Source organism: Emys orbicularis, chromosome 1, assembly GCF_028017835.1.
Source record: "Emys orbicularis isolate rEmyOrb1 chromosome 1, rEmyOrb1.hap1, whole genome shotgun sequence".
Taxonomy (NCBI): Eukaryota; Metazoa; Chordata; order Testudines; family Emydidae; genus Emys; species Emys orbicularis.
Genome location: NC_088683.1, coordinates 341,674,358 through 341,939,321, shown reverse-complemented (window position 1 = coordinate 341,939,321; position 264,964 = coordinate 341,674,358). Strand labels below are relative to the sequence as shown.

The 264,964-nt window shown below is 44.0% G+C and overlaps 2 protein-coding genes across 3 annotated transcripts; both read left to right on the top strand.

Moving 5' to 3' along the window:
• The first annotated feature begins 26,302 nt into the window (after positions 1–26,302).
• Positions 26,303–83,064, top strand: PIWIL4 (piwi like RNA-mediated gene silencing 4). Its single transcript, XM_065415879.1, has 20 exons — positions 26,303–26,392; positions 27,686–27,791; positions 28,421–28,546; positions 29,595–29,809; positions 31,103–31,224; positions 33,205–33,285; positions 33,742–33,939; positions 35,378–35,489; positions 37,704–37,827; positions 55,339–55,456; positions 58,207–58,318; positions 59,367–59,551; positions 62,733–62,805; positions 63,833–64,033; positions 67,389–67,492; positions 70,262–70,332; positions 74,631–74,784; positions 75,159–75,284; positions 81,749–81,896; positions 82,948–83,064. The coding sequence occupies exons 1-20, from the start codon at positions 26,303–26,305 to the stop codon at positions 83,062–83,064; spliced, it is 2,583 nt and encodes an 860-aa protein (XP_065271951.1).
• A 45,333-nt stretch (positions 83,065–128,397) lies between these two features.
• AMOTL1 (angiomotin like 1) lies at positions 128,398–247,159 on the top strand. Of its 2 annotated transcripts, XM_065417455.1 has the most exons (13): positions 128,398–128,491; positions 132,915–132,965; positions 177,140–178,046; positions 192,611–192,899; positions 201,951–202,095; positions 205,540–205,629; positions 221,118–221,263; positions 229,394–229,543; positions 237,475–237,665; positions 240,555–240,680; positions 243,301–243,527; positions 245,034–245,306; positions 247,053–247,159. In XM_065417455.1, the coding sequence occupies exons 1-13, from the start codon at positions 128,398–128,400 to the stop codon at positions 247,157–247,159; spliced, it is 2,796 nt and encodes a 931-aa protein (XP_065273527.1). The 2 variants fall into 2 exon arrangements, with proteins under 2 accessions (XP_065273527.1, XP_065273528.1); XM_065417456.1 differs by lacking the exons at positions 128,398–128,491; positions 132,915–132,965 and adding an exon at positions 173,480–173,615.
• The last annotated feature ends 17,805 nt before the right edge of the window (positions 247,160–264,964 follow it).

Sequence of the window (264,964 nt, the reverse complement as noted above, 5' to 3'; positions counted from 1 at the left end):
TGAACTTATGCAATTCCATCTTTGGGCTATGACAGACCCAGCACTTTCTCAAGAACTTGATTATCTGGTCATCCAGAGCTGAAACCATAAATGCAGTATAGTGTTAGAATCATAGAATATTAGGGTTGGAAGAGACCTCAGGAAGTCATCTAGTCCAATCCCCTGCTCAAAGCAGGACCAACACCAACTAAATCATCCCAGCCAGGGCTTTGTCAAGCCGAGCCTTAAAAACCTCTAAGGATGGAGATTCCACCATCTCCCTAGGTAACCCATTCCAGTGCTTCACCACCCTCCTAGTGAAATAGTGTTTTCTAATATCCAACCTAGACCTCCGCCACTGCAACTTGAGACCATTACTCCTTGTTCTGTCATCTGCTACCACTGAGAACAGCCTAGATCCATCCTCTTTGGAACCCCGCTTCAGGTAACTGAAGGCTGCTATCAACTCCAATTTCTGTCACTCAGCCAATTTTGTCAGCTGTGACAGTTTCCAGGACTGTGAGACTTCCTCATACAGTTCTGACTGTGTATTTTTATTCCCTTCTGGGAACATATTTCTGCTGCACAAAGGCAAATGTATTAACAGTGATCATTGGGAAGATGAAAACTCCTTTGCATACAAATTCTGAGCCTTGTGCCTTTAATGTAATAGTATAACAACGCACAGGCAGTTTTTGGCAGTGTTTTAAATAGCTATAACGAAAAATAAAAATGGAAAAATCCTTTACTAGGAATCTTAAAAGTCCCAGTGAGGAAGAAGTGTGTGGAAGGATGTCGGTGTGAGTAGACCAATAACCAGCTCTGAAGGGTAGCAAGTATTTCCTCCACTGCCTGGTGGGTAGCCCAATGTGCAGCAAAGCATGGGATGGACTAAGTCTAAGTAAAAACAACAAGGAGTCCGGTAGCACCTTAAAGACTAACATATTTATTTGGGCATAAGCTTTCATGGGTAAAAAACCCACTTCTTCAGATGCATGGAATGAAAATTACAGATACAGGCATAAATATATTGGCACATGAAGAGAAGGGAGTTATCTTACAAGTGGAGAACTAGTGTTGACAAGGCCAATTCAGTCAGGATGGATGTGGTCCACTCCCAATAATTGATGAGGAGGTGTCAATACCAAGAGAGGGAAACTTGCTTGTGTAGTGAGTCAGCCACTCCCAGTCCCTATTCAAGCCCAAATTAATGGTGTTAAGTTTGCAAATGAATTGTTGCTCTGCAATTTCTCTTTGAAGTCTGTTTTTGAAGTTTTTTTGTTGAAGGATGGCTACTTTTAAATCTGTTATTGAATGTCCAGGGAGACTGAAGTGTTCTCCTACTGGCTTGTATGTTACTATTCCTGATGTCTGATTTGTGTCCATTTATTCTTTTACATAGACTGTCCGGTTTGGCCAATGTACATGGCAGAGGGACATTGCTGACACATGATGGCATATATCACATTAGTAGATGTGCAGGTGAATGAGCCCCTGATGATGTGGCTGCTGTGGTTGAGTCCTATGATGGATACAAACTAACATGGCTACCCCTTTGATACTAAGTCTAAGTAAGTCTACTGAAACTAAGTGCATTCCTGCCCTGTATGAAGGTGAAGAAGAGACCTAGGGAAAGGAGAGGAAGAGCTCTTCCATCTTTGCTTTATTCAGGAATCAGAATGTGTTTAAAGGAGTCTGCATGTTTTTCTCCGCAACAGTATTGGTACATAGAAAAGGGCAGGGGAGGGTTCAGAACAATGCAAAATTTGTTACTTCAGCCGAAACATTTATGAAAAGGTTAATTTATTTCTATATTATTAGAAATTCTTATATAATGATTAATCTGGGCTTGCAACATGAATTTTAAATCAGTCTATCAGGTGGTAGAATTCAAAATGCTGTTTTGTGGTACATTGTAAATATAATTCCCTTTCTTATAGAAAAACATTATGGAAAACTAGGTCAAAGCTATATTTTTAAAATGTTTGATACTAAGAAAGAATGCAAATAGAGGAGGACAGAGTTCTATTATTTATTGAGTTTATTTTTCTGATACCTTTATTCCATCTTTTTTTGTTTTGTTTTTATTTGTTTAGATAAAATGAGGTCCCTAGGCTAGAAACTTTCTTAGACAGTTCTTGTTAGTGCAGTGGGTCCCAACCCTTTCATGCAACTGTGCCAGTTTGCCAGACTAAGATTTTGGCATATCAGTCAGTGTTTTCTACCTCTTAGTTATTTGCCACCTCCAGTGTCTGCATGCTTTCTAACCCACAAAGGACGTTGGGCGGCTCCACTCTGGTGTTTCAGGTGTCCAAGCTTTATTGCAGGTTAAAGTGCACACAGTTGAATGGGAAGCAGACAGTTGCTACACACTGGAGTGCAATACAGACAATTATGGGCCTCCTTCTGCAACCCATGGACCTCAGTAGGAGTAGGATTGGGTCAAAAGGAAGGGAGGGGGAGATAAGAGGACCAGTTGGAAAGAATGAGGTACTAGTATAGGTAAGTTTACCAGCATCGGGCACCAGTGTTTAGAAGAGGTTTGGACTTGACTGAACTATTACATGGCCGGTTGCTAGTTTTGAGATTCATTTGCTGTCAGCAGACTATAATATACTTTAAATCAGTGATTTCCCATGGCAAGGTAGTGGTCAAGTGACACTTCTGTACATTATAGAAAAAACTTATAATAATAATAAAACTATGGTGCATGAGCCACTTGCGGGTGGTCAGGTCACACTGCTGGTTCCCATCTGTATTCCCGGTTGCTAAAGTTTCAGTAAAATGCAGCTAAAAGCACTACATATTCTTTTCTGATCTTACTCTTTGATATTGGCAATTGCCATAGTTTCTGCAGTGATATTATATGATTCTGAATGGGAAGGAGGATGGTCTGCACAATTGGGAGTGGGATGGGAGGGTCTGTGAGACTCATTAAAATGTGGTCCACATCATGGAAAAAGTTAGAGAACCACAGTTTAGAGTGATAATCTAAAGTTCTGATTTATCATTTATTGCATAAATCGTAGGGCTGTGGATTAATCACAGTTAACCCATGCGATTAACTCAAAAAATTAATCACAATTAAAAAATTAATCATGATGAATCGCAGTTTTCATTGCATTGTTAAACAATAGAATACCAATTGATATTTATTACATATTTTGGATGCTTTTCTACATTTTCAAATAGTATTCTGTGTTGTAATTGAAATCAAAGTGTGTATATTTTTGATTACAAATATTTGCACTGTAAAAATGATAAAAGAAATAGTATTTTTCAACTCATCTCATACAAGTATTGTAGTGCAATCTCTTTGTTGTGACAGTGCAATTTACAAATGTAGATTTTTTTTTGTTACATAACTGTTTTGTTTTTGAGTGCAATGTAAAACGTCAGCGCCTACAAGTCCACTCAGTCCTACTTCTTGTTCAGCCAATTGCTAAGACAAACAAGTTTGCTTACAATTATGTGAGATAATGCTGCCCTCCTCTTATTTACAATGTCACCAGAAAGTGAGAGCAGGCATTTGCATGGCACTTTTATAGCAGGCATTGCAAAGTATTTATGTGCCGATACACTAAACATTTGTAGGCCCCTTCATGCTTCATCCACCATTCCAGAGGACATGCTTCCATGCTGATGACGCTCATTAAAAAAATGTGTTAATTAAATTTGTGACTGAACTCCTTGAGGGAGAATTGTATGTCCCCTGTTCTGTTTTACCCGCATTCTGCCATATATTTCATGTTATAGCAGTCTCGGGTGATGATTCAGCACATGTTGTTCATTTTAAGAACACTTCCACTGCAGATTTGACAAAGTGCAAAGAAGGTACCAATGTGGGATTTCTAAAGATAGCTACAGCACTCAACCCAAGGTTTAAGAATCTGAAGTGCCTTCCAAAATCTGAGCGGGACATGGTGTGAAGCTTGCTTTCAGAAGTCTTAAAAGAGCAACACTCCGATGCGGAAACTACATAACCAGAATTACCAAAAAAGAAAACCAACCTTCTGCTGGTGGTATCTGACTCAGATAATGAAAATGAATACGCGTTGGTCTGCACTGCTTTGGATTGTTATCGAGTAGAACCCGTCATCAGCATGGATGCATGTCCCCTGGAAGGGTGGTTGAAGTATGAAGGGACTTATGAATTCTCTAGCGCATCTGGCACGTAAATATCTTGCAACACTGGCTACAACAGTGCTATGAGAACACCTATTCTCCCTGTCAAGTGACGTGAACAGGAAGCGGGCAGCATTATCTTCTGCAAATGTAAACAAACTTGTTTGAGTGATTGGCTGAACAAGAAGTAGGACTGAGTGGATTTGCAGGCTCTAATATTTTAGATTGTTTTGTTTTTGAATGCAGTTTTATTGTACATAATTCTACATTTGTAAGTTCAACTTTTATGATAGAAATTGCACTTGCAGGATATGGCTTGATGGGCTTCTTTGAGCATCCAACTACAAACCTGTATGCCCATGACTGAAACGTTCTGTTTTTAATCACAACATGTTGAATTCTATTTATTAAAAAATAAATGTAGATGATCATATTGTGGAAATTATTTTGCAACATTGCCAGCCTTGCCAAGTCTTTTCTAGTGTGAAAGATTAAAATTGTTTGTCGTGAAACAAGCCCAATAGGATCAGCTCAGAAACATTAAAAGTGTTGTTCTAAAAGCAAAATTAAATATTTAAAAGTAGACACACATCGAATTCAGAACAAACTGAAGCAAATGGATTGGAACTGCAGGAGAACAAGAATATGAATCTTACATATTTAAACAACCAGAACTATGTGGGAATTACTGAATCCATATTACTCCTGGGGGAATTCTGCACTACTGTGCGTGCACATAATTTAAAGCACAAAGCACAGCCTGCTTTGGCTCCGGTGTGCGCCGCTGCCACCCCGGAGCCCGAAGCCCTCCTGCACCCCACCCCCCAACTCCCTGCCCTGAGCCCCTTGCCTGCACCTCAACCCCCTGCCCTGAGTCCCCTGCTGCACCCCCACACCCCAACCCCATGCCCTGAGCCCCCTGCTGCATCCCACACCCCTTCTGCACCCCACTCCCCTGCCCTGAGCCCCCTGCTGCACCCGAACTCCCTGCCCTGAGCCCCCTGCCTGAACCCCAACCCTCTGCTGCACCCCAACTCCCTGCCCTGAGCCCCCTGCTGCATCCCACACCCCTTCTGCACCCCAATCCCCTGCCCTGAGCCCCCTGCCTGCACCCCAACCCTCTGCTGCACCCCAACTCCCTGCCCTGAGCCCCCTGCCTGAACCCCACACCCCTCCTGCACCCCAACTCCCTGCCCTGAGCCCCTTGCCTGAACTTCAACCCCCTGCTGCACCCCAACTCCCTGCCCTGAGCCCCCTGCTGCATCCCACACCCCTTCTGCACCCTGAGCCCCCTGCCTGCACCCCAACCCCCTGCTGCACCTCAACTCCCTGCCCTGAGCCCCCGCCACACCCCTCATGCACCCTCTGGGGGCAGGGAGGGGGCGGAGTTGGGTTGGGGACTTCAGGGAAGGGGTTGGAATGGGGGCAGGGAAGGGGTGGGAAGAGGCGGGGCCTCATGGAAGGGGTGGAGTAGGGGCAGGGCCGGGGGCAGCGAGGGGGTGTGTGTCAGTGATGCGGCCCTCGGGCCAATGAACTAGCCTTCATGTGGCCCTCGTGGTCATTTGAGTTTGAGACCCCTGGTCTAAAGCATCTTCAATAGGCATTCCATTGAATACATTTCGAGCTTTACCAGTTAATTTCGCAATCAGGGTAGGAACATTCTTATCATCAGGGATTTCATATATTACACAAAGCCTTTCGAAGGTAGGCAGATATTCAGCAATATCATCATCCTCACTGTAGGCAGGACATAAGTGTTCCCATTTGTGGATTTTTGGAGTGATGGGAATTGCTGGGGTCAGTGGGTTCTGGTTCTGCTTCTCTAACAGATTCAGTTGGTGTTTTCACTCTCTTTCTTTTTCTTCTCTCTCTCTCTCTTTCTTCCATGGCCCTTCTGTGTGCAGCCCCCTCCTGGGCTGCCTCTGCCTCCATAGCCCTTCTGTATGCTGCCTCCCTCTCCGTAGTTTCCCTGTCCGCAGCTGCTTCTTTGAGCCTCATTTCTGCCTGACACATTTGAAACTCGTGGTCCTTTGCCTTCTCTGCCTCTTCCAGTCGGGCCAGCTCTAGTTTTGTAGCTGCCTCACTGGTAGTAATTTTTCTGCTTCTCTGTTCCTACTTCCCTTTCCTGAAATAAGCAAACAGAAAATAACAAAACTGTGACCTCCTCCTGACTGTTCTTAGCCACTGCACTTAAGACTCACTTAAAATCACAAATATCAGTGCTTAAAGTGTGAACTCCAATTGGAGTAACAAGCTGCACATATACACTGCTTGCAGCGCCACTGTGACGTTCCCCTGGTGTTATCTGGACCGATGATCTGCTAGGTCACTCCAATCCTTGACTCTGGGAACCAGCCTTATTCTGTTCTGCTGTGAGAACCCCCACTCCTGGGCTGTTCACGCATTGTCTCTGGCATGTAAGCTGCTTCTTGGACTGTGCAACCGAATGAAACTAGCCAATATCTCCGGTCCCAGACACAACCATTGGAACCTCCGTCTTGCAGTGTCCAGTTATGCCCACTGGACGCTGCAAGCTTCTATGAGTTCATCAATTTAACAAATAAATTGATATGCACCAGGCTTGTTATCCCAAGGGGAGTTTCTGTCACGCTTCGAACCAAACGCACTCTTCAGGTAGAATAAACAAATTTATTAACTGCAAAGATAAATTTTAAGTGATTATAAGTCAAAGCATAACAAGCCAGATTTGGTCAAATGAAATAAAAGCAAAACGCATTCTAAGCTGATCTTAACACTTTCAGTGCCCTTACAAACTTAGATGCTTCTCACCACAGGCTGGCTGGTTGCCCTTCAGTCAGGCTACCCCCTGTGATCAGCGCTTCAGTTGCTTGGTGGTGATGTCTGTAGATGGAGGTGGAAGAGAGAGGAAGAGCATGGCAAACGTCTCTCCCTTTTATCATGTTCTTTCTTGCCTCTTGGCTTTGCCCCCCCTTCCGAGTCAGGTGAGCATTACCTCATCGTAGTCCCAAACTGACCAAAGGAAGGGGGGTGAGTCACTCAAGAGACCAGAAGATCCTTTGTTGCTGCCTAGGCCAGTGTCCTTTGTTCCTGTGAGGCTGGGCTGGGTTTGTCCCATACATGCCCCGATGAGGTGTGAACTGCCCCTCTGCTCCTGGAGAGTTTTTCCTGGGCTTGTTTTAAGCCATGAGGACACATTTTCTTCCTCATAACTGTTACCTAGCAGTTCTGTGTTCTTGGGGAGCCAGGGCGCAGTACCCAGCCTGTCCAAGCCCCACCGCCTAGGGCTGAAGCCTGAGGGCTTCAGCCCTGGGTGGCGGGACTCAGGCTTTGGCTTCAGCCCTGGGCGGTGGAACTCAGGTTACAGCCCCCACCCCACTGCCCTGGTGCTGAAGCCCTCAAGCTTCGACTTTGGCCCACCTGCCTGGCGTGGCGAGGCTCAGGCTTCAGTCCCCCTTCCTGGGGGCGTGTAGTAATTTTGGTTGTGAGAAGGGGGTCACAGTGCAATGAATTTTGAGAAACTCTGTTGTAGTTTAAATGAATTATTATTCAGAGTTCTGTATTAATATGCCTAGTAAGGAATCTATTTCTCAAAAAACATTTCCTGAATCCTTTTTGTTGTATATATTGTTACAGACAGACTTGCTAACAGGTATTTTGAAATAAATGACCAAAAAATAATTGAAACTGGTGTGATTATATTGTGTTATTTTGACAAATAAAATATGCAGATTTTTGCAGAATTTTAAAATATTGTGAACAGAATTTTTATTTTTTTGTTGCAGAATTCCCCCAGGAGTACCATATGCTGTACTTGATTAAGGCCTGATTCAGGAAAGCATTTAAGCATGTACCTAAAGTTATGCATGTGCTCAAGTGCTTTCCTGAATAGGGATGCTCTCCTGAATTGGGACCACAACTCTGAAACTCTTTTTTATCTTCCATATAATCTCTTGACCCTCCTGACTTTCTTGCACTATTATCTACCACTGTCATACATTAAAAGTGTACCATTTTACTACCCCTTACATAATGTTACTGGTGATATAATCTTATAGGTGTGTATAGTGCTTTACAGACAAAAAACACAATTTTCAAACTTGTCTGCCTAAGGGTGCTGAGCAGAACTGGTGCTCAGCACCTTTGAAAATCATGTCAGTCCTCTAAGGTATCTAAATATGGATCTAGGGGCCAAATTCTCAATTAATGGAGTTATATCAGCAGATCATCTTTCTGTAGGAACCTACATTTAGGCCATATTAGACCTCATGCCATTACAGTCTCTGTCCTCCATGTAGCCCTTGTACTGGTGCATGTGTCAGACCTCTATTTTCAGCTACAGCACCTGTCATTTTCAATGGGTGTCAGGCTACCCTAATCTGTGGAAGTTCACGACAGAAGTTTGGCATTTATACACCTTGGGGCTGATTCTTCTGTCACATGGGTATACATTAGGGGTAACTCCACCTACCGCAATGGAGTTACCGCAGGATCAGTGGACTTGGCAGAATTAAATTTTTTTTTTTATAATTTTGACAGATATCAATGTCTATATTAAGATATTTTTAGATTTTTATCTATTTAACTTTTCACAGTTGCATGAAATTATGGGGTTTAAGCATTTTTTTTTATTTATAAATTTTCAGTTGTGGGAAATTGGGGGGTCAGACAATTTTATGACAGTAGATGCTGAGATTCAAAAAGTTAACACAAATTATCAACATCCAGGGCCGGCTCCAGGCACCAGGCACCCAAGCTGGTGCTTGGGGCGGCACCTGGAGGGGGGCGGCGCGGCGCTCGGGCCGCCGGGGAGAGCGGGGCCACAGCCGGGCTCGCCGCCCTCCCCCCGGCGCTCTGGCCGCCCTCCCCCCCGCGCCCTCCCCCGGCTGCCAGGGGGAGAGCGGCGAGCCCCTGCCGGGGCTCGCCGCCCTGCGCTCTGGCCGCCGGGGGGGAGGGGGGGGGAAGAGCTGAGCCCCAGCCGGGGCTCGCCGCCCTGCCCCCGGCGCTCTGGCCGCGGGGGGGGGGAGAGCCGAGCCCCCGCCGGGGCTCGCCGCCCTCCTCCCAGGGCTCCGGCCGCCCTCCCCTCGGCCGCCGAGCCCCCGCCGGGGCTCGCCGCCCTGCCCCCGGCGCTCTGGCCGCCGGGGGGGAGGGGGGGGGGGAAGAGCTGAGCCCCAGCCGGGGCTCGCCGCCCTGCCCCCGGCGCTCTGGCCGCGGGGGGGGGAGAGCCGAGCCCCCGCCGGGGCTCGCCGCCCTCCTCCCAGGGCTCCGGCCGCCCTCCCCTCCGGCGCCCTCCCCCCGGCCGCCGAGCCCCCGCCGGGGCTCGCCGCCCTGCCCCCGGCGCTCTGGCCGCGGGGGGGGGGGGGGAGCCGAGCCCCCGCCGGGGCTCGCTGCCCTCCTCCCAGGGCTCCGGCCGCCCTCCCCTCCACCGGGGGGAGAGCGGAGCCCCCGCTGGGGCTCGCCGCCCTGCCCCCGCCGGGGCTCGCCGCCCTCCCCCCCGCGCCCTGCCCCCGGCCGCCGGGGGGAGAGCGGAGCCCCCGCCGGGGCTCGCCGCCCTCCTCCCAGGGCTCCGGCCGTCCTCCCCTCCGGCGCCCTCTCCCCGGCCGCCGGGGGGAGAGCCGAGCCCCCGCCGGGGCTCGCCGCCCTCCGCCCGCGCCCTGCCCCCGGCCGCCGGGGGGAGAGCGGAGCCCCCGCCGGGGCTCGCTGCCCTCCTCCCAAGGCTCCGGCCGCCCTCCCCTCCGGCGCCCTCCCCCCGGCCGCCGGGGGGAGAGCGGAGCCCCCGCCGGGGCTCGCCGCCCCCCCCCCCGCGGGGGGGGGGGCGGCCGGAGGCTTTTTTGCTAAGATGAAGTTCTGGCAAGTTGCCAGCAAGTGCGTTAACGGAATAACAGAAGTTCTTTCCCTATTACCATTAGATACGTCTTTTGACACAGAATCATGTGCAGGAAACTGAAACCTGGTTAATGCATAGAAACCACTTCCTTGATTTGCAATCCAGAAGTGTTTTATTTTTCAAATGTAAAAATTACTGCCATTATAACAAATCAAGATATATCTATAATTAAGTATAGATACCTATAACATTGATATATTCACTGTATAGTGTTTGAATACTTTAATATATAAATATATATAATATATGTCTCATCTGACAAATTACTTAAAAACAAATAATAAGCACAGTACTTTTACTTAATGTAACTGAGGGATGAAAGATGGTCTTTAATTTTAAGTACATGGCCAGGAGATCTGAGTTCAATTCCTGGTTTTGCTACAGAGGTCCTGTGTGATTGTGGGGGTGTTACTTAAGTTCTCTGAGTCTGATTTTAACTGAAGTCAGTAGAGGTGCGACTACACAGCAATTAAACACCTGTGGCTGGCCTGGGTCAGCTGACTGGGGCTTGGGTTGCAGTCTATAAAATTGCTGTGTAGACGTTCCGGCTCGGGCCCGGTCTCTGGAGTCCCACAAGGGGGTAGGCAGTGGCGCTGGAACAATTTACAGTGGGGGTGCTGAAAGCCAGTGGTTCCCACCCCAAACTTTTTACCTCACCCCCTTTACCCTTGTCCATGCCTTCCCCCCCCCCCAGAGTTGGGGCCAGGAGCGGGACTGGGGCTCGGGGGGGCACATGGATGGGGTAAGGGGGCCAAGGCTGGGATCCCGCATGCAGGGCCGGGAACAGAGCCCCAGGTGTAGGTCCTGCAGCTGGGAGTCGGGACCCCGGTGCAAGGCCAGGAGTAGAGCCCCAGGCATCGGGACGGCAGCACTGGGACCCTGGGCGCAGGGCAGGACCCTGCACAAAAACTGGGAGTGCTGCAACACCCCCTGCACCTCTAGTTCCTGTGCCTATGTGGGTAGGGTCCCAGAGCCTGGGCTCTAGCCCAAGCTCAAATGTCTACACTGAAATTTTTAGTCCTGCTGCACAAGCACTGTGAGCCCAAGTCAGCTGACCTGGGCCAGCTGCAGCTCTTTTAATCCAGTGTAGATGTACCCTGGGAATTTTGATTTCATTAGACTTTGGATTAGGCTCTGTGTACCTAAATTTTCTGCATTTGTAAAGTGGGGTTAATAATACTTACCTCACAAGTGTAGTATGAGACTTAATTAATATTTGCAACATGCTTAGTGATCACTGAACAGAAAGTGCTATAGAAAAGCAAAAAAAAAAAAAAAAAAAAAAAATTACTTTACAAGAAGTGTCTATCTCATTCCCTAGGTGCATGTACGGAATTACTAAAACCACTTTTTGGATTTTCATGCTAAGATAAACACACGGCCTATTACCATAGGTTATATTTCCCCTTTTGTTTTGAAGAAGTTGAGGCCATCAATCCTCTTTTTTGATCCATTTGAGTGTTGCCAGCATACCTGGTACATAGGGCAAAACACGTCTCTAATGCTGCACTCCAATGTCTCTGGTTTATCCCAACTGAAATACTATTACGCCCGTGGAATGTAAGTCCTTCAAAGAACGTTGCAGAACACTACAACCCATCCTGAAACAGGCTGCTTGCTTTAGGGAGTGGAAGGAAAGAGGCTTTTCCAAGATGGGTAAAATCATGGCCCTATAAGTCAATGGGAGTTTTGCAATTGACTTCAATGGGGCCAGGATTTCACCCAATATATTTATTTCTGCCCTCATCAGTTTAACTCCCACTGAAACATGTGGAAAGTGCCATGCTCGGGAGCTAGTTTTAACAGACCATGCAAGAATGAGAAAGCCCTTTGCCCTTGTAAAGTTCTTGAGATGACATCATACCTAATGTTCTGTTCATTAGAAACTCTTCTCCTTTCTGGGCCCAAGTGTGAAATATTTTGCTTTCAGTCTCTTGTAAAGTTCTGCAATAAGGCAGACAGAGAATAAGAAAAAAATATATGAATGTGTTGGGTAGCAGGTTTGGGTATGGGCTTTGGGCAAAATCTGCATGCCCATGAAAGGGCAAAAACTGCAAGACTTAAGACAGAAAGGAAAGAATTCACATTGACAAAATCAGTAGAGTGAGCTTTGGCCAATGCAGAGACAGTAACAAAAAGATTCACTCATGGCACTTTAATGTGAAAAAGCAGAGTGGTAGAATTGTCTGTTTTCTTATCTCCTTTTCCAAATGAGGCTTATTTACACCACCTAGTTCAGGTTATTGAAAGCACTATTGGCCAAGAGATAGAAATGTATTAGACCAAGATAGAAAAAGCTTGCAAATTCAGGCATCTGGTCAGGACCAGCTCCAGGGTTTTTGCCGCCCCAAGCAGCGGGAAAAAAAAAAAAAAAAAAAAGCCGTGATCGCAATTGCGATTGGCGGCACTCCGGCGGCAGCTCCACCGCGCCGCTTTCTTCTTTGGCAGTAATTCGGTGGCAGGTGCTTCCCTCCGAGAGGGACCCACCTCCGAATTGTCGCCGAACAGCCCGACGTGCCGCCCCTTCCCCTTGCCCGCCCCAAGCACCTGCTTACTGGGCTGGTGCCTGGAGCCAGCCATGCAGCTGGTTCTTTTTTTTTTAAGCCTGATTTTCAAAGATGCTGAGAGTCTGCAGCTCCCATTGACTTGAATGGGACCTGGGGTTGCTGTTCACCTCTAAAAATCAGGCCCTTAATATACTCATCTTACTCCATTTTAGAATGTGGACAGCTAGAAATTAGTCTAAAGTTCTTATTGAACTTTATCATGGAGCCACAGGCAATTGTCTGCAAATCAATCAAATTCTGCCATCAGTCTGTGGAGAGGTTAGGAATAGAATTTCCTAAAATGTTTGACATTTTCCTTAGTTCTAGGAGTAGCTTTAAGGATCTCATAGAGCAACCCCTCCTTTGAGAGGTCACTTTCCACCTCAGCCTCCAAAATTACCTGAAATACAGATACAGCTCCTCAGCTGGTGTAAATCAATATAACTGACTTCAACAACTGAGAATTTGGCTCCTCCTTTCTTTCTTGGAATATGTGACAAGATGGTTGATATAGTATGGTGGGTCCTGCACTTTTCTTGGTGGGGGGGCTAAAATACCACCCCTTACCCCTGCTCTTGGGGCACCAAGGGCCCCACTAATGGCCCAGGAAGGTGGTAAAGGAGGGAAGGGGTCTGGGTTTGCTTCTCACTCTGAGTCCCAGCCCCTCTCAACCCCTGCAGGTTCTTACCCTCTTCCCCCTTGGGTGGGGTACCTTCAGTCCTTAAACACTGGGGGAGGGAATGTCCCTCCCCTGCTGGGGCAGGGTCTCCCTTACTCCAGTTTTCTGTTCCTCCAAGTCTCACAGCACATCTCCAAACTCCAGTCCTCTCTCTTTCCCCCTGATTGCCTGAAGCAGGGGGTTTTATTAGGTTTCTAACAGGGCCTTAATTGATTATAATTGTAATTACAGGTGCTCCAATTAACCTGTAGCAACCCTCCCTAGTCTACAGGGAACCACGCCTTAATTAACCTAGGGTTTATATACTTCCCTTCTACCACTTCCCACTGCTCCCTGGCTCCCCTGTATCACAAATATTATACACCAAGCTATTTCTTCCTCCAGAATATTCAGGATGCTGGCAAAAATTAGATTTTCTTTAGAGCTAACACACCATTTCTTAGATTCTGACATATTTTTCCCAAAGATTCCTTGATTGCAGTTGTTATAATTTGTTGTGATACTTTAATTACCTCTGCAGCAGTTTATTAGAATGATATTTAAATTAAAGATTATGATGTGATGTGAGGAATAAGCAGCAGGCACTGATGAATTCTTAAATAAATATCTTAGTTTTATGCACATGTCTTTAGAAGAGGAAGCATAGTCTCCTGATTAAAGCACATAGCGGGGAGGGTAATGAAATGTATTTATCCCACAGCAGTATTGTGATGAGAGGTTTAATTCATTCATGATTGTAAAGTGTATGTTGAGACCCTTGCATAGAAAAAACTACAGGAGTGCAAAGGATAAGACCCATTCTTAGATTTTCAGCTTTTTCTGTCAAGGCTCGTGTTTATCTGTGTGTTTAGACAGTGCCTAGCACAGTGGGGGTGCTACCAGAATATGAATAAATAATAACTAATAGTGAAATTATTATAATACAGAAAGTATATGCTATATCAACATAATGATTTCTTGAAATAATGATTATCAAAGATATGCCTGAGGTTGTAACTACCTCTGAAGGCAGCATCAGATTGTACCATTGTATGACTGTAGACCATGTTCTGTTTGCCTTACTCATGGAGTAATCTTTCACTTCACTGGGACTACTTGTGTAAACTGGGCAAGATTTGGCATAGTGTCATTTTAGTGTAGTTGTCATCTTGCAACATATCCTAGAGTAGCTCTGTTATGTTCTGAATTAATCATGCTGCCCATGACACAAGATGGAGCATCTCACAAGGAGCAAGGGAGAATCCATCAGGGAAGGTGACCCAATGCACTATTTGTAAAGCTACTTTTTGGATTCTCTGTAGAACTTTTTAAAATTAATACTGAATGGCATTTATAGGAGGTGTATCTTCTGTAGTCATTATATATTTTCCCCTGTCCTCTGATACTGAAAATCCTACATACCGTAGTCCCTTCCTGTATCTTAATCCCTTCCTGGGCAACCAGATTCCACACTGCTCTCTAATGCTATCTGTGCTGAGGAAGGAAGGAAGGCAGGCAGAGAGTGTTATCCCACCCAGGAGAAAGTGGGTTACTCACATCAAGGATTCCTTGTTTGCTTTTACTCCAATGCGTAACTCCCAAAGCAGTTATAGGCTGCCAAGGTTATATCTGGGCCCTCAGGCTATTTGTAAGCCATGTGCTACTTAAACCTCAGTCAACATAGACACATACACGCCTCTATGAATAGGTTGCCATACTGAATATAGTCAGACTCCTATCTTAGGCATTTTTGAATATCCCACCCAAAGTGATTTAAGAGCACACTGAAAGTCAACAGGATTTGTGCTCCTAGGTCACTTAGGCATTTTGGAAAATGTCACGTCTATGTATATAATCCATACAAAAATATCTGTCCGACAGCTAGAAAATACAAGCAAGACATTTTAAAGTATGTAAGTTTCTGTGGCCTAATGCCCACTTACATCAAGGCTAAATTTGGCTCAATGTTTTAGGGTGTGCTGAGAGAATCTTTACTGGTGACAGTCACATACTTCATTACTGCATTGGTGTGTGGTTCTGGAGGAAAATGCACTTTCTTTGCTATTGCATATTCTGTTCTAACAGATGTAAGGCTGCCACAAAAAAACAAATAAAATAAACAACAAAGAAACAAGGGAAAAGAACAGATTTCATATATTCTAATGAAGCAGTTCTTGAGTAACTTCACAATGCCACCTACTAAAGGTGAAGGGGATAAGTTTAAACTGCTTATTAAAGGTATTATTAAGATGGGAGGTACTGGGAGTTTCCTATATTATATTCAAGTGCACCTGCCAACAAACTATAGCTGTGCAGCACATAAGCAGATGCAAATATATTCACAAGTTATGTGTCCATGACTATTGTATTCAGCCCAAGGTGCATTTGCAAATACATTTAAGTATAATTTCAGTATCTCCAGAGAAGCTTAAGAAGTTGAACATATGTAGCAGACTAAATCCTTTAACAAAGATCTGTATAAGAAGCAAGAGAAGTAAGCTTTGCAGAATGTATAAAAATTGATTGGGGGATCTTTTAAAAACAATTGTAGTGATTCAGTGGCTGCACTGAACTTCAGATTCATCATCTGTAGTACAGATGACGGTGTGGCCTGTGATATACAGGAGGTCAGACTAACATAAGAATGGCCATACTGGGTCAGACCAATGGTCCATCTAGCCCGGTATCCTGTCTTCTAATAGTGGCCAATGCCAGGTGCTTCAGAGGGAATGAACAGAACAGGCAATCATTGAGCCATCCATCCTGTTGTCCCCTCTCAGCTTCTAGCAAACTGAGGCTAGGGACACTCAGAGCTAAATAACCTGGTGGTCCCTTCTGACCTTAAATGCTATGAATCTATGACTGTGGCCACATGGTTATATGTGGAGTTAAAACTCAGGACTGTGTTCGCCTAAAGCACCAGTTTTCACCTCTTGAGCTAAAGGAATATCTTGCATGGTTCCAGTGTTTTAGCAGTAAAATACATCTGTACAGTACACTATCCATAACATAATTTTTATGATTGAACCCCTCCACATGTTTAGTTTTCTACACATACCTAGCTGTATACAAATAACAAAATAATTCTGCAAATCATGGACTGGATGACTCAAGGATTAGTAATGGGGTGTAGAGCATTTGATTGCTAATCATGAATTTGAATCTTGCATGAGGTGGTAATGCCTTAAAGTCATTAGCATAAAAATGGTGCTGATGGATGTTATCACTAGTGGATCTGATCTGCCTTGTCCTTCCAGGATCCATCCTATTTTTCATGTTGTTCAAAATATAGCTAAGGCTTGGCGTGTTCATTATAAAACACAGTGTATAAAGCTAAAGTCCCTTGAAATACAGAAAGCCTTCGTTCTGCAGTTAAAGAACAGGTTTCACGAACTTGCAGACCTGGATGAAGAGATGGGGAATGCAGATGAGGAGATGAGAAATGGGACAAAGTAACAGCAATTTATAAACAGAGCAGTGAAGCCTGTCTAGGCTACAGGCAGAAGAGAAGGAAGGAGTGAATTACACCCTGCACTTGGAACGCCATAGAAACCAGATGAGCCCTGAAGAAAAAGGTTTTAGACACAATCCCAGAAGCTAAAGGACAAATACCACGAGCAGTATAGCAAGGCACACCGGGAGGTCAAACGCCTTGTGAGAGCAGACAAACGGCATTATATTGATAATCTGGCAACACAAGCAGAGGATGCAGCTGCTCGTGGTGAACAAGGAACCATCAACAAAATGATGCAGCTTATCAGTGGTAACCAGCAGACACCAACAAACACTCTCACCAGAAACAAAAAAGGACATCTGCTAACAACCGAAAAAGAACAAGAAATGCGCTGGACAGAGCATTTCAAAGAATTGCTGATCAGGGAGCCACCTAAAGAGGAAGCAAACATCCAGTAGGCAGAAGAACACCTTGATACCAACACCCCCACCCCAACTAAGGAAAAGATCATTCAAGCCATCAAATCCTTAAAAAATGGGAAAGCTCCTAGCAAGGATAACTTGAATGTAGAATTGCTCAAGGTAAATCCTAAATTAGCAGCATCTATCCTGGCCCCTCTATTTACATCAGTCTGGGAAAGGGAAAAAGTGCCAGATGAGTGGACCAATGGGGTTATAGAGAAGATACCAAAGAAAGAAACTCTCAGTGATTGTAATAACTGGCATGGTATCACACTTTTGTCTGTGCCAAGCAAAGTACTGTGTCAGATCATAGTCCAGTGTATATCAGAGGCAGTTCAGAAAAGAGCAAGCTGGTTTTCGGAAAGGGCGTGGATGCACCAGATCTTCACTCTACGAAACATAATAGAACAGTATTTAGAATGGCAACGGCAACTCTACATAAATTTCATAGATTTTGAGAAGGCTTTTGATAGCATTCACAGGACCAGCCTATGGCGCATTCTGCAGACATATGGAATTCCTTTCCATATAATCAATGTCATCAAAAGCTTCTATTTCAACTTTACATGCAGTGTTGATCACAATGGACACCTGAAGGCAAATGAAAATGAGGCCGCCTGAAAACAACATAGTGATTTTGAAAGACTTGCCAGAAACAGACAGGAGTGGAGGAGCTTCATTGCTGCCCTAAACGTGAGAGGCGTAATAGGAACATGATGATGATGATGATGTGTTGTCATCTGTCCCAGCCCTCCCACCCTGGTGTTACCCGATGGGTGAAACAGTTTGGTGAAACTTGCAGCCTGTGCTATATCTGTTCTGTGGGGATACAGAGAACTTTAGTTTCCAAGGCTGTCAATTTGTCCAGCTTCACAAATAGTAATCCACTCTGAAAAAAGAAAACAAATCCAGATATGTCCTATTTGGAGCATTTAACAGAGACTCAGAATGAAGGGAAAGATCTAATGGATTTAATGAATGTACCCAGCTTTGGGATAGCTTTTTTTAAATTAACTTTATTGCAACAGTCACCCAGGGAAGGGTCATTTTGTAAACTTTTCCTGCACATTTCACGTGGTGTAAATAAACATGCATTTAATCAGACCTTGTCCTTCAGTGCAGCAGAGGATGGAGTTTTGTTCACTTTCAACTCATTATCAAAATAGCCCCTGATATGGATGCTGCCAGTGACTTCGTTGATTTGAATAGGTGGTGGTGGTTTCCTAGCAAGCTGAGTGAAGAACTTCCTCCTCCAGGGCCCAGATATCGCCTTAATTTTTTAATCACGATTGTTTTGAGTTAATCGTGTAAATTAACTGCGATTAATTGACAACCCTAGTTTAATGTCCAAAAAGTATTCTGAGAACTGTAGATAAACTCTACAGAAGCATTGAGAAGGGACCACAGTAGTACATACAAATAAAAGAAGAGGAAAGGAGTGCTCCTTTAAAACTGTCTGACTCTTGTGACTTATGCCTGGATAAACTGTGTGACAACTCTATTAATCTGAAGTACTTGCTGGAGCTCTCACTTATCCTTCAGATAAGCATGTGACAGTACAGCTTTTGTGTTTATAATCCCCTGGATTTTGTCTCCGAGAGAATTCTCTGTGCTGTGATGCTTTAACTAAGCCTCTTTGCTGGGGTCAGGAGCTTTTTCCTTGCTGCCAACATTCTAGAATTAAGCTTGATTTGGTGGAGTTAAAAGTATCTATTCATTTCTGACTCCCCAAAAAACATGGGGAAAATTCCCAGCCAATTTCTCCATATCATAATCATAGATAGTACTGTATTTGTCTAATCCAGCCACAGTACAGTCGTGATCACGAATGATCCAGTTCATTCAGATTTTTTTAAAGAACTGGTACAGTACTAAGTACAGTGAACCAGCTGACGTGTTTGGTTTGAAAGGGAACATTGAAATAAGGTCATACTGTTCTTTTTCACATATAGCCTTTGCGTAGGAGATATTTACACTCAGATTTATGTACTTTACACTGTGATAAAGTACAATGTAATTGCTTTGATCTTTGCAGACATGGAGATTACAGAATATACAGTGCAGGAAACTGCAAGCAATAATATTATGGCTCCATATGTATTCCTTTGTGTGCTTCATGCAGAACCTCACAAAATCTTCTCTGTGTAGATTTCACTTTGCAGTGGTCCCTACCATAGGTGTTGACTCCATGGGTGCTCTTGGGCTGGAGCATCCATGGGGAAAAAATGGTGGGTGCTGAGCATCCACCGGCAGCCCCCCTATCATCTTCACCCCTCCCCCTCAGTGCCTCCTGCCCGCCGGTGGGCCCTGCCGATCAGCACCTCCTCCTCCCTCCCTGCGCCTCCCACCAGTCATGGTCAGCTGTTTCGCGGCATGCAGGAGGCGCTGGGGAGGAGCGAGGGCGTGACGCTCGAGGGAGGGGATGGAACGGGGTGGGAAGAGGTGGGAGCGGGGGTGGGAAGAGGTGGTGTGGGGGCAGGAAGAGGCAGGGCAGGGATGGGGCTTTGGAGGAAGGGGTGGAGTGGGGGTGGGGCCCGGGGCAGAGCTGGGGATCGAGCACCCCCATGCACATTGGAAAACGGCGCCTGTGGTCTCTATGACAGCAAACTGTACTGCATCAAGAACCTGGTACTATGGGCAAGAACTAATAAGACCACTTATCCTGTATTTTAAGGGAAATCCCTTATTTTGGGTGCAATGTCTCACAAATCTTATCCAACAAGGACCCTTTAAGAAGGCTTTAATCCTATAAAAATAAGTTTTCGAGCTACAGGTGAACTTCAGTTACGAACACCTCAGGAATGGAGGTTGTTTGTAACTCGGAACAAAACATTATGGTTGTTCTTTTGAAAGTTTACAACTGAACATTGACTTAATACAGCTTTGAAACTTTACTACTGCAGGAAAAAAAACATTATTTTTAACCATCTTAATTTAAATTAAACAAACCTTTTCTTACCTTGTCAAATCTTTTTTTTTTAACTTTCCCTTTGTTTTTAGTAGTGTGTGTTTACCACAGTACTGTATTGTATCTTTGGTCTCTGCTCCTGCCTGATTGCATACTTGCAGTTCCAAATGAGGTGTGCGGTTGACCGGTCAGTTTGTAACACTGGTGCTCATAACTCTGAGGTTCTACTGTATAATCCTTTGAATGTATGGTTTTGTATTATGAAAAAAATATTGTGGGGTTCTAGACCTTAAAAATAAGCTTGAAGTGTAAATGGCCACCCTCACAGGAACTATATGATTCTGTATGAAGTTTTTGCAATGTGTATAGGGACTTTTCCTCCAAACCGTGGAACAAGGAAGTTCAAACTTTGCCTCATTGGCTTTGGCAACTTGAGAGCCCAAGAGTCACATCTAATTTGCTTTGAATAAATCAGACTGCAGTCTCCTGTTTCTTTACTGCATAGGTGTGGCCTGTGTGACAAATATCATCCCATCGTGTGCTATCTTTCTCCCAGTTCACTTGGTATGCATAGTTTTTTTTTTTCCTTTCAGTTGCAAGTACCACAATAAAGACACTGTGAGCTGAATTTGGCCCCATCAGGCTACATTGTGGCGACCCCGAGCTAAAGGAAAACAGTTAGGTGAGGCCAGCGGTGAGGGCTGGCCACCGCTTCCTGCAGCTCCCATTGGCCGGGAACAGCAAACCGTGGCCACTGGGAGCTGCGGGCGGCCGTGCCTGCTAGGGTGACCAGACGTCCCGATTTTATCGGGACTGTCCCGATATTTGCTTGTTTGTCCCGCGTCCCGACCAATGTGCGGTCGGGACACTGGACAAACAAGCAAAGGCTCCAGAGCCCGGAAGGGCTCGCGCCCCGCCCCCCGCCCCGACTCCGCCCCCTTCTTCCCCCATTGGCTCCGTCCCCAAATCCCTGCCTCTTCCCCAAGCACGCCATTCCTCCTCCCTCCACAAGCGCTGGAGGGAGGCCCCGGAGACGCAGGGGGAGCGCGGGGCCGGGGTGAGTGAGAGTCCGGCCTGGCCCCGAGTGCAGGCAGGACTCAGTTGGGCAGTACCTGGAGGGAGAGTAGGGGGGCGGCTCGCGGGGCCAGGCGGCGGCTGTTCTCCCCCCCTGGGCAGCGGGACTCGGGAGCAGCCACTGCTGCAGCTCCTACTGCCGCGGGGGGAGGAAGCGGCCATGGCGCTTGGTGGCTGTGGCTCTGGCGCCCGGGCCCGAACCCCCCGAGCCCGGGCCTGTTGCGGGGACCCAGCAGCGCGCACGCTGCGCCCAGCACCTGGCCAGTCGCGTCTGGGCTGGCTGCCCAGCTGGTGCAATCCCGCGGCGGCCCTGGGGCGGAGGCATCGGCAGCCCAGCCCCGTTCGTTCCCCTGCGGGACCCGAGCGGGACCGGGGGGCTGGGGCCTGCTGCCCCCACTCCGGGGCCACCCGCGGGATTGCACCAGCTGGGCAGCAGCCCAGACGCGACTGGCCAGGGGCTAGGCACGTGCAGCGTGCGCGCTGCTGGGTCCCCGCAACAGGCCCGGGGGGTTCAGGCCCGGGCGCCAGAGCCGCAGCCGCCGAGCGCCACGTGCTTGGCCGCTTCCTCCGGCCGTGGCAGTAGGAGCTGCAGCAGCGGCTGCTCCTGAGTCCCGCTGCCCAGGTGGGGAGAACAGCCACCGCCGCCCCCCCTACTCTCCCTCCAGGTACCGCCCGACTGAGTTCTGCCTGCGCTCGGGGCCAGGCCGGACTCTCACTCACCCCGGCCCCGCGCTCCCCCTGCGTCTCCGGGGCCTCCTCCAGCGCTTGCGGAGGGAGGAGGAAGGGGGGGGGGGTGTTTTTTTTGCTCTGCTGCCGTTTTTTGTTTTTGCTCCGCTCCCCCCCCCCCCCACGTCCCGATATTTGACCTGCGTGATCTGGTCACCCTAGTGCCTGCAGACAGTCAATGTAAACAAACTGTCTAGCGGTCCACCAGCGATTACCCTCACGGTCCACGTGTGGTTGCCCACCACTGCTCTAATTCATATAAACGTAAGTAGGTGCCCATCCCATGTCCTTTGTATCCTAATATAATTTAATTTCACAGTAAAATCTCAAAGCAGTTAATTGCTCTTTCTAACCTAAAATAAATACATGCCAGAAGATAACATGAACTACACATAGGATGACCAGATGTCCCGATTTTATAGGGACAGTCCTGCTTTTTGGGTCTTTTTCTTATATAGGCTCCTATTACCCCCCACCCCCGTCATGATATTTCACATTTGCTGTCTGGTCACCCTAACTACTCAGAAAGCAACAGACCTCTCAAACCCTCAACCCAGCTATCAAATGCCTGAGGAAAAAAATGTCCTGAAGCGTAACACATCTGGCAAATCAAAGAGAATACTTTGCTAGCAATCCCCTCCCTTTTATATTGAGGGGCTCTAGTTCAAGTACTTCCATGGATTGTAACTGGGGCTGTATCACACAAGGAGAGAGGCAGACTCTCAGACTACGTCTGCACTGCAATAAAGCTCCCACAGTGGGCCTGTGTCAGTGACTCAGGCTCGTGGTGCATAGGCTGCGGCACTATAAAATTGCAGTGTAGATGTTAGGGCTTTGGCTGGGACCACTAGAATTGTGGTGTAACACACGCTCAGCCTGAAACTTAGCTTTTTGTGCAGGTCATCACATTCTGCACTAGCTTCAGTTTCTAATCTAAGGTGTCTTTGTGAGTATGTAGAGTGCATTACAGTATTCCAATCTCACTGTGAGAAAGCATAGATAATTGTGGAAAGGTTCATACAGGACAGGAAAGGAAAGGACATCCATTTCCTACTAGACGCAGATGGAAAAAAACACTCTTAGCCACAGCTGCTCCCTGGGCCTCTACAAGCAGCCCCTATGCTATGCACTTTTGTTACAAACAGTAGTTGCCTTCCCTCAGTCAGGTTCAGCGTCACCACCACTTCTGGCTACTTCTCGAAAACCACACATTAAATCTCAGTTTTTTCCACATTCAGTCACAGACAGGTGGCCCTCGTCCAAGTCTCAAGCTCATCTAAACGCGGTTATTTGTTCCAATGCACCACCCAGGTCAGACATGAAGCAAACAAAAAACCCTGTTCACTGACAACCTGTGTTCCTGAAAGTTATTAGAAAATGCTGCTAAACAGTCTGAAATCAAAGATACTGAGTGCTCTGATTTTTAGCCAAATCTCAATCCAACCTCCAATATTTTTTGGTGCAATTAAGTAGTTAAGCTTCTAAATCGAGGCAACTGGAGGTGCAATTCATTGCATAAATTATAATGTAATTTAGGTACATGAATACACATAAATATTAACTTCCTCTACTTGGAAAACATTTTATTTTGCTTGTACACCAGCAGCAAAATTGGCTGACTTTTTTTTTTTCTCATTGTCCCATTAGTGTGGACCTTTGGTCTGACCCAGTATGGCCGTTCTTATGTTCTGATGCTGGAAACTAGGAAGAAAAGAAAAACATCATACCAGTTGCTTACACCCAGTGCACCTGTCCCAGATCTCAGCTCACCCCTCGCTCCCAAAAAGGCTAGGAAAAAGAGATGAGCCTTGAATGTCAACAGATTTGGGCTATTTTGGATGGAGATGGAGAAAAATGAATTTAAAAGCCTAGAGCCCTTCACAAAAAATACTCTGCAAATTAAGGGGGCTCCAGTTTAGGTATCTCCTCTGACTAGTTGTGGCAGGATGGAACAGGAAGAAAGGTGATCTCCCAGAAGGGTAGGTGTAGCCATGATATGCAGGACCGTCCTTAGCCATTTGGGTGCCCTATGCAGCCCCCCCACGGGGTCTGGGAGGCAGGAGCTGTGGGAGGCCACTTTTGGGGGCCTTAGAGGCCCAGAGTGGCCCGGGCGATTAGTGGGGGGCCGGGAGCAGCCTGCTCCGCTTCCCTCACCTCAGCCCCAGACGAGGGATTCCCCCCCACACACACACTCACCGGCAGCGGCGGGAAGTGGAGCACCTGGCCCCAACCCGCTCTACTCCACCAGCTCCCAGCCGTGGCATTCCGCTTCCTGCTGCCGGTGAGAGCTGGGGGCAGTCCTATTCGCCAACCCGAGCGACATGGCTGGGGCCGGAGCAAGGGAAGCGGAGTGGGCTGGGGCCGCGTCTCTCCGCTTCCCGAATCCTGCCGCTGGTGAGTGCGGGGGTCAATCCTTTCCCCACACTCACTGGCGGTGGGAAGTGGAGTGCCGCGGCTGGGAGTTGGCAGAGTAGAGCGGGCTGGGGCTGGGTTGCTCCGCTTCCCGCCACTGCTGGTGAGTACGGGGTCACTGGGGGAAGAAGTGAAATGGAGGCGGAGGTGGGGGGAAGGGTAAGAGGCCGGGCGGAGGGAGTTGTCCAGCCCCCCCCCCCCCCCCCCCCAGGGACGGCCCTGCCCCTTGCTGGGGGGGCTAGCTGAGGGATAGGGCTGGTCGCCGGGCCTGGTGCTGCTGCGTATGCAGCACGCAGCTGCCAAGGGCACCATGAAATTTAGGGCAATTTGGTGCCCCAAATTTCATGGTGCCTTACGCAGCTGCGTATGCTGTGTATGCCTAAGGACGGCCCTGATGATATGACTACAAGACAACACCTTAAACGCAATCCAGTAACCAGCAGGCAGACAGTGTAAAGCCAGGAGCACTGGTGTCTTGTGCTCATGGTGAGAAACGCAGCTTAACAAAAAGAACAGGAGTACTTGTGGCACCTTAGAGACTAACAAATTTATTTGAGCATAAGCTTTCGTGGACTACAGCCCACTTCATCGGATGCACCTCTGCACTAATACAATCTCCACGCTGATTTAAGGTGCAGTCCCGTGCCAAGATTGAATCAGATTAGAGTTAGAAAATGCAGCCAAGGAAGAAGTGAGGTTTTTTACCCACGAAAGCTTATGCCCAAATAAATCTGTTAGTCTTTAAGGTGCCACCAGACTCCTTGTTGTTTTCAAGAAAATCCTGACAGTTGACAGCAGTATATTAGGCTACCTTGGGGAGATTTCTGTGTAGGATTCAACTTGCAACTTAATTTGGTAGATCTATTCTATATTCAGAGCCCACAAAAGCCATCTCCGTATTGGTTGATGAAAAGATCTGAGCAAAAATGTCCAGAGGAAGCACATGCCCCCTTCTCACTGTAACTGGGTGAACACCAAGAGGATACATGTATATGTGCATGTGTATGTATATGCCTTATAAGTTAAACTGACAAGAACCTGGAAAAATATGCTGCATTACCTAGCATATTAAATGTTTATGAAAATACATCATAGGTATTGGGATCTATTTGCTTCTTTTTTTCTGACAGCATGAATTGTTCGTGTCTGGGTGCCATGGTATTGCACTGCAGCGCAAGGCGACTGTTGTGACAGGAATGTGAGGTGGCTTTGTCCCAATGTAACATCTCAGTCAGGAAGCAACTTTGTCATGACATGACATGTCAGTTGCAAGGTGATTTTGTGGTGACCATGACACTGCACCCTGGGGCGGGGCTGTGATGTCATGATGTGCCCTGGTATTGCCACCCCATGTCCTAAACGTGCCTGCAGTATAGTTTCCCCCATCTCCCTCTGTCTTTCCTGGGCTGTGGCTCTGTATGGCTGCCACCTGCCCAGGGCTCTCCCCATTCCCAACCTAGGGCCGGAGAAGACCCCACTGCCCTGCCCTAGGGGGCTGCTCAACCCTAGGACCAGCCTGCCCCTGGAGGTGTCACGTGGCTGCAGCACTCCCCGGCCCGTACGCTGCCGTATCACTGAGGGGGAGCAAGGGGTGGGGAGGGGCGTGGCTTGCAGGGGGTCGCGCGCCTAGTCTAGAGCGGGCGTGGTATTGCCGCTGGAGGGGCGTGGCTTTCTGCAGTGTCACGTGTGTGCGGAGGAGCGCGGGAAGCGCGTGGGCAGCTGCGGGTGGGGTTGGTGAGCGCGCGTGGAGCGGAGTCTCCGTTCTCTACCCGCGCCTAGGGCGAGGCCCCGAGGCGCCTCCGGACACCCAGGCAGGCGGACCCGGTGTCTCCCCGTCTGTCGCAGCCCCTGCGGCTCGCCATGGGCCCTCCAGCCCGCACTAGAACCCATCCGGCACCCCGGAGCCGGTTCCGGCCCCGCCCCGCGTGGGCGTCGCCCGGTGATGGCCCAGCCCAGCCTGGCGGTGACCCGGCCGCTGGCAGCGGGCTGGGTAACGCGCGGTTGTAACGGCCCCGCCCCAGGCAGCGTGTTTCACACCCTCGTGTCTGTGTGTTTCCTGCTCACAGGGCGGCGGCGGTGCCTCTGCGAGGGAAATGACCGGGCGTGCGCGGGTCCGAGCGCGGGGACAAGCCCTCTCGGGCGCCGCCGGCAGCGCGGGGCAGCCTGGCTCCCCACGGCGGCCGGTGCGTACTTCGTATCCGTGACGTGCTCCGTGTCCTCTGCCCTGGCCAGCTGTGAGGTCTCCAGCGTGTCCTTCGCCTGTGTTCTCCTCGTGGGGCCCGGGGCCGGGACAGATCCCGCACTTCCTGTTCTGTGCTGTCTGGTCAGGTTCATTCCTGTCCCTGACCACCAGGGTGGTATCTGAACCCTGCCTTGCTCATCAGTGACAGCGGTCATCCCCTTTCTCCCCCCATTGGGGGGTAAAATGTGTCATTCCCCAGTGACCCCCAATCACCCTTGTGTGGGGTATAAGTATCTGAGCCAGAGAGTGGAAACTGGTTCTTGTAGCTGTTGACAGTGAGTGTGAATTGAGGGCCAGCACCATTTCATTCCTTCATATGACTTAATTTATCTTTGTGGATCAATCACTGAAATAAAAAATAAAAAAGTCTAATATCACTTCCTCTAATGGCAAGAAATACAAAAATATTCACACTTTTGTGCAGCTTATCTGCTTTCCTTTGTAAACCTTGAAAGACACAAACTACAAAATTGTACCATGAATACTGCCTGGTTTTAACCGACATTGCAAAACAGTGGCCTGCATTTAAGGTGGAATTAATAGTCCTCCCAGGACAATTTGTCCATGTGCCCCTTCTGTCCTGCCACTCTGCGTTTAGTTTTTATAATAGAGAATGGGTGAAAAAGGCCTGCCTTATCAAGAAGGGGTGACCTCTACCATTCAAAACTAAGCACCAAAATTGTTTTCTTTTGACTCAGTGTTTTTGTGACTACATGGATAAAATACTAAAGAAGAAGAACTCTTACTATTAACGTCCCTTGAAAAACCTGAAGAATGCTGTTTTGTAGAATGAATTCTCTTAGTGTTCGTGAATTGAAGATTTTAAAGTAGTAGACAGGTTGTATTTGTTTCTAGTGTTTGGTACCTCTCTGTTGCTTCTGTTTGGGTAGGTCTCTGAATGAAATGATCTCAGTTCACTAAGGCTGTGATTCAGCAATCTATCTTAATCAGGAGAGTGTTTAAGGATGGGGGACTTCTGCACAGGCTTAAAGTTAAATATGTGCTGGGGATAATGTTATTTCTATTCTGTAATAGCTGCCTCTGTCTGTTCTATGCAGTATTGAAATTTCTTTACAGTATCACCTGTGCTGTACGTGGTGACTTTCAGCAGTGAAATTTCATCTCTTCCATGATAACGTATCCTATTATTAGGACAACGGGCTATTACAGAGTAACTATTTTGGTAACTAAGCCATTTTCCATCTTACGGACATCCCTTATCCATATCTCATAGGATTGTTCTAGTGGTGACGAGCCCATGGCTGTTAGGACTCCGCAATCTGAGAAAGAAGCCTCAACTTCCTGTGGCCACAGGGAAATAACAAAACTTACACAGCGATGTAAGAGGGCAACTGCATTATTTACTTTACTTTGAAAACTCTTGAAGGCAGGGACTATCTATTTGTTCTCTGTTTGTACAGGGCATAGCACAATAGTCTTGGTCCATGACTGAGGCTCCTGGTGCTAGTAGAATACACATTAATAATAGGTAATGTATTTTATTATTATTAACCACTGTAGTTTGTTTTCTAAGTGAATCTATTAACATGTATTGGGAAATTATAAACAGGATGAAGTATAAAGACATAAATGAGTTGCAAGTCTTGTATAAAAATATGAAAACATCTTGACATTGTCTTTAAAAAGGAATTTATTTTTTAAACCACTTTAAGAATAAGGTGCTGTAAATACTGCTGTGACAAACATGTGGTAGCTCAGGCTCTGGTTATTAAAACGTGATTTTGCATCTCATTATTACATATTTTATGTGCTGCTGTCCAAATAAAATCCAGTTAAACCTATTCCAATTACATAGCCTAATTCTTGCTATTAGGCTGACAAAAATTGAAGGCTAGTAGACTGAAGGCTATAAAACTACCTGTATCCAAATTTATGAATTCTTAGGTTATTTTGCTGGATTTACAGGGAATGAATACATTTTACAGTTCTTTCCACATTTCTGTTCAAGATGGCCTTTCTGCTGGGGTTTTTGGATGCACACTGCTGGAGAGAGGGGGAAAGACCCGATGTAACTTTCAAGATTTGGGAGTAAATACTAGAGAGACTATGGCACATGTGAAAGACTGTAAAACAGGTAGAGTAACTCCATTTCCTTCAGGTTAGCCTTGTCTTCTAAGGGTCTGATTTGGGGAGGTGCTGAGTACAGTAGTCTGTTGATTTCAGTGAGTTGCAAGAGCTCCATATCTTTCAGCAGCAAGCCCACAGTATTTGGTTAGTACATGAGAACATGAAAGTATGCTTGTACAAAGTGCTGAGAGCCCTTAACTTGGAGCTGAGGTGCTCCTTACCTCAGACAATAGCATGCATTTCAAAGGGGCAAGTATAACTGGGATGAGTGAACATTTTAGAAAAAATCAGCTACATCATGGTGGTGTACTGTTTTATTATACTGCAAAGCAGTTTGGGTTTACAGTTAAAAGCAAACTTGCTCTGCTTAAGTACAGTGACCCCATTTATGTGTGTCATGCTTTGTCTGGAATATAAAATATGGTAGTAATAAGTATTTTATGAAACTGCTTTTTTGAGAGAGAGAGAGTGAGAGATCGATTGATTGATCTGACCTAACCCTTACAAGCTGACATCAGCAGGGTTCCTTAGTTATGTCTCCAGAACAGTACACATTAGGGCATCTCTCTGTGTGTAACCTGGTGATTGGTCATAAGTCTGGTCTTCATGATCCTTCAGAATAAGAAATCAAAAGCTGTTTACCCACCCACCCCATATTACCATATTTATTTGGAGCTTTATTATTATTTATTTTGACAGGTCCGGTACGTTTGCCAGTCACCATCAAATAGTTCATTGGGAGAAATAAACTAATCTTTAGTGTATTTTTGTAAAATAACATATGTTGGCAGTGGGAAATTACTTTTTCCAGCCCATTTGTATCATCTTATGTTTCATTAGACATTGTGTTCCATCTACTTGTATTGATGTTGGTAAGGCATTCATTTTGATTGACTTGCATTTGTATTTTGATGACTTTCTTGTCAAAAAGATCTTAGTGTTGTTTCTTAAGGTTACTGGGCAATAAAGTATTGCCTGTAATTATGTAATATGATTTAAATATTTTTGGTAGTAATATTTGTCTTAAAAGAAATAAACTTACTTATCTGTTTCAGGCTTCAGTGGAATTCCAGTGAAAGTGGTCACAAACCTATATAGCTTAGGCTTGCCCAGGGAATGGCAGCTTTACCAATACCATGTAACATTTAATCCAGAGTTGGAATCAAGGCGCTTGCGCCTTGCTTTGCTTTACAGCCATTCCGAACTTCTTGGAAAAGCCAAAGCATTTGATGGAGCTATCCTTTTTCTTTCTCAAAAGCTGGAAAATCAGGTGAAGATAAGCCTCTTGTGCACTGTTGCATTACCACAAAGCCGCAGTCATTTTAATTATGACCTTTGTGTTGGCGGGCTGAAACTATCCCCTCCCCAAAACCTTTTGTTTTATTTGTTTAAAAGAGTTCAAATAATTTTGTGACCAAGCCATCTCCTCTTATCTGAAGTTTGTTTGGTATTGGCAACATCTACTGCTGGAGGGGATGGTTTAGTGAGCTAAACACTAAAATTGAAATAACAGGATCAATTCAGTTAATCATCTTCCAAGGTAGATGTATTGAATTCCATGCATTTTATTGTATGTGGAGCTTTAAAAATTGAGGCTTGTCCGCTTTGTGAGGACACTAAAGATGGCACTGTAATGATGTCCTTGGCCAAAATTCCCCTGGCCACCATCTTCTGATGTGTAGAGTTTTACATGCTGGTTGTCTTGTCTGACTTCTGTCCTTCTACCCAGAGGTGCCTGCATTTCATTAGTGCTGCATGTATGCATACATGCTGGCAATCTTTAATTGAGCATAGCTCCCATTTCAACTGTTTGTTATGTCTGTTAAGCTAATAGAGGGTTTCAGTTTCCAGGTCTGTCAATCTAACACTTTTCAAAGCTTGAAAATACAATATGTTTTTTAAAAAGTAGAAAAAGACAGAACTATGGTGTACAGTTCTTTATTTTCTGGGGCTTCACATAGCACACTGAAGTGGCTTCACTTTGCCATATTAAAATTGCTATTGCACTTTAGTTGTATTTCCCAGTGTTTGGTGGCCTTACAAGCACTGCTCAGTCTTAAGTTTTTTAGTAATATTGCTAGTGTTCCAATAGTCTGCAGTTTGAAACATATTACTGGAACAAAAGGTGAGTAAGTGGGAGAAAAAGACTTGTAAACCAAGGAGCTGTTTAAATGGGTTTATGGAAGAAAATGCCACAACCCTTTAGCTTCTTCTGGGTTATGCTGTAGCAGTAGTTTTCTGGCACAGAAATAAATTTTAAATTATCAGTGACCTTTGCATTGTAGGAAAGCTCTGTCTTTGGGAGAGTAAAGATTGTGCCAGTAAACACAGTGCTCTGGATATGTTGGTCAAAGGCCTGCCTGCCCAGTTAATTTTTGCATTAGTTATAGTCCTTGTTGTGAAGATTAACTTCCTGATCCCAGAAAATCGATGAAAAGACAAATTATCTGAAAAGTAATATAGGATACATTTTTGGGCAGCTAGACTTTTACAGCTACTATTCTATATTCAAGGAAAGATGTGGATTGGATATTATATGTATGTGTTTTGAATTTTTTCTTAGGTTACAGAATTAGTGAGTGTAACGAAAAGAGGTGAGACTGTAAATATCACCATTACACTAACAAATCAGCTAGCATCAAGTTCCCCTGTGTGCATTCAGTTTTTCAATATCATCTTCAAAAAGTAAGTGGTTTTGAAAGTGTTTGTTTTAGATTAACTATTAAAGATGGAGCATAAAAACATGGCCTTATAAAAAACGGTGTGAAAATTAAACTTCTAAAAAGTTGCATATCTAGCAGCATCTGACTTTTTCAATTGTTCAAGTTGTAAAAATGTGGGTTGAAAATCTCTTGGTGTATTGTACGTAGTAAAAAAAATTGTTATGAAATATTAATTGCCAGAAGTAGTTATAGAAAATATAAGTGCTTCTGCTGAAAGTGTCAACATAAATGTGATACTGTCATTATTTAGTAGTATTACCTATTATTTAAAACTTTATTTATGTCCAGAGTTTTGGGCAGTAGTAGTGATTTCCACTTGAATTTTGAAGATGGTCAAATTTTTAGAGATTCTACACTTCCTTAACACATGAATAGCTCAATATATGGAATTAATGGAATTGTGTGCATTTGTTAAAGGACATGTTTTTTCTTTTATAAGAACCATTGGAATGAATTCATTTCTTGCATTCCATAATGCAGGTATAACTCAACTATGTCTTAATCAAATCTCACAGCTGTGTGGCCTCATTGCCCCCATACCAAGTGTTTGTAAATCGCCACCACACAGACTTTTTGACTTCACTTATCAATTGTGCATTAGACCTTTCAATAGAATGGGGTAGTACTAGCTACTGTTGTCCTGAACTCTTGCAGTATTTCCAATTTGTACTAAGGTATTATAGCTGATATTGGTTTCTGAACTGCCCCTTTTTTTCCTTTTGACTATGTGTCACTGATCTGGATGTGGTCTTTTTCTTTTTAATTTTTTTTCTTGCACAGTAGATTGTGAGATTTACTAGATATAGTTTAATTTTCAGGTCCAGATTGCTGTATTGAAACCTGAGCAGTTTCTAGAAGATAGCTTCGTTTGAAAAATTACTCCTGGGGGAATTCTGCGCCACTGCGCACACAGAATTCATGACCTTCGCAGATTTCTTTGCTTCACTGCAGAAAAGTGACTTCTGATGGGGAAGCAAAGGGAGGCCGCAGGAGTAGTCATGTGCCCTTCCCTGGCAGTGCAGACACGTCGGTTCAGGCGCCCAGAGCAGCCGGTAGAGACGGGGGTGAGGAGGAGGCTGGGCAGTCGTGTGTGTGTGTGTGAGAGAGAGACATTCCGTCCCTCTCGCTTGCTATTGCGGCACGCTCAGCGTGGAGGGGTAGGCATGGAGCAGGCTCTGTCCCCTCAGGCAGAGCAGAATTGTACCCATTGTTCTTAGTGAATTTCCCCCAGGAGTATAAAACAGGTGTAAAAGTTTTAAGGCTCCTTTACGTTGCCAGAGTGGTCTAAAGGAGCCTTATTATAAAGGACAGTGTGGCCTTCTAAAGGCTTATGGTGCTTTAGTGATTAGAACTGTTCTAAATTTTTGGACTGAAAAAATTTCCTATCAAAATGTGCTCCATGAACTGTTTGCTACTGACCTTTCTGGAGATGGTCCATAGCCAATATAAATTGTGAGTTTGATTCCCCAACCCTCACTTGCTCTTCAGTTGCCTATGATGTAACACTGAGCATATGGCTGCATATATTTGTGTTGACTAATAATTCAAAATAAAGGGTCAAACCTAACTACATTACTATTAGACAAAGGGGGCTTGGGGATTTCCTCCCATGCTCCCCACTCCCATTCTCCATCCATTGTATTGTAATTTAAATAAATTACCAAAATAATTGAAACTAGCATGATTATATTGTGTTAGTTTAACAAATGAAATTTGCAGAATTTTGCAGAATTTTAAAATATTGTGAGCAGAATTTTTAATTTTTTTGGTGCAGAATTCCCCTAGGAGTAAAGAATATAGCTAGATTTGAGACTTCTGTTGTGAATTTGGTTAACTTAAAATTTAATGATCTAATAATGAGTTAAAATATCATCTATTTTCAGTGTGTTCTAAGAATTATACTTGTTGTGTGATGTGTTGAAAAATATGCATTAATACATAGGGTTTTGAAAAAGCTGTCCATGTACCAAGTTGGACGGAACTTCTACAGTCCTTCAGACCCAGTGGAAATTCCCCAGCACAAGTAAGGTTTTTGGGTTTTTTCCTCCCTTTAATTCTAGAATTTTCTGATAACAGTTTATGGTAACATGTAAACCCTTTCCAGTACATCGTGCTGGAGAATAGTTTTAATGTCTGAGCCTTGTGTTTGAACAGAATCCCTGCCATCACACAGAGGATTTATTATTTTAATTCTTAGGATGTGCTGAATTATTAATACAAATTGCAGCAGGAACTTGGGTACAGAATCGCTACCATAAGGCAGAGCAGCAGGAGCTAGGGAAACCAGTGATGATACTCTTTGTATTACCAGTGTGAGAAGAGAGAGAGGTTATATGTCTTGCATGTTTGTGTAGCAATAAATATGCAAAACTTAATTTTAAACACATGGTAGCCAAGATGGTGGAAGTGGACCTACATTGTTAAATATGTGTTAATTCAAAAATAGTTATTTTAAATATTTTTCTTTGCATTCCGTAAGACTGACTCTTTGGCCAGGATTTGCTGTTTCCATTACACAGTTTGAGAACAGAGTGATGTTAAGTGCTGACGTGAGCCATAAAGTCCTTCGCAGTGAGACTGTTCTGGAATTCATGACAAGTCTGTATACCAGGATTGACAGCGCGTGCTTCATACAAACATGTGAAAAGGAGCTGGTAGGGCTTATTGTGCTTACGAGGTAAAGACATCACTATTTATTTTGCTGTTCTGTTGACTTAGGTGTCCTGTCAACTAGAACTATTTGTACATAGTGGCTTTTTGCACTTCTTTCTACTTAAAAAGTGGTAGTCTGTGTTAAAAGTTATAGTGATTTCTTATGTCATTCATAAACTAAGTGTTCATGAGGCAGGAGATGGCTGTCTATTAAGGATTATAGGTGTGTTTTGCAGTAGAAAGATCTGCAAAAGCAGGACAGCATGAAAGAAAGCGGAGTGTCCCATGAAGAGGACAAATGTGGAGATGGATAATGTATGTGGGGGAGAGCTGCTAGTTTGTGTGGATATTAGCCTGGTTTGAGAGGATATTGGAGACATGTCCAGGTCCCAAGGATATGTACCTCATGTGGGAGTGCATTGGGTGTCTCCGCCAGAAAAAGAACCTCCTATGGGAAGTGTCTTTAAGAGGGAGCCGCCCTATCACAGTATTGCTGCCCCTTGAAGGGGCAGTGGGCCATCAGTTTTCTCCCCTCACTGTGACCTTACTGTCTCTAGAAGATTGAGCTGGCCATTATTGACCCTTCCCCCTGCATGATCCTCCTGTTCTGTGGGAATTGGAGTGGGAGAAGCCAACCCTCCTCTCCCCCCCCCCCCCAGCAGAACCTGGATTTGTACAGGGTTTTGATTTCTTTTGCCTGCTACATGTACCACAGTGTGACTCTTAGCTTTCTTTTTTTATTCTGATGTTTAAACAGAACCTTCTGGTGTCTAATGTTGGGCCACTGTTCAACCCCTGTTGGGACTAGGTAGCACACCATTTTAGTCTGTTTAGTCTGTCTGTTTGGATTGCTCTTGTGGCACCTCTTCCTTCTGGCCTGGAAGGAGTGATGGATATGTACTCCTTGAATTTGATGACTTCAAAGCTTGCACACTGATCCTGCAAAGACATATGTATGTCATTATTTTTAGGGTGCTGTGAGTAATTCCAGTGGCCTCAATGGGAATACTTGCAGTAGATAAAATTAATGCATGCATATGTCTTTGCTGGTTTGGAGCCTTAGATTTTTTTTAAACATAATTCAGTGTAGTTAAAGTGATCACCAAGTTATTAGAGTAAATATGTATCTACTGGTACATCTATGTTAAAACTGTCTTTTGTAAATTAATCAGTCTGGTTTGCAGTAATATTTGATAAGATTTTTTTTTTAAAGTTTTTATTGTACTACTGAAAATTCATTAAAGGTGCAAGCTTTATCCTTTGAGAAAATATAGAAGACAACATCACATACAACTGTTAGGCGATATACTGATAATATTTGTTGTGTCATTCTAAGCTTCCCCCCCACATATTTCCAAATGGACAAGTCTCTATACTGGAGAAGGCTTATAACTACAGTCATTTATACCACACTTAAACAGGCCAAGCAATTAAATCCCCTCACTTATTCTGCATTTTCACAGATATAATAATAAAACCTACCGTATTGATGATATTGACTGGTGTGTGAAGCCAACTGACACATTTCCAAAACGTGATGGCACTGAAATCTCTTACGTTGATTATTATAAGCAGGTAGGTTAAAAACTAGGAAGCTGTTACAAAATAATATAAATTTTTTTTTTGATTGTTTTGATGCTTCTGAATGTACTGGCGCTGTAATTGTGGCAAGTATGACCAAGGTTTTCTATATTAAACACAAAAAAGGAACCATTTTTAGTAGTATGATGTACATTGGAAATACAGTACTGTTACATTTGGATGTTTAAAATTACTTTTACTAATAGACTCTGGTAACTCTTTGCCAGGCTCTAGGATGAGGAACTGTTTGTACAGTGTTTTGAAGATGAAATAGTTCTTTATAAGTGTGAAATATTATTAACAGCATTCTATATATTAGAGCGTTTGGCTTAACCTCTTATGAAAAGTAACAGAACTTTAACTTGTTCCATTGTCTTAAAGTATGCTCAGGACAGAGTGCTCTTGGCAAGTAAGAGCAAACATCGCTCCATCCATAAACATACATGCATAAAAAATAAGTTACAGTGAAATCCTAAGAATAATGATGTTTCACACTTACATGGTACTTATATATTTAAAGCACTTTATGAACATTAATAAAATCATGAGTACGCTTAGAGTGTGGCAAAAAGCATTTTCACACTCATCGCTACTATATTGCACAGTGTATTAGTAAAAGTAATTTTAAATATCTAAAAATCTATATTACCAATGTACAATAAGACTAGAAATAGTCCCTTTTTGTGTTTTAATATGCTTCAAAGCACTTAAACGTGCTAATATGGAAAAAATCTGCTCATACTCTTAAGATGCTGCGTGTACAATACACAATAAAAGGTGTTACATTTCATTAGTTCCTGTGCTGGAAACACAACTGTACAGTAGTTAGAATGCCATTGTTATCCATCTTTGCCCTTGTTCATATGTTTAAGGGCAGGCTTACGTTTGGTCTTATCGCAGGCATCCTATCCTAATCATATTTTGAGACATTAGATTGAGGTAAAGTATTGCTGCTTTTCATTTAAAGGTTTAATTAGGCCAAAAGATAAAATTGGGACTGTTACACTTGTTGGGTGCATTTGGCCTTGTACCTTCAAATATACTCTTCCTGAATGGTCTTATTGTTAGTGCCAGAGTAACTCCAGTAACTCCACTGATTTCTGTGGAGTTGCTCCTGATTTATACTGGTATAACTGATAACAGAATCTGGCCTTTCATTGTAATTATTGATGCAGATGTATAAAGTAGCTAGCTAGTCAGATACCTCCCTTTATGTCTATAGGTATAAAGTCACTTTATGCATTTTGGTTCCATTTTCTCCTTTGTTAGTGTCTGAGTTGTATTGGAGGTGATGGTGAATTAGAACCTCTGTCTTTATAATATGAACTGGTTCTTTACAAATACAAGAAAATACAGAAAGATAGGGATTGGCATGTTGATATGCAGAGAAGACAATACTTCATTCTTATCCCTTTTGGTTGGTCAGGAATCACTTTCAGTGGAAGCAAAAGATTATTCTAAATACACGTGGAAACCAGAAAAGGAACATAGTAGCTGATGGTGGCAGCAGCATGAGAACAGTAGCAGAAAATGTCATATAAGAAAACTTAAGATTCTGTACTGCCTTGTACCTTGTGTAGGTATTTAGACCTGTGTAAAATATTAGCCATTCCTATTTGGTAGCGATTAACACTCAGTGGAATCAGGCCCAATATCTCTCCAGAGAATAGTTTTGAATGATGTTAGAAGCACAGGATAAAAATGTAGGGCTAGATTCTCAGTGTACTGGACCCCACTCTCTGCCCTTCCCCCTAATCCTGGGGGCTGATAACTGGTGCAATTTAGAACAGTCTCAGGCCTGTTGTGAATTATGTCGAGTTAGCTGTGGTTCCTGAGGATCCATCCCCTGAGCTGGGGATAGCTGAAGCACTGCCTGCTTCGGCTCTTGCACTGTATGCCTTATACATCGGGAGAGTAAGGAATGATTGGTTTAGAAGTATCTATGCCAGTTTTACCACACAGGAATTCCTCTACACAAGAGGAATCCCATGTGGTTGGGAAAGTCTGCTTTCCTTCCCCTTTGTACCTCTGGAGTGGGGGAGTGCATGTATCTCTATATGTGGACAAGATTAATTTGGTCTTTATTGTACAGCCCAGAACACAGCCACTGGAATAGCTTACAGCTTATGAGCAGATTTGACTAATTATCTGGAATGTGGTGCAGTGTCTCCTGATTAACCTTTTCCTCAATAATATTTCACCTTACAGCAGTATGATATAGTCCTGACTGACCTAAATCAGCCTATGCTGGTTAGCCGATTGAAAAGTAAGCAGAATAGCACTGTTGAACCACGTGTTGTCCACCTGATCCCTGAGCTGTGCTATCTAACAGGTAAACCACACTTAACTTATAATTCTTGTCTGATCCAGCAGCCAAGTAATGTAGTCTGACAGCAAAAGAGGACAAGGAGCACTTGGAATGGTATTTACTTAGCAAAATGATAGTATATTAAACTTACTCTGACTCAGTATGATGGGAAAGCATGAGGCAGAACCAGACCTAGCTGCTGAATAGAACAGCTCCTTAGCTTATGTGTCATATGGAAACTGCACTAGGGCCTCTGAGGGTATGTCTACACAGCATTTGGGAGCGAGCCTCCCAGCCCGGTTGATAGACTCAGGCTTGTGGTAGTTCTGTAAAAATGGCTGTTTGAAGTTGCAGCTTGGGCTGGAGCTCTGGTTCTGAAACCTAGAGAGGAGGCATGCTCGGAGACTTGCTGCTGTGGGCTGTGTAGACATACCCTTAGATTCAACTTGGGATGGGGTTGGAGAGAACCAAGCACTCCTAATACCGCAAAGTCCTGGGTTAATTAGGGAGAGGAATATGACAGACACCAGTATCACCCCACTGCCCCCAACATAAGATGTTCTCCTTACGCCATTCAGGGTCCCTATGTTGGGGGGGGGCAGTGAGGACCTAATGAGGTGATAGAGACAAGTAACCCTCACACGATTAAACAATAATAGAATACCATTTATTTAAATATTTTTGGATGTTTTCTACATTTTCAAATATATTGATTTCAATTACAACACAGAATACACAGTGTACAGTGTTCACTTTATATTTAATTTTTATTACAAGTATTTGCACAGTAAAAAAAACAAAATAAATAGTATTTTTCAGTTCACCTAATACAAGGCCCGGCTTGACAAAGCCCTGGCTGGGATGATTTAGTTGGGAATTGGTCCTGCTTTGAGCAGGGGGTTGGACTAGATGACCTCCTGAGGTCCCTTCCAACCCTGATATTCTATGATTCTATGATTCTAAGTACTGTAGTGCAGTCTCTTTATCATGAAAGTTGAACTTACAAATGTAGAATTATGTACAAAAAAACTGCATTCACAAATAAAACAATGTAAAATTGTAGAGCCTGCTAGTCCACTCAGTCCTACTTCTTGTTCAGCCAATCGCTCAAACAAACAAGTTTGTTTACATTTGCGGGAGATAATGCTGCCCACTTCTTGATTACAATGTCACCTGAAAGTGAGAACAGGTGTTCTCTTGGCACTGTAGTAGCCATCGTCACAAGATATTTAGGTGCCAGATGCACTAAAGATTCATATGTCCCTTCATGCTTCAACCACCATTCCAGGGGACATGCATCCATGCTGATGACTGGTTCTGCTTGATAACGATCCAAAGCAGACCGTGTGGACCGACGCATGTTCATTTTCATTATCTGAGTCAGATGCCACCAGCAGAAGGTTGATTTTCTTTTTTGGTGGCTTGGGTTCTGTAGTTTCTGCATCAGAGTGTTGCTCTTTTAAGACTTCTAAAAGCATGCTGCACACCCTGGCCATCTCAGATATTGGAAGGCACTTCCGATTCTTAAATCTTGGGTCGAGTGCTGTAGTTATCTTTAGAAATCTCACATTGGTACCTTCTTTGCGTTTTGTCAGATCTGCTGTGAAAGTGTTCTTAAAATGAACAACATGTGCAGGGTCATCATCCGAGACTGCCATAACGTGAAATATATGGCCGAATGCAGGTAAAACAGAGCAGGGGACATACAGTTCTCCCCCAAGGAGTTCAGTCACAAATTTAATTAATGCATTATTTTTTTAACCAGCATCATCAGCATGGAAGCATGTCCTCTGGAATGATGGCAGAAGAGTGAAGGGGCATACAAATGTTTAGCATATCTGGCACGTAAATACCTTGCAATGCCGGCTACAAAAGTGCCATGCAAATGCCTGGTCTCACTTTCTGGTGACATTGTAAATAAGAAGAGGGCAGCATTATCTCTTGTAAATGTAAACAAACTTGTTTGTCTTAGCGATTGGCTGAACAAGAAGTAGGACTGAGTGGACTTGTAGGCTCTGAAGTTTTACATTGTTTTGGTTTTGAGTGCAGTTACGTAACAAAAAAATTCTACGTTTTAAGTTGCACTTTCATGACAAAGATTGCACTACAGTCAGTACTTGTATGAGGTGAATTGAAAAATACTATTTATTTTGTTTATCATTTTAAGTGCAAATATTTGTAATAAAAATAATATACACTTTGATTTCAAATACAACACAGAATACAATATATATGAAAATGTAGAAAAACATCCAACATATATAATAAATTTCAATTGGTATTCTATTGTTTAGCAATGCGATTAATCACGATTAATTTTTTTGAGTTAATCGCGTGAATTAACTGCGATTAATCGACAGCCCTAAACAGTTATTTAGTTTAAACTAGAAACAGGAGCCTATATGAGATATGTCTAGGTATATGTGTGCTTGGGCAATTCGCTTACCCTCACTGTTTGTTTCCTAATTTGTAAAATAAGGATAAATAATACCTGTCATACAGGTGTGTTGAGAGGCTTAATTGGCTAGATCTTATTTTGATTTAAAACAGTTGTAAATCAGGAGCAACTCAGTTGAAGTTGATAGGTTTACACCAGTGCGAGATCAGAATCAGGACCCTGGTGATCATATAGTGCTTTGAAAATGTAAAATGCTACATACATTCTAATTATTATTTTGTTTACAGGAATTCGCTTTAACCAACAGGTTCAACAGTGATTCGCATGACACAGACTCAGATTCATTTTCTTACATTTCAAGACAGTGATAATCTTTTCAGTACTTTATATGCTATGTGGAGTTACGTTATCTAAGGGAAGAGAAAAATTAGATTGGTATCATGGGTTCTCATATGGGTCACTGTTAGTTTCTTTACAAGAGTTGTGTGTGTTTTTAATTGACCATTTTATTCTGCCAGAATTTAGCAGTTATTTTCCCTGTCACTAAACAGCTTCTTTAAATATTCATGAGTGAAGTGCTGTGTACATGCTGCACTGGTGAGAACTAGGCTCATATTTTAGATATTCAGGAAGTGGGAGAACTTTCACATGTTTGCTTTGCAGAAAATGGAGGAGTTCTTCAAGTGCTTGTTCATGTTGATGCTATGTTAGGTGTGCGTGCCCATGTGGCTGCTGGAGATTTTTGCCTTAGTGGTATCTGTAGGGCTGAGTCTGGTGCCTTCTGGAGCCTTGCGTTCACGCACCGGTATATGAGGTGCTGCCGGCCCTGTGCCCTCTCAGTTCCTTCTTACCGCCTGTGACAGTTGCTGGAACGCCTTTCCTCTTGCGACTGCAAGTGCTTACAGTGGTTCTCTGTCATAATTTCTTGTATATAGTTGTTCAATAGAATTAGTATTTTGTAGTTAGTAAGTTAGAGTTAGTTAATGGTCCCATTAGGGATGTTCCAGTCCCCGGGTTTCAAAGTGTGTTCCGCTTGCCATAAGACTATGCTGGTCAGTGACTCCTATAGAAGCTGTCTGAAGTGTTTGGGGAGACGCACGTTTAAGATAAGGGCAGAATTCGTAAGAACTTTAGACCAAGGACAGAGGTATCTGTTTGAAAGCCCTCCTGATGGAGGCGGCTCTGAGACCGGCTTCAGAATCATCCCATTCTGACTCTGCACCGGGCATGTTCGCATTGGTACGGAATGCTCCACCAGCACTGGGCTCACCCTGGCACCATTCGCCATCGCTGATGCCAAGAAAGAGGTGGAAAAAACAGCGGGGGTGCTCCCCAGCGCTGAGCAAGGACAGGAAAGGGAGGGCAGATAAATGACCTGTGTTGGGCCACCTGCCTTCTGTGGAGTGGCAAGGGGCAGCCTCTTCACCAAGGGCCCCGAGCAGCACCAATCGCCGACTCCTCGAAGGTCCTCGACATGGTCTCCAGCTCGGTGCCACTCTCCACCATCTCGACTCTGGTACCGGCCTACGCGGTACCGTTCTCCGGAACGCTGCCGGTCACCTTCCTCTTAGCACTGCTTTCCGGCCTCTTGTCAGGGCTGACATAGGGAGGCACTGACAGCCCCGCCATGATCCCCGAGGGAGGAGTCCTCCTCGGAGTCGGAGGGGGAGTTCAGTTCGCAGCCTCAGAAGCATTGGTCAGCCTGGGCACTGGACTTTAGAGCTGGACCCGCAGCTCCCCATGATGCCAGACCCGTACTCTCACTGATCATCCGCAGCCACATTCGAGAAGCAGTCCGTGGCACTGCCTGCACTGGTGAAGGAGCCAGACTTGGTCTCTGATGCTGGTACTGAAGGGCAAGTGTCGGTCCAAGGGAGACTTCCCGGTAGAAGGTGCCACAGCCCCTCCCTTGGTATTGTCGTCATCCTTCTCATCCCCGGATGAGGCAGTTGCAGGTTCCTCCCACCCACTCCCACCAGATGACTTTCGGCCCACCAGGAAGAGCTCAGAGCCAACACATAGCCTCTTTGTCATACTGGTGGCTGCAGCACTCTCTAAGGTATGCTGCCAGTGCATGAAGGGGTGCTAAAAGTGGTCAAGGCCCTTTGGCAGACCCCGTCCCCTTTGCCACCAATGTCTAAGAGGGCAGAAAAGAAATTTTATGTGCTTGCCAAACGCTGTGAATATTTATATTCACACCCACCTCCAGCATCTCTGGTAGTGTTTGTTGCAAATGAGCAGGACAGGCAAGCGCCACACCTAAAAACAAGGACGCTAGAAAACTGGACCTCTTTGGGGGGAAAATTTATTTTACTGTCAGTCTCCAACCTAGGATATCTAACCAGCAGCCGTTGTTGGGGAGATATAATTACAATATCTGGGATTCGTTGAGTAAATTTAAGGACTCCCTGCCACAAGAACTTGGACAGGAGTTCGCATCCATCCTGAAGGAGAGTAGAACGGTAGCTAGAGCCTCTCTCCAGATGGCATTGGATGCGGCTGATTTGGCGACCAGGTCAATGACCTCCGCTGTATCCATGAGACGCAACTTAAGGCTGTCCCAAGAAGTGCAGCAGTCCATTCAGAACCTTCCATTTGAGGGCAAAGTTCTGTTTTCAGAGCAAATGGATACCTGGCTGCACGAACTGAAAGATTCCTGTGCCACACTTCGCTCCTTGGGACTGTACATGCCGCAGGCCGACATTTCCGGCTGCCTTCACCGCCTAGATTCTCGGGTCCACCACGGCAGAGCTCCTACAAGAGAAGGGACAGACACAAAGGTTTTAAATGTCGTCATCCCACCCTGTCATCCTCCAGCTGCCCAGTTGGGGCCCGCACGACACCCAGGTGGCCGAGGGCCAGCATTTTGAGGGTGCACTCGAGGACGGTATTTCAGGCTGGCTCCAGGATCCATCCCCCCTTCTGTTTCTGAACTGCTTGTCTCCTTCCCTCACTGCATGGGCTCTGGTTACCTCAGACCGATGGGAGCTCAACACCATTGCAACTGGCTACACCCTGCAGTTTTCCTCCATTCCTCCTTCCCTGTCCCTTTTCAGGGACCCTTCTCACGAGCAACACCTCGTCCAGGAGGTAGAAACTCCTACAGATTGGAGCCATAGAGGAAGTTCCTCAAGATATGAGGGGAAAGGGGTTTTATTCCCAATATTTCCTAATCCCAAAGGCCAAAGCAGGGGTCGGCAACGTTTGGCACGCGGCTCGCCAGGGTAAGCACCCTAGCGGGCCGGGCCAGTTTATTTACCTGCTGACGCGGCAGGTTCGGCCGATCGCGGCCCCCACTGGCCGCGGTTCGCCGTCCCGGGCCAATGAGGGCGGCGGGAAGCGGCGCAGGCGAGGGATGTGCTGGCTGCGGCTTCCCGCCGCCCCCATTGGCCCGGGACGGCGAACCGCGGCCAGTGGGGGCCGCGATCGGCCGAACCTGCCGCGTCAGCAGGTAAATAAACTGGCCCGGCCCGCTAGGGTGCTTACCCTGGTGAGCCGCATGCTAAACGTTGCCGACCCCTGGGCCAAAGGCAGCTTCAGACCCATCCTAGACCTGCATCACCTCAACAAATATCTCAAGAAGTTGAGGTTCCGCATGGTCTCCCTGGCCTCCATCATCCCCTCTCTGGATCCGTTTCCTGTTTCCACATTTCTATTTTCCATGGACACAGGAGATTCCTCCAATTCGTAGTGGGCCAATGCCATTTACAATTTATGGTGCTTCCCTTTGATCTTTCATCTGCTCTGAGGGTCTTCACAAAGTGCATAGCGGTAGTGGCCGCTTACCTGAGACGTCAGGGAGTATAGATCTACACATACTTCAATGACTGACTTGTCAGAGGCAGGTCACAAGCCCAGGTTCTGCACAGCCTCAATCTGGTGTGGGCCACTTGTCAGGATCTGGGCCTGCTTATAAACAAGTGGAAATCAACCCTGACCCCAGTTCAGGAGATAGAGTTTGTAGGGGCACTACTCAATTCTACTCAGGCCAGGGCCTTTCTGCCAGAGTCCCGGTTCTGAGCCATGTCGGACCTCATCACGCACGTAAGAGCCTGACCGCTCGGGTATGCCTCAAGGTGCTGGGCGATATGGCAGCATGTACTTATGTGCTCCGGCATGCGCGTCTATGCCTCTGGACCCTGCAGACGTGGTTGGCGTTGGTTTATGCTCCCGGCAGACATGATTTGGATCTTATAGTCACAGTCCCATCCCACATCCTGTCATCCCTAACCTGTTGGACGGATCCCCGATCGGTGTTGGAAGAAATTCCCTTCATGGCCCAATCTCCATCGATGACATTGGTCTCCGATGCTTCAGATCTGGGGTGGGGATCCCAACTCGATGACCTCAGCACGCAAGGCCTCTGGTCACAGGAGGATCGTGCCCTCCACATAAATGTTAGGGAATTCAGGGCTATATGCTTGGCCTGCCAGGTGTTTCTTCGCTACCTGAGGGGCAGAGTGGTTCAAATCCTGATGGACAGTAGTGCCGTGATGTTCTATATCAACAAGCAAAGTGGAGCTCGCTTGTCAGCCCTATGCCAAGAGGCTCTCCAGTTACGGGATTTCTGTGTACAGCGTGCCATTCATCTTGTGGCGTCACACCTTCTGGGTGCCAGGAATGCGCTGGCAAATCTCCTCAGGAGGTCCTCTCATCTCGCTATGAGTGGTCACTACACCCAGAGGCAGTCAGTGTGATCTTCCAGAGGTGGGGGACTTCCCAGGTGGACCTGTTCGCGTCCAGGAAGAACAGAAAGTGTCACCAGTTCTGCTTGATCTGCCGGCTCAGCAGAGGTACTCTCTTCGATGCCTTCCTACTTCCATGGACGGAGGCACTACTATACACCTTTCCGCTGGTACCTCTGGTTCTTCTTCGAGTGCTTGCTTATGTCTATTCCATTTTAGGTGTACGCACGCCCATGTGAGATTTTTGCCTTAGCGGTGCCTGTAGGGTCGGCTGTGGTGCCCTCTGGAGTGCTATGTTCGTGGCACGGTATATCAGGCGCTGCCGGCCCTATGCCCTCTCAGTTCCTTCCTACCGCCCATGGTGGTCAGTCAGAGCTCCTTCTTTGCTCGTCAAGGACTTGTTACTTCCTTTTGGCTTTGTGTATAGTTATCTTTAGCGTTAAGTACCTATTAATTGTAGTAGTTAGTGTTAGTAGTTAGGTCCCAGCAGGGACTTTGCCTCCTGCGACTCCTGTAACAGGCCACCATGGTGGCTGTCTCAAGTGCCTGGGGGAAGCGCACGTTAAAGAGCAGTGCCACGTTTGTAAGAACTTTAGGCCTCGCATGCAGAAGGAGAGACACATCAGGCTTAGAGCCCTGCTTATGGAGTCCACCCGGCATCCAAGCCATCTCGGTACAAGTCTCCCAGCACCTCAGCATCAGCGCAAAGTGCGCCACTGGGGCCCTTCCAGCACTGCTCCATGTCGCCGGTGCCGAAGAAAAGGGCCAAGAAGCACGGTTCCCCGGCAACGACAAAGAAGGGTCAGTCAGCTGGGAGCAAGGAGCGGGCCCCAAGCCGGCTGCCTACACTGGAGCCTTGTGGTCGGCCCTCTCTGGTCGGGGCTGTCTGCCTGACAAAAGGTCCTCCTTTGACTCCTGTGAACGGGAATGGACCTACTCCCCTGCTGGCACCGATGCCTTCGAAGGCCCAGCCATCGAAGGAGCACAGGCCTCCGCCCGCGCAACCCAGAGCCACCAATACCACAGGCTTTGGCTAAGGCTCCCCAAGAGGGCAAACCAGCTGAAAGGCTCCTCAGGGAGCGGTGAGCGCTGCCAATCCTTTGAGACAATGGCGCGCTCTCCACCTCAGCACTACCAGTCGCCAATGCCTATGTTAAGATTGACGAGGACTTACCCCTGGTCACTGGCTCCGCAATCACAGTCACCGTTGTCTCAACGTGGCTCGCCGGGAGGGAGGTGCCAGTCCCCATATTACTGACACCAGTTACCGTCCCCAAGATCGTCGTCCCGGTGCCATTCCCGATCACAAACACCATGGGAATTATCTCCTTCCTGCCTCCAATCTCCTTGGCATTGCACCCGCTCACCATACCGTCAGCACCAGTCCCCTTGGGCGGGGCACTTATCTCCAGTATCAGTGGTCTCTAGGCAGACCCAGGCCTTGACAGCCCCTCCGTGGTCTCCAGAAGGGGGCTCCTCCGGTATCGAGCGCTGCTTCAGCCCGTCACCCTGGCCTCAGCAGCAGGACTGGGCATCGGAGCCGACAGCGGTGGCAGTTGGACATTGGCAGCCAGGGCAGTGGCCTGCTCAGTGGTAGTGTTGGAATTTCTGGAGGGTTCCAGTCATGGCGATGACCCCCTTGGTCCATTTGTCAGCCACCGCCATGGAACAGCGGCCACTAGCACCAGGCCTGGCACCGGAGGAGCACCCGGTGGCTGACCCTCAAGAGGCTGTGCCTACCCCGAAGCCATCCTCCCCAGCGGAGGAGGAGGAGGAACAGGCCCCCCCTCCACCCATACAGTCCTCCTTGTCCTCCCCCAATGAGGCGGTCGCAGGCCCATCCAGCACCAGCCCACCTGATAACTTTAAGGACCACCAGGCCCTGCTCTGGCGCGTAGCTGACAACCTGGGCTTGGAAGTGGAGGAGATGGCTGAACAGGAGGACACTCTGTTTAAGATCCTGTCAGCCTCAACCCCCGCCCGTATAGTGCTGCCAGTGCATGAAGGGGTCCTCAATATTGCCAAGGCCATTTGGCAGACGCCCTCTTCCATCCCTCCCAACTCAAAATGAACCGAGGAAAAGTACTTTGTTCCTGCCAAAAATTTGAGTATCTTTATACTCTCCCCATGGCTCACTGGTAGTTTCAGCGGCCAATGAAAAGGAGAAGCAGGTGCACTCCAATTCCGCCCAAAAAAACAAGGAGGCCAAGTGGCTGGACTTGTTCGGAAGAAAAATTTATTCAACGGCAAGTCTGTAGTTTTGGATGGCAAATCACCAGGCCCTCCTGGGCCATTGTAACTTAATGGGACACTCTCCTTAAATTTAAAAAGCAACAGAGGGTCCTATGGCACCTTTAAGACTAATAGATGTATTGGAGCATAAGCTTTCGTGGGTGAATGCCCACTTCGTCAGACGCACATCTTCGTCAGACGCATGTGCGTCTGACGAAGTGGGCATTCACCCACGAAAGCTTATGCTCCAATACATCTATTAGTCTTAAAGGTCCCACAGGACCCTCTGTTGCTTTTTACAGATCCAGACTAACACGGCTACCCCTCTGATACTTGACACCATGCAAGGCACTGCATTTAGCCATATGGAATGGAAATCTATCAACCTCATGAAGAAACTTGCACAGATACAGACACATGCATCTGACGAAGTGGGCATTCACCCACGAAAGCTTATGCTCCAATACATCTGTTAGTCTTAAAGGTGCCACAGGACCCTCTGTTGCTTTTTACAGATCCAGACTAACACGGCTACCCCTCTGATACTTAAATTTAAGGAGTCCCTCCTGCAGGAGCAGGCCCAGGAGTTTGGCACTCTTGTGCAGGAGGGCACGTCGGTGGCCTGCTGCGCCCTGCAAATGACGTGAGATGCAGCGGACTCAGTGGCAAGGGTGCTGGTGTCTGGGGTGGTGATGAGGTGCAGCTCCTGGCTTCAAACAGCTGGACTCTCCGAGGAGATGCAGACCTCCATTCAGGACCTTCCCTTTGATGGGAACGGTTTGTTTTCTGACCAAACGGATGCGAGGCTGCATGGAGTGAAGGACACTAAAGCAACCCTTGTTCTCTGAGTATCCACACGCCGCAGTCAGCGCGTAATTCATTCCGGCTGCCCCCGCCGCCAAGGTCATGGCATCTGCGTTCCAGACCTGCCAGGAGAAGGGATAGTGACACTGCCTTTAGTCGTCGCCGCCCTTCTGCCTCCTGCTCACCTGCGCAGTCTAGCCAGGCTAAACTTTCAGCAGGGCAGAAGTGCCTGTTTTGATGGCGCAGTTGAGAGCGACGCCCCAATGGATTCCCCGGATCCACTACCTTGCTTCAGTCGCCTTTTTCCTTACCACTCAGCCTGGTTGAGGATTACGTTGTACTGTTGGGTCCTGGACATAATAGCTTGGGGCTATACCTTGCAAGTTTTGGTCATCTCTCCTTCCCACCCCTCCACTTCCCCGTCCCTCTTCAGGACGAGCAACTCCTCGTTCAGGAGGAGTTGACAACCTTCTGCATCTGGGGGCCGTGGAGGAAGTTCCTCGAGAAATGAAAGGAAAGTGGTTCTACTCCTGGTACTTCCTAATCCCAAAAGCCAAAGGGGGCGCCAGACCCATCCTGGACTTGCGCTGCCTCAACAAGTCCCTCCAGAAATTGAAGTTTCGTATGGTCTCCCTGGCCTCCATCATCCCATCTCTGGATCTGGGAGACTGGTACGCCGCTCTCGACTTAAAGGACGCTTACTTCCATATTTCTATATTCCTGGGGCACAGGCGCTTCCTCCGTTTTGTGGTGGGAACGTGCCATTTCCAGTTCATGGTGCTTCCCTTTGGCCTCTCTTCGGCCACCACGGTGTTCACAAAGTGCATGGCGTTGGTAGCAGCAGCTTACTTCAGGCATCGTGGGGTCCACCTGTTTCCGTACCTCGATGACTGGCTCATCAAGGGCAGGTCTCCAGATCGAGTGTGGAGCAGCCTCGATCTGGTGCGTTCCACCTGCTGCAACCTGGACCTGTTAAAAAACATAGAAAAGTCCACATTAGTGCCAGTCCAGCGCATAGAGTTCATCGGAGCCGTTTTAGACTCCACACCATCCAGGGCCTTCCTACCGGAAGCACACTTTCAGCCACGTCGGACCTGATCTCCCATCTAAAGAACTACCTGCTCTCTACGGTCCACACCTGCCTACAGCTGGTGGGTCATATGGACGCATCTTGGCTCCACCTACGACCCCTACAGATGTGGCTCGCCTTGGTCTAAGTTTCCAACAGACACGCCCTGGACCGGGTAGTCAGGGTACCAGACCGCGTCCTTTCATCCCTGAACTAGTGGCTAGAACCCTGAGCGGTGCTGCAGGGAGTTCCCGTTGCTGACTGTGATATCCGATGCCTCGGCTCTGGGATGCAGAGCCCATCTGGGCGAGCTCAGCACCCAGGGCCGCTGGCTGCGGGACGACCTAACCCCTCCACATCAACGTCAGGGAGCTCAGAGAAGTTCACCTGGCCTGCCAGGCCTTCTTGCCCCACCTAAAAGGCAAGGTAGTGCAGGGCCTGATGGACAATACCGCTGCAATGTATTACATCAACAGGCAGGGCAGGGCCAGGTCTTTGGCCCTTTGTCAGGAGGCCCTCAGCCTTTGGAACTTCTGTGTGCGGCATGATATTCATCTGGTGGCTGCCCACTTGCCTGGTGTCAAGAACATCATGGCAGATCGCCTCAGCAGAGCCTTCTCATCTCGCCAAAAATGGTTGCTCCATTCAGAGGTGGTCAGCCTAATCTTCCGCAGCTCGGGGAGTCCCCAGGTGGACCTGGCAGGTGGGGGAGTCCCCAGGTGGGCCTGCTTCCAGGTGGGCCTTGCTTCCAGGCAGAACAGAAAGTGCAACATGTTCTATTCCCTGCAGGGCAGGGACAAGGGATCCCTGTCAGACGCCTTCTTGCTTCCATGGTCAGGAGTGCTGATATATGCCTTCCCGCCAGTGCCCCTAATTCACAGGGTCCTGATAAAAGTGAAGCAGGACAAGGCGAGCATCATCCTCATAGCCCCGACGTGGCCTTGCGAACACTGGTTCAGCATGTCGCTCAGTCTTTCGACAGCCGCCCCGCTGCAGCTGCCTCTTTGGACGCATCTGTTGGCCCAGAACCACGGCATCCTGCTGCATCTGAACCTGGCAGTGCTGCACCTGATAGCATGGCTACTGCATGGCTGAATTTGGACGAGTGAGCATGCTCTGTTGGTGTCCAACAGGTCTTGTTGGACAGCAGGAAGCTTTCCACCAGGGCGACCTACCTGGCAAAGTGGAAACGGTTCACGTGTTGGGCCTCGGATTGACAACTTTGGTCAGAGGAGGCCCCGCTGCAACACGTCCTGGACTATTTACTGCACCTCAAGACCCAGGACCTGTCACTCTCTTCGGTTAGAATCCACCTGGTAGCCATCTCGGCATTCCATCCTCCGTTTCAAGGTTGGTCGATCTTCGCCCGTCCTATGATGGCACGGTTCTTAAAAGGTCTGGAGCGCCTCTACCTGCATGTCGAGGACCTGGTCCCCCCTTGGGACCTGGATCTTGTGTTGTCAAGGCTCATGGTTCCTCCCTTTGAGTCCCTGGCTTCGTGCGCCCTCCTGCTTCTCTCTTGGTCGCCATAACTTCGGCCTGCAGGATGTCCAAGATCAGGGCGCTCACTTTGGAGCCACCCTATACAGTCTTCTACAAGGTCAAGGTCCAGCTGCATCTGCACCCGGCCTTCCTGCCCAAGGTCGTCTCCCAGTTTCATACAGGTCAGAATGTGTACTTACCGGTCTTCTGTCCAAAGCCTCATGCGTTGGACGAGGAACACAGGCTACACACCCTGGATGTCTGACAGGTGCTGGCCTTCTACATAGATAGGACCAAGCCTTTCTGTAAGTCAACGCAGCTGTTGGTTTCTGTCGCAGACAGGATGAAGGGTTGCCCAGTGTCTACCCAAAGAATTTTGTCTTGGATCACGGCCTGCATCCGTTACTGTTATGAGCTGGCAAAGGTGGCCCCGCTGGCGATCATGACGGCCCACTTGATTAGGGCGCAGGCGGCCTTGGTTGCCTTCTTGGTGCAAGTGCTGATCTAGGAGATCTGTCTGGCTGGGCTTATTCTCACAGAGCCATGGCTGTCTGTTGCACCCAAAGCTAGCATCCCTGCGCCTGACAGCGTGGCTGAATGTGGAGAAACAAGCATGCTCAACGCAAGTTTAGCAAGTTCTGATGGGTAGCACAAAGCCATCCACCAGGGTGACCTACCTAGCCAAATGGAAGTGCTTTACAAAGTGGGCCTCAGACCGGAACCTTTGTCCTTCCTGGGCCTCATTACAATCCATCTTCGACAATCCATCTTGGACTACCTTGGACTAATTAAAGTTCACCTGGCAGCCATCTCAGCCTTCTACCCTCTGTTCCAAGGGAAATCAGTTTTCTGTAATGACACGGTGTGATAAATGAAGTGGGGGGAGAGCTCCCTTTTATGGACACCCACCCAGCCAGTTAGCTATAAAGTCCCTCTTGGTGGCTGCTTGCTTTACCTGTAAAGGCTTAAAAAAGTCCCCGAGGTAAAGAAAAGGGAGTGGGCCCCTGACCGAAAGAGCCAACGGGAAGGCTAAAACTTTTTAAAATAGGGGGAAAAGCTTTCCTTTTGTGTTCTGTGGTTGTTCTCCGGAGAGAGGGGAACAGAGCAAAGTTAGGGCTTATGACTATGCTGTAAAAAGCTTTTTGCCAGGTATGGAAATCATCAGATTATACCTAGAACTACCCAAACATGTAAGTAGATTAGGAAATGTCTAGAAAGACACGATTAGGTTTATTTCTTTTCTGTGCTAACCCCAGATGCTTTTGTTTGTGTGTAACCTTTAAGCTGAACCCCCAAGAAAGCTATTTTGGTTGCTTAATTTTTGGAATTCGCTTTTAAAATCTAGCAAAAGCCTAAGTTCCAGGTGTATTTTCTTTCTTTTTGTTTTTAATAAAATTTACCTTTTTTAAGAACAGGATTGGATTTTGGTGTCCTAAGAGGTTTGTGCATACGTTGTTAAATTAGCTGGTGGCAGCTAATTTCCTTTGTTTTCTTTCTCAGCTCTTCCCTGGAGGGGAGTAGGGTGAAAGGCCTTGAGGGTACCCCACAGGAAGGAATTCCCAAGTGCGCCTTCCTGCAATCCGAAAAAGGGGTTTGCATTTGGGTGGTGGCAGCATTTACCAAGCCAAGGTCAGGGAGAAGCTGTAACCTTGGGAGTTTAATACAAGCCTGGAGTGGCAAGTATTAATTTTTAAAATCCTTGCGGGCCCCCATCTTCTGCACTCGAAGTGCCAGAGTGGGGAACCAGCCTTGATATATAGCAATCAGGTTCCTAAAGGGACTAGAAAGGCTTTACCTTCAAGTTCGTGACCCTATCCTGCCTTGGGGTCTGAATGTGGTGCTGTCAAAGGCCATGGGCCCCCCGTTCGAGCTATTAGCTTCTTCTTCTCTGCTGCTCCTTGTTGTGGAAGGTCTCTTTCCTGGTGGCAATTACTTCAACCCAGAGAGTCTCCGAGATTAGAGCGCTGACATTGGAACCCCCATATACGGTGTTATACAAGGACAAGGTCCAGCTGCTGCTCCACCCAGCCTTTTTAACAAAGGTGGTGTCACAGTTCCACAATAATCAGGACACGTTTCTACTGGTGTTCTTTCCGAAACCTCACAAATCCAGCAAGGAGCGCAGGTTGCATACTCTGGATGTTAGATGGGCCTTGGCCTTCTACATCGAAAGAACTAGACCCTTCTGTAAGTCGACACAGCTCTTTGTCGCAGTGGCAGACAGTCTGAAAGGTCTGCTGGTCTCCTCAGAGAATTTCCTCGTAGATAACCACCTGCATCAAGTTCTGTTATGAACAAGAAAAGATGTCACTACCAGCGATTGTAACCGCTCACTCCACCAAAGTGCAAGCCTCATCATCAGCCTTCCTCACACAGGTGCTGATTCAAGACATCTGGAGAGCCGCTGCTTGGTCTTCAGTCCATGCCTTCGCATCCCATTATGACATCACACAGCAGGCTCGGGACGATGTCAGCTTTGGCAGAGCAGTGTTGCAAACAGCACATCTGTGAACTCAGAGCCCACCTCCAGGGATACTGCTTGTGAGTCACCTAACATGGAATCGACATGAGCAAGCACTCGAAAAAGAAAAGACGGTTACTAACCTTTTGTAAATGTTGTTCTTTGAGATGTGTTGCTCATGTCCATTCCATGACTCGCCCTCCTTCCCTGCTTTCGCAGTTGACAGCAAGCAAGAACTGAGAGGGCACAGGGCAGGCAGCACCTCATATACCAGCGCATGAGCACAGGGCTCCTGGAGGCACCAGAGCTGGCCCTACAGATACCACTAAGGCAAAAATATCCAGCAGCTGTGCACGTCGGTGCGCGAACACCTGGAATGGAATGGACATGAACAACACATCTTGAAGAACAATGGTTATGAAAAGTTAGTAACCATCTTTTACCTGCAGTCTACTTACAAACTATTATACACTTAAAACAAGATATTTGTAAATTGCATCCAGAGCTATGAAGATGGAATAAACAGCATAAGCCTCTTTGCTAAAGAAATTTCTGTTTATGTTGCATATGAGGCAATGATCAGAAATAAGCAACCTCTCACTTCTCAGCTATTTCTTTTAGGAGATGGGCATCTCTCACTGATTTAATCTGGGGTAACTACACTAAATGCATATTGAGCATTGCTCCTTGTCAGTTTCAGACTAGAGAAGAGCATGGGTCTGGCACAATTTAAGGTTCACAAATTGGCAGCAGTATGAAACATAGCAGCAAATTATATGCTTTTTGGATTGATACTCACTTTGAAACCAATCAAAAGCCCTATATACAGCAGGCCAATTTTGCTTTCAGTTACACCACTTTAAATCTGGAGGAACTCCATTGAATGCAATGTGAAATTGACAAGAAGCCATACTAAGACACTGGCCAGGGTTGTGAAGACCAGGAATACTTTTTGAAGAGTGTATATTTGTATAAATTAAGGATGCCTCAAATAGATTACACTGTCTCAGTGATAACTTGTGAAAACACTCAAGGCTGCACAATACATGTACCAAAATGTTGATGTAAATCTAAAAGAAAAACTACAGCAGTGACCTGAGATTTACAGTTTTTGGTGGAAGGGGTTACAGCTATTATCAATTGGACACTTCATCTAGTGCAGGGGTGCCGAAGGCGGCACGCGAGCTGATTTTCAGTGGCACTCACACTGCCCGGGTCCTGGCCACCGGTTCGGGGGCTCTGCATTTTAATTTAATTTTAAATGAAGCTTCTTAAACATTTTAAAAACCTTATTTACTTTACATACAACAATAGTTTAGTTATATATTATAGACTTATAGAAAGAGACCTTCTAAAAACGTTAAAATGTATTACTGTCACGTGAAACCTTAAATTAGAGAGAATAAATGAAAACTCGGCACACCACTTCTGAAAGGTTGCCGACCCCTGATCTAGTGTTTTCCCCTTTATTGGGCAACCACTTTTATGTCATCTTTTTTGGCAATAACTTCAACATCATGCATGCCAAAAGAATAACCTGCATTCTTTCAAGATTGATAGCAGATGTCATCTTTTAACTCATAAGATAAGTTCTCCATAGGTGGCATCTGTCCAACCAGGAATTTGAACCATTTAACTTTGGGCTTGTGTTCACTACCGGGGTAAGTTGACCTAAGTTGCGCTACTCCAGCTACGTGAATAACGTAGCTGGAGTCAACGTAGCTTAGGTCAACTTACTCCAGTGTCTTCGCTGCACTGTGTCGACGGGAGACACTGTCTGGTTGACTTACCTTAATCTTCTCTGGGAGCTGGAGTACCAGAGTTGACTGGAGAGTGCTCTGCCGTCGATTTAGCGGGTCTTCACTATATCCACTAAATGGACCTCTGCTGCATCGATTGCAACAGCTTCAATCTCCCTGTAGTGAAGACCAGTCCTCAGTCTTGCATCCAATTCCCTACTAGTGGGAAGTTTGCACAGTGGCAAAATGGCTGTCTGCTAAACCAAAGGATGCTTTTTTTATGAGGAATTAAATATTAATAGCTAGGGAGGTTAAATGTTAATAGCTAGGGAAGCTCCCAACTAAGAATTGCACACATCCTTCTATTTTTATCTCACCTCCTCTTCCCTTATCCCAACCTTCTTGTTTTAGATCGTAAGTTTTTTGGGGCAGGGATTGTCAATTTTCTGTGTTTATACAGTACCTAGCATAAAGAATCGCAATCAGGTTGAAGCCAGTAGGGGACACCACAATATATCCGTTAAGTAATAATATAGCATCAGATACCATGATGATAGGCCTGGTATGAACACATAAATACTCAAGATCAGTGCTGATGCTATCCTTTTTCTGGATTTTTTTTTTGGGGGGGGGATGCTTTCTGACATATTCATTATCATTATTAGGTTTGACCAGCCGGGCAATTTCTGACTTCCGTCTGATGAAGGATCTGGCTCAAGTAATGCATCTGAATCCTGAGCAAAGACAGCAAAGGCTGTCTCGGCTTGTTGACAACATTCAGAGGTAATTTAATATAACAAAACCCGCCTTTAGGACCAAAATTAGACTTCTGCCTGAGATGTTAAGTGAAATGAGTTGTGTGATCTTTTGACAGTCTGTAGTTACCTGTTCTGCTAAAATGCCATGCCATCTCATTCTATGATTCGTCATCGTAGCACAGATGTAGAAGATGAGGAATGGCTTACCAAAACACTTGCTACTACTACAAAAAAAAGCTGTGTACCTAAAATCATGTGACAGCCTGGTTTCAAGCTTGTAAGGACTGTAGAAAGATTTTGGGACACAGTTAAAATATAATTTGCTGTTCTTTACACTATAATTTGGAGCACATTGCTGTCACCCTCAGCAAGTTTGCAGATGACACTGAACTGGGAGGAGTGGTAGATACGCTGGAGGGTAGGGATAGGATACAGAGGGACCTAGACAAATTAGAGGATTGGGCCAAAAGAAATCTGATGTGATTCAACAAGGACAAGTGCAGAGTCCTGCACTTAGCATGGAAGAATCCCATGCATTGCTACAGACTAGGGACCGAATGGCTAGGCAGCAGTTCTGCAGAAAAGGACCTAGGGTTACAGTGGACAAGAAGCTGGATATGAGTCAACAGTGTGCCCTTGTTTCCAAGAAGGCTAACGGCATTTTGGGCTGTATAAGAAGGGGCATTGCCAGCAGATCGAGGGACGTGATCATTCCCCTCTATTCGACATTGGTGAGGCCTCATCTGGAGTACTGCGTCCAGTTTTGGGTCCCACACTACAAGAAGGATGTGGAAAAATTGGAAAAAGTCCAGCGGAGGGCAACAAAAATGATTAGGGGTCTGGAGCACATGACTTATGAGGAGAGGCTGAGGGAACTGGGATTGTTTAGTCTGCAGAAGAGAAGAATGGGTGATTTGATAGCTGCTTTCAACTACCTGAAAGGGGGTTCCATAGAGGAAGGATCTAGACTGTTCTCAGTGGTACCAGATGACAGAACAAGGAGTAATGGTCTCAACTTGCAGTGGGGGAGGTTTAGGTTGGATATTAGGGAAAACGTTTTCACTAGGAGGGTGGTGAAGCACTGGAATGTGTTACCTAGGGAGGTGGTGGAATTTCCTTCCTTAGAGGTTTTTAAGGTCAGGCTTGACAAAGCCCTGGCTGGGATGATTTAGTTGGGGATTGGTCCTGCTTTGAGCAGGGGGTTGGAGTAGATGACCTCCTGAGGCCCCTTCCAACCCTGATATTCTATGATTCTATGATTTTAACTGTGTCGGGGACAACTATGTTGTAAATGGGCCCCCAGTCTGGTTGATTTTTCTGTAGTATAGATGGGATCAAAAATAAGAGAATGCATCACTAGTTTAGCCTTCTGGGAAAGTAAGGTTACTAGCTGAGTAGCTATAATGACTATTAATTATTTGGAGGATATTAGCTCAGTTTACATTACTGGTAGTTTCTTCATTTAGGGCTCAATCCTGCACCCATGAAAGTCATTGGAAGCGTTGCCATTGACTTCCATCAGTGCAGCACCAGACCTTTAAAATACTCTATGTGCAATCAGATACTTGCATCAGTGCATAGATATGTTGGGGATGTATTCTAAGCACCCATTTAAAAAATGTTTGGCCATTAAATTAAGGTGTAAGTTATACACACACACACCTATAAATATTTTATTCGTAAATAATGGAATAGGATGGAAGAGTGAACATTCTACCTACATCATTGAATACTTTTACTAGGTTTGTACAGTAATCACTGGGGTGGACTGATGCTGGTAGAACAGATGGGCTCTGATACTTAATGCTATAATTATTTCTGTATACCTGACCATATATATAACCGCTCTTATTGTACTAGCACATCTGCTTATTTTACCTTTTTTATGCAGTGGAAATTATTTTAATCAGTTTTATTGCTTTACCAGCTATTTTTTTTAAATAGTGTATTACTTTGTTTTGACTGCCTTTTAGCCAGTCTAATCCTTTAAAAGATATTTGTTTAAATGGGCTCCACTGTATTTATATACTTAAACTGTGTATTATCAATGTAATATATTGACTAGTGTGGACAGTTGGGGGAGATGAAGGTGAGTGGTAGCAAGGCCTAAGTGCTGGAGTGATACATTGAAGAAAAGAGGAGAATGAGAGAGCTGTAATGGGACACAAGAATAGGAGGGCTTGACAGTTGTGAGGGAGAGAGTTAAGGAGAGAAAAGTACAGGTCTTGTACTTGAAATAATGCATTACTTTATTTAAAATGAACAAGCAGCTTTGAATTCAGTATTAGAATTTTAGCAACTACATACACTTACTCTTATGATTTATGATATGAGTAGATCCCCTAGATGGAGTTAAAGTACCATAATTCTTAGTTAGCTGTTGATGGTTTTATATTTACAGTGCACTAGGCTGGATAAAATCTAGACAACTTAGTGTATTCTACATACTTAAACATAATGTAGTACTCAGGCCCACTAGTTTAACTAGCTGACATTGATTACTGGTGGTGTTTAGTTTTTTCCTTTATTCAGAAGTTCTGAAACCTTTAGAAATGATCATGTATAGAGCACCCATATTACATTTATTTTATTCTGATGGAATAGCTGGTATTTTTTCCTGTGTGATAGAAATTAAAATGGAAATAGAAACAGATCCTTTGAAAATTTGTTTGCTACTTTACTGACTGACTCTTCACTGGGATTTTCGGTGCTGGTGGGTTTTTTCTTCCTTTTTTTTTATTCTTGTCCATAAGATCAACAAAAATCTTCTTACAGAATCAAAGAGGCTCGTTTAGAGTTGGAGATGTGGGGGCTGCAGCTTGGGTGCCAAGTTTCCCTGACAGGCCGTGTTGTCCCAACTGAAAAAATCCTAATGCAGGAGCAGACAGTGAGTACAGAAACTTTCACTTTAAATTCCATATGTGAATGTCTCTCTAGGCACTCCCAGTGTGCCCAGTAACTGTTGTTTAAAGGTGCCAATATATCTAAGGCTGGGAAACTTACTGAGGGAAAGCCTGCTATTAGAAAACTCGGTTTCATCATTACCCAATAGTTATGAGAGTCAGGTTGGGGCTGTAATTTAGGTGGCTGTAGACCCTCAGGCCATACTCTATGCACCCCCGCCTTTGGAATACAGAAATTCATCCCAGCAGTCTGGCTTGAGTCTAGGAAATTGGTACTTGCTACTTTACACTTTGTAGCTGAGAATTTACCACAATTCACCCTTGTGTGAATAGTTTCCTTAGCTATAGAAAAAAAATGTCTGCATAGGTCAATTAGCCATCATTGACATGCTCAGCAACCACCAGCACCTTTAATATGAGGGTGCTGAGCCAGATATGGGACATCTGTTTTGTAAGAAATGATTTTAAAAAACAGCTTTGTGGCTTGATCCAGTAGATGCAGAATGCCCTGAACTCCCTCTGAAATCAGTAGGAGTTAAAGATGCTCAGAAGCTTGCATGATCAAGCCCCAAAGCTAGTTGAGACAGGCTGTCAAGTCGACAGCCTCTTGGGACCCCGGATGGTGGTGTTTGTTAACTTAATACCTGCATATGGTACTTTTTGTATCAGCTCACTTGCTTGTAGAACCATCTCACAGCCAGATACTCAAACATATTTGGCAGTTGTTTTTAGGTATGATCAATGGAGTAGGGTGAATGCATACTTCATTTAGTAAGATTTTCCCAGTGCATAGAAATAAGTCCTGACATTTGCTCCAAGTGCCAGATCAGACCCTTAAAATTCTGTTCCCACTGTAAACTACTACAGCCTGTCTTTGAAGAGGGCTACTGAATTACCCCTTGAGCTAGGTATAACAATGTAAGGATGGTCAACAAAAATATTTTCTGCTGAAGACTGTTTGTCTATGAAGAATCGTCTTCTGACATGATACTTTTCTTTAATTGTTAATTTATTGTTTTTTTCCTTTGGCAGTGTCTGCCAATGAGTGCTGGTGACTGGTCAAAGGATATGCGTAATATGAAGATAATTGGAGTGCAGCCTCTGGACAACTGGTTAATGTTGTGCAGTAACAGAAATGGAGAACTAGCTGAGAACCTTTTGAATTGTCTGAAAAGAGTGGGAGGTCCCATGGGATTTCACATTGAATATCCCAGAATGTGAGATTTCTCAGAGGACTAACCTATATTTGCTTTTCTTTCATCCATCAGTCCTATGCATTATTACTACCAATAATAATACACCTCTACCCTGATATAACGCGGTCCTCGGGAGACAAAAAATCTCACTGCGTTATAGGTGAGACCGCGTTATATCGAACTTGCTTTGGCCCCCCCGTTCCTTGTTACCTGACTGCCCCCTCCAGAGACCCCTGTCCCTAATCACCCCCAGGACCCTACCCCCACCCAACCCCCCTGCTCCCTGACTGCTCCGACCCCTATCCACCCCCCAACCACCCGCGCCCTGACAGGCACTCACCGGCAGCGGCGGGAAGCGGAGCGACGTGGCCCCAGCCCGCTCCGCTTTCCTTGCCCCGGCCCCAGCTATGTCACTGTGGGGGGGGGGGCGGCGGGGGGGGTTGGGGAAATGTCCCACACTCACCTGCGGCGGGAAGCAGAGCACCGCAGCTCAGAGCTGGCGGAGTGGAGCAGGCTGGGGCCGGGCTGCTCCGCTTCTGCCACTGCCGGTGAGTGCGGGGGGGATCCCTTCCCCCAAGCCCCCTCCACCGAGCGACATGGCTGGGGCCGGGGTGAGGGAAGCGGAGTGGGCTGCTCCTGGCCCCCCGCTAATCCCCCGGGCCACTCTGGGACTGCAGGGCCCCAAAATTGCCCCCCCCCACAGCTCCTGCCTCCTAGTCCCTGGGGGGGGGGAGCCCCTGACCACCCCCAAGACCCTCGGCCCCTTATCCAACCCCTCGGCCCCAGCCCGGCACCCTTAACACGCTGCTCAGAGCAGCGTGTCAGAGCTTTACCGCGTTGTATGCGAACCCATATTATATCAGGTTGCGTTATATCGGGGTAGAGGTGTAACTTGCATTTATGTAGCTCTTTCAACCGGCAATATTCCAAAGTCCTTCACAAAATTAACAAATGAATTATGGCAGCCTCAATCACCTGCTTACCCACTTCTCTCTCAAGAACCACTGCTCTCTCTTATGCTGTCCCCCATGCACATAAAAGTTCCCAGTCAAAATCTGTAAAGCCACCACCTTGTCCTCCAAATCCTTCTTCAAACTCACTTCTTCCATTATGCGTATACTAAACTGCAACCATATCATGGCTAGGCATATAGTGAGTTGTGGTTGCTGCACCTGATTGGCAAGGATTGAGACACATCCTGTTACATTTGTTGCTCTCTCTTTCCCATCCAAGCTTGCTTGTTTCTCATCTACTTACTGTCTTTTGATTTTTAGCTCTTTGGGGCAGGTATTTTCATTTTCTGTATGTTTGCACACTACCTAGCTCCAATCTGGTCTCTTGGCACTACCACAATATAAATGTTGAATAATAACAATAATAAATAAGTAGTATGTATAAATAATTATGTATGCAAGTAGGCACAATGGAATATAGATTCTAATAGGTGAAATGAAATTTAAAAAAAAAAGAGGGTGGAATATCTCAGCCACTACTAGAAACAGTCACTTCTGGGACATATAGTAGACCAGCTATTTAACAACTTGCAGCAACATTATGTAACGGAGCCTTAGGGTAGAGGAATACCATATATCCATTTGAAACTACACAAGTGATTTAGGAAAGCAGAATATAAGTATTCAAGGACAATAAACTGCAAGACTTGACTTAGGCCAGAGGAGCCTTTCCTACATATTTTAAGGTATCTAATGCAAACTTAGTTTTACAAAAAGTTGCATTTTAATGTAAGCAGCTTTCAACAGACATATCTTACACTATATACCAAATTATTGCTTAATTTACTAAATCTGCATTTTGAAGGAAAGTAACCTTTTCGGATTCTCATTAAACTACCATCCTGATAAATTAAATATTAATACTTTATATTCTGTAGTAACTTTGGGCCAGATTCTCTCCTATGTCTACTTGGCTCGAGAGTATGGGTCTGTTGGAGCCATGTACAGCTCCCTGATCTTCTGCCTTGTGCAGTTGTCACCCACCTTAGGTTAGAGCAGTGTAGGGACTATTTTAACCTAAGCCAGCTGGCAGGAGTCTCCAGGGGATCCTTCAACAGTTGAGAATGGCCTGAGTATACCCATGCTCTGGCCATGCCCCTAAACCTGCCCTCTCCCACTCCTTGGCGTGGCCTCCTAGGCCAGGAAGGTAGCATAAAAGCCAACCATGTCAGTTTGTTTCTAGTTATGAGGTCCATGCCACTAGGAAAATTCTTAGCTGGTGAGCTATGGACAGATTCCAAAGTCTTTCCTGTGGATGGTGATGTGTAATGTGTTCAGATCTGTTTCCTCAATGATTTTATATTCACTTATCTTGTTCTTTTGATATATACATATTTAACTCCTATAGATAGTGGGAGTTACATATGCAAAAACTGAGCATCTCTTGAGAGTGAAACTGAAGGGCGGTTAGACTTCATATGGCATTGTCAGGGTTATTCCTTCAGGAAGCTGATCCTGTGATATGATGAGTGATTCTGTAGGGTAAGTGCACTTCAAGCAGCTGTGAGACCCCCTGTTTTTACAAGGAAATAACTAATTCACATTTTTCCTTCACCTTGACTGCACCATAAACTGCTGTGACCATGCTACTTTCATATGTTCTCAGTGAGCTGACTGTGATCATAGAATCATAGAATATCAGGGTTGGAAAGGACCTCAGGAGGTCATCTAGTCCAACCCCCTGCTCAAAGCAGGACCAATCCCCAGACAGATTTTTACCCCAGTTCCCTAAATGGACCCCTCAAGGATTGAACTCACAACCCTGGGTTTAGCAGGCCAGTGCTCAAACCACTGAGCTATCCCACCCCCTAGTGATGCTAGTCCTAAAACCTGTGTTCTCCTATATCCCACAAATATGCATTGCCTCTCTTTTGACTTTCTTCACCTCCATGTCAGATTCTGTGGAGTAGGATAATGAACCATCAGCAGCCTCTCAAAAAATCAGTGATTTGCCCAACTCTAGTCTCAACACAGATGCGGCCTCTTTCAGGCAATGGATGGAATTTTGAGTATTAGTTTTGGTAGACACATCCTTTGTCACTGGTTACTGATTAATTCCAAACTAGTCAAATATGAATAACCTTTTAGTCTTTGTGGAAAATGTGTTCATAATGCTTCTAAAGATGTGCAGTGAACTGACATTTGCAAAGTTAGTGCATGTTTAAATGTCTTTATATGTTTTTGTTCAGAGTACAAGTACAAGAAAGCCCAATGGCATTCCTGCGAGCAGTGCAACAGCATGTAAATCCTGAAGTACAGCTGGTGTGTACAAGTTTTTGTTCATTACGCGATGCTTTGTGATGCTTTTGATAGGGCTAAGTCCAATCTTCTGATATGCAAGGAAGGTGGGGGGAGAGGAGAGAAAGCATAGAGAGCCTCTTCTCCCTGTGGAATCAGCAGAGCAGAATATCTCTGAGAACACTATCAGCAGCCTGGCTACAGCAGCAGATAATATACCATAACCCCAAAGGTTATGCCTTCCAATTAGGAGGCATGTCTAGCTCAGGACATGCACTGCTTCTTTCCAGAACAGCACTGTCAGAGGATGCTTTTTCAGTTACCAAGTGAGCAGCACTTCTAGCCTGTTTTTGTGGTCTTCCAGTCACAAACACACATGGTTACTTTTTCCACCTCATATACCTTTAATCCTCTGTTTCCTAACAGGGTAGGATGTAGCACAGGTATATAGCCTGGGGAGTCTTCCAAACAGCTTTCTCCTTCACCCAGCTCACCCTCTAAGATTCCCCCCCCCTTCCTGTTCCTCCTGATTATATATCCTCCCATTACTAAGCCAATTACTTTATTAGCCCACCAATTGCCACTCAAGTGTCAGTAATCCCCACCAGTAACAGGTTGATTCCAGTTAAGGCTGCCACTTTCTCTGCGCTGCAGCAACCTTGTGACCAGAATTCTGCAACCAGTACTCCTCTCACAGGCACCCTCCCCCATTTGGCAGAATTCCTAGAGAAGGGAACACATCTGCCAATATCTCTGCTCCCTCAGTTTACACTGGTTGTGGCTGGATTTGGCCTATAGTTAATCAACCAGTAAGTGTAATGTGGTCCATTTAAAAAATGTATACAAGCCTTTATCTGTCAATGTTAGTTTTCCAATCATGAACTCACAAGAGCAAGAGATCTGCAGGAAAAACAAGTTAGTCTGGCTTTATAAATTCTTCAGATTTGTGGGGGAAATTTTATGTCTTTTAAGAGGGTGAAATGTATCAAAGTGTAAGGAGAGATCTGCAGAAGTAGAGCACTGACCACTGTTCTCCCCTTCTTCCACTTAGATAATGTGTGTACTGTCTTCCAATCAGAAGGACTGTTATGATTCGATTAAAAAGTTCCTGAGCCTTGACCGACCTGTCCCAAGCCAATGTGTACTAGCACGCACTCTGAACAAGCAGGGCATGATGATGAGTGTCGCCACGAAAATTGCAATGCAGATTATCTGTAAACTCGGAGGGGAGCTATGGGCAGTAGAGATCCCTGTAAGTAATTTGTTTAAAATGTTTGTTTTTATCACAGCAAAACTTCTTCAACCATTTATGTTAACTAGTCTTTGGTATGTCAAAAATGCTTAGCTCTAGCTGAAATTGATTTAGCATGGTATAAATTGTGCTTTGTTGCCATTTTTCATCTGAGGATCTCAGAATACTTCAGCAACAATAATTCATACGAGAAACCACTCCTCAGCATGAGGAAGGATTGCCCCAGATTGGGCCCTGTGTTAATGATGCAGGATCCTTACTCTTGATCTGATGACTTCACAAAATGTTGGTGTATTTAATCCCATCAAAATCATTTTTACATTAAAGTATGTCTCTGCGCATACTCAAAAATCTGAGCACTTCTTGTTTACAATAAAAATTGTTACAAGGTACAGTATTTGTGAAACATATCCATGTTTTATGAAGGTATACAAACAAATGTCCAACTTTAGCATTTCTTTGATCCACATTTCTGGGCAGGAAATCAAGCATTTGTGACCCTAATGGCCCAACCAATGGGGAAAAAAACCTCTAAAATTCTTTAAATAAGCTTTATTTTCATGTGACCATATCAATAGGCTATTTAGTTTGACAGTATTTTTGCAGTGGTGATGAGATTTAAAAGAATAGAATTTAAAGAAATGTAAAGCTTTCCAACAAAAAAGGACATGTTCTGGGAAGATGTATGGTCTATTGGTTAGAACAGGGGATCATTAGATGTAGCAGTGGTATTACAAATAATACCTGAAGACCCCAAGTAGGATCTGGGTCCCATTGTGCAAGGCACTGTACAAACATAGTAAGACAGCTCTGCCCCCAAACAGTTTTAACTCATATGTCTCATATTAGCCATATTTAACACTGGTATAATAATCTTTATGTATCTCACAGAAGTGCAGTGAGGCTTAATAATATTTTTGACCTCTGTGGATCTACTTGTGTGAGTAATAGCTCCCTGATGTAAGGGCTGTACAATCACTCTTGAGGTCCAAACTTGCTTCCATTGAAATCAGCGGCCAAATTTCCACTGACTGAAAAAAGAACACGATTCGGGCCAAAGTTTATATCAAGCAGGTCCTGTCTGGAAATAACAAATTCTAGTGTTAAAATGCCAGTTATTTGATTGTTACTTATGGTATTTGCATGTCCTTCAACACCTTGTGGCTTCAGATTTAAGGCCAAAAGTGAGATTGAATAGTGATTTCTTAGAAACTTGGTAAAAAGTAAAATAAATTCTCACACTACAGAATAACGTTTTCATTCATCAGTAGGAGATTCAGTAAGCAATTAATTCCATATCAAGTTCTGTCATCTCCTCCTGATTTTTAATTGATCATTTTGGGATGCCTCATGCACATTTTAAAAATACAATGGAACCCCGTTTATCTGATCTAATTGGGACCAGGACCAGATTGGATAATCAAAATTTGGATAATCAGGAGAATGGGCAAAGAGCTTTCTATATGTTATTTTAAGATGCGGAGTTGCTTTAAAACTAGCTGACCACTCCCGGAAAAGCATTAAAACATATCCCCCCCCCTTCTTATCTACTTAACAGAATATACAAACCCCTAGTTCTTGCAAAGAATGTTTTGTTCATTTATTAACATGAAAACCAATGTGAGTTTTTAACAAGTACAGGTATTGATCATTTTTACATTCTTTCCTTTTAACCCTGAACATTATAGGGACTGTCTACAACAGTGTTTCTCAACCTTTTTTTTGCAGTTGCTCAGGGCTCCACACCACATGGAGGTTCAGATAAACAGAGTTCTTCTGTATTTCTTAAAGTATTCAGAACTCTGCTTTATTTCATATATATTTTATCAATCTAATGTTTAATGGGAAACAGGTAATTCTGTTTCATCTTTAATCTTTAGCACTCACTTTAACAAGAAAATTTACTTCATTCATTGATTTTCTTTGTCATTATAAAAACAGCTTGACAGCATGCTGAAATTCAGTTGCCAGAACTAAGTGGAGGAAATGGACTATTTTGTTTTATTTAGTATGATCTTTCATCATGAGACACCTGTGCTCCTTTTGAAATTCTTCCATTTCGTCTGATTTCCCTTCATAAAAGGTGTCAAGATTCCTTACTGAATGAGCAGGGCTTAACTCTATTAGTGCTAGACAATATCCTTATAATGTTCTCTTTTATCTTTTATCATGAACCAGAGAACTCTGCTCATTCTTTATGCCTCTCTGCTATCACTCCACTTCCCTTCTATGGTTTATTTAGTAAGATATAAAAATGTAAACTATGTACCAAATTTTGCCCTGAATTACTCCCCTGCAGTCCATGTCTGTTGTGCTCTATATGTGAATTTCACCCTGTAATCCCTACTTCTTCTTGTGTTGTATGAGTCTGAGTCTCGTAATGAGGTCCTGCTATAATTATAAATAACAGTAAAAATAGGTACACTAACCCAAGTATCTACAGTACTTTTGCAGTCCTTGTATTTGAATCCTCTTGTAATTTAATTAGGTGAGATAGGCATCGGACTACAAACATTTTGTGGGGATGAGGATGGGATTTCCATCCCACTTTAGAATGAAACATTCTTCACTTTCATAGTTTGCATAGGTAGAAAAAAGTTAAGTAACACAATCTTATTTTCATAACACACAGTTAAATTTCACCAGTAGTACTGTATGAACTATTTGCTTCCACCTATTACAGAGAGCCTGAGTCCCATCTACAGATGTCCTAAATAGTGGTTATTTCTGACACTTTAATTTAATTCAAAAGATTTGATTCAGTTATTCCAAGTTGATAGTGTTCCTTCTCAGAATCACCTAAAGTCTTATCACTTTTTCCCCCCAAGTGGAAAGCACACTATGACCTGGCCTTCAATAATAAATACGCATAGCGGCATACATAAAATATTTTTTAATTCTTTAACAGTTTTTCCCCAGTGAGCGAAAGGGAGAAAGAAAGGATCATGTTTTACAGACTCTAGTCATGTTGATGCTCATTGGCATATCATTGCGATGGCATGGTAAAATGATCTATGTAGAATGTGGGTACAAGGTCAGGACCTTACAGAATTAGCAGATCAGGTCTGAAGTGATCCATTAGCATTGGTGTGAATGTGTTTCATCTAAACAGAATTTAAAATGTCTTTATTTAACAAAATTAAACTTGAGGATTTGAGGGTTTTATTGAAAATAGCGTAGTCTCATCTGACAATACTCTAGCTTTGCTCTGTTGTGTGGCTCTATGCCATACGTATTTTAACTGTTTCAAAAAGTGATTTGGTAAAGCTTTGAAAATCAGTATATTTGAAGTACTGTATATAATTGATAATTCATTACATCACCAAATTATTCTCAATTTAAATTTATTTCACAGCTAAAATCACTCATGGTGATAGGTATTGATGTCAATAAAGATGCCCTTAACAAGGGAAGTTCAGTAGTTGGATTTGTGGCTAGCACTAATTCAAAAATTACAAGGTAAGCCTTTTATACTACTACTCCTAAGGGTCCTATAATTATGCCTACCTATCTCTGGGGGCTTACTTTCTGTTTTGAGTTCTTTGGATAGAAGGCACTATCACTGACCTGGAAGAAAACATTAAATTATTATTGATTAAAGTTTTCAGGTGTCAGATAGGAGGAACGGTAAATAATGAGGAAGGCAGGTCTCTGATACATAGCGATCTGGATCACTTGGTAAGCAGGGCACAATCAATGTATGCCTTTTAATACAGTAAGGTCAGTACAGTAAAGCCAAATGTAAGTTCATATATCTAGCAACAAAGAACATAGACCATACTTATAAGATGTGAGATTATATCTTGGGAAGCAGTGACTGAAAAAGATTTGGGGATTATGGTGTATAATCAGCAGAATGGTGTCATTATCATTCATTCACTTCTGTACATATATACATACTTAATATCCGCCTTCATACTGAGTCAGACTTAGTAAATCACCGCAACAATTTCAAGCCAGTATGGTTTAAATATAATTTATTTTAAAAGTCAATAATTTTGTGTTTTTCTTTGCAATCCCTTAAGTACACCAAAGAAAACGAGAGTTTAAAACAAATGTGAAATAACTTCAAATGACTCTTAAATCCATAAAGACTGTAGAAGTCTTAAAAATGGCCATTAAGACACGAGCCTATGCTCATCAGCCATAGATGTTTTACCATCAACTTCAACAGCAGTAAGTTTGTGCCCTTATTCTATCCATCACTCAAACAGTTCCTAAGTATTACAGAATAGATTAGACTCTTTAAGATCATCTGTTATGAGCCATTTGAGGTGTCTTCCATGTTAAAGACAATATCACGCCCTTGGTCACTAGGCATCACTTCCAGTTAATACTGATTGTAGTTGTATATGTGGATCAAGAGTATCATATGGGTCTGGGGGACTCTTGGGTTCTGCTCCCACATTGGATGTGCTCACTGGTGCTGGCTTCCTCCTTTCCCTTGGGGTGCTCAACCCCTGCTCAGCCCCAGGCCCCGCCTCCACTTCACCCCTCCACCCAAGCCTCTGCCCCACCTCTTCCTGCCCCTGCTTTGCCCCAGGTCCGGCCCCCAATCCACCCCTTCCGCAAAGGCCCCACCCCGCCTCTTCCCCCCCAGTTCCACCCCCTGCCCCGAGCGCGTCCCAGCCCCGCTCCTCCCCTTCTCTCCCCCAGCACCTCTTGCACACTGCGGAACAGCTGATCGCTGCAGGCGGGAGGCACTGGGAGGGATGGGGGTGCTGGCTGCCAGTAGGTGCTAAGTACCCACTAATTTTTTTTTCCGTGGGTGCTCTAGGGCTGGAGCACCCACGGAGTCCGTGCCTATCAATGGGCTGTTTTTTGGATAGGATGTAAAATTCAGCTGCATGCATTATTGAAAGGCAAGGGCATTTTTTGCAAGAATATGGGTGTTAACCCTGGTGTCTTTGCTGAATTAGGTAATTACATTCTGCCTACTAAATTGGATATAGTATTCTTTTCACTTTCTGTCTTAGTATTAAACAGCTGCCTTTTTTCGCCCCAAAGATAGATTAAGTGACTCCTGTATATGACTTGAATAGTATTTAATGGAGTGCTTTAGGATAAAAGGTGCTATGTAAATATAAAATAATGTTTATTATTTATGAGTTCAGAACTTTTTGGAGTTTGGACCTGGTATAATGATAGTGAATTCATTGCAAATCCTTAATTCATACAGTGTCAGGGCAAGTGTTTGTTAATACAATATTCGGTCTGTAGACTCTTCAGAAGATAGAATGGTGGCAATTTAATTTCACTGTTGTGATATAGATTCAATGTTAGAAAAAGAAATTTCTTTGCATTCAGAAGTCTGTATAAAGTTAAATATTGTGATGGTTTACGTGTTTGGTATATTCAGCAACCAACACAAACTTAATTTTTTCAAAGTAAAGCTATTTTTTTACAGTAATCCAGTAAGGGTGTATTTTTAAACCATTGAAACCACACAGCATTATTTATGAAGAACTCTAGAATTAAACAAACAATGTAACCAAAGTCAGCTATTTTATTAGTGCATGATAGTGTCTTCACAATCCTGAACCTGGAAAGACTTGTTGGCAGCCCTGATGGGGTTCATTATAAGCTGTCATGATATGGTCAGTCAACTTCTCAGTGCTGAATGGATGTTAATGTTCCCTTCATATATGTTCAGTCCAGTTCTTTGGTGTACCCCCCCTTCTGCATATTATAATAATAATTAGCATTTACATAGAACCTTCCATCTGAGAATCTGAAAGTGCCTCACAAATATAGTCTATTCATCTTACAACACCCCAGTTAGAGATGTAAGCATTTTACAGAGAAGAAAGAAAAACAAGAGGTTGAAGCTCAAGTTTTCAAAAGTGGCCTCTAACTTCAGATTCCTCAGTGTTTTGGGTGGCCAACTTTAGACACCAACTAGCTAATTTTCAGAGCTGTTGAACACTTAATCTACCAATGGAGTCAGTGTGAGCTAACTAGACATCAAGTTTGAAAAATGTAGCTCATAAATCCTGGGGAATAAGGCAGGTCTGACCGGTTCTACTGCATTGCTCAGGATCTAGATTTCATATTCTCCTAAACTATCCCTACTTTAAAGAGTCCTCCCTTTATTGGTAGTTTCAGGTGATGGCTGTATGATTTATGAGAAGCGCAGCCAATAGTAAAGGAAACTTGGTGTTAAAGTAATGCAGAACTCAGAAGAACACAATTGTAGTGGTTGCCTAGTAACTTACTACTTATTTTTAGGTGGTTCTCTCGCTGCATCCTTCGGAATACAGGGACTGATATCGCAGATTGTTTAAAAGTTTGCATGAAAGGTATAATGTCATGTATCTTTTAAAGTTAGAGCAATACAGTTTATAGGTTGATTATTGGCTATTTCTCAATGTATTGTTTGCATTACATTCTAATCTCCTGTGTAAATGAATTTCACAATGCAACAGAACCTGTAGTATTATAGAAACTATTATTATTACAGAAATTGGCTTCCCAGACTAGTTTTAAAACCAGATGCACAACATTATTACACCAATTACTCTGTATTTTGTGAATTCTTATATTCTTTCATTGGTTCTTTTAATAATAAGTTAGGGCTTTAACTTGTAAATCCTTAGTCACAGGAATAGTCCTTATTCACTATACGGAGTACTACTCCCATGTCCTCACTTTGTAAGCTCCTTGGGGCAGGAACGTTGACTTATTATGCATTTGTAAAGAGTAAGGCTCACCAGGTGTGCTATCTAAATATATAATCAAAATTACATGGCAATATATAGTAAGAGACCTTGAAAATGTCACTCATCCAGCGTGATTAGGACTCTCTTCTACTTCTTCAACATCTGTAGAATCTAAACTCTACCAAAAAACAAAACAAAAAAACACCCCAGCCCCTTTTCTAGCTCTTGTGGTTGTGAAGAAAACCTCCCAAGAAGCAAGTGTGCTCTTCCCAAGGCTTACGTCTACACTATGCACCACTTTTGGCAGCATGCAGGGTATGTGTAGCTTCACACTGCAGTATGTGTCAACTCAGTAAAATGCTCTGGCATTGCCAAAAGGCGTCAGTAGCTCCCCCACCAGAGTCTTTTCCTGCAGCAGGGAAAGGCTCAGGCACTGGGTCAGTAGATGGCTAAAAATAGCAGTATAGACAGGGAGGCATGGCTTGGGCGAGCAGAGCCATGTAGGGGTATGTACTTGGTTACATAGCCAACTCCCCCCCCCCCCCCCAGATGTATATTTACTTGCCTAAGCCATGTCTCACCATCAACACTGCTGTTTATATCTGTGCTGGGAGGCTGAGTATGTACGCTACACACTGCCGAAAGAAGCCTGCAGTGTAGATGTAGTATAAGTCTTCAGAGAGATGGTTCCAATGTTGCTGTCACTTTAAGAGGGGCAGATGATGAGTCTGCCTGTCACCAGTGCTAAGGCTGCCAGCGTCCAGCCATCACTCCTAGGAGTGATGGGCCTTGGTGGGGCTTCCACACCACTTCCTATAAAAAGCAGAGGCCCACACGTGCTCAGTGGGAGAATGTCTAGCAGAATCTTTGCTCCTCACGTCCCCCACCCCCTTCCCCCATAGAAGAGCCCTCTGTAGCAGTAACAGGCAAGGAGCCCGCTGCTATTGGTCTTCAGGCTGGCTTGAATCACCCTGCTCCTTGTTCTGATGCTGCTGCTCTATTTTTGGGATGGCTGGGGTCAGGTACAGGAGGAGGGAAATCTCACTCTCTGCCATTCCAGCACAGGACTCTGTTTTATTTTGAGTTAAGGAATTGGTGCCTAGCAGATGCAAAGAAAAAGATCCAAATTCAGATATGTGACTTTTGTCCAACTCTTCATCATGTAAATTACATCAGTTTATTTACAGTATATACACCCATTTCCAGTGTGCAACTTGCATCTTTGATTTTGGCCTCTGGAGACTTATATCCTGATCCAAAGTGCATTAACATCAGTGGGAATGTTTCCATTTACTATGGTAGGCTTTGGCCCATAATTTGCATATTTCAAGTATATTATAAATAGGGCTATCAGGTGATAAAAAAATTAATCTCGATTAATTGCGTTGTTAATAATAATAGAATACCATTTATTTAAATATTTTTGGATGTTTTCTACATTTTCAAATATATTGATTTCAGTTACAACACAGAATACAAATATTTGCACTGCTAAAAACAGTTCTTTTCAATTCACCTAATACAAGTACTGTAATGCAATCTGTTTATCATGAAAGTTGAATTTACAAATGTAGAATTATGTACCAAAAAACTGCATTCAAAAATAAAACTATGTAGAACTTTAGAGCCTACAAGTCCACTCAGTCCTACTTCTTGTTCAACCAACCACTCAGACAAACAAGTTTGTTTACGTTTGCGGGAGATAATGCTGCCTGCTTCTTGTTTTCAGTGTTACCTGAAAGAGAACAGGCATTCGCATTGCACTGTTGTAGCTGGTGTCGCAAGATATTTACGTGCTAGATGCGCTAAAGATTCATATGTCCCTTCATGTTTCAACCACCATTCCAGAGGATATGCATCCATGCTGATGACGGGTTCTGCTTGATAATGATCCAAAGCAGTGCATACCGTTGCATGTTCATTTTCATCATCTGAGTCAGATGCCATCAGCAGAAAGTTGATTTTCTTTTTTGGTGGTTCAGGTTCTATAGTTTCCACATGGGAGTTCGGCTCTTTTAAGACTTCTCAAAGCATGTTCCACATTTCATCCCTCTCAGATTTTGGAAGGCACTTGAGATTCTTAAACCTTGGGTTGAGTGCTGAAGCTATTGTTAGAAATCTCACATTGGTATCTTTGCGTTTTGTCAAAGCAGTGAAAGTGTTCTTAAAATGAACAACATGTGCTGGGTCATCATCCGAGACTGCCATAACATGAACTATATGGCAGAATGTGGGTAAAACCACAGAGCAGGGGACATACAATTCTCACCCAAGGAGTTCAGTCACAAATTTAATTAATGCATTATTTTTCTAACGAACGTCATCAGCATGGAAGCATGTCCTCTGGAACGGTGGTCGAAGCATGAAGGGGCATATGAATATTTAGCATATCTGGCACAAAAACCTTGCAATTCCGGCTACAAAAGTGCCAAGCGAACACCTGTTCTCACTTTCAGGTGACATTGTAAATAAGAAGTGGGCAGCATTATCTCCCGTAAATGTAAACAAACTTGTTTGTCTTAGCGATCAGCTGAATAAGAAGTAGGACTATGTGGACTTGTAGGATCTGAAGTTTTACATTGTTTAGTTTTTGAGTGCAGTTAAATAACAAAAAAAATCTACATTTGTAAGTTGTACTTCCACGATAAAGAGATTGCACTACAGTACTTGTATGAGGTGAATTGAAAAATACTATTTCTTTTGTTCACAGGCATCGACTTTCCAAAGTGCTGGGGGATGCTTGACTCCTGGCTCTGCTCAAGTCCCCGCCCCCACTCCACCTCTTCCCCCAAGGCCCCATCCCTGCCCCACCTCTTCCTGCCCCCGCTCTGCCTCTTCCTTCCCCCGAGCGTGCCATGTCCTTGCTACTCCCTCCTCCCCCCCCCGCACCTCCCTAGCCTCCTGCATGCCACGAAACAGCGGGCAGGAGGCGCGGGGAGGGAGGGGGAGGTGCTGATCCACGGCACCCACCAGCGGGCAGGAGGCACTGGGGGATGGGGAGGAGCTGATAGGGGGACTACCGGTGGGTCCTAAGAACCCACAATATTTTCCCCATGGGTACTCCAGCCCCGGAGCACCCATGGAGTCGGCATCTATGCTTTTGTTTATCTTTTTTACAGTGCAAATGTTTGTAATAAAAAATAATAATATAAAATGAGCACTGCAGACTTTGTAGTCTGTATTGTAATTGAAATCAATATATTTGAAAATGTATAAAACATCCAAAATATTTAATACATTTCAATTGGTATTGTTTAACAGTGCAATTAAAACTGATTAATCATGATTCATTTTTTGCGTTAATCGCGTAGTTAACTGCAATTAATTGACAGCCCTAATTATAAATTGTACCCAGTTTTAAATAGATCTAAGATGGATGTGTGTTTGTAGTATATGTTTATTATATACACAGAAATATATAGTGTTCTGCATTAGGTAGTTTGTATTTACAGAATCTTAAATACAAGCATGTGTAGTTTTCTTTGGTACTTGGAATAGATAAAAACTGTGTTTAGCTTTTGGTAAATCATGAACATTTGATGGAGCCAACTGTATATAAAATACAGGAAATCACAATAAAAAGATATAATCAATTTATTTGAGTCATTAACACCAGGAATGAATTTGTACTATAAGTTTCATAAAATAATATGTTGTATATTAATGCATTAAAAATATTCAAGTGAAAGAAAAATGCATCAGAGAACTTGCTGTTACTATTAATAGCACATACAGTACAGTACACATTTTAGCAGAGAGGAGATTTATTACCTCTAGAGCCAGGGCTAGTACTATTTTTATGACACAATATTCTATGAAAATCAAAACAAAATGATTGCATATTGTTACAAAAGAAAACAAGAATATTAATATTAAATTAGGTTGAAAAGAAATAAACCCTGATCACTCTCTCCTTACTGATGCGGTATGTAATATAGGCGCTATCAGCAAGTGGCACAAGTGTAATTGTGAGTTGCCTGCGCGCATCATAGTATACCGTGATGGTGTTGCAGATGGCCAGTTGAAGATGGTGGTGGATTATGAGGTCCCCCAATTACTTAGTGTCCTCACAGAATTAACTACTAATTACAGGTAACTAGAATTTCTTCTCTCCCCCCCCCCCCTTCCATGTTGGAGAAATCAAAGCAAATTCAATGCACTTGTATCTATTATGTCATTTCCTATAGAATATATCTGAAAACATAAAATTCTGGCTGACATTGCTGATTTCCAAAGAGACTGAGGACTTACAGACACTATCATGTAACTTGATGTGTTCTTTCAGGTCTCAAATATAACCCATTGTTTATATGCTTTATAAAAAGACAAGTAGAACATTCTGAATGAGATATAGCAACATAATTCAAGCCATCTGCCTGTTTCTATTCTTAGTCCTTTTATAACTAGGAAAGAGGTAATATGAAATCATTTATTATAGCTACTTTGTATTTGTTCTTTGTTTCAAGTCCCAAAGTGTCAGTGATTGTGGTCAGGAAGAAATGCATTCCTCGATTCTTCACAGAGGCAAACAGAAGTCTGCAAAACCCACCTGTTGGCACTATTGTTGACACAGAGGCTACTCGTCCTGAATGGCAAGTATACTTGCGTCAAACCGAAAGAACCTGCTGTCTCCTTCATAGAGTACAATTTGAATATCAGATTAAGGGAGTATAATGTTATTAAGCAGGAATCTTCTAAAACTTCAGGTTAGAAAGGCACCCTGAAATTTTTTCAGCTCTCCTAAATCAACAACCATACAGTATAATTTGTTTGAAGGAGCAAATATATCTGTTTTCAGATATGCTTGAAGAATTTCTTCAGCAAACACAATTCATTTTACGTTTAATCCCTGTACAAAAATTCTGATTTTGAAACTTCTATTAAAAGTGAAATATACAGTGTTCTGCACTGAATTACACTAACCAAATTGAAAAAGTACATAAACTGCATTAATTTTTAAAAATGACAGTTATAGTATACAAAATGTACGTATCAATATAATCCATTCATCTTTACATTGTATTTTAAAAGATAAATCCTCAACAACAACAAAACACAGAGAAAATACAACTTTAAGATTCTCATGGGAGTCCGATTTGCCCGTGCATTACTCCAGGTTTATGTTGATGTAATTCCATTGATTTCATTGGCATGAAGCTAGAGTAATGCATGGGCGAATCAGACCCATATGAGAATCCTAAAGTTTATTTTCTCTGTTATGCTGGTTATAGGTATTAATATTAATGTAACTAGCCAAAGATGCTACATTAATAGACATTGATACAGAGATGACAGATTCAGAAACCTAACAAGGAAAAAGGTCTGCATTTTGATGTCCTTTTCAAACCCATTTCAGCCAAGATTTTAAGCTCGGCCTTGTCTACACTACAGAGTTTTGTCGACAAAAGTTATGTCGACACTCAAAAAGCGCGATAATAAAAATCGGTATTGCATGTTCACACTACTCTCCATCTGTCGTCAGGCACTAGCATTGACAGTGTGAGCAGTGCATTGTGGGTATCTATGCCACAGTTCAGCTCGACACCTTCTGCCACTAAGTCTTGTGGGAAGGTGGAGTGGATCGCAGCGCATCTTGGGACTGGGCTCAACATCCCATGATGCATTGTTTTCCATCCCAGCATTCCATGGGCTTCCAGCTTTCTTTCATGGCATTTTTCAACAGCCCTTGTTCGCTGTGCACCCCAGCATCGGTGTGTGAAGGGTTGGATCCCGCACTGCTCTCCTATGCTCTGATAACTGTCATTAAGACATCGCGGATGGCAGTGCAGTTAATCATGAAGTTCCTAATGGAACAGGACTCCCAGTTGCCTCACCTGCTGTGTGATGTGGCTAGGAGCAACTTAGATTTCTGTTGGCATTCATGGAACAGCTGCACATGGAGGACCATCATTTTTGGGCTCGGGAAACAAGCAGGGAGTGGTGGGATCATATTGTCATGCCGGTCTGGGATGATGAACAGTGGCTACAGAACTTTCGGATGCAGAAAGCCACCTTCTTGGAACTGTGTGCGGAGCTCACCCCAGCACAGTGGCACTAGGACATCGGACCCAGATTTGCCCTATTGGTAGAGAAGCATGTGGCGATTGCAGTGTGGAAGCTGGTGACTCCAGACTGCTACCGGTCAGTCGTGAATCAGTTTGGAGTCAGAAAGTCGACCGTTGGGGCTGCGTTAACGCAAGTGTGCAGGGCCATTAATTGCATCCTGCTATGAAGGACCCTGACTCGGGGAAATGTGTGTGAAATAGTGGACAGCTTTGCAGAAATGGATTTCCCTAACTGTGGAGGGGCGATAGATGGCACACGTGCCAATTTTGGCACCAGACCACCTTGCAACAGAGTACATTAATAGGAAGGGGTACTTCTCCATGGTGTTGCAGGCGCTTGTGGATCACTGTGGGTGTTTCACTGACATAAACGCGGAGTGGTCCGGGAAGGTGCATGTCCATTCCAAGACCCACCCGCCTACCCTTCTGTCGGAGCCAGACGGCAAGAAGGAACTGAAGAGGTAGCGGGTCGGCAGGGTCCTATTTGTGGCGCCATGAAGGTGCGATTCCAGGGGGTGCTTGGACCAACCCGACGGGTGCCGCTAGGGGAAAAACCTTCCAGCAGCTGTGTCCGTGGCACGCACACACCTGCTTGGATTGGACATGAGCAACACATCTTGAAGAACAACAGTTACAAAAAGGTAGGTAACTGTTTTTTCTGCCATACTGATTAGCTGCACAGGGAAATGTCGAGCACACAAACACAGCATGCCTTGTACATTTCTGTACCCTGAACCCACTTCATGCATCTTCAGGAACACCAGCCTGTACAGAAAGCTGCAAGTGGGGACTTTCTTTCCGGACCAGAAGATTACAGTGGGGGATGTTAAAATGCTCATAGTGATCCTGGGAGACCCGGCGTACCTCTTACAGCCATGGCTCATGAAACCTTACACAGGAAACCTGGATAGCAGTAAGGAGCAGTTCAACAACAGGCTGAGTAGGTGCCGGATGACCATGGAATGTGCCTTTGGCAGATTAAAGGCGCGCTGGCGATGCCTTTGTGGCAGGTTAGACCTCAATGAGGATAATAATCCCATGGTCACAGCTACGTGTTGTATGTTGTGTAATATTTGGGAAGCTAAGGGTGAAAGGTTTGCTCAGGGGTGGAGTGCTGAGGCAGACTGCCTGGCTGCTGATTTTGAGCAGCCAGATACCAGGGCTATCGGGGGCACGGGGTGGGGGGGGGCAGTTCGAATCAGGGGGGCTTTGAGGCAACACTTTGAAAATTAGAACCAGTAATGTATATCCCTGTGCTCGGTACAGCAGTGTTACATTACATCTAGTTTTCCTAGGAAGCAATTGTGAATTTTGGGGCCTTAAATTCCAGTAAGCAAATGATTAAACTGCCTGTGTATGTCTTGGTAGTGCCTGCTATCTCAATTTGTAGGACACAAAGATTACTTATCGTTCAAAAACTATGCTTTTATTGCACAAAAAACAACACACACACACACTTGGTGGGAAAGAAGGTACCAGGGAAGGGCAGACTTTCAGAGCTGTGCATAGGTCTAGCTATCATTCTGAAAGTTGCCCGAGGGGGTGGAGTGAATGGGAAACAGAGAAGTCTCGGAAAGTGGAAAGGAATGTGAGAGTGGAGTTGGGGGACATGGAAAAGAGTTTTGAATGTGCTGCAGGGGAGGGTGGGCACGCATCTGCTCAGTATGCAGCATTATTAAGGACTTCCGCATCTGCGTTTGCTCCTCCATGACTTTAATCATCTGCACAGTAACGTCCTTAACTAACTTCTGATTTTATTTTCTGTCCTGCCTTTTGGCTTCCCTCCATTCCTGGCATTCCCTTTTCTCTGAATTGCAGTATCTCCCCGAACATGTCGTCTTTGCTCTGTCTTGTGTGCTTTATCATCTGGCCGACATGCTCTGTGAGAGTGTAGAGGGTGCCCCTGAAGCCACATCTGTAGAAGCATAAGAAACAATATACAGAAGTGTGATTGTTAAGTTCACACACAGCATTGAAACATTTCAGTAAAATGCACCTCCGGTAACAACAATCACTTTCTCACTGACCATTGGCAAGCACACGTCTTGGCAAACACCCCAAGCATGGTGAGTGTTGGCTGGGGGATAGGGGTAAGTGTTCTACACAGGAGCACAGCACTGAGGCCAGTACCGAGATCAGGGCTGGTGCCGAGCCTGGCACCAAAACTGAGGAACCAGCACAGGCCGGACCCTGCAAGCTGGAGGGACAGAAGGGCCCTGTACCAGCCCGGGCGTCATCTTCACCCCTGATGAAGTGGTGGCAGGGACATTGGTGACACCAACTCCAGTGGACAGCAGGGCTCACCAGGAGCTGTTGAGGAGAGTGGCCCAGAATCTGGGACTCCAGGTGGAGGAGGTGACTGAGGCAACGAACCCTATGGTGGACATTTTGACACAAGGGCCCTTCGAGGGTGACTTGCTGCTCATAAAGACCGTTCAGACCACTACCATGACATTGTGGCTGACGCCCGCCTCTCTACTTCCCACGACTAAAGGGATAGAGAGAAAATACTTTGTGCCATCAAAGGGGTACAAATACCTCTTTACCCCCACTCAGCCTGGGTCAATGGTGATAGCGGCTGCAAATGAATGGGAGAAGCAGGGGCAGCAAGGTCCAACACCCAAAGGTAAGGGTGTGAAGAAGCTGGACCTCTTCGGTAGAAAGGTTTATTCTACTGGAGGGCTCAGCTTCGCATTGCAAACTAGCAAGTGATCCTTAGTCGCTATAATTTCAACTACACAAAGCACAGCCGCTTAGCAGGCGTGTGCTCTCCTGCTTCTTGCTTGCTGCAGAGCAACTGCTGAGACTGGCTAGACACCTCCAGAGTGGTGAACAGTTCCTGGCTGCCTGCCCCACTGGGCAACCCCACCATGGGCTCCAAATCATAGTCTATCTCCACCTCTTCATCAACGACTTCGTCCTCCAGGTTAAGTCCTTCTGTCAGCTCCAGGCCCACCCAAGTATCCATGGAGCTCTTGGCGGTGGGGTCGCCTCTGAGGATAGTGTTCAGCTCCTTATGGAACCAACAGGTCTTGGGTGCAGCACTAGAGCGACGGTTTGCCTCCCTCACCTTCTGGTTCGCCTGCCTCAGCTCTCTTGTCTTTGCTCTGCACTGCACCATGTCCCGGTCATACCCCTTTTCGTACAAGCCTCAAGAAATCTACCCATAGGTATCGAAATTCCTATGGCTGAAGTGCAGCTGGGACTGTACAGCCTCCTCTCCCCAAATACTGAGCAGATCCAGCAGCTCCTCAGCTAAGTTCCCTCTTAGCTGTGTGGCTGCACAGCTGCCTATTAAGCCCCGCCCAAGGGCTTGGGGCTGCAGCGGGGAGAGATGCTTCTCCCCCAGCGTGGACCTGTGGTGGCAGGGAGAGGCGCCTCTCCCCCCACCGGCCCCAGCGTGGACCTGCAGCAGCAGGGAGAGGAAGGGCACCTCTCCTCCTGAGTCCCAGCACGGACTTGTCACAGCAGGGAGAGGCGCCCCTCCCTGCCGGCCCCAGCATGGACCTGCAGCAGCGGGGAGAGGAGGGGTGCCTCTCCCCCCGGGTCCCAGCACAAGCCTGCTGCGGCGGAGAGAGGCGTCCCTCTCCACTGGCCCCAGCACAGACCTGCTGCGGTGTGGGGAGAGGAGAACCTCCCTTGGCCCAGCCCAGGCCAGTCAGAGTTACGGGGGAGAGGAGCCCCGGGCCAGCCCCACCGGAGCTGCCACGGCTGGCAAGAGGCGCCCCTCCCTTGGTCCCAAGCTGCTGCGGCGAGAGAGGGCTGGGGGGAGCCTGCACCTCAAACCCCTCAGCCCTGGCCCCACCCCAGAGCCCACACTCCAGCCCTCTGTCCCAGCTCTGAGCCCCCTCCCACACTCTGAACCCCTCATCCCCAGAGCCTTCACCCCCTAGCTGTAACCTTCATCCTCCCCGCACCCTAACCCCAGCCCTGAGCCCCCTCCTGCACCCCTCATCCCCAGAGCCTGCACCCTACCCCCAGCCCTGAGCCCTCATGCCCCCACACCCCAACCCTCTGCCCCAGCCCTGAGCCCCCTCCCGTACCCCGAGCCCTCATCCCTGGCCCCACCCTAGAGCCCACGCCCTCACACACCCCCACCCCAACCCTCTGCCCCAGCCCTGAGCCCCCTCTGAACCCCTCGGCCCCACCCCCACCAAATGAATTTTATGTGCACCAATATGAAGGTGATGTGTTATACATGGATGTAAAAAATTATAGGGAACACTGCTCCTTAGTAGTCCAGCAGGAGAGCGTTTGACGCGTGGGGTTGCCATGGTCACCTGGGAAGATGCAATGAGACCTCTCCACATCGAGCAAACAGGAAATGGAATTTCAAAAATGCCCAGGCTTTAAAGGGGAGGGGCGGGGGGTGGTTGTTTACCTGGCTGGAGGGCAGCAGATTTCAAACTGCTGACCAGAGCAGTCAGGATGGACATTGTGGGATACCTCCTGGAGACCAATTAAAGCAATAAAAATCAAATGCGGTGTCTACAGTGGCACTTTGTCAACAAAACTTTTGCGCAAAAAGCCTTGTCTCTCTCATCGGGATGGTTTTATTTTGTCGACAAAACAAGGCATATTTGCCACCAAAAGTCGCATTATAGTGGTTATGCCTCCACTTTTTAGTAGACAAAAGCTGCCTTTTGTCGGTAAAACTCTGTAGTGTAGACAGGGCCCTGGCCTTGTCTAGAATATAAACAGAGGAGGATCAGATTCTCATTTACACTAAGGCCCCTTTACATTGCAAGACTGCTGTAAAGGGGCCTTAGTGGAAATATGAATCTAGCCCAGAGAACCTTAATCTGATTGCAGCATAGTAAATCCACTAACTTCAGTAGAGTTACTCCTGATTTACAGCAGCAAAAGTGAGATCACAGGCCCTTAAATGATAAAGAACCACCTTTTATTTGAACTAATAGGCAATATCAGTGAGGGTAAACTGTCAAGTGCACATAAGCTAATGCTATTTTTCCCCCCCCAAAATTCTTTAGGTATGACTTTTACCTAATCAGCCAACTAGCACGTCAGGGAACTGTCAATCCCACATACTATAATGTTGTGTATGATAACAGTGGATTAAAACCAGATCACATGCAGCGCCTCACGTACAAGATGTGCCACCTGTACTACAACTGTCCAGTGAGTAAATAGTCACATACAATCTTCATTAAAAGTAGTGTAATTTTTCCAGCTGGTTTTAAATCACACATAGTTTCACATTTGATTATTCAATGCAGTTATTACACTACTGGTGTTATAAAAAGGGTAGGACTGCAACTCCCAATCGTAGCCACCCTGCTGCTGTTATGGTGGGAGGCATAGATGACTTGTGCCTCCAGATGCTGGGGTAGGGGGCACAATGTAAAGGGGAAGACATGCGACTGCCCCATATGTCTCTTCTACCCAGCAACCCTTTTGTACTGCGCCCAGCTTGGGGCTGCCGCGCTCTCCCCACCCCACCAGTTACCTGCGGGGAGGGCACTGTCCTTCTCCTGCTGTGTGCCCCCTGTCCCATGTTAGACCGCTCTCACTGACAGCCGGGCCCAGACGGGGAGTGGTATGGAGCCACTTCTCATGCGACTGAAGCTGGCCGCTCTGGGTTACTGATTCTGTGTGGCACGCAGCTGCCTGAGAGAGAGCCTGGCTGGGGCAGCGGCCCGCCCCACCCACTCTGCTCCCTGTCCAGGCCCAGCTGCCAGGGACGGGCTGAACATGCCAGGGGGCAGGTGCAGCAGGAGAAGGACAGAGCCCTTCTTCCTCCTCCTCCCCCTGCCCCCCCCCCCCAAGCAGGCCAAGCAGAAATCTGGGGAGGGTCTGGATGAGGGAGTGGGAAGAGGAGAGCTGAAGGTGTGAATCCTTCCCTTCAGCAGGCATTTGAGAAATCGAATGCAGATGCAGTCTAAAAAAAAAAAAAGGGGGGGGGGGGAAGTGGCCTACCTCTCCAGTAGGTATATCCTTTGAATAAAGGGGATGGTGTTTTCATTGTGCAGGAGTGCCCTCTATCGGCTAAATTTCATCAGTACAAAATTGGGCAATTCTTGCCTACCATTGGCTGGGAAAGGAATTCTGGGATTATATTATGTATGGAAATGGCACTTGGGATCTTAAAAATAGTTTGCTTTTCTCAGCAGAAAGCAGCAATACAGGCTGGGAATGTCAATCTTACTTTCATCTGATGTTTGTTTCATAGGGTCTAATCAGAGTGCCAGCGCCCTGTCAGTATGCCCACAAGCTGACCTTCCTGGTGGGTCAGAGCATTCACAGAGAGCCAAGCCTGGAACTAGCTGACAAGCTTTTCTATTTGTGAGGAGAATAATAATAATAAATCACGAAGACAACTTTAAGAAATACTAACATGGCCAAATCTGGATATGGTCTCATGGCTGCCAGCATAGTGTAGCTCAAACTCAGTCTTGTATTTGAAGGAAAACATCTAGTTTTAGACTTAAAGAGAAATATCTATTCTCTGAATGAAGAGAACAGAGCATCCTGAGCAGTATAAGGGATTAAGGTACTTTACTTCAGTTAGCCCCAATAGGAGACTTGGAGCATACTCCTGAGTAACATTTGAAAATGTAGGGGTATATGATAGAAATGTTGTTGATATAGATACACTGTACAGCTGATTATTCTGTAAGCATATCATTGCCATTTAATTTCCAACTTGTTTTAGAGGGTTACTTTTTCCTTCAAAGACTCTTTTAGAAAACTGTTTGGATAAGGTTGAAATTTTAACAAATAAAGTTTTATTCTGTTTGCATTTTAAGATTTTTGATAATTAGTTAGAATATATACCAAACTTTCTTTTAGGCTCACTCTGCTATTGATAGACAATCCTTTAAAAAAAAAAAAAAAAAAGCCCAGTGTTGCACGGATGTTTTGCAAATTAACACAAATCACAGTAAACAAAATGTAGGAACAGACACCTTGTTATACATACATATTAGCTGGGAGGTATTACTAAATGGTTTAGAATTCAGTTAATTGAAAAAATTGGTTTGGAGGAGTCTCTTTTTTTTAAGTGTTAAATGACATCTATTGTAGTTTGATTTTTAAATAGTGTAGGTGCCTCACTGCACTAGCTAGATAATAGCCCTACTTTGTGAGTTTTTCATTCAAGGATCTGGGTTCAACAGCCAAATTGTGTCTTAGCAACCCTGGATGGTTGGTAAATGTTACCATATATGCTTAATAGATGGATAGACTGAAGTTAAGTGTCTTGGTCATAGCAAAATTTTGAGTGAAGAGCAAGAATACAACCTAGGATCCTTAACTGTCTGATTTTTATGTATTAGTGCCACAGAAATACGTATATTCTATGTTCAGATACTTCACAAACATATGAAAAGTTTCACTTTAAAATAGTTTTAAAAAGGGGGTTTCACACAGAGATACAGTCAAATCTGTAAAATAAATGAGTGGGATTCAAAGAGAAAGAAGTTACCCACAGGCCATGTCTAAGGAAGTAATGAAAGTGGAGTCTACACATTGCTGTGGTGAGCTGTTTCCACTTTGGGCAAAATAGAGTTCAAAGAATCAGGATTGATACTGATAGCAAAGAATAACGGTGGAGAGATTGCTGCCCCAAAATGTCCCAAATTAGATTGCTCCCCAAAGAGTTCTGCATCTTGCACCTTTTTCCACATAGTTCCAGTCAGTGACCTTGTTCTCTGAAACCAGTGGAATCTATTAATAGTTGTATCATTGTTACCGCAGGTCACTTATCAAAATAAGCACTCTTAGCATTACTGAGTCCCTCACGCAGGTAGTTTGCCACTTGGAAGCCGGTGAGTCCCTGGCCAAACTGGTGATATGAAGCATCTTGACGGGTATCTGATGTGACTATCACACTATTCCATATACAGCTACAGAGTAATTCTAATAGACAAGTGCCAGTGTCTGTTAGTACCCTTTGTTTTATCTAGCTGTGCACACGTACACCATACAGTCAGTCCCAAAAGAGCTAATTTCTACAAATAACATCTTGATTCCCTGTATTTAAAAAAAATACAGAACTTTAACTTACCATCCTCTGCGTCTCCCAGTGAGATCTCTTCTCATCTTTGATTATAAGATCATTAGGGCAAGAATCATATCTGAAGTGGTCTTAGATCGTGTATATATTTAATAATACAAAGATACACATTAAAGCATTGCTATGTCTCTTTGGTATAGAAAAATTTATAGAGAGGAGTTGTCTAATTCTCCTCTAACACCAATATAAATCAGGTGCAACTCTTCTGAAGTCATTACGCCAGTATAAGGGAGAGGAGAATCTGGTCTAGTTGCTTTACCTATATTGTAGTGAGAGGAGAATAAGTCTTAATGTGATGATACAAAACTACTCAAGATATTTAAGTCCAAAGCAGACTGCAAAGAGCTACAAAGGGACCTCACAAAACTGGGTGACAGGTCAACAAAATGGCAGACGAAATTCAATGTTGATAAATGCAAAGTAATGCACATTGGAACACATAATCTTGACTATACATATAAAATGATGGGGTCTAAATTAGCTGGTACCACTCAAGAAAGAGATCTTGGAGTCATTGTGAATAGTTTTCTGAAAACATCCACTCAATGTCCAGGGCAGTCAAAAAAGCTAACAATGTTGGGAATCATTAAGAAAGGGATAGATAATAAGACAGAAAATATATTTCCTCTATATAAATCCATGGTACGCCCACATCTTGAATATTGTGTGCAGATGTGGTTGCCCCATCTCAAAAAAGATATATTAAAATTGGATAAGGTTCAGAAATGGGCAACAAAAATGATTAGGGGTATGGAACACCTTCCATATGAGGAGAGATTAAAAAGGTTGGGATGTCTCAGGTTGGAAAAGAGATGACTAAGAGGAGATATGAGAGAGGTCTATAAAATCATGACTGGTGTGGAGAAAGTAAATAAGGAAGTGTTATTTACTCAACACAAGAACTAGGGGTCACCAAATGAAACTAGTAGGCAGCAGGTTTAAAAGCAACAAAAGGAAGTATGTCTTCACACAACACACAGTTAACCTGTGGAACTCTTTGCCAGAGGATATTGTGAAGGCCAAGAATGACTCTTAGCCAGGATGGGCAAGGATGGTATCCCTAGCCTCTGTTTGCCAGAAGCTGGGAATTGGCAATGGGATGGATCACTTGATAATTACCTGTTCCATTCATTCCCTCTGGGACACCTGGCATTGGCCACTGTCAGAAGACAGGATACTGGGCTAGATGGACCTTTGGTCTGACCCAGTATGACCATTATGTTCTTATGACTACTTTCTGCTTAAAGCAAGCACGTGCTTAAGTGCTTTGCTGCGTAGGGATTGCCACAGCTCTGTTCTTCACAGCAGTGCTTCACCATTCAGTAAATCAGGCAATAATAGTAAACGTTCAAAAACAGAACATATTTTAGACAAAGTGAATGTGGGGCAAGGACTGCATCTGAGAATGAGCCTGCTCAGAACAGATTTCAACTCTAAATTTATTCTAGCTAATATTCTTTGAATTATATATATAGTCTTAACAGAAGCTTAGAAACTGTTTCACAAAAGGTCAAGTTTCATTTTCTATTAGAACATGCCATGTTGACTTTCTGTTCATGGTATTTTTGCGTGTATGAGCTGCTTCTGGTAAGAGTTTTTACTTCCAAAAGCAGAGAGTATGCACCTGGTGTTATACAAAAAATTGTGTCTGGCTAACTAACTTTTCTTTCCTCAAAGGAGCAAAGAGACAGGGTAGAAGAATTGAACATCTTCTGGATTTCTGCAAGATGTTATCTCAGGTTCTCCAAAGATGAGCTACTACTAACAAAAAAATTCTGTTTTAAGCATCCCAGTATTACAAAATAATTCGGCTATCCTTAACTCATTGATTCCAACTGCCCAATTTGTTTTTATGAACAAATACTATCTCCGCATCCCTTGTTCCCCATTAACCATTTAACTGATTGAATTTCAGTAGGTTAAACGATTACTTTTTTTACCCGCTATTTACATCCCTAATAGAAAGGGGCATAAACTCTGGAAATGAAGTGTAAAAATATAATTAGGAAGGCCAAAAAAGAATTTGAAGTACAGTTAGCCAAAGACTCAAAAAATAACAAAAAAGTTTAAGTACATCAGGAACGCTGCTAAACAACCAGTGGGGCCTCTGGACGATTGAGATGCAAAAGGAGCATTCAAGGATGATAAGGCCACTGCGGAGAAATGGAATTCTTTGCATCAGATTTCATGGCTGAGGATGTGAGGGAGATTCCCAAACTGAGCCATTCTTTTTAGTGACAAATCTGAGGAAGTGTCCCAGATTAAGGTGTCATTAGAGGAGGTTTTGGAACAAATTGATAAACTAAACAGTAATAAATTACCAGGACCAGAGTTCTGAAGGAACTCGCATGTGAAATTGCAGAACTACTAACTGTGGTATGTAACCTATCATTTAAATCAGCTTTGGTAGCAGATGACTGGAGGATAGTTAATGTGACGCCAGTTTTTAAAAAGGGCTCCAGAGGTGATCCTGGCAATTACAGGCCAGTAAGCCTGACTTCAGTACTGGGCACACTAGTTGAAACTATAATAAAGAACAGAATTGTCAGACACATATATGAACATAATTTATTGGGGGAAGAGTCAACATAATTTTTGTAAAGGGAAATCATGCCTCACCAATCTACTAGAATTCTTTGAGGGGGGTCAACAAGCATGTGGACAAGGGGGATCCAGTGGATATAACGTATTTAGATTTTCAGAAAGCCTTTGACAAGGTCCTTCACCAAAGCCTCTTAAGAAAAGTAAGCAGTCTTGGGATAAGAGGGAAGGTCTTCTCATGGACTGGTAACCGGTTAAAAGATAGGAAACAAAGGGTAGGAATAAATGGACCATTTTCAGAATGGAGAGAGGTAAATAGTGGTGTCCCCCAGAGGTCTGTACTGGGACCAGTCCTATTCAACATATTCATAAATGATTTGGAAAAAGGGGTAAACAGTGAGGTGGCAAAAATTGCAGATGATACAAAACTACTCAAGATAGTTAAGTCCGAAGCAGACTGCAAAGGGATCTCAAAACTGAGGGACTGGGCAACAAAATGGCAGACAAAATTCAACGTAGATAAATGCAAAGTAATGCACATTGGAAAACATAATCCCAACTATACATATAAACTGATGGAGTCTAAATTAGCTGTCACTACTCAAGAAAAAGAGATCTTGGAATCATTGTGGATAGTTCTCTGAAAACATCCACTCAATGTGCAGCGGCAGTCAAAAAGGCTAACAGAATGTTAGGAATCATTAAGAGAGAGAGAGATGTTAAGACAGAAAATATATTGCCTCTATATAAATCCATGGTACGCCCACATCTTAAATACTATTGTGACATTGTGCAGTCTATATGGTTTTATAAAAATATGATAAGTGAATATAATGTAACTGGAATATGCTTCATGCAAAAGGTCTCTTGTAAGGTATCATTACAAAGCTTATAATCTACTGAGTGTGATCATCCTATTTGTATAAATGTACCACTCTTGTATCTGAAACTAGAAATATGAAATATAACTCTGAGGGCTTATTGTAATTATGCAAATTGTGGGCCATTAATGGTGGTTTGAAATCTTGATGACTCCCATTATCTGCAGATGGCTGTGTTTACCTGTGAGTCTTCCTGTATATGTGTTTGCTGGCAAGTGGGTAATGAAGTCTTGCAGTGACATGTGATCATGTCACCTGAACTGGAATCCGTCTTTAACCTGGTGCTTTTCCAGTGAGGGGGGGGTGAAAACCCAGAGGGACAAAGGGTTCCCGCCTTATGCAAAAGATATATAAAGGGGTGGAAGAGAACAGAGGGAGAGAGGAGCCATCATGAAGAATCCCCTAGCTAACACCTAAGCTGGAACAAGAGCTGTACCAGGGGAAAGAATTGTGCACAGGCCTGGAAGGTGTCCAGTCTGAGAAAAATCTTACTGAAGCATCTTTGAGGGTGAGATTATCTGTATTCAGTTTGATTAGGCATAGATTTGTGCATTTTATTTTATTTTGCTTGGTGACTTACTTTGTTCTGTCTGTTACCACTTGGAACCACTTAAATCCTATTTTCTGTATTTAATAAAATCACTTTTTATTTAGTAATTTACTCAGAGTATGTATTAATACCTGGGGGAGCAAACAACTGTGCATATCTCTCTCTCAGTGTTATAGAGGGCGAACAATTTATGAGTTTACTCTGCATAAGCTTTATGCAGGGTAAAACGGATTTATTTGGGTTTAGACCCCATTGGGAGTTGAGCATCTGAGTGCTAAAGACAAGCACACTTCTGTGAGCTGTTTTCAGGTAAACTTGCAGCTTTGGGGCAAGTGATTCAGACCCTGGGTCTGTGTTGGAGCAGGCGGGAGTGTCTGGCTCAGCAAGACAGGGTGCTGGAGTCCTGAGCTGGCAGGGAAAACAGGAACAGGGGTAGTCTTGGTACATTGGGTGGCAGCTCCCAAGGGGGTTTCTGTGATCCAACCCATCATTGCTGGCCAGCGAAAGGTCTCTCATAGCTGGTAGCTATTTGCCTACAGCTGGATCAGGGTCTCTTTCCCTTTTGGGAGACACAAGAGTGTCTGCCCCATAGGGGAGCCCAAAAACGAATTTTAGGTATACTGCCTCCGCCATGGTCAGTGTCCAAGTCTCTGGCAGTAAGTTCAGGAGGAGGGTGTGACGTGCAGTCTATATGGTTTTATAAAACGTCACAACGTCACAACTATGTGCAGATGTGGTCACCCCATCTCAAAAAAGATATATTAGAATTGGAAAAGGTTCAGAAACGGGCAACAAAAATGATTAGGGGTATGGAACAACTTCCGTATGAGGAGAGATTAAAAAGACAGACGTCTCAGCTAGGAAAAGAGATGACTAAGGGGGGATATGATAGAGGTCTATAAAATCATGACTGGTGTGGAGAAAATAAATAAGGAACTGTTACTTACTCCTTCTCATAACACAAGAACCTAGGGGGTTACCAAATGAAACTAATAGGCAGCAGGTTTAAACCCAACAAAAGGAAGTATGTCTTCACACAACTCACAGTTAACCTGTGGAACTCTTTGCCAGAGGATGTTGTGAAGGCCAAGACTATAACAGTTCATAAAAGAACTAGATAAGTTCATGGTGGATGTATACTTAATGCTGTGTGTTGTGTAAGGATGAGTCAATGAATACTTTACATATAAATAACTTCAATAGACTCTCTATTCATAACAAATAGTTGGATCCGCACTAGTCAGTCTTTAGATAATTATTCTCAATTACTTTTGGACACCTTTAACATGAAAGGCATTAGTTAATATCAAATTCTGTTCTGCAAAGATACTGCAACTAATTAGTTTAGTGGACGCAATGGATGAACCTCATAGCATTCAATAGGGTGCATGGCTGCAAAATTTGTCCCTGTGTGGAACACAGGCAAGATCAAAATGTTCAAGTTAATAAAATCCATAAGGAAACAAGATAATAGAATGGCTGATGATCCAAATAACATCACAGTTGGCTCACTGGCTCGAAAGTAGAGTTACGGCAAAAGACCTTTGGTCTTATAGCAGATGGAAAAACTGGAGGAGGGTACATATTGAGAGGCAGCTGTAGAAAAAGTAAATTCAGTCCTGGTTGTATAATTAGTGACATTACAAGTAAATCTAGGGAGATGGAGCCTGATTCTGCCATCAACTAGTTGAAAAATGCAGAATTTTTTCGTGCAAATTTTTACAATAAAATTCTGTCCCTCTTATCATCTGGTTAAAATACAACATGTTCTTCATGGAAAGTTTCCTCCATTCAATTTCCACTGAAGATGCTCAAGTGGCACCCTTCTGCCTGGTGAAGCCAGCAGCAACAAGGGCCAGGTTCAGTATCTAGGGGTTCCTTTTCAACAATACAACACAAAACCGGCTCGAGCCCCAACCCAGTGAGCTGGGACAATTACACACCAACCCCTGGGCGCCTCTAAGAGGCAATACTTCCCCTCTCACAAGCACAGAGTCTGTGTAGCAAAAACTTTTAATCAAAGGAGGGAATTATCTCAGCATTAATTTGGGAAAACACTGCAACTAGGGTTCATAAACACAAACCATGAGCAAAAGCCCCATCCCCAAGTAAGTTGGGCAGTGTCCTTTTCCCCTCAGGATCTTAAGTCCAGCAACCCAAAAGTCCCTTTAATGTGCCCATCCCTTCTCTGCATCCCACTCACAGTTGCTGTTCTTGGCCAGTGCAGCCCCAGAGTTCAGAGGTTCATCCACAGAGTTCACCTCCCACCCTGTGTGGAAGGCAGGTGGGGGGTAAGGAGGCACCTTACACGCTGCACTGCTTAGGCATTCGCTCATCGCCCCAACAGCTGATTGCCACGCCTCTGCAGGGCTCTGCTCTGGCCCTCTTCACCAGCTTCTCTGCTAGCCACTTGCCACACCTCTCCACCAGCCACTCTGGTAGCTGCTTGCCACATCTCTCTACCAGCTTGCCAAGATGTCTTCAGGGCCCCCACGCACTTAACACAGCTCTTAGTGATTTCAGCTGTTAGTGGAAGAGCATCACTGCTGGTGCACACTGGATAATCTCTTGCAATAGAGACAGTGTCTCAAAATAGGTCTAATACTTAGACCTAAGTATTAATGATTTCAGCTCTACAGCATGTAACAAGATTCTCAATCAAGTCTAAATTATCTATTTAAAAATTTTATTAAGATGATGTTTAAAAAAAAGTGAACAGAGTTTGAGCATAGAAGTTTCTGGTTATCAGGGAATAACGTACAGATTATCAAGGATGCAAAGTTTGGTTTAAGATCCGGTGGCATAAGGAATACATAATCTGCAATATCCCTGATTGGGGGTAAAAGGTTGATGGGTCAACGTACAGGCATTGAGATATGAGGGTATGAAGTTCATAGAGTGGCTATATTCAGGTGTGTAGTATAATGAGTGGATATGATGATGAGGATGGATTGACCCTCATTTGGTGAGATTTAATGTTCAGGGAGTTTATGGTTCCAGTTCATCTGATCCAACAGAGAGAAAGGATCAACTCATATCTAAGACCCTTACACAAGCCCAGACACACATATCTATGCTCATCCTCTCTCAAATCATTTGGTTTTGGAACCCACATCACCTGCCTAGCGAGTGCTGTTGAGTTGAGGGCGAGTCCCTCCATTGGGGTATGCCAGGTACAGTTCTGCTGCCCTCAGTTCACACAATAAGGATACAACTCTTTATTACTCCTGCCCCAATAACAAAGAGACTGGGGATCCAACACCAGCCACAAGTGATCATTTGGGCAAGCAATCCCATCATGCTGAGCATCTAGGCAGGGTAGGTGTGTCCATGCAAACGAGATCAGCTTCTGAAGTCTTTTTCCACAGCTCACCACTGGATGTCAGGGGAGAGCTCATTCAGACTGCGTATGCAAGCAAAACACAGTGCCTTCCAGTAAGGGGCTTGTAATTCTTCTCTATTGAGCATTGATGATGTTGCAGTTGGGTTGCTGCACTCAGTTCTGATCAGACAAAGGATTCCACCTACTGATTTCTCTGCAGTGCCCTTTGCTTCCAGGGAAATTTGTAAATCCAGAAGACACAGACTCCTTTCCAGAATGAAACATTCAGATGGCATAATTTGCTCCATATTTGTGAAAATTGCAGATTCCTTCTGCAACCATGTAGGGATTGGACATTAAGAATAGCCATAGTTATCATAATTCATTATAAGAAAAAAATAGGAAGGGATGTTAAATCTCATGCTTCAGGTCTTAAGCAAATCTCTAACTTGTAGACACCAGGATGAGACCTGATGTAGAAGCAGATTATCTCACATTTGCCTACTGCTAGATTCTGACACCTTTCTCTGAAGCAGCTGGTACTGGCCACTGTCAGAGACAGATCCTGGACTAGATGGACCATGGGTCTGATCCAGTACAGCAATTCCTGTGTTTCTATAAGTGTAGGCAACAGAGGAGTGCTGGGAAATACTGTGTGACCTGAGTCAGGGTTCCAAAGATTATTATCCTGGTCACATGATTAGCTCAGTGTCCATGGACTCCAGTGGCTGCTGTTAGATTGCCTATTCTGTGACTGTCATTATTGGAAGAAAGCTTGTGCAAACAGATGAGTCTTACTTTGTGCCCTAAAGGTAGCAAGTCTTGGTCTCCACTGGTTAAGTGACAACCACTTGGAATTAAACAAGATGGTTATTCGTGTAAGGTTATACTAACAAACAGATTTCTGCTTCTATCTCTGGCCATGTGGAAGGCTTGTCTCTCAGGATCTCAATTCAGAAATCTTTCTGAAAATGCAACACAATATTAGCACCTTTATGTTCTTCCACAAAGAGAAAACCTGTACTTTGAAGCTAAAGGACTTTTAAAGGAAACAACAGGGAATGAAGAGAACAAATGTAAAGTCTCCATGAGAGAGCACAGAGTGTGGGGTTTACGCTGGAACAGCCATCAACTTAAATTACCTCACTTGAAAACATCCACCATTACAATCACAGAGCTATGTCTGACACTCCCCTGAAGACTATGCAGAATGGGTTTGAGATGAACTTCCCAGCAATATATCTTATTATTGTAGGCCATATCATCAATATTTAGAAGGTATTTAAACTGCAGACCTTCAATACATTATGAGATTTTTTTTGAAGATGAATGAGACTTTTATGCTGTGCAGGGGGGAAATGTCAGGATTATCATAAAACTGTATAACTTGGTAATGCTGCATGAGAGCAGAGAACAAAATGATCATAACTGTAACGCTTACAGCAGGTGCCATTAAAAACGCCACATTCACCTCCAGACTCCTTTACTCAGGCTAGCGCTATTGGCGGAAAGTTACCACTGTGCAGAAAGGCCAGGCACCCATGTATGTGCCTGGGTCATAAGTGATGAATTAAGCCTTTTGTTGGCCCTCTGCACAGGAGTGACTTCCAGGTGTATTGTATCACTGCCACTGTACCTGTTGGATTCCTAGGGGTACCTGCTGTACTGATATTGGGGGGCAGGCTATGCAAGCTGAGGGAGAGATGTGGACCTGCGGTTGAAAAGGATCCTAAAAGGAGCAGGTAAGAACCCCTTGATCATCCTTCACGTAGGAACGAATGACACGGCTAGGTTCTCGCTAGAGAGAATCAAGGGAGTTTATGCCAGGCTGGGGAAGACGCTTAAGGAAGTCGAGGCTCAGATTATCTTCAGTGGGATTCTGCCTGTTCCTAGAGAAGGACAGCAAAGGGCTGACAGAATTGTGAGGATAAATAGCTGGCTAAGGGAGTGGTGCTATAAAGAGGGCTTTGGGATGTATGGCCACAGGGAGGCTTTCGGGGACAGACAGCTGTTCTCACGGGATGGAATTCACCTGAGTAGGGAAGGAAATAGACTTCTGGGAGGGAGGCTGGCTCATCTCATCAAAAGGGCTTTAAACTAGGAATTTGGGGGAGACGGTTGGGAGATGTCCAGTTAATCTCCACGCCAGATTCCAACACTGAAAAAGAGGGTGAAGAGATAAGCACAGATATAGGTAGGGGTAGGGAATTGGACATAAGAAGGAGGGGGCAGATGGACAGTATGGGGTCCGTACCAAATTGCATAACTAATGGGAGAAAGGATAGACAGCATACAGTAAGATGTTTATACACCAATGCGAGAAGCCTAGGTAACAAAATGGAGGAATTGGAGCTCCTGGTCCAAAAAATGAAACCTGATATCGTAGGAATAACCGAAACGTGGTGGAACGGTAGTCATGACTGGAGTACAGGTATGGAAGGGTATGTGCTCTTTAGGAATGACCAGAAAAAAGGTAAAGGTGGGGGAGTGGCATTGTATGTCAATAATGAGCTAAAATGTAAAGAAATAATAAGTGATGGAATGGATAAGACGGAGTCTGTATGGGCAATAATTACACTGGGTAAAAGAACTACTAAAGCCTCCCCTGAGATAGTGCTTGGGGTGTGCTATAGACCGCCAGGATCTAGGCTGGATGCGGACAGAGAACTATTTAATGTTTTTAGGGAACTAAAAACTAATAAGAACTGTGTAATCATGGGGGACTTTAACTTCCCGGATATAGATTGGGGAACAAATGCTAGTAACAATAATAGGGCTCAGATGTTCCTAGACGTGCTAGCAGATGAATTCCTTCATCAAGTAGTAACTGAACCGACGAGGGGGGATGCAATTTTAGATTTGGTGCTGGTGAGTAGTGAGGACCTCGTTGAGGAAATGGTTGTAGGGGACAACCTTGGCTCGAGTGACCATGAGCTAATTCGGTTTAAACTAAATGGAAGGATTAACAGAAATAAAACTGTGACTAAGGTTTACAATTTCAAAAAGGCCAACTTTAATAAATTAAGGCAACTACTTAGGGAAGTGGATTGGGCTAACATACTTAGGGATCTAAAGGCAGATGACGCCTGGGATTATTTCAAGCTGAAGTTGCACGAGCTGTCCGAGGCCTGTATCCCGAGAAAGGGAAAACGGTTAGTAGGCAGGAGATTTGGACCTAGCTGGATGAGCGGGCGTCTCAAAGGGGCGATTAAGAAAAAACAGAAAGCGTACAAAGAATGGAAGAGGGGAGGGATCAGCAAGGAAACCTACCTTATTGAGGTCAGAGCATGTAGGGATGCAGTGAGAAAGGCCAAAAGCCGTGTAGAGTTGGACCTTGCGAGGGGAATTAAATCCAATAGTAAGAGGTTTTATAGCCATATAAATAGGAAGAAAACAAAGAAAGAGGAAGTGGGAACCCTGGGTCCTGGCTTGGCTCAGACACTCCATCCCTGTGGGGTCCTGGTACCTGGGTTTCAAGCCTTGGGTTAGCGCGACTTGTGTGTAGATGGAAGGGGGGTTAGGCTTGAGCCTGAGTTGCAGTGTAGACATACCTTGAGGGGCTGTGGGTGCTCCACAGCTTGCCCCTGGGCTAGAGAGGAGTGCATTTCACCTTCCCCAGTTTCCATGCAGAGCTCCACATAATCCCAGTTACTTAAGCTATATGAAAGATTCTGTCATTTCACTTTAGGAGCAGATCCTGCCTCGGTAGACTCCCCTCATTGTGGACCCAGTGCAGTTCCACTGCATGGGAGGGTAGGAGTAGCTGGATTTTGAAGTGACCATGCAAGGGGTGCTCCCTTCCTGTGCTGTATGAAGATTTGTGCCTGGGGTTCCCAGCAGGGCAGCATGCAGGGGACAGTTGGAGCACCTGCTGCTATGGTGTATGGATTCTCCCCCGTGTGGGCTAGTGAGTAGAGCCCTGAACTTGGACTTGGGACCCTTGGGCTCTAGTTCCAGCTCTCAGGAGCACCCTCAGAAATTTTTCACATGGAACACACAACTCATCCCTTTGTGTCTGTCCCCCAGGATCCCTGCTGCCCCTTTCCTAGCCAGTTCCCCTGCATGGGCACTCACTGCAGCTCCCTAGATGTGTAACAGCTCTTGAGGCTGTCGCTGAGTGAGTCCTGTGGGCAGAGCAGGGAACACGGGCTGCTGGAAGCAGGGCGAGGCCAGGTTGCAGGAGAGGCCCCACGGCAGCAGTGAGGAGGAGCAATGCTAGCTGCCCCACTGACCACTCAGCGGCTGCGCCAGGGCTTCTCCGAGGGCCTACCTGGCCTTGTTCCACTTCTAGCAACCTCAGCCCTGGGTGCCCTGTCATGGTATGCACTGGGTGTAATGTGTGCATGGCTGCGGGTGCCACTGCCCACTCTGCCACTGGCCTGCAGGGTGACCTTGGTCAAGTCACTTCACCTCTCCGTGCCTCAGTTTCCCTGACAGTAAAATGGGGATAATGATACTACTTTTATAGAGTCTGTTGACATCTACTCATTAGTGCTATATAGGAGCTAGGCATTATTATGGGGGGGCAGTATAAAAGATCACAGGGGCTTCTCTGGGCGATGGCAGCTCCTGGGCAGGAATTTGTGGGGCTGCCCCATGACCTAGGAGGAGAATGCCTCCTCTCTGTCCCTGTACCTGCTGGGCTCACCCATAAATACAGTAATTTAATTAAGAACAAATAAAGGCTGAAGGGCAATCACATGTTCATAAAACAGAATTCTTGGGGGGACGGACAAATTTAACATATTTAACACTTGTGACTCTTTATTCATGAGCAGCAGCAAAACTCACTCTGAGTTCAGGATGAAACCTCCTCTGATTACATAATCCCCCAGACTCAGCTCAGCAGAGACATAGCCCATTAAAATGGAGAGCATGTTAAAAAGCCACAGGAAAGTATTTCACCTTATCAGCAGTTTCTCAAATGGGTCCGTGTTACTTTAGGTGTTTTTTTTTTTTTTAACTATTATGGAATTTAGGTCAGTCGCTATGCATCATATCCAGTAAAAAGATAGATTCTCCCTGCCTCCTTCTGCAACTGGGCGCCTGATCCAAAACGCGTTCCAATCCATAGACAGATGCCCATTGACTTCAGTAGGCTTTGGATCAGGCCAATAATAGGAATCCGATCTTCAGTTTAAAACCTTTCTCTTTGAGAGGCTGTAGAGACTCTGGAGTGTATTTGTTCTGTCTGAATGATGGACTACTGGAGGACTCTTCTGCAGTATATATGCAAAAGTAAAAAGATTTACTGCATGTTACATAATGGAATAATTAAGTCTTCCCGCTTCCTTAGCCCGTAGGCTACCGCTGAACATGTTCTGTTATTAATGGTTCTTGTATAATCGTCCTAGGGTAGACTTTGTTTATGGTCATTCTTTGCTGATCAATCATGCCATTTGCGTGATGTTATCGTGCCTGTTGGAGTCTTGTAAATCGTTAGAGCATTTTGTGGATAATTGTTACTTCAGTTCCCTGAGTGAAAATTTTAAATAACATGCCCCAAGTTGAGAACTGGTATTGCTTCATAATGCCCATTTAGAAAGTAGGCAACCAACAATGGAAAAAGAAAGAATTGGGGCACACCACAATTTAACGGGAACTCGTGTTGCTGCCTCATTAATCTATTCATGGTGGAGACAGCTTTATGTTAAACATGCAAGTTAATTTGATACCTCAGACTCACTGTGGATCAGCACAGAGGGGGACTTGTGACACACTCCTCAGGGGGTTACATAGACACCACCAATCTTGCTACACGCTTTGCACAGCAGAGCCCCTCTGAGGAAGAGTAGAGAGTGTGAGCTGGAAGAAAGCAGGAGGAGGTGTCCCCCTTGCAAAGTAAACGGCCTCAATAAAAGTCTCTGCACACCAGAGCGGTTACGTACACATCTCCAACTGTAGGGCAATCACCACAGCAGGCATAGGAGAAAGCAGTGCTGGGGAGTTGTGCAATGAGCCCTGTGTGTGGACCCAGATGTGTGTGGGCTGCAATGTCGCTTACTGTACTTCTTCGGCTTATGCCAAGTTTTGAAGCTCGTTTTGCATCGCGAGTGACTTTGCCTTTGCTAGGGGAGTGTGTGGTGGTTCTTCGCACTAGCAAGTGGAGTCTTTGCACCAAGCTTCCCCTTCTGTAGATTTTTGAGAAAGGGGAGTGCAGATCCCCATGTATGTAAAACCCACACTGCTATAGAGTCAAGTAAAGCTACCCTTCACTTTCATTAACCTCCCAGTTGACCCTTTCTTTAAAACCACAGATTCCCTTCAAAGCTGGAAAGAAAAGAATGCCAATGTCTTGCTTCTGGAGTAGTGCATTGTAGCCTTTTGCTGTGTCCTCCTTTTTACAGGCAGCTTTACATACTTCCCAATCAAAATGAGTCAGAGGGCAGTCATTTGTGTATCTAGCTGCAACTGACTGGTGGTGCATGCAGTATATTTTACATGCCGTATGTATTCTAGTACCTTAGAATGGCACCGTGTGTGAGGTATCCCAGACGGTAGAAGGTAGTTTGCATTTGATCTGAGCTAATCCCAAGAGCAAAGGAAGGCTGCATAGGACATGTTCCTGCTGACAGAAACAAGATAAGGGTTGGGCTGATGAAAGCGCCCGGAACATCTGTCAGTGAAACAGAAGGAAAGCAGGTTGGGTGGAAGAGGAGTTGTTGGCCTGGCTCAGCACAGCCTTGCACTTGAACTACAGCATACTTCACCAATAGGATGGCTGAGCTGTGCAGGGGTAGGCAAAAGGGGAGTCACAGTCAGTCTGGGGAGTGATGGCATTGTGTAGCTAGCGCCAGCTCTGAGGAAGAGAACTGAGGCAAAGGTGGAGCCATGGTCCCCCCCTCCTTCTGCAGCAGCCAGCTGAGGTGGCCTGGCCTGGAGTGGGGCAGGGCAGAGGAGAGGAGAGTGGTGCTGTGTACTGTTTCCTTTCATAGGACAATGGAGCTCCTCTTCCCATGAGCTTTCCTTTGGGGCTTTCTGCTGTTGCATGACCTGTGACGGGTTGGATCACAGAAACCCCCTTGGGAGCTGCCACCCGATGTGCAAAGACTACCCCTGCTTCTGTTTTCCCTGCCAGCTCAGGACTCCAGCACCCCGTCTCGCTGAGTCAGACACTCCTGTCTGGCTCCAACACAGAACAAGGGTCCGAATCACTAGTCCCAAAGCTGCAAGTTTACCCGAAACCAGCTCATAGGAGTGTGCTTGTCTTTAGCACTCAGATGCCTAACTCCCAATGGGGTCTAAACCCAGATAAATCCGTTTTACCCTGCATAAAGTTTATGCAGGGCAAACTCATAAATTGTTCGCCCTCTATAACACTGATAGAGAGATATGCACAGTTGTTTGCTCCCCCAGGTATTAATACATACTCTGAGTAAATTACTAAATAAAAAGTGATTTTATTAAATACAGACAGTAGGATTTAAGTGGTTCAAAGTAGTAACAGACAGAACAAAGTAAGTCACAAGCAAAATAAAATAAAATGCGCAAATCTATGCCTAATCAAACTAAATACAGATAATCTCACCCTCAGAGATGCTTCAGTAAGTTTTTCTCAGACTGGACACCTTCCAGGCCTGGGCACAATTCTTTCCCCTGGTACAGCTCTTGTTCCAGCTTAGGTGTTATCTAGGGGATTCTCCATGATGGCTCCTCTCTCCCTCTCAGTTCTCTTCCACCCCTTTATATATCTTTTGCATAAGGCGGGAACCCTTTGTCCCTCTGGGTTTCCACCCCCTCCCCTCACTGGAAAAGCACCAGGTTAAAGATGGATTCCAGTTCAGGTGACATGATCACATGTCACTGCAAGACTTCATTACTCACTTGCCAGCACACACATATACAGGGAGACTCACAGGTAAACAGCCATCTGCAGACAATGGGAGTCATCAAGATTCCAAACCATCATTAATGGCCCACACTTTACATAATTACAATAGGCCCTCAGAGTTACATTTTATATTTCTAGTTTTAGATACAAGAGTGGTACATTTATACAAATGGGATGATCACACTCAGTAGATTATAAGCTTTGTAATGATACCTTACAAGAGACCTTTTGCATGAAGCATATCCCAGTTACATTATACTCACTTATATTTTTATAAAACCATATAGACTGCACAACGTCACAGCTGTTGCATGACCCTTCTCACAACTCCTAGTTGCAGCCATTGCCGTACAACCCCAGCCTGACCTTTAGACATTAGTGCACTCTGTCCCTGTGGAGACTACAACCAGGCCCTATTTGGCACTGAAAGTTTCCATTCCTTTTCTCTGTCTGAGGAACGTTGACTGTGTTTCCCAAGGAGCACAAGTGCTCCAACCAATCAGAGTTGCTGCCCAGTCTGATTCCCCCCACTAAATGTTTTCCTTAGAAGTCTGCATCTGTTTTCTTAACAACTCTCTCCTTCGAGAAACGGGCCTGGCCTGGCCTGGGACTTGAGTTTCCCCATTGATTTCCATCTGTTCTACAGGCTCTCTTCTGTCCCTGCTTACGAGCTGGGCAAGTGAGTTTTTTCCTGTAACTTGAGCAAAGGCGCTTCTGTCAAGGCTGTATCCCTACTTTGAACTTTAGGGTACAAATGTAGGGGCCTGCATGAAAACTGCTAAGCTTATCTACCAGCTTAGCTCTGGTCCGCTGCCACCATCTTAAGAATTCCCTCCCTGGGAAGCCTTGAGAAACCTTTCACCAATTCCCTGGTGAATACAGATCCAAACTGCTTGGATCTTAAACAAGGAGAAATTGACCCTTCCCCCCTCCTTCCTTTCACCAACTCCTGGTGAATACAGATCCAAACCCCCTTTGGATCTTAAAACAAGGAGAAATCAATCAGGTTCTTAAAAAGGAGGCTTTTAATTAAAGCAAAAGGTAAAAATCATCTCTGCAAAATTAGTATGGAAAATAACTTTACAGGGTAATCAAACTTAAAGAGCTCAGAGGAATTCCCTCTGTCTTAGGTTCAAAGTGTAGCAAACAAGGAAAGCACTCTAGTAAAAGGTACATTTACAAGCTGAGAAAAACAAAGTAAATCTAAGACGCCTTGCCTGGCTTTTACTTACAATTTTGAAATAAGAGAGACTTGTTTAGAAAGATGGGGAGAACCTGGATTGATGTCTGGTCCCTCTCAGTCCCAAGAGCGAACCACCCCTTAAACAAAGGACACACACAAAAGCCTTCCCCCCCCCAAGATTTGAAAGTATCTTGTCCCCTTATTGGTCCTCTGGGTCACGTGTCAGCCAGGTTACCCGAGCTTCTTAACCCTTTACAGGTAAAAGGATTTTAGAGTTTCTGACCAGGAGGGACTTTAGTACTGTACACAGTATGGCTGTCACCCTTCCCTTTATAGTTATGACACGCCCCCCAAATCACAGATAGTGTTGGACGTTTGGTTCCACACTGGCTGTGATTTCTTCCTGGAGTTCTAGGAGAAAACAGAGTTAACAAGACACATGTACCTTTAGACATACTACTGATTATATAAAAACTAACAATATGTTTCATTACAAGAACAATTGTTAACCAGTTAACTCTGGGAAACTTTCCCGGGAGAGTGCATCAGCCACTTTGTTAGAAGCTCCCGAAATGTGTTGTATTTTAAAATCAAAATCTTGGAGGGCTAAACTCCACCGAAGAAGTTTTTTGTTATTCCCCTTGGCGGTATGAAGCCACTGTAGCGCAGCATGGTCTGTTTGTAGTTGGAAGCGCCGTCCCCAAACATATGGGCGTAGCTTTTCCAGCGCGTACACAATGGCGTAGCATTCCTTTTCGCTGATTGACCAGTGGCTTTCCCTCTCAGACAGTTTCTTGCTGAGAAACACGACAGGATGGAATTCTTGATCTGGTCCTTCCTGCATTAAAACTGCTCCCACGCCTCGCTCGGAAGCATCTGTGGTTACTAGGAACGGTTTGTCAAAGTTTGGGGCCCTTAGTACAGGGTCAGACATGAGTGTTGCCTTAAGCTGGTTAAAGGCCTTTTGACACTTATCAGTCCACTGAACTGCATTTGGCTGTTTTTTTCTGGTTAGGTCTGTCAGCGGGGCGGCGATTTGGCTGTAGTGTGGTACAAACCGCCTATAATATCCGGCCAAGCCTAAGAAGGATTGGACCTGTTTCTTTGACTTTGGAACCGGCCACTTTTGGATAGCATCCACTTTGGCCTGTAGGGGATTTATAGTTCCTTGACCCACCTGGTGCCCCAGGTACGTCACTCTGTTTTGGCCTATTTGACACTTTTTAGCCTTAACAGTTAGTCCTGCCTGCCGGATGCGCTCGAAGACTTTTTTCAGGTGCTCCAGGTGTTCTGTCCATGAATCAGAAAAAATGGCCACATCATCGAGGTAGGCAACTGCAGATTCTCCCAATCCTGCTAGGAGACCATCTACAAGTCTTTGGAAGGTGGCGGGTGCATTTCGCAACCCGAAAGGGAGTACATTGAATTCATACACCCCTGCCTGGGTGACGAAGGCTGACCTTTCCTTAGCGGGTTCATCTAGTGGTACTTGCCAGTACCCTTTGGTTAAGTCTAAAGTAGAGATGAATTGGGCATGTCCCAATTTTTCCAATAGCTCATCTGTGCGTGGCATTGGATAGTTGTCAGGACGAGTTACAGCATTTAGCTTACGGTAGTCCACGCAAAAGCGTATTTCCCCATCTGGTTTGGGAACTAGAACCACTGGAGATGCCCATGCACTGGTAGAGGGGCGGATTATACCCATCTGTAGCATGTCCTGGATCTCCCTTTGTATAGCCGCTTGGGCATGAGGTGACTCCCGGTAGGGTGGGGTTCTAATTGGGTGAGCATTACCTGTGTCAATGGAGTGGTATGCCCGTTCGGTCCGCCCTGGAGTGGCTGAGAAAATCGGTGCAAAGCTTGTGCACAGCTCCTTTATCTGCTGTCGCTGCAGACGTCCCAGGGTCGTGGAGAGGTTTACCTCTTCCACGCCACCATTCCTTTTTCCTTCATAGTAGACACCTGCAGGCCACTCCGCGTCATCAGTTTCCTGGGCTGTAAACTGGCAAACGTTTAATTCTCTAGAATAAAAGGGCTTAAGAGAATTAACATGGTATACCTTAGGCTTTATGTTGGAGGTGGGGGAGGCTATGAGATAGTTAACAGCTCCTAGGCGCTCCTGGACCGTAAATGGTCCTTCCCACGACGCTTCCATTTTATGGGCCTGGAGCGCCTTTAAGACCATGACTTGGTCTCCTACTTTGAAGGACCGTTCTCTGGAATGTTTATCATACCAGGCCTTTTGCTCTTCCTGAGCATCCTTTAGGTTTTCTTTAGCAAGGGCTAAAGAGTGTCGGAGGGTGTTTTGTAGGTTGCTTACAAAGTCTAGAATGTTAGTTCCTGGAGAAGGCGTAAACCCCTCCCATTGCTGCTTCACCAACTGTAATGGCCCCTTAACCTCGCGGCCATACACAAGTTCAAATGGTGAAAACCCTAAACTGGGATGTGGTACAGCCCTGTAGGCAAAAAGCAACTGCTGCAACACTAGGTCCCAATCATTGGAGTGTTCATTTACGAATTTACGTATCATGGCCCCCAAAGTTCCATTAAACCTCTCCACCAGACCATTGGTTTGATGGTGATGAGGGGTGGCAACCAAGTGATTCACCCCATGAGCTTTCCACAGGTTTTTCATGTTCCCTGCCAGGAAATTAGTTCCCAAATCTGTAAGTATGTCGGAGGGCCACCCTACCCTGGCAAAAATGTCTGCTAATGCCTGGCACACACTTTTAGTCTTGGTGTTGCTTAAGGGTACAGCTTCCGGCCATCGGGTAGCAAAATCCATGAAAGTCAGTACGTACTGCTTTCCTCTGGGTGTCTTCTTTGGGAAAGGACCCAGAATATCCACAGCTACTCGCTGAAATGGGACCTCAATTATGGGTAGTGGCTGGAGAGGGGCTTTAACCTGGTCTTGGGGCTTTCCCACTTGTTGGCACACCTCACAAGACCGGACATAATTAGCAACGTCCTTGCCCATTCCCTCCCAGTGGAAGGACTTCCCCAACCGGTCTTTGGTTCTGTTCACCCCAGAATGGCCACTGGGATGATCATGGGCTAAGCTCAAGAGTTTTACCCGGTACTTAGTGGGAACTACCAGCTGTCTTTGAGGATGCCAGTCTTCTTGGTGCCCACCAGAAAGAGTCTCCTTGTATAAAAGTCCTTTTTCTACAACAAACCGGGATCGGTTAGAAGAGCTGAGAGGCGGTGGGGTGCTCCGTGCCGCCGCCCAAGCTTTCTGAAGGCTGTCATCTGCTTCCTGCTCGGCCTGGAACTGTTCCCTTGATGCTGGAGACATCAGTTCCTCCTTGGACTGTGGACTGGGGCTTGGTCCCTCTGGAAGCGATGCAGGTGCTGGGGCTTTTTCCATTGACTGTGAACCGCTGTCCGCTGGTGCACTATGTGGTATTTCAGGCTCTGGCTGAGCCTTTTGGGTAGGGTTATCTGCTGCTTCCGCCAGTTTAGGCTCGCTGGTGTCCTCTGGCATTGGAGTTGTAGACGGGGTTGCAAGCGCTGGACTCAGTGCTGGCAATGGTTCTGGTGCTGGTTGCGTTGCCAGTTCCGGTTCTGGGACTGGCTTTGGCTGGGTCTCTGGGATTGGATCCACTACGGCTGTTGCAGTCGTTGGCAGGGGATCCGGTTCCACCACCTGGTTTTGGGTCTCCGGTAACACAGACGGGGCCCTGGTGAACGGCTCAGGAACAGGGATGGGGGTGAAAGCTTGCTTAGCCTGGCTGCGGGTGACTATTCCCACCCTCTTGGCTAGCTTCACATGGTTGGCCAAGTCTTCCCCCAGCAGCATGGGAATGGGATAATTGTCATAGACTGCAAAAGTCCACATTCCTGACCAGCCCTTGTACTGGACATGCAACTGGGCTGTAGGCAAGGTTACAGACTGTGACACGAAGGGTTGAATTGTCACTGTAGCCTCAGGGTTGATGAGTTTGGGGTCCACTAGGGATTGGTGGATAGTTGACACTTGTGCCCCAGTGTCCCTCCAAGCGATAACCTTCTTTCCGCCCACTCTCAAGGTTTCCCTTCGCTCCGAGGGTATGAGAGAGGCATCTGGGTCTGGGGTTCTTTGGTGATTTTGGGGTGTAATGAACTGTAATCGGTTGGGGTTCTTGGGGCAGTGAGCCTTTATATGCCCCAGTTCATTACATTTAAAACATCGCCCTGCTAAGGTATCACCGGGGCGATGTTGGTTGATGGAGACTGGTGTGGTGGGGTGAGAAGGCGTCTGGGGTTTCCCTTGGGATGTGGGTGGGGCCTTGGGTTGTCCCCGGTGATAAGGTTTTGTTTCGGCTTGCCCCTTCTGATATTCGCTCCAACTGCTACTAGCTTTTTTCTTTTCTGTCACCTCCACCCATTTGGCTCCAATCTCCCCCGCCTCGGTTACAGTTTTGGGCTTCCCATCTAGGATGTACCTTTCTATTTCCTCAGGAACACCCTCTAAAAACTGCTCCATTTGCAATAGGAAGGGCAACTCTTCCGTAGATTTAACATTTGCTCCTGATATCCAGGCATCCCAATTTTTCCCAATGTGGTAGGCATGTCGGGTAAATGACACATCAGGTTTCCACCTTAGGGCTCTGAACCGCCGACGGGCATGCTCAGGTGTTAGCCCCATTCTGATTCTGGCCTTGTTTTTAAAAAGTTCATAACTGTTCATGTGTTCCTTAGGCATTTCAGCCGCCACCTCTGCTAAGGGTCCACTGAGCTGCGGCCTCAGCTCTACCATGTACTGGATTGAAGGGATGTTGTATCCAAGGCAGGCCCTTTCAAAATTTTCTAAGAAGGCCTCAGTATCATCGCCTGCCTTGTAGGTGGGGAATTTCCTGGGATGGGAAGTGGTACCTGGAGAGGAGTTGTTAGGATGGTCTGATGCACCCTGCCTAGTCCTTGCTGCTTCCAGTTCCATCTCTTTTTCTTTCAGCTCCATCTCTCTTTTATGGGCCTCCTGTTTGGCTTTTTCTTCTCTTTCTCTCAGCTCCATCTCTCTTTTATGGGCCTCCTGTTTGGCTTTCTCTTCTCTGTCTCTCAGCTCCATCTCTCTCTTGTGGGCCCCCTCTTTGGCTTTCTCTTCTTTGTCTCTCAGCTCTATCTCCTTTTCTTTCAGCTCCATAGCTCTCTTGTGGGCCTCCTCTTTAGCTTTTTCTTCTTTGGTAGTCATTTTCCTGGTTTTCTTGTGCTGGGTCACACCCCTCTGCAGTTGACTGAAACTGGGATGTACTTAGCTCAGGCTCCTGCTGAGTGCTGCTGAGTTAACAGAGACTTTCTAACAAGCTACTCCCGAGGATGTAAAAAGAAAAAAAACACAATTCAGATTGTAAATTACCTTTACCAGATCAAAGTTTGCTCACTTATTGAACCGTTCTCTTAACAAAGGACCTCGTTAAAAAAACTTAACACCTCTGCCTTCAGGCAAGGAGAGATAAGATATGCATCTACCTTCAGCTCTGCTCTCCAAGCAGCTAGAAGGAAAAAAAAATCTCTTACTGGCTTTTGGGTTTAAAACGATCCCACCGCTGTGCCACCATGTCAAGGCTGTATCCCTACTTTGAACTTTAGGGTACAAATGTAGGGGCCTGCATGAAAACTGCTAAGCTTATCTACCAGCTTAGCTCTGGTCCGCCGCTGCCACCATCTTAAGAATTCCCTCCCTGGGAAGCCTTGAGAAACCTTTCACCAATTCCCTGGTGAATACAGATCCAAACTGCTTGGATCTTAAACAAGGAGAAATTGACCCTTCCCCCCTCCTTCCTTTCACCAACTCCTGGTGAATACAGATCCAAACCCCCTTTGGATCTTAAAAACAAGGAGAAATCAATCAGGTTCTTAAAAAGGAGGCTTTTAATTAAAGCAAAAGGTAAAAATCATCTCTGCAAAATTAGTATGGAAAATAACTTTACAGGGTAATCAAACTTAAAGAGCTCAGAGGAATTCCCTCTGTCTTAGGTTCAAAGTATAGCAAACAAGGAAAGCACTCTAGTAAAAGGTACATTTACAAGCTGAGAAAAACAAAGTAAATCTAAGACGCCTTGCCTGGCTTTTACTTACAATTTTGAAATAAGAGAGACTTGTTTAGAAAGATGGGGAGAACCTGGATTGATGTCTGGTCCCTCTCAGTCCCAAGAGCGAACCACCCCTTAAACAAAGGACACACACAAAAGCCTTTCCCCCCCCAAGATTTGAAAGTATCTTGTCCCCTTATTGGTCCTCTGGGTCAGGTGTCAGCCAGGTTACCCGAGCTTCTTAACCCTTTACAGGTAAAAGGATTTTAGAGTTTCTGACCAGGAGGGACTTTAGTACTGTACACAGTATGGCTGTCACCCTTCCCTTTATAGTTATGACAGCTTCATAAATCTGCTCTGGAGTTGGAGCAGAGTGCAACATCTCTGTGGCTAAATCTTTTAGATACAAAAGTCTTGAAAGTGAGGAATAGGATAGGATAGGATAGAATACACATAAATGCTACCATAGAAGCATACAGGGGACCTGAGCATCTATAACTGTAGACCAAGTTCTCTGAGAGTGAGACCAGCCAGAGAAGCAATGAGATTTATAGCCCAGAACAGAGTTAACCTGTACAAGTTTCTCTAAGGTTTCCCTTGTCTCTCTTCAAAATTCCCATTAGCTGCCTCTGTTTGTCTTCCCTGCTTAGCTCAGCCTCACCACCAGGGAGCAATTAACCACTCAGACTTCAAATAGCTGACAGAAGATCCAAGGGCTAGGGACTCATGGTCTTTAGCAAGGCACTGATCAAAGTGCCAAAGGCTTACTCACGGGTCTGCAGTGCAGCTTTGTAGCCTGAGAACGAACAAACAGCTGGCTCAAATGCACCACTCACCAAGTCCTGTGCTACCTCCAAGCACAGCGTCTGTAGCTGGAACTACTCTCTCCCAAACTCCCGTTAGCTGCTTTTCTTTGTGGCTCTTGATTTTGTCTTGCAAGTGACTTCTTATACCAAGACTTGCCTGCTTAGCTCAGCTAGTAGATGACTTCAAGGAACTTGGGAGTGTGCTGAAGAATGTCCAAGCAATCTTCTCTGAAATCTTTCCCTTCCTATGAGCAAAGGAAGACAAAAGGCAGAAGATTCTGGAAGTGAATAGCTGGCGAGGTAAGTGGTGTAGGGAAGCGAGCTTTGGTTTTGTGGAACATTAGCCCACCTTCTATGGGAAGAGGGAGCTGTATAGTTTGGGTGGCCTCCATCTCAGTAGAAGGGAGACCAGTCTCCTGGGGGACAGGAGGGGCTTAAACTAATGGCAATAGAGGAGAGTAAAAAGAGGGAAGATACACGCACGCAGTGCAAAATCAAGATGTTGAGAACAAAATTAATCAAGAAACGAAAGGACACGAAGAGAAGAGACTCTTGAATTGCCTATACACTAATGCTATGAGTCTGGGGAACAGACAAGAAGAATTCTAATTGCTCATTTATAGGCATAAATTTGATCTAGCTGGTGTTACTGAAAGCTGGTGGGATGATTTGCACCCCTGGGATATTAAAATCCATGGTTATAACCTATTTAGGAAGGATTGAGTGGGCAAAAGAGGAAAGGAAGTGGCACTCTGTCAAAAATGGCATTACCTGTTTGAGTCATTGATAACTCAGAAGAAAATGATCTATGATCCATAAGCGTTTATGTCCCAACAGATAAAGCACAAGATGGGGTATTGGTGTCTGCTGCATGCCTCCAAATCACACCAGGGAACAGGATGATTGCCTCCTTAAGCATCTATCTACAGTGTGTGTGGGGGGGGGGGGGGGAGGACTGTGATCATGGGGAACTTCAATTTGAGTGACATATCCTGGAAGTCTCATCCTGCCCCCCTAAAACATCCTTGGAATTTCTAAATAGTATAGATGACAATTTCCTAATTCAAGAAGTGTTGCAGCCAACATGGGGGGAATTTTATATTAGCCCTTGTCCTAACAGATAAAGAGGAACTGATCACAGAACTAAAAGTTAATGGTAGCTTAGGTACAAGTGATCATGACTTGATCACTTTTCTAATGTGCAAGCAGAATAAAGTCAAGACCAATAATATATATATATATATATACACACACACTTGGTGCTTTAAAAGGGCAAAGTTCATGAAGTTGAAAAAAATTGAGACAAATCATCTGGGAGGAAGAATTTAATCAGAAAAATGTGAATATTAATTGGGAATCATTTAAGAACAGCTTCCTAGATGCCCCAAAAGCCACAATTAAGGGAAAAGGCTGTGATGGTTAAGAAACCAACCTGGTTGAGAGAGGAAGCAAAGGCAGCTATAAAAAATAAATACAACAAATGGAAGAAGTTGATACTAATGAATATAAATACATCAGCAATTGTAGGAAGTTGATAAGGGAGGCCAAGGAACACAAGGAGAAGTCTATGGCCAGCAAAGTTAAGGACAAAAAGGAGGAGTTTTTAAAATATATTAGGAACAAAAAGAATCCTAACATTACTAGATGGAAATGATAGAATTTTCAATAATAATGCAGAAAAGACAGAATTGTTTTGTTCTATATTTGGGGAAAAACAGATGGTATAGTCTCCTCATACGGTCATAACACTCTTTCTATTCCACTGGTATCTGTAGAGGATGTTAAACAGAAGCTACTAATGTTAGACATTTTTAAATTAGTAGGTCTGGATAATTTGCATTCAAGAGTTTTAAAAGAGCTGTCTGAGGAGCTTGCTGGACAGTTAATGCTGATTTACAATAAGTCTTGGAGCACTAGGGAAGTTCTATAAGACTGGAAAAAAGCTAATGTTGTTCCACTTCTTTAAAAAGGTTAAGCCGGATGACCTGGGTACTTATAGGCCTGTCAGCCTGACATTGATTCCGGGCAAGATAATGGAGCGGCTGATACAGGACTTGATTAATAGAGAATTAAAGGATGGTATGTAATTAATGCAAATCAACCTGAGTTTATGGAAAATAGATCCTGTCAAACTAACCCGATACCTTTTTTTGATGAGTTTACAAGTTTGCTTGATCAAAGTAATAGTATTGATTGTAATATATGTAAACTTCTGTAAAGTGTTTGCATGACATTTTGATTAAAAAATCTAGAATGCTATCAAATTAACATGGCACATAGCCAATTTTTAATACATTTTGAGACATATCAATTATTAAATGGAGCTGTAAAAAGGGAATAGTCATCAAATGAGAGTGTTTCCACTGGGGTCCTGCAGGGATTGGTTCTTGGCCCTAGCCTATTTAACATCTTTATCAATGACCTGGAAGAACACACTGATGAAGTTTGCAGAGGACACACAAATTGGGAGAATGGTAAATGATGAAGAAGCCAGGTCACTGATTCAGAACGATCTAAATTGTTTGGTAAACTTGGTGCAAGCAAGCAATGTGTTTTAATATGGATAAATGTGTGTACATTTAGGAACAAGGAATGTAGGCCCTACTTACAGGATAGGGGACTCTGTCCTGGGAAGCAGTGACTCGGTGAAAGATTTGGGGGTTGTAGTGGATAACCGACTGAGTCTGAACTCCCAGGGTGACGCTGTGGCCATAATGCCTAAACAGGAGAATCTCGAGTAGGAGCAGAGAGGTTATTTTACCTCTGTATTTGGCACTGGTGTCCATGCTGATGGAATTCTGTGTCCAATTCTAGTGCCCACAATTCAAGAAGGAGGTTGATAAATTGGACCGGGTTCAGAGAAGAGCCATGAGAATGATTAAAGGATTAGAAAACATACCTTATAGTGTGTGACTGGGCAGAGCGGCCCCACACTGGTACCACAGGGGTTAACTCTTCCTTCCTAGCAGAGGAAGCCACTCCCGGAAGCTCTGCTGGGCATGCTCCAACTGGACGCTCCGGCCGCTAGGCTAGGCTGTACTACCCCGCCTGCAAGGGGGGAATTATATGGGCTCTGGCCATTGGGCCACACTGCCCTGACACTTGGGGCAAGTTACATGGACTCTGGCTGTTAGGGCACACTACCCCGCCCAAGGGGTGATTGCGTGGAGAGAGGCCATTCGGCCGCATCGGGCTGCCCACAGAGAGGCGAGCACGCGAACTCGGGAGTGGTGAGGTTCTGACACCCCATCCCACCCCTGCCACAAAGGGGCAGTGCGGTGTCAGGCTCGCCACATAGTGATAGACTCAAGGAGCTCAATCTATTTAGCTTAGCAAAGAGAAGGTTAAGGGATGACTTGATTACAATCTAGAAGTACCTCCATGCGGAAGTAGATTATGGTTTTGTGGGGCCCTGGGCCAGAGCAAGTGGGGGCCCAACCCTTCCGCCTGCAGTCCTCCCCAACCCCCCTCCCTGGTGCTCCTGCCAGGGAAATGGGGTCGTGACGCAGGGGCTTGCCCCACTACGCCCGCCCGCCCCATTCCCTGGCAGGAGCGCCAGGCGGGTGGAGCGGGACAAGCCACCGCGCCCTGACCCCACTCTGCATCAGGAGCAGCTGGGCCGAATGGGTCGGGACATGGGGGTGCCCATTTTTCTGGAGGCCCTCAATTGACTGGGGCCCCAGGGCATGGGCCCCATTGGCCCAGTGGCTAATCCGCCACTGCCTACATGGGGAACAAATGCTTAATAATGGCCTCTTCAGTCTAGCAGAGAAAGGTAGAACTCGATCCAGTGACTGGAACTTGAAGCTAATCAAATTCAGACTGGAAATAAAGCACATTTTTAACAGTGCAGTGAGAGTAATTAATGTACAAAGGATCATGGTGGATTCTCCATCACTGACAATTTTAAAATCAAGACTGGCTGTTTTTCTAAAAGCTCTGCTCTAGGAATTATTCTGGGGAAGTTCTACGGCGTGTGCTATCCAGGAGGTCAGACTAGATGATCATAATGGTCCTCTCGGTTCTTAGAATCTCTGAATCTCTGAAAGTCCAATGTTTTGTGGCATGGCAGAGCTTGAAACACTTTGGCCGCCCAGTCAGCTATGGGCAGCAGGAACCTTTCACATTGTTTTGGTGTATTTCATACCTATCCTTCCCAGAGTAGAACATACCAATCCAAGGGGCAGAGCAGTGGAGAATAAGTCCCTGATTTGTTAGCTGCTTTACCTTTGGACTAAAGGCTTCTATCCACTCTGAGCTGAGGAGACCTTGTACATGTGGCTCTCACCTATAGGTGCAGAACTGGAGTTTAGGCTCCATAGCCTGCTTCCACCTGACTTTGGAAAAATCCATCCAGTGGGGTATTGCAGAGTCCAGGTATCATGGCTGGGGAAGGAACTTGGGGGTTTGGCCACATTCCATGGGATTCTCCCACCGCGACAAATCTATGGGGTGTATATAAGAGGGAGACATTCCTCTCTACAATAACGCTATTTGCCGTTGTAGTTCTAAACATGCTATGTGCTGCATGGCATTTTGTCAGCACCCTATTCTTTCCAATACTGAAATCCAAAGCAGGAGGGAAAAGATTTGGATTGAATTTTAATCTTTTGCCTCATTCTTCTTAAAGGCAGGTTTACATAGTATGCCATAAATCTGTCATGTAGTTAATGACTCACTACTTGTTTTAAAGCTCACAGGAATTGCACAATATCTGCTGATCACTTTCTAAAAAATGAGTTTGGCTTGCCTGGTTGTTTATGTAGGAGTGAATGTGACTAGACCCTGTGCTGACTGATAGCATCTAAGCACAGACATGTGAACTAAAGAAGAGTTACTGCATGCCCTGTGCCAGTAGGTATTGGACGATTATCAGGATTCTATCGTCTATGTAATTACAGCTGTGGGAGTTTTGCTTATTTTTTTGAAATGAGCCCAAACCAAAACCCCACTAGCAAGCACCCCTGAACTTCAGTGACATTTGGAGTTGAACTCTGATCCAAACACAGTGGCTTGTCCCAATCTCTCCAAATGGCTAAGCCAAAATCCCAGTCTGGAACTTTGCAGGCGGGTCCGATTTGAATCTATATCTGAACCTTCTCTGTCTTAAGTAAGAATTCACTAATGGCATATGTATTTCTTGGAGCTTCTAAGGACTATGATTTGAAACAAGCTACCTACCTGAAAACAGCCTTTGATGGAGACAATGAGAACAGGGCAATCCCACATGGTGACTGATGAAACTCTCATTCTGATCTGGTGGTGCCTGATTCTGACCTGGCATGTACTGATGTAAAGTAGCCTGAAATCAGTGCAGTTACACCAGTGTAGATGTCAGGTAAGTGTGATCAGAACCAGATCCTCTATTTAGAACAAAGCCAAGTCAACTTTTAAGACCATAGTCTATCACCATGAGTACAAAGTACAAATCAGGATGTGGTGGTGGAACAGGCAGTATGAGCCATCATGTGTGTAGGTGCAAATACAGAATGGTTGGCCTCTGGCAGCTGGAGAAGACCTTGGTATCAATCAACAGGGGGCCCTTTTGTCCATTAAATACTGTGGGAGCGATCTCAGTGGGCTCCAAAGGAAGCCATTGGCTTGTGTTTGTTGCAACATTTGGACCAAAGAATATTTTTCCTGAATAAGGGCTTTGGCCCATTCTTATATATATATACATATTCAGTGCACTAAGAATCCAAGCAAATAGCAACCTCTCTCTCCCCAGCTAACTTCACTGTTAACTGCTGCTGCTTGGGACATTAGAATGTTAGATGAAAAATGAAAGGCAAAAAAATTCTTCCCTCCCCTCCCATTTTTTTTTACCAGCTTTGCTGTTAACAGATGTGGCCCAGGGGTTCTAATTATAATGGGGTGTACATTTTGTGCTAAACTTGTCAACTCCTAGCAATATCTGTCAACTTGTCAGCAAGAGCTGGAGATAATGAATTTCTAAAAGAGCTTGCTTCCTTGCAAAATGGATGGCTGCAAACTGGAAAGTCCCATACTCCAAATCAGCTTTCCTGCAAAATGAAAATTCCAAAATTTTGTTTTGGAAAATTGAAATAACATTTTGTTCCAACTTTATCAACTCAACTTCTATTATAAATGATGATATAACAAAATATAAGCTGAAATAATACATTCAAAATACTTTAACCTTGTTGAAGTGAAACATTTTTTTTTGGTCAAAATTTGAGAAAGTTGATAGATTCCAATGGAAAATTTAGATTTTATTGAAGCAGCATTTTCTGATGGAAATCTGTTCCATCCCAAAAAAAATTGACAAGCTCTACTTCTGTCTTCAGCAAAGGTAAACGAAGAGAAGGCATCAAAAAATCTATCCTTGGGAAAACAAATGTTTCTTTGGAAAGCTTTATTCTGCAGGTTATCAAAGAAACTTCATGTAAACTACTGGCCTTCCAAGAACGTTTTTTTCAGTATTTATTTTCAGACAGGCAGATTATCAATACATTCATGGGATATCAGAGTGGAATAAATGCCATATTTTTAACAGTGAAGGTAATTAACCATTGGAACAACCTACCTAGGATTGTGGTAGAGTCTCCACCACTTGCAGTCTTTAAGTCAAGACTGGATGTTTGAGCTATAGTATCTCTGTTAGTAAAACAGAAATTACAGCCTTGCTGCAGAAATTATAGGGTGAGCTTCTCTGGCCAGGTCAGACTAGATCCTTATAATGGTCCCTCCTGGCCTTAAAATCTATGTAACCATTGGATTGATCTTCCTGGAGAATTTCACCCCTAGAGGTGGCCCTGGGGTTGAGCACATTGACAAGTAGGGTGTGGAAGCTTGTGCTATATCTGACCAGGCATATGATCTGTGGAAAAAATATAGGACTTCAGCCTCCAGAGATGTGAATGCAGCCCCTTCCCCAGCATTAAATTAGCTTAATATTATTTTTAAATTATAGGAGTAGGGGGGAAAACAGAGAATTTAAAACCCAGCAGAAAAAACAAAAGCTATGGAGACTTGGAGTGATCATACCTCATTCACGGTGAGGCACGCAATACATCTTTGTTTCACCACATCTTCCCTGTTACCAGATCTTCACTTTATTTTTCTGTGTCCCAATAGGTACGGGACATATAGACCAGGGTCAACTTGGTTTGGTTTATAACAGTTTTCAGCCAGGAACTGCTCTGGAGTATGCTGAGAGATGCCGAGTATAAAATGAAGTCAGCCATCTCCACAGTGCACTGTGCAAGGAAAGGCATGGGAAGAATCATTGCACTTGCAGGACTCCTGTGTGGGGTTTTTGAAGTCTTCTCCTGGACATAGAGGGCACTCGGTATCTGGCAGGAACAGGCTCCGAGTCCACATGAGGATGTGGTAGCACCCAAAATATGCTAGGCACTTCCCAAACACAGAGGAAGACAGTCCCTGCCCTGAAGCAACATACAGTCTAAGGAGACACAGACAGTCAAAGGGTCAGGGAAGGAGATGCAGCATCCAAGAAAATGGATCAAGATGATCACAAACAAGTAGCTTATTAGTCACAAATTTGCTGAATTAATTTTTAGTCATGTCCACACTAAGGCCTCCTGGTCCCTCCACCACTCTGTCCCCTGGCCTTGCCCTCCACAGCAGTCCCAGCTTCAGGTCCATTATCTCTACACCCCTGGCTCCCAGCAGTCAACCCTTCCCCTCCATGTAATTTCATAGACTTCAAAGCCAAATGGGACCATTAGCTCATCCACTCTGACCTGCTGTATAACAAAGGCCATAGATTTTCATCCAGTTACTCCTGTGTCTAATTTCCCCTAGTTTTATTAATAATGAAGACTCTTTGGTGTTGGTGTCTTTTGTCTCTTCTGGCATCTCTCTAATCATTGTGTTCTTATCTAGTCACTGTTTTATTGAGTATTCCCTTGAGCAATAGAGGGCCAGACCCTCAACTGCTGTAAATCAGTGCAGCTCCATCACAGTCAATGCCTATTTATACCAGCTGAGGATCTGACCTATTGTGTTTTAAAAAAAAAAAAAAAAAAAAAAAAGGCATGCAGATGGCAACTTACTGTGGGAGAAGTTTCTGTGGGTCCTCTGTGGGCCTCCTCATGTCTGGGGATAAATGAAGTGTCTTTGGGGTGGAAGGCTGCAAGGTGACATCTTTCTCCAGCCTAGCAATGACATTTATGGGAGGGTCCTTTCATTGCTATTTAGTGTGCTGTCCTCTAATTGCACTTGAACAACCTTGCCTTACATGGCCAGCTACCAAAGTGCTCCTGCAGACATCATAAGCAAGCAAATAGAGGTAAGATCTGGCAGAGATCCACCTTATCACTGTCCATCGTTTGTGTTACCTCCTCAAAAGACTCCATAAAGACCTGGGGAAGGCAGAGAAGACCTTCAGAAATACACGGATGTAGGGAAAATAATCAGTCCTGCTGCCTGCCTGGACCAAGGATCATTCTTCTGGGATCTATCACCAAGAGATCTGTCCAGGCAAGAGGTCATGGCTCCTGCTGAACTATTTCCATTTCAGTTATGAGTTCTGTCACTGCATGTCAGGTAAGTGAGGCTGCTGCAGGGATAGATATTGAACTTGCAGTGCGAGTTAGACAAAGGTGCATTTCTTTACATAATGCTTTCCATTCATGGGTCTCAAAGCACTTTAAAGATGGCAAACAGAGGCAACCCTGAGACTAAAGTCATTGAGGAAGTCCATGCTAGAGCAAGGAGTAGAACCTTGCTCTCATGACACATGGTCCTGGCCATTAACCACAACACCAGCCTGTCCCCTGTAGGGTACTGTGTCCAGTGACCAAATGTGATGGTGGAATCATATCCTACCTGAAGAGGTAGAAGTTGGAGAAAGATGCTGGTTGTGGTGCTGAGCTGCTTGCTGCTCTGCCATATGCTAAATAGTACAAATTGCAAATTATCTGTTTCTGGTTCAAAATATCATATTTTTTTACTACAATATTGTCCTAAAAGTTCACTCTCTCTCCTCCTTTATCTGTCTGTTAGTGTTTGTATTGCGGGAGCATCCCCAGGACTCACGGAGAATCAGGGCCCCATTGTGCGAACACACAAGGAGATGCAGCCCTAGCACTAAGCATTCTCTCTCTCAGGTGCTTGGCTGGCTGGTTCTTGTTCACATATTCAGGGTCTAACTGATCACCATATGTGGAGTTGGGAAGGAATTTCCCCCCAGGTCAGATTGGAAGTGACCTTAGTGGCTTTTAATCTTCCTCTGTAGCATGGGGTGCAGGTCACTCGCCAGGATTAACTGGGTCTATCTCACATACTTGTTTATTTGCCATTGGGAGGGCCTTGAGCACTGGTGCACCTCAATCCCTCCTATTCTCAGCCTGTGGCACATAATAGTCTAGTCTCCTCAGGGCTGTAATACTCTGGTCTAATTTTGGTTGTGGGCTGTTTGTGTTGGTGGACTGTGCTATCCAGGACTGTGGTATCCAGGAGTTGATCTGGTGGTCCCTTCTAGCCTTAAACTCTATGATGCTATTATCTAATTCAGGGGTTCTCAAACTTCATTGCACCGCGACTCCCTTCTGACAACAAAAATTACTACACGACCCCGCAACGGGGGACCAAAGTCTAAGCCTGCCCGAGCCCCTCCGCCCCAGGCGGGGGAGGGGGTATGCAAACCCAAAGTGCTTCAGCCCCAGGTTGGGGGCCTGTAACCTGAGCCCTGCCACCCAAGGCTGTAGCCTTTGGACTTTGGCCCCAGACTGTGGAACTCAGGCTTCAGCCCCGGGTGATGGGGTTCAGACTTCAGCCCTGGGAGGTGGGGCTTAGGCTTCAGCTTCAGCCTCAGGTCCCAGCAAGTCTAACGCCAGCCCTGGTGACCCCATTAAAACGGGGTTCTGACCCACTTTGGGGTCCCGACCCACAGTTTGAGAACCACTAACCTAATTTGATAGAAGGCATGACAAGAGAGGGTCACCGCAGAAGGGAAAGAAGCTGAGGGTAATGATTAAGGTTAAGATTTTTGTCATGGTTATTTTTAGTAAAAGTCACAGACAGGTTGTAGGCAATAAACAAAAATTCATGAAACCCGGTGACCTGTCCATGACTTTTATTAAAAATAACCGGGGGAAAAGGGCTGACTGCTGGGGGCGGGGGCTGAAGTCCGAGCCCGGGGGTGGCAGGGGAGGGACTGAAGCCAAAAAAGTGATGTTGGTTCATTAAAGTCACGGAATCCGTGACCTCTGTGATTAAATCATATCCTAAGTAATGATGATAAGACCATGTGCTCACATAGGTTTAGCTATTGCACAGCTTGATGGATCCAAACTAGTGCAAGTTCTTTCTTTTAATAGATCACTAAAATTGTCTCCCCCTGACTGCTGTACAGCCTGGGTGTCAGGGGTTGTCTGACTTCTTGGGGGCATCGCAGCAGGAGTGAGCCTTAAGCAAGGATTGGAGGGGCCCTGAAAGCGAAGACACGCAGCTTGAATCTCATGTGGTGTGAAATCCAGCAGAGGAACTCGAGGATGAGAGTGACATGGTCAGAGCCATAGGCAAGGAAGAATCACATAGATATGCCCTTCTAGTTTGACATTGAATCATTGATAACAACTGTTTGAATATGATTTTCCAACCATTTGTGCATCCACCTTTATAGTGGGGTTGTCTAGGCTATCGTTTAGATAGGTAGAAGGTAATTTCTTGTTAGAATTTGGTCAGGGCACCAGGGTTAACACCTAAACTCCTACAAAAAGGGATATGTGGCCTTTATAGATATATGAAAATAAGGACTGGACATCTTCTATCTGCCAAAAGAGGCACTTCCAGCTGCACAGTGCCTCATTGCACCGTACAGTAGCACTGATTCTGTACTGATTCAGAGGGTAAAGTACCACCTGATGAATTGTCTCCACCACTTCCTTCAGCACATAGGAAATCACATTCACGACCCAAAACCCAGTCAGGCTCGATCAAACAGGCTGTAATCACAGATATCTTCCCAGTGCTCTGTGACTCAAACCCCCTCCTCTTTATCACAGTAGTGCATCCATCAATTCGTCTCCAGGATCCATCTTCTCCTTTCTTCACCTGTGCTTGGACCAAGGAGATTGTCTGAGAAGGTCACCTGCATGTCATCCATCCTCCGTTCTCTTCCCAGGCTACCTAAAGTGATTTTTGAGTATTGCAAATGTCCCTTCACTGGAGCCATTTGTTCTGAGGTGGTCTGGATTCAATGGAAAATACCCAGAGTTTTTCAAGATATTCATCATCCTTATTAAGATCTGAATAGCCCAGTCACCCTAGATATGGTATAATGTCCTATTTTCTTTATCTGGGCCACAGATGACTCAGCCTAAGTTTTTCACTGCAAAGTCACCAGTCTGGATTACTTGCCTTTACTTTCTTCCCTAGTAAGGATCTAATTCATGGCCCACGGAAGTCAGTGGGCTTTGGATCAGACCCTCTTGTGCTTCAGGTAGGTTTAGAGAATCCTTATCTGCTTTTTCTTTCAAACAGATTACATGCTGGTTAAACCTTTGGAAGATGCAGGAACTAAAGATAAACCAATGGCTCTGTTAGCTTTCAGTACTTGGGAATATTTGAATTAGAAATGCCCCTATGACAATGCAGTCATTTCGCAGCTGCTAAATGAGAACTGCTCACAATAATACTTTCTACCTTCTAGGAATGAAAATAAGTGTTTGCGTATGTTTTTTTCCTGTTGCACTTCCAGTGGCTTAATATCCCAAAGATAATTATATGACTCAAGAAAATGAATGCATACTTTTGATACTCCCAGTACTGGTAATGCTGATAGGTGGTTTAGAGTGTTTTGAAGCTCTTTGAACCCACAAGAACAGTTGAATTCCAGGGCTTTACCTATACAAACCTAAGCAAGCCCAGGCAATGGCTGCATAGTTTTCACAGTGTCATCAGCGGATGAAGTACAAATAGCTCACTGGGAGAACAATCTTTGGTCTTGCAGTATCAGGGTGAAGAGTTTTCGTGCCAGAGGAGTCACACTAGGGACACTTTGTCAGGTAAGATTTTACTGTTTGTAATTCTAGGGTGACCAGATGTCCCAATTTTATAGGGACAGTCCAGATTTTGGGGTCTTTTTCTTATATAGGCTCCTATTACCCCCCAGCCCCTGTCCTGATTTTTCACACTTGCTGTCTGGTCACCCTAAGTAATTCAGACTTTTTGAAAGGCTTTATCCAGATGTAGCTGGAACATTTTCCACTGTGCGTATAGAAAAGAGCCATGTACTTTCTGGGAGATGCCTCTTAGTTCACAGGAAAGCCACAGAGAAGTAATTAACTGTTGACTAGATAAGCAAATACCGTGTGTAAAATGGACTGGCATCTAATCAGTCTATGCATGCCAGTGACTGAATTAGTGATAATGGGCTAAGACTTTTTTTTTTATATGGTGGGTGTTATATGTTTAGTAGAGACAGTATGGTTAGCTCTGTATGAGACACAAAGGAAGACACAGCCCTTGCCCTGAGGATTTTAACATCAGAATAGGTCTCTTACAGTCTAATTTTAAAATATATCACGGCTGATGTTGAAATAAAAGGCAAAAGAAGAAATAAAAACCATCTGTTTAACTATTCCATGCAATTTACTGTGAAAGGATCTTTTGGAGCTTTAAAATAATAATAATAAGGGTCCTACCAGCTCCAGGTGGACATATTGATCTCATAAGACTTTTTACAAGAATAGGAGATTACACCACTTTCCTGGCCAATATTTCCAGGCCCACCAATGTTGTGGCTTCCCTCCACCCCAGAGGTGGCTGCATTTCTGTGGCATTGTACAGCCTTAGTTTGGGAGGTTATCTGGGGTGGTTTGTGAGGGAATTTCCCCCCCCAAGTAATTTGAGGAGAGATTTGGTTGGTGTAATAACTTATAGAGGGCTTTGGTGGAGTTGATTTTTATGAACAGAGGTGGTGGGAAGTCTGAAATGGATTTAAATTATTATTTTTTGCATAAGTTAAGTAATGCATAGGTGCCTAGGACTATAGACAGGTGATTACAAATTCAATCAAAATCAATATTTGATTTTTTTTTTTTTTTTTTTACATTTCTTCCACTGCTGTCTTACAATAGGCCAGATTCTAGCACCCTTAGTAATATAAAAGGTGACTTAATATTTCCTGACTCTGCAAATAATCCTACTGATTTCACATTGGACCAGATTTTTGAAAAGCACTCAGCCGTTCCCATCGTCATAGTTATTTCTAGATTTTCAAACACACTTAGCACCCTTTGGCCACCATGCTCTTTTAGACAATCTGGCCCTAAAATGCTACTCTTTAGCTTAAATAAGGGTGGTAGAACTTATCCGAACCATGTTAATGATCACCATGTGTGCTCAGTAAGGTAGTTTACATTGTAGCTTATATATATCTTTCCCCATCTAAAAATCTTTCAAAAGATTGTTTGGAGACCGCTCTTAAAATAGGGAGTTGGACAATTGTTGCTATTTTAAATAAACAGCTTTTCCTAGGAGATCATTCATTTCATGATTCCCATGTGCCTGCACTGAATGCTTTCTCCATGGGCAGGCGTGGGACGTGGGGGAATGTACATTTCAACACAGAAATCTAAACCCTGTCCCAGCATGCATATACCATGTGTAAACTAGTGCCTTGTCTCAAGTCATAACAGCTTTTTAGAATGCCCAAAACCCCACAGTGCCCTTGGCTTCTCCTTTAGCTATAATAAAGTCAGATTAATAATGTAGTAGTTCAAGATAACTATCATGAGATCATGTAATTAACATTGTGACCATATTCCATGCCAGTTGGCTCAAACTTCACGGTTTAAGAAACTTTAAGAGCAGCTATATGGATTTTTTTGAATGATTGCATTAACGAACAGCTCATTAGCTCTCTGGTTAATTAAAGGAGAATGTTCATGGGGAAGGGATGTGAGGCAATAAAGGGCCTTTGAGGATGATTTCATGAAGAAGCCACGCCGAGGTGTTTGATAACCACAAAGGCAGCTTCCTAGTACATTCCAGCACGATGGACATTATTCCTATTATATGAGTGTGTGCGCGCACATCCACACTGTTTTTCTGGTCTCATGAGGGTCTGAGTGATTCCGTGTCACTGCGTTCTAGGGGCCTGATCCAAATCTCATTGGCTGTGCTGGTGGCTGGAAGAAGTTTTCACTCATGTTGCTCTTGAGAGCCGGTGTGTAACTGTTCAAAGGCAGGTTCAAAATGATGAATCTTTTCCAAGGGCTGAACTATGACTTGAGAGCAGGCTGTGCAGAAGCCGAGTGAGGTGACTGCACTGCTGTGAACATTTCAAATTTGGACATCTAAGGCCTTCTTTACACTTAAAAGTTTTTTTTGCTGCTTTAACTATGCCATAATAGTTAAAGTGGCAACACTCCCACAATTATGTCAGTATAAAAGTGCTTATGCCAGTATAGCTTATTCAGGTTCAGTGAAGTGAAGTAATTTATACCAGTATAAATGCACTTATAATGGTATAACTGCATCTGCAGCAAGGCTTTCACTGGCAGAGTTGTGTCAGCAAAAAGTCACCCACTCCCAACCGATATAGCTATGCTGGTAAAACTTTTATACAATGTAAACCAGGCCAAAGCCAGTTGTACATCTGCACCCTAAATTCAGCACTTATTTAGATGGGTATTTGGGGATCTTCAGTGTCCAAGTGCTGAACTGAGGGAAATGCCATCTAGATCAGTGGTTCTCAAAGCCGGTCCACCCCTTGTTCAGGGAAAGCCCCATGCAGGCCGGGCTGGTTTGTTTACCTGCCCTGTCCGCAGGTTCGGCCGATCGCAGCTCCCACTGGCCAATTCGCCGCTGCAGGCCAATGTGGGCTGCGGGAAGGGCGGCCAGCACATCCCTCGGCCCACCCCGCTTCCCGCAGCTCCCATTGGCCTGGAGCAGCGATCCATGGCCAGTGGGAGCCGCGATCGGCTGAACCTGCGGATGTGGCAGGCAGGGTCGGCTCCAGGCACCAGCGAAGGAAGCAGGTGCTTGGGGCGGCCAATGGAAAGGGGAAGCAAGTCGGCAGTGGGTCCCTCAGTCCCTCTCTTCCTCTTTGAGCTGCCGCTGTAGTGCCGCCGAAGAGGAAGAGAGGGAGCGAAAGACCCGCCACTGAATTGCTGCAGAAGAATGAAGTGGCGTGATTGACCTGCCGCCGAAGTGCCACCGATCGGCTTAATCTTTTTTCTTTTTTTCTTTTTTTTCCCCGCTTGGGGCGGCAAAAAAGCTGGAGCCAGCCCTGGCGGCAGGTAAACAAACTGTCCCGGCCCACCTGGGGCTTTCCCTGAACAAGCGGCGGACCGGCTTTGAGAAACATTGGTCTAGATGAAATTACTATACAATGGGTGCACAACTAGCTGAAAGACCATACTCAAAGAGAAGTTATCAATGGTTCACTGTCAAACTGGGAGGGCATATCTAGTGGGGCCCTGCAGGTATCTGTACTGGGTCTGATGCTAGTCAGTATTTTCATGAATGACTTGGATAATGGAGTGTAGAGTATGCTTCTAAAATTTGCAGGTGACTCCAACTAGGGAGGGTTGCAACTTGCAAGCACTTTGGAGGACAGGATTAGAATTCAAAATGATCATGACAAATTGGAGAATTGCTCTGAAAACATCTTTATTGAAATTCATCTTGCTATATGCAAAGTACTTCACTTAGAAAGAAAAAATCAAATGTACAACTACAAAATGGGGAATAACTGGCTAGGTGATAGTACAGCTGAAAAGGCTCTTGCAGTCACAGGGAATCACAAATTGAATATGAGCCAACAATGTGATGCAGCTGTGAAAAAGGCTGATATTCTGGGGCGTAGTGAAATTTGTAAGACATGGGAGGTAATTGTCTCACTCAACTCGGCACGGGTGAGGCCTCAGCTGGAGTACTGGCTAGTTGTGGGTACCACAGTTTAAGAAATATATGGGCAAACTGGAGACAGTTCAGAGCGGAGAAACAAAAATGATAAAAGATTTAGAAACCTGAACTATGAGGAAAGGTTAAAAAAACTGGGTGTGGTTAGTCTTGAGGAAAATAAGACTGGGGGGGACCTGGTATAAAGAGGATGGTGATGAATTGTTCTCCATGTCCAATAGTACTGGTCCCAGTACAGACCCCTGGGGGACACCATTATTTTCTTCTCTCCATTTTATTCCTACCCTTTGTTTCCTATCTTTTAACCAGTTACCAATCCATGACAGGACCTTCCCTCTTATCCCATGACAGCTTACTTTGCTTAAGAGCCGGTGGTGAGTGACCTTGTCAAAGGCTTTCTGAAAAGCCTTGGAAGAGTTCCACCACATCCTCCAAAATCTGACGGCTGCATGGTGCAGTATTGGGGATTTAATCCCATGAATCATTTGCTTGTGTATATTAATGTCAAGTTGTTACAATTTATTTTCCTGTTGTTCTGGCTAGTTGAATTCTGCACAGTTTAGTCTTAAAAAACTCTAGTGCAGCTGTTACTGTCCAGAGAATACATGCAACAGATTGTTTTAAACTGGAAAAATTCCAAACCAGAAGCTTAACTGACCTTTGTCCTCTGACATCCAGTTCTTACAGATTAGAGGTTGAAAAAATGTTACTGAAATAATAATTCACATATTGCAGTATTTATTCTGTAGTTAGGGAGGACTTTAACGATGAGGACAAAAAGGAAAAAGAATTGGATTTGTGCCCCTTTTTGATGTGTAGTGATGTGAAGAATGGGAGGTGTGTGTTTTCCCCCTCCCCCCCCCCCCGCCTTAGAAATATCAGGAATGTTAAGTCTTGTCCTCCTTGTTTTTGTTAGAGGACTAAGTGGAAGGTCTTGGGTGTATATTGTAATTTCTCAGCCCGAAGTCAAAGGGCTGAGGAAATGCTTATGTAACTCACTGGTGCGTGCGTTACAAGTCCCCCTCTGTGTCAATTCACAGAGGATATGAGTTGTTATGGCCCCCAACTACAGAGCCTTCATTCGTTAGCACAAGATGTAGCACTGCATACTTTACGCTTGGAGGTCCCTGCTTCAACCAATCCCTGGTGTGTTGGTCAAGATGGCAGCCTTCACTTCCTCTTTAACATGTGCTCCTAAATACCTGAGGTGATTTTTGAAAATCTCCCTCAGCTCTGATCTGTTATAACTGCATAAGGCATTTGAGCTAATGGGATGTTCACCACCATGCCACAAATCTCAGAGTTCTAAACAGTCTGTCTGAAAATCACGTCCCATCTCAATCAGTCGGTTTCACTTGCATCATATCTGTGATGCTGTAAACCAGCTACTTCCTATTTACCCACAGAGTCTTCCACGATGTATGGAAGTGCTGGCAGCCTATGTGCAGGGCCATCCTTAGGCATATGCAGCATATGCGGCTGCATAGGGCACCCGAAAATGTGAGGCATCACCGGGACCATAGGCGCCGACTTCTGATCTTGCTGGGGGGTCCTCGACCCCCCCACACCTCCACTCCAGGCCCCGCCCCCACTCCACCCCTTCCCTCAAGCCGCCTTCTCCCCTTCCCTCCTGGAGCTTGAACACCGCGAATCAGCTGTTCGCGGCACTCCGGAAGCACTGGGAGGGAGGGGGAAGATTTGGTAAGCGCGGGGAGAAGGGGGGAGCTTGGCACCGGTGAGTGCTCTGCACCCACTAAATTTTCCCCATGAGTGCTCCAGCCCCAGTGCACTCACCCACAGAGTCCACGCCTATGACCGGAAGAGCAGGTAAGAACAGGTCGGCTCCTGCACACCCAGTGCGCACTGCAGTCTCCTTACTAGGCAGAAGGCAGGGGCCATATTCACACAGCCGAATGCACCGACATAGGGGCACCAGTTTAATAATACTGCGTAGGGCCCCATAAATTCTAAGGATGGCCCTGCCTATGTGTCAGGGGAGAAGGGTTCAGGAGGGGGAACCAGGTCTCCCCTGTTTCTGGGTCATGGAAGTAGTAGCTGCTTGGTGAGGGCTGAGGGAAAGAAGTCTTCCTCTGAGTGGTTGTAGGAGGAAATGGGCCCGCAGGCTTTCTGCCAGTGTTGGCACAACTTGCTCCAGGAAGGCGCTCAGAGAGAGAGAGCGCCAGGCAGCAGGACTCTTAGTGATTCAGTGCAACAGTTTTCAGGCTCCACAGGATGAGGATGCAACTTTCAGCACTGCTATTTAGCAACATTAGACCAGCTGGGCCTGATTCTCCCCTCTCTCTTTTACATTAGGGTAACTCTATTGGCTCTGAATTACCTTCGTGGAAGTGAGGGGAGAATCCGGTCCATCCCATTAGGTTCCTTCTGATCTAGTCTTAGAGGTATGTGCTGGGCTATGCTTTACCATGTAAATACCAAGGACACAGGTTATGCATTCATTTGGAAACTTGAACTATTGGTGTGGGGACGGACACACACACACACACACACACACACACACACACACACACACACACACACACACTTCCAGCTATTGATAGAAGCACATATGGTGCCCACAGCCATAGCATCTACATGTCTAAACTGCATTTGGAAGTAATGGCAAGGTCATACCTATTCAGCACAAACTCTCCATGTGGACACTCTTATTCGGCACTGAGTGCCTTTTTGCAGTTTAGCTTAGTCCACTTTCAAAGTGCAGAATAAAGGTGTCCATATAGAGAGCTATTCAACAATAGCTATTTTGGGCTATTTCTCCATGTAGACAAGCACTGACTTGAGCTTCCACTCAAAAACACACTATGCCCCAGATACCAGGATAAAAGGCCCCTAGTCTATGTGAAAAATATCTAATACCTAGTATCCAGTGGTTTTCCTCCTGAAGTCTGGCTATTGTTCTGCTAAGGTTATGTTAATCGGGTAATAATGGTGGCCCAGAATCTCCCCTGCATTAAGACTGCATGAATGCAAAGCAGGCGCAGCACAGCCAGCCCCAGCCTTAGCACTGAATCCAGTTCAAAACCATTCTCCTTGTCTGGACTTGCCTCAAACAAACTCATGGACGGTCTCCTTCTCCCCTCCCTTCTTCCTCAGCTCATCTAGCAGTGACTTCCTCTTTATCTCTCTGCCCAATCTTGTCAAAACAAGCGTGTCTTCCTCTATGGTTTCTGCTAACTAGAACAGTCATCCGATACCTCTGTCTGCCTCACTGACTCTTCATCTATTTTCAAATCTCATCTGGAATAAAGCTGTGTCATAACCCAACACTGCTAATTACCTGTGGATAGACTGGCAGCTGGCCATACAGGAAGGACTAGGAATGATTCCCATGCTCCTTTCCACATGGACAAGATGGGAGGAAAAAAGTATCTGCCTCCATGTGCTATTAATACCTCACACAATGCAAATCTCCAGGTAATCTGGAAATTGATCATTCAAACTCTAGTGGCCATTAAAATAACAATAATAGTAATATTATATTATTAATTAATACTAGACTAGATAGCAAATCATTAGGGTTCAGCTCTAAACCACACTATAATCCATAGCTAGAGACTGCTGAATAGCATCAGAGAATTTCTAATGTTCAAAGGACATGGTCAGGTGGGTCTACAGGGGCTGAACCCAGGTGCTCTGGATCTAAAAGCAGGAGCTGCTGCCTTGGCTAAAAGACTAGCTTCCGCAGCTTGAAAGCAGTAGCAGACTCAGAAACCTGTTATGTGGCTTAGCCCCTATAGGGGGCAAAGAATCAGACTGTGTTATGCACATGGCAGAACTTAAAGCAAGTAATTGTAAATGTTTTGGTATAATTTGGCTCAATGCTGATAAAGCACTCTCCCTGACATCAGCTCAAAAAGCCTATCTAGCAATCCTGCCAGTAGCTCCCTCTCATTTAAACCAGGGACCACAAGTTGAAGCACCCTGGCTAATTGCTACTGTTATGGCAGTCTCTAAGATACAGTTTATACAGCTACAGAACTGGTTGCCACCTTTTTTTACATTTTTTTTGTCTGAAAAATGCCTATTTGTCAGTACCCAAACTGTTCATGAAACAGCGTCAGGTTCGAGACACCTGACTTAAAAACATTTTGGTTAAAAAAGGTTTCAACTCTGTTGAACCAGGAAGTTTTGGTGTTTCAAGTTGTTCTGAAGTTTTAGTAAATTTACACTAAAAATGTTAAAAAAGGAAAAAAGTTAAAACTGAGACAAAACATTTCAATTGACCTGAACTGATTTTTTTTCTTTCTTTCAGTTAATCACAATTTTTGAGACTTCAACTTCATCCCGATGTGTGAAGGAATGGGAAAAAAATTTTAAATGTCAAAAATTTTCACAGGACAGGAAAACAAATTCCCACTAACCCTAGTTAAACCAACACCTAAATGTAATCTGGAAACTGTACACCTCTTGCACCCCCATGTGTGGTGTGGGCACAATTTGGCCAATAGGGATAGACCTAGAAATACTAGTTTCACTCTGCTTCAGTGGTTAGCTGTTTGCAGATTTTGAAGCCTGGCAATTGCAATAATTCACAATAGGTTTTGGTTATTCCTCAGAAAGAACTCTGGGAGGCGCTACCAGCAACTCTCTGACACTATATGGGAAGCATGGACCTTGGTGACAACTGGAAGCTGGATGAAATCAACTGGCTGGCTCACAGTGGTATTTTTCACTTTGCTAGTGACAGAGGAGGTACGGTAGCTGTGCAGCTTTTAATCCGCCTAACCATTTAGTGTGTGTCTCTCTCTCTGTGCCCCAGACCCAAAAACGTTCCCAACAACAGTTTTGTGGAAACCAAATTGTTTTGCTTCAGCAAAAATGTACCACCTAACTCTATTTATTTCCCATTAGTGCTGGTGATGGCCAATCTTGGCACCTGTTACAGGTGTTGGGAATTGTCCAAGGTATTGCATGGCCTCTATCCCTACAAATGCTTTCAAACTATTGGACCTTGTCCTTTGGCTTAGGCAGCAGGGGCTTATGCCACACAATGCACAGCCAACCTGTGGCACTCATTGCCGGGGAATGTTGTGAAGGTCAAAACTGTAACTGGGTTTAAAAAAGAATTAGATAAGTTCATGGAGGATAGCTCCATCAATGACTATTAACCAAGATGGTCAGGGATGCAACCCCATGCTCTGGATGTCCCTAGCCTCTGATTGCCAGATGCTGGGACTGGACAACAAGGATTGATCACTCGATAATTACCCTGTTCTGTTCATTCGCTTTGAAGCATCTGGCATTAGCCACTATCAGAAGACAGGATACAGGCTAGATGGACCATTGATCTTATCCAGTATGCCCGTTTTAGATCCATAGATCCTTGGTCCAGTCCCTGGAGACAATGACCACAACCACCAGAACATGTCCTGTTAACACTAGAGATTCTCTGATGCTATTCAGCCGTCTCTAGATACGGGGTATAGTGTGTGTTTGTACTGAAGTGAATAAGGCTGTACTAATAATAAGCTGATAAAATTGTCATTTCACTGCTTACCAAACTTGGATAGCACTTCACCTGCAGTGGCGCTAGGGCTTAAATTCAGCAGGAGCCCACTGGAGAAGAGCTTTGGAAAATATTTTCAAACCTGTGGGAGCTCCGCTGGAGGTGCCGGTGCCTCCCAGCCCCCCCCAGCCCCTGGGGGACTTAAGTCTGGAACCCTGAATGGGGGGAGGGGACTCCAGGAAATAATCTTTGAGAATTTAAACCCTGACTGGCGCCATCCGGATTCTGCACTCCACCTTTGATAGACAGCATGTGCTGCATCAGGGGCGGTGTCAGGGAAGATTCTCCTGATCGTGGTCCACCTGAATGCACCAAATTGTGGGTCTAATGTACTTAAATATTTGCCCCAAAAATGTAATTTCTTTTCCTCACAGTCCAATCCGGGAGTTGCAGGGGGAAAGAAGGCTGTTTCACAATAGTCTGTTTGTTTAAAAGGGTGTGAAGTAAGGCTGGATAAGGCAACAGATAATCTAAGGTTCCTGGAGTAATTACTTTGTCCATTTTGAATATCTAGAAGAAAAACATTTTATGTGGTCTTATCTCGATTCCCATTACTATTGATTTGTTGAACACTGTCCATGTGCTCAGGTCTGTGTTATTCTTTCATATTTATATTATTGTAGTTCCCAGAGTCCTGATCCTGTTTGTGCTTGGAGGCTGAACAAATAGTGGTAGACATGGTCACTGCCATCAATAATTTACATTCTAGGAAGACAGGCAAAATATAAGGGTAGAGAAGAAAGAGATGATTAGATACATTTATAAAATTTGCGTATGTGTGTGCGTGCATCTATCAATCTGTATTCCAATCTACTTTATAGTTTTGCAAATCAATATATTAGATCTGATGGGAAAAAATTCTAAACATTTTTCCAAAAAATTATTGCATTTTTGGAATTTTGAAAAACATTGAAATTTTTATGAAAATTTTTGAAAATAAAAAATTTCCCACCTGCTCTGAAACAAGCATTGTCTTAGCAAACCCTCAGACACCTCCTACCGTTGTCCCTCCACCTAACCATTAAATGTTAGCTGATTTCTTATAGGCACCACAGCATAGTCTTGCCTCAGCTAAGGTCAGGAAAGGAAGGATGGGCTTGTGGCTGAGATTGGCCTGGGACTCAGGAGATGTGGATTCATTTCTCAGCTCTGCCATAAACTTCCTGTGTGACTCTGGGCAAGTCACTTTGCTTCTTAGTTCTTCAGTTCCCCATCTGTTAAGTCGGGATGATTCACAGATAATAAGGCCAGAAGGTACCACTGTGATCCTCTGGTCTGACCTCCTGTAAAACACAGGCCATAGGACTTTCCTGTTTGAATTAGAGCAGTGGTCACCGACTGGTCGATTGTGATCAACTGGTTGATCCTAGAGGATCTCCCGGTCGATTGCGATCTCCGGTGGTGCAGCGGGGCTGCCGCTAAGGCAGTCTCCCTGCCTGCCCTGGGCCCACGCCGCTCCCGGAAGTGGCCAGCGCAGCCCCGGAGTCCTGGGGGCAGGGGAGTGGGGAGACAGGGGTCTCCCTCTGCGTGCTGCTCCTGCCTGCAAGCACTGCCCCCGCAGCTCCCATTGGCCAGGAACAGGGAGCTGTGGCCAATTGCAGGGGCAGTACCGGCAGAGAGGGGCAGCACGCAGAGCCACGTGGCCCCTGCCCCCCCAGGAGGCGTGTTGGCCCCTTCTGGGAGTGGCATGGGGCCAGGGCAAGCAGGGAGCCTGCCTTAGTGGCAGCCACGCTGGACTGCCAACCAGGAGCCACCGGAGGTAAGTGCTGCCCAGCGGGAGGCCGCACCCAACCCCCAGTCCTGAGCCCCCTCCCAGAGCCAGCAACCCATACCCCCTCCTGCATGCCAAACCCCCTCCTACACCCCAAGCCCCAGTCCTGAGTCAGCACCCCAAACCCTCTCTGGCACCCCAGCCCTGAGCCCCCTCCTGGAGCCAGCACCGCATACCCCCTCCTGCACCCCAACACTCTGCCCCAGCCCGGAGCGCACTCCTGCTCCAAAACCCCCTCCTGCACCCCTGCCCCAGGCTCAGCCCAGAGCCCCCTCCCACACTGCGAACTCCTCGGCCCCAGCCCAGAGCCCGCACTTCCCCCCCTCCCTCCCGAACCCCTACCCCAGCCCGGTGAAAGTGAGTGAGGGTGGGGGAGAGCAAGCAATGGGGGGAGGGGGTGGAGTGAGCAGAGCGAGGCTTTGGGGAATGGGGGGGGCTCAGGGAAGGGGCAGGGTAGATCCTGGGTTGCCCTTAAATTCAAAAAGTGATCTTGCGTATAAAAAGGTTGGAGACTACTGAATTAGAGCATATCTTTTAGAAAAACATCCAGTAATGATTTTAAAATTGCTAGTGATGGAGTTTCCACCACAACTTTTGTAAGTTGTTCCATTGGTTAATTAACCTCACTACTGTTAAATATTTGCACCTTATTTCCAATCTGAATTTGTCTGGCTTCAGCCTCCAGTCATTGGATCTACTTACAGGTTTGTCTGCTAGCCTGAAGAGCCCATTAACAAAGACAGTATAGTATAATAGTACTTCCTTACCTCACCGGGGTGCTGTGGGGATAAATTCACTGATGTGTGCGAAGTGTCAAGATCCTTTGGTGAGGGTGACTTGCTAGATTTCAAGTGCCCATGTCTTATCCTCAGTGTAGGATAGTCCCTAGTGATTTATTTTCTACTAGTGCCTTGTGAGAGTTTCTCCTGTGAGTGTTACAGGTGAAAATTCACAGAGTTAAAGGGCTCGCTTGGTCTGCTATTCAGGAGGAGGGAGAAAACTGGGCTGTAGCACTTCCCCTCCTCTCCATAGGTTGAAATGTACTCTGGCTACACAACATCCCTGTTTGATAGACAAGAGATTTTGGTATCAGGGAGATCAAATCCAGTGACTGAAGGGGAAAGAGTCTCTTTGGTTTGTTTATTATTTATTTGTCTCTGAGGATCTGGCCTTTTTCAGGGTTTTTTTTTCTTTTTAAATAATTGAAAAACAAACAAAAATCTCATAGAGGGTGGGAGAGTTAATGCCGAATACGTTTGCCTGCTGTGGTTGCCTAGCAACCAGTGGGCAGGCAGGCTGGATGGCAAAGAGGGGCCTGCAGTAGCGAAGGGAGGTGTTTGTGTCCATTCAGGTGGGCACAGGATCGGCGCGCTCACTTCTGGAGCCTCTGCTCTGATTAATGATGCTTCTGGCCAATTTTGGACACTAAAAGGAACAGGAGATGGGAGTGGTGGGGTTTCTGAAAAGTCTGGAGGACACAGCAGAAAATGAGGTTCTTGTTTTGCATGTGCAGCCTGGGTGTCCCACCAAGGATCAGGATGGTGCAGTGCAGCCCCTTAGGACTCTGCCAACGCAAAGTGTATGGGTGCTGGAGGGACGACGAGGTTTCATTTTGCAGCAAGAATATGCTTTGGTTTTGGGGCTGAATTGACCCAAAGTTTCTCTGACAATTGCTAATTTTCAAACAGACATGCTGAGAGAAAGCACCACCTGGCAGAACTAGGGGCAAGCTAAGCAACGGCCTCGCTGCAGTGTTCCTAGAAGCAGTTTTATTTCTCTAACAATATACACCTATGAATCAGGCTGCTCTTTCCAGGCATTTGTTCTTCTTCCTGCAGACAATGAGATTTCCGAAGGCGCACCAGCTCCATTCAGACTGGATCAGTTGGGTAAGTCCCATGCAGAGCATATATTCCTATGTCTTTTTCTCCTTTGCATCCTATACTGTAATTTGGATGAGAAGACTTAGTTAAAAAATAGGGAGGCTGCTGAGTGCAGTCTGCCGCATAAATGCATCCTTACCAGTGGCTCCTTTCTGTGTTGCTTTTGAATGCACAGACCAGAGAGGTGGACACTGCTGGATACTAGAAGATGTATTTAGTACCTTACCCAAGCAAATGTGATTCAGAATTTTATTTTGTGCCAAGAGCTTGCATCTTTCTGTTGCAGAAAGTGTAAATGCTCCAGCTTTTTGGAAGTGCAGTTAAAGTTTAACCCATGCCTGGCACCAGCACTTCTGTGACCCCCTGCTCTGATGGTTAGTGCTATGATGAGCTCCAAAAACTTTGTCCTCCAGCATGCTATGTTCCTAGTGGGTAGAGCAGAGGGCTGGGAATCAGGACTAGAAATGTGTGAAGTCTGAGGAGTGAAGAGTCCAGCTCCCAGACTGAAATCAATAGTTCACTTCATATGGGTTGGTTTTCGACAAACTCAGGGGAACATACAGTCAGCCCCTTGCTTGGGCTCAGTATCCCACCCACTTTACGTTCAAGTGGGGAGCTGGGTGCTGATGGCCTGCTCTATCCCTGTTCAGTCTTATAGCTAGAAGTTTGCGCTGCAGGGGGCACTAGGTAGCTTCTTGGGGGCCACCCAGTGTAGGTGACTGGCTCAAATGGGCATAAAGGCATTTCTGGGGACTGGGTGACTATCTACCCAAATAATGCAACAGGGAGCAGCAAACAGACTGCTGCTGTTGAGTCTACTGAGCTGAGGCTGAAAGACATCCCCTAATTCTTTGCTTGGGGTTCTCCAGCACTTGCTTTCTAGGAGAGATGATCCATAATCTCTAGCAGGTTCATTAGGACAGCCCTAGGCAATAAATATCATGAGTCTTCTCTTAGCACCAGCTCAGCAGGGCCGTGGCAGAAGTAGTCTGTTTCGTAGCCCTAGCTAGAAGTGCTGAATTGAGGCAGGAGAGAGGATGAGATGGACTACATGTTGCTCATCAGAAAATCCTCAACAGGTGGCCCATACTATCAGATATTGAAGCTGAAGATATTGACCACCTGTTCCCCTGAGGAATGGGGAGAGGGCATGGAGCTACAAGAATGTGTGTGTGATCGCACGTGTGTGTAGTGGTGGTGGTGTGTGTCATGCTGTCAAGACCACCTGACAAAATGAAAAATGAGGCAAGAGGTTCGCAGGTAGTTTAGAAGTGGGAAAGGTTGGAGGTGTAATGTGCAGTAAACAAGCAAAGTGCAGTTATTCCGAGAGATCTCTAAACATGTTCTGGTTCTACGGGCCAGTGGCTTCTCAGAAAAGCTGGTGGCGTCACAGCCAGCCTGGAGTTCCCAGCCTGCTCCATTGTCACACTGACAGTCCTGCCTTACTGCCATTGAGCAAGATGGCTGTTCAGCTGCAGGTTGTTAGCATGGGAGAAGCGGAAGCTGAGGCACTCACAGCAAAAGCGGCTTATCCTGAGGAAGAGGTACGCTCTTTCCCCAGATAACCCGTTGGTGCCAGTGGACCTAGAACAATGGCTTTCCCTTTGCACTTATGCTTCCTACCAAAGTCATCCTAAATTAAGGTGGTTTTGGGTACGAGCCTTGTGCTGTTGGTCAGCATTCTACACTGTGAGGGCTCTGGGACCAAGTGACATGATTCACGTTACTAAATAATAGAGAGCAGACCTCTCTAAAACCAAACACTTTAATGATGTTCTCATAGAGGGAGATGGGCAGGATCTAATCTGAGGTGCACTGATATTTCAGGACCACATTTGTTTGGGGTACGTCTTTCAACATTCTGTTTAGCTAGACATGCAGAAAGACTCTTCTCTTGTGGTTCCCCCCAATCTTCCCCACTGCCTCACTGAGAGTCATGCACTTTTAAACTTGACCATTGGAGCAGAGCATCATGTCTCACAGAGGGCAACATCCTGTGTCCATAAGAACGTATGATTTCCCTCATTAAGTTCTGGTATCCCACCTTGAGGAATGGTCATCATATGAATATCGGTGGGAAGTGAATCTTTCTTCCCCACCACTCACAGTGCACCAACTGTTTGTGCAATGTAGTTAGGGGGAAATGTCTTCCCTGACTCCTTCATTGATCATTTTATGCTCTGAAGCCTGAGATTTGAGTATTGCTGCAAACATACACTCCTTTTTCTGAAATACTGGATTTCTGGTACGGAGATTGGATTTTATGGAGATGCAACGTCTTTTGGAGACAACATACAGGAACTGATAGATCACCAGCACCCTAAAGTAAAACACAGGGTTGTCCATTGGTAGAACTAAAATGAAAAACAAGGTGGGTGAGGTAATATCTTTTATTGAACCGATTTCAGGAGACCTGAAGAAGAGCTCTGTATAAGCTCAAAAGCTTGTCTCTCTCACCAACAGAAGTTGGTCCTATAAAAGCTGTTACCGCACCCACCTTTTCTCTTGAATATCCTGGCACCAACACAGCTACAACAACACTGCATAGAAGAAAAATGGTCATTTTATCATGTACACATCTCTACTGTGAACCTCTGGTGCCCAGAGTTTGGACTTCTTCATGCAATGCCTAAATGGAAACTATATTATCATTAGATAGTTCTAAAAAGGGTTGATAAGCTGTAGCAGTTATTCTAATTGATAACAGTAATGTAATTCCTTGGATTATAGGGAAACTCTTGTGAGCTCTGTCTGCTTGGTGTCAGGATTGAGATTATTCAAAAATAATCCATACTAGATGGGTGTCTAGTCTAGTGTTGAATATCTCTAGTGATGCAATATCAACAGCCTTCCTTTGGCTGCTTGTTCCATTGCCTAACTGATCTTATACGTCTAAAATCTGCAAATTACTTAAAACGTACTTGCCCTGCTGCAGATTCCAACTATTCCCTTCTGTGCTTTTCTTATTGATCCCTCACATCTTTACAGTCTCTCTTTACAGATGGGTCCACTCAGCTGAGCATGCCCGTTTCTCGCAACCTTTCCACATAGATCTCACTTTCTAAACCTTTTGTCATTGTTCTTGCCCTTCCCTTGACCACATCCTCACTAGTGATGGCTGAACCTCAAAAGTTCTAAGGTCTGGTTTGATTAAATGAAACCGCAGAGAGTTTGGATGATCAACTAGCAAGATCTTTTGGTTCTGCAAAACTAGGCTAACTGTGTCTTTGCCACAAGCTCTAAGCAAGGGATAGAACATTATTGTGCTGCCCTGGGAATAGACCAGGAACTTTATTGTGACCTAGGACTCTCTGGTTCCATTTCTGCTCCGAGAAGGAAATAATCTGTGCCAGCCCTCTACCCAGTGCAAATCACTTCCCCTGGTGTGCTGGTACAACTGGCAAGTTGAGAGTGCTCCCACCCAGTCCCTGCTTCCCATCTGACCACTTGTGTGGGAAGGAGAGTAGCAGCTGTGTGGGAACATTCAACATACTATAGGCCAGAAATTATTCTTAAACGTAGTTTCGGTTGCACCCTACATTTCCATTGTTCCTTCCAAACCTAGAGTAAGACAAAATCTCACATCTAAATTAGATAAAACCAGAACAGAATATGAGACAACTGTGCAAAAATGGAAGAACAAGGAAAGATTAGAGCTTAGAAGAAGGAAAAGACTTTTTAGCAAGACGTGTGTGAGAGAGAGAGAGAGATCCTCATGGTCAGGTAGTGGGAGACAGTACAGAAGTGCTCCAAGCACTTTCATGAGATTCGTGTCCTTCCTGCTTCCTATATAGCTTGAAATATCATGAGAACAGTCTTTATTATGGTATTTTGGTTCTTTTGGCTTCCAGCATGAAACATAATAGAGGGGGAAGAAAGTTTAACCAATTTTTCCCCCCACACCTCATAAAAGGTTTGGTTTGGATGACCAGTTCGTCATCCCTAGCAGTCATCAATGAGTCTGATTCTGCATGACAAAGGGCATCTCTTGAGACGAGCTTTGCACGTTCAATTTTCACAAGAGCATAGGAACTGAGGGTGATGAGAAGCCTCAGGAAGTGTTCATCATCTGACACAATTGTGCCCTTATGTAGCTACTAGATGAGGTGTCCCGTTCTCATTCCCAAGTTAAAACGATTGTGATAAGCAAGTACTGAAAGCATCATTTTGTCAGGGGTCCATAATGATTAGCCAAAAATGAACTCTTCTCTCTTCTTCTCATTCATTCTGTCTCCTCTCCCAAAATTCAGGATTTCTGCACTTCTGATTTCGCCTGTGACTATTGTGTTCCTTTTGTTCTGTAAATGATGAAAACAGAACATTTCACACTTGCTCTGCAGCCTAGCAGAAGAATGTTGTATTGTCTCCTTGGTGAGCTGTGAGGTGGAATTTTTGGTCTTGGAGAAAGGAAGGGCAAGGGAGAGGTTGTTTCTTAAGCAGGGGCATCAATTGATGCTTCCACAGCCACATCCTGCTTCTGAGTCACACCCAACTGGAAGTGTCACTAGAAATTGGTCTGTTTGCTGCTTTAGGATAAGATAGTTGAATATCAGGGCAAAGAGAGGCCAGATGAGGAAAAATGCGTGGGAAGAAAGAGCTCTCTCCCTACATGAAGGGATCAGAGAAATCTGTGATAGAGTAATGGAAATTTGATGAAAGTGGAAAAATAAAATGGGGGAGGGAGGGGGGTTGAGATGGGAAACCAACTCTCCCTGAATCCAGATCTGAATGCTTTTGTAAAAGACCTAATACATCTGTGGAAATTCTTAGAGGCTGTGCACCAGATTTCCTGATAGCTGAACACATGTGTGATTATCTAACTGTACTAGGGGAGGCATGCTACAACTACTGTGATTGCAGGAAATACAGTTTCTGTGGTACATTGTTCCTGTGCAACCATTACATCTAGGAATCCAATCCCATTTGATTTAAAAAAAAAACAAAAAACCCTAGCCTGTTTGTTCCCATTGCTTAGTAGCCACCAGCTGCTTTTTTTTTCTTGTTGTTTTGACCTCATCTCTGCTGGAATGAATCCAGGAAGCTAGTGCTCCATTTAACGGAGTCCTCTGCCAGAAACGAAACAGGTCAAATTATTAGAGGAAAGAAAAATGAAAGCTCTTTGGCAAAATTGGAAAAACAGATGTGCAGAGATGACTTTGCTCTCTGTAGTTGCAAAGCCGCCTATTAAATGCACAGTGGAGGAGAGCTGATAAATATGTACAGCCGTCACCATAGTGAAAATCTTGCAGTGGCTATTAATTTAGTGCAATAATATATTTCTTTTAATGCTCACCAAGTTTTTGAGTTTACTGGCCATCTGGTAGCTAGATTGTTTAAACACCTTTTGCAGATGCAATTATGGAACTACTGCTTGAAGAGCACAAGTGGATGTGCCTCCGTTCATAATTTAAAACATTCCAGAGAAGCCGATGACTGTTAAAATAATACCTGCTGAAACAAGCCGTGTATCTGGGATAAATGAAGTTAGTGACTAATCAGAACAGATAGCATTCTTTCCATCTGGCGGGGCAGGAGACATGGTAAGGAGGCTTTTTTTTTTAATGGATCTTTGTTACGTACTCTAATGAAACTTCTTCTTTATAGACGGTATTCTAATTCCACGTTTTGGTTCATGCTGTTGTCCAAGCATCTTACCATGACTATTTTGGTTGTTCCTATCTTAGGCTGGCTGTACATACAGTATAGCGGAGGGTAATGCTAGCGGGGCTGTAAGTCGTGGGCTGCCTGGCCTAACATCAGAAGTGGCAGTCACAATCAAGAAATAAAATGGGGGGCAGGCATCTGGGGTTGCCAAAGTGTCAGCTGGAATGGGATAAGTGTTTGTTTGTTTGCATTTGTAGTCGATATGGTTACATACATGGGTGTTTTCAAATTTAACGAGCATCAATACCAGACTGAACTTACTGTTCAGAACGGCGGAGTCCAGGGGAGTTCAGTGATCTTGCCTGCAGCCTGGGTGTAATAAACATCACAGACCTATATAGTAAAAGGGAGTCACTAACAGAGAGCTGACTGGGGACTCCAGATGACCCAGGAGGTTGGTAACGACTCAGTGCAGAAGGGTCACTAGAAATGGGTGGAAAAATCTGTCACGTTTTGGGGAATGTTTGCTCTGCCCCCACCCCCCCAACTGAAGCAGAAATGCGTGGGAAATCTGGGGATGTTTTTTTTTCTCTCTCTCTCTCATAGATTAGAGAGCCTTCCATTTTTAGATTGCTGGTCTTAAATCTGTCCAGGGCCCTTGTTAGCAATAGGTGGCTGGGCATGGGCCTATGGGAAATGAGATGATATCGTCAGTCCAGTTCATAGTGGACTGTTGTCTACATGACCATAATAGGCATCCTCAGCAGAGAGGCCACAGACTGAGTGGGCATGGGAACTGAAATACCCTCTTGCCTCATTAAGGGTTACATTCTAACTCCATTAGACAAGTGGTGTGAGGAAGCTTGAGCTACTGCTGGCCTGTACCAGACCCGTTACCTACTAGAGAACTTCAGTCTCCAATCTTGCACCCTTCACGACCACTAAATTCATTGTGAAGTCAAAACAGAATTGAACAAGAGAAGGACTTTGAAAAGCACTGGCAAATATGTCTCCAAAAATACAGGGTCTGGGGGGAAAAGAGAAACAAAGTTACATAGGCAGAAAAAGAGACCATCATCCCTGGAAATTCAACACAATCCAGATCATGCACTGTGGGTTGAAGGGGCTATAGAAAGATGGATTAGGACTCGGAGATAATCCTCTTTGAAGGCACCTGTAAGGATAGGCTAAAACACCAAACCAAACGAAACCAAACCCTTCTAAACACTGGCTCGGAGGAGTCTCTGGCTAATGTAACCAGACTCAGTTAAATCCCACAAATCTAGTTTTATTCAGCTTGTATAAAATTCAATACAGGATCAAGGTAACTAAAGAAAAATTCATCCTATTTCATCAAACCAAATTAAATGGCAAAGGACAGCACTTATATTATCCTTTTTAAATTGGCTTTGAGAGAGACCCTCCCTTTGACCTACAGAGATTATGAATCGGCACATTACAAGCCAAGGCCAAATTCTGCCCTCATTTACAGGCAAGTAGCTCCACTGATTGCAGTGGGCTCATAGAATTATAAATGAAAGAAGCATCTGCCTCCGTGGGGTGGGTAGTTTATTTCTCCAGAGAGATTCAGTGACTCGCCCAGGATCACACAGGAATTCTGTAGCAGAGCAAGGAATTGAATACTTTCCAAATCCCTGGTTCATGCCTAACCACTGAACCATCATTCCTCTCCTTACAAATGTGTATATGGGACATGATCCATTGCGCCCCACCACTTTGTCTCTTGAGCTCTCATTTACACTGGTGTGTAGCCTGAGCGTAGCTCTTGACTTCAGTGGAATCATTCTGAATGTATGCCACTCTACTATGAGGCTGATCCTGCATCTTTGAGAGTAGTGGGAGCTGCTGTGTGCTCAGCTCTTTTAAAAATCATGCTGCTTACCTAAATGCCTAAATAGGGATATAGGAGGCTAACTTCAGACACTCATTTTTGAAAATCTTGGCCCACATGTATTGAGATAGCACCCGAAGGCCGCAATCCAGATAGCAGCCCTATTCTATTAGGTGCTGTACAAGGAACAGGAAGGATCCCTTCTGCCATGACGCCTACAAGATATGCAAATACAGAGAACAATTCTATACTAAATGGTACCATAGAATATAGGCACAGGCCAGAGCTGAGTAATCCAATGATTTTATTATTGTTGCCTTCTTCCTTCCTCATTGTCCCCGCAAACCCTACTAGTTTGTTACTGTCTTTGTGTCATGACCAAGTTACAGGGCAGGGACTCCAGGACAGATTATGTGATGGGCTCCCCAGTGTCAATTAGAGCAGCACCTAGGACTCCTGTAATTTACAGCAGCCTTACCCAGGCAGCCTACGGAATGCACTACAGCCTAGAGGAGCCCAGAATTCCCATAGTATTTATCACTATAGAGATTCTCCCCTCTCAGCCCCATCCCTAGCACACACCCCATTCTCCTCCAGCCTGTTGCAGTGCCTCTGTGGCCCCTCTACACCATCAGAGTAGCACATTGGAACAAGGGCTGAGCCCAGGATCAGCCCCTTTGTCTTCTATGTGGGTTTGTAAAGCACCTTGCAAATTCTAGCCACTGTAGAAGTAACTACTAGGATAGAGCTAATCCTGCAGTCACTGGAGGGTTTGCTTGAGTAAAGGTAGCCGGAGCAATGAAATAGAGAAATCTAAAGGTATGTCTGCGCTTTGAGCTGGAGGTGTGATTCCCAGCTCGAGGAGACATACTCATGCTAGCTCTGATCAAGCTAGCGTGCTAAATGTACAACGTAGCCATGTGAGTGGTGGGAGGGGCTAGCCACCCCGAGTATGGACCCATGCTGGCATATGGGTACATACTCGGGGTAGCTAGCTCCTCTTGACGTGACAGCTACGCTCTATTTTTAGCAGGCTAGCATGATCAGAGCTAGCCATGGGTATGTCTCCTCAAGCTGGAACTTGCGCCCCCAGCTCAAAGTATAGACATGCCTTAGCATTGTGTTCTCTCCTGATGAGAGAGACAAGAAGGAACTATCCAGTCACCATAGGAAATGTTGGCGCCAGGAAATAAAGCAAAGGCCCGGCACTAAGTACAGGTACATGGCATGAAGGGGGTATGCCTGCCTGACCCCATGTCTCAGAAAGCTGTGTGTGTGCACCCCTTTGTACAGTGCTTAGAGATCCTCTGATGAAAGGCACTAAGCACAAAATAATCTCACACATACTCACATGAGCTACCCACATACCGGTAGTTCTCCCACTTCGCAATCAGACTCCACAGCAGAATGGCTTGCTTAGGTAGGGTTGGTGAGGTTAAATCATGAATAATTCCAGCCATAATGAGAATGCATCCTGTGGAACTGGTGTGCTGAATGGCAAAGAACCACTGTGGGCTGACAAATTTCCTGTTTTCCTGTTTCTACAGTACTGCTGTCCAGCACAGTCAATAAATCCACTGCTTGACATGAAGGAATATGTACAGTAAGCGATTTATGGGAAAACGAGTGGGGAGGCAGCTGTGCAGCAGGGAGAAGGGCCTGGATTTAATAACAGTAATGTTAGTTATACTGCTCCCGCACATCTGCACACTCGGGATGCTGCTCAACAAGACAATGAAAATGCAAATATATTAACAAAATGCAAATCCTTCACTCAAATGCTAACTGGTGTGAGAGGATTTCCTAACAGAGAGCAACAATGGTCTTGCTTAGGGCATGGGACTGGGGCTCTGAAGGTCTGGATTCAATGCCTAACTCTCCCACTGACTGTCTATGTGACCTTGGGCAAGTCACTTAATTTCTTGGTGCCACCGTTCCTTATTTGTAAAGTGGGATGATGATGATGATGATAGAGATACACTTTTTCTCCCACCCTTTGTCTGTCTTAGCTCTTTAGACTGTAAGCTTTTTGGGGCACAGACTGTTATGTTGGCTGGGGCCTCTGGACCCTGCTGAAATACAAATAAACGATAGGAATACTACCAAAGGGGAACACTGAGATGGGGGAAGGAGTGGAAGGTAATAAACATGGCCAGAACTGTATTCATAGTTTCATGGAATTTGAGGCCAGAATGGACCATTAAACCATCTACTCTGAGCGGTAACTTGGGTTAGACTAAAACCTTTTGGTCCTCAGGAGATTAAACGTATGTGCATAGGCAGTGAATGAGTGACTGAGGTACCACCAATGCCTGAGGCCCCGGTTTTCATGCTAAAAACATGTTTTTATCTATCCGTCTTGGGTACTTATATGGCCCTCATTCTATCAGCAGGTGAGCACCTCATAATCTTTAATGTATTTATCCTCATAACAATCCCTGTGAGGTAGGGCAGTGCTATTAGCCCCATTTTATAGATGGGAACCGAAGCACAGAGAGACAAATGTTATGTCTACACTGGCAAAAAAAACTCCTGCAGCAGCAAGTCTCAGAGTCCAGGTCTATAGGCTCGGGCCCAGGGGGCTTGCACTAGGGCACTAAAAATAGCCATGTTCCCACCCCCGTTGCCTGATTTCAGAGCCCAACTCCAGAGCAAGCAGGAATGTCTACACAGCTATTTTTATCACCACAAGCCCAAGTCTGTAAACCCAGGCTCTGAGACTTGCTGCTGCAGGGTTTTGGTTATTTTATTATTTTTTATTTTATTCGATTTTTGCATTGTTGACACACTAAGTGACTTGCCCAAAGTCACACAGGAAGACGGTGCTGGAGCAAGGAATCCCAGGTCTCCCACGTCCCATGTTGGTACCCTAACCACTTAAAACAAAAATCTGAAAGTGATGGTGATTTTGGTTGAAAAAGTGACCACGTAAAAATGGGACATTCTTGCTCAACAGATCTGTTCCCTGTGATCTGTGACTTTGGTGATGAAGCTTTTTCTGCTTTTTACTTCTTTTGGGATGTCAGTCAACACAGCTAAGTGAGAATGAGCACGACTCTGTCTTGACTTATGTATCACCAAGAGAATAGTAGCTTCATGCCATTTGCAGGACTAGATTTTCCCCCCAGTTACACCTGTGCAACCCAGTCGTGTGCCATCACCTGTGCAATCCCACAGTACAACCTCCAGTTACACAGATGTGTGAGCTCTAGTCTCTGCCTCATTCATTTGAAAAGATCATATTAAGTGAGCGAGAGCTCCATAGAATTGGGCCTGCAGAATCTTTATTACTAGTAGCTTGACTTCCAAATCACAGGCTTTCAATTAAACAGGAAGCATTGCACCATATTTACACAATCTTTTGCAGAGTATTACCACACTTTAAGGTGTGAAGAAAAATTAATTAACATGGGTGCCTAGGACAAGTGAGCTCCACACCCTGGCGTCCAACAAAGTAATAAAATCAAGAGAAGAAAGAACCTTATCCCGATGTGAACCACGTTCACTGCTCAAGCGAAAACGCTGAAACACCAATATCTAGAAGTTACTAAGAAGAATAGACCAAAAACAATATGGTAGATTGTAACTGATGCATGTACAGAACTAGTGACTATTTTCTCACAATATAACATGCAAAACTAAGGCAGACTCTCACAGAGTCGGTGGTGACAATAAGGTGGAGGTAATAGAAAATATACACCTGGAGAGGTGCATCTGTTCAAGCAAAGGGTAAAAAGAGGAAAGGAAGGACTGTTTATACTCCACTGTCTAAAAGAGGAAGGAATGCAAGAATGATACCACCTCAAATTATCAAACATGAGAAGACTTTCCATTATGAAAAGCAATGAGGAAAAACTGTGCATAATCCTAGACCGAAGACAAAAAATGGAAGAGACAGGGCCGTGCAACATAGCAGCCTGACACCAATTCAGCTCTGAGCAATGGCAAATGCAGCCAGGTGAAACAACTGTATCCTGGGCCTGATTCTGCTGTCAGTGGTTTATACCCTGTGTCACAATATTGATTTGAATGGAGGTACTCCTAATTCTGGGAGGAGAATCAGGCCCACCATGCCTGCCTTTACCAGAGATTTGGGTGTCCTGTCTTTTTATACTTTGGCAACCATTGTCTAAGTTGTCATGCCAATACAATACTATTGAATTGAAAGACGTGTGGTAACCCTGAGGATGAGGTTCATGAATGGGGGTCTCAAGTAAGGACAGATGACTACTGGAGAAAATTATTACTGAATTATGAATGTATAAAATACTTATATAGATATAATTATTGAATTACTTGCTGATAAAAAAATAATTTGCTGAATATTGCTGGGCCATTTATGCAGCTGGTTGAATAGCGGGAAAATGTATTTGTGAGTCCTTTAGTTCTCATTAAAGTGAATGGGAGCGTTTCCATTGATTTCAACGGACTTTGGATAAGAGCCTTCTTCAGCTCCTGATGAGATTAAAAACTCATTGACGCAAATTATTTGTGATTACTCTATGACCATCTCAAGGCCTGAACATAGCCAGGATGTACACTAATGAGCCCTCATCCTGCAAACACTTATGTAGCAGTTTACCTTTGTTATCCTAAAGTTGCGTAAGTGTTTGCAGGATTGGGGTATTAATAAACCAGCATCACGTTAACAAGCAATATTTTAATTGATTTATGCCATTCCTTGGAATCAGTAGGGAGAGGAAAGCGGGGATCACATGCTGCAGGAATCCTACTCTTTGCCTCCTTCAAAAGGAGATACCCAGTGAAGCAGGCCCTGAAGTTTGCAGAAATCTGATGTCAGGCATATTTTAGTGTAAGGATCTCTGAAGGTTCCTGTTTGGCAAGTGGCTGTTTTGAGAAATGGAACTGCAGAGTGGCTTCCAGAGAAGAGGGGGGCAGGGTTGTGGGAAGGTGAGATTTAAAAATAAACAATCACCAACCCCCCAAATCAACAAAAATTGAATGAAATTTGATTTTATTTATTTTATATTCAAAATGATCTTAAATTACCTGCAGGGATAGCAGGGCCGGTTCCAGGGTTTTGGCCGCCCCAAGCAGCCAAAAAAAAAAAAAAAAAGCCGCGATGGCGATCTGCGGCGGCAATTCGGCGGGAGGTCCTTCGCTCCGAGCAGGAGTGAGGGACCGTCCGCCGAATTGCTGCCGAACAGCTGGACATGCCGCCCCTCTCCGAAGTGGCCGCCCCAAGCACCTGCTTGGTAAGCTGGTGCCTGGAGCCGGCCCTGAGGGATAGATTCAGTTTGATCCATTCCAGTGCAACTGTTGGCAGAAGAAACTTGCACAAGAGGACTTTCTAATTAGAAATTACCAGACCGCCCCCCTGTGTGTTGAGCATGACTCGGCTCCATCTTCACTAGAAGACCACCAAGTATTTTGTCACTCCCTTGAGCAGTTGCTTAAAGCTGTTTCAATGTGTTTTTATGCCCTAGAATAAAATCCTAAAGACCTTTAGATGAAACCGCAGTTAAAAATCTCCAAACTCCTGCTACAGGGGAATATGCTGCTTTTCGACCACCAGCAGGCTCTGCTGTGCCAGCACTGCATTCGCTGCCAGAGACTTCGCTTACTGAATTCGATCTGTCCTGCTTTACTCCGGGTGCACTAGGACCTGGTAGCCCATCGGGTTGTGTGTGCGCGCGCGCGTGTGTGTGTGTTGGAGGACAGTGTAGTGTTACCGTTTCGATGCCAGCCCCCTATCCCGCTCAGCACAGTCTGCTTGGGACTGAACTCTCGCTGAATACATGGTGCCACATTAGGACCCAGCAGAGACTACCATGATTTGGGCAGTAGGTAAAGCTCTGACATTCCTTTCATTCCAGTGTGAATGGGGCTGATTGTTGTGTCCTGGATCTGAGTTTTTCCTCTGCATCTCGATCCGTTTTCTGCACATCATGTCAAGCAGCACGTTTGCACGGTAGCCGCTTTATGCTATTTTTTTTTGGTGGGGACAAAACTAGCCATGGTAGCCTCATGCGGATTGCAAAGTTTCTGCCGGGAACTTCTGAGCAAGCAGTGAAAGGTAATAAACACAGACTTATTTTTGGTGGGGGTGGGGGGAAATTGCAAAAGCCACTTGCTACATGTGATCTCCTTTAACAGAGCATGGGAGACTTTGGGGGGCACCGCGGAAGGGTTGAAGCCTTTGATTGCAGCTTTGGGGCTTTATTTTGGATGTAAACAGCGACTGGGAAGTCAAGTGAGTTCGCTTTTCCCTGAAAGAGGCTGACATATGGTTGCAATGTCTGAGATTCCTTAAGTCAGAGCTGCCTGCCCATGGAAGTGCCTGCTGCCTCGCTCAGTGCTTGATAGTGGAGCAGACTGGGGAAGGGGAAAAAAGGCTGGAAGAGAGAGAGATTGAGAGGGTGCCTTAGTGCAGGGGTTCTCAAACTTCATTGCACCGCGACCCCCTTCTGACAACAAAAATTACTACAGGACCCCAGGAGAGGAGACTGAAGCCTGAGCCCGCCCAAGCCCCGTCACCCCAGGTGGAGGGGGCAAAGCAAAAGCCCCACTGCCCTAGGCTGGGAGGCCAAAGCCCAAGGGCTTCAGCCCCAGGCAGGGGGCCTCTAACCTTAGCCGTGCTGCCCAGGGCTGAAGCCCTTGGACTTGGGCTTGAGGTCTAAGCCAGCCTTGGCGACCCCGCGACCCACTTTGGAGTCCCGTCCCACAGTTTAAGAATCACTGCCTTAGTGGGCTTTCAAACAGAGAAAAGCTTATAAGCCACATGCTTATATGAAAGCTGTGCTGAGTAACCAGAATTGGGGGCATACCGTGCATGTTCTGATACCGGTTCTACAATCAGTCGATACAGATGTACTGTACTTCGGCAGCCTGGTTCAGCAATTCGGTCTTTGTTCCATGGTACAGTCAGAAATAGGGCAGTTAGATAAACCCTCCAGAAAATACTTTTAATGAGTCGGGTGATAATTTGAAAGAGTTGCATTGAAAAAAAGAATCTTTGAAGGTTCTGAGCAAACAACTCTAGAAGTTGGGGCCTGATCCTCAGCTGGCTCAATGCTGGAACTCTGTATGGATAGACACCAACTCAGGATCTGAACCATGAGCTTTCCCTGGAATGTGGCAGTGTAGGGAAAGCGACACGGGTACATTAATTCATAGGGGCTGCTGTCAGGGAGCTGGGAGTCCCACCACATGTGCATGCTGCCTGGGATAGGGGTGGTACTTAACATGAAGAAGCAGCAACACTGTTTATTTTTCAGCTGATTTATATGTTGTCTTCAGGTTTAATGCAGTGTTAGAGCTAGGTAATCCTAAATTCTGCAGAGAGAGACTCCATGTTTATTGAATATCATATTGCCTCTGTATAAATCCATGGTACGCCCACATCTTGAATACTGTGTGCAGATGTGGTCGCTCCATCTCAAAAAAGATATATTGGAATTGGAAAAGGTACAGAAAAGGGAAACAAAAATTATTAGGGGTATGGAGCAGCTTCCATATGAAGAGAGATTAATAAGACTGGGATTTTTCAACTTGGAAAAGAGGCGATTAAGGTAGATGATAGAGGTCTATAAAATCATGACTGGTATGGAGAAAGTGAATAGGGAAGTGTTATTTACTATTCATAACACAAGAACTAGGGCTCACCAAATGAAATTAATAGGCAGCAGGTTTAAAACAAACAAAAGGAAGTATTTCTTTACACAACACACAGTCAACCTGTGGAACTCTTTGCTAGAGGATGTTGTGAAGGCCAAGACTATAGTTCAAAAAAGAACTAGATAAGTTCATGGAGGATAGGTCCATCAATGGCTATTAGTCAGAATGGGCAGGGATGCAAAACCATGCTCTGCAGTGTCCCTAGCCTCTATTTGCCAGAAGCTGGGAATGGGCAACACAGGATGGATCACTTGATGATTACCTGTTGTGTTCATTCCCTCTGGGTCACCTGGCATTGGCCACTGTCGGAAGACAGGATACTGGGCTAGATGGACCATTGGTCTGACACAGTATGGCTGTTCTTATGAAACAATCATTTTTAAAACCTTCCAAAGCAACACAAATGATTTCTGTGCATTTACCGTCTTAAAAATAGTTTAGAGACAGTAAAGAAATGACTGTCTAAGTCATAGAATCATAGAACTGGAAGGGACCTCGAGGGGTCATCTAGTCCAGTCCCCTGCATTCAAGGCAGGACTAAGTATTATCTAGAGTGGATCATCTCTGACAAGTGTTTGTCCAATCTGCTCTTAAAAATCCCCAATGATGGAGATTCCATCAAGTCCTATAATTATGTTTCCAGTTTTCTTTTAAGGTGGAATATGTCAAGCGTTTGATGGGTGTTTTGGTTAAACTTTATTAGCGAACACTGAAACTATTTCCATCTGAACTTTAAGGCTAAGGAATTAAATATTTGTGGGTAGTGATGTGTCCCTTAAAAGTCCCTTATTAAAAAGAACCCTATGCCACTTGTAATACTCTTCTCAATATACATCAGAAATGTGCACTATCCATTGTAGTTTAAAGTGGTTTAGGCCATCAGTGCAAGAAGTGTTAACAGACTCCTTTCTTTGAAACATTTTAATTACTGAGGTGTGATTAAAGTGACATTAATAATTGTTCAATCAAGCATCCTGCACTAGAAGTGAAAATGTGTGTTTGAAAACACTCAGCAATCATTAACCAGTTGGTGAAGCCAAAGAGATAGGAGCCTTTAGAGCACATGTAGATTAGAATTTGTCTTTCTGGATGCTTGTGTTTAGCAATTTTAATGAGAGTTTAAAATACATTGTCAGACAAGGGGAATATGCATGTAAAGGTTTTTGGAAGTCAGAGGAGATACATAAGTAGGATATTTTCTTCTTTTGCAGGCATGCATGGAGGTGGTGGGCTGGGGGAGGAGAAGGAGCTGGTCTAAAGAAGCTTTTGTATTTAGGTTACACTTTTTTAGAGAATGGTGAAACATACTAATGCACCACAGGAAAGAATGAAGATAAAACTGTATATAAAGGATGCATAGATGGGAAACCTAGTCAGTTTAAAGAAGAAAACAATTAAATTGAGGCAGGTTTAGAATCTGAAATTACAAGTCCCGCTGCCAGTTATTGTGGTTTTACATTTTCCTATTTTAAAACATCTTTCCCGTTGCTGTATGAAAGACCCACAAGAACAATAGTGGAAATTGACTTAGTGGCTATACAGTGGAAACAGTGCAAATGATTATTCAGTAGGTGCTGTCAAATGCACAGAGCAAATTCTCAGTTATATCTAATCTGTCTATCAATGCATTTGTAAGGCCCTGATCATGGTAGTATTTATAGTAATACTTTATAGTGTATTTATTATATATAACTATATAATATACTTTATAATAATCTTAGGTGTTTTATAATAGTAGGTAAAAAAACAAGAAGCCTTTCAGAGAGAGAGAGTGATTTTTAAATTGAATGGGGTCCTTTTACATTGTTTGTGTGGAAATTTGAGGGGTTTATTTATGACAGCTATGTTTCAATTAACAAAAAGAGTTAATTATTTGAAAAGTTCTTTATTTTAAAGGTGTCCTGTAAATACTTTATCAAAAAAAGTGATTGTGTGTTGAGTGCTCCAAATAGCAAAGGTAAAGGGGTTTTTCACCCTATAGTTACATTAAAGTCTCCTCTTTTTTTTCCCCCCAGTCGCACTTAAATTGCAGTACCATGCTCCTGCCCATCTGTGATGCTCCAGCATGCACCCTATTGTGATGTCATAGCTAATAATAATTCTACAGCAACTTTAAACCAAAGATCTAAAAGCACTTTACCATCATTAGCAGATTAAGCTTCACAATACCTCTAGGAGGTAACTTTATAGTGATCGCGTCATTAAAAATGCAGATACTTCTGAGGTGGAAAAATAGTAGCTGTATAACAGAGCACAGCAGTCTTGCATAACATTTTAGTACAGGAGGTGAAGTACACTGATCCAGCTGAAAGTGCTGAGGGAATGTAAATAGGCAGAACATAATTGGCCAAGTTCCCAGGGAAACCCACTGTGCATGGAATCAGCCTACAGGGATTGTACAGCACCTGGCACACTGGGGCTCTGATCGTAGTCTGATTTGTATTACAGACACTACTGTAATACAAATAATAAATAGTAGTAGCAGGGTCAGGTCAGTGATGTGTTGGGAGGCAGTGTGGTCCAGTGGATAGGGCACTGGATAGGTGCTCGGGGTTCTATGCCTGGCTGTGCCACTGGCCAGCTAGGCGACGTTGGACAAGTCCAGTCATCTCTGTCTACTTCAGTTTCCCCTTCTGTGAAAGGAGGATAGTGGTACTTATCCCCTTTGTGATCTTCAGATAAAAAACTCTAAACCAGGTACTCTTGCTCTAGTTATAGGCCCAGTTTAGTAATATTTTTTATCTTCTATCCCAAAAGATATTAAATAATGGAAATGCAAAACCCCATTCCAATCCCATGTCACATACTTTTAAAATATGACTTTTCTCATCCTCTGTGAGTCAGTGCCAATACCCACAAGGGGTTGGGAGTATTGGCACTGGATGTGATGTCACAACGTGGTGAATGCTGGAACATTTTCAGCCAAATGGGAGCCAGCCAGCCAAGCTTTGGAGGACCTGGAATGAAATGTTAAAATGAATGGGTCAAATTCTGTGCTGGTGTCATATGGAAGATTTGGCCCAATACGTTGAAGACTCCTGTGAATCTGTGGCATTCAGCACATAGAATACCTATAGCTCATTTTGTGTAGCACACGCTGAAGACCCAAATATGGTGTCAGATATTTTCTCTGGTACATCTATGGATACATTTTGTAATATGTGGTTTAAAAAAAACCTGTAGGGTTTCTTCACCTTCTACGTCAGTTTTATGCTGGTGTAACTTCACTGAAATCAGTGGATCTAGAGCAGCGGTGGCTCCAGGCACCAGCGCTCCAAGCGTGTCCCTGGGGCGGCAAGCCACGGAGGGGCGCCCTGCCGGTTCCTGCGAGGGCGGCAGTCAGGCAGCCTTCGGTGGCTTGCCTGCCAGAGGTCCCCAGTCCCACGGATTCGGAGGTGCTTTGGCGGTAGGTACGCCAAAGCCGCGGGACTGGCGGACCTCCCGCAGGCATGCCGCCGAATCTGCGGGACCGGGGACCTCCCACAGGCACGCCGCCAAAGGCAGCCTGCCTGCCATGCTTGGGGCGGCAAAAACGCTAGAGCCGCCCCTGATCTAGAGATTTGGATTTATGGCTTAACTGGATTGTTTGGGTGGGGTTGGTGAAGATTCTCCAGCACACCACATCTACCAGCTTGGGACTAACTAACTCTCAAAAGGGAATGTGGTTTATCCAAAAAGGATAATCTGTAGCACAATACATGACAAGTCAGATTCTTCCATTCCTGAAATGTGTTTTGATGATGATGGAGATTGGCTTAAATCATAAGTGGCTTATGCATGGGTTTAGACCCCCAGACAAACTTGCCTTCGGGGCTAGAACTGAGCCGGAATAGCCTGTGTATATCCTACTAGTACTTGGCAGCTAGATACCAGCCAGACCTATTCTGAGGACTTCGCTGTAACTGCTTAACAGGAGACGGTTCTCATGGTGTGAAAGCAGGGCCCTGCAGAGGTTGTGATGAGAGGTTCTGTGGAAGAGAGGATATGGGGCGTAAGGGCCAACCACTGAGCAACAAGAGGGAGAGGAGGCAGCTGTTTTGGGCGGGGATCCCATAATGGAGGAACTCATCTTCATGCATGGGCCTGCAAAGAGAGAAGGTGGCCAGTGTGGCTGAATACTGACTTATTGGTATGGGGAGAGAGGGTGGTGTATGGTAGGAAAGTCAGAAGTAGGAGAGTGTGTGTGCGCGTGTGTGTGTATGTGTGCGCGTGAGAGAGGGAGTGGAAGAGAGAGGGTAAGATTGGAGGGAGAATGCTGGCAAGGAGTGTGGAATATATAGGAAGGAGAGAGATGGAGAGGAAAAGAGATGTAGGTTGGAGAAGGGAGAGCAGGAACAAGCGGAGGCCTTTGAGGACAAGGGGGAGAGATGTCAAAAGCATAGAAAATGGAGAACAGAAGTCCCAGAGAGGAGGACAGAGCTCCCACAGAGCAAGCTGGGGAAGAATGAGGAATAAGGTGGGACTCAGGGCAGGGGAGAGCTATTATAGTGTAAGGAGCTGGGACTTCATTATTGGCACAGAAAATACCATGAAAGGGAAGAGGTAGGGAGAAAACAGTAAAGGGGACAGAAGCGTAACTAGAGTGTTCTGCTGCCCGCCCTTTAACAAGGGAGAGCTGGCGGGGAGGGGGGCTTCCCGCTCAGCCTTCTATGTGCAAACGTTATATAATGTAAAAATCAGGGCAATGATTGCTTTAGCAATCAGCCAGATGGCTGAGACTGAAGCTAGGGTTGCTGTGAGGGGAAGATGGGGGAGTTGCATGACAAAGTGAGGAGGGGGAGAATTTTGTTTAACTTAGCAAATGGCCAAACTTGTAAAAAGTAGGCCATGCACCTGCTATTACCCTGATCTTTTAGGGCCACATTCCGCCACCCTCTGCTCACTCTGATTAGTACCTTGTTGTGCATTGATTTCAGTGTATATGCTCACTGCATGAGGTGGAAAAATCAGGCCCCTTGCTTGTGTGTAGCATCACTTTCCACCATCCTTTTCTATCTTTGTCTTTTTTAGACTGTAAGCTCTTTGGAGCAGGGTCTCTGCTTTCTTCTGTTCGCAGAGTGACTAATGCACTATGGGTGTGACCCCAACTAAATAGGTAGCAGAGTTTGGGGCCTTGTAAATCAGTTTCCTGTTGTAGGAGAAATCAGTGACATGGAGTCTGGGTATTTTCTTAGTATAATTTTCTTTAGTTGCTCATATACAGCAAACCTGAAACAGAGGTGGTCAAACAATATGCAGGCAATTGTCTCTTTCAGGAATCAGCCCCACATCAATACCCAGTTCCCAGGAAGCAATTCTGCCTCAAAAACTGACTCTAATTAGAGGGATTAAGGCAGAGAGCAAACTCCCTTGTGGCTTGCACTAGTTCCCCCTGAAAGAAATCTTCATCTCGAAACTAACAGTGTAGCATACTGCACAGAATGTACACTACTAGCACTCAAAGGAAAAAAAACAACAACTTGTAAGACTGTAATAGTGCCAACTGGTAACTTCTGCTATAACAATAGATAGCTAGCATAAAGCCGGAATGTGATCTCTGTACTCCATGCATAATTCCTTTGACTTCAGTTGAACTACAGAGGAGTCAAGTGCTACTCGGCGGAATAAAGTGTCAGAATCTGCCCAATAGTAAACAATAGATGGGGCAGGAAGCAAAAAAATTCTGACATTTCCTGGCTTTTTCATGATCGATTGTTGTGGAGCCTGAGTGACGTATGACTTAAAGTGCAGTTCTGAAAAGTGGGCATAAAAATGGCATCATGGGGTTCTATATTTTGTTATGTTACAATGATTCCTGATAAAATGTGGTCAGTTTATATGTAAAAAGTTATGTTTCCTAGCTGCCACCCTGCCAATCCCAACCAGCTCTCTGAAAGGCTTTGAATCTCATGCCTCATCCATAGCTGCAGGCCCTTATTTAAACCATTTATAATCCCATTGTCTTCAAATGTAGTTGGGGATGTGCGGGTGTGTGTGCTTGAAGGCTAGCGGGATTGAACAGGCAGGCGTAGCTGAAGGCAGAGTGTTTATTAAGTGATGATGTGTAAGACAGAAAGAGCTCCACTGGACTCTCAGAGCACCAGCTGAGTTTGCAGGGCTGGCAGGCAGGGAAGAGTATATATTTTTTATATATGAACTCTGCAGGTTTGATCAGGAATCCATTAAACAAAAGTCTAGTGCCCCACAATGCCATTTCTTATACAGCCACTTTTCAGAGTAGACTTGCACTTTAAAGGCCTGAGCTGGTAAAATGTTACTCCAGCTTTCAAGTGGAAATAGCTTTCACTTTGCAGCATCCTTATAGCTAGAGGAATTAGGGAGATGGCTGGATACATATATGGATATGTCTGCACTGCAAATCCCCCCTTCCCCACCACGCCGTGAGTCTCAGACCCCGTGACTCAGGCTTACGGGATTCATGCTACAGGGCTAAAAATAGCAGTGTAGGTGTTCCCATTCGGGCTGCAGCCTGGTCTCTGAGACCCATTCCTCTTGCTGGGTTTCTAAGCCTGGGCTCAAGTCTGAGAAGGAATGTTTACACTGCTATTTTTTGCCCCGCAGCACATGTCCTGGAAGCCCAAGTCAGTTGACCTGGGCTCTGAGACTCACTGCCATGCGTTTTTTTGTTTTTTGCAGTGTAGCTGTAGCCTATCTGCTAATGTAATAGCCCCAGTGGAAACTTTTGCACTCAGGAATATTTTGTGGATTTGGGAAAATCCCAGGAAGATTTTGTTTTAATAAAACATTTTATTTGGCAGCTTTGGGACAGATATAATCTGGTTTCCATTTGTTTCCTGAATATTAAAGGGGAACAGTCCTCAATCCACTCAGAGCAGCAGAGTTAAATTGAAGGGGAAAAAAATCACCTCTCCCCAAGAATAAATCTACATGTAAATTCATTGGACATCATCTTTGAAATGTCAGAAATGTGCGAGGAGCAAATGAGCACAGTTTCTTTTTAATATTTTTTTTTATAACATCAAATCCTGCTTTTTGTTTCCTAGGCATAAATCTGGAATAAATCCACTTAAGACAGCGGAGTAACGCCAGATTTACACTGATGAGCCGGGAAAAGAATTTTGTACCACATCAGAAAGAATGGGCAATTGCTTTATTCTAAAACAATAGCAGATATTGCTGTATTTATTGGCATGCATATTATGTGTCTTTTCAATTAGGTTGCCTATGTCATGCCATTCCATTCTATAAGTCTATCATCACTGCAATGCAGTTGCCATGCCTTTCCCTGCACAGACATGCATGTCATATTTTGAAATCCCTACCACTTTCTTATTAACCAAGTCTCCTGATGACAGGTAGCATGACTCTGTGCAGTGTCTTTCACAGGAGTTATGTGATCTTTGACATGTGCGGTGGGTATTGCATGCCCCAAACAGTCCTGCATGGCCCCGCCCGCACTCCGCTCCCAGGCTCCCTCCTGGGCTGGCGGAGCTGGGGACCAGTAGCCCGCCTGCCTGGAGCTGGGGGCAGGCAGCCCCCCTGCCCGGCACTCCGGGGCTCGGGGAGCTGGGGGCCACGCCGCCCACTCGGCGCTCTGGCTGGGGGAGCTAGGGGCCACACTGCCCGTCTGACGCTCTGGGGCTGGGGTGCTCGGGAGGCCCGGGGTTGGGGTGGGAGGGCTGGTGGCCATGGGATGGGGGGGCCTTTGGGCTCCGGTGGGGGTGGGGCCTTGGGCAGAAGACGTGGGGCCAGGGGCTAGCCTCCCCGAGCCAGCGGTTCACGGGCTGCCCATGATCTTCGATCTTTTTACAATGCAGCATTTTAGAAATACATTGTTTGGGATAATCTTCCATGGAAAGATCCTTTGGATTATCTGTTGTGACTAGGGATGCCAATTAATCTCAGTTAATTCAAGCGATTAACTCAAAACAAATTAACTCGATTAAAAAAATTAATCGCAATTAATTGCAGTTTTAATTGCACTGTTAAACAATTTAAACCAATTAAAATTTATTATAAATATTTTTGGATATTTTTCTACATTTTGAAACATTGATTTCAATTACAGCACAGAATATAAATTGTACAGTGCTCACTTTATAATATTATTTATCATTACAAATATTTGCACTGTAAATGTCAGGTTGTGTAATATTTGAACTTTTTTTTTAAATTTCTTTTTCCCTTTGGCAACCCCTAAGTGAAATTAATTGTGCTGGGTAATTTCTGACACCTGAAAATATAATAATTTTTGAAGGGACTAACACAGTGAATCATACCTTGGATTGGAATTCTGCAAATATTTGTCCTGTAAATTGAAGCAGTTTGATATATGAATAGTTTCATTTCAATTAAAAATATTTTCCTGCTTGAACACCTTGCATGGCAAGTTTAGCTTGGAGCAAAGTTTTTTATGGCCTGAAGATCAGAATATATAATGTAATGAAAATGCCAATTGCCCCTTAACTGTATTGACAAAACAGGTGCTGCCCATTCCTTGAATTGCAGGCTCTGTCATCCTCTATATTTCAATGTTTCAAGGAGAGTTTCCTGCCTTTCCACTCTCCAGAATGTATAATACTTAATTTTCTATCTCAGAGTAGCAACATTGACATGAGACAGTATGATCATTGGCATTTCATGTTACTGACAAGCAAAGTGGCAACTTAAAATTATTGGTTTTTTTTTTTTTAAATCCTTACTATAAATCCAAGTTGTTGTAGTATCATAGATCCAACTATTCAGGTCTCAAAGGAAGAGAAAAATCAGAGCTAACAATATTTAGAGGCTTCTAAAGTGCATGCAAAGTGTCTTTATTCTATAAATCATAATACAGACGTTTTAAGGTCATTGTCTTCCAGTGCCAGAAGCAATGCTATATCTCCTATTGGAAAGGGTGAATCCCAACACTCCAACCAGATAAAGCACGTGGGCCTGATTCTATGTGGCTGTGCACCTTGTGTAGTTCCTTAAACCTGTGCAGAAGAAATGCAAAGTGAATGTAAAATGTAGCCATTTCGATATGGTAGGATTTTACATCCTCTTTGCCCTCACTGGGCACGTTTGTTAGTGACTAACTCACATGCAAGGCAATGGAGAATCTGGCCTTTTGTTTTTAGTTGGCCCAAGATGTTATACTGTCATCTTGTCACTGATCTAGGTGAAGAACTGATTCTTGCTATCCTCAGAACAGTGTAATTTTTATTTACTTTTGGGAGTGGAGAGGGGATGGGCTGAGAGAAATTTTGGAAGCATTATTTTTAAATAGCAGCTGTTTAAATGCTGCAACCTAGCAGATATGGAGTATTGGGCAGAGTCGAGGTGAGAACAGGAAAAGGTGCAAGATAAAAGCAAATTGGCACATGAATATTACCATCATATAAGTGGTTTAAAATGTATACAAATGCATGGGTGCCTTTTGAAATTAGAGCATGAAAAGATTAGGGATCTATCAGTGGAACTCCCAGTCAGTAGAACCCCCTGTCTTTTCAGTATTCAGATGGTTTTAAGCTAGATTTTTAACCAACTGCATGATGGGATGAAGGTTGGTCTTGTGGTGAAGCCACTATGGGTAGAGCTGTCTTTCAGAGGCACCATGGCCAGAGGTAAAAAAATGGGATTTTTCCTCATTGAAAATTTTGATGAAAACATTTTTTTACCCCATTTTCATCTAAATTTTCCACTGGAAATGTGTATTTGGTGGAAATCTGAATAACAAAAAAAAGTTTGATTTTCATGTGCTGCTACAGTGCCTCATGGGAGTTGTAGTTTAGTTGCCTCAAGCTCCTATTCTCCTGTATATGCTGGGCTCTCTGGTCAGGCTACATCTCCCATAATGCACCACCATCTTCTCTCTTGGAAAGGGAGGTGGTACACTGTAGGAATCCCTAATCATATTATCTTATGAAGGACACTCCTGGAGAATGTGGGCAGTGAACTTAGGTCTCGAGAATCCAGAGTTAGCATCTTCATAACAAGACCACCTTTCCTCCCATGGCGCAGTCAGTTAAATAAGATTGCTTCAGTCAGGTGAACCCTGGCTGGTGAGGAGGGTGTGACTTATATAATGCTTAAAGATTTAGGATGCACAAATAGATCCAGTAGTCTATTTGGATGAATATTGCCTGTGGTTTTCCACATGAATCTCTTGCTTGGTGACTTGACTAGTTTAGTATTCTATGGTGGTGGATTTTTCTATTCTACTTAAAAAAAAAAATTAGCAATGAGAATTCAATTCTCTCCAGTCCTGGCAACGCTGGGGAAGAAAACAATATGTATTTCTTCTGTATTTATAAGAAGCACTTCAGATCATATAACTCACCGATGTGTAAATCAGATGCTCAGGTCTGGTGAGGAGTGTGTTCTTCCTTAATGTCTTTCATTTTCGAGCAAGAATGGGTATGTTAGTTCTTGTTGAACTTAGCTGGTGTGAGGATGAGTGTTATCTAATGATCATGCTAGTATCTTGAAAATGGCACCACCAAGTCTAGGAGTATTCCAGCTTGAAAGGCCTTGGGAAGAAGATAAAACAAGAAGCTAAGGGTTAGATCATTTTAAACGTGTTGCAATACTTGTGCGAATGAACCATCTGTGCCTGGATGCTGTACATTGAGACTCTTTTAGCAGCTTGTCATAATTAGCATTGCAACTTGTCACTTGAAAGGGACACCAACAGCTTAAAAAAACCACTCTGTCCAAAGTTGTTTTACCTACTGTTACAGGTAACGATTGAGATGACTGTAACTGAAAGAGATTAGAGAAGAAAAACAAAATCACCTCCCCTGCTCTGGCCCATATGTACAACTGGAGCTTCAAGGCATCAGGGGAGAGTTCTAGGGAACCTCTGAGAAAATTTTATGCAGTAAGATAGTCTGTGGGGCTGCTCTTACTTAGGGCTTGTCTACACTGGCACTTTACAGCGCTGCAACTTTCTTGGGGTGTGAAAAAACATCCCCCTGAGCGCTGCTAGTGTCAGCGCTGTAACGTGCCAGTACAGACAGTGCACCAGCGCCGGTAGCTACGCCCCTTGTGGAGGTTTTTTTTTTTTTTAGGGCCGCGACTACACAAGCCACATTAAAGCGCTGCCGTGGGCTTGCCTTCTGTGCTGTGCGCAGAACAGAATCTAGCCCTCTGTTTTTCCAGTTTGTTTTGTGCATTTGGCAGCACGTTGGTCATAATCAGTTTACATTGTCTGTTACAAAAAATAATCTCATGGAGCAACAGGGGAGAGAAAAGTACTTTGCAAATAGCATGGTTATAATCCTCCCCAAATTGGCTGTGGGACTGAGGGGCTGGTGTAGAGTCTGAAACTATTTCAAATAATTTACATTCTCTGTATTATTTCTGGAAATGCTTTATAAACCACAGAATCCAGGAAGGTGTAAAATCCACTTATTCCCTTTTCAATTTCAAGTGATTACTTCAAACGTGACTTCAGAGGTCTCGATCTCCTTTAGGATCGTTTGATCCATTTAGAAAAATTTAGAAAATAATTTCTCATAGGAAATATTTCCCTCCATGCTGCACCATGACTTTCTATTGAACATTCTACTCGCGTTCCACAATGATGAATGTCAGAGGAAGTGCCATATGTGCAACTAATGCAGAATATGCCACAGAAATCCAGCTGGCTGAGAAGAGATCAAGGGGAGGTGGTGAGAGATGCAAGATAAATGAATTTATCACATGATTCTGCAATTTATCACTCGATATGTGGCTAAATGGTAGCCACTTGCGGCTGTTTTATATGTATTATCTTTGTAAGACAAGTATTTTCTGTGCCTTGTAGAAGGAGATATATTATTTTCCCACACTTATGTGTGCTCACAATATAAGCACACCCTTTTTTAACTCTCCAAATAAGTCCCCCATTGTTTGGAAATAATCCTGTTTCAGGTCCAGGTATAGAAGAATCTGCTGTTACCCTTCCATTGCTATTCTCTAACACAGCCATAGAGTGCAGCATTAGTGAAATTAGCAACATTCTGTTGGAACTTTTGCAGCTCATTGTTTGTGTATCTGGTGCATGGAGCAGCACTGGAGGAGCATTTTGCTTCATGTCTAGTGTGTTACTCACCACTCAGGGGGTTAATGGTTGGAACTCTACATTTCTGAGCTGGAGCTGCTTGTGCCCTTCGCTTACTTTGAAAGTTTCTGTGTCTCCTACTTCTATATAAGGTTCCACTTTGACTTTTAATAACCCATTTATTCTAATCAGTCAAATGAAGGCCCACTCTACATCTGCTTCGGGGAAGAAGTCTGTTTCCTAGATGTACCATTAGAGTTTCAAGAAATCTGTTTCTCCTTTGTGTTGGTAGGAATGAGCAATACCTGAGATTCTGTATTGGTTCCGTCCGGGATGCCAGACTAAACTCACATCAGACACAGGAAATGTTTGGGTATTGCTCTTCTGCCTCTGGGTTGGCCAATTACTCACCTCCGTTAGTGTTAATACATGAGTCATTAGAATGGTAATGAACCTGTAAAGGAGTTATAAAATGTGGTATAATTACCCTTTGAATACAATATCTCCTTCTATATGATATGAAAAATACCACAATACAAAAATAATACATATAAAATGGGTGCAACTGGCTACTGTTTAGAGAGTAGTGGTGATGCTGAAAATTAGCATAGTGCAAAACATGGGCTCAATCATTCTCGTATTGAATTTAATGAGAGTTGGTCCTCTGGCACAACTTGTGAGCAAAGTCTGTGGACAGGGGAAAGATACATGGGGTTGCGTGCATCCATATCTCTCTCTCCAGCCTGGGGCCAGGGCTCAGGGCTGCAGTAGCATCCATTGCCTGCTACACTTCCCTGATGCCAGAACATTTGCTATCATCCCATCCCCAGATCCATCTTCATCAGGCCGGCCCAGTGTGGAGGTCATGGAGATGTATTCCTTAGTACATGGGAAGGGGAAGAGGTTACGCAACCTCCTTATGTCACCCCTCTTGCTGTAGCAGATTTCTACTGTGTTCAGGGCCGTCTGCAGCACGCGCTTGGACTGCAGGATTTAGCTATTTATTTGTATGGTGGGGAAAAAGTATTCCATTTACCAAGTTTCAGAGTAGCAGCCGTGTTAGTCTGTATCCGCAAAAAGAACAGGAGTACTAAATTTGTTAGTCTCTAAGGTGCCACAAGTACTCCTGTTCCATTTACCAAGGAAATTCTGATGACGAGTCCTTCACAAATGAATAACTAGCCCCTAAATTCATCAAAATCAAAATGAAACAGTGCTCAGCCAAACAAGTACACCCAGAAAACCTGTCCGCAGTCCATGCATGTGATAGACCCAGAGGCAGCTCCAGAGCTGCCAGCTCAATTGCTGGAAGGGGAATCTGCCAGGGAACTAGATGCTGATGTTCCTGGAAAAAAGATCCTCCATCCTGTTGCTTGGCATATGGAGTCCGTGCCTGGCACCCCCAGAAGGAGGATAGACAAGGAGAAGAGGGCAGTGGGGGCAGGTTTCTACCCCAAATGGCCTTGTGAACAGGTTAAAAATCCATAAACCAGTTGCTATAATATACATATTCAGACAAAACAAATTCAGCATGGATTCTGTTGATAGTTTCCCCCCCCCTAATTGCGAGCTCATAGCATATCTTTGCATTATTTGGCAGTTAACAGGAGCAGAGGGTTTATATAACAGTGTAAGCAAATGGGTTTGCACAATAACTTGTTTCACTGACTTGTTTGAAGCACCAGCGTGATTCCCTGCCATTTTAAAAAAATGCAGTGAGATCTTATTTAAGTGAATTTAGTGCCAGTGTAATAAATCAGAGTGAGGGCATTAGAGAGATACTGAAATTATTGTATCAGCAGAACAGTACAGCCACTGCAGTGCGACTTTCCCTACAGATCCTAGCCCTAACCGGAGGGCTCAGGCTAACCTGCACTGTCTCCATAGACTGAGGAGGAACCTGTTGACAGGACAGCGTGGTTAAGCTTGTATTACCAGTGCCATTGCCTGTGCTGTACCTGTTCTGCAGGTAGAGAATGTTAATCTCCCAGGCTGTAAATCCAGCACCTTTCATAAACAATAAACTCCCTAAGCCCCCCATCTCAATCAAATGGCTGACTTTTTTTTTTTTTTTTTTTGAGTGATATTTGTTGGAACAAATCAAAAACCTCCCAGTAAAACGCCTCACCTCGCTGTTCCTTTACAAAGGCACTTCAGGCCGCAGCCTCTGGCAGCTAGAGGGAAACAACTTCGACAGAACCCCAAAGTCTTTTTTAAAATTCTTTATTTGATTTGCTTATGAAAGTTTTGTTGAAATCTGTGCTGGGTGCATTTCTCTGCTGGAAGTTTCATCTCATTAAAAATCCACCCGGCTGTAAGCATCTGGTCAGCATAGTTCTGAGCAATCGATCAATGAGCCGTGCCTTATTACCTCTCATCTATGAGTGGAAATCTAGGCTAACATTTTCGAAAGTGGCTAGTGATTCTGGGTTCCTCCATTTTGTGTGTGTGGTGCAGGGGAGGGAGCGGAGCTGAACAAAATTTTTAAAAGTGCTTAGCTCAGACCAGCTCCCATTTAGGCACCACAGTTAGTAGGTGGATTTTCAAAATGGCTCAGTATCTTCTGTTCTCAGTGGGAGCTGCAGGGTGCTGGGCACTTTGTTTAGGTGCCTATATGAGAGCTTTGCATTTCTGAAAACCTGGCTCCTTGAGCCTGATTTGCAGAGATGCTGAGCATCTGCAGCTGCCATTGATTTCAATAGGTCAATACGTTGGTGCCATGCCCATACCTGTCTCAAGTTAGTAGACCATGCCTGGTATTCATGGGCATGATTACTGCCAAGATAAACTTTTCTGTCCCCAACTGTGGGCCAAGTACATGCCTCTATCCCCCCTTTTTCTGAAGTCATTCCCATAATTATAGTACTCCCTAAGTTCAAGGGTCAAGTGGCTTTTGCCTCCTGAAAAATGTCTGAGGCTTCACCCCTACAGGCCCACCACAGGGCCCTAGCAGGTCAATACACTGAATAGCTGTTTCTTCATCGAAGCAAGGTCTGCAGAACCTTGGCCTGCTTGCAGCTTTTGAGACAGAACATAAAGGCAGAACTATACATCCTGCACTTGCCTGTCATTGAGTGTTTGAATGGGCATCTGTGTCTATTCTGTAACGAGCAATTAGGCCTCTCCAGTGTGGCATCCACCAGGGAGGTATAGCCCAGGCTATTGTGCCATGGCTAGGGATCAGGTGACCCTAGCCCAGGACAAGTAGCTAGTGGAGGATACCCCTTCAGGGATCAGCATCCAAAGGGAAGTCCAGGAAAAGGACCCAAATGCTCTTCCAAGGTTCTTGAGCCCACATCACCACCCACTGGTGACTATAGAGCCACTAGATTGTTGCAGGGACCCTTAGGCCCAGCACCAGTTTTCTAATCATGATTCCTGAACCTGTATCAGGGCTTTCCCATCCAGTCCTATCATTAGATACTCCTGAGCTGCGATTCCTACTGCATCAGCAGGCAAGCGACTTTAACCAAGTTCCCCTAGGATGGAAGCTAGTTTTCTCAGACTTGTATTCCTTCCCCTTGGGGCCTATCTTCCTGGGCCAGGCAATCTTGGGATCAGTTCCCCCTCTCAGCTGCAATCAAAAGGCTTCTCACGGGGGATCAGCAAAAAAAGAGTCCCACATGAAACTAAGGACAAGATCTGTGGCAGAAGGAGTCCTAATGGGTTAAGCGCTAAATCCTCTGGTGAGGCACAGCAAACCTCTCCCTGCCAGAGAGAGTTGTACGCATGAGAGCCAAAGGAAGGGCCTCCCAGGCACAAACTACCTAAGAAATACTCTGCCATCCTCTGACCCTGTGGGAGTAGGGGATTCATGTTCCCTTCCAAAGATCTTGGTCTCAAAGAAAACATCCTCAACAAGGCTAAGATGCCCCATCTCTTCTTGAGACTCCCCTGTGCCCAGGCACTCCAGGCGGAGGGGCTTTCCCTGGAGGAAAGAAACAGAAGGAATCTTTCTCCTCCTCCTCATGGGAACAAGGTCAGCTATCTGAATCTGAGCTCCCCTGGCCTGACCAGATCAGCCATTCTGGACTGTGCAGCCTGCTATACTTCCAGTCCTCAGCCTTGTGGATATGGAGGTGGAGGTGTTTGTCTTAGCTACTCCCTACCAAAGCTCCAAGAAGTTCTGCTTTCAAGACTGATCCTTTTAAAGGGTCTAGGGTGGCGGGAGGAATCTGTCTTCTGGTCTCATTGGCTGTGGGCATCAGCTCCAAACTCTCCTTTCTTGGCCAGTTTACAGTGAAGCAGAGGGGACAGCAGGAACTATATCTGTAATTACCCAGTTAAAGAAATGCTGCTCATGAAGGGTCTCACTGATTCAGCTGCTACGTTTGCTTAGTTACATCCACATGTTGGATAATAGAATTAGAAGAAAACAAAAGTGCTATGAAGAAAGGAAAGGGGTGGGATTAGCCGGCCCATCTGAATCGTGTCTAGAAGGATGTGGCTCACAGGAGCTGACTGAGCTAAGCAATATTTGTTTTTAAAGTGGAATCAGTGCTGGTGAATGTTGGGGATGAATTAGCAGCGGTGGTGGCTGAATTCCCTGTGTCATAGGCACCAACTCCATGGGTACTCCAGCCCTGGAGCACTCACGGAAAAAATTAGTGGGTACTTAGCACTCATCGGCAGCCAGCTCCTCCCTCTCTCCCCCCCCCCAGCACCTCTTGCCCACCAGTAGCCCCGCTGATAACTCCTTCCTCTCCCTCCCAGCGCCTCCCGCCCGCCGCAATCAGCTGTTCCGTGGCATGCAGGAAGTGCTGGGGCGGAGGGGAGGCGTGCTCGGGGGAGGGGGCAGACTGGAAGAGGCGGGAAGAGGCGGGGCAGAGGCAGGGCAAGGGCTTGGGGGAAAGGGGTGGAGTGGGGACCGGGACCTGGGGCAGAGCGGGGGTTGAGCACCCCCGGGGGCAACCTGTGCCCCTTGTTAACCACAGAACAGAAATAGTCAGTAGACCTTAGTTCCTCTGCTGAGATTGCTGGGCTCCCAGTTTTAGGATGGTGTTTTTGATCATGTGGATACATGTCTCTTAGGAAATGGACTGAGATCAGCAACCCATTTCACATAGATCAGTCAACAGCCGTCAGATGGTCACAGATTTGGGTTACTACCACCGGAGGAAGGAATTGAAAGAGCTCAAGATGATGGACTCCATTACCAGTCCCCTGAACTAGAAGCAAATACATGGTTTGCATTTGGGACCACAGGTGGTTGGACTGGCAGCAGTCCTGCACATGCCTGGCTTTAGATACATAGGCCCCAATTCATGGTGCTGTGAAGCTGTCTTTTCTCTATTCCTGCACTGGTGCTGTGGTGAATCAGGACCTCAGACTGTAAACTCTTTGGGGTTGAGAGGGACTCTCTCTTGCCATGTCTGTACAGCATCTAGCACAATGGGGCGTTGATCTGGTTAGAGCCTAAGTGCTACTGTAATATAAATAATAATGGTCTACTAATACTCCCACCTTACTTCTCCTAGTCTGAGTTCTCTTGCATACACCCACACACATCTTTGTCTCCCTCTTGTCTTCCCAGATCCTAACCACTTCCCTTCTCTCCGTAACTCCCAATTTAAAAACAATGTTGTAGTAAAGCAAGCACCTTCCATCCCTTTCTTCAGATGATTAAAGAACAAACAGTTGATTATGTAATTCATGCAAGAATGAAAAGGCCCCTTTCAAGATAGGGTAAAGCAAAAGACCCACTGTGAGCCAAAGAGCTAGAAAATAAATGCCTGCCACATCCGTCCCTCTGGTTTTCCTGTTCTACTTTACTTCCCAGCAGTGCTCCCAAATTCAATTTATATTTCAGCGTGGGAGATAACCTGCTGCTTTAATTTGTTTGAGACACAAATAGTAGCTTTCTAAGGAGCCAACTCCTTGTCTCAGTCTCTCTCAGAATCAGCCTTCATACGGTCATATGTGCTGCCTGCCATTCTCTTGCTGCCAATCCACTTTCTCTTCCTGCCCTCCCATTTGCTGTCAGTGCTGGTTTTCAATACCACTGCTTCTGCATGGTGCACTGGCCCTCTAAATCTCTTCCTGGCAGTTCAGTGTGGCCTGGGCATCGCAGGCTTTCCATAACTGGGCCAGCAGCATGTGTGTTCTGTGAAGGGCTGCCACTTGTCCTGATGTTCCCAGCAGGCCGGCCCAGAGTCCTGCCAGCCTAGCCTGCAGGGCCATGAAAGACTCTCAAAGAGATTCCCTTCATCGCATCGTCATGAGGAGAAGGAAAAGGCGAGAACTTGGGTTTCGTGATACTATTTAGTACTATCAATCAATCAAGTACCAGCCCCGTTGTGCGATATGGACTACGACATCGTACGATATACAAAAATGAAGACATTGCCTGCCCCAAAGCCTTGACTACAACGCCCGGGCGTCAGTGTGAACGAGGTGTTGTGTTACTGCGCTCTGATCGGCCTCCGGAAATGTCCCATAATCCCCTTAAGTCAAGTGGCCACTCTTCTCATTGTTTTGAACTCCTGTAGGAATGCGGAAATGCCCTTTCAAAGCTCCGTTTCTGACAGCCAGCATGCAAGCCGTTACTGTGGAATGCTCTATGTGAGAGAGAGAGAGAGGTGGGGGGGGAGGTCTGCTGCGGTCTGAACTTACAAGACAGCATGCTGACATGCTCTCAGCCCCCCCCAAAACCCACTCTCTCTCCCCCCACATACACACAACACACTCCCTGTCACACTCCACCCCACCCCTCCCATTTTAAAAGCACGTTGCAGCCACTTGCATGCTGGGATAGCTGCCCATAATGCACCATTCCCAATGCCGCTGCAAGTGCTGCAAATGTGGCCACGCCAGTGCGCTTGAAGCTGTCAGTGTGGACAGACTACAGCGCTTTCCCTACTGCGCTCTAGGAAGGCTGGTTTAACTCAAAGCGCTCTACATCTGCAAGTGTAGCCATGCCCTAAGAGTTTGTACATGGGAACAAAGGCTGTGCATGGTGAAGTGACCTTGGGGTGAATTCTGTTAGCCCAGCGCTGAAGATGTTTTGGAACTGTTTTAGGGCCTGTTCCCATTGACATAAATGGAAATTTTGCCATTGTCTTTGTTGGGAGCAGTCCCTTCTCCTCTGGAGAAGAAAACTCAGTTGTTGAAAGTCCTTTAATAGCATCATACATAAAGAGGAAAGAGATCTCTGCCTTGGACTGAAACTGCTTATTAAGCTTAAATACCTTTCAAGTTTTATTTTATTGTCTATGGTCTGTGCTAAGGCCCTCTGCGAAACACAGATCTTTCAGCAACCGTTATCTGTTTTACACGCAAACTGGTGTATGTTTCCTGTGCCAATTAAATCTGACATTTTATTCAAACCTATGGACACTGAACATAAAACACCACTACAGTAACAGAGACAAAGCAGAGAGGGATGATTTCTGCCTGGGCTGGAGTTACTTGGGATTGGGACTGGTGTAACTGAGGTCAGAATCTGGCCCTGCACGTAAACACTTTGGGAGATCATCCTGATTGTCAAACTTTTGTGATTGTTATCACGAGTCTTGTGGTATTGATGCTTCTGGGGACAAGTGATTAGGTGAGAATCTCTGTTTTCATTGAAAAAGGAAGTTGCTAGCCTTCGTGGCTGCAGAGAAAAAGACTCAACAACCAGAAGGCAAGTAAAAAGAACCCCACATTATTTTTATTGTTAAAAAAATCTCATGATTTTAAGACAGTCTCATCATTTTGGAAGCCTGATTCATGATTTTTGAATGTTTGGGGTTGGCAGTACTGGATGGTTTAGTTTGTTTTCCTTGCTTAGATTTTTCTGATGTGCTGCAGTATACAGCTTATAATCATAAAGCAAATCTAGGCTTGTTTTATGCAAAGCTCCCACTGATTAATTCATAGGAAATTTTGTGTGTGTGAGGTAGACAGGGTTAGGCTGCTACCATGTTATTTTGTAGCAGAATGAGATATAATCATGTTAGAAATGAAAATGCTGTTCAATATAGATATATTTGGTCTATATCGGTATCAACACAAATTCCAGAACAATTTACCTTGCTAATCTGACAGTCTTTTTTTGCCTTAAATTCATTCAGTTGAGTAATCTTTCCATGTTGCTCTCTAAATATAGATATTCTGTACAGCAGATCATGCCTACTCTGAGCAATCAGATGGTGAATTCATTAACATTTCATGGAACTCTGCTTTTCTCTCCCCTGGGTACCAAAAAAAAAAAAAAAAAAAAAAGAAGAGTTTGCATATCAATGCCTATGAAGATATTGGGTCAAATTCTGTCCTGAGTTGCACTCATTTAGCCCTACTGAGGGCAGTGGAACTGATTCAGGGAAGAGTCACTAGTAAAACTGAGAGCAGAGTTTGGCTTGTTGAAAGCAAATGTCATTTAAAGTGTGTGGTGTGTGCTATAGAATATTCAGTTATCTTTATCTTACTCTGAGTAATCAGGGTAAATTACTTTGTGTCATCCCTTGGCTGCTTGTCTCTCCTGCAAAGACTCGCCAACATGCTGTACACTGTTGTCATTTATTATTTATTTGATGACAACCATGTGCTACAGACAGATGTGAAGATGAAGGTTCTGATTCTCCACTAGCTTAAACTGGTGTAAGTCAAAAGGACATCCGCTGGTGTCCAGGCTGCATCACTGTGAAACCAGTAGGAGTGGAGAATCAGGTTCGAGATCACTGCTGTAAAGAACTTTTCAGCCTAGAAAGACAATATAGATTGGAAGTATTCAGACACAGGAGGGAGTAATGGAAACTAGATAAGGCAGAGTGAGTGAGGCATGCAGTTTAGCTCATGTTTTAGCAGTTCTCTGACTTTTGGATGGATTTTTTTTTTAAAGTAAAATAAATATTTTTACACATTTAATCAGTAAATGCTCGTCTAGTTGGTAAACACCAGTCTGAGGAGATGACTAATGAGGATAGGCCTCCTTAAAGGAGTGAGTCTTAAGGAGAATGGAGGTATTTTTGGCTGAGGCAAGGAGGGAAGGTTTATTGGGCAGCATGGAAGCATGCTCAGAACTAAGACCAGGAGAAGGACACAAAGGGGAAAGTGAGTCATGCAGTATAAGTAGAGTCTGGGGACAGGAGATGGAGTGGAAAGAGCTAGGAGCAGATGGTAAGCCTAAGCCAGGTTGTGCAGGGCTTAGAAGCAGGAATTTAGTTTGATGCAGATGGTGATGAGAAGCTGGTGGTGATGGAATTTGAACAGAGGCTGGACATGGTCTGAGTAGTGGGCAAAGGGCATGAATTTTGTGGTTGCATTTTGGACTGATTGAAAGGAGGGCTGAGGTGATAATTTAAGAAGCCGGAAAGGAGGAGACTGCAGCAACTGAGGCAAGAGGCAATCAAGGCCTGGACATGGTGGGAGTTGAGAGAAACAGGTGGACTTGGGAGTGGTGATAGAGGAAAAACTGGCAGGATTAATGTCAGTAACAATGTTCATGGTGGAGAAGGAGGAGTCATGGATGTTGCCAAGAATAGCTGGAAGAGACTGGAGCTGACAACAGTAGACTAGTGAAGGGAGTAAAGATGAAGTGAGAAAGAGCTATCAAAAAGGCAGCCAGGGATGCATATTTAGCTGCAGGGGATAATTTAGGTATGGAGAAGTAGATCAGCATGGTGGTGATTTAAGTTGTGTAACTGGATGAGGATTCTCGGGGGAAAGGTGCAGAGGGAGAAAAGGAAAGGCTCATGGACAGATCCCTGAGAGACTCTGACAGAAAGAGTTGGGAACGGGAAGTGGAGCGGCTGAGAGAGACCCTGCAGAATCAAAGATAAGCAGAGAAACAAGAGAAGTCAGGCTCTCTGAATCCTAGAAGGGAGAGAGAGAAAGAGCTTTGAGGAGGATGGGGAAGTGATGGACCATTTCAAAGGCCATAGACCAAGGAGCATCAGGACAGAGAGGAGGCTATGCAATTTGGCCAGGAAGGTTCATTGATGACATTGAAAAGGGCTTTTTCAGTAGAACACAGCAGGCAGATGCTGATTGAACAGGACTGGGGAGGGAGCTAGCGGAGAGGAAGCCTAGGCAGAAGGATTAGACCGTAAATTCAAGGAGTTCAGCAGTGAAGGGAAAGAGGGAGAGGGATAGTTGGATGGAAACTTCTTTGAGACAAGTGTCCACAGTGGTGTGCTTGATGGCAGGGGAAAGGAGTTAGGTGACAGAGAGTGCTTAAGGGTGTGGGAGACGGTGGGAGCAAGGGAACTCATGAATCAGGAGGAATGTAGTCAAGGTAGTAGGTGGAGTAGTGAGCAGAAGAGAGTAGAAGACATGCTTCTAAGTTTTGTTAGCATTATGGCAGCCGTAAGAAATGTAAGCATAGTTATCCTTGATGTGGTTCTGTTCATGCCAGGGTGGATTTGATTTAAATCAAATTGATTAAAATCATGATTTAAATCACTAGTCAGGAAGAATCGATGTAATCATGGTTTTCTACATAGAAGTGCATTCTTGTTGGTTGTTATAACCTTAATACATATTCCTCACAACTCAGAGATAGATGTAGGTTTCATTTTTTAGAAGGTACACACTATACATTTTTAAACAGTGATTTATTTTGAAAACTTTTCAGATTAGTTTTACAGCTATATCAGAAAATGAATGATTGTTTGGTTATTTCATTTACCAAAGGTAATTGAAGCAGATATTTATGAAGTCATTGGGAGTTGAACTATCTCTAATTCAACAGGTTAATCATTAATATTTGGAGGATTTTCTTGCCACGTTGTATTAGGAGGAGAACATCACCAGACAGACATGTAAATTGTTTTATTTAACTAAAACAACGACGTTATGTATTCTGGATTTTTTTCTTCAACAGCAAACATATAATATTTTAACAAAACAAGCACATGTCCCTCACTTCTCACATTTATCTCCAGACTTCTTCTCCTTGTCCAGATCTATTCCGCCCCCAACAATCTTCTATTCATTGAACTTTTTAAAACTTTGCACTTTTAGAGAGAGGTAAAGGATTGACTCTGTGTACACAAATTTGCAGAGGGACAATAGAGTTGAGATCTGTTATTTCTCACCTCTATATATTATTTATTTATTTAAAAACATTTTTGCTGTTAACAAGTATGTTACCTCTGGAGACACAAATCCATAGTTTGAGAACTGCAAAACTAAGCATCTCTGATGGTATCTTCTAGACTGAGCACTGAGTCTCATTGGGTAGATAGAAAGATTAACCTAAATAATCTATACAGAAGCCCCTGGAACCCCATAAGATTGGGTCCCTAATCCATGAACTATTGGAATTCATTTACAAAACTTTTCTTAAACATTACATGAATATTGTCTCATACCATAGAATTAGAATGTATAATCCCTACTCCATGATGAGATATCTTTGAGCTATAATGTATCTTAATTAAAACTATCTTTAGATAGGTTTTTTCCTCAAAAAGCATTTTATCAAAAAAATCCGATTTAAATAAAAAAATATCCGATTTGATTGTTTAAAAAAAATCATTGATTTTTATCCACCTTGGTTCATGCTCTAACTAGATCTTCCTTTTACCATATTAAGAACATCTGTACATATTGAGTCATGTTATCTCTACCTATGTGGTGGTGATGGTACTCTATGAAACAATTATGTTCTGCATTAGATGACTGTTATTCATGGGTTCAGTGAACTTCCATGTAAAAGGCTTCATGGACTTGAGATTGAATTGAATGCTGCCATTCGGATTGTTACAGATATTTGGATTTCTCAACCCTTTCTTTCAATAATACAATCTCCACATTTACTTCCCATTACTATTTTGTGGCTATACCTTGATTTATGCTCTTGCCAAATTTTATAAGCTAAGCAGGGTCAGGCCTGCTCAGTGTTTGGATGGGAGACCTCAAAGGCTAAACTGGTGCAAGAAATGGTATTGATGATTCAGTAGGTGGTACTTGTTCCTCATATCCAATGTACTATCTTGGTGTTGTTGGCCTTGTGCTGTTTGAATGACTGCCTTTCAGATGACATGTAAGACCAAGGTTCAGGCCACTTATGACCATTCAAGATACATATTTCTTAAGAGCCATGGTGTCAGCCTTGGGATTATAGCCAATTTCCAATTTGGGCTCTGTCCAGACTAAGAAAAAAAGTTGCTTTTCTCAATGCCATTAGCTCAATCAGCCTATCTTAACTCAAGGGAGGGATAGCTCAGTGGTTTGAGCATTGGCCTGCTAAACCCAGGGTTGTGAGTTCAGTCCTTGAGGGAGCCACTTGGGGATCTGGGGCAAAATCAGTACTTGGTCCTGCTAGTGAAGGCAGGGGGCTGGACTTGATGACCTTTCAAGGTCCCTTCCAGTTCTAGGAGATGGGATATCTCCATTAATAAAAAAAAGAAAAAAGAAAACTCCATTAAATACCAATATAGACACATTTTAACTGCTTTAGCTTGATTTTAGCAGGTCAAGGTATTGTCTAGGCAAGGCCTTTTAGGAGCTGATACCTCACTCGAGTTGAACATTAATGCTTTATATATCCTGTGAAATCAGAGATTCCCTGGCTGTTTGAGATGACATAAATATTTATTCCTAACTCTAGAGATTAAAATCATGTCAGATTAAAAAGGGGATTGATGCAGTGATGATGGAAATAAATTAGTAATCAAAATAATGTGATCTTATGAGCTTATGTTACATACCCTGTCAGGGCTAGAAATTAATTCTTTATGTCTTTGTGGGCAAGGATTTCCCAGTTTTCCAATGATATAGAGCAATAGTCTAGATTCCTGAGGGTTCACAGCATGGCAGGCCTTCAACAGTCACTGGTCCCTCGGTCTAACAGTGCTTTTGTGGCATTGAACTAGGACTGAATATAGTAAATCCTGAACCTCAGAGCTTTGAAGCTTTCAGTGCTTAGTTTTGAACCTACTGAGCCTCTGACAGCTGGAATTGCCCCCTGTGTTTGGTTCAAAGCACAGCTGTGCTTTCTTTTCATTTATGGTTAGGTTTAAGGCATATTTTTTTCCTGTGGCTTGTATAACTGAGCAGAATAGTTGTGTTTGAAATTATGGTGTAGTATAAACCTTCTTGGTTCGCTAGAAAAAGCAGTGTTGCATTGTATTGAAAATTTGTCCTGTGCAGCCCTTACCTGGGTGACTGACCTTGGATACATTTTCCATAGTAAAGCACCAATCCTACAAGGTGCAGAACACCTCTTGAGAGATTCTGAGTGCCCTCAACTCTCAGTTAAATCAATGGGAGTTGAATATGTTCAGCACCTCACCAGAAAGCACTCAGACCTGGCAGGAATGGGCCCTAAATCTGAAATTATGTGACTAAAAAAAGAGGTATGGATACTCCAGTAGAGCCACTCAGATCATTCAGCAAGATGCAAATCATTATTCCAACATACGGCCAACATGAGTCATGGCAGCAAGACTTTTCACTGACTGGTTTATTGGCATTGACATCCCATTTTTCTTTCTTATAGGCCCCCTATCTGCTTGTTACAACCCCAGTAGCCCTGTCCAGATACTGGAAGACATTGGCTTTCTTTACTAGGACCATCAACTGTTTGCCAGCAGGCTTGATGTTTCCCCGTTAACAGCAGAGACAGTCAGTGGTGCTAAAAATAAAGCTGGTAAGAAAGCAATGACCCTTACACACCTGCCTGTAAAATTAACTCCAGTTCCTTTTTCTGTTATCGACTCCTTGAAGAGAAGTTTAGAGTTTCTTCAGAATGATCTTAAAAACTTAATCATGGGCCAAATCTTGATTCCCATTGAAGTCAAGGGAAATGTTGCCATTTACTTCTGTGGAAGATCTGGTTTTGATCCTGTGTCATTTTTCAACCAGTGCAACATATCATGTTACACTGCAGTACTCAATTGCTCTTCACTGGATAGTTAGACCAAGGTGGATGTCTCCCTGCTTAGGGAATAGGATTGCAAGAATCCTATGAAAAATAAGCACAGATCAGTTCTTTTGGGTCAAGTTTTCAAAAATAGGCAACTACATTTTGTCCCTAAAATATAGAACTTAGGGTGCAAATGGATGACTGGCTAGGCAGGTGCTGTAGAGAGATGGTGTCCCTAGCCTCTATTTGCCAGAAGCTGGGAATGGGTGACAGGGCATGGATCACTTGATGATTACCTGTTCTGTTTATTCCCTCTGGGACACCTGGCATTGGCCACTGTTGGAAGACAGGATACTGGGCTAGATGGACTTTTGGTCTGACTGAATATGGCCGTTCTTATGTTATGTTTTCTGCTTATTTATGATAACTTGCTTTCTTTACTGTGATCTTGTCATTTGCCAGCTCCTATGTGTTTATCTCATCCACATGTTGTGTATTGTCATAACCTAGATTGAGAAATCTTAGGGGAAAGAATATTTTTACAGTGTGTCAGCACGATGGGGCCCTGATCATTGGCAGTGGTTTCTAGATGCTATGGTAATATAAATCAATAGTAATAACAGCTGTAAATGAAAAATAGGCAACTGCAGGTACAGGTTAGGTAAATGCACATGCAGGTATCTAACTGAGCACATAAATGGATGTTTTTGCATCTGCACATTTTGCAGGCTCACCTTACGGGCCTATTTTTTAAAAAATTGGCCCTTCGTTATTTTGCAGATTTAGATGGAATTTATCCCTTTGCAAAGTGTGAAAATGTTTACATTTTAGTGATTTTTTTACATTTGTGTTCTCTGCACTCAAGCCCTGATCCAGCAAAGCACTTAAGCAGGTGTGTAACTTTTAGCAGGTTAAGTAGTCCCATTGTCTTCAACTAAATGGACATCATGTGATCAAAGCACTTCCTGGCAGTGATTAGACCAGTGGTTTCAAACTCAAATGACCACGAGGGCCACATGAGGACTAGTACATTGGCCGAGGGCCGCATTACTGACACCTCCCCCGCCACCCTTGGCCCCGCCCCCACTCCACTCCTTCCATGAGGCCCTGCCTCCATTCCAACCCCTTCCCTGAAATCCGCACCCCAACTCTGCCCCCTTCCTGCCCCCAGGGAGGGCAGCAGGGGTGTGGGGTGTGGGGCTCAGGGCAGGAAGTTGGGGTGTGGAGTGCAGGAGGGGTGTGGGGTACAGCAGGGGGTTGGGCTGCAGGAGGGGCGGGCTCCGGCCCGACATGCACCGGGGGCAGGACAGGCCGCCTGCCTGCCTGTCCCCGCACTGCTCCGGGAAGTGGCCGGAACCTGGGGGAGGAGGGGCACAGGGGTCTGTGTCTTGCTGTTGCTTCAGGCACCACCCCCAGCAGCTCCCATTGGCCGGGAACGGGGAACTGTGGCCAATGGGAGCTGCTGGGGGCACTGCCTGAAGCAAGAGCAACACACAGAGCCCTGTGCCCCCTCTTCCCCACGTTCCGGCCGCTTCCTGGAGCAGCAGGGGGCAGGGCAGGCAGGGAGCCTGCCCTTCCCCCGGTGCGCATGGGGCTGGAGCCGCTCTAGGTAAACGCTGGGGGAGGGCGGGGGGGGCCGCGAGGAGGTCGCGGGTCGCAGAAAACAACCCCGTGGGCCGCATGCGGCCCCCGGTCTGCGTGTTTGAGACCCCTGGATTAGACCCTGCATAGGCAGATAATGTCCTCTGAAGGAACTTTGCAGAGTGTGTGACATGACTGTAGTGCAACCGCATGGTATCCACTCTCCCCTGGAAACCCTACCAATCATCTTTAAGTCTTTGCCACAAAAATGTTAATAGAAGTGACCTATTTTCATAGTGGAGAGCTGAGGGTTTTTCTTTTCTATCTGGCATCCAATTTGTATGTAAGTGATCACACAGTGTGAGCAATAACAGATGAAACCTCAGGGAGGTACCAAACCTCGAGAGAACATTTGTTTTTTAATTACTTTCAAATGAATTTTTTTTAAATACTTCTAAAAAACTGCTATGAGAACTGAGAACAGAAGGCTTCAGAAATAACATTTCCAAGAGTGACCTCAAAAAATGAACAAAGAATGGTGCTTCCTCGTTGCCTAACAATTTGTAATGATTATATCCAATTCCTGAGGACTTGATTCTAATCTCGTTTACACCCGTGTCTCTAAGGAGTAACTTCATTGGTCTCGATAGAGTTACACCCCTGTGGAACTGGTGCATGGTAAGTGAGGGGGAAGCAAGTCCTAGTGAGATTGTGTAGATAGAATTATTGCTTTGTTACAGTCTAGGAAATTCAGGGAAGACCCCAGCTACGTATTTCACTTTTTGCAATTCATTAGCTGCAAATTGTTTCCAGTAGAAAACTAGGTGAGTGGGTTCAAGTGTTGGAAAAGTGGATTGGAATCAATTCAGACAATAGTCAGTATTTTGTAGTTACTCACAATCTGTGCAACCTTATTGAAGTCAATGAGTTTCACAGCATGCAAATTAATGTGGTATTTGGCCCCACTCAATACAGTACTTGGAGATTTGTGACTTTTCCTTAGCTCCTGTCCTCCTGTGACTCAGGATATTGCACTATCCTTTTTATTTTCTGTGTCATTTATGGAATATATTTTATCTAATCGGCCTAGCTGTGATATTTCTAAGGTGCCTGACTCCTGGGAATAGAACAGCCAAGGTACTGTATAAGCAGATCTGATTTACGTAGCAGTCAGGGCTGGCTCCAGGGTTTTGGCCACCCCAAGCAGCCAAAAAAAAAAAAAAAAGCCGCGATCGCGATCTGCGGCGGCAATTCGGCGGAAGGTCCTTAGCTCCGAGCGGGAGTGAGGGACCGTCCGCCGAATTGCCGCCGAATAGCTGGACCTGCCGCCCCTCTCCGGATTGGCTGCCCCAAGCACCTGCTTGCCAAGCTGGTGCCTGGAGCCGGCACTGGTAGCAGTGCATCTGTCACCCTATCATCTTGTTAGAACTGACATGTCAAAATTACTGTTAATCATGTAGAGATAGCATTGTTAGAAATAAATCAAATTACTGGACTAAGATAGTAGATTCATGGCCAGATTCTGCTCTTAATTACTCTTGTACAACCTCATTATTTTTAATAGCATTTCAGAGTTTTCCCAAGGTTATACTGCATTGTTTGGTAAGGAGGAGAGGAAGCAGGGCACTATAGTGTAAAAGGATTAGAGGATTTCTCAGCAGTTGCCAGCCTTAAATAATGGTGTCATCAGAAAACATAATCCTGACTTTCTTCTGTTCTATGTTTAGTTGAGGACCCTCTTTGCAACTTCTACCCTTCAAACTTCCTTGGGATCTCAGAGGTGGAAATGAGAGGTTCAGAGGATGTTGCAGCTGGAACAGTATTACGGCGATTGATCCAGGAGCAGCTGAGGTATGGCAATCCAAATGAGAACATGAATCTGCTGGCAATTCAGCACCAGGCCACAGGGAGCGCAGGACCATCCAACAGCACTACAAGCACACTTTCTTCCACAGAAAACCTCACACAAGAAGACCCACAAATGCTCCAGCAGTCAGCACGCCAGGAACCTCAGGGGCAAGAACATCAGGTGGACAATACTGTGATGGAGAAACAGTCCAGGGCCACACAGCCTCATCAGAACAATGAAGAACTACCAACTTATGAGGAGGCGAAGGCCCAGTCCCAGTTTTTTAGGGGCCAGCAGCCAGGTGCTGTTGGCCCAAGTTTTTACATTGCTGGAGTGTCCAGTCAGAAATCGAGAACGGAAGGGAGACCAACTGTGAATCGGGCCAACAGTGGGCAGGCTCATAAAGATGAAGCACTTAAAGAACTTAAGCAGGGTCATGTCCGATCTCTAAGCGAGAGGATAATGCAGCTGTCCTTGGAGAGAAATGGTGCTAAGCAACACCCTCCTACCTCAGGGAGTAACAAAGGCTTCAAAACTGGAGGACCCCCACCCACTCAGCCTTCTGGCAAAGGAATGGATCCCAGAGGTCCCCCGCCCGAGTACCCCTACAAAGCCAAGCAGGTGGTGTCACCAGTCAGCAAGACTCAGGAACACGGGTTGTTTTATAATGACCAGCACTCGGGGATGATGCAGATTCTCAAACCCTCCTACCCTGCTCCGCTGCCAGCAAGAACGGAAGGAGCAGTTGTCAGATACCAGCCTCCCCCAGAATATGGTGTGACAAGGTAATTCTAGCTCCTGGCCTTTGACGTCCTTGCTTTTGTAAATACTCTTTGGCTTTGAACTTTTTTTAAAATTGACGTTGTTGATGCTTTTAAGCAAACAGGCCTACTCTCTTAACCGGCTTCTTAGCTTTGAGGGTGAACTCCATCGGCTCCATAACGCTAGAAAACTGAGTGGGTTAATCTGTGGGCATTTTTTCCCATTAAACAACTTGAACTAAGGAATCAAATTGCACCAGACTTTCCCACAGACTTAGAAATATGCTGTGTAGGTCATAAATAACTCTCTTCTGAAGGGATAAGTGAAAGTACAGTTGTACAAGCCCTGATCCTGTGCCCATTGACATCAATGGAATAACTCCAGTTGGCTTGTGTAGGTTCTGGTCCTATATAAACAAATATGGGTCTGATTCCCATTACACTAGGGCTATTTTATACCACTAGCAGTGCAAAAGAGCCTTAAAATGGATGTAAATATAATTTACTCCCATTTCAAGGCCCTTTACACTGGAAGAATGGTGTAAAGTGGCCTTAGTGTAAATGGGAATCAGGCCCCATGATTATAACACTGATGATACAGTGGACTATATTCTGCTCTCAGTTACAGCGGCATAAATCTGGATTAACTCCACTGAAGTCAATGGAGTTACTCTGGATTTGCACTGCTGTAACTGAGAGCAGAATTGGGTTCAATATTCTGATCATCTCTGAGCTCTAAAGTTCTTCAAAAACTAATATTGTATTTAGAAGTTCTTCAGTATCTTAATTCCTATTAATTTCACTTTATGCATAAACCTAAAAGTATCTGAATATATTTATACAATTGAATTATAGTAGAAAAAACATCAATTAGGTATGCAATTCTTCATCATTAATCTAATACCAAGCTGTACAGATGTTCCCATTTTAATGTAGGTTATTTGAAGCAACAAAGCTATAGGTCACCACCATAGGTAGTTAGAGGTGCCATAAACTTTCTAACACTTATGGTTCAGCTTCTAAATTAAAGGACACAGTGCTACCTTTGTAAAACCCTATTTGTCAATTGTTTGTAGTTCACAAGTAAGAAAAAAAAATGCTTTGGGCTGAGATTTGGCTTAAAATTTTTTAGTCCAGGAGTATTAAAAAAAAATGAAATAGTGTGTTGGTTCTTTTTAAATGAGAATGTGAACCCCTCCCCAAAAAACATAAAGCCAAACTCTGCGAGGTAATGAGTTACCTGCTTATTTCAGGCTGTCCTCATTGGGTGTGAATTTCACTCAGAGGGTGAAATGCTGTCTTGTGCAAAGGGCCCTGTGTGTCTCTTAAGTTCCACTTAAATCCTCACAAGTGGGCTTATGTGGTGCATAGTCCCTTGTGCTGACCTTCTGCACAGGGGTGAGTTTCCCTCAAAGTGCATAAAAAGTCATCTTAAAATGTTACCTTCTGTGGACTGACTCCTGAGAGTTAGTGGAAACCAGTTAAGCATCACAGCTCCTACTGAATTCTCATGCTCCTGTCTGAAGGTGGAGCTTGGCCTTGAGTATGCCTTAAACAATGAGGCTTCCACCATTCCTTGGGGAATTATCCCATAGCACTTAGGACATTTTTCCTGATATGTATAACCTCTGTTTCACCCCATGATTCTTAGCAATTTCTCCTTGGTCTCCCCAAACAACATCTCTCCATCCTCCTTGGATCTGGAGGACTTTAAAAATCCACATATTTGATGATGTGTTAATATTTTCCATATTAAAAGTGGTCTAATTAGATATTTATTGACCCATAAATCCTTGAAGCTCCTTTGACTTTAACTCCCAATGCAGAGTTCCTCCTCTTTCCTCAGCGTTGGCCCATGGTAAAGCTGGAGTATGGTCTGAATTCCCAGGCCCAGCTCTGCATTTCTGATCATATTTTTTTTTTTGAAAGCATAAATCAGAACATGAAGATTTCATTATTGTGAGTGTCTGAAATACTATAGGTAACTTGTTTGTTTGCAAAATGAGGGCTGGTAAAGATGACGGCTCATTCCAATAGTACAATGGTTGTACAAATTGATTAAATAAAATCTGATCCTGCCAGGTGGGGATGCTCAGGATCAGGACCTTGCCGCTTTATTTGCAAGCACGAGCCTGCACTGGTGGCCTGCCGGTCTTCCCTTACGCATGTTTAGACTTGGGAACTTTATTTGAATTCCACCAGCTAAACATTTGTTTTGAATACCAGCATTAGCTATCCGGAGTTTGTGTAATTTTTCAGCTGAAAATTATGCTTATAAGAGCCAAGTGAAAATCCCTGTTTATGATAAGAAACAGCTATATGAGAATGGGAAATGCAAGATAATGGGGTCACGTTCAGGTTATATTCTCAGGAAGTGTAACAGGATTCCAGCTGTGATTCATTATGTTAACAAACACTGCAGACACCAAATGGATTAATCTCCACATAAAAGGGTGATGGCTTGATTTTTATAGCTCATGAAAAATGCTGATTCAATAACCAAGGAGCTTGTTCTGCTGAGTCTCTTTAAATATTCTTTGGGTAAGGCCCTGTGTACTAAGCAGCAGAGCTTACTCCAGTGTATGTGACAGAGCTTCATTGAGTTCTGTGTCAAAGTGGGAATGATACAGTGTGGTTAATTGATTGTGAAATTGTTTGGGCCCAGTTTGTGAACTCCTTATTGCTTACCGGTGAGCAGGTACTCTTACATGTCGTCCCACTGATTTCAGTGAGACTGCTCATTTAGGTAACATAAGAATCGCCATACTGGGTCAGACCAATGGTCCATCTAGACCAGTCTTCCAACAGTAGCGAATGCCACATACTTCAGAGGGAATGAATAGAACAGGGCAATTATCAATGATCCATCGTCCCCTGTCGTCCAGTCCCAGCATCTGGCAGTCAGAGACTTAGGGACACCTAGAGGCTGGGGTTTTATACCTGACCATCTTGGCTAATAGCTATTCATGGACCTATCCTCATTAACTTATATAATTCTTTTTTGAACCCAGTTATACTTTTGGCCTTCACAACATCCCTTGCTAACAAGTTCCACTGGTTGATGGTGCGTTTTGTGAAGAAATACTTCTTTATGTTTGTTTTAAACCTGCTGTCTATTAATTTCATTGGGTGACCTCTGGTTCTTGTATTATGTGAAGGGGTAAATAAATAACACTTCTCTATTCACTTTCTCCATACGATTCATTTTATAGACCTCTATCATATCACCTCTTAGTCATCTCTTTTCTAAGATGAACAGTCCCAGTCTTTTTAACCTTACCTCATATGAAAGCTGTTCCATACCCCTGATCATTAATTGTAGCCCTTTTTTGTACCTTTTCCAATTCTAATATATTTTTTTTAAGATGGGGAAACCAGAACTACACACAATATTCAAGGGGTGAGCATATCATCGATATATACAGTGGAATTATGATATTTTCTGTCTTATCTGTCCTTTTTCCAATGGTTCCTAACATTCTGTTAGCTTTTTGACTGCCGCTGCACATTGAGCAGATGTTTTCTGGTTCCATCTATATGATATCTGAGCTTTTCTGGGGTTTATTTTCTGTATGTATATTCCTACTGGCAATGTTTAAGCAGTCACCATCTCTGTCACTGGTAGACAATTGCTCAGGAACAGTTTGAACTACTTTATACTTGTATCTGGATTTGTTACAGTTTATTTGCTTTTACACATATGTGTATGTCATTCTTTCTGGTACTTCTGATACAGCTCCTCTTTGAAATGACAATTTATGGTCTGTTTGGCAACAGGAGAAACGTTCAAAATGAGGATTCAGCCTTTGGCTAATGTGGCACTGATTTGGTAAATGTCACTCTGACTTTGGGCCATTTTATCTTCCATGTCTTTTGCTACAGTCTTCACTGACACAGTGATATCCCACAGCTCAGGATTATGTAAGATCAGAGTCTGTCAGAAAATGGCTGGCACGTCTAACCACACACCAAATAGTTCCTCGAACCATCATTCAGATTTGTTCCAAATTGGCCTGGCTTCTTCAGTTGTGCCATATGCACACTTGTGAGCTTGGCAGGCTGCTGATTCCACTTATGAATCTGGAAATGTTCTGCCAGGATAAAAAGTTTCAGTGACAAATGCCTTTGTAAAGTGGCTGCAATCTTTCTATAGCTCATCTCTGTCAGCTTCTCTGTCACTGTGAATGTATGAAATGCTATGTGCATAGGTTTTACTTCCCACAGGTCTCAGAAGGGAATGCTCCGTTTTTGTTATGCTGCACCATAAGCATCAACAAACTGCTGTAGTCTTTCAATGCATGATTATCAGTCCTCACAGGATTCATCATAGGGAATCATATTAGCCCACAATGATCTTGATTAAAATAAAGCATCAGACAATTGCGTCTCACCCCAATTTGTTCATTGTTTAGAGAGTGTTGGTGTAGATTAATTATCTAGACAGCCCATCCATGTCACTAATTTGTGGCATCAGAAGATGCAGTGGAGGACAATCATGAACAAACTAGATTAACAGCTAAAAATAAAAAATACAGAAAAGCATCCTCTAACTTATTACATCTAAACTAGGGCTGTCGATTAATCGCAGTTAACTCACGCGATTAATTCAAAAAAATTAATCACGAATAAAAAATTTAATCACGATTAATCGGAGTTTTAATCGCACAATGTTAAACAATAGAATACCAATTGAAATTTATTAAATATTTCCATGATAAATAGTTTTCACTACAGTACTTGTATGAGGTGAATTGAAAAATACTATTTCTTTTGTTTTCATTTTACAGTGAAAATTTTGTAATAAAAATAATAGTATAACGTGAGCACTGTACACTTCGTATTCTATTGTAATTGAAATCAATGCAACTTACAAATATAGATTTTTTTTTTGTTACATATCTGCACTCAAAACAATGTAAAACTGTAGAGCCTACAATTCACTCAGTCCTACTTCTTGTTCAGCCAATTGCTCAGACAAACAAGTTTGTTTACATTTACGGGAGATAATGCTGCCCACTTCTTATTTACAGTGTCACCTGAAAGTGAGAACAGGCGTTCCCATGGCAGTTTTGTAGCTGGCATTGCAAGGTATTTACGTACCAGATATGCTAAGCATTCGTATGCCCCTTCATGCTTCAGCCACCATTCCAGAGGACATGCTTCCATGCTGATGACGCTTAGAAAAAAAAAAGTGTTAATTAAATGTGTGACTCAACTCTTTGGGGGAGAATTGTGTGTCTCCTGCTCTGTTTTACCTGCATTCTGCCATCTATTTCATGTTATAGCAGTCTCGGATGATGCCCCAACACATGTTGTTCATTTTAAGAACACTTTCACTGCAGATTTGACAAAACACAAAGAAGGTATGAATGTGAGATTTCTAAAGATAGCTACAGCACTCGACCCAAGGTTTAGGAATCTGAAGTGCCTTCCAAAATCTGAGAGGGCCAGGGTGTGCAGCATGCTTTCAGAAGTCTTAAAAGAGCAACACTCCGATGCAGAAACTACAGAACCCGAACCACCACCAAAAAAATAAAATAAATAAAAATAAAAAAAAAATAAACCTTTTGCTGGTTGCATCTGACTCAGATGATGAAAAAAAATGTGTGTCGATCTGCACTGCTTTGGATCGTTATCGAGCAGAACCCATCATCGGCATGGACGCATGTCCCCTGGAATGGTGGTTGAAGCATGAAGGGACATATGAATCTTTAGTGCATCTGGCACGTAAATATCTTGTGACGCCGGCTACAACAGTGCCATCTGAATGCCTGTTACTTTCAGGTGACATTGTAAACAAGAAGCGTGCAGCATTATCCCCTGCAAATGTAAAGAAATTTGTTTCTATGAGAGATTGGACTGAGTGGCCTTGTAGGTTTTACATTGTTTTATTTTTGAATGCAGTTTTTTTTGTACATAATTCTACATTTGTAAGTTCAACTTTCATGCTAAAGAGATTGCTCTACAGTACTTGTATTAGGTGAATTGAAAAATAGTATTTCTTTTGTTTTTCACAGTGCAAATATTTGTAATAAAAATAAATATAAAATGAGCACTGTACACTTTGTATTCTGTGTTGTAATTGAAATCAATATATTTGAAAATGTAGAAAACATCTAAAAATATTTAAATAAATTGTATTCTATTATTGTTTAAGAGCGCGATTAATTTTTTTAATCGCTTGACAGCCCTAGTATTTATTTCATTTAAAATATCCATATCCAGATCAGATCCTGGGGGTCTGTAGCAGATCCCAACCATTATCCAAGTGGAGCCTCTGTAACCTTTCTTCCCCAATTGATTTTGACTCAGATTCCATTTTATCCATTCCATCACTTCCAGTTTCTATACAGTTTATCTCATCATTAATATACAATGCTACTCCACTACCTTTACCTTTATTTCTGTCTTTTCTGAACAGCACATACCCTTCAATACCTGTATTCCAGTCATGAAGGCTATTCCACCATATTTCCATTATCCCTGTAATATCTGGTTTCACTTCCTGCACCAATAGTTCTAGTTCTTCTGTTTTGTTACCCAGGCTCCTTGCATTGGTGTACGGACATCTTAGTTGTTGCTGCTTGGCTTCACTCAGATTTCTCGCCCGATTAGGTACAGTCATTTTACTGCCAGTATCACATACCTGTTATTGTCAGTGGTATTGGCACTATCTTTCCTCTTTTTGTCCATTTTCCTACCCTCTGTTGTTCCTTTCTCCATTGCTGTATCCTCTTTCACGTGATTTTCCTGCTGCTCAAATATTGGAATCAAGCATTGAGATTACATGAGCACCTCCCAACTGTCTCTCCTGAATTCTTAGTTTAAAGCTCTTTTCATCAGTTGTGCCAACCTTCATTCCAGAAGTCTCTTTCCCTCCCTGCTCAGGTTGAGTCCATCCCATGAGAACAGTCCAATGTTGGTGAATGCCTCCTCAAAGCCCTCCTCATAGCACCATTGTGCGAGTCATCCATTGATCATCATAATCTTGTTTTGCCTCTGCTTTCCTCCTCCAGGTATAGGTAGAATCCCACTGAAGATCACGTATCAGAGGGATAGCCGTGTTAGTCAGTATCCACAAAAACAACGAGGAGTCCGGTGGCACCTTAAAGACTAACAGATTTATTTGGGCGAAAGCTTATGCCCAAATAAATCTGTTAATCTTTAAGGTGCCACCGGACTCCTCGTTGTTTTTACTGAAGATCACCTGAGCTTTCATTTCTTTAAGCGTCTTCCTCGGCCTGGTGTAGTCTTCCTTAATGCACCCTAACGAGAATCTAGCAGTATTCTTTGTCCCCATGTGAAGACAATCAGTGGATTCTTGCCTGCTCCCATTAGGATCCTCTTCAGCCTTAGGTCCACATTCCATATATTAGCTCTGGGCAGACAGCACACGCTTGTATTCTCCAGATCAGCTCTGGTGACAGGCCTTTCTGTTCTTCTTAGTAGGAAGTCCCCAGTCACGTAGACCAACTGTAAGAGGCCAATCAGTTGGCATGGCTACTTCTTCCTTTTCATGTTCTCTGTATGTATAAATATCTTCTTTCTGTGTGTTCCATTCTATTCATCCGATGAAGTGGGCTGTAGCCCACGAAAGCTTATGCTCAAATAAATTTGGTAGTCTCTAAGGTGCCACAAGTACTCCTGTTCTTTTTGCGGATACAGACTAACACGGCTGCTACTCTGAATCAAATCCCCTTAGAAACTCAACCATAGTTTCTAGCTGCATCTCCAAACCTCTGGCCTTCTCTTCCTTTAGGTCTCTCAGGCGGCACTTCATACAAATGAAGCACCTTTCAAGTACCCTTTCCAGAAGATTGTACATCCTGCAGCTTCCACATCTAGTTACCTTCATTCCGTGGGTCACTACCACTGCTGCCTCTGTAGCTGCCATAGCCTTCCCTCCTAAATGCCTGTCAAAAAGGAAAAACAAACAAACAATAAAACTATCCTGACAACACTAAAAACGTGCAATCACTAGGAAAAGAATTATAATGGAAAAAAATGAGAGCAAAGCTGGTTGAAAAAGATTTCAAAATTACCAAGTGTTCCAAGTGGACCTATTTTTCATAACGTTTTAAACTGAAAAATTAATCAATTTTTTATCAGAATCATTATTGAAATTTTTCATTCCCCAAAGCAGTGTTTTATTATTTCGTATCAAAAACTTTCATTTACCAAAAAACCTGGTTTTCAGTAAACAAAAAAATGCCACTGAGTTCTAAAACAATTTTGACAAAAGCGTTTACAAAAATTGATAAAAACATGACTGGAAATTTTGCAAAAAGTGGAAAATATCTATAATTTTGATGATTTTTCTTGAAGAGTCGTTTTAAAAAATAGGCAATTTTGTCATGAAAAACCTTTTACACAGGAAATTTCAGCCAGCTCTAATACAGAGTAAAATCACCATCTAAAAAAATAAAGGAAAATCATTGGCATTTGTGTGCCCTATTAGTCCAAGGGAGCTCAACTCTGTTGACTTTCTGGGCACAGGGCAAGCTTGGTTCATTTCTTTATTCATTCAGGCATTAACTAGAAGGGTTGGATATGGACTGTATTTAACCTCATCAGGGAATCTTATTTTTTCTAACTGCCAGTTTGCTTTTTGGATTGTTGTGTTATATGTATTGTACATACACCCAGAAGTTTAACAGTGGGTTCAGTTTTAAAAAACTTCAAAGGAAACCTGGGATAAATGGGACTTGTAAACAGTAAAGAACAAACTATTCATCAGTAATTCATTATATTTACCAGCCACACATCAAAAGAAGCGACATAAATTGTACAAGTTCAAGATGGAAAATACTTATGAGAACATCCAATACACTCTGGCCTGTGCAGAATTTATGGCCTGATTCTGCTCTCACATGGCTGTAAATCAGGAGTAACTTGGGGTGAATAACTTGAAAATCAGGAATGACTGAATTAACTGGGCCTGCTTCTCCCCTCACTTCTCAATGTAAACCTAGACTGGCTGAAGCCAACCGAAAAGTGCAAAACTAATATGAGGTTAGAAATCCCCAAATAGGACAATCAGGGCTTAACCAGTATAGTTAAAGTAGGTACAGCTCACCTAGTTTGGATGCAGGTATATCAATATATAGGTGCTTTATACCAGTGTAGCTATTCCGGTACAGGAAGGGGAATTAACTATACTGGTAGAAGTCTCCTTTATGCTGGTATAACTGTGTCCACACTAAGGCTTTTACCAGGATAACTATTTGGGTAAAATAAACACTAATTGAAATAATTATATTGATAAAACTATTAAGTGTTTGACTAGGCCTCACATAAACTAGTAACGCTCCATTTACTAGGTTGCATTTGGAAATATCTGACATGTTCATAATATTGTATGTGACATTTCATTGCTCAACCGAGTTTATAATACTGGTCATACTATTTTTATATTGTTAATTTTTTGAAATAAAAAGAAATTTCAGTTCCCTGACGAGGACAGGATACTGGCGGTTTCCAGTGAGGTTTTACAAAGCAGAGTGTGATGAAGAAAAGGGCAGTAACAAAATGGCTTCAGCAGGCAATCTTTAGGAAATGTGGTAGTTCTTGTTTGGAGTACAATCTCAGACTTACTTAATGGTGTTAAGGGGAAGCTTTCAGGAAAGGGAAACAGTGTGGATAAAACTAAGGGACAGATTTTCTGCTGGTGTAAAGTGTACACCTGGGAAGAGCTGGACAGTAATTTGGGGCTGTAAATAACACACTAAATGCTTCTGCTGAAGTGATCAGTAGTGAGCTAGCTAACAAGGTTTACATTTACACTGCCACCTTTCCGTGTCACAGTTAATGACCCATTGAGATGAACAAAGCAGCTCAAACCTCTCAGAACGGTTGTTTCAGGCTGTCTGCAGACTCTGGAAGACAATACTGAATCAGTTTAAACTTGGTTCACATTTTCTAGGTTATCTTCACAAAAATAGAGGTCAAATGCTGCAAATGTCATGGTTGTGGAATTGCAGGCTATAGTGAAAATTGTACCCATGTAACTACTTGGGCCCATAGATTATCACTCTAGAGGAGGATTAAATTCTGTTGATGACCTCTAATTCAGTGATATCCCACCTTACTATGTGCTGAGATATTTGAGTTAATAAGGAATTCTCAGGGGTCAAAATAAATCGTTCCCAATCTAGATGTAAACCAGTGAACAATAACTGAGGTCAAAACGTGACCCCTGGTCCCTGTCTCAGGGGCATACAGTCTAACGTCTGAAGGCCACACCGTTCAGTTCACAATAACTGTGTTGACCAGGTATAGGTCCAACCTCAAACACTATTGCAAAGGAATGAAAGGCCTCCCCCACAGCACGTGCACCTGCATGCACAGTCCTTTCCTTTCTCTGATTTTGCTGGTGATAAGGAGACAGATGTGGCAGAGCAACATAACATTCCAAGCAGTATCACCTGTGATCCTGACCCTTCCACATAAGGGAGCACTGCGCACCCTTCAACCCAAGCAGGATACATCATGTTTACTTCCCATTACTGTATAATCAATACTGAGAACAGTGTTGCTATAACTTCCTAGCCCCTATGATATCATCACTGATATAGCAGTGTAGGAGAATTCCCAGTTCCAGACAGTGTTTCATTTAGTTAACAATGGCTTTGCTTGTTGTAGCTTCCCTTATTTCTTTTCCCCTTGATGCTCTGTGACCTCGCTTTAGCATCAAACATTATGTGACATGTGGGATGTGGCATGTAGTGTGAGGAGGCCAGAAGGAGGGGGGTTCTGCTAGCAACACTGAAGCAAAACTATAGTATAACAATGGCAGCAAATCTATTTCCTGATGTATTTGGTGCCTATCAGAATTCTACTTTCCTGGCACTGACCTGCTTTCTTGTGCCAACTTAATCATTAGTGAATTAGCAAATAAGTTTTAAAAAATTCACTAATGCGATGATGTACTCAGCACACAAAGTAGCCTCATGAGTGTTTACTGGTTAAGTCTGCCCTGCCTCCCATTCCCATCCCACTTGTGTACTGACACCTTTGCTGCTTCAGGACATTTCCTATTCAACCAGGTTCTGTCCATCAAGGCATAAGCTAAGATACTTGTGAATTGCCTTGTTATTAGGCTCTGGAGAGCTCTTTACTATTTGGACCTTTGCTTTTAGGTAGGATTTTCAAAAGCATTCAGTGTTGGTCTAACTCTGCACCCATTGAGGTCAATGGTATGTTGATTCCAGTGGGAGCAGAATTAGCCAATGCTAAGTGCTTTTGAGAATCCCATCTTTCCCTCCTTGTGAAGCACCATACACTATGAAAACAACATCGATCACAGGTATTGTGTATTTAGCAAAAAATATGGTGTACACATAATAGTATTAATAGATTTTAAGGCCAAAAGGGATAATTATTACCTCTTGCATAACACAGGATGCAGAAATTCACCCAGTGATTCCTGCATCGACTCCAATAACTTGTAGTTATCAGAGAATTTATCTTTCAGCAAAAGTAGCCTTGATACGGCTGCAGATGATGGAGAATGGGTAATTGGAGAGGAATGATGATCCAGTGGTCAGGATGCTAACCTGGGACTTCGGAAACCCAGGTTTGATTCCCTGTTCCATCACAGACTTCCTGTGTGATACTGGGCAAGTCACTTAGTCTCTCCATGCCTCAGTTTCCTATCTGTAAAATGGGGATAATATATAAGAACATAAGAATGGCCATACTGGGTCAGACCAAAGGTCCATCCAGCCCAGCATCCTGTCTGCCAACAGTGGCCAATGCCAGGTGCCCCAGAGGGAGTGAACCTAACAGGCAATGATCAAGTGATCTCTTTCCTACCATCCATCTCCACCCTCTGACAAACAGAGGCTAGGGACACCATTCCTTACCCATCCTGGCTAATAGCCATTAATGGACTTAACCTCCATGAGTTTATCTAGTTCTCTCTTAAACTCTATTATAGTCCTAGCCTTCACAATCTCCTCAGGCAAGCAGTTCCACAGGTTGACTGTGCGCTGTGTGAAGAAGAACTTCCTTTTATTTGTTTTAAACCTGCTGCCCATTAATTTCATTTGAATTATGAATTAATGGAGATATCCTATCTCCTAGAACTGGAAGGGACCTTGAAAGGTCATCAAGTCCAGCCCCCTGCCTTCACTAGCAGGACCAAGTACTGATTTTGCCCCAGATCCCTAAGTGGCCCCCTCAAGGATTGAACTCACAACCCTGGGTTTAGCAGGCCAATGCTCAAACCACTGAGCTATCCCACCCTCCCATTTTTCATTTGGTGGCCCCTAGTTCTTATATTATGGGAACAAGTAAATAACTTTTCCTTATTCGCTTTCTCCACACCACTCATGATTTTATATACCTCTATCATATCCCCCCTTAGTCTCCTCTTTTCCAAGCTGAAAAGTCCTAGCCTCTTTAATCTCTCCTCATATGGGACCCGTTCCAAACCCCTAATCATTTTAGTAGCCCTTCTCTGAACCTTTTCTAATGCCAGTATATCTTTTTTGAGATGAGGAGACCACATCTGTACGCAGTATTCAAGATGTGGGCGTACCATGGATTTATATAAGGGAATAAAATATTCTCCGTCTTATTCTCTATCCCTTTTTTAATGATTCCTAACATCCTGTTTGCTTTTATGACTGCCGCTGCACACTGCGTGGACGTCTTCAGAGAACTACCCACGATGACTCCAAGATCTCTTTCCTGATTAGTTGTAGCTAAATTAGCCCCCATCATATTGTATGTGTAGTTGGGGTTATTTTTTCCCATGTGCATTACTTTACATTTAGCCACATTAAATTTCATTTGCTATTTTGTTGCCCAGTCACTTAGTTTTGTGAGATTTTTTTGAAGTTCTTCACAGTCTGCTTTGGTCTTAACTATCTTGAGCAGTTTAGTATCATCAGCAAACTTTGCCACCTCACTGTTTACCCCTTTCTCCAGATCATTTATGAATAAGTAGAATAGGATTGGTCCTAGGACTGACCCTTGGGGAACACCACTAGTTACCCCTCTCCATTCTGAAAATTTACCATTTATTCCTACTCTTTGTTCCCTGTCTTTTAACCAGTTCTCAATCCATGAAAGGATCTTCCCTCTTATCCCATGACAACTTAATTTATGTGAGAGCCTTTGGTGAGGGACCTTGTCAAAGGCTTTCTGGAAATCTAAGTACACTATGTCCACTGGATCCCCCCTGTCCACATGTTCGTTGACCCCTTCAAAGAACTCTAATAGATTAGTAAGACATGATTTCTCTTTACAGAAACCACGTTGACTTTTGCCCAACAATTTATGTTCTTCTATGTGTCTGACAATTTTATTCTTTACTATTGTTTCAACTAATTTGCCCGGTACTGACGTTAGACTTACCAGTCTGTAATTGCCGGGATCACCTCTAGAGCCCTTTTAAAATATTGGCATCACATTAGCTATCTTCCAGTCACTGGGTACAGAAGCTGATTTAAAGGACAGGTTACAAATCATAGTTAATAGTTCCGCAATTTCACATTTGAGTTCTTTCAGAACTCTTGGGTGAATGCCATCTGGTCCTGGTTATTTGTTACTGTTAAGTTTATCAATTAATTCCAAAACCTCCTCTAATGACACTTCAATCTGTTACAGTTCCTCAGATTTGTCACCTACAAAGGATGGCTCAGGTTTGGGAATCTCCCTAACATCCTCAGCTGTGAAGACTGAAGCAAAGAATTCATTTAGTTTCTCTGCAATGACTTTATCATCTTTAAGTGCTCCTTTTGTATCTCGATCATCCAGGGGCCCCACTGATTGTTTAGCAGGCTTCCTGCTTCTGTTGTACTTAAAAAACATTTTATTATTACCTTTTGAGTTTTTGGCTCAGGGGTGTGGTGAGGATAAATACATTAAAGATTGTGAGACAGTCAGATACTATGGAGATGGGGACATATAAGTAGCTAAGATAGAATTACCCTCACTGTTAAAGAACTGCACTTTATTTCCAGTCTGAATTTGTCTAGATTCAACTTCCAGCCATTGGCTCTTGTTATACCTTTATCTGCTAAATTAATGAGACCTCTATTGTCAGAAAACATATCCCCATGTAGATACATCTGAATATAACTCGCCTATTCATACAATCATTATGAGGTCTCTCATTGTAAAATGACTTTGATGATTCGAAAGAATTGATCAGGGTGGTCCAGCCAGCCGTTTTGCAGCAGTCTGTCCTTTGCTAGGCTAAAGCTATTCAGGAACATCACATTGCTCACCTCATTTCCTCCCATCTTCTGATTCAGCCTATCAGAATTCTGCTCACCGACTTGCTCCAGGCAGGTGATGGTTGAAGGATGAGGAATATATCGTTTATTTTTAAATTAGCATCCATCAGCCAGTACTCCTGAATTATGTTGGTGTCTGAAGTCTGTGACACTAAGGAGTACAGTTGTGATTTATATTATGGTACTGCTTAGAAATCAGGGTCCCATTGCTAGGTGCTGAACAAACTTGTAGTAAAAAGACATGCCTTATCCCAAAGCCCTTGAAATCTAGATGGCTGGTATATTTTCAGGGCAGTTTTTCTGGGCTGGTATAATTCTTTTCCCGTATTTGCTTTTATTTAGCCGACAATGTCAACCTGCTTTTCCATCGGTGCCGGTACAGCAGCACAGTCCAATGTCCTCCCAGGCCTCCTCCATTACTGGCCCACTGCACTCAGCAACCTTGCCACCGCTCCCATCAGCTGTAACTGCCCAGCCTCCACCTGCGACTCCACCAAGCCAGCAGCTCACGCCTGATGCATATGCCATTGTGGAGCGAGCGCAGCAAATGGTGGAGATGCTGTCGGAGGAGAATCATGTTCTGCGGCAGGAGCTGGAGGGATACTATGAGAAGGCAGACAAACTTCAGAAGGTACGTGGAACGTTCTCACAGGGTATAAAAGATGCAAGCCCCTATTATAGTGTGTCAGAAGTGTGTCTATTACCCTCCTGGGCACAGGCGGTGATCTAAGTAATCCTTCCTAACATGAGGCACTCAGATTGCCTAACACAGCCAGTGGTTCCTATTGTCGCCATGTGGACCCTCTGTAAGTCCTTGCCAGTCATTGGATGGACTGTGATTCCAATACAGTAGGCTATGCAGACTCCTTTGCCATGAAGATGTTACTCAAAAGGCGTACTGTTTTCTTTTCTTGGGAGCATCTACTTCTTCTTCCTTGGGAGGGATAGCTCAGTGGTTTGAGCATTGGCCTGCTAAACCCAGGGCTGTGAGTTCAATCCTTGAGGGGGCCACTTAGGGATCTGGGGCAAAAAATCAGTACTTGGTCCTGCTAGTGAAGGCAGGGGGCTGGACTCAATTACTTTTCAGGGTCCCTTCCAGTTCTATGAGATAGGTATATCTCCATATATTATAATTTCAACTTTTTTATGCCTGCCTTAGGGAAACTTCCTTCGGTAGTTTCCCTTCTGGAATGCAGCGTCTGAATACATGGCATTTTTAATCTAGCACCTTTTTACAGGTGTAGCATAATCAGCAACATTTTGTACATATCTGAAGTGCAAAATACGTTTAGTGATCACAACAAAACCTGTCCTGTGTGGTCTTGTACATTTTAATAGATTTGTAATAGTCCTTCTTTTATCATAAGAAACAAACACACCGGTACTGTGGGTTGACTGATGTTTGGGCGTTTGATAATAAATCTTTTCTGAGGAGTTGTTTTTAAATTAAATAATAATAAAAAAAAAACACAGAGCCCAGTTTTAAAACATGGGCACCTAAAGTTAGGTGCCTAAATCCATTTTTAAGGCCTCTACATAGGTGGCCTGATTTTCAGAGTTGCTTCCTTTGACCTCATTACATACCCAATTTAATGGCACCCAGACTGTGTAAAATAATTATTTAAAGATTTTGTTCATATTTCCGTCACTGTGCCTATTTGTCTAGCTAACTGTCTAAAGCAACAATAGAAGAAAACGGAGAAAAAGAAAATTGAGCAAGAAGATGATACATAAAAAAGAGACCCACTGCCAAAGAGTGGGCACTGGTGTCTGTCTCCTGTCCAGGCTAACAGTGGATTGCTTAACTCAGTGCTAGAATTCTTAAGGTCTGTTTTTAGAAAGTGGAGTCTGTACATATTAGGGCATAAACAATTACGTACCTACCTTGTGTTCAACCCCAGGATCACCTATAGGCTTTAACTCAAGCTGCTAACCCAAATTAAAAGCCACGTTGCCGTGTGTTCACTGCTGTTTTAACCTGAGTTATCTAATGTGGATTAGCAAACCCAAGTTAAGAACACACCTTTTTTTGCAGTATAAACATACTCTAAGTATAGGAAATACTGCAAATATAATAGTAATGTTACCTACGTCCAAAGGAAAATGCTGTGAAGATTTTACACCACTGCACAATCAGCAGGACTTTTGTATATCCACTTTGAATTTCATGGGCCAGATTTTCAGAGAGTTGAGGCCAGAGGTCCAGCCCCATACTGAATTTTGTGTAAAGAGTTGTAAAGATTTTAATGGTGTCCTCTGTATGGCCTTCCTGGACAAAAAATATTCTTTGAATAAGTTGGATTCCAGATGTTGGTTTTACAAAGGCTGCTTTCTTTTATAAAATATATTTGAGTATGATGCACAAAAAATGTATTAATTTAAGAGTCTTACCACTCTACACTGGTTAGTAATTGCATTCTCTTTCTCTTTTTGGTGCTCTGGAAGTTTGTGGCATTAGGCCCTGACACAGGAAAGCACATGCTTAAGTCCCATGGAACTTAATTATGTGCTTAAAGTTAAACACGTGAATAAGTGCTTTCCTGAATAGGGACGCTTCCCTGAATCAAGGCCTTCATTGGTCAGTCATTTAAAAGGGCTCCATTTTCTTACCTGCTTTGATGTGATGGACAGACAAAGAAGAGGCTCCTGAGGTTCCTGTTGGACTTTGTTGGGAATTGTGAGTGTTCAGAACCTCTAAAAATAAAGCCACTCATTTGGGTGCCTAACTTAGGCACCTAAATCTGAAAATTTTTGCTTTAACTTCTATATCTTAGTTTCCTCACCTGTAAAATAATAATAATGTTTACCTGTTTCACCTGAGGGTTGTGATTAGTTAAATAATGCATTTTGGACTTGGAAATTGCTCCATATTATTGAAATAATACTGTATGTAATTTTTTCTAAGCAAAATGTGTCACTGAAAAATAATTAATAATAATTAATAATAACAATATCTAGCTTTTATAATGCTTTTCATCAGTTGATCTCAAAGCTCTTCACAATCCTTAGTGTATTTATTCTCACAAGACCCCGGTGAGGTAGGGAAGTGTAATTATCCCCATTCTACAGATGGGGAACTGAAGCACAGAGAGGCTAAGTGGCTTGCCCAAGGTCACACGGGAAGTCTGTGGTGGAGCAGGGAAAAGATGTTTGCAATATGAGGGACAGTCTTTCCTCCACCGATATTCAGAACAGAACAGAATAAAAATACTGGGGACTGAAAAGCAGACTGTGTTCCTGATGTGTATAGCACAGCTAGTAGTTTGTATGAACAGATTGTCCCTAAGTGCTGTCAAATTCTAGACCATGTTTGAATAGACATTTTGCAGTGAGTTACAAGGTGGTGATTAATTCTGGTGTTGTTTGAAACATTGTCTCATTCTGACATCTAAAAGAGCTGTTATCTTTTTGATATTTCATTTTTAGCTCACTTGTTCGTTGCTTTCATTTTTTTCTTTCTTTCTTTGTTGTTGTTGACGATGACATTACCTCTTTGAAGCTTAATGATCAGGTTGGCATGGTTTCAACCAACGTCTCATCATGTAGGTTGTTAGAGTGGGTTGGTATCAGAAGCCATCTGGGGATAGAAAGGATTGGGGATGGGGTGGGAGTTGAAAAGGAAATTGCAGAGCTGCTGAGAAACATGAGCATGATTTACTGGTGTTCCCCTTGTCCCCCTTTATCACTTTAAACAAAAGCAGCTTTGATGGAAGCTCTCCTTTTATCCTGCAGCAAGCCTGCCTCTGGTCGTAGCTGCTGGACCATGTGGAGGGACTTGCGTGGTGGAGTGTGTTTTGGGGAAAAAAAGATATCGAAAGAGATAAAGGGCACTGAGCAAGGCTTCACTTATATGACGTAACAATATTGATCAGCACTAATAAGCTGTTAAACTACCTGGTTTTGTTAGTAAATTAATTTCATTGCAACAGGAACATGCATCCGAAGAAGTGGGTTGAAGCCCACGAAAGCTTATGCTCTAATAAATTTGTTAGTCTCTAAGGTGCCACAAGTACTCCTGTTATTATGTAGCAGGTGGCCTTTAGGCAGGAAAGACTAACATGGGAGAATAGTTGTGGGGAGAAAGCCTAAGCCCTGGGAATCTGGAGAGGTAGGTTCTCTTTCCACCTCTGCCACAGACTTCCTGTGTAATCGTGGGTAAGTCACTTCATCTCCTGGGGCCTCATCTGGAAAATGGAGATAACCAGGATAACATGAGGTCCCAAGGTCATGAGGTGTCTAAGGGGGAGTGGAGTAATGTGATCCAGGGAAATGTTGAGAAGGAGCATGGAAGTGATATTACCCCTGTATATGGCATTGCTGCGACCACCACTGGAATGCTGTGTCCAGTTCTGGTGTCTGTACTTTAAAAAGGATGTTGAATAATTAGAGAGGGTTCAGAAAATAGACACAGGAATGATTTGAGGTCTGGAAAACCTGCCTTCCTGTGAGAGACTTGGAGAAGCTCAATCTGTTTAGCTTGGTAAATAGAAGGCTAAGAGGTGGCTTCAACATGGTCTATATGTACTTCCCTGGGGAGAAAATTTCTGATAACAGAGGGCTCATTAATCTGGCAACAAAGACATAACAAGCTCCAGTGGCTGGGAGCTGAAGCTAGATAAATTCAAACTAGAAATAAGCACTGATTTTTACACTAATTAATTAATAGTAATTAACCAGGGTGTGCTGGACTCTTCATCACTTGAAGTCTTTACATTAAGACAGGATGTCTGTCTAAAAGATCTGCTCTAGTCCAGCCAGAAGTGATGGGGTGTCTCAGGAGCTGCTGAGTGAAGTTCTATAGCTTGTGTTATGGCAGAGGTCAGGCTGGATGATCATAATGGGTCCTTCTAGCTTTGAAATCTATGCCTACTTTGTAAGGCACTATGATATCTTCAGAGGGAAGGCACTGTTGGGGTGTTATGTATTATTATAGAGTAAAAACCAACTAATTGAAGCATTGGTTTGATTCTGCAAAACTTGCAAGAACAGGCTTTCTCTTGAGATTTCTAGTAATTGTCAGCCCGTCCAAAACAGCCTTTCTTGTTAGATTTTGGTCCAAATTTTGGTTACAGAAGATGGAAAAAAAAGTTGTCCTGACGTTTTTGAACTGCAGTAAAGATTCGGGTTGAATTTTGGACAAAAATTCTCTGGGGTGTCTTATTTTATCCAAGCATGTTTGCCCGTTGCCAGTTGGAAAGTAAACGATTGCTGATACCTCCAATCTTAGTGCAGGAAAGAGTAAAAAATAAACTCTCTTCCTGTACAAGGTGGTTTTCTTACAGCAACAAAGTAATGTGGCAAGGTTTATTCAGAGTTATTTTGAGCTTGCAGTCTCTTGTGCTCGAAATGCTACTGTTATTTTGGTGCGTCTGAGTTGTGCTAAAGAGAAAGGCCACCTTTTAAAGATGATATTAGCTGAAAAATAATGCTGCTTCCTGGAGTTCTTGCTTTTTAAAAACAAAATAAAAAGTCAGGACACTAATCTGTGGTAGCACTAAGACAGTGTTTCAGATCATACCGTGCTGCTCACATTACAACAAGCCCATTGGATTCTCTGTGTTGTGCAGAATTGGGCGTCACTCGGGAAGCAATGGACATTAGGTAGCTTTGTTAATGACCTTTTAAAAATTTTGAGTAGAGATGAGCAGTGCATGGTAATTGTTAAATGACCATGAAAGCTAGATATTTGATGAGTTTGGGGCCTGATCCAAAGCCCTTGAAGACAATAGGAGATTTTCATTAGGCTTTGGATTAGGTCCAGGTTAGTTCCCATTAACATAGATTTATACCCCTGAGTTTTACCTTCACTTTCAGGTCTAAATAAACTGAAATCAAAAGTCAGTCAAAATGGCTGAGTTTCTCCTAGCTCGTTCCACATCCCAACCCTGCAAAGTCACACATCACAGGACTCAGGGGGCTCTAAACAATCGCAGACCTTTTGGGGAATCTGGATGAAAGTTCGAGTTTGTGACAAAATGCGAAGCCTGGCCGGTTTCACTAGTTTCGAGTTCCACTGCAAACATTTTGTACAGCTCCAATACAAACATTACTGTAGCTGGGCCTCGTCTTTGCCATTGCTGCAGCTGGCAGCATCAAGTCCAAGCAGCATCAGAGAGTGCCCTAACTCTAGATCAGTATTTCCCAAACTGGGGTTCACGAAATGTTACAGGGGGTTCTCGGGGGAAAATTCCCTAATGGCAGACAGTGCTATCCCTAGGGATCCCGGGCAGCATGGGACACTGAGGAGACTTAACCTTCAAGACTCCTTATAAGAAATGGAAAGGGAGGTGGATATTTTTTGCTGTTTTTAAAAATAAATAGGCAGCTAGTATTGTTTTTAAAATTATTATGAAGAACAAGTTTAAGCTTTGTTGTAACGTGCGTTGTTTGCCTGGACTGCTCAAGACCTGAATGCTTGTGTAGGAGGAACTCTTTGAGTTGGCTTCTTAAATACCTTCATGCTGTTTCACATCTGATACTCCTTGATGAAACATAGGAGCCTTGTCTTATAACAGGCTTATTCAAAGTGATACAAGCTACAAAAGTGAGATCTTGGAAGAGTGTTGCCATTTTCATAATGCAATAAAAATACTGTAATGATAAATAATAATTAATAATACATAGTGTGTAATAAACATGTCACAAAAACAAATTTTATATTTCCAAGGTCTCTGCTTTTATAATTTATACTCAGGTAAGGAGAAAATCCCTGGAAATATTCATTTTTAAGAGGGGGTTCACGAGACTTGACATTTTAGTGAAAGGGGTTCACAGGTTGTTAAAGTTTGGGAACCACTGCTCTAGAGTTTTCATGCCAGATGGGCTCTATTATAAGGAGAGATGGGCCCAGACCCAAAATTGCCAACCCCAAGTGTCCAAAAATCCTGAGTCAGGCCCTGAATATGTTGAGATTGGCTAAAATCTCATGAGATTGTAACAAATGATGAATTTGGGTTCTTTTAATTTGCCTCCCGATTTTTGAGCCATTAGGGTTCTTGTTTTCCTGCTTTTCTCCACAACCATGAGGTCTATAAATATAGGGCCAGATACTCAGTTGGTGTAAATCAGCATAGCACCATTTACTTCGCTGGAGCTATGACGGTTTGCACCAGCTGAAGATTCGGTCCTTATTTATAATTTTTTTTTTAAATGAAAGCTGAGATTCTGTCATAACCAGCTCCTGGAGTGCTGGGATTATCATGAGATTCAGCGACACTGCAAACCAAACCCTGCTTTTGACTCCCCTCCTAGCACCCTTGGACCAGGTAGGGATCTGAGTACACAGCTTAAGCCTATCTCTGTAATGGCTTGAATACCAAATCTGTCCTGGCCTAAATGCACAAAAGGAATTAAGTACCTAAAATCCTGTTTTAGACCCCTGAGTCCCCCGTTTTGGGGCCACTGCCATGTACTAAACTCCTGCTGAATCCTGTACGCACCTAAACTTGTTCAGCGCCTAAGTTTTGGCAGTAGAAATTGCCAAGGCACCTATGTCTTTGCCTCTGAGCTATTGTATGCTGCCTCCCTCTAGGTGTCTGGGTGCCCTAACCACCAGGGTATAGAGTCATTCTTATGCTTGTGCTCGCTCTCTGGCACAAATAACGAGAGACAGACAGAGACCTGTATCTCAGGGTCCAGTCTCCCTGCTTCAGTGACGCTAATTATTTAGCCACAGTGCAACAGTTTCCACTGGCTGGCTCATTACAGAAGCAGCTTTTCCTCTGCTGGAATTGACAGCTCCTCATCTATTATTGGGAGTGGACTACATCCACCCTGATTGAATTGGCCCTGTCAACACTGGTTCTCCACTTGCGAAGTAACTCCCTGCTCTCCGTGTGTCAGTATATAATGCCTGCATCTGTAACTTTCACTCTATGCATCCGAAGAAGTGAGGTTTTTACCCACGAAAGCTTATGCCCAAATAAATCTGTTAGTCTTTAAGGTGCCACCAGATTCCTTGTTGTTTTTGTAATTTCCACTGGAGAGACTGAGGAAGCCCCACATTCAGAATATCCCATAGCCCAGTGGTTAGAGCACTCACCTAAGAAATGGTAGTTCCTTGTTCAAATCCCCTTTCTCCTTCAGGTGGAGGTGGGCTTTAGCCAGGGGTCTCCCACATCCTAGGTGAGTACCCTAGCCACTCTCCTCCTCCTTACTAACAACATAGGTGCCTACCGCCAAGAGAGGATTTACAGGTAAGAATCCCAAGCAGAGCTAGGTGCCTCCCTACAGCCTGGATTTAGGCACCTACCTCTGAGACTGGGTGGGATTTAGCACACCCCATCTCATTGGCACCTCCCATTGGCTAGCTTAGGCTGCTCCTCACCTAGTGTGCCGGTTTTTGTGAGTTGCAGTCCAAGGTGCCTGTCTCTCCCCATTTATTGTATAGGAGCTTGGATGCCTACCTCAGGATTTGTGAATCTGCTCAGTGTCACCATGCCAAATTCCTTTTGTGCATTCAGGCCTCTGCAATTTGCTTAAGTTTGGATTGGGATCTAGATTTCAACAGTCCAAGTGCAAGAGTGTTCAAATCCTGGCTTTTGCTTCAGTCCGTTAAAGCAGAAGTTCCCAACCTTCTTACTGAGATGACCCACCAACTGCATTTTGTCTTTTTTTGCAACCTATCATTATATATATGCACCCTCTGTCCCAGCACAATAACCCTAATCCTGGCCTGGTGCAGAGGGGAAGCCCTGGGTGCAGGAGGGTCGGGGGTTGGAGCGCGAGCCCAACCCCACTCATCTCGCAGGCGCAGCTCCTGTCCCCTCGGGGCCAAACCTGAGTGTCACTGCGAGCCCATGTCCCATGCTGCAATGCCTGGAACAGGGATCCGGACCCAGCCACGCTGGGCAGGAGCTTATACTGTGGGTTGAGTGTGGGGTGGGCTCGTGCTCACCCCCCGTCTCCTCACCCACCCAGGCCCTCCCCTTGGCACCAGAACAGGAGAAGTATGTTTGCCTAGGCCAGTACCTAGTAATGGATTAATCAGCCCTGGACATGGCAAACCATCTAGGGCTCTCCTGTGACCTACTGGTGTTTGGAAACAGTGTGTTAGAGAGATAAGGGGCCAGATTCTGATCTCACTTACACCGGTATAAATCAGGAATAACTCCACTGAAATCAGTGGACTACAATAACTTAAAACTGATGTGAGATCTGAATGTGGCCCAAGACATTCACATTTGGGATCTGGTGTACAGAGCAAAGTTTTGCATTTGGAATTCATCCCTAGTGGGGAAGTGATAAATCATGCCTCCCAAATCCCGTTTTTAAGAAAAAATTCAGCCCATTCTAATGTGCATATTTCCTCGGCACCCCCTGAGGACAGCTTTCAAGTGGAAGCCTCTGTGGCCGAAGAAAGAAAATCAAACCACTATGTTACATAACCCCACCTCTTGAGTTTGCTTGGAAGCATTTATCTGAGCATTGGCCTGTGCTATTGGAGCAGAATGTTTTTGGGGTGGGTGGGAAGTTGATTGCTCAGTGCAATAGGGATGTTCAAAAAGCACAGAGATCAGCTTTGTCATCTGTCTATAAGAATTCTTATTATAGAATCATGCTTGTGTGAAACTTGGAACGTGCATCACCCCGGCACACAAAACCCCCTGGGAAATGCTCCAAGCGAGTGTCAGAATGACATACATTCCTGCCCTGCTTTAATGGGAGGTCTCTCTCCTTTCAGTTTGAAATAGAAATTCAGAGGATTTCAGAAGCCTATGAGGGCCTGGTCAAGACCACCACTAAGAGAGAGTCTCTGGACAAGGCTATGAGAAACAAGCTTGAAGGAGAAATTAGGAGACTTCACGATTTCAACAGGGATCTCCGTGGTATGTTAAGTTCTTTACACATTTTTTCGCCCTAAGTGACATGCTGTATCATTCCTCAATTGTCAAACTCCTAATCACCAGCCTCAGGCTTTAGACAAACTGATTTTCATGTGTTTTAGATAAACTGCTTTAGAAATCAAGTTCTGTTTGTTGGTAAAGGATAAAAATGCTCTTATTTGCCAAGTTACAAACAAGTCCCCCAGCAAACTACACAAGACAACTTTAAGCATTGAATTGTTGTTCTAATTCTTATAACACCAATTTAACCTGAAGACCAAAATTATAAACTCTGCAGTAAACATCTAAAGGTTATTCTACCCAGTCTACAAATCTAATCTGTCTATAATGAGCTCAACAGCAAGGTATATAATATAATGTAATATATAATATAAAATATAAGTCTCAAATAGGTCTGTCGATTAATTGCAGTTAACTCACATGATTAACTGAAAAAATTAATCACAATTAAAAAAATTAATTGTGATTAATCACAGTTTTAATTGCACTGTTAAACAATAGAATACCAATTGAAATTTATTAAATATTTTTGGATGTTTTTCTACATTTTCAAATGTATTGATTTCAACTACAACACAGAATACAAATACAGTGCTCACTTTATATTATTATTTTTATTACAAATATATTTGCATTGTAAAAATGATAAAAGAAATAGTATTTTTCAATTCACCTCATACAAGTACCATAATGCAATCTCTTTAGCATGAAAGTGCAACTTACAAATGTAGACTTTTTTTTTGTTACATTGTTTTGTTTTTGAGTGGAGTTATGCAAAACTTTAGAGCCTACAAATTCACTCAGTCCTACTTCTTGTTCAATCGCTAAGACAAACAAGTTTGTTTACATTTACGGGAGATAATGCTGCTGGCTTCTTATTTACGTCACCTAAAATTGAGAAGAAGGTGTTCGCATGGCACTTTTGTAGCGGGCATTGCAAGATATTTACATGCCAGATATGCTAAACATTCGTATGCCCCTTCATGCTTTGGCCACCCTTCCTGAAGACATGCTTCCATGCTGATGATGCTTGTTAAAAAAGTAATGCGTTATTAAATTTGTGACTGAACGCGTTGAGGGAGAATAGTATGTCTCCTGCTCTGTTTTACCCGCATTCTGCCATGTATTTCATACAATAGCAGTCTCGGATGATGACCTAGCACATGCTGTTCGTTTTAAGAACACTTTCACTGCAGATTTGACAAAATGCAAAGAAGGTACCAATGTGAGATTTCTAAAGATAGCTACAGCACTGGACCCAAGGTTTAAGAATCTAAAGTGCCTTCCAAAATCTGAGAGGGACGAGGTGTGGAGGAGCATGCTTTCAGAAGTCTTAAAAGAGCAACACTCCGATGCAGAAACTACAGAACCCGAACCACCAAAAAAGAAAATCAACCTTCTGCTGGTGGCATCTGACTCAGATGATGAAAGTAAACATGTGTTGATCCGCTCTGCTTTGGACCGTTATCGAGCAGAACCCTTCATCAGCATGGAGGCATGTCCTCTGGAGTGGTGGTTGAAGCATGAAGGAACATACGAATCTTTAGTGCATCTGGCACGTAAATATCTTGCGATGCCGGCTACAACAGTGCCATGTGAATGCCTGTTCTCACTTTCAGGTGACATTGTAAACAAGAAGTGGGCAGCATTATCTCCTGCAAATGTAAACAAACTTGTTTGTCTGAGTGACTGGCTGAACAAGTAGGACTGAGTGGACTTGTAGGCTCTAAAGTTTTACATTGTTTTATTTTTGAATGCAGGTTTTTTTGTACATAATTCTACATTTGTAAGTTCAACTTTCATGATAAAGAGATTGCATTACAGTACTTGTATGAGGTGAATTGAAAAATACTATTGGTTTTGTTTTTTACAGCACAAATATTTGTAATCAAAAATAAATATAAAGTGAACACTGTACACTTTGTATTCTGTGTTGTCATTGAAATCAGTATATTTGAAGCTGTAGAAAACATCCAAAAATATTTAAATAAATGGTATTTTATTATTGTTCAACAGTGAGATTAATCGCACAATTAATCACGATTAAAAAAATTAATCACTTGACAGCCCTAGTCTCAAATGCATTACAAACATGTAAAAGCCAAATTTTCAAAGAGCTTCCCATTGAATAGGCAACATTTGTAGACACCCTTTTGTGAGTGCAAATGGATGTGAACGTTGTATAATTGTGTGCCTATCCACTGAGTGTGCACAGATTCCACTTTGTGCACTTGTCCAATGGAGGCCCTTTAAAAATGGAGTCATGATTTACTCAGCGCAGCTGGAGGTTGGTAAGTTTGACTGTCACCATTTTACAGATGGAGAAATGGAAGCGAAGAGGCAGTAAGGTTAGAGCCAATGGAGCAGTGGGGTGCAGGGAGGTAGAATGAGTAGTGCCTGAGTGGTGGAGGAGAGTATCACATGTCTCTTTAAGGGGAATCACAGTTCAAAGCAGCACTGTTGCTACTCTGGTACTAGCTGCTGGTCAGGAGTGAGGCTATCCCCTTTGTGGAGTACAACACTACCAGCCACAGCAGGATTGCCCTTGCACTTACAAGGTGAGGTTCACCCTTGTACAGAGGCTGGCACAATGCTTAGGCACCATTTCATTGCCCTGTCGTCCTCCAAATAGTTCTTAATTGGGGCTAAAGTATAGGCCTTGTGCCGGCCCTCAGCCTGGAGCTGAATTTCACCTGGAGACCACAAGCAGCCACATTAGAGTACTTCGTACCATGATCCACAGTGCTGCAGGCATTCAGGTCTCCTATTTCCTGTACTGTTAAGTTCAGCCTTTCATCTCCTGAAGCTCGACAAATTCAAACAGGAAATAAGGGGCACTCTTTAACAGGGAGGTCAATTAACCTTTGGAACACATTACCCAGGGATGTAGTGGATTCTTCTTCACTTGACAGCTTTAAATCAAGTCTTTCTCAAAGAGATGCTCTAGCTCAGTGTTTCTCAACGACTGGTCCGTGGACCAGTGCCAGTCCCTGAGATCTCCCTGACACAGTTTAGGAAGGCAAAAAACTGGTCCCGGGTATCAAAAAGGTTGAGAGACACTGCTCTAGCTCAACCACAAGTCATTGGGCTTGAGACAGGAATCACTGGGTGAAACTCTGTGGCCTGTGTTATGCAGGCAGTCTAACTCAATGATCTAACGTTGCTTCTGGCTTTCAAATCTATGAAGGGCTGAACTCTGCCAACCAATAAACATCTTCTTACCAACCAGAAACTAAAAGATTGCTCTTCTGTAGGAGTCCAGGGCTCATCCCTCACTGTTTGATATATTCCTCAGCCTCTTTCATTTTAGTATCTCCCTTTTGAGCTTCTATTTATACCATGCTGCTGGCATGTATTTTCTTGGTTGTTGGCCTATAATTTTATATACGTATATTTATACTTAAAGTATTTCCTGTTTATGTGCAGACCGACTGGAGACTGCCAATAGGCAGCTAGCCAGCAGAGAATTTGATGGGCATGAAGATAAGGCAACAGAGGGCTTTTATGCCTCTCAGAGTGAGTACTGCATTCATCTCTTCTGAAGATACGGTTTTTAACTGGAGTGGCGGAGGGAGCTTAGTCATCATTTTTGATTGCCTTTGTGGTTAGGTTTTACTTAGCTTATTTGTTGTGTAACCTTATTTCAGCTACCAGACTAGGTTTTGTAGCCTGTTGTTTCTCTGTGCACCAGAGCCATGCAACAGGAGTGAACGGTACACACAAATTAGCTCATTTTGATTAAATATTTACTTTAAAATGTAAAACGTTGCTTGCAGGGATAGTGCCAGAACATACACATCTCAGAGAGGCCAAATTCTTCTCTCAGTTGGGATAGGTTCAGAGTAACCTCCACTGACTTCATTGGAATGACTCAGGATAGATACCAATGTGAATGAGAGCAGAATTTGGTCCCTTCTTTGCAGAAGGGAACTGGAGGGACAGTGGTCGTACAACTTCTTGTGACATCCCAGGCATGCATTTCCCCACCGTTTTAGGTTTCTATATTGGTGGAATGCTCTGCTGTTCTGATACAGAACAAAAACAAATGAGAAATTTTCCACAAAACAAAATTCTGGAAAAAAAATAGTTGTGGGTCAATCAAAAAGTTTTGTTTCAATAAAATCGCAACATTTCATTCTGATTTTGACCTTTTAAATCTTTTTAAAAATTAATCTAAAAACAACTAATTTTGTTTTTTAAAAAAATAGTCATATTGAAATGGAAAATGAAAACATTCCATTCTGAAAATTTTGAAACGGGACGTTTTGATGTTATCAAAATATTTTGTTTCATTTATTTCTGAACAAAATTTTGTCAAAATCAACATGTTTTCTGAAATGTTTCGATTTTCTACAAAACCAGAGTTTTGTGTCAAAACCCCATTTTGATAAAAAATTTCCAACCAGCTGTATCAAAGGAGCTTCAATGGAAACTCAGGGTGTTGAAAACCTCCCTGGTGTTATATAGCACCTTGTCGGATTTGATCCAGTTGAAGCAAATGTCCTGTATGTGACTTAGTCTTCATTTTTGTGTGTGTGTGCTGATGGTTTCCTTGGATGATAGCATGTGACTGTATAGCGTTGACTGCATAATACTATATGCAGGAGGGCAGAGTTCAAGTTGCACAGAAAGCCTTAATTTAGTCAGTGGATGATTCACTTTTGCAACTGTAGTTTTCTTCTAACATTGTTTTTTTTTAAATATGGAATTTCCTACATTTAAAAAAAAAGAGAAATAGGGAAACAAAGAAATTCTACCATGTGCTGCTATTTGCTAGCAACACTAGAATGCTCTGCATTGCACAGTGTGTGCAATCTATAAGGCAGGAACCTCATTCCATGCCCACCTGTCTATAATGTGTTGACTTTTTCTTTCTTGTACAGTGCTTAATAAATACGAAATAGTTCTAGAGGTTTCAGAAGTGTTCTTCTTCAAGTAGATGCAGCCGTGTATTCCACTTACGTGTGTGTGCTCCCAGTGCACCGGAGCCTGAGAATTTTGCCTCATAGTACCCGTAGGAGGGCAGCACTCACGCCTCATGGTTGTAGCCCCTCCCCTGGCTATATGAGGTACAGTTTCCTCTCACTGCCTGTGGCTGGAGTCGGAGCTCTGTGTGGTTTTCAGTGAGTGACGCTGCTCTGTGTTGCAGGACTGGCGTCTCTCTCAAGAGATGAAGAAACCATTCAGCCTCCTGGAGTGTGCTGAGGAAAAGGTCTCGTAAGACCAATTGGGACCGCTCCAGGTCTCGTGGAGACTCTTCTTCTTTGTCTAAGAGGAATATGGACCGGCGCCGTGCTACTGCCAGCACGCGGGATGGAGCAGGCCCTTTAAACTGCTCCCCAGTACCGTGTAGAGGCATGGGGGAGCTCATACTGGTGACTAGGATTGCCAACTTTGGTTGGATGTATTCCTGGAGGTTTCAGCAGATGTCATAATCTTTAATTAAAGATTAATCTTTAATCCCTGGAGGCTCCAGGACAATCCTGGAGGGTTGGCAATCCTACTCATGACTCTAGTTCCAGCTCTGGAGCATCCGTGGAGTCTGGTACCGATGCCAGTGATGCCAGCACCGGGTGTTTACACGCTGACAGTATACCAGGCAGCAGCGATCTACTCTGCCTATCAGTTCTGGGCTTCCCACTCATCCAGGACTTTGCTGGGGTTATGACATCCATGACCTTGTTGGCACCGTCTTGGGGTCCATGGACGACACAGCCTGATTTCCACCTGCCACAGACTGCAGAGTTGAGGCCGGTGCTGGGCCTGGCACTGAGAACCTCCTCTGCACTGGTGCACTCCTTAGCACCGACGTTGTTTTGACAGCAGATCCTGTCTTCCATCTCAGCACCATGTGCTGCATCAGCACCGCTGCTGACGTCAGTACCGGCACCGCTCCCGGCACCGGATATAACTGTGATGTATTTGGTGTTGGCTGTGCCAATTCCATCAGAAGCACTGCTACCTCTTTCCTACTAGGTAGCAGGTGAATCAGACCAGCTCCTTGCACCATCAAGGCTAGCTACATCACTGTCCCCGGAGACTCAGGGCTCCTGAGGATTCAGGTTGGGGTCTTTCTTCTGCTCTCCCTCACCCGACTGATGCCAAGAACAGTTCTCTGAAGAGCACTGGTACAGAGACAGGGGCCCCTTGCCCAGAGTCTCCTGGCCACCAGTGCCCTACCTGTATTCCAGTTACCTCCTTGGAATCTGTGGGATGGTCCTCAATCTCAGAAGTCACATTCCTCACCCTGTTCCAGAGCAATATCATGGGGTACGTCGGTGGTGGTGGTGTTCCACTGCGAGTTCAGACATCGGTTGAGCTTCCCTTCTCAGAGTTGTCCTGTCCAGATCTGACAGTTCAGGGCAGGACCCATCCCTAGTGAAACTGCTGCTTCATCATTATCCCTTGATGATTTGAGGGTACCAGGCTCCTCTTCTCCCTCAGCGCCTGAGGACTTGAAGGCCGACCAGGACCTTCTGCAATGTGTGGCTGCTACCTTGGACATCCAGGCAGCATACCTGCAGGAGAATACTCACAAACTACTGGATATTCTTCAGCCGTCTTCCCTGGGGAGGGTAGCCTTCCCTATTAATGATGAACTCCTGGAGCCTGAAAACATTCTTTGGAGTACTCCAGCTTCAGTGCCACCTGCAGCGAAGCATTCAGCGAAACACTATTTTGTACCTACGCAGGGTTTTGAGGGCTTCTGTTCCCTAATTCCCTGGTTGAGACTGCGGTGAATGATGGTGCCTGGCAGGGCAGGTGTAAGTCTGCGCCCAAGGACAAGGAATCCAAGAGGATTGACTTAATTGGTAAAAAAAAATCTATACCTCCTCTTCCCTGCAAATGTGTGTTGCGAACCAGCAGCCATTGCTATCCAAGTACAATTTTATTAATTGGACAGCTATGTCTAAATTTGTACACCAGTTACCTGAAGCCTCCAGGGAGGAATTTTGAGCGTTGGGAGCTGATTTCTATTTGGTGGCCAAGATCTCCTTGCAGTCAGCTTTGGACATGGCAGGTACATCGGCCAGAGTTATGGCCTCAGTGGTAACGATTGGAAGGTGTCTTGGCTGCAAAATTCAGGCATTGCTTATGATGTGCTGCAGACTATTGAGGACGTGCCTTATAAAAGTTGTGTGCTTTTTCCAGAAAGGACAGCTGAAACCTTGCTCTCATTTAAAGACTCAAGGACCACCCTATGCTCTCTTGGGGTATATACTCAGGCAGCATGGAAACGTCATTTTGACAGTCAGTGGCAACATCAACTGTACCACTTGCAACACTCCTTTGGGCAATCCTTCCTCCCCCAAGGCAACAAGACTACCCCAGAGCGGGTCATAGATCCCAGAGGCAGAGGCCGTCAGGTCCCGGGTTTGGCCAGTTGACATCCTCCCACAGCATCTACCAAACATCTGTTTTGATTTGTGTGTCCAGGGCAGTGATCCAGTCATAAGAACATGAGAACGGCCATACTGGGTCAGACCAAAAGTCCATCAAGCCCAGTATCCTGTCCTCTGACAGTGGCCAATGGCAGGTGCCCCAAAGGGAATGAACAGACAGGTTATCATCAAGTGATCCATGCCCTGTCACCCAATCCCAGCTTCTGGCAAACAGAGGCTAGGGACACCATTCCTGCCCCATCCTGGCTAATAGCCATTGATGGACCTATCTTCCATGAATCTATCTAGCTCCCTTTTGAACCCTATTATAGTATTGGCCTTCACAACACCCTCTGGCAAGGAGTTCCAGAGGTTGACTGCGTTGCGTGAAAAAATACTTTCTTGTGTTTGTTTTAAACCTGCTACCTATTAATTTCATTTGGTGGCTCCTTGTTCTTGTATTATGAGAAGGAGTAAATAACACTTCCTTGTTTACTTTCTCTATACCACTCATGATTTAATAGATCTCTATCATATCCCCCCTTAGTCACCTCTTTTCCAAGCTGAAAAGTCCCAGTCTTATTAATCTCTCTTCATACGGAAGCCGTTCTATACCCCTAATTATTTTTGTTGCCCTTTTCTGAACCTTTTCCAATTCCAATATATTTTTTTGAGATTGAATTCATTGGAGCAAATGCTGATTTACACCATCTGAGGATTTGGCTTGGGATTTCCAACTGCCAGCCATGCCAACTCCACCTGGGATTTGAAAGTCATGCTGTGTTTTTTCTGGCTCATGCAACATCATCAGTAATAAAGATGCTACAGTGGGAATGTAGATGATAATTTTGTTGTAGGTGCGCAAAGCAGAAGGCAATCGAGCCCACTCTTCCATAGCCGTGTTGGCTCTGCAGCATTAACAGATGTCATTAGACCTGTAGATGGTGTTCTGAATACAGAAGCGGGTCTGTTGAATAAGAAGATACCACTTTCACACAGGCCTTGTCTATTCTGGGGACAGTTTCAAGCAAGGATAGATTACACCAATACAATTTTCAGTTTATAATGCCTTTGCCTTTCGATACAAAGGGTCGACACCAGTGCAGCTAAACTGATGGCTGGGCAACTGATGGTTAAAATCTCCAGTGTAGCCAAAGCTGTAGTCACTTTTCTGACTACAACTATGCTTTAAAATATGGTTTTATTGACACATAACCAGAAGTAAGGATGTAACCGCATGCTGTGCTCTCAGTGTATCACTGATAAAAATTCACAGCTTATGAACAAACATTGCTCTTTGAGATCACATCACACAAATTGGTGTGGATGCTTGGAGTGTCTACTAGTCTAGACCAGAGAGCTAAATGTGACATAAAGGTGGATGTAAAGCTTTTCCAATAATAGAAAAAGAGAGGGTACAGAATTTACGAACTGGGCCATCTTTATTTATATTTTGTGGGCAGCTATTGCCTGCAGAATAGATTAGCTTGATATGAGAATATTGGTCGAGTTCTCTGCTATTGAGATCCACAAGGAATTTCCCTTTCTCCATATGTAATGAAAATCCCTTTGCAGTCCAGGTTTAGCAGGGACCATGTGATGGATGTCACTGATATGGTGTCATTTATAAGTCCTTTCTATGGGGCAGAACACAGCTTTGGCTTGCACTCCGTTGCAAGCAAGGTCTGGTGTTTTGTGGGCCCCTTCTGTACATTCTGTTACATCTTTTGGTAGGAGCTGCAGCCAGAAGACTGCAAGCTCTTTGCAAATTGGTGACTAAGTTGCAGCCTGAGTGCACTCAGTATAGCTTCATTCATGTGTGTCTGTATGTATTGAGATCTACATAATTAAAAGAGACAGGTTGTGGTGATTGAGAGGGCAGCCACTGGGGTTGCATAGGCTATCAAGAGCAAAGTTCCTATCATCTATGCCCCTCATTTTGATAACATCTGAGCAGCTCACCATCTTCAATGTGTTTATCTTCATAACACCCCTGGAAGGTGGGGACATTTTGTTATTCCAGTTTTACAGATAGGAAACTGAGGCATAGAGAGACTCAGTGACTTGTCCTACATCACACAGGAAGTCTGTGACAGAGCCAGGAATTGAACCCAGAGTTCCCAAATCCCAGGCAAGTGCCCTTACCACTGGACCATACTTTCTCTTGTTTTTTAAAATCAGATTAAGGGCCAAATTCTGCTCTAGGTCACACTTGCTATCCCACTGAGATCAATGGGGTTGCCCCAGTGTATAACCCAAAACAGAATGTGGCCATAACAACTTTCATTCTGAATCAGAGTCATTTACCTCATGGTGTTTTCGCAATCCTGTCTATTTTTTAGCTAATATGGTATTTAATTCTGGATTATTGCTCTTTATTTATAGCTTTTAATTCCGAAGATGCCGTGCAGAGACCTTGCCTTTCTCAAGTGTGAATTCCTGTAGTCATTTAGTCTTTTATCAGTCTTGCAGCCCCTACCATGGCTAGCTCTCTGATGAGCTTTGTCATGAGCACACCATCTGCAATTGAAATTGCAGAGGGAATTTCGGAGGGTAGATTGTAATTACCGCTATGGAATTTGGCCAGGACACAAGGGTTAAGACTGCTGCTCTTGTGCAATGGTACCTGATTTTCAAAATACCAGAGGTCAGGACTGTGCACATGCAGTTTCACTCCTGTTGTGTGTGTATATAATCACTGTAATTGTGTGTGCAAGTGTGGGAATTTCACTCAGCCCTTCCCAGCTGTGAGGTGAAGGGATGAATGTGGATAGAAGTTGAACCATAGAAACAGGGGTGGATTAACAGAAAATGGGGCCAGACTCACCAAAACTTTGCTGCCCCGCCTCAAAAAATCATCCTTTTGCTGCATAGACTCCTGCTCTTGCTCTGCCCTAGTGGGCTCCCTGATATTACCCTCTCAGCCACCCTAGATAAACTCTTGGTACCCAGTTTGGTCCTCACTTGCCCTCCCATGGGGAGTCACATCTGTGTCAGTGAAGGCAGAAATAAACACTTCGTTCCTCCATGACACTTTGCCACATCAGGCCACTCAGACTACTGGACTTCTGGATCCAGAGACCCTGCTTTAGTCTTATCCTATTGGGATCAGTGGCTACACGTTCAGAGTGAGGCATGCAGTCTGGACAGCGTGGTGAAAGCTTGTCCTACTGCTCTCCATGCTGTATGTCTTTGATGGGTAATCAGGTCTTCAGGCCTGGCAACTTGGCCCCTTTCAGTTAGAAAAAAAATATTTAAAGCCTCATTCTGTGTCTCAGCAGTGCAACCCCCATTGAATTAGCAGGATTTGTGGAGTGCAAGCCCAGCCCAGTACTTTGAGAACTTACAGCCAAAGGTCTTTGCAGCATGTGAAATGATCATGTCTGAATTTCAGTATCTTTCTGGAAGCTTGTGCTCATCAGTTCTGCATCCATCCTGCCACCTTCTGCACCATCTTCAAATACTGGCATTTTTGGTAGGGGCTCAGGATACAAGTGGCCTGTATCCCTTTTCACCCCTGTGTCCCTATGACCCTACCGATTTGTTAAGGTCAGGTTCTGTGAATCAGCCAGATCAAGGCTGGAGCTGAATGAGCAGAAAAGGCATATCTTGTTACCCAGCCTGCATTCTAGTGAATCAGTCACTCCATGATAGGACTTGCGACAACTGCAGCAATGGATTCCTGCGTTTGTAAATGGCGCATGACAAAACTCATCAGAAAGCTTGCCGTGTGAGGGCTGTAAGACTGATGAAAAGCTAAATAACTATTGTAGGTCTCACTCAAGAAAGGCAAGGTCCCTCTGTGGTGTCTTTGGAAATAACAGCTATAAGTAAAGAGCAATAAACCGGAACTAAACACCACATTAGTTAAAAAAAGATAATTGTGAAAACAACATGGAGAAATTCTGATTCAGAATGAGGGAGATTAATATTTTTAGCAAAACTCTTGGAGCCAAATTCTGCCCTCTCTTATACCAGTCAATTTTGATAGTCCCATCGATGATGATAATTCTAGAGGAATCAGAAATATTTGTTTTAAAGGCTTCATTTTGCAAGACTTTAGGTCTGCTTGTTTTGAAGAGAGGACAACAGTTCTGGATGCACTGATGGAATCTCCAGATTATTGGTTTCATTAACATTCAGGTAAACCTAATAAATGATCAGTAGCTCTTACAAGCATATTACAGACATGAGTAGTATATATTAATGGTTATAAGCACATCAATAGGTGTTATAAATAAGCAACCTATTGAACTTTATAACAATTGATTAATCATTTATTAAAACATTGATTAATCATTTAACAACTTTTTATAAATAGAACCTTAATAAAAAGTGTGACCCATTTTTGTTCCCGGTTCGTCCAGATCAGTAACATTTGTTAAATGTGTGATCTGGGTAAAAAGGTGGGGGCAAACTTTCCCGTGATTTATGACCTGGGTGCAAATCAAGGGCAGAGCTTCTCCCTAAGGCCTTAAAAATTAATATTGAAAACAAGTCCACTTTTTTCTTGCCTTTGGGGTTAGGGTGGCACCGAGCAAAGGTTTCTTTCTGTATAATGTTTCTGTTCCAGAGCACAGTCAACAACAGTCTGTTTCTGGTGGAGTTATTTTATTATTTGTATTGTGGCAGCACCTAGCAGTCTCGGTCCTGGACTCCATGATGCCAGGCACTGTACAAACACATAAGAAAAAGATGTATCTGTAACCTGACCTCTCCGAGTAGAGTTATTGTGTTATATTCTGAAATTTATCGAGGGTCACCCTGCCCCAAAACCACTGACCAAGATTTAATAATGGTTTGTCATAGTGGTGGTACAATACTATTTGCACGTGAGAGCTGTGGGGGGAGGGTGTTGCACCGTCATAAAAGATTGTGTAATACTAGACAAGATAATACAACTGGTTGTCAAAATAAAAAAGATAACATAACAGGGATTTTATTTAAACTGGAACAAACTGGATTCCATCTACCTTCAATAACACTAAATATATGAAGAATATATATAATAAAAATAATAATGATTTAGACACATACTATACTTACTATTAAGTGTATTTAGTGACATATAACCCTCTAAATAAAAAAAATATATCTGTGTCTATCTCTGTCTGCACAGGCTGTTAGTTTATAGGTTATTTATTATTAATAATAATTTTATTATATTATTTTTAGTTCAAGGTTCCCCTTTCCCAGGATCTCTCACTGGGTTCTGTTTGACGCCCAAGTCAGTCTTTGAGCTCAAGTCCTCTCAGGATTTCCTGAAGAGCTGGACTTGTCTCCAGTGGTGCTTGCTTGTAGGGGTGCACATTAGATCAGACCCACTGGATTTGAAGGACCTTTGGTTCTCCTGTTCTGGGTCCCTGGGACAGCATGAATCAGACCAGATGACCAAATCTGATGATCAGGAACAGGAACGGATGCTCAGGAACATGCCATTAAACACGGACTGACTTGACCAGCCGTCTTTAACCTGACAGGACCCTCTCCTGCACGTCTGTCTGTCCTGCCCAATCTCAGCCTCTCCACTCGTTCTCAGTTTCTCTCAGTTCCAGTTTCCCGCCATCCATCTGTCTGCCCATTCCCCTTCCCCCTTTCTCTCTGCTTACTCCCAGATGCTCTGTTTCTCCTCTTCTTCACCCACTGTCACTTCCCCTCCCCTGGAGGGGAGGGGCCACCTCCTCCTACTTTCCCAGAGGAGGGGCTACCTCCTTTCCATAGAACAATGACAGTGCATTCACCCTGAATACATCCTAAATCGTATATCCCCACACAGGGCTGAGTCACGTTACCATATTTACAAATATATATAACCCAAGACGTGTTTGGAGAGAACCTTAACCCACCCTCCCCACTATATTCCCCATTTGATCTGTCCAAACACACAGAATAGCTCTATTCATTCTCAGCACGTTGAAGGTTGACTATCACAGGAAGGAGATGGAACTCTATATAATTCCAACTATAACAATAAAAGAGAAGCCATTTGGGAAGCAACCCTTAACAGTCTGAGCATACTGACCAGTTACAACAGGGGTGGGCAAACTATGGCCTGCGAGCCTTATCCGGCCTGCCAGCCATTTTAATCCAGCCCTCAAGCTCTCGCTGGAGAGCGGGGTCTGAGGCTTGCCTCCCCTCCCCTTCCCCCCCACCCCCGGTGCTCCAGCTGGGGAGCAGAGTCGGGGGCTGCTCTGCGTGGCTCCCGGAAGCAGCGGCATGTTCTCTGTCCAGCTCCTACGTGCAGGGGCAGCAGGGGGCTCCGCTCCGCAAGTTGCCCCCTCCCCAAGTGCCACTCCCGCAGCTCCCTTTGGCCAGGAACTGCAGCCAATGGGAGCTGCAGGGGTGGTGCCTGCGGATGGGGCAGGGCGCAGCAGAGCCGCCTGGCCGCGCAGGAGCCGGAGGGGGGACATGCCGCTGCTTCCGGGAACCGCTTGAGGTAAGCCTGCATCCCTGAGCCACCCCCCTGCGCCACCACCCCCTTCCCCCGCACTGATCCCCCTCCCACCCTCCGAACCCCTCGGTCCCAGCCCAGAGCTCCCTTCTGCACCCCAAACCCCTCATCCCCAGCACCACCCCAGAGCCCACACCCCCAGCCATAGCCCTCACACACACACCCCATGTCCCAGCCCTGATCCCCCTCCCGGCCTCCGAACCCCTCGGCCCAGCCTGGAACACCCTCCTGCACCCCAAGCCCCTCATCCCCAGCCCCACCCCAGAGTCTGCACCCCCAGCCGGAGTCTGCACCCTCCTTCCCCCCCTCTCCCCTGTGCCCCACGCCAGAGCCCCCTCCTGCACCCTGAACTCCTAATTTCTGGCCCCATCCCGGAGCCCGCATCCCCAGCCAGAGCCCTCACCCCCTCCCACATCCCAACCCCAATTTCATGAGCATTCATGGCCGTCATACAATTTCCATACCCAGATGTGGCCCTCAGGCCAAAAAGTTTGCCCACCCCTGCATTAGAATAACAGAAATATTCATTAGTTTATTAAGTGCATGGTAAACATGCAGGTGCAGAAGCAATTTCTTTGATGGAAGATACATGTGTTGTAGCTCATTAAAACATAATTTTGATATTTCAGGTGCACTTAACAAGAATTAAAAGTAGTCCTTTTTTACCCAGAACTAACCAAATAAAGAAAGTGCTTATAAATATAGAAGGTGCAGCCACCATTTTTCAAGCAAATGACGGCCTAATCTGCTGTGCAACATCCTTGTGAGCTGTTAAATTACTTGTGCTTTCCAGCCTAGTAATGGATGATCACTCTTGTATATTGCATATCCCTTCCCTGCCTGACAGGGGTGAAGTACGGCTTAATGAATCAATGTGGGTAAAATGTTTTGAGTTCTTCAGGTGCAAGATGGTAGAGTAGGTCCAAGACTTGTTTTTATATGTGTTGCCAATGTACAGTATTGCTTTTAAAGCCAGAGTTGATCCAACTAGCTTCTAGCACATGACAGTTTAATGCCAGGGGGCCTAAATAGCATTCATATTTCGGCTTCACAGAAACTTGGTGGAACAATGATAATCAATGGGAGACAGTAATACCAGGGTACAAAATATATAGGAATGACAGAATAGGTTGCGCTGGTGGGGGAGTGGCACTATCTCTGAAAGAAAGCATAGAATCAAATACAGTAAAAATCTTAAATGAATCAAACTGTATCACAGAATCTCTACAGATAGAAATTCCATGCTTGAACAACAAGAGTGTAGAAGTAGAAATATACTACCGACCACCCGACCTGGATGGGGATTAGGAAATGGTCAGGGAGATTAGAGAGGCTACAAAAACAGAAAACCCAGTAATAATGAGAGATATTTACTCCCCATAGTGACTAGGTACATGTCACCTCAGGATGAGATGCAGAGATAAAATTTCTAGTCACTATTAATGACTACTCCTTGGAGCAGCTAGTCCTAGAACCCACAAGGGGAGAGGCAATTCTTGATTAGGCCTAAGTGGAGCACAGGATCTGGTCTAAGAAGTGAATATAGCTGAATTGCTTTGTAATAGCTACCATAATGTAATTCAATTTATCATCCTTGTAGAGAGGAAAATACCAAAGAAGAACACCCCAGTAGCATTTAACTTCAAAAAGGGAATCTATGCAACAATGAGGAAGCAAGTTAAATGAATATTAGAAGGAACAGTCGCAAGAGTGAAATGCCTCCAAGCTTCATGGAAACTTTTTAAAAACACCATAATAGAGGCTCCAACTATATGTATACCCCTAATAAAAAAACAGTAAGATGACCAAAAAAATGCCACCATGGCTAAATAGCAGAATAAAAGAGGCAGTTAGAGGCAAAAAGGCATCCTTTAAAAATTGGAAGTCAAATCCTAGTGAGGAAAATAGGAAGGAACATAAACATTGGCAAGTCAAGTGTAAAAGTATACTTAGGCAGGCCAGAAAAGAATTTGAAGAGCAGCTAGCAAAAGACATAAAAACTAACATTAGCACTCAAGGAAGACAAGGCAGTTGTGAAGAAGCTAAATGAATTCTTTGCATCGGTGTTTACTGCAGAGGATGTGAGGGAGATTCCCACACTTGAGCCATTCTTTTTAGGTGATAAATATGAGGAATTGTCTCAAATTGAGATGTCGGTAGAGGAGGTTTTGAAACAAATTGATAAATTCAGCAGTAATAAATCACCAGGATTAGATGGTATTCCCCCAAGAGTTCTGAAGAAACTCAGATATGAAACTGCAGAACTATTAATTGGTATGTAACCTATCAGTTTAATCAACCTCTGTACCAGATGACTGGAGGATAGCTAATATAATGCTAATTTTTAAAAGAGCCTCTAGAGGTGATCCTGGCAATTACAGGCCAGTAAGCCAGAAGTTACTACCAGGTAAATTGGTTGAAACTATACTAAAGAACATAATTATCAGATGCATAGGTGAACACAATATATTGGGTCGAGTGCTGTAGCTATTTTTAGAAATCTCACATTGGTACCTTCTTTGCGTTTTGTCAAATCTGCAGTGACAGTGTTCGTAAATCAAACAACATGTGCTGGGTCATCATCTGAGACTGCTATAACATGAAATATATGGCAGAATGTGGGTACAGAGCAGGGGACATACAATTCTCCCCCAAGGAGTTCAGTCACTAATTTAATTAACGCACTATTTTTTTAACAAACGTCATCAGCATGCAAGCATTTCCTCCGGAATGGTGGCTGAAGCATGAGGGGGCATACGAATGTTTAGCATATCTGGCATATAAATACATATAAATACCTTGCAACATCAGCTACAAAAGTTCTATGCGAACAACTGTTCTCACTTTCAGGTGACATTGTAAATAAGAAGCAGGCAGCAGTATCTCTCATAAATGTTAACAAACTTGTATGTTTTAGCGATTGGCTGAACAAGAAGTAGGACTGAGGCTCTGAAGTTTTACATTGTTTTGTTTTTGAGTTCAGTTATGTAACAAAAAAATCTACATTTGTAAGTTGCACTTTCATGATAAAGAGATTGCACTACAGAACTTGTATGGGGTGAACTGAAAAATACTATTTCTTTTGTTTATTATTTTTAAAGTGCAAATATTTGTAATAAAAAACAACATAAAATAAGCACTGTACACTTTGTATTCTGTCTTGTAATAGAAATCAATATATTTGAAAATGTAGAAAAAAATCCAAAAATATTTAATACATTTCAATTGGTATTCCAATTTTTTAACAGTGCGATTAATCACGATTAATTTTTTTAATTGCAGTTAATTTTTTTGAGTTAATCGCATGAGTTAACTGCGATTAATCAACAGCCCTACTATATATTAAAAGGTTTTGGCACTTGAAACCCTAGAGCCCTGTCAAGTGTTGTCTGATAGTCTAATGATTAACTGTAGTTACCAGACTGTTTTGATATTTTCAGAACAAAACATTTTGAATTTTTTTAAACATGCCTGTTTGAGTTTTTTAATTTTGCATTGTGTGATGTCATGTTATAATACAAAAGAAAAAGGGTCAAAATCAAACTGAACAAAATGCTTCAATTGATCTGAAATGAACTTTTTCCATATTTTCCTTGGCAGAGAATTTCAAAATTATTGATTTTCATTCAGATTCAGAATGAAGCCAGATTTTGAAATTCTTTGTGGAACAGAACTTCTGTTTTCCACACAGCTTTAAAAATTAACTGCCCCCCCCTCAGGTAAGAGATGATCCAGCGGCCAACTTTATGCGCGGGTATCTCCACTTACATTCACAGGAAGGGTTTCTTAGGTGAGTCTGGGCTGTAATGAATTGACATTATGCTCTCAATAGGCAGCTAGCCAACAAAGATGCTACTTAGGCCTATGAATTGTTGCTTAGATCTTGTTGCCTTCTTGTTAAAGGAAAGATCGTGAGCACAGCTGGTTGTGAAATTTGATTTTTTTTAACTCATTTTTAATTTTGAAAATTTGAAATTTTGTAAAAAAAAAAAAAAAAGGGAGGATGAAATTTTGGCAGAAAATGTCTCTACTTTTTGGCTGGTTCTAATGGTGAAATTAGATCTGGCAATAGAGAGGGTCACACCCATGCCAGAGGTCTGACACTGCTTTGTTTGCTCTGCCATCGGGGCTGCCTGCATGGGTGGTTTCTGGTACGTTTGTTGTGAAGGAAGGGATCACTCACTCACCTAGTTGGAGAAGAGCCAGTTCACTGGCAGTCACAGCAGGGCTGAAGGGCACATAGGTCATGCTGGACTAGATGATCAACTAGAGCCCAAGTGGGACTAAAGATTAAATTCTCTTTCCTGGAACTGCTTCTACAAATCCCTATTGCGGGTCCTATGGCTATGCAGGGGCTATAGATCAAGAGAATGCCAGTTACTGGAGGTTACCTTCCTTTCCCTTTAAATAATAAAATCACAATTTCAGTAGGGTTCATTAGAAGGTGAGGATTCTGAGCTCAGGTCAGTGAGGCACTTTGATCAGCTCCCCTGTCTGGTTAATGAAACACTGAGATCCTTTCTGCTGGTGCATCCTGACCTCGTGTTTGGGCAGGTTTGGATTATTTACTAGAAAGTAAAAGGTCTTCGCTTATTATCCCTCGGCAGAGGCAGAGAAGCAGCTTTGTGCTGGCAATGTAGTGAGAAGTGATTCTGTTCTTTTGGCTAGTTTTTGAAAAAAGGAAGCCTCGCCCCTGTTTAATTTGGTCACCTTTGCCCTTTCATTTTGTGAAACTGCAGTGGGACACCAATCAAAACAGATACATTTAGGGATTGTCAGGTGCCCTCTCTGGGGCTCTTCATCTGTCCACTCATTTGTTTTGCCATGGATTGAATACAGTATAATTTGCATTTACTATATGACACCTTTGCACTTTCTGTATGTAGCATCTTCCATTCAATGATTTCAAAGGGACCTGATCAGTCATTTACCTCTAACATCAGCAGTAATGTAAAGCCAGGCTGTGAGCTAGTGAGTTCTGGCATATGAGAGACTCTGCCCATCACACCACTGCACAGTTGAATCTCAGGCACTGTTCTGGAGTAGCCCAACCCTCTGTTGCTTTGCATAGTTTTTGTTTTTTTAACATGGTGCCAACTTACCTCTGGCACTGGGCCCAGAGTCTGTGCACTGTTCTGATAGAGCTGCTCTTGTTCTTGTCTCTCTTCCAGACAAAGAGCACTTGAAGGAGAGGGAGAAGCTGGAAATGGAATTGGCAGCCGTGCGCTCTGCCAGTGAGGATCAGCGGAGACACATCGAAATCCTGGACCAGGCACTGAACAATGCTCAAGCCAAGGTCATCAAACTGGAAGAGGAGGTGAGATGAGGGCATCATTCCTCTGCTTTGCTGCAAATGATTGCTTGTATTTAGTATTCATTTTACAGCTGTAATTCAGTCCAGCTCCTTAACCCTTTCCAGCACAAGGGTGGCAGCCCCCCTCTTCCCCAGACCCTTCCAAACAGAAAACAATTATAAAACACTGAGCCAGGCAGTATATGAAAGGAAACCACAATCACAGATGCTTTCTGTATAACCAAAAGCTTGATCGAATTTCACCAGCTGATGGCTAACATAATGTTAGGACATAGGGTATTCTAAAGAGAAAGAAGCCTATCTACTAATTTAGGACTTGTGTAATTCATGAGAAAATATCTTATATGGGTATAGTCCATTTCTTCTCAAAGAATCCCAAAGTGCATACATATAGTGTGTCTGTGTATATAAACACACACACACACACGCGCGCGCGCATGCACACACACACACTGTACCACAGAAATACAGTCATCTCTGGAATGAAAGGTGGCAGTCAGCCAGTTAATCAGTTCCTAGAACTCAGTACAACAGAACCAGATAACTTGCATTCAGGAGTATTAAAAGAAATGGCTGAGACGCTCTGGTATTTAATAAATCTTTGAATACTGGTGAAGTTATACAGGATTAACATTGGTAAGTATAGGCTGATTAGCTTGACATCAGTCATGGGCAAATCTTGGAAAGACTGATTGGGTGCAGTCAGTAAAGAATTAAAGAATGGTTGCATAATTAATGCAAATCAGTATAGTTTTATGGAAAACAGATTGTCAAATAAACATATTATTTGATGAGATTTCGAGATTGGTTGAGTTTAAAATAATATATTCAGACTTGTGTAAGACATTTGACTTAGTATTGCACAACATTCTGATTAAAAAAATTAGCATACAAAATCAATGTAGCCCTTATTAAATGGATTAAAAAGTGGTTAACTGATGGATCACAAAAAATCATTGTACATGGGGATTAGTCATCCAATGAAGATGTTTCTAGTGGATCTGTTCTTGGTCCAGTGCTATTCAATATCTTTGTCAGTGATTTGGATGAGAACATAAAAACATTGCTGATAAAGTTTGCAGGGTTCTGAAAAGAGCTACATGAATGATATGAGGTCTGGAAAACCTGCCTTACAATGAGACCAAAGAAGATCAATCTATTTTGATTACCCAAGCATTGTTTAAGAAGCGATTCGACCACAGTGTCAGAATACTTACATCATAATGTAGATGTATTTACATAGGGAGAACATTTCTGATAACAGAGGACTCTTCAGTCGAGCAGACAGACAAAAGCATAACAGGATCCAGTAGCTGAAGATGAAACTAGACAAAGTTAGACTAGAATTAAGGTGCACATTTTTAACAGCGAAGGTAATTAACCATTGGAGCAATTTACCTACGGGGGTTCTAGCTTCTCCATCATTTGAAGTGTTTAAATCAAGATTGGATGTCTTTCTAAAAGATCTGCTATAGCTCAATCAGAATTTTTGAGCTTGATGCAGGAATCACTTGGTGAAATTTTATGGCCTGTGTTATGCAGGAGATCAGACTAGATTATCATAATTGGCCTTTCTGGTCTTACCTGTGAACAGTGGAAAGAGGGAAATTCTGAATAAGGATAAAAAGACTATGGGATTTTGAATGTCTATACAGAACAGATCAGACCTTGGTGAGAGGAAGGGTTATCCAGTGGTTTGGGCACAAGCTAGGACTTGGGAGATCCAGACACAATTCACTGCTCTGCCACAGAGTTCCTGTGTGACTTTAGGCAAGTCACTTAGGCTGTCTGGCCCATATTTTTAAAGTATCAGAGGGGTAGCCATGTTAGTCTGTATCCACAAAAACAACAAGGAGTCAGGTGGCATCTTAAAGACTAACAGATTTATTGGGCATAAGCTTTTGTGGGTAAAAAACGACTTCTTCAGATGCATAGAGTGAAAATTACAGATACAGGCATAAATATACTGGCACATGAAGAGAAGGGAGTTACCTTACAAGTGGAGAACCAGTGATGACAAGGCCAATTCAATCAGCGTGGATTTGGTCCACTCCCAATAATTGATGAGGAGGTGTCAATACCAAGAGAGGGAAAATTGCTTTTGTAGTGAGCTAGACACTCCCAGTCCCTGTTCAAGCCCAAATTAATGGTATTAAGTTTGCAAATGAATTGTAGCTCTGCAGTTTCTTTTTGAAGTCTGTTTTTGAAGTTTTTTTGTTGAAGGATGGCTACTTTTAAATCTGTCATTGAATGTCCAGGGAAATTGAAGTGTTCTCCTACTGGCTTTTGTATGTTACCATTCCTGATGTCTGATTTGTGTCCATTTATTCTTTTACGTAGGGACTGTCCAGTTTGGCCAATGTACATGGCAGAGGGGCATTGCTGGCACATGATGGCATATATCACATTAGTAGATATGCAGGTGAATGAGCCCCTGATGGTGTGACTGATGTGACTGGGTCCTCTGATGGTGTTGCTAGAGTAGATATGGGGACAGAGAAGGCAACAGGGTTTGTTACAGGGATTGGTTCTTGGGTTAGTGTTTCTGTGGTGTGGTGAGTATTTGCTTCAGGTTGGGGGGCTGTCTGTAAGCGAGGACTGGCCATTCTCCCAAGGTCTGTGAGAGTGAGGGATCATTTTTCAGCATATGTTGTAGATCATTGATGATGTGCTGGAGAGGTTTTAGCTGCGGGCTGTACGTGATGGCCAATGGTGTTCTGTTATTTTCCTTGTTGGGCCTGTCCTGTAGTAGGTGACTTCTGGGTACCCATCTCGCTCTGTCAGTCTGTTTCCTCACTTCCCCAGGTGGGTATTTTAGTTCTAAGAATGCTTGATAAAGATCTTGTAGGTGTGTTGTGAGGGTGAATACACTACAGATTGTGACATGCTCAGATACTGCTGTGATAAGGGCCTTCTAAGTACTCTCTGAGGTCTCATCTGTAAGATTCAGAAGCAGCAAAGTGCATGCAATTCAATTGGAAGCACTGGTGCCAAAGAATCTAGGTATTTCAAACCTAATGATTACATTAATCAGCATTGTACATACTCTTGACGATGTAAAGTGCTATGTGCAACTGCTAAGTATTATTATTACTTTATTTTAGACTACTAAGCCATCTATTTTTGAACTCACAATATTAAAGTAACATGGAATATGTAAATTATATTCTCAGTACTGTTCCCCTTGAAATCAATGGGAGTTTTGCCATTAACGTCTTAGTTACAAAATGAACAAATAAAGGAACAGTCTCGGTAGCAAAACAAATTGAGAAGGGATGGTCATTGAAGGCAGTAGACTCCCTGTGGGCAAATCACTGAGCCTTTCTGTTGGTCCACCACCCATTTGTACGATGAGCTATTAAATACTTCCATTCTCCCACCTTTTGTCTGTTTCTAGTCACAAAATTAAATGACATTTTCAAAAGAGCGCACTGATTTTGTGTCTCACTTTTTGGTTGCCTGACACAAGACATGTTGAGATAACCATTTCTGAAGTTTTGGACCACATTCTTAAACAAGGAGTTTTTAATGTAATTTGGAATATATGGAATGAAAGAAAAAAAAATAGGGAAAATCTATACTTTTATTAGGTTTTACCACCTGCAGATCTTTGTAAATCTCAATGGATTTCTTGTATTGCCAAACCATCATAGTTAAGTTAAAAAGCTTTTTGTAGTAAACCGGGGCAAGCATAACTCAAAACTATTAAGGAAACATTTAAAAAATGTAAAAAACCTACTGTGTAAATCTACATTATATGGAATGCCTGTTAATAGAAAGATTTTATTTTAAAATATGAAGGTAGTATTACCTCTGTATATGGCATTAGTGAGAACATTACTGGAATAGTGTCCAGTCTAGTGTCCGCACTTCACAAAAGATGTTGAAAAATTGGAAGGGGTTCAGAAAAGAGCTACAAAAATTATTTGAGGTCTAGAAAACATACCCTATAGTGAGAGACTAAAGAGCTCAATCTATTTAGTTTATTCAAGAGAATGTTAAGAGGTGACTTGTAGAGCCCTGCAAATGTGCAGATATCTGCTTTGCATCCACAGATATCCACATCTACATGTTTGAGGATCGTGGATTGGATGCGGATACAAATTTTGTATCCACGCGGGGCTTTAGTGACTTGATCCCAGTCTACATCTATGTACATTGGTGGAATGATTTCTGATAGGAAAGGGCTCTTTAATTTAGCAGAAAAAGGCATAATGAGATCCAATCGTTGGAAGCTAAAGCTAGACAAATTCAGTATAGAAATAGATGCAATTTTTTAATCGTGAGAGTAATTAACCATTGGAACAAAGTTCCTAGGGATGTGGTGAATTCTCCATTATTTGCAGTCTTTAAGTCACGACTGGATATCTTTCTAAAAGATATGCTAGAGCTCAGACAGTTAAGGGTTTCATGCAGAAACTCCTGGGTGACACCCTATGGCCTGTGCTATGCAGGAGGTCAGACTAGATGATCATAATGGTCCCTTCTGACCTTAAAATACATCAATCTAAGGCTAGATACTGGTTGAGCCAAGAGAGAAACTTTTTTTCCGATCACTGGGCCAGGACCAGCACCTGGAAAAGTTTACTGATCCTATGAATTTTTCTATTGTTCCATTAAATGTTTCTTCCTCTAATAGGTCATGAGTTATTGGATCATAAAATCATATTATTCTTATTACGCTCTTGCTTCTTCACACACACTTCAGTTCTAAGCTGATTAGCAATTATTTCCCCACCAAATTTCTCCTGTTCTGTTTAGCAAACATTTTTCACTTTAATTTTTAAAGGTATTTGTGTGCATTTGGTGCTTATGAAATTACAGACTGGGTAAGGATGTCAGAATTGCCCAATAATAATAATAATTCATTATTATTTATGGACAAGTGAGCCATATTTTTTGTGTATAATCAACAAAATTGTTAAGTAAGGGCTTGATACTGTGAACACTTAAGTGCATTCCTTTACTGTAGTGAATAAAATTACACGCATGCTTAAGCGTTTGCAGGACTGGCGCCTAAATTCCAATTACAAAGCGAAATTTTGCATTTGGTTAAATCAGTGCACTTCCTTTGCAGACAACAGGGTTTCTCAGTTATGAATGAGAGATAATTTGGCATGGAGTGTCTTTATTGCTACTGATGATGAATGAGGGGAGGGGGAAAGAATCCAACTTGACTCTCTGATCCCAGGCTCAGTTTGCAAGGCTGGCAGTTAGTAAAACCATCTTTTTGCTTGTAAACTGAGCACCTCCGATCAGTAAGCCACTGAGAGATCATGAACATGGAACCCCACAATACCACTCTCACAGAGTCACACACCCCTTGGGAATCTAATCTTCTGCTTGCTTCTGGACATTGGTTCAGATTCTAATCTCGTTCATACCAGTGTAAATCCATTGAAATAACTGCTGTTTACAGCAGTGTAATGGAGATGAGAATCTGGCCCATTGTTACTGGATCTGGAAAGACTGCTTAGAATAAGTTTTGTTTTGCACCTGCATTGTAAAAAAACCTCCATCAATTTCATTCTGATTTTTTACTTGAGTATTTTATGGTCACAGAAGACAATTTTGAGGCATAAGAATCCATTGTCAGTATAATCTGTGGGAAGGCACATAGCTTGATCTAGCATTGTGCTGGAAGAATTCCACCTATTCTGAATGAAACACCTGAGCCCCCACCTTATAATTGCTAAGAGCTTCATGCAAAGGACCACATTCAGGAAAGCATTTGCAATCCATAATAACAACTGTTATTGGTCCTACAAAACTCAGGAAGAAAGCTGCGTATTCTGGAGTGCCATCTATTAGCACATTATCTATTAACTAATTATTGACTAGAGCTGGTCAGAAATTTTCCGGTTAATCTTTTTTTTTTGTTGTCAAAAAATGCCAGTTTATCAAAACCAACACTGTTCACAAACCCGGATCAGGTTCAAGGAATTTCCTGACTCAAAAAACCAAAAAGGTTTTGAATTGTTGAAACATTTCATTTTGACATTTTCAAAATGACTAATTCCGGTTTGAAAGGACTTTTTGCTTTGAAATTTAAGCTCGTAAGACAAAAAAAAAAAAGTTCTGACAAGAAGGTCAAAATCAAAATGAAATATGTTGAAATTATCATACTGAAACAATTCAGTTGACCTGAAATGGAAAACAAATTGGTTTTCCAGTTTGCAAAAGTTTAAGATTTTGACTTTTTGTCCTGACTTGAGAGGGGCAAAAATTTTGAACTCTTGAAAATATTTGTGAAACTGGAAAACTACTGTTTCCTATTTACATGTATACAGACATGTCTCTTTATAGAGCACTCCTCTACCAATAACTGTGTTAAACATTAGTCTTTCAACCTCCTATTTGGACTGTAAACTGTGCAAAGAACCAAAGCCACATGAGCACAAACAAATGAGGAAGAGTGGGAGTGTCTGTGTATCTAGACTAGAAGCCAGGAATCCTGCGTATGCTAGGAATTAGCTGTGACTTTAGATAGTCATATTAACCTCATATTGTCATATTGTAACTAAAGTCATATTAACCTCTCTGCCTCAGTTTCATATCTATCAAGTGGCAATAATCACACTGATCTCTGTAAAGTCTGTATTTAACAAAATGCCGACTATCTGACCCCAACTCCTGGCCCTAGTGAACTTTTCAGTCAGGCTAGGAATGTTTTTAATTGGTTTGGATTTGCAGCCTTGCTTTATGCTAATTGATTTTTTCTGTACAACAAAGCAGGTATGTTTTGAAGGGGATTAAACGTTTATGTTGTTGGGATGGAAGAACAAGAACACGATATCTCACCAGAGAGAGGCATTGCAGCCTGCAGGGTGAAGTCTTGAATCTGTCTGCAGCAGTCAAAGTGATATGCATGCAAGTTTAGGGTTAGCATTCTAGCTCCAGGGGAAAGAGGATTGTATCTTAGTCACTCTTGATAGAAACAATTTGCATTTTGGATTACACTGGGACTGATCCTGAGAGGCGCTGAGCAATTGCAACTCCAATTGACTTCACTACACCTCAGGATCAGGCCCATTTTTTGTCCTAGTTGCTTCCCTAGGATCAGTTTTCACAGAAGGCTTTGATGTCCTTCTCTCTAACATGTGCCGTGGGCTGTCTGTGGCATATCTGAACTCTTCCCCAAAGGTTCTAAGGCATGTTAATCCCTGCCATGGATTAATATCATTTTACCTTGTTGTCCTGCAATGACCACTTCTGTAGCACAGTGGGAGGCAGCAAGAATAATGGCTCAGATAGTGATGCACCTAATGTCTGCATCCACTTGCATGCCTAAAAGGTCACAGAAAAAGTCTGCAGTCCACCCCCACAAACTCCTATTAGGGTATGCTACTGGAGCAAATCAGGATTAATCTCAGGCCATAAAATACCAGGTTGCAGAATCCTCATGTAGCAGTGGGCCTATAAATCACTCAGTGCATGCATTAGGAGTAAGAGTGGCTTTAACTGATACTAACAGTCACCCATATACATCTGTATTACCTAGCCCTTGGTAGACAAGAAAACATCTGGAAACGGTCCAGCAGATGTATACCTTCAGCTAAGAGTCTGCAGATGCCTTTCCCACCATCAGAGACTGGATCATGCAGATATACAGGGTTAAGATTTATTTCTTGAGTCATAGAGTTGAAGGCTAAAAGGGACCATTCGATCATCTAGTCTGAACTCCTGTATTCCACAGGTCAATTAAATTTCACCAAGTTATCCCCTTATTGAGCCTGATAACTTTTGTTTGGCTAAAGCATAGATCTTGTTTTGAAAACATCAATAGATGGAGAATCCGCCGCTTCCCTTGGTACTTCATCCAGGTGATTAATCACCTCACTGCTAAAATGCATGGCTAAATTCTAATTTGCATTTGTCTGGCTTCAGCTTCCAGACACTGGTTCTTGTCATGCCTTTCTCCACTAGATTAAAGAGCCCTTTGGTACCCAGAATTTTCTCCCTGTGAAGTTTTAGCTTCAGTGAAAGCCATGTTTACATGCAACATGCACATGCCAGTGATTTATGAGATCATATCACAACCTGATTCATAGACATAAACATTCATGTCATAATTGTTTGGCTTCTGCTCTTCTGTTAATGACACTGTGCCCTCCGCTTGCGCTCTGCCCCCAGTTGCGTAAGAAGCAGGCCTATGTCGAGAAAGTGGAGAAGCTGCAGCAGGCTCTGACCCAGCTCCAGGCAGCATGTGAGAAACGGGAGCAGATGGAACGGCGATTGCGCACGCGGCTGGAGCGGGAGCTGGATTCGCTGAGGATGCAGCAGGTGAGAGGCTGATAGGTCGTGGGCCACAAGCACATCCATCCCTATGCCTGGGATGCTTCATGCCCTGTGCCCCTGGCATTACCTCCAGGATGTGCCTTGGCAATGAGAATAGGAAGAATGATGCCCTCTCACGCTTCGCCACCATGATGATAATAGAAACAAAAATGGTATTTTATTTGCCCATCCAAAATAATTTCCTTCCCCCCTCTCAGTGAATGGGAGAGTGCAGTTTTGTGAAGCTGAGTTAGGGGGTGCTTCCAAACCCTTGATTGTTTCTGCAGTTCTTCGTTAGCTATAAGTGCCTTTTTCCATCGGTTTGATGCAGTGGTTGCAAGAGTTTTTCTCTGATGTTGGCCACAGTTCGCTAAGCCTTTTTGTGAGCTTCACATTGGATTAACGCTGCGGTGCTCTCTCTATGAGGCTACTCATGAAAGCCATTTGGAAGCTGCAGCTCATTCAGCGTGTAACAGCTAGCTTGCTTAGTAGCGTTAGCCAAAGTGCATGTTACTCCAGTGCTTCAACGGCTGCCCTGCCTCTTTATTTGATTCTAGGCACAATTCATTATGATCCTTAAACCCTGCCTGGCTGAGTCCTAGTTCTAAGAGGGACCACGTCTCTCCCTATGCAGCATTGTGGCAGCTGAGTTCAGCTGACGTGATCTCACTTACAGATCTGAGTATCTGGGGGTAGACTGTTTTCAGAGAGGGTCCCTTTGTTGTGTCCCTATTGACAGGGCCGGCTCTAGGATTTTTGCCGCCCCAAGCTAAAACAATTTTGACTGCCCCCCCCCGTTTTTAAATTACAGCACCCCTGGCCCCGCCTCAACTCCGCCCCTTCCCCAAATCCCCAGCCCTGCCTCCTCCCCCGAGGCTCTCAAGCCTAGGAGGGAGGGAAGGAGGGGGAGAAGCGGCGCGCGCGCCGCAACCGCTCAAGATCTCCCCCTCCCTCCCAGGTTCTCAAGCCTGGGAGGGAGGGGGAGCAGCGGCGCGCGAATCAGCTGTTTCGCGCGCCACGGCCGCTCGGGATCTCCCCCCTCCCTCCCAGGTTTGAGAGCCTGGGAGGGAGGGGGAGATCCCGAGCGGCCGCGGCGGGCGAAACAGCTGATTCGCGCGCCGCTGCTCCCCCTCCCTCCCAGGCTCTCAAACCTGGGAGGGAGGGGGAGATCTCGAGCGGCTGCGGCGCGCGAAACAGCTGATTCGCGCGCCGCTGCTCCCCCTCCCTCCCAGGCTCTCAAACCTGGGAGGGAGGGGGAGATCTCGAGCGGCTGCGGCGCGCGAAACAGCTGATTCGCGCGCCGCTGCTCCCCCTCCCTCCCAGGCTTGAGAGCCTGGGAGGGAGGGCGAGTAGCTGCGCGCGAATCAGCTGTTTCGCGCGCGAGCGGCAGCAGCAGCGGAGGTGAGCTAGGGCGGCCGGGGCACATTTTTAGGGGTGGCAGGGGCGGCATTCTGGCACCGGCCATGCCGCCCCTAAAAATGTGCCGCCCCAAGCACCAGCTTGTTTTGCTGGTGCCTAGAGCCGGCCCTGCCTATTGAGAGTCCTTAAGGCAGGTGCTGAGGTTAGATAGCAAAGTACATGATGACAGACTGCTGATCAGGCCTGCCCTGTGTGACTATTCATATAGCACTCACTAAACTCCTATAGTCCTGACCCTACATGTGCTTGCCTTGGTGTAAAACCTGCAAAGACTCTCCGTTGGTTGCTAAATATACCAAAAAGCAAACCAGCTCAATGACAAGCTAAACAAATACAGGAGCATTTTGGAGAATTGTTATATTCTTAGGATTTTTTTTTTTTTTTTAACCAGTCGCTCTAGGGAGATTCAAGAGTTCCTTGACTCCATGGGGTGTTGTCAGGGCTCCTGCATTAGAGCTGTGTGAGCGCCTGGTTGAATTTTAAAGCTCTGAGTTTTCCATGCAGCACTGAAGCAGAAACCTGGATGCTTAATACTCATTACTGGACACATACCACATACTTTTTTCATTTTTTACTCAGGACAGTCATTTTTAACTATATCAAAAGTCACCCAGGTGGAAATGTCTGGATTTTAGATGAATCCTTCACTTAGAAAAGCCCTTTTCATGCTGATTTTAAATAGAGGATTATTTATTATTTCTCCACCACTTTTGCTTGATGGCGCTTGGCTCTCTCCAGATGCTGGGGAGACACTAGTTACGGCTCCATAGTTAAGGTTGAGTGTAGTTTTGCACTGAAAGTAGGGATTCAACTGCTTTCATCATCTGCTTTCAGAACTACCCTTTGCACCAGATCTGTTCAACGGGGAGGGTAGGTAGGGAAAACTCTGTATGTGTGTACAGGTGAATGCAGAGGAATGTAGGGGTTGAAGGAGTGAGTGGGAAATGGGTGTGTTGCCTGTGTGTGAAGGATAATATGGAGGGAGTGGGGAAGCTGGGGGGAGAGATGCAGGAGAATGTGGGGGACAGGATGTAGGGGAAAGGTGGGGAATATACTCCACTATGTTGCATAGCTGTGGCAGTGCAGAGCAGCGGTAAACCCATCTGTACTGGCTAGTTTGCTCTGGCTGATTTGTGCTGCTCCAGGGAGGTGTAAAGCAGCCAGAGCACACTGGTGAATCTGGCTATAAAAGACTTAAAATTAAATGAATAAATAAATAAATAAATAAGATGTTCTAAGGTTGATATTACACATCTTCATGTCATGAGAAATATCACAAGGCAACATTCTCTTTTGTTTCCTATGTAGGGTTTAATGTATGAAAATTGTAATTAAAAAAAAAAACAAGGAAATTCCTAGACAAAAACAATGTTAAGCTGAAGTTAGGTTTGAGAGTACACATATCAGTCATTTAGGGTAAAACACATTACAGGAATGTTGCAGTTGTCCCCCAAACAAGCATTATAAACCTAGGAAATTCAGATTTCAGGCTAAACTTACCATAATCAAAATATGGTATGGAAATGCAGAACTTGAGTACTCAAACAACCTTGACTCCGCCCTGTGCGGGGTGGGGTGGGGAAGGAAAGCAAAAAAAATCTAATGTGCTTCAAAAATCAGTCTAATTTCGGACTAAGCACTAAAATTCCTTAGCCGTAATCATATGGTTATTGCATGGTGTCACTACAGAGCAGAGTCAAGGTCCTGAACTGGGGCCAATGTAAGTAAGGAATTCATACACTCTCCAGCCTTATCTTTGGCAATTGCAGACTCTTAAACACTTCACAATTCAACCGTATCATTTATAAAGCTTTGGGATTTACACCTGCTGAGGATCTGGCCCATAGTTTTTCTGATGGACTTCTACTGAAAATGCAAGTTACTATCAAATCGGATCCTATAGAACCAAACACTCAAACAGCCTTTAATAGCATTTTCTGGTGTAACATGACGTTGATTTGGTGTATGGAAATACATGCACAAATTCAGAATAATTTACATGATTACAAAGAACCATTTCTTCTGCTATTCCATAAATTATTTATATGTGGGTTAAAAACAAAATTGGATGGATGTGCAGAGACACGGTTCTATGAATGTTCCCCGGGATCTCATGATTCTTTTTGGGAGCTCTGCACCTATGTGTTTGAGCGTGTACTTTTATGCTTAGTTCAACTGTCTGAACACAGTTACTCATCTAGGTAAGTAACTGCGCCTCTCGCCTTCACTTATCACCTCCTTCTCAAAACACATCGTAATGTTATTTTGAGGAGTAGATTAGTTCATGACAAAGAAAAAGCATTGAAGAGATTGCAGAGAGAATTCCCAGCTGGCAGCCAGCACTGAGATCAGAACATGTGACTACTGGCTGCTGAGGGTCAGCGAATGGATATACTAGTGCATTAAGCCACCATTTGAGAAAAACAGCTGAAGGGTGTAAAAGGGAACATAACTGAGGCATGACATGTAGTTTTAACTTAGAAAGTTCACACATTTCCCACTGTCGAGAAACACTGCTGCTGCCAGAACCCTACTGTAATCAGGGCTTGTTATTGCTAAGACTTGTGGCGAATGGACACACTGCTACACGGTGTTGTTGCTTAAAAGCAAAGGATCCGATTCTGCTCTTAGCTACATGGGGGTAAATCAGGAGTAACTCCATTGACTTAAATGGGGTTATAACAGTGTAAACCAGTGTGAGAGGCGGATCACAGCCCCAAAGAGAAGATAGTTGCAGTTAAGTAACATTAAAAAAAAAAAAATCTTGTTTTCAGTGTTTGAATATCAGAGAGCCACATCAGTCTATGGTGCAATCAGAATGGGCTTCTGGATCAGGCACTGGACTTGGGTTCAGGGGATCTAGGGTCAATCTCTGGCTTTGCCACAGACTCTCTGTGTGACCTCACAAGTTGCTCAATCGCTCTGTGCCTCAGTTTTTACCAGGAAGGTGGAAAATCTGCAAATATTTCTCTACTTCACAGGGATGTTGGGGGGATAAATGCATAAATACTGGGCAGACTACTACACTTAGTGGGTTAGAATTGTCATTAGCACCATGTTTAAAGTGTCGTAATTCTGGAACACCTTTTCCCTTCAGATTTTCACTTCAAAAAATTGCCTTGGCCTCCCATCTAACCTGCCAGGTTAGAGGGGAGGCGGGTATGAATGTTTGGTTTATTTTTTAATTTGAGGGAGGGCCAAAACTGGGCTTATGATGAACACCTAGCTCTAATTGTAACTGTGGGGTGAGTCCCATCACTCCATAAAATGACACCTGCTATCCGTGTATCACAGTCATATCTACGGAATATTGAGTCATGCCAAATAAAATAGACTTTACTACTTTTTACCCCAGTGAGCTTTATAGACCCAGTCCACCTAGGAGAGAATGAGCTAGATTCTATTCTGGCTCAGGTATCATCAACAGAATTATTAACTAAGTTCCAAATGGCCAATCATTATTGTTGGTGATGCATGTGCCAGGGAAAAAAGAACCTCTTAACTTTATATTCCAGGTTGAGTTTACAGGGTTGGCATTTATTTTTATCTGAAATTAGTAAGACACTCTATACATGGAGTTTCAGGGTACAATTTGTACAGAGTGGAATTGCTCTGTAAAAATATGATCATACCTTCCAGGACTGACATTATCTGAAGCACAACTGATGTTTTTGCTGGTGAAGCATCACAACAATTGCCCCCAAAGGATTGTTCCATAATGGATTATTCCAGAAAACGTCTTCCAAAAAAGTCAGTATTACCCTAAAGCCAAAGTTCACTTAAGTCTTCTCCTGCATTCCCAAGTCATGTTTTCTGTCATCAGGAGGAAAGGTTCCAAAACGAAGAACTAGAGGCTGTAGTATTTTATGGCACGAATTCCAGAGAATGGAAGTGTAGGTTACACAGTCACCCCTGATTTCATGGTTTTGATATATCACGTAGAGCCTGCCTTGCCCTGGGCAGCTTGTGATGTGGTGCAGTTGACAAACAGGGGTGTGCACAACAGTTTCCTCTTCTCTGACACAATCTTATGCCACTAAATGCAGCAACTCTTATACTTTATAAAACACTTCAATAATGTCTTCTCTCTGAAGGTCTCAGAGAACTTTACAACCCTTAATTCTCTTACCATCCCCTATGGATTAGGTAACTAACGTTATCCCCATTTTAGGTACAAAGAGGTTAAGTAATTTGCCTAAGGTCCTATTTTCACTGTTCCTGTGGGAGCTGAAAACCAGCGTTTCTGCTCAGTTTCAAACCAGGGACTTTTTGCATGCTAGATAAACACACGAACCTCTACACTACAGAAACCATCTCCTAAGATCATGTGGGAGAGCCAGGAATAGAGCCAAGGTCTTTTAACTCCCCAGCCTCTGCATTAGCTTCCCTGCTTTGGATAAACAATTTTCTATTCTATCGGGTTCTTTCATCCACTGTGTCCGTTTTGCTTATCCCATAACTCTGACATTTCAAAAGATGATGCCAAATGAGATAATGTGTAAACAAACATCGGTGTTATCCATTTCATAAAAAAGCTTTATCCACACTCATGGATTGATTTCTTTATCTTATGATGATGATGATGATGATTGAAATGCCATTAATGTGCTAAGTGCAGTAGAGGTACTGTAGCTGGTATTAAGAATGCTATATAAACTCATACGTCTAGGGGAGACGGACATTCTGAAACTGGTGCTTAAGAAGCCATAGTAGATACAAGGGGCCAGATCCTCAACTGCTGTAAATCGGCATAGATCCATGGCCCATAATAGTGGCCAAGTGCCATTTAATTTAGCATGCAATATTGCTTTGCTTCTGGGTTATATTTAACTATTTTCTGATTCCCCATAATACCTACATATATTGGACACTCTCTCCATGCATGAGAGAAGTGTGACAAAGTGTCAGCAAAAGAGGTATTTTAATGCTAGGTTTGGAGTATCCCACGATGCCCTTGCATTCCAGGATGAGCAGCAGGAATCCTAGTTCTGTCAGCCTGGTTCAGCATCCCACAGAATAGATGATGGCCGTAGTGAGCATTTGGAAAGCCAGTCCTGCCAGCACATTTTTCGAATGTAATAACGGAACACAACCTTTGCTTGCATTGCACCTTTCGTACAAACTGCACCCCCAGCTGCTTGGCAGTGCAAGACAGCAGCCATTACAGAGATAAAAGACAAAGGGTGGGACTTTTTAAAGCGCTCCGTGTAGGTGCTGCACTGGTAAAACTCCCATTAACTTCCATGGAAGCAGACTTAGGCCAACACTGAGCTCTTTAGAAAATCCCACCCAACATTTTCAAACTCAGGTTTGAAACTTTAACTAACTAAACTCTAACTTAAGGCCCCAAGGCCCAGATTCTAAAAGGTATTGAAGGACCTAATTCCCATTGAAAGGAATGGGGGTTAGGCGCTTAAGTACCTTTGACGATCTGGACTCAAATCCATATTTAGGTACCTGTTTAAGTGGATGGATTTTCAAGGGTGTTGAGAACTCCCCACTCCCACTGACTTCGTTTGGATTTGCAAGTACTCAGCACCTCTGAAAAGCTGGCTGATGTAGGTGCCCTAACTTGAGGCTGCCAGGTTTGAAAACGCCCGCTTAAAAAACAGAAGGAGGAGAGAAAAATGAAGGAGACTGGACCATGGGGGAAGAGAGATTTGAAAAGAGACAGCAGGCCAATAAGGGAGAGAGACACAGGCAGGCTCTCTCAGACAAAGCTGATGTCTTGCACAGACAGTGGTGAGATTACATGAAGGAACCGAGGAAAGAAGGGAAAGGGGCGGAGAGACAAGAAGTCAGAATCTGTTTCAGCTCCCATGCAGCGGTGTGGGCATGCTGTAATAGGCAGCAGACATGCTGGCTCTGCTAGCCTAGTTCACAATTCCATTTTTCAGCAATCCATCAAGTATGTTATATGGGCAGGTGTGTGCCTGGGATAGCAGCTCATGTCAGCTCTGCCAGCCTGTTTCACCAGCTCATGCAGTATATGCATGTGTGAGGGTGAGCAGCTAGAATGCCAGCTTGATCAACCCATAAGGTATTAACACACCACGGTGGAGAGCTGGACTGCTCCACCCCGTGAGGAGTGTGCCTGCTGTGGTAGGACCACCAGCTCTTCTAGCCTCTTTTAACATCTTTTAGCCCTCAGGTCAGTCACCTTCAGGAACTTGGGGAGGACCCCCCCTTCATCTGGAAGTTTTATACACGCCACCTGTAGCTTGCCTCCTTTGCTAAGCAATAAACCAGCTTTCCTGATGCTGTTGAGTTGCTAGGGACAGTTTCTAGAGCAAACTTGCATCTCACTGGTTCTAGGCAATAACTATTGGGTCACTCTTTGACAAGGAGCTCTATTTAATCTCTGATCGCCAGGTTGGCTACTGATTCAGCAACAGGCCACCCAAAAGGTTGAAAGCCCCTGGGTTTGTTTTGCAGAAGATTTTGTAGACGAGGTGTTTGCAGCTCTCGAGTTGGTGCAGGCTGACTATCTTCCGTTGTTTCTCTCTCCCCAACTCCAGAGACAGGGGAACTACCAGGCCGAAAGCCTGCCAGAACACAATGCCCCAGCACTGATGGAGCTAGTGCGGGAAAAGGAGGAGAGGATTCTGGCTCTTGAAGCTGACATGACCAAGTGGGAGCAGAAGTATCTAGAGGAGAGCACAATCAGGCACTTTGCCATGAATGCAGCAGCCACAGCTGCAACAGAAAGGTAAGATCACGTTGTTCCAGGCAATCATCAATACACTTAATCGAATGAGGCTTGTGTAGTAAAAAGAAGTGTGTTTTCTTAGGGACAAATTTGGCTTGCTTTATCCAGTCATGTAGTCCCATTGAAGTTAATGGGACCATTCACCATAGCAAGGCCATGAGGCCTTACCATTCCGGCTCAGGACCAATGGTTCATCGAGGCCAGTGAACCAGCTTCCAGCAGTGTCCTGTAACTAGGGCCCTGTGTAAATCATGATTTATTTATTTTTAGAAAATTCACGACAGCGTAAATGGCAAACTATTGAATTTCATGGAGTTTGCACAGAATGAAGTTTACAAGTAATGTTCATCAGTTTCATTAATTAATTGACTATTGTTACTTGTAAAATTCATTCAATCCTTGAAACAGACTTTGCTGTAGACTTTAACCTTTTAAAAAAATATTTAAAAATCATGGTTTGGGGGCATTTTCACAACTTCCATGCCCTCCAGGAAATTATGCTTTACATAGGGTCCTACCTATAACTGTTGCATCAAAGGAAGGCAGAAGTTTTCCTTAACAGACCTGGTTGAATGTACTTGACATGTGCGGGGGAGGAGGGCAGATTTCTCTCCATAGTATTAAGGGCTCACAAAGGAATTTCCCTTCATTTACTGCCAGATACTATCAAGTATTTTACATAGACCCAGGCATTTTAATATACCCAGAAAATGAGTGTATTTACTGGGGGCTTGATTCTCATGTATTTACTGAGTGTATTTACTGGGGGCTTGATTTGTATGTCATGGGGCACACCACTCACCGCCTGACTGGTGGTACCTTTTTCTGGTACTCTGGGGATTAGCTTGAGGCCGACAACCCCCCACCTATGGTTTGCATATCGTCACCCTGTCCACCTGGAGCTCCTCTCACAGCATCCTCTTCGTGGCTCGGCCCTGTGACTGTGTCACAGGTTCCCCGCCCCCCAGGGGAGGTTTAGCTCCTCAGTAGTCCTAGGCAGTTCTCTCGCTCGCTGCCTCGGTGCCACTCGCCCAGTGGCTGGTAGGGGAACCCAGGCCCACCCTCTTCTCCAGGTTCCGGCCCAGGGACCCTCAATTTAGCAATCTGGGCCTTCTCTCTCTGGCCTCACTGCTCTATCCCTGAGCTTCTTCCTACTGTTGGTTCCCCTTTTCTTCATAGGCCTACCAGTTCCCCAAAGCCTCCTCCCTCTTCCCAGGTAGTGTCTGCAGTCTTCACTCATTCCTCCTTTTCTCCTGTGGGTGTCAGCCTTTTTCCCAGTACCCCTTTCTGCTTCAGCCAGGGGTGAAAGTAACACAGATGACTTACCAGTACAGGGCCTGGCTCCGGGCCCCCAGAAGGTGCAGGGCCTCAGGCAGAAGGGGTGGGGCTGGGAGTCAGCCTCCCGCAGCCAGCCCATCCGCACTGCCTGGCCCTCACCACCTGGGGCTCCGGCCACTGCTGTAGTAGCCCCGGGCCCTTTTAAATTGCTGGGTCAACTGCCCAACTGAGCTTCCTTAATCAGCTACCTAAGGGGTTAATTGGCCCATCTGGCCTGCATTAAACCCTGCAAGGTGATTGTGGGGTAGTCACGCCATCACAATGCAAAATACCTACAACTGCTGTTGACTTCAGCTAGATTTGTGGGTGCTCAGCACCTTTGCAAATCAGGCCCTTTGTGTCGTCAGAATAGGGTTTTTAATATTTCTGTGTCACAGTTAATACAAGGCATTGTCACTGGTGTGTACTGGCATCTAAAATATCATAATTGAAAGAACCCTATCAAATATTTTTGATCCTAAACGTAGGTATGACTTTATAAAAAAAAGTAAAATAAAAAACAACAACAAAACCAAGGTTTGCAAAATTTCACATAAAATATGTTTTTTAATCAGTTACATATTTTTCTTTACATAAATATTTTCTTGAAAATTTTCCCCTATGGCTTTGGAAACCCAAACACACCAGCTTTGTGTTAGCGTATGAGAACCAGAAAGTAAAACTGAACTTGAAACAGGAAACTAAATTGATCAGTCTCATTTTCTCATCCAGCATTGAAGTGCAGAAGCAAACAGCAAATTAGATTCAATGTTGCTGACTCTTGTGATGTTCTTTCAACCCTCACATTATTTGGTGTTTTTCTTAAAGCCCCAGCACATAGAGCCAAGTGATTACATGAGAATCTCAGCTTTCACTAATTTTTTAAAAAAATTTCTAGCCCTTGTGATTGTACAGAAAAAACATGAAACATGATTCAGGTGTACTTCAAAGGCTCAGAAACCTGAGGGGAGTTAAAAACAATCCACAATTCATTTATTTATTATTTATATCACTAGCTAAGGATGTATTGTTTAATATAGTGGACCAGATCTTCAACTGATGTAAATTAACATAGGTTCATTGAACCTCGGGGAGGGATAGCTCAGTGGTTTGAGCATTGGCCTGCTAAACCCAGGGTTGTGAGTTCAATCCTTGAGGGGGCCACTTAGGGATCTGGGGCAAAATCAGTACTTGGTCCTGCTAGTGAAGGCAAGGGGCTGGACTCAATGACCTTTCAAGGTCCCTTCCAGTTCTAGGAGATAGGATAACCCAATGGAGCTGAGCTGTTTTAGACTGGCAGAGGATCTGGCCCATTATTTTTATCTTGACAGTGTCCTTTAATTTTAATTCATTTTAGAACATGAGATTTCACCTCCAATTTGTTCCCGCCCACCTTTTGTTGTATTTTCAGAAATACTCATTTCGCTAGACTATTACACCCTCCAAATATAGCTGTAGATTTCCATTGTAATGTGAATGGTAAAATAACAGTTACATGCCTGTTTGTATCGAAAGAGGCCTTTTATTGAACCACGTGACACTAAAGGGTGTGGCTATGTCTTGTGTTGCTAGGGATACCTCAGTCATTAACCACTCGCGGAATGGCAGCTACAATGAGAATTCCCTGGAGGTTCGAATATGGCAGGAAGAGGAGGAGATTGTTCAAGCCAACCGGAGGTGTCAGGACATGGAATACACGTAAAGGACAGCTGTTAAATATTTACCACGGGATGTGTGCTAAAGGTCTTATCATGAGATCCATAGCATCCTAACTGCTCGGATTCTTGGATAAGCCAGCCCACGTGTCATTTAGCCCTTTGCATGCCAACAGGCCCATTCTAAAAGGAGGGATTTTGCTTCAGTTTGACTTTTAGTCATTTCACTCTTCAGCTATTAAAAGACAGAGATTAGGTTCTGCCTCCTCCCCTCCCTGGATTTAAACCTTCTTCACATCAAAGAGAGACCTTAAAAACGGATGGCTTCCTTACTAGAAAAAGGAGGTTGGCATGAGCTTGCATGATCTCATTCAAAATTTCTGACTTTTTAATGCAAGACTCACTAGTAGCCAATGCTGTAATTGTGACTTCATTGCTCCCCAACCAAAAAGGTGTGTGTATGTATCTGATATCTCTCTCTGAGTTACACCTCTACCCCGATATAACGCAACCCGATATAACACGAATTCGGATATAACGGGGTAAAGCAGCGCTCCGGGGGGGGCGGGGCTGCGCACTAAGGCGGATCAAAGCAAGTTCAATATAACGCGGTTTCACCTATAACGCGGTAAGATTTTTTGGCTCCCGAGGACAGCGTTATATCGGGGTAGAGGTATATATGAAATGTACCATGGCATGTAGGACAAACCTTCAAAACTGAACACCTGAAGTTGAACTCACAAATAAAATGCATACACAAGTATGTTGATAAATTGGAGAGGGTCCAGAGAAAAGCCCCAAGAATGATTAAAGGATTAGAAAACATGCCTTATAGTGGTAGATGCAAGGAACTCAATCTATTTACCTTAAGAAAGAGAAGGTTAAGGGTTAACTTGATCACAGTTTATAAATAGCTACATGGGGAACAAATATTTGATAATGGGCTCTTCAATCTAGCAGAGAAATGAATACCATAATCCGATGGCTGGAAGTTGAAGCTAGACAAATTCAGCTTGGAAATAAGGCATACATTTTTAATGGTGAGGATAATTAACCATTGGAACAATTTACCAAGTGATTCTTCACCACAGCAATTTTAACATTAAGATTGGCTGTTTTTCTAAAAGTCCTGCTCTAGAATTGTTTTGGGGAAGTTCTATGCCTGTGTTATATAGAAGGTCAGACTAGAGGATCACAGTGGTCCCTCTTGGCATGGAATCTATGAAAGCAGTAGTCGGTACAGAACCTGTCTATGCACACAGAAGTTCCCATTTGCACGTGCAGTTTTCCCATTTTGAGCATACAAATGCAAATATGTATGTGGCACGTCCAATTACTTGTTTGCTAGAGCTGCTCAAAATATTTGTAATCAAAACTTTTTTTAAATTAAAAATGGCATTATGACTAAACAGCAATTTTTTTTGAGAAAATTTCTGTTTTCACAGATATTTCCCAGGTTTTGTTGAAAAGCAAAAAAAAGCCAAACAAAATTCTGACAAAAAATTTCATATTCTTCACATTTTTTTTCCAGAAAATAAAAATATAATTTAACCGGTTCTGTGTTTTTCATCTTATATACACATGCATGCATGCACACACACACAGAGGACTTGAAATTAGTGGGAATTTTTCCATTGACTTCTTTAAGAGATGGATCAGGATTTTATGTTGCAAGTGCAAATTAGGCACTCCATTTTGAAAATGACAGCCTTAAAGTTTCCACCTCCCTTATATGTCTATTTAGACCATAGGTGACATTTCTTTTTTAAATCCCTCCCAAAAAATGTCTGCTGTATTTGGCTATATTTCATAAGACATGATTTTCATTTGACTGGCATTTTAATTAGTTGGTTCAAACCTTTTCAGTTTGATTCAGTCTTAAATTCTCCATTGCCATGTTTCCACAGCCTATTCTCAAATAATTGGTTCGTTATCATCTTAAAACACTTTCAGGGTCTATAGAAGAAAGCTGTTGGGGCCTCCAGTAAGTTGGAAAACACAGACCATTAGTTATTTCCACAGCTTTCAACAGAAACTAAGGGCCCAATCCAATGCTCACTGAAGGCAATGGAAGTTTTTTTCATTTATTTCAGTGGCAGTTGGTATGGGCCCTCAGAGATTTGGGCAAGATAATTTAATTATTAAAATCTTTATTTCAATCTTTTATAGGGCCAACTCCTGAGGTCTTTACTCAGTTTTAATTCAGTCAACCTTGATTCAGGCAAAACTCCCCAATTGCAGTCTGCCACAGTAAAGAACTGAGGATTTAGCCCAGAAGTATTGTGGGGCAAAGAAAATTGCTCCTTTACCTATCTGAGTGATCCCATCAGTCCACAGCATCTTTAGGACTATTTTTCAGATTATTCTTGCTAGTTTATTGAAGTAATATCAGTGGACCAGCTTAATTTAAATCTATTTATTTATTTAATCTTACAAAAAGGCATCACCATTGGCTGAATAGCAGGAAATATTGCCCAGTTAAGTTGTGCAATTGTCCTCAAAGGAAATGGTGGAAATTTAATTGTTTGAGTTGCTTAAAACTGGAAGGGGTAAAGCAGCAGAGAATATGCTACAGGGAACAGTCCTGAAAAGGCAGCAGTGGAATAGTTGTGATCTAGAAGTTATTTTTCATCTTTGTAAACAGAACATTCGTATTTTGGCAGGATAAAGAATCTGCATGCGAAAATAATTGAGAAAGATGCCATGATCAAGGTCCTTCAGCAGCGTTTGCGGAAGGATGCTGGGAAAACAGACAGCACAAGTTTACGGCCTGCTCGATCGGTCCCGTCCATCGCTGCAGCAACGGGTGCGCATTCCCGCCAGACCTCTCTCACCAGCAATCAGATAGTTGAGGAAAAGAAGGAGGAGAAGACCTGGAAAGGAAGCATAGGTGAGCTCCAATTTGAGCTAGGCATTGGCAGTGCCAATGGTTTCAGAGAGAGGACAGCTTAACAAGTAAAATCTGTCTGTGGCCAGAATAAGACTTTGAGGGGCAGCTTTGAAAGTGTGATTGGCCACCTTCCAAACAGTTTGAGCCACCACCCTGTGTGTTCAGGCACAGCTGTACTCGCCTGACAATCATACCCAGAGGACTGCAGGCAGTGTATGCACATTTCATGGGAATGAATCCTACTCTGGGCTAGGAAAAGTTGCATTAAACTAGAGAGCAGACAGCACTTTGGATAGGAATTTGCAATGTAATATGGCAGGAAAGAAAGAAGGCATGCCATTTTGGGCTGTGTGCAAAAAGGCATTACAGTCCAGCGATAGCCCCTCTCTGCATGGCACTGCTGAGACAAAAATAACAGGAGTACTTGTGGCACCTTAGAGACTAACAAATTTATTAGAGCATAAGCTTTCGTGGGCTACAACCCACCTCATCCGAAGAAGTGGGTTGTAGCCCACGAAAGCTTATGCTCTAATAAATTTGTTAGTCTCTAAGGTGCCACAAGTACTCCTGTTATTTTTGCGGATACAGACTAACACGGCTGCTACTCTGAAAACTGCTGAGACAGCAATTTCAGAATGCTGTGTTCAGTGTGTTCGATGTCAGAACAATGTAGGCAAACGAGAGGGGGTTCAGAGAAGAGCAATTGTTCTGAAAGGACTGATGTATCAGAACAGGTAAAAATGACTGAATCTGTATACCTTGAGGAAATAGTTTCTGAGAGTGTCATGGGAACAACATGAACACCAAAGAAGAAGAAGAACAATGCACAATATAATGAGTGGCGATGGGATCAAAGGAAGGGTCTGGTGCTTTTATCTGCTCATATAGGCTGCGGGAAGCAAATATGCATGGATTTGAGAGTGGGAGAGTGAAAGATTGGCAATAGAATCTTCATTGTATGCTCCTCCCCTCCCGGGTAGCCTGCTGAAGCTCCTCTATCCCAGCTCTGCAAGGTTGGGCCTCCATGGCTCTGGGGAACGATGGACGGGGTGCATGGCAACTGCTGTATGAGGCGCACTTTACTCTTAACCAGTCAGCTGTGCTCCTTTGAGAACCATGGGAGGAGGGGGAAGTTGGGTGGCACCATAGTGGTGCCAGCACACCACTGAGTATGTGCTGAGCCTCCAAATTCCTCATTCCTGAGGTGAATCTCACACCATTCCTGAGCCCTCTTTCCCCTCTAGGGGTTTTTATCATGGACTCAAGAGAAGGGACCTTTTAAGCTGACTATGAGGAAAATCTTCCTGATAGTGAGTTCTAGGAGGCTATCTCTCAGGGGAAGCCTCCCCAGGTGAGCAGTGGACACCTCATTAGTGGATATATTTAAAACTACCCTGCACCAAAGCCCTGGAGAACAATCCTGCCCTGAGAGGAGGCTGGGCTGAGGGATCTAGCAGGGCTTCTCCATCTCTGATTTTACTAACATGATCGTTATTGTGTTTTTAGGGTTGCTGTTAGGGAAGGATCATCACGACCATTCATCAATCCCTGCACTGCCTCCCTTACCTCCCTCTTTGTCCTGCGCAGCCTCCTCCTTGCCAGTCAGCGCCTCCCATGCTAAAACAGGCAGCAAAGACAGCAGCACTCAGACTGACAAAAGCTCTGAGCTTTTCTGGCCAAACACTGCCTCTTTCCCAGGCAGGGGAAGGCTAAGCACCACCCCTTCTAACAGCCCTGCCCTGAGACACACAGGAGCCAAAGGCGCTAGAGATAAACTGGGTAAGTGATTCCAACCTTCATGGTACAATCAGTGTATTGATATTATGGTGACTCGCGCTATATAGGTGCCTGAGACAAATATAATTATAGAGAGACAGCTAGATAGATATAAGTACTTCTAAGATAGATAGATACATTGTTGTTGGTTATTATCTCAAGAAAATCAAAAGCATTCTTTAAGTCAAATTTAAGAGAGAGATGTGTGCAAAACCACTTGCTTTGGCCTTGCAAACTTTCCTATGCAGAGCGGGGAAATTTCAGCATGTACAGTTATTTGTGGTGCAAAAAGTGACATTCCAGCCTGGAACTGGTCACAACATTTCTCATCTTGGACACATTCCGCATTTGTTTCCACACTCAGACAAACATTTTTTTGGAGAATTTTCCCAGTTTAAACTATTTTGGGGGGAAGAAACCATTTGCTTCATATTTTTATGAAAACTTGTGGGAAAAGTGAGCCGAAAACACAGAATGGTTTACTTTTGTGTGAAAACTAGGGACTTTTGATTTAGAAATATTTTTTGACGGATGGGGACTGTTTCAATACAGCCCTAGTTACAGGAGATATTTGTTTTAAAAACATTATTTAAAAAAAAGACTGTTTCCTACACGATCTTTTATTCCCCATGAAAACAAATCCATTGCTGTTAACTGAAAGAGGTGCAGTCAAGTAATTTAAACCCTAAATTTAGGCTTCCGGAAGGGAAATAAGATGTGTGTAGAGTTGTGTTTTCAGCCGTTAGATACTCTTGTGATGTGGGCAATAGACAGATAGATCAAATACATGGATTACAATAGTATCTTGGACTAATTTTTCAAAATGCATGAATAGAAAGAACTGTTAGGGATTCTGCGCTCAGTTATATCACTATAGAACCAGAGTAGCTGCATTGAGAAGCTTCCCCAAGTAATGGTAAAGCCTACAGCATATTGACATTTTCCAGATTTCAGTTATTCAGTGAACATTGGGATTTTGATGCCCAAATTGAGACACCTTAAAGGGGCCGAAAATGAGCCACCCACCTTCTAAAAATCAGGCCTCTACAAGGTGTCCACAATCACAAGTGACCTGAAAATGTTGGCCAGTATGTTTTCCAAATTCAGCTCTAGGGTTTAGTTCAAGCCCCTTTTCAATTAACAATGAATTAATCTTTTAAACTTCTCTGTACTTTAATGATCTAAAAGATTCTTTCTGCTTTAAGAATCTGAGGATTCTTACGGTGATACGGCAGTTTCAGTACCTAGGTAGGTATTTATTGTGTTTATTAGCAACAGAGGGGAAGAAACATTGTTAAATGTCATTTTTATCTTTACCATGTCCCTTTAATTCACACTGTGTCCAATCCTACATTCTTTGCATGCTAACTAACCTACTAACGTCAGTGGGATTCCTTTGGTGCACCAGGAATTCAGGGTCAGGTTCTACTATGAAATACACCCCAGCCCTTCTTGGTGCAAATCCAATTTGCCACAGAGAAATTCAGATGTTGCAAGTGGAAGAAATTATATTTTCAAATTGCAAAACTGAAACATAAAAATTAGAATTCTATCCCAGAGGGCATAAGTGACTGAGAAGTTGTTGCATCCTGGCAAACGCCAGAGGAGCTCTCTCTGGTGTCACTACCCCAGGGATGAATTTGGCCTTAAATGTTAAAAAAGTATAGTTAGAGATTTTCCCTCCAAAATATTTTGCATTAGTTTTAGAGACTTTTTGATGAATCTGGATTTCTCTCCTCACTGTCACAGAGAACTCCCCCAGCCATGGGAAGCTGTCGGATAGCAAAGGCCGAGTAAGCAGTTTGGTCCACAAGCCTGAATTTCCTGATGCCGACATGATGGAAGTCCTCATCTGAGGAAAGAGTGACCTTCCTCAGGATTTTGGGCAGATACATTCAAGTCCACGGAGGCCAATGTTGTGCAAATCTTAAAAACTAAATATACGAGTCTGAAGAAAGTCTGAGAAAGATTGAGTCTGGAAGGAGCCTAGAGGCTGAGATGAATAAGACTTTGAATTACAGAGGGAAAAGAAAGAGATGTAAACATGAAACGAAGGATGCTGAAGGTGGACATGAATGGCTGGAATATTCTGACAACAGAAGGTGATAAAGAAACATGGATTCACAAAGAGATGGTAAAGGAAATAGGAACTGCATTTTCTATTTTAGAGAAAAGGTATCTTTTTACCATTTACAACAGTGTTCTATTGCTGTTCTATTTTACTTGCTAGCTACAACCAAGACAGAGACTGAAATCCGGCTCTGCTGAAGTCAGTGGGAGTTTGTGAATTGTCCAGGAGAAGTTTAAACGTTTCTCAAATTTAGTCATTATTCATAATTGTTCACCAGATTATTTTAGCGAAAAATTCTTGGTCTGTAGATTGTGCACGAAGCAGTTTGTTGTAATTTGTTTCAAGCCAGGTTGGTTTGTTTTGATTGGATGTATAGGTCTTTCCTGATTGGATGAGTGCTACTCTTGGGATCAGGTTTCCAAAGCAAATACTCATTTTTTGCAAATTCAAAATTTGCTCAAAATTCACTGTTGCCATGAGCATTTCTTTGCTAGAATTTGCATAGAAGATGCATGTAAAAGGGGCATAAACCCTGTCAAAGCAATTTCTTTTGCAATTTTGGTAACTATTCAGGGGAAAATGTTGAGCGTATTCCCTCAGCTCTAATACATAAAACACACACACAAAGCTGTGTAAGCAGCAAATTGTACATACATTCAAGTGCTAAAAGTTTTTACTCATGAGGGCTTGGAGACAATGGGCATTCAGGATGCTCAGCACCTCACAGGGAACAACATGGTGCCACTGTAGATGTATTCTCTGGCTTATTAAAATAATAGTAGAGTATTCGGCAGTATCTGTCCAAACTGCTTCGGCATTGTCAATGGGGCAAATTCTACCCTCCAGTTGTTACTGAGGGTGAATTTGAGCACGTAATGGCAGGCAGAGTTTCAGGCCAGGGTTACTACAGTGTTTGGGGCCAATTACTGTAGAGGTTTGAGAGGAATGTGGAGATCATTGACTGATTTCAGCCTAGTTCATCCAGGTTTACTACTTGCAATTGAGATCAGAATCAGGCCCTTGGGTGTATATTGAATAATAACAATAAATTAGTCAACACACTTAGGATGAGAAATAATAAACGTCCTCACTTAAAAATGGATTTCCACTGCACGTGGCACTGCAGGAGTTAATTCACACAACTGCATAGCATGAGTCAGTTTGTTGGTAAGCTTTCTACAGCACTTCATAGCTGCCTGTCTGGGATGTTTACATTCATTTTAAAAGACAGCCTGGTTGTGTAAATGAGAAAGGATGTTTCTGAACAGGCACGGAAATTCTCCTAATCCTTTTTTCCATATCTTAAAGCAGGGGTTCACAAACTGGGAGTCGAGACCCCTAGGAGGTCACAAGGTTCGTACATGGGGGGGTCGCGAGCTGTCAGCCTCCACCCCAAACCCTGCTTTGCCTCCAGCATTTATAATGGTGTTAAATACATTAAAAGTGTTTTTAATTTATAGGGGGGGTCGCACTCAGAGGCTTGCTATGTGAAAGGGGTCACCAGTACAAAAGTTTGAGAACCACTGTCTTAAAGGGACCAGCCCTTATATAAGTAGCCATTCCTCACACGAGTCAAGGTTACAGGACTGAGCTCGAATTTTGATTATGACACACGTGCATGTGTGTTGAGAGATGGAAGATTTAACATTTCTAAGTTCACCAGGTTAGGGTCCCTGAGGGATATTTTGGTGGTGAGTTTGTATATTTACACATGCATAACCATTGCTGTCTAAATGATCATTCCTTAGAAGTGACATTCACCCCCCATGCAGAGGAGCCTGCACAAGACCTATGCCCCACTTAAACCCTCCCAATAAGGCTTAAATGGGACGAAAGTGATACCTGTTCTATGTAAAAAGATCCTTGTCCTGGCTCTCTGCACAGGGGTGAATTTCATCCTCCATGATTCAGCCAGAATTTGGTCAAATCAAAACACGTTTTCGTGGAACAGGACTATGTCTGCAGAGTTCCTCAACAGGGACTATTGGTGCTGGAATTCACCTTTTCATCACTTTGGTTGTGGGGCTGTACAAAGAAAGGTCACAAGAATTCTTTTTTTTTTCCCCACTCAAATACGGCTGGAGATTTGTTCAAACTAAAAAATAAATGGCTTCTGGACAGAGCCCAGGTTTTGAAAATGTCTCCCCAAAGTCTAATAACTGGGAGCCTAGAGACTCCCCATGCGCTAATCTTGGCTCAGCCACTGTCTCGCTGTGTGTCCTTGGGCAAGTCAGTCAATCTCTCTGGGCCTGATTCATCGCTGTGCTACTCCAGTTTTACACCAGCGTCACTGACCTAAAATGGGAGGAGCGCAGTGTAGCATCAGGCCTTGTGTGTTTGAGCGACCCCAGCTGTAAAACGGGGATAGGAATCCTTTCCTTCCTACCAGGGCTGTGGAGAAGGTTGGTGTTTGTGCAGTGCTTCGATGATACAAAGCGCTATATAAATAAGTGCTTAGTGTTATTAACCCAAAAAAATCTCCTCAGGAGAAACCAGCCCCCCCGGGCCTGATCCTACATTCCTTGTTCACCCAGGACTCCCTCAAGTTAATGGGATTTGAGGCACTTCAGGAATGCAGAACTTGGCTCCAAGAGTTTAACTGCATCATTGTTAATCATTTGGTTGTTTACTGCTGAGCTGCCATCTCTCTTCTCCACTTGTTTTCTCCCAAGATGAAACATTCCTCATTTTAAAATGTACCTTTCATTGGTGTAAAGTGTGGCAGTAATTACGGGGGGACACCTCATCATGAAACCTAACACTCACACACAACTTTGCTTCTTTTATTCCAAATGCTGGTGAGTAGTTGTTGCTCCTCGTCATTTAAAAAAAAAAAAATCTTTCCAAATCTTTGGATTCTCTTTTCCTACTGAAGTTAGGAATTAATACGGTCTTGAGATGGGGGTGAGGGTGATTTTGCAGTACTGGTGATCAAAGATTCAAAGTGTGCCCAGGCATCTCTTCCGCCTCGCAGGCCTCAGCACTTGCTCCTCTGCCAGTGGAGGCGGGCCTGGAGTCAATCAGCCCCACTCCAGACAGTGTTTATTTTCCCACTAGAGGGTTACTTGTCAGTATTTTCCAGCTAGGCTTCAGGGGAAGCCCAAAGAGTTCTCCGCCAAACCAAAGGACACGAATTCACAACACAGAAAAGGAGAATACATTTTCCTACCCTCTTTCTGGGGTTGGGTGGCCTTGTGGGCCCTGGGGTGCCAGTTCATCCCCTAAACAGGCAGTCAGTTAGGTAGCTTCCCCTGTAGCAAAGCGAGCAGCCTTCCACCATGGAGGAGTCCTTTCTCCCTGCTGCCACTAGCCTTGCAAGCAGCTAGTCTCTCCCCCTCCTCTCTCACCAGCGGAGGGGTTTTTAAAGGTTTCAGGCAGCCCTTAACTGGACTCAGGTATCCCTAGTCGACCTGAGGTAACCCCTTTCCAGCTTATAGGGAAAAGGGCTCATCTACCTGCCTTCCACCACTCTCTTCCAGCTGTCCAGCCTGACTTTGTCACAAAAGTCACCTGTTTAGATGCATTCATGTGTTCAGGGATGGCCCCAGGTCATGTGGGAAACCCTCTTGCAAACACTTACACTGAGCTCTTCCTACCAGCCACGAAATTGTGGAGACTGCAAACCACTTTCAAGTCTGCTTCCGCTGAAAACTTGTTTCAGAGTGGTAGCCGTGTTAGTCTGTATCAGCAAAAACAATGAGGAGTATTTGGGCATAAGCTTTCGTGGGCTAAAACCCACTTCATCAGATGCATGGAGTTGAACACACAGTAGGGAGGTATAAATACACAGCATATGAAAAGATGGGAGTTGCCTTACCAACTGAAAACTTGTGCTCTGAAGGCCTGCAGGTGCCAAAAGCCAGCCATGTATCTGATACACATGGAGTAGTGCATAGCAAAGCGATACTTTTTTTATATTAAACAATGTTGTTACATCTATGCACTTATATTTCTCTATACATATAAATATTCATATGTCAGCATCTCCCTCTCTCTAATTTTTGCACTTGTTAAACCAAGAAATAGGGTATGTTTTTAAGTATTAGCAGCTTTGCCTTGCAAAGCAAATGCATAAACCCTTTGGAAGATGTTACGCAGTTTAATATGCATTGTAACAATAATTCTTTTTCCTCACTTTGTTAATTTAAATGTTTTAAGAGCATATGCATTCGACATATGGCCTCTATCTGTCCTCCATACGGTCTTGATCTTACAACCTTGATTCACATCAGTAGTCCTTACTCAAGTGAACAGGTGTGGCAAGATTGCACCCTTAATCAGGCATGGATCAGCAGAGACAGGGGAGTAAAAATAAAACTACTAGTGATAAATATTTCCCCAAATGGACCTTGGACCTTTTCCAAGGAATAAGGATGCACAAAAGCTTTGTAGTCCTTTTGTTTGCTCAGTATTTTATTGCTAGCTATACTATTTCCTTTCAGGCAGAACTATTTAATAAATGCTGTACATATATACAACTAGTCATCCAGAAAAAATAGTGTTCTATTAATATGCATGATGGTATTGTTTTCACACAATTATATCTGCTAGCGGTATAACCTAGCTTCTTTTGGTCACTTAGAATACAGCTCTCCCTCTCTCTTTATATATATTTCCAGCATTTCTTTAAGCATCAATCTCTCCCGTTTCAATACCCAAAGGTGTGTTTACAGTTGATGCTGCCCAGGATTGTAGTCACCTACAGAAAACTATTTATTTAGATAGCTTTTGAATTCACAGCTGAAATAAACGTAGAGGGTAATTCTTCCTGGTTTTGTTGAGCTTGTGACATTTTTCTTTTCATGCAAAGGAAGGCAGTGGATCTCTACCCAAAGTTAGAGCATTAGTGGCAATATGTGTAAAGTACTACTGTTAGTAAATCAGTTCACCTAGCCTCAGCAAACCAGTGTAACTGCATTTCTACTGTTCTTCCCAACTGCTTGATTTGTATTGTGCTTTGTGAAATTGTGCTGTAGCCATTCCAGGTGATGTTGGTAACGGATTGTAAAATATTGTCATTTTCTACTGTTGTTGGTTGTATAGAATGGTTGGTGTACAGTGTTGTACAGCTGGAGGGGTGTTTGTACATATGTGGGGAAATGAAGAACATTATGTGTCACTCGCGGCAAATATTGATATTGTTGGTCAGCCAAAGATTTTCCTATTCTTTGCTGCTTAAACTTGTGCCTTAATATTGTATATAATAAATGTATAAAATGTTTCCTTCCTTGAGTTTCCAGCGTGAAATGTATTAGATCTATGAAAAAAACCACGAATTTTTAAACCATTCTCTGTACTTTTGCAGGCCAGTTACTAAAACTGGAAAGTGATGGCTCAGTTAGCTTCAGATCATTTCCCCTTTTTCATAACCCTAAACTATTGACATCATGGCATACTGGTGGAGAGGAAGTTGATTGTGTCTCATCTGAAAGACAAGTACAATACAGACTCCTTGTACATGGCAAACTCTTATAGATAGGCCTGCAAAGCGAAGAGTAAAAACAAATAAAGGAAAAGAACCTAGCCATGACCCAGCAAGCATGAAGAATGGGATCAGATAGAATTAATTTATCTTCTCTAGTTGGAAGACACTTCTTTATTTCACAGATAAGGCCTGATTTCTGCTCCCATTGTAGTTGGTGGCAAAACTCCGTCTGATTTCACCAGATCAGGACTGGGCCCTTATGAATTAAAGTAACAATATCTATGCTAAGTTTATGAATGGGATTATAAAATGGGATTGCCTGCATTAACTGGAGACTAGACTCGATGACCGAAGAGGCCCCTTCCAGTATTATGTCCTATGTAAGTAATAAAGACCATAGGCGCAATTCTGTATGACTATATGGATTTTGAGAGTGCCCAAAATTTCCCAGTATCAAGACCTTCGGAAGCACAGTTTGTTGGAGTTTTTTCACTCAAGTGAAAGAAACAGTAGGAGAAAAAGTGACACATGCATGAGTATCTTTCATTTAATAACTGAGATCTGCTCAGCAGACTCTCACACGCTCTTGAATGAGTCTATTAAAAAATTCCTGAAATGACTCCAGAGGAGCGCTATGTATGTAAGGTATGAAAACCGTGAAGTGTATCTTCCCATCTGCTTGCCACATTCCTGCCTGGCTCTCCTGCACCTGTTTTAAAAAAAACAGCCCTGGAATTAACGTGTCAGAAGACACACAAGGATGTTATAGATAGCAGCGTGGATGGCATCCTTCACACATTGCAGCAGTCTCATGTCCCACATACTCAAGACAGGTTTCAGTGCCACGCTGGGTCACCTATCTTAGCACTCTCTCCAAGATGCAGCAGCTGTATCTATTTTTAGTGCAGGTGGGCTTTGCCAACAACAGCAAGAAGAAATTAGGTAACAGGCTCAGGGCCCATAGAAGAATCTAGTTGTTTGTTTGAAAAAAAAGCTGGAGCCTGGATTTTGTAGCAAGATTTAGGACTTAGCTGAGTGGCTTGAGATCATGTCAGCAAACTAACCAGTCCAGGAAAAAATGAAATGAAACGTGTAGGAAAAGCTGTATAAAAAAATGTGTCCAGCTATAGACCAAAATGGATTTGATCCCATTTTGGAATGCCTACAAACACAGGAGCTTCCCAAACTGCCAGCCAAATAAGGAGGATCACTGAGGTACCAAAATAGCACCATTGGACTCTGAGTCAGGAGACCCCAGCTCTGTTCCCATCTTTGCCGCTGACCTGCTGTGTGAATTGGGCAAATTACTTCACCTCTCTGTGCCTCGGCGCCCCAGCCGGTAAATGGGAGTAATGATACTGACTGGGAGAGCTGCAGATGAAAAGAAACACAGAAGGGCGAAGTGGTGTTGGCAATAATCCATTCACTGTGCTTGGCAGTTCTACTGCTTCTTTGTTGCCTTGTTCCTTCTCAACATGACCGATGAAGGCGTCTTTTACAAAACAGCCGTAGCTCAGAGTCCAGTTAGTCCTGCCTTGGCGTAACAATTTGCGTTCAATATTTTGATTTAATCACATCTACTGTCATTCAGATCTTAGTTTTGGAAAGTGTTCTCACTCTCTCACCCAGATGTCAGAAATTGTTTCATTGATAAACAGCTTCAGAATCTGCCTCCATTGTACCGTGCTGAGTCATTTCCTCTCCTGGAATCCACGGGAAATGGTGTAAGCACCATGGCTTGAGATATTTCAAACTCAGGGTGACAAATGCAGACGGAGACAGTGGCCAGTGTAAGAAGCAAGCTGGCACCAGCGGGAACAGACTAGGTGACCATAGAACTTCTAGGAGCTCGCCTTAAATCCATGATCCTTCCCACTTTACCATACAGTTGGCTCTTGTTGAAAAAATGTGCTATTTAGGACGCAGGGCTGCTGTTACAACAGTGACTTGCACTGCAGCTCTCCTGTGCTGGGAAGCACGTCCATCAGACAGCAAGCAGGGAAAACGAGGAATAATGAGCAGCAGCGTTACATCCGCTGGTAAGCCCAGTACAAGAAGAGCAATTGGATCATTTCTGTTCTGTATTAATGGTAATCCGTCCCTTAAGCCATGGCTTTGCAGGCAAGTGAAACTAGCTTAGACTACACCACACTCTCAGGCTACAAGAGGGCCAGGAATTAGATGACACTAAGACTGAAAGACCCTAGGGCATTTTCTTTCATAGCAGCTACTTCAGCTTTAGATGAATAAATATCACAGCTCATAGTCACCAGAGGATCCCTTGGCTCTCCGGCACAGAGGGTTAAATCCCCCATCCCCTCACCCATGCAGCAGTCCAGTGCACCACGTTAAGGCCAGGAGTAACTCCACTGAAGTCAAGGGCCCTACGCGGGTGTACACAATATCAGTATCAGGCCCAAAGAGTATCGAATTTGGGCCCACGCCTGGAAAGTGCTGGGAGTTGAGAAGCAGCCGAGAAGGGGCACTCAGCACCTTGCGGGATCTTGACTTTTCCTGAGGCCATTCTGTAAGGTGCTTTGAAAGCCACTGGGGTTGTATCAATGCAAGATCATTATCCGTTACTGAACGTCAGTCCACAATGGCCAATAGTTTCCAGCCGTTCCTAAAGGAAGATCAGCGCCCCATGAAAAACAGGGCACTTCGTTAGGTGCCTCAGTATGGGTGTGGGTGCCTAGCTATGGGTACCCAGTTTCAAAACTGTACACGCAAATGGCCAGCTTGTTGTCCAGCCCTCTCCTGCTGTATTTTCAGTTACAGATTTGATGTAACTACTCGTGATGATTTTGCCCTGTGAGGTGAGGCGATTTCTAAGTCCCCCAAATGTAAGATGTCAATGTACAACCACTTGTCTGGCAGAATTAGCTTTCAGGAAGCAGCAGCAACTGATGCACTAAGGGAAGGGCCCTGACTAGTGATCAATGGCTCCATGTCTAGTTGGCAGCCGGTTTCAAGCGGAGTGCCCCAAGGGTCGGTCCTGGGGCCGGTTTTGTTTAATATCTTTATTAATGATCTGGAGGATGGTGTGGACTGCACTCTCAGCAAGTTTGCCGATGACACTAAACTAGGAGGCGTGGTAGATACACTAGAGGGTAGGGATCAGATACAGAGGGACCTAGACAAATTAGAGGATTGGGCCAAAAGAAACCTGATGAGGTTCAACAAGGACAAGTGCAGAGTCCTGCACTTAGGACGGAAGAATCCCATGCACAGCTACAGACTAGGGACCGAATGGCTAGGTAGCAGTTCTGCAGAAAAGGACCTAGGGGTCACAGTGGACGAGAAGCTGGCTATGAGTCAACAGTGTGCTCTTGTTGCCAAGAAGGGTAACGGCATTTGGGGCTGTATAAGTAGGGGCATTGCCAGCAGATCGAGGGACGTGATCGTTCCCCTTTATTCGACATTGGTGAGGCCTCATCTGGAATACTGTGTCCAGTTTTGGGCCCCACACTACAAGCAGGATGTGGAAAAATTGGAAAGAGTCCAGCGGAGGGCAACAAAAATGATTAGGGGTCTGGAGCGCATGACTTATGAGGAGAGGCTGAGGGAACTGGGATTGTTTAGTCTCCAGAAGAGAAGAATGAGGGGGGGATTTGATAGCAGCCTTCAACTACCTGAAGGGGGGTTCCAAAGAGGATGGCGCTTGGCTGTTCTCAATGGTGGCAGATGACAGAACAAGGAGCAATGGTCTCACGTTGCAGTGGGGGAGGTCTAGGTTGGATATTAGGAAACACTATTTCACTAGGAGGGTGGTGAAGCACTGGAATGCGTTACCTAGGGAGGTGGTGGAGTCTCCTCCCTTGGAGGTTTTTAAGGCCCGGCTTGACAAAGCCCTGGCTGGGATGATTTAGTTGGGAATTGGTCCTGCTTTGAGCAGGGGGTTGGACTAGATGACCTCCTGAGGTCCCTTCCAACCCTGATATTCTATGATTCTATGATTCTATGACCAGGGACATTTATCATTACAAAAGCAGCAGGTCTGGCAAACAGAGTCTGCTCCTCTCAGTTTTGCTCTGGTTGTGCAGTGTCAGAGCTCGACTAATAATTGACACGGACCTTTTCTAACCAGACTGACTGTGAAACAGTCCCTTGAGCACCCTAACTATTTCTGAAAGGGTTTAGTTACCAGCCTGTTTTACATTTTCCAGGGTGACCCATGCAGCTTACACAAAGCAGAGTCCTCAGCAAATGGCACAGACGTCTATTTCAGTAAGGGGTCTGGCATAACTTAAATATCATTATACGCCACATGCTAAATTGCTGCCTGTGCGTCACTTGTAATGTGCCAGGAGCCTCTCAGCTAGTTTCTCAAACTTCTCTCTCTCAAACTAAAGAAAGGACAGGGAGAAAAAAATGTCTCAGCTCCAATATAGATCAGCCTGTTCCTTCCTGAGTTCGGCACATCGGTAAATCTCTGTGGAGCCCTAAACTGCTGATGACTAGGGAGAGGCCTTTAATCTTGCAACTTTCTTGAGCACTGTCTTCATGTCAGCTAAATGGATCAGGGAATGCTAATGGTGATAGAGGCCCAGATCCTGAAAGGTATTTAGCACCTAACTCCCATTAATGTCAATGGGAGCTGGGCACCTAAATAGCTTTAAGGATGTGGGGCACAGAACCTCCCACCTCAAAGGTCAGCTGTTCAAATCTTACACTGGAAACTTTGTGGCAGGGTCCATGTCTTTATATGTCTTTATACTACAGCTGCAATGAAAAAGCACATATGCCAGGCTCTGGGCTCCCCAGACAATCTGGTCAAGAAAAATATATTTGATCATTGTGAAATGAGCTTTCCGTCTAAGTCCAATTCCTAGTGCCTGAGTCTCATTTGCATCAAGGTAAATCGGGAGTAACTCCACTGAAAGTTAATGGGATGGTTTCTGGTTGATTTTGGGGCCACTCTGGTGATACAAAGCAACTCTCTAGCTGCCCAGTTATGTTTTGTTTACAGCTTGGCTTACCAGAGCAGTGCAAAGGAGTCAGAGCGTACTGGGGAATTGGTCCAATGGAATTTACTATAAATCATACAGTTTGCTATAAAACTGGTGTGAGATCAGAATCCGTCCCCTTTGTGCCCGCAGCAGATATGAGTGTAGAGCTGATCAGACAGTGGGGAATTCATTTACGAGAGCTTTCACTACTTTGCAGTCTCTGTTCATTTGGCTATGTGTGTGTCTCCTTGCTCTTCTGAGAATATTTGTGCAGCAAGACTTTCGCTCACACAAGAATAGGGGAAAACCTGTTCTTCATGCAATTGCCTGTGTTCACATGTAAAAAATAAACTAAAATAAAATGGTGTTCATGCCCAACTGAGGAGGTGAGCCTCCCCTATTGATAACGTTTCAGTCACCCAATCAGGGCACAGAAATCAGGGCACTATCATGTGATGTATGTGACCAATCACACACTAATTGGGAGTAGCTGAAGGCACAGGCAAAGGGATTGATTTGAGAACAACCAATTGGCTGAAACACATTTGCATACATCACTTGCTGTACAATGAGGAATAACGAAGTGGCACAATCTAGATTCTGTGCTGCATTGCCAGGCGGTACAACCCAGGATGAGGGTGGGCAAGGTGGCTTTTCACCACCTATGTGCCCTCTGGATTCTGGATTACTAAGGTCCTTCACTCAGCTCCTAGTGTAAGTTAAAGCAGCCACAGGGCTGCTCTAACTTCAGCAGTCTTCCCAGAGCTGCCAATGGGCTGCGCAGCATCCCCAAATGCCCCATAACTACAGCTACTCCCCTTAACAAGAGGCCAAAGACTGACTGGACACAGAGCCAGAACTCTCACTCCTTCAGGGGTCTCTCTAAGCCAGTACTGAGGCCCAGTTTTTGGAAAGGCTGCATTGCCCTGACCCATGCTGTGCTTGTTCAGTGTATGAGCACAAGGCTCCAGTCCTCAGGGTTGCAGCAGAATCACTTCACTGTATGCAGTGTGGCTCCCGCTTACATTTAATGCAGCGCCCAGCATGAGTGAGATGGAGACTAAACAGTTATAACTAAAGCTGAGCCCAAATCAAGTCCCCAACCTTTGGGGAGCTTTTAATGGATTCAACCTTTCTCCTGACCCGTACCACTCTCATGGCCTGAACCAAAATGCAATCTGGATCCCAACACCCACCATTTGGGGAGGAATTGCTGGATCTGGACTCTGCAGCTTTGGCCCATCTCTAATTAGAACCGGGTTCATTCACAGTCAATTGGCTCTTTGCTTTCTGTTTGCAGAGCGGTGGAATTTCCATTTCCTTTGAGGCCCCTGGCAGATGTGATATAATCCTGGTTTAAGGAAAGAAGGAAATTAATCCTAGGGGAAGTGACCTGAGCACTGACCTTCTAGACCAGCGGTTCCCAGCCTTTTTCTTTCTGAGGCACCCGTAACATGCTATAAAAACTCCACGGCCCAGCAGTGCCACAACAACTGGTTTTCTGCATATAAAAGCCAGGCCCAGCATTTGGGGGTAGCAATCAGGGCAATTGCCTGGGGCCTCATGCCACAGGAGCCTCCGCAAAGCTAAGTTGCTCAAACTTCGGCTTCAGCCCCAGGTGGCAGGACTCAGGACCCTGGGCTTCAGCCCCATGCAGTGGGGCTTTAGCTTTCTGCCCTGGGCCACAACAAGTCTAACACTGGCCCTGCTTGGCGGCCCCCGCAAAACCTGCTCACAGCCCTCCAGGGGGCCCTAGAGTCCTTGTTGAGAACCACTGTTCTGAAGGGCTCAGGCAGCAAGAGTTACCAGTCCCAGAGTTACAGGCCCACCCACCTGGGCTGGGATACAGACTGGTTCCTAGAATTGCCGTAGGTCAACATTGAAGCTGCTGCTGCTGCTGCTGCTAATAATAATAATACAGGCCATTCAGTACTTCCTCTGCCAATGAACAATTGACAGAAGGAATAGCATAGCTATGGCTGGTAGGGCAGACGACCCTATCACATAGGTCATCTAAAGTAAAAATCCCTAACTATAAGCACTAGGTGTCAGATGTTCCAGAAGCATTTATAGTTATTTTGCATTAAACACTTTAATGGAAACAGAACTGAAGGGTCTGTTCGCCAAAGAACTTTCTCTGATTACTCAACATGCCTTTTGACTCCCCATTTATGGCTGAAAAATTCTACATATACACACACATGACTTATGCATTACCTGGAAATGCAATTAGGTCTCTGCAGAGCATCGAGGGGGAAGCAGATGACTCACCAGGAATTCAGAACTTCCTGTGTGACAGCTGGACCCTGGAGCAGAAAATAAGGGCTACGCAGCAGCCGGCTTTGCCATCAGTCTCCCGACTCCTAGAGAACTTGAACGTTAACAGCCAATGCAGGCAAAGTCTTTCTGGATCTAAACACAGAGAGACCAGCATTGTTCAGAAAACTTGAGAGCCTGACCCCGATGGGTGCTGAGCAGAGGGGCCCCGCTCTGGGAGGATTGCACTCTACCCATACACAGCTCCTCTTGTCCCCCCATTTGACCCTCTATGAGCTTGAGTCTCCACAGGTTAAGAGGGCGTGAGCAGAACGGGTCTCAACCAGAGTCTCTCCCTGTCCTCAAGCCTGCAGGCCTGAGTTCCTGCAGACACAGAATGGGATGGGAAAAGCCTATAGGTTACCTAGGCCAGCCCCCTGCCAGTCCAGGATTGCTCCCTACAGTATATTAGCTAACCCACTTTTAAATTGATCTGTTGATAGAGTTTCCACCATTGTGCATGGCCACAGACTAACAGATTTCTAACTGTCATGGTCGTCAGCTCCCATTTCCCTGTTTTTAATTTAAGCTCATTGCTCTTAGGTAAATCCCTGTAGACATCCTTATTTGCATGGTACTACACCTTTGCACATGAATGGGCATGGGAATCCGAGGACAAATCCAACCCCACTTGAACATGTACAAAACACTGGAATTGACAGGGTCGCGGCAGTCTGAGTGCAGAACCTGGCCAAGAGCTGTAAAACCCAGCCCAACTTTTCTGTCCGGCTAGTTGTGTCATCTTGGATTGACTAATGATAGGCTTGTAGTTGAGGCTCTTGCTTGGAACTCGAGAGAGCTGGGGTCAGTGCCAACCTCTACCACAACTCCCCTGTGTGACCTTGAGTGAGTCACATAATGTCTTTTTAGAGAGACAAGGTGGGTGAGGTAATAGCTTTTATTGGGCCAACTTATGTTGGTGAAGGAGAAACTTTCAGGCTTACAGAGAGGAGAAGAGCTCTGTGTAAGCTTGAAAGCTTGTCTCTCTCACCAACAGAAGTTGGTCCAATAAAAGATATTATCTCACCCACCTTGTCTCTCTAGTATCCTGGGACCAACAGGGCTACAACAATACAACACAACACGGCTTTTGTCTGTTTTATCTATATTGTAAATGCTCGAGGGCAGGAACTCTCTTATTATGGGTATACACAGTGGGGCCCAGATATCAGTTGAGGCTTTGAGATGCAAGTAGAATAAAAATAATTAGCTAATGCGAATGCACAGCCATAGGGTGACAAGTGAAAATTCACATTATAACCAGAGCTGCTGAATGCAGAAAAATAAACCAACTGAAAGTTGACTGTAGGGGGAGGAAAAGCTGATGTAAATGACTGTGGAAAGGAATGAGACTGAAAAAATTAGATGCTAAAAATATAAAACCTACATTATGTTGTTATAGCAACGAAAATGTGTGTGGGGGAAAAATGCTAAGAGGCTCCCATGTCCCTTGTGTTAAGGTATCTATTTAGGCTGGTGAGCATTTGGGTGTCAAAGCAAGCTGTTCTGCCATTTACGTGGCAAAGCCTGTCTGACATGCCATCAAGAAGGACCAAACTATATGCTGTGACATCCTGATAGAAAGTGTAACATGAGCCAAGCAGATTGGCACTGTAGGGAGGAGCAGCTGTCCAAAAGCTTGGACAGCCACACACTAGCTTGACCCTCACCTGAAATAAGTTTCAGCTGCAAAATCTGAATCTCGTTTATGGTTGTTCAAATCCAGGGTTCTGAATTGGGTGCATCTCTGCTCTAAAGTGTAAAAGCAAACCAGAAGTTGATTCCTGGTACAAACCTATTTATTTTAGACAACAACAATAATAATAATAATTCATTAGCCAACACACCATATTAGCTAGTTTGTGTCTCTCACTCCCCAGTATCATCTATTGATTTGAAAGCTTAAAGGCCACATTGTGTCTGACCCTTATGCAGATGTGTGGGGATGGCTGGGCAGGTACAATGAGCCTTTCTCCCCGCTCCCATCCCCTGTGTCTCCCAACAGGTTCCTCCTCTCACACCATTCTAGCATCTCAAGAGTGCAAATCACTGCAAAGGGAGCCAGCAGGAAGTGGGGCCATGACTAGTCTTCCCCATAGCAGAGCTGTGGAGCTCAGGAGATGCTCTCACTTCCCCAGGCTCCCAGCGGGAGCATGGACACAATGCTGTCTCTGGATGGTGTATCCTGCACCCCTCAGACCAGGATGGGATGGGGCACTTGGATAATCATTTAAGATGTATGGTAACAAGAGCAGAGCTTGGATGGGTCAGTAGAAAAAAGGGAATGATGAGGGTGTTGAGCTGCAGGGAGCTTTAGCATTTAGACTCATAGAATCATAGGGTTGGAAGGGACCGCAAAGGTCATCTAGTCTAATCCCCTGTCAAGATGCAGGATTTATTGGGTCTAAACCATCCAAGACAGCTCTGGAGTAAGCCAGTTTGTTTATGTTCCACTCAGGGTCAGGGAAGGAATTTAGGTTCATCTTGTGGAACACGATTTGACCTGAAGTGTTGCCCTTGTGTCTCATGAGCAGCCCCAAACTGCCTAGTTTAAGGAAAGACTGGGAGAGGGTATAAATAGGAAGGGGCTCACTATGCATATGTCTTTCACTTATGGCAACTGTATTGCACATTATGTGAGTTTAGGGTATGTGGCAGTATTTATCATGCAAGTGTATCTTACCCTGCTATATTATAGAGGTTGGACATTCTCTCCCCTTTGCTGGTTGCACCAACCTCTGCCCTCACTATCTCGTCACCTCAGCCTCACTCCACATCTGCCCCTCCTACCTGCTTCCTTCATCCCATTGCAGCCCCGGCCCCTCTCCTTTCTCTGTCCCTTAGCTTAGCTCCTCCAAACTCAACCCCACTCCCCCACCCCCAAAAACTCAGGGAACGAATATGCCATTTGCCATCATCATATTGTTCACTCTGCTAGAGTGTTATAAGACTGTCTTTTAGTCTGTTTGTACAGTGCTTACCACACTGGGGCCCGGTTCTTGGTTGATCGCTAGGGACTACCATAATAAACTCAATTAACAATAATACTAATATCAACTGAAGTAATGACCTTTCAGATGGATTTGTTACGCAACACATGTATGGTAGGTTAGTACATACCACATAGTACAAACGCCTGCCAGTTTTAAGAGCTGGACTGGCCTATATTTCTCCCAGAGTTCTGTTCACTCATGTTAAGTTATAGCCCACAAGACCTTGCAATAGTACAAGCCAGCATTTGGCATAAGCAGATAGGAAATGTGTCACACCCACGATACATTTGTTCTGTGTCTTAGTACAAGCTAGGAAGGTAAATTTCATGGACCAGTACTTGGAATGCTAGTATCCAAAACAACAAGTTAAGAAACTGGGACAAGCTGATGGGTTGGATTTTAGTGACCTGTAAAGAGTTTTGTAACTTGCAAAAATCAGCCTATAAATACTCCGAGCTGAAATGTGTAACTCTGGGAGCACACTTTCTGTGTAAGGGGAATATAACAACGCTTGGTGAACTGACTTCCTGAAGACTGGTAGCATGTTGAACCTTTTCCCTGTACTATATTATTATTAGTTTAAAGCAATAAACTTGACTGGCAATGATTATTTGGCCTCTTGAATAGATGTTATAATGAACCAAAGTGCGGTCAAGCAATTGGCTATACAGGTTACCAACACTATCTAGGGAGAAATTTAGAGGTACTTTGCCTGATCCACCACTGTGTTACTCCAGTTTCACACCTGTGTAAATCAACAGCAATTGCATTGAAGTCGATGGAATCACTCCAGGGTAAAAGGCAAGGAAGTGTGAGAACTATCAGCTGTTTCCAGAGAGAGATATTGGTTGGTTGAGAATTATAGAGGACGATATGGCTATTGTCCCTAGAAAAAGGATCCTTCCATTGATGTCTGAGAAGCAAGCTTTCATTCTGGATTGAAAAAGGAAAAGCATATTAGTATTTGTGGGAGAGAGACGCGTGGGCCTGAGGCAGTGCTAAGGAATTTTACATCTATTATACAATAAATGACTAAAATAGCAGAAAGGGAACCCAGATGTATGGCCTTTGAGAACACCTGCCCGCACAGCTCCAACGCTCACCTGTTTTTAGGCAGAGGACATTGTAAAAATGCCTTGAATTTTAATCTGGCAAGTGAGCAGAAAGACATTTCACATAGGCAAGAAAAAAATGCCTCTACACCATAGCAGGTCCTATTTTAGACTGGGTGGGCTTTTCATTTGAGGACATGCTGAAAGCCTGATCACATTACCCGGATCACTGTTTTTACCTTCTGTCAGAGGGACCTACCCACAGCTTCCCTGCAAACTTCAGGGCGAGGCTTAATAGCCTTTTTGCTGACGTCTGACTACTGTGCTCCAACGTTTCTGACAGCACGGCCACTCTCCTTTCCCGGGATAGGTACCTGATATTCCTCAGCACTGGGATTGCTATTGACTGACAGGCAAATAAATACTTCCCTACAGTTATAGCTACAGTGAAGTCCAGCTACAGTGGAGAACATTACAAATGTCCAAAGCATTTCAGGGAGCTGCATTCCCTTTCTCATTTACAGTGAAGAGGTTAGCAAGGCTAGCCACTGTTCTAGAGAAACACTGGAACCTGAAGAACTAATTTTGTTTAGGCAAAATCTGCATTTGCACACGCAGCTCTGCATTTGCATGAGCAAAACAGGAAAATCCACATGTAAATTGCAAATTGGTGCTTATGTGATTTTGTGACTTACATTTGCCCGTTAAGTCAGCCCATGTATCTGCTCATAGGCTGGGATTACAAACAGCTGTTGTATATTCCTTTTACTTCATTTTTTAAAAAACATTTCAAGACACCTTTTTATAGAACAATGGTTGTACCAATTCCCACAGTCATTTCCCAGTAGCTTTGTG

Excerpts from the sequence above, each read along its gene's own strand:
- PIWIL4 (XM_065415879.1), top strand. The coding sequence starts at position 26,303 with ATGACCGGGCGTGCGCGGGTCCGAGCGCGGGGACAAGCCCTCTCGGGC. Across the intron at positions 35,490-37,703 it reads ACGTTGATTATTATAAGCAG|CAGTATGATATAGTCCTGAC; the intron begins GTAGGTTAAAAA and ends TTCACCTTACAG. Across the intron at positions 70,333-74,630 it reads TTTAAAAGTTTGCATGAAAG|GCGCTATCAGCAAGTGGCAC; the intron begins GTATAATGTCAT and ends TATGTAATATAG.
- AMOTL1 (XM_065417455.1), top strand. The coding sequence starts at position 128,398 with ATGGGAAGCATGGACCTTGGTGACAACTGGAAGCTGGATGAAATCAAC. Across the intron at positions 132,966-177,139 it reads ATTCAGACTGGATCAGTTGG|TTGAGGACCCTCTTTGCAAC; the intron begins GTAAGTCCCATG and ends TTCTATGTTTAG. Across the intron at positions 245,307-247,052 it reads AGGCGCTAGAGATAAACTGG|AGAACTCCCCCAGCCATGGG; the intron begins GTAAGTGATTCC and ends TCACTGTCACAG.